We start from the raw sequence: 272,500 nt of genomic DNA, 5'->3' as shown, positions 1-272,500 counted from the left end.
CCACTAAAAGCTTGACCTGACTGACCACTCCAACTGAATTCTTCCAATGTCCCCTATATACTTCAGTCTGAGACTGTCATCATTGAAGTCGTTTGTGGTGACGTTAAAACCTCTTAAGGATCCGCCCCCTTTTTTTTTCTTCTCCTAAATCTAACTGCCTGTAGCTCAGGCCCTGAAACAAGGATATGCATATTCTTGGTACCATTTGAAAGGAAACACTACAGTTTATGGAAATGTCAAAGGAATGTAGGAGAATATAACACAATAGATCTGGTAAAATATAATACAAAGACAAAACCAACCGTTCCTTTGGATTTATTTTGTACCATCATGTTTGAAATGCAAGAGAAAGGCCATAATGTATTATTTCAGCCCAGGTGCTATTTAGATTGTGGCCACTAGATGGCATCAGTGTATGTGTATATATGTATGTGCAAAGTTTTAGACTGATTTTTTACAAATTTATTTCCCCTTTATGATCCAATGAACCATTCAAAATGTTGTATCAAGACTGCCCAAATGTGCCAATTTTTTTATTAATAACTTTTCATGTTCAAAATTGTGCACTCTCCTCAAACAATAGCATGGTATTATTTCACTGTAATAGCTACTGTAAATTGAGCAGTGCAGTTAGATTAACAAGAATTAAGCTTTCTGCCAATATCAGATATGTCTATGTCCTGGGAAATGTTATTGTTACTTACAACCTGCTAATCACATTAGCCTACGTTAGCTCAACAGTCCCGTGGATGGGACACCGATCCCTTAAAATGAGGGGTGTTTAAAAAATTCATCAGCGAGTGGATCATCTCTAACCAATATCAACACCAACGACAGATGTTCAAAACGCCGCTTTACGCTGCGTGTTCTGGCTCTGGCCCAAACCATCGTTTTTTGGTGGACTAATCAGAATGGTTAGAATGTGTTTGCATTCTAGAAATCGTCGGGGAGGTACTCAGATCCAGACTCATTACGGAGAAGAAAGTAAAGTCCACAGGCGTGGCGTTTGGCCAGAGCAAGGAGTCTGGGTAGCCAACTTAAAACCTAGATGATGAGATTATGATGAGCATCGTTCTGTTGGAAGATGTCCATGATTGTGTGGCTGTTCAGTAATGAACACTTGCATTGCTCGCTGTTGGGGGTTTTAGGCTGGGTTTCTGTTCAGCACTTTGTGACATCTGCTGACGTAAAAGAGGCTTTATAAACACATTTGATTGATTGATAATTGTCCTGTGCACTTTGACCTGGCTTAACCTGGAGGACGCTGAGACTCGACCTAGTGAACGTTACATTTAAACACAGTTATGTAAAACCAAAAGATATTGGATAATGAAATGATTTTTCAAGGGGAGGTAGAGTAGTCCTACTATGGTCCAGGGCCCGGTTCCCCAAGGGGAGGTAGAGCATTCCTACTATGGTCCAGGGCCGGTTCCCCAAGGGGAGGTAGAGCAGTCCTACTATGGTCCAGGGCCCGGTTCCCCAAGGGGAGGTAGAGCAGTCCTACTATGGTCCAGGGCCCGGTTCCCCAAGGGGAGGTAGAGCAGTCCTACTATGGTCCAGGGCCGGTTCCCCAAGGGGAGGTAGAGCAGTCCTACTATGGTCCAGGGCCCGGTTCCCCAAGGGGAGGTAGAGCAGTCCTACTATGGTCCAGGGCCCGGTTCCCCAAGGGGAGGTAGAGCAGTCCTACTATGGTCCAGGGCCCGGTTCCCCAAGGGGAGGTAGAGCAGTCCTACTATGGTCCAGGGCCCGGTTCCCCAAGGGGAGGTAGAGCAGTCCTACTATGGTCCAGGGCCCGGTTCCCCAAGGGGAGGTAGAGCAGTCCTACTATGGTCCAGGGCCCGGTTCCCCAAGGGGAGGTAGAGCAGTCCTACTATGGTCCAGGGCCGGTTCCCCAAGGGGAGGTAGAGCAGTCCTACTATGGTCCAGGGCCCGGTTCCCCAAGGGGAGGTAGAGCAGTCCTACTATGGTCCAGGGCCCGGTTCCCCAAGGGGAGGTAGAGCAGTCCTACTATGGTCCAGGGCCCGGTTCCCCAAGGGGAGGTAGAGCAGTCCTACTATGGTCCAGGGCCCGGTTCCCCAAGGGAAGGTAGAGCAGTCCTACTATGGTCCAGGGCCCGGTTCCCCAAGGGGAGGTAGAGCAGTCCTACTATGGTCCAGGGCCCGGTTCCCCAAGGGGAGGTAGACCAGCCAATAACTTTGGAACGGAATTAACAACAAATATAAAGTTGCCAATGTCATTTTAATTGAACAAGCACAGGATAAAACAGAAAAGACTGCATTAAAAACCATCAACCACAAGTTGATAATATCTCTCTAGGAGCTGATCTGTAGTCAGTATTGTGGAATAATGCTCATGTTAAGGTAAGATTTGAATAGAGAAAGCTGATCCTAGAGCAGCGCTGCCTTTCTTTCAATCCTATCAGTATCGACACATGCTGCTATGACGCACTTAGTAAACATTATGTTTTGTTGTTTTTGGAAACGTACGCTACATCTTCGGTCGTCATGGGAATAATGCATTGTTTAAACACCAGTAAGCCGAAATTCCATCACTGTCAGGAAACCGGACCCTGATTTGTTAGGCAGACAAGACTATAAACTTGTCTTACACAGATGATTTCTGTCTGGGAGGGTTGGACGATAACACTGTCTTACATAGATAATAGATAATGTCTGTCTGGGAGGGTTGGACTATAACACTGTCTTACATAGATAATGTCTGTCTGGTAGGGTTGGACTATAACACTGTCTTACATAGATAATAGATAATGTCTGTCTGGGAGGGTTGAACTATAACACTGTCTTATATAGATAATGTCTGTCTGGGAGGGTTGGACTATAACACTGTCTTACATAGATAATGGATAATGCCTGTCTGGGAGGGTTGGGCTATAACACTGTCTTACATAGATAATAGATAATGTCTGTCTGGGAGGGTTGGGCTATAACACTGTCTTACATAGATAATGTCTGTCTGGGAGGGTTGGACTATAACACTGTCTTACATAGATAATGTCTGTCTGGGAGGGTTGGACTATAACACTGTCTTACATAGATAATGTCTGTCTGGGAGGGTTGGACTATAACACTGTCTTACATAGATAATGTCTGTCTGGGAGGGTTGGGCTATAACACTGTCTTACATAGATAATAGATAATGTCTGTCCGGGAGGGTTGGACTATAACACTGTCTTACATAGATAATGTCTGTCTGGGAGGGTTGAACTATAACACTGTCTTACATAGATAATGTCTGTCTGGGAGGGTTGAACTATAACACTGTCTTACATAGATAATGTCTGTCTGGGAGGGTTGGGCTATAACACTGTCTTACATAGATAATGTCTGTCTGGGAGGGTTGGACTATAACACTGTCTTACATAGATAATGTCTGTCTGGGAGGGTTGGGCTATAACACTGTCTTACATAGATAATGTCTGTCTGGGAGGGTTGGACTATAACACTGTCTTACATAGATAATGTCTGTCTGGGAGGGTTGGACTATAACACTGTCTTACATAGATAATGTCTGTCTGGGAGGGTTGGACTATAACACTGTCTTACATACAGTAGATAATGTCTGTCTGGGAGGGTTGGACTATAACTCTGTCTTACATACAGTAGATAATGTCTGTCCGGGAGGGTTGGGCTATAACACTGTCTTACATAGATAATGTCTGTCTGGGAGGGTTGGGCTATAACACTGTCTTACATAGATAATGTCTGTCTGGGAGGGTTGGGCTATAACACTGTCTTACATAGATAATAGATCATGTCTGTCTGGGAGGGTTGGACTATAACTATATCTTACATAGATAATGTCTGTCTGGGAGGGTTGGGCTATAACACTGTCTTACATAGATAATGTCTGTCTGGGAGGGTTGGGCTATAACACTGTCTTACATACAGTAGATCATGTCTGTCTGGGAGGGTTGGACTATAACTATATCTTACATAGATAATGTCTGTCTGGGAGGGTTGGGCTATAACACTGTCTTACATAGATAATATCTGTCTGGGAGGGTTGGGCTATAACACTGTCTTACATAGATAATGTCTGTCTGGGAGGGTTGGGCTGTAACACTGTCTTACATAGATAATGTCTGTCTGGGAGGGTTGGACTATAACAGTATCTTACATAGATAATGTCTGTCTGGGAGGGTTAAACTATAACACTGTCTTACATAGATAATGTCTGTCTGGGAGGGTTGGACTATAACAGTATCTTACATAGATAATGTCTGTCTGGGAGGGTTGGACTATAACAGTATCTTACATAGATGCAGTCCTTCTGGTAGCGCAGGTAAAGGTTGTACATGATGGCAGCTTCATGTAGTTCTGCCAGAGTAGACATGTCCTCTACTCCATTAATACTGGTGGGGTGCATAGGAAACACCTTGTCTCTGCTCAGCTCCCCCTGCTGCAGGTACATCACCTGAAACACAGAGACACAACAGGTAGTTAGTTTTACTGCTGCAGGTACATCACCTGAAACACAGAGACACAACAGGTAGTTAGTTTTACTGCTGCAGGTACATCACCTGAAACACAGAGACACAACAGGTAGTTAGTTTTACTGCTGCAGGTACATCACCTGAAACACAGAGACACAACAGGTAGTTAGTTTTACTGCTGCAGGTACATCACCTGAAACACAGAGACACAACAGGTTTACTGCTGCAGGTACATCACCTGAAACACAGAGACACAACAGGTAGTTAGTTTTACTGCTGCAGGTACATCACCTGAAACACAGAGACACAACAGGTAGTTAGTTTTACTGCTGCAGGTACATCACCTGAAACACAGAGACACAACAGGTAGTTAGTTTTACTGCTGCAGGTACATCACCTGAAACACAGAGACACAACAGGTAGTTAGTTTTACTGCTGCAGGTACATCACCTGAAACACAGAGATTACAGGACATTGACTTCACAGCAGGCATAGGCATACAGTAAGGCTCACTTAGGTTAGCTTTCCTCTGGTTAGTTATCTCTACTTAAGACTACAGGACACCTCACATCAGGTGTAGTAGGCCTTCAGGACACCTCACAACAGGTGTGGTAGGCCTTCAGGACAACAAACATCAGGTGTAGTAGGAGACCTCACAGCAGGTGTAGTAGGCCTTCAGGACAAGTCACAGCAGGTATAGTAGACCTTCAGGACACCTCACAACAGGTGTAGTAGGCCTTCAGGACACCTCACAACAGGTGTAGTAGGACACCTCACAGCAGGTGTAGTAGGCCTTCAGGACAAGTCACAGCAGGTATAGTAGACCTTCAGGACACCTCACAACAGGTGTAGTAGGCCTTCAGGACAAGTCACAGCAGGTATAGTAGACCTTCAGGACACCTCACAACAGGTGTAGTAGGCCTTCAGGACAAGTCACAGCAGGTATAGTAGACCTTCAGGACACCTCACAACAGGTGTAGTAGGCCTTCAGGACACCTCACAACAGGTGTAGTAGGACACCTCACAGCAGGTGTAGTAGGCCTTCAGGACAAGTCACAGCAGGTATAGTAGACCTTCAGGACACCTCACAACAGGTGTAGTAGGCCTTCAGGACAAGTCACAGCAGGTATAGTAGACGTTCAGGACACCTCACAACAGGTGTAGTAGGCCTTCAGGACACCTCACAACAGGTGTAGTAGACCTTCAGGACACCTCACAACAGGTGTAGTAGGCCTTCAGGACACCTCACAACAGGTGTAGTAGACCTTCAGGACACCTCACAGCAGGTGTAGTAGGCCTTCAGGACAAGTCACAGCAGGTATAGTAGACTTTCAGGACACCTCACAACAGGTGTAGTAGACCTTCAGGACACCTCACAACAGGCTCAGTATTGTGAAAACCCCTTTAGAGGCCATAGCTATAGCTTCCGGTGTCAGGAGGACACAGGCAGGTTCAGAGTGATGTAGCTGCACCATGCCAGGACCTCATGGGTGATGTAGCTGCACCATGCCAGGACCTCATGGGTGATGTAGCTGCACCATGCCAGGACCTCATGGGTGATGTAGCTGGCACCATGCCAGGACCTCGTGGGTGATGTAGCTGCACCATGCCAGGACCTCATGGGTGATGTAGCTGCACCATGCCAGGACCTCATGGGTGATGTAGCTGCACCATGCCAGGACCTCATGGGTGATGTAGCTGCACCATGCCAGGACCTCATGGGTGATGTAGCTACACCATGCCAGGACCTCATGGGTGATGTAGCTGGCACCATGCCAGGACCTCATGGGTGATGTAGCTGCACCATGCCAGGACCTCATGGGTGATGTAGCTGGCACCATGCCAGGACCTCATGGGTGATGTATCTGCACCATGCCAGGACCTCATGGGTGATGTAGCTGGCACCATGCCAGGACCTCATGGGTGATGTAGCTGCACCATGCCAGGACCTCATGGGTGATGTAGCTGGCACCATGCCAGGACCTCATGGGTGATGTAGCTGGCACCATGCCAGGACCTCATGGGTGATGTAGCTGGCACCATGCCAGGACCTCATGGGTGATGTAGCTGCACCATGCCAGGACCTCATGGGTGATGTAGCTGCACCATGCCAGGACCTCATGGGTGATGTAGCTGGCACCATGCCAGGACCTCATGGGTGATGTAGCTGGCACCATGCCAGGACCTCATGGGTGATGTAGCTGCACCATGCCAGGACCTCATGGGTGATGTAGCTGCACCATGCCAGGACCTCATGGGTGATGTAGCTGCACCATGCCAGGACCTCATGGGTGATGTAGCTGCACCATGCCAGGACCTCATGGGTGATGTAGCTGCACCATGCCAGGACCTCATGGGTGATGTAGCTGCACCATGCCAGGACCTCATGGGTGATGTAGCTGGCACCATGCCAGGACCTCATGGGTGATGTAGCTGCACCATGCCAGGACCTCATGGGTGATGTAGCTGGCACCATGCCAGGACCTCATGGGTGATGTAGCTGGCACCATGCCAGGACCTCATGGGTGATGTAGCTGGCACCATGCCAGGACCTCATGGGTGATGTAGCTGCACCATGCCAGGACCTCATGGGTGATGTAGCTGCACCATGCCAGGACCTCATGGGTGATGTAGCTGGCACCATGCCAGGACCTCATGGGTGATGTAGCTGGCACCATGCCAGGACCTCATGGGTGATGTAGCTGCACCATGCCAGGACCTCATGGGTGATGTAGCTGCACCATGCCAGGACCTCATGGGTGATGTAGCTGCACCATGCCAGGACCTCATGGGTGATGTAGCTGCACCATGCCAGGACCTCATGGGTGATGTAGCTGGCACCATGCCAGGACCTCATGGGTGATGTAGCTGCACCATGCCAGGACCTCATGGGTGATGTAGCTGGCACCATGCCAGGACCTCATGGGTGATGTAGCTGGCACCATGCCAGGACCTCATGGGTGATATAGCTGCACCATGCCAGGACCTCATGGGTGATGTAGCTGCACCATGCCAGGACCTCATGGGTGATATAGCTGCACCATGCCAGGACCTCGTGGGTGATGTAGCTGCACCATACCAGGACCTCGTGGGTGATGTAGCTGGCACCATGCCAGGACCTCATGGGTGATGTAGCTGCACCATGCCAGGACCTCGTGGGTGATGTAGCTGGCACCATGCCAGGACCTCATGGGTGATGTAGCTGCACCATACCAGGACCTTGTGGGTGATGTAGCTGGCACCATGCCAGGACCTCATGGGTGATATAGCTGGCACCATGCCAGGACCTCATGGGTGATGTAGCTGGCACCATGCCAGGACCTCATGGGTGATGTAGCTGCACCATGCCAGGACCTCATGGGTGATGTAGCTGGCACCATGCCAGGACCTCATGGGTGATGTAGCTGGCACCATGCCAGGACCTCATGGGTGATATAGCTGCACCATGCCAGGACCTCATGGGTGATGTAGCTGCACCATGCCAGGACCTCATGGGTGATGTAGCTGCACCATGCCAGGACCTCATGGGTGATGTCGCTGGCACCATGCCAGGACCTCATGGGTGATATAGCTGCACCATGCCAGGACCTCATGGGTGATGTAGCTGGCACCATGCCAGGACCTCATGGGTGATGTAGCTGGCACCATGCCAGGACCTCATGGGTGATGTAGCTGCACCATGCCAGGACCTCATGGGTGATGTAGCTGGCACCATGCCAGGACCTCATGGGTGATGTAGCTGGCACCATGCCAGGACCTCATGGGTGATATAGCTGCACCATGCCAGGACCTCATGGGTGATGTAGCTGCACCATGCCAGGACCTCATGGGTGATGTAGCTGCACCATGCCAGGACCTCATGGGTGATGTCGCTGGCACCATGCCAGGACCTCATGGGTGATATAGCTGCACCATGCCAGGACCTCATGGGTGATGTAGCTGGCACCATACCAGGACCTCATGGGTGATGTAGCTGCACCATGCCAGGACCTCATGGGTGATGTGACTGGCACCATGCCAGGACCTCATGGGTGATGTGACTGGCACCATGCCAGGACCTCATGGGTGATGTAGCTGCACCATGCCAGGACCTCATGGGTGATGTAGCTGCACCATGCCAGGACCTCATGGGTGGTGTAGCTGGCACCATGCCAGGACCTCATGGGTGATGTAGCTGGCACCATGCCAGGACCTCATGGGTGATGTAGCTGCACCATACCAGGACCTCGTGGGTGATGTAGCTGGCACCATGCCAGGACCTCATGGGTGATGTAGCTGCACCATACCAGGACCTCGTGGGTGATGTAGCTGGCACCATGCCAGGACCTCATGGGTGATATAGCTGGCACCATGCCAGGACCTCATGGGTGATGTAGCTGGCACCATGCCAGGACCTCATGGGTGATGTAGCTGGCACCATGCCAGGACCTCATGGGTGATGTAGCTGCACCATGTCAGGACCTCATGGGTGATGTAGCTGGCACCATGCCAGGACCTCATGGCGATACTAATTGTCTACACCTCTGTGGAGAGCATGAGGAATAGACATGCCAAAGGGCCAACTGAGGTGCCCATGCTTCTCCTTCAAACAAACAACACACCTGTCTGCAACCATGTCGTGCACAATAGTCCTTCCACTTTGGATACACCAAGCGCTGGTTACAGTAGACAGAGCTAGACTGCCAGGATGTTTCTGGTTACAGTGGACAGAGCTAGACTGGTTACAGTGGACAGAGCTAGACTGGTTACAGTGGACAGAGCTAGGTTACAGTGGACAGAGCTAGACTGGTTACAGTGGACAGAGCTAGGTTACAGTGGACAGAGCTAGACTGGTTACAGTAGACAGAGCTAGGTTACAGTGGACAGAGCTAGGTTACAGTGGACAGAGCTAGAATGGTTACAGTGGACAGAGCTCGACGGGTTACAGTAGACAGAGCTAGACTGGTTACAGTGGACAGAGCTAGACTGGTTACAGTGGACAGAGCTAGGTTACAGTGGACAGAGCTAGACTGGTTTCAGTGGACATAGCTAGGTTACAGTGGACAGAGCTAGACTGGTTACAGTGGACAGAGCTAGACTGGTTACAGTGGACAGAGCTAGACTGGTTACAGTAGACAGAGCTAGGTTACAGTGGACAGAGCTAGGTTACAGTGGACAGAGCTAGGTTACAGTGGACAGAGCTAGACTGGTTACAGTGGACAGAGCTAGGTTACAGTGGACAGAGCTAGGTTACAGTGGACAGAGCTAGGTTACAGTGGACAGAGCTAGGTTACAGTGGACAGAGCTAGGTTACAGTAGACAGAGCTAGGTTACAGTGGACAGAGCTAGGTTACAGTGGACAGAGCTAGGTTACAGTGGACAGAGCTAGGTTACAGTGGACAGAGCTAGACTGGTTACAGTGGACAGAGCTAGGTTACAGTGGACAGAGCTAGGTTACAGTGGACAGAGCTAGACTGGTTACAGTGGACAGAGCTAGACTGTTTACAGTAGACAGAGCTAGACTGGTTACAGTGGACAGAGCTAGGTTACAGTGGACAGAGCTAGACTGCCAGGATGGTTCTGGTTACAGTGGAAAGGCAATCGGAGCCTGTCACATTACTGAAACCTTCATGTGATTCCTGCTCAGGATTATTGAGATAGAGAGAGACAAAGCACAACCCCCGATGACCTCACAACATTCTTACATTCTTAGAGCATATGATGTCAGAGGACTATCTGCATACAGGCTCCACCTACAGATGTCGGATCTTAATCTGAGCCAATTTGCTACAGCAGGAAAATAATCTTGCAGCAACAAGAAATTATTATGTGGATTATAATTTTCTGGACATTTTTCTAAAGGTTGATACATTTTTCTTAAGGGAAAAAGTGGAATTAAAAAACTTCATAAACCCTTTTAAACCTCAAATACACTACAAATATACTACTGCATCTGGGTGATCAAATGAAGATCTTAGATCATCTGTATGTTTCTGAGGCCAAACCACATCATTCAGTCTGCCTGACATGGATATGTGTGATCTGTTATCCAAGTACTTCTGTCATAACAGCTGGATTTGAGTGCATGTTCAGAGATGTTGTGAGAAAGAGAACGCCCTGCTGTGCTTCCACCCTGTCAGGTTGGGACTGAAAAATGGTTAGGATTAGTTAACATGCTAAGGCCTAAAGGAGTAATGGTTAGCTAACAGGCCTACAGGAGTTATGGTTAGCTAACACTCTACAGGGCTAATAGGCCTAAAGGAGTTATGGCTATCTAACACGCTACAGGGCTAATAGGCCTAACGGAGTTATGGCTAGCTAACACGCTACAGGGCTAATAGGCCTAAAGGAGTAAGGCTTAGCTAACACGCTACAGGGCTAATAGGCCTAAAGGAGTTAAGGTTAGCTAACACGCTGCAGAGCTAACAGGCCTAAAGGAGTTAAGGTTAGCTAATACGCTACAGGGCTAACAGGCCTAAAGGAGTTATGGTTAGCTAACACGCTACAGGGCTAACAGGCCTAAAGGAGTTATGCTTAGCTAACACGCTAAAAGGGCTAACAGGCCTACAGGAGTTATGGTTAGCTAACACTCTACAGGGCTAATAGGCCTAAAGGAGTTATGGCTATCTAACACGCTACAGGGCTAATAGGCCTAACGGAGTTATGGCTAGCTAACACGCTACAGGGCTAACAGGCCTAAAGGAGTTATGGTTAGCTAACACGCTACAGGGCTAATAGGCCTAAAGGAGTTAAGGTTAGCTAACACGCTGCAGAGCTAACAGGCTTAAAGGAGTTAAGGTTAGCTAATACGCTACAGAGCTAACAGGCCAACCTCCAGCCCTGACCTTTAACCCCAGAGATCAGTGTTAACCGTAATAGATTCACACCTCTGACATCTATAACCCTAATCTTCACCCTGTAGCCTGTTAGCCTGTGAGCTAACCCTACTATAATTCACACTAACTCACATCTATAACCCTAACCTTCACCCTGTTGCCTGTTAGCTAACCCTACTATAATTCACACTAACTCACATCTATAACCCTAACATTCACCCTGTAGCCCGTTAGCTTATGAGCTAACCCTACTCTAACTCACATCTATAACCCTAACCTTCACCCTGTAGCCTGTCAGTCTGTAAACTAACCCTAATTCAAATCTATATTTTGATCTCTGTTGACCACCAGGCCATTAGGTAAAACCCCTGACAGGGAGAAACGTGCATATGTTCATATCCACTCTCCAGGATCCTCTGGGCTGTAACTTGGTATCTCCCAGGATGCACAAGGAAAACAGGAAGAGGAAGACTCACAGAGAGAAAGAAGGAAGTCCCAGCAGCCAATGCACAAAACCGACGCAATCTCTGGAATAGAATAGATTAACCGTTCTCTTGTCACTAATTAACATGGGTCTGATCAGCGACTCCCCCTGTCATCTCCATGGAAACATGCCTAGAGGTGTACATGTGAGTAGAGTTGGATGGCAGCCAAGAGGGAGCTGAGGTTCACAACGAGTCCCCCTGGGACAGTACAAAGAGAACAGTATTAGGTCTGCCCTAGAATTTTTTTTCTTTCTGACCTCAATAACACTTCCTGCTGGTTAAATAAAACAGTCGCGAAGCTGTTACAGTAGAACCAACAGGGATTAACAGTATGCCAGACTACAGTAGTGACAAACAGTAGACTAGATTACAGTAGTGATGAACAGGACGCTAGATTACAGTAGTGACGAACAGTATGCTAGATTACAGTAGTGACGAACAATACGCTGGACTACAGTAGTGACGAACAGTAGACTAGACTACAGTAGTGACGAACGGTACGCTAGATTACAGCAGTAACGAACAGTAGACTAGATTACAGTAGTGATGAACAGTAGACTAGATTACAGTAGTAACGAACAGTAGACTAGATTACAGTAGTGATGAACAGTACGCTAGATTACAGTAGTGATGACCAGTACGCTAGATTACAGTAGTAACGAACAGTAGACTAGATTAAAGTAGTGATAAACAGTAGACTAGATTACAGCAGTGATGAACAGTACACTAGATCATAGTAGTGACGAACAGTAGACTAGATTACAGTAGTGATGAACAGTACGCTAGATTACAGTAGTAACGAACAGTAGACTAGATTACAGTAGTGATGAACAGTATGCTAGATTACAGTAGTAACAAACAGTAGACTAGATTACAGTAGTGATGAACAGTACACTAGATTATAGTAGTGACGAACAGTAGACTAGATTACAGTAGTGATGAACAGTACGCTAGATTACAGTAGTGAAGAACAGTACGCTAGATTACAGTAGTGACGAACAGTAGACTAGATTACAGCAGTGATGAACAGTACGCTAGCTTACAGTAGTGACGAACAGTACGCTAGATTACAGTAGTGACGAAAAGTACGCTAGACTATAGTAGTGACAAACAGTAGACTAGATTACAGCAGTGATGAACAGTACACTAGATTATGGTAGTGACGAACAGTAGACTAGATTACAGTAGTGATGAACAGGACGCTAGATTACAGTAGTGACGAACAGTACGCTAGATTACAGTAGTGACGAACAGTAGACTAGATTACAGTAGTGATAAACAGTAGACTAGATTACAGCAGTGATGAACAGTACACTAGATCATAGTAGTGACGAACAGTAGACTAGATTACAGTAGTGATGAACAGTACGCTAGATTACAGTAGTGACGAACAGTACGCTAGATTACAGTAGTGACGAACAGTAGACTAGATTACAGTAGTGATGAACAGTAGACTAGATTACAGTATTGATGAACAGTAGACTAGATTACAGTAGTGATGAACAGTACGCTAGATTACAGTAGTGATGAACAGTACGCTAGATTACAGTATTACTGTGGTACTCATCATATCCCAGTATTACTGTAGTACTCATCATATCATTACTGTGGTACTCATCATATCCCAGTATTACTGTGGTACTCATCATATCCCAGTATTACTGTGGTACTCATCATATCCCAGTATTACTGTGGTACTCATCATATCCCAGTATTACTGTGGTACTCATCATATCCCAGTATTACTGTAGTACTCATCATATCCCAGTATTACTGTGGTACTCATCATATCCCAGTATTACTGTAGTACTCATCATATCATTACTGTAGTACTCATCATATCATTAATGTGTTACTCATCATATCCCAGTATTACTGTAGTACTCATCATATCCCAGTATTACTGTAGTACTCATCATATCATTACTGTAGTACTCATCATATCATTATTGAGGTACTCATCATATCATTACTGTGTTACTCATCATATCCCAGTATTACTGTAGTACTCATCATATCCCAGTATTACTGTGGTACACATCATATCCCAGTATTACTGTAGTACTCATCATATCATTACTGTGGTACTCATCATATCATTACTGTAGTACTCATCATATTCCAGTATTACTGTGGTACTCATCATATCCCAGCATTACTGTGGTACTCATCATATCCCAGTATTACTGTAGTACTCATCATATCCCAGTATTACTGTGGTACTCATCATATCCCAGTATTACTGTAGTACTCATCATATCATTACTGTAGTACTCATCATATCCCAGTATTACTGTGGTACACATCATATCCCAGTATTACTGTAGTACTCATCATATCATTACTGTGGTACTCATCATATCATTACTGTAGTACTCATCATATTCCAGTATTACTGTGGTACTCATCATATCCCAGCATTACTGTGGTACTCATCATATCCCAGTATTACTGTAGTACTCATCATATCCCAGTATTACTGTGGTACTCATCATATCCCAGTATTACTGTAGTACTCATCATATCCCAGTATTACTGTGGTACTCATCATATCCCAGTATTACTGTAGTACTCATCATATCATTACTGTGGTACTCATCATATCCCAGTATTACTGTGGTACTCATCATATCCCAGTATTACTGTAGTACTCATCATATCCCAGTATTACTGTAGTACTCATCATATCATTACTGTGGTACTCATCATATCATTAGTCGTACTCATCATATCCCAGTATTACTGTAGTATTCATCATATCCCAGTATTACTGTAGTACTCATCATATCATTTCTGTAGTACTCATCATATCCCAGTATTACTGTAGTACTCATCATATCCCAGTATTACTGTAGTACTCATCCTATCCCAGTATTACTGTGGTACTCATCATATCATTACTGTGGTACTCATCATATCCCAGTATTACTGTAGTACTCATCATATCATTACTGTAGTACTCATCATATCATTACTGTTGTACTCATCATATCCCAGTATTACGGTGGTACTCATCATATCCCAGTATTACTGTAGTACTCATCATATCCCAGTATTACTGTAGTACTCATCATATCATTACTGTGGTACTCATCATATCATTATTGTGGTACTCATCATATCCCAGTATTACTGTAGTACTCATCACATCATTACTGTGGTACTCATCATATCACAGTATTACTGTAGTACTCATCATATCATTACTGTGGTACTCATCATATCATTACTGTAGTACTCATCATATCCCAGTATTCCTGTAGTACTCATCATATCCCAGTATTACTGTAGTACTCATCATATCCCAGTATTCCTGTAGTACTCATCATATCCCAGTATTACTGTAGTACTCATCATATCATTACTGTAGTACTCATCATATCCCAGTATTACTGTAGTACTCATCATATCCCAGTATTACTGTAGTACTCATCATATCATTACTGTGGTACTCATCATATCATTACTGTGGTACTCATCATATCCCAGTATTACTGTGGTACTCATCATATCCCAGTAATATTGTGGTACTCATCATATCCCAGTAATACTGTGGTACTCATCATATCCCAGTATTACGGTGGTACTCATCATATCCCAGTATTACTGTAGTACTTATCATATCATTACTGTGGTACTCATCATATCCCAGTATTACTGTGGTACTCATCATATCCCATTATTACTGTAGTACTCATCATATCCCAGTATTGATGTGGTACTCATCATATCATTACTGTAGTACTCATCATATCATTACTGTAGTACTCGTCATATCCCAGTATTACTGTAGTACTCATCATATCCCAGTATTACTGTAGTACTCATCATATCCCAGTATTACTGTAGTACTCATCATATCATTACTGTAGTACTCATCATATCCCAGTATTACTGTAGTACTCATCATATCCCAGTATTACTGTAGTACTCATCATATCATTACTGTGGTACTCATCATATCATTACTGTGGTACTCATCATATCCCAGTATTACTGTGGTACTCATCATATCCCAGTATTACTGTAGTACTCATCATATCATTACTGTCGTACTCATCATATCCCAGTATTACTGTAGTATTCATCATATCCCAGTATTACTGTAGTACTCATCATATCATTTCTGTAGTACTCATCATATCCCAGTATTACTGTAGTACTCATCATATCCCAGTATTACTGTAGTACTCATCCTATCCCAGTATTACTGTGGTACTCATCATATCATTACTGTGGTACTCATCATATCCCAGTATTACTGTAGTACTCATCATATCATTACTGTAGTACTCATCATATCATTACTGTTGTACTCATCATATCCCAGTATTACGGTGGTACTCATCATATCCCAGTATTACTGTAGTACTCATCATATCCCAGTATTACTGTAGTACTCATCATATCATTACTGTGGTACTCATCATATCATTATTGTGGTACTCATCATATCCCAGTATTACTGTAGTACTCATCATATCATTACTGTGGTACTCATCATATCCCAGTATTACTGTAGTACTCATCACATCATTACTGTGGTACTCATCATATCACAGTATTACTGTAGTACTCATCATATCATTACTGTGGTACTCATCATATCATTACTGTAGTACTCATCATATCCCAGTATTCCTGTAGTACTCATCATATCCCAGTATTACTGTAGTACTCATCATATCCCAGTATTCCTGTAGTACTCATCATATCCCAGTATTACTGTAGTACTCATCATATCATTACTGTAGTACTCATCATATCCCAGTATTACTGTAGTACTCATCATATCCCAGTATTACTGTAGTACTCATCATATCATTACTGTGGTACTCATCATATCCCAGTATTACTGTGGTACTCATCATATCCCAGTATTACTGTGGTACACATCATATCATTACTGTGGTACTCATCATATCCCAGTATTACTGTAGTACTCATCATATCATTACTGTGGTACTCATCATATCCCAGGATTACTCATCATATCCCAGTATTACTGTAGTACTCATCATATCCCAGTATTACTGTAGTATTCATCATATCATTACTGTGGTACTCATCATATCCCAGTATTACTGTGGTACTCATCATATCCCAGTATTACCGTGGTACTCATCATATCCCAGTATGACTGTAGTACTCATCATATCCCATTATTACTGTAGTACTCATCATATCCCAGTATTGATGTGGTACTCATCATATCATTACTGTAGTACTCATCATATCATTACTGTGGTACTCATCATATCATTACTGTAGTACTCGTCATATCCCAGTATTACTGTAGTACTCATCATATCCCAGTATTACTGTAGTACTCATCATATCATTACTGTAGTACTCATCATATCCCAGTATTACTGTAGTACTCATCATATCCCAGTATTACTGTAGTACTCATCATATCATTACTGTAGTACTCATCATATCCCAGTATTACTGTAGTACTCATCATATCCCAGTATTACTGTAGTACTCATCATATCATTACTGTAGTACTCATCATATCATTACTGTAGTACTCATCATATCCCAGTATTACTGTGGTACTCATCATATCCCAGTATTACTGTAGTACTCATCATATCCCAGTATGACTGTAGTACTCATCATATCCCATTATTACTGTAGTACTCATCATATCCCAGTATTGATGTGGTACTCATCATATCATTACTGTAGTACTCATCATATCATTACTGTAGTACTCGTCATATCCCAGTATTACTGTAGTACTCATCATATCCCAGTATTACTGTAGTACTCATCATATCATTACTGTAGTACTCATCATATCCCAGTATTACTGTAGTACTCATCATATCCCAGTATTACTGTAGTACTCATCATATCATTACTGTAGTACTCATCATATCCCAGTATTACTGTAGTACTCATCATATCCCAGTATTACTGTAGTACTCATCATATCATTACTGTAGTACTCATCATATCATTACTGTAGTACTCATCATATCCCAGTATTACTGTAGTACTCATCATATCATTACTGTAGTACTCATCATATCCCAGTATTACTGTAGTACTCATCATATCCCAGTATTACTGTAGTACTCATCATATCATTACTGTGGTACTCATCATATCCTTACTGTGGTACTCATCATATCCCAGTATTACTGTAGTACTCATCATATCCCAGTATTACTGTAGTACTCATCATATCATTACTGTAGTAATCATCATATCCCAGTATTACTGTAGTACTCATCATATCCCAGTATTACTGTAGTTCTCATCATATCCCAGTATTACTGTAGTACTCATCATATCCCAGTATTACTGTAGTACTCATCTTGACCAGGCCTCGCTGAACGACTCTTTTTACTGGCTCGAGAGTCATAATTCGTTTTTTCAGAGTGTTTTTAATCGTTTGTTTGACCTGCTGACTGCAATGAATTCTACAGCAGGACTAATACGAGCTCCTCTGTCTCAATGACTCCACATGCTCCTGCTCCACCAACTGTCTATCATGTGCACCAGGGAAAATAGATCACGCTGCAGGCAGCATAAAGAAGAAAAATCAATGTTGAGTGCTGATAATTGATCACATGGTGCAATAATTAATTAAACTAATTGATTATTGAACGTTATGATGGACACAGCTTTCTAGAACCAAGTCATACACCAAGTCTGCTCAACAAACTCCAATTCCAGAACGAATCGTTGGAGGAGCTGCAGTTTGTGAGCTGCGTTCACTTTCACGACAGTCAAGCAATGCATTCCTCCAAAAGTTGTTCACAAGCGAGTCCGGTTGCGGCCACAACTAGTACTTGTTTCAAATGTATGAAGAAATATTCTTAGTTGTACGTATGTCTAACATTTAGAGGTCGACCGATTATGATTTTTCAACGCCGATACCAATTATTGGAGGACCAAAAAAGCCGATACCGATTAATCGGCCGATATATACTTGTGTATTGATTTTAAGAAAGGCATTGATGTTTATGGTTAGGTACACATTGGAGCAAGACAGTCCTTTTTCATGAATATGCACCACATCGATTATATGCAATGCAGGACACGCTAGATAAACTAGTAATATCATCAACCATGTGTAGTTAACTAGTGATTATGATTGATTGATTGCTTTTTATAAGATAAGTTTAATGCTAGCTGGCAACTTATTTTGGCTTCTTACTGCATTCGCGTAACAGGCAGGCTCCTCGTGGAATGCAATGTAATCAGGTGGTTAGAGTGTTGAACAAGTAAACTGTACAGGTCGCAATGGTGGGTAGTGTATGGGGCTTTGGTGACAAAACGGATGGCACTGTGATAGACTGCATCCAGTTTGTTGAGTAGAGTGTTGGAGGCTATTTTATAGATGACATCACCGAAGTCGAGGATCGGTAGGATGGTCAGTTTTACGAGGGTATATTTGGCAGCATGAGTGAAGGATGCTTTGTTGCGATATAGGAAACCGATTCTAGATTTCATTTTGGATTGGAGCTGCTTAATGTGAGTCTGGAAGGAGAGTTTACAGTCTAACCAGACACCCAGGTATTTGTAGTTGTCCACGTATTCTAAGTCAGAGCCGTCCAGAGTAGTGATGCTGGACGGGCGAGCAGCAGCGGGCAGTGATTGGTTGAATAGCGTGCATTTAGTTTTACTAGTGTTAAAGAGCAGTTGGAGGCCACGGAAAGAGAGTTGTATGGCACTGAAGCTCGTCTGGAGGGTTGTTAACACAGTGTCCAAGGAGGGGCCAGAAGTATACAGAATGGTGCGTAGAGGTGGATCAGAGAATCACCAGCAGCAAGATGAACATCAATGATGTATATAGAAAAAGAGAGTCGGCCCGAGAATTGAACCCTGTGGCACACCCATAGAGACTGTCAGAAGTCTGGACAACAGTCTGTCCAATTTGACCCACTGAACTATATCAGAGAAGTAGTTGGTAAACCAGGCGAGGGAATCATTTGAGAAACCAAGGCTGTCGAGTCTGCCAATAAGAATGTGGCGATTGACAGAGTCGAAAGCCTTGGCCAGGTCGATGAATACGGCTGCACAGTAATGTCTCTTAACGATGGCGTTTATGATGTCGTTTAGAACCTTGAGCGTGGCAGAGGTGCACACATGACCAGCTCTGAAACGAGACTGCATAGCGGAGAAGGTATGGTGGGATTCGAAATGGTCAGTAATCTCTTTGTTAACTTCGCTTTCGAAGACCTTAGAAAGACAGGGTAGGATAGATATAGGTCTGTAGCAGTTTGGGTCTAGAGTCTCACCCCCTTTGAAGAGGGGGATGACCGCGGCAGCTTTCCAATCTTTGGGAATCTCAGACGATACGAAAGAGAGGTTGAACAGGCTAGTAATAGGGGTTGCAACAATTTCAGCAGATAATTTTAGAAAGAGAGGGTCCAGATTGTCTAGCCCGGCTGATTTGTAGGGGTCCAGACTGTGTAGCTCTTTCAGAACATCAGCTATCTGGATTTGGGTAAAGGCGAAATGGTGGGGGCTTTGGTGGGTTGCTGTGGAGGGTGCCGGGCAGTTCACCGGGGTAGGGGTAGCATGGCCAGCCGTAGAGAAATGCTTATTGAAATTGGGAAGGTGACTCTCCTATATACACACAGAGAAATATAGGCTATGTCAGCAGTCTTTCTGGACATGAGAAAACAACGGTCTCTGTCATGAGATATGTATACAGAGCAGAGACTAAAACATGTTTCTCAACAGGGCGTTCTCTTGGACTCCTCAGATTTACAGTACATCTCACTGCACACTGACCTGACACTGTATAAAATCTATTATCATGTCTTCAGTGAGAACAGCTGTGTATTCCCAGCCTGGTGGAGAGATAATGTAAAGATGATAGACTCCAGCCATGCTGAGAGTTGAGCTGTGACCTTGTGAAGAAACTTCAACAGAGCTAGCTGCCACTAGAACACACATGTTGTCCACATTTAGATCCAGCCTCAGAACAGCACAGCAGAGGCCTCCAGAAATAGCATGAAGCCTGGGGTACGGGTGAGGAAGACAGCTGGGTGACAGGGCCTATGAATGGGGACAGGGCAGATGAATGTACTTTTGGGCATTGGGGGTAACCTAGGGCCTTTGGATTAGAATGTCCTGTCTAGGAACAAGGAACGACATACAGGACAGCTAGCACCTGATGCAACATCAGTCCAAGACCAGACCAGACCACAGAATAGAACAAACATGACCAGACCAGACCAAACTAGACCAAACCAGACCAGACCAAACCAGACCAAACCAAACCAGGACACCAAACCAGACCAAACAAGACCAGAAAAGACCAAATCAGTCCAAACCAGACCAGACCAAACCAGTCCTGAACTGAACAGATGAAACCAGACCAAAACAGACCAAACTAGACCAAACCAGACCTGAACAGATCAAACCAGACCGGACCTGAACAGACCAGACCTGAACAGATCAAACCAGACCAGACCAAACCAGACCAGACCTGAAAAGATCAAACCAGACCAGACCAAACCAGACCAGACCTGAACAGATCAAACCAGACCAGACCTGAACAGATCAAACCAGACCTGAACAGATCAAACCAGACCAGATCAAACCAGACCAGACCAAACCAGATCAAACCAGACCGGACCTGAACAGATTAAACCAGACCGGACCTGATCAATCCAGACCAGACCTGATCAGATCAAACCAGACCGGACCTGAACAGATCAAACCAGACCGGACCTGAACAGATCAATCCAGACCGGACCTGAACAGATCAATCCAGACCGGACCTGAACAGATCAATCCAGACCAGACCTGAACAGATCAAACCAGACCGGACCTGAACAGACCAGACCTGAACAGATCAAACCAGACCAGATCAAACTAGACCAGACCTGAACAGATCAAACCAGACCGGACCTGAACAGATCAAACCAGACCAGACCTGAACAGATCAAACCAGACCAGACCTGATCAATCCAGACCAGATCAAACCAGACCGGACCTGAACAGATCAAACCAGACCGGACCTGAACAGATCAAACCAGACCAGAACAGATCAATCCAGACCGGACCTGAACAGATCAATCCAGACCAGACCTGAACAGATCAAACCAGACCGGACCTGAACAGACCAGACCTGAACAGATCAAACCAGACCAGATCAAACCAGACCAGACCAAACCAGACCAAACCAGACCGGACCTGAACAGATCAAACCAGACCAGACCTGAACAGATCAAACCAGACCAGACCTGAACCGATCAAACCAGACCGGACCTGAACCGATCAAACCAGACCGGACCTGAACAGATCAAACCAGACCGGACCTGAACAGATCAAACCAGACCAGACCTGAACAGATCAATCCAGACCGGACCTGAACAGATCAATCCAGACCGGACCTGAACAGATCAAACCAGACCGGACCTGAACAGATCAAACCAGACCGGACCTGAACAGATCAAACCAGACCGGACCTGAACAGATCAAACCAGACCGGACCTGAACAGATCAAACCAGACCGGACCTGAACAGATCAAACCAGACCAGACCTGAACAGATCAATCCAGACCGGACCTGAACAGATCAATCCAGACCGGACCTGAACAGACCACACCTGAACAGATCAAACCAGACCGGACCTGATCAATCCAGACCAGACCTGAACAGATCAAACCAGACCAGACCTGAACAGATCAATCCAGACCGGATCTGAACAGATCAATCCAGACCAGACCTAAACAGATCAAACCAGACCTGAACAGATCAATCCAGACCAGACCTGAACAGATCAAACCAGACCAGACCTGAACAGACCAGACCTGAACAGACCTGAACAGATCAAACCAGACCAGACCTGAACAGATCAAACCAGACCAGACCTGAACAGATCAAACCAGACCAGACCTGAACAGATCAAACCAGACCTGAACAGATCAAACCAGACCAGACCTGAACGGATCAATCCAGACCGGACCTGGACAGATCAAACCAGACCTGAACAGATCAAACCAAACCAGACCGGACCTGAACAGATTTTTATTTTTTTAAATGTTATTTCACCTTTATTTAACCAGGTAGGCCAGATCACCTTTGTTTAACCAGGTAGGCCAGATCACCTTTATTTCACCAGGTAGCCAGTTGCGAACACTTTCTCATTTCCAACTGTGACCTGGCCAAGATAAAACAAAGCAGTGTGAACAGACAACACAGATTACACATGGAATAATCAATAAATCGACACAACAGTGGTAGGCCTGATCACCGACAACGACGAGACAGCCTATAGGGAGGAGGTCAGAGACCTAGCAGGGTGGTACCAGAATAACAAACTATCACTCAAAGTATCAAGACTAAGGAGATGAATGTGGACTACAGGAAAGGAGCACCGAGCACGTCCCCATTCTCATCGACGGGGCTGAGAGCTTCAAGTTCCTTGGTGCCCACATCAACAACAAACTAACATGGTCCAAACATACCAAGACAGTCGTGAAGAGGGCACGACAAAACCTATTCCCCCTCAGGAAACTGAAAAGATTTGGCATGGGTCCTCGGGTTCTCAAAAGGTTCTTACAGCTGCAACATCGAGAGCATGGTTACATCACTGCCTGGTACGGAAATTGCTCAGCCTCTGACCGCAAGGCGCAACAGAGGGTAGTGCGTACAGCCCAGTACATCACTGGGGCTAAGCTGCCTGCCATCCAGGACTTGTACACCAGGCGGTGTCAGAGGAAGGCCCTAAAAATTGTCAAAGACCCCAGCCACCCCAGTAGACTGTTCTCTCTACTACCACATGGCAAGCGATACCGGAGCGCCAAGTCTAGGACAAAAAGGCTTCTCAACAGTTTTTACTCCCAAGCCATAAGACTCCTGAACAGGTAATCAAATGGCTACCTAGACTATTTGCATTGTGTGCCCCCAACCCCTCTTTTATGCTACTGCTACTCTCTGTTCATCATATATGCATAGTCACTTTAACCATATCTACTTGTACATACTACCTCAAACAGCCTGACTAACCGGTGTCTGTGTGCAGCGTCGCTACTTTTACAGCCTCGCTACTGTATATAGCCAGTCTTTTTACTGTTGTTTTATTTCTTTACTTACCTATTGTTCACCTAATACCTTTTTTGCACTATTAGTTAGAGCCTGTAAGTAAGCATTTCACTGTAAGGTCTACTACCTACACCTGTTGTACTCGGAACACGTGACAAATACACTTTGATTTGATACTTTTATATATAACATGGACCCTTAACATGATGAAACGTTGTTGCTCCTTGTTGAGACAAGGAAAGGTTGGGTTTTCACTAGCTTCCATAGCCACAAAGTCAGATTTCACAGCCACAAAGTCAGATTCCACAGCCACAAAGTCAGATTCTACAGCCACAAAGTCAGATTCTATAGCCACAAAGTCAGATTCTACAGCCACAAAGTCAGAGTCTACAGCCACAAAGTCAGATTCTACAGCCACAAAGTCAGATTCTACAGCCACAAAGTCAGATTCTACAGCCACAAAGTCAGATTTTACAGCCACAAAGTCAGATTCCACAGCCACAAAATCAGATTGTACAAACACAGTCAGATTCTACAGCCACAAAGCCAGATTCTACAGACACAAAGTCCGATTCTACAGCCACAAAGTCAGATTCTACAGCCACAAAGTCAGATTCAACAGCCACAAAGTCAGATTCCACAGCCACAAAGTCAGATTCCACAGCCACAAAGTCAGATTCTACAGTCACAAAGTCAGATTCAACAGCCACAAAGTCAGATTCTACAAACACAGTCAGATTCTACTGCCACAAAGTCAGATTCTACAAACACAGTCAGATTCTACAGCCACAAAGTCAGATTCTACAGCCACAAAGTCAGATTCAACAGCCACAAAGTCAGATTCTACAGCCACAAAGTCAGATTCAACAGCCACAAAGTCAGATTCTACAGCCACAAAGTCAGATTCAACAGCCACAAAGTCAGATTCAACAGCCACAAAGTCAGATTCAACAGCCACAAAGTCAGATTCTACAAACACAAAGTCAGACTCAACAGCCACAAAGTCAGATTCTACAGCCACAAAGCCAGATTCCACAGTTTTTTGGTCTTAATTTAAGGTTAGGTTAGGCATAAGGTTAGGGATAAAGTTAGAGTTTTGTAAATGGGTTTGGTTCATGACTTTGTGGGTTAAGAAGCTAGTGAATGGTCGCCAGTCTACCCATTACACCATCATTTGTATTTTATTTGTATCCCCATTAGTTCCTGGCAAGGCAGCAGCTACTCTTCCTGGGGTTTATTATGGATCCCCATTAGTTCCTGCCAAGACAGCAGCTACTCTTCCTGGGGTTTATTATGGATCCAGTTTATTAAGGCAGCAGCTATCTTCCTGGGGTTTATTATGGATCCCCATTAGTTCCTGCCAAGGCAGCAGCTACTCTTCCTGGGGTTTATTATGGGTCCCCATTAGTTCCTGCCAAGGCAGCAGCTACTCTTCCTGGGGGTTATTATGTATCCCCATTAGTTCAGCCAAGACAGCAGCTACTCTTCCTGGGGGTTATTATGGATCCAGTTCCTGCCAAGGCAGCAGCTACTCTTCCTGGGGGTTATTATGTATCCCCATTAGTTCAGCCAAGACAGCAGCTACTCTTCCTGGGGTTTATTATGGATGCCCATTAGTTCCTGGCAAGGCAGCAGCTACTCTTCCTGGGGTTTATTATGGATCCCCATTAGTTCCTGCCAAGGCAGCAGCTACTCTTCCTGGGGTTTATTATGGATCCAGTTCCTGCCAAGGCAGCAGCTACTCTTCATGGGGTTTATTATGGATCCCCATTAGTTCCTGCCAAGGCAGCAGCTACTCTTCCTGGGGGTTATTATGGATCCCCATTAGTTCCTGTCAAGGCAGCAGCTACTCTTCCTGGGGTTGATTATGGATCCCCATTAGTTCCTGCCAAGGCAGCAGCTACTCTTCCTGGGGTTTATTATGGATCCCCATTAGTTCCTGCCAAGGCAGCAGCTACTCTTCCTGGGGTTTATTATGGGTCCCCATTAGTTCCTGCCAAGGCAGCAGCTACTCTTCCTGGGGGTTATTATGTATCCCCATTAGTTCAGCCAAGACAGCAGCTACTCTTCCTGGGGTTTATTATGGATCCCCATTAGTTCCTGTCAAGTCAGCAGCTATTCTTCCTGGGGTTTATTATGGATGCCCATTAGTTCCTGCCAAGGCAGCAGCTACTCTTCCTGGGGTTTATTATGGATCCCCATTAGTTCCTGTCAAGTCAGCAGCTATTCTTCCTGGGGTTTATTATGGATGCCCATTAGTTCCTGTCAAGTCAGCAGCTACTCTTCCTGGGGTTTATTATGGATCCAGTTCCTGCCAAGGCAGCAGCTACTCTTCCTGGGGTTTATTATGGATCCCCATTAGTTCCTGCCAAGACAGCAGCTACTCTTCCTGGGGTTTATTATGGATCCCCATTAGTTCATGCCAAGGCAGCAGCTACTCTTCCTGGGGTTTATTATGGATCCCCATTAGTTCCTGCCAAGGCAGCAGCTACTCTTCCTGGGGTTTATTATGGATCCCCATTAGTTCCTGCCAAGGCAGCAGCTACTCTTCCTGGGGGTTATTATGGATCCAGTTCCTGCCAAGGCAGCAGCTACTCTTCCTGGGGTTTATTATGGATCCCCATTAGTTCCTGCCAAGACAGCAGCTACTCTTCCTGGGGTTTATTATGGGTCCCCATTAGTTCCTGCCAAGGCAGCAGCTATTCTTCCTGGGGTTTATTATGGATCCAGTTCCTGCCAAGGCAGCAGCTACTCTTCCTGGGGTTTATTATGGATCCCCATTAGTTCCTGCCAAGGCAGCAGCTACTCTTCCTGGGGTTTATTAAGGATTCCCATTAGTTCCTGCCAAGGCAGCAGCTACTCTTCCTGGGGTTTATTATGGATCCCCATTAGTTCCTGCCAAGGCAGCAGCTACTCTTCCTGGGGTTTATTAAGGATCCCCATTAGTTCCTGCCAAGGCAGCAGCTACTCTTCCTGGGGTTTATTAAGGATCCCCATTAGTGGGTCCAGCAACATTAAGACAGTTATATACAGTTATAAATATTAATTAGTTGAATGGAGACCCCAATCTAGTCATTCTATTTCTATGCAGTCAGGGGTGTTATTACAGCCCTATTCCATGACCGTTACAGCCCTATTCCATGACCGTTACAGCCCTATTCCATGACCGTTACAGCCCTATTCCATGACCGTTACAGCCCTATTCCATGACCGTTACAGCCCTATTCCATGACCGTTACAGCCCTATTCCATGACCGTTACAGCCCTATTTTGAAGTTGAGGCCATGACCGTTTGACAGCCCTATTCCATAGAGGAAGAGGGTTTGACCATTTACATTTACATTTAAGTTTAGCAGACGCTCAGCAAATTAGTGAATTCCTGACATCCAGTGGAACAGCCACTTTACAATAGTTCTAAATCATTAAGGGGGGGGGGGTGAGAAGGATTTTCATCCTAGTTTCCTTGAAGAGGTGGGGTTTCAGGTGTCTCCAGACTCTCTGTCCTGAAGGCTGAATTTTGACTGGACCCCTCAGGGTAAAATTAGCTTGACACACTTGGCCTAGAGGAAGAGGGTTTGGCATGTTTGGCTCAGCAGTCTAAGGCACTGCATCTCATTGCTAGAGGCATCACTACAGACCCTGGTTCGATTCCAGGCTGTATCACAACTGGTCGTGATTGGGAGTGCCATAGGACAGCGCATAATTGGCCCAGCGTCGTCCAGATTAGGGCCGTCATTGTAAATAAGAATTTGTTCTTAACTGACTTGCTTGGTAAAATAAAGGTAAAATAAAAATTAAATAAATAAATAAAAAATTGCCCAACACACTTTACTTTCATCCAGCGTAATTTGCCTAAGAATTGGACAGTGGATGGTCCCAGTAGGTAGTTATGGTCGTTTGGATGGTCCCAGTAGATAGTTTAGGTAGTTTGGATGGTCCCAGTAGATAGTTTAGGTAGTTTGGTTTGTCCCAGTAGATAGTTTAGGTAGTTTGGTTTGTCCCTGTAGGTAGTTTAGGTAGTTTGGATGGTCCCAGTAGGTAGTTTGGATGGTCTCAGTAGGTCGTTTAGGTTGTTTGGTTTGTCCCAGTAGGTAGTTTAGATCGTTTGGTTTGTCCCAGTAGGTAGTTTAGCTCGTTCGGTTTGTCTCAGTAATTAGTTTAGATCATTTGGTTTGTCCCATTAGGTAGTTTAGGTAGTTTGTCCCACTTACCTTCTCATAGTTGGTGGTGAGGACCAGGGATCCATCGTCGTGGTAACAGGAGCTGACAGTAGCAGGAAGGAGCTGATCTTTGTCCCGCAGCCAGACAAGGGCTCCCTGAAACACAACATACAGATAGACATCATGAGACTGTAGCTAAATACTGTCCTCAACACAACCCAACAACAACCCAACATGAGGGGCCCCTTGAAACACAACAGATAGAGAGACAGCATGACTCATAACAACAGATGAAAAGCATCATGTGGGAGCACGCTACTAGAACCTGATGCCTCTGGCTAAACACAAGATGCAACATGAATCTGTGTCAACTGAAGGGCCACTCAGGGGGGAAACAGAATAACCCTTCATTCAGACAGAACGCATTAGCTGGGAAGATGGAGATCATTTTCAAGTTGCTGCCAACAGAGGGTTAACTGGACTAGTTACTGAGTCAGCCTCTGCCTGTCTGTCTGTCCATCATCTGAGCCAACTGTCTGTTTGCCCATCATCTGAGCCTGTGTCTGTATCTCTGTCTGCCCATCTCTGTCTGTCATCTGATCTGTCTGCCCATCATCTGAGCCAACTGTCTGTTTGCCCATCATCTGAGCCAACTGTCTGTTTGCCCATCATCTGAGCCAACTGTCTGTTTGCTGCCTGTCTGTCTCATCTGAGCCAACTGTCTGCCCATCATCTGAGCCAACTGTCTGTTTGCTCATCATCTGAGCCAACTGTCTGTTTGCCCATCATCTGAGCCAACTGTCTGTCTGCCCATCATCTGAGCCAACTGTCTGCCCATCATCTGAGCCAACTGTCTGTCTGCCCATCATCTGAGCCAACTGTCTGTCTGCCCATCATCTGAGCCAACTGTCTGTCTGCCCATCATCTGAGCCAACTGTCTGTTTGCCCATCATCTGAGCCATCTGAGCCACACCCCCACCCCACCCTGGTCACACTCCCACCCTGGTCACACGCCCACCCTGGTCACCACCCCACCCCGGTCACACCCCCACCCCCACCCCGGTCACACCCCCACCCCACCCTGGTCACACTCCCACCCTGGTCACACGCCCACCCTGGTCACACACCCATTCTTGTCACACCCCCACCCTGGTCACAACCCCACCCTGGTCACACCCCCATCCTGGTCACACCCCCACCCTGGTCACACCCCCACCCTGGTCACACACCCATTCTTGTTACACCCCCACCCTGGTCACAACCCCACCCTGGTCACACCCCCATCCTGGTCACACCCCCACCCTGGTCACACCCCCACACTGGTCACACCCCCAGGAAGACACCCCTGTTAATGTGGCAGAGTGACTGACCTCCCAGCCATGTCACAGTGAGGAGACGGGGATCTGTAGCAGGACGCAATAGGAGGAATAGATGGTTGGAAAGCGAGGAGAGAAGACCTGCAATAACAGGAATCACTAGTCACTTCCTGTTGATGTTGGAGCACGCTAGGGACTGTCTGTCTACAGCATAATGTGTCCTCTCCACTAGCTGACCACTGAGACTGGTTCTCATCCCAGCCTGGCCAAACAGTATGAGTCACGCAGGCGCCAGCTTTCAGTGGGGTACTGAGGTGGAAAGAGAGTTGTTAGTCCAACAAGGCATAAAATGGAGAATATAAATAATCCTAAACCCTAAACACTAGACCCAAGGCCCTAACCTCAACACTCCCTACCTCTACACAAGGTTCTCATTTGTGGTGTAGTCACAGTCATCACCAAGACAGGGCTGGGTGGAGTCAGAGTCAGAGTCATCACCAGGACAGGGCTGGGTGTAGACAGAGTCATCACCAGGACAGGGCTGGGTGGAGTCAGAGTCAGAGTCATCACCAGGACAGGGCTGGGTGTAGTCAGAGTCAGAGTCATCACCAGGACAGGGCTGGGTGTAGACAGAGTCAGAGTCATCACCAGGACAGGGCTGGGTGGAGTCAGAGTCAGAGTCATCACCAGGACAGGGCTGGGTGTAAACAGAGTCATCACCAGGACAGGGCTGGGTGGAGTCAGAGTCAGAGTCATCACCAGGACAGGGCTGGGTGTAGACAGAGTCATCACCAGGACAGGGCTGGGTGGAGTCAGAGTCAGAGTCATCACCAGGACAGGGCTGGGTGTAGACAGAGTCATCACCAGGACAGGGCTGGGTGTAGACAGAGTCATCACCAGGACAGGGCTGGGTGTAGTCAGAGTCGTCACCAGGACAGGGCTGGGTGTAGACAGAGTCGTCACCAGGACAGGGCTGGGTGGAGTCAGAGTCAGAGTCATCACCAGGACAGGGCTGGGTGTAGACAGAGTCAGAGTCATCACCAGGACAGGGCTGGGTGTAGACAGAGTTGTCACCAGGACAAGGCTGGGTGTAGATAGAGTCATCACCAGGACAGGGCTGGGTGTAGACAGAGTCATCACCAGGACAGGGCTGGGTGTAGACAGAGTCATCACCAGGACAGGGCTGGGTGGAGTCAGAGTCAGAGTCATCACCAGGACAGGGCTGGGTGTAGACAGAGTCATCACCAGGACAGGGCTGGGTGTCAGACAGAGTCATTACCAGGACAGGGCTGGGTGTAGACAGAGTCATTACCAGGACAGGGCTGGGTGTAGACAGAGTCAGAGTCGTCACCAGGACAGGGCTGGGTGTAGACAGAGTCATCACCAGGACAGGGCTGGGTGTAGACAGAGTCATCACCAGGACAGGGCTGGGTGTAGACAGAGTCATCACCAGGACAGGGCTGGGTGTAGTCAGAGTCAGAGTCATCACCAGGACAGGGCTGGGTGTAGTCAGAGTCAGAGTCATCACCAGGACAGGGCTGGGTGTAGACAGAGTCAGAGTCATCACCAGGACAGGGCTGGGTGTAGTCAGAGTCAGAGTCATCACCAGGACAGGGCTGGGTGTAGACAGAGTCAGAGTCATCACCAGGACAGGGCTGGGTGTAGACAGAGTCATCACCAGGACAGGGCTGGGTGTAGACAGAGTCGTCACCAGGACAGGGCTGGGTGTAGACAGAGTCATCACCAGGACAGGGCTGGGTGTAGTCAGAGTCAGAGTCATCACCAGGACAGGGCTGGGTGTAGTCAGAGTCATCACCAGGACAGGGCTGGGTGTAGACAGAGTCAGAGTCATCACCAGGACAGGGCTGGTGTAGTCAGAGTCAGAGTCATCACCAGGACAGGGCTGGGTGTAGACAGAGTCATCACCAGGACAGGGCTGGGTGTAGACAGAGTCATCACCAGGACAGGGCTGGGTGTAGACAGAGTCATCACCAGGACAGGGCTGGGTGGAGTCAGAGTCAGAGTCAGAGTCATCACCAGGACAGGGCTGGGTGTAGACAGAGTCATCACCAGGACAGGGCTGGGTGTAGACAGAGTCATTACCAGGACAGGGCTGGGTGTAGACAGAGTCAGAGTCGTCACCAGGACAGGGCTGGGTGTAGACAGAGTCATCACCAGGACAGGGCTGGGTGTAGACAGAGTCATCACCAGGACAGGGCTGGGTGTAGACAGAGTCGTCACCAGGACAGGGCTGGGTGTAGACAGAGTCATCACCAGGACAGGGCTGGGTGTAGTCAGAGTCAGAGTCATCACCAGGACAGGGCTGGGTGTAGTCAGAGTCATCACCAGGACAGGGCTGGGTGTAGACAGAGTCAGAGTCATCACCAGGACAGGGCTGGGTGTAGACAGAGTCATCACCAGGACAGGGCTGGGTGTAGACAGAGTCATCACCAGGACAGGGCTGGGTGTAGATAGAGTCATCACCAGGACAGGGCTGGGTGTAGACAGAGTCATCACCAGGACAGGGCTGGGTGTAGATAGAGTCATCACCAGGACAGGGCTGGGTGTAGACAGAGTCATCACCAGGACAGGGCTGGGTGTAGACAGAGTCATCACCAGGACAGGGCTGGGTGGAGTCAGAGTCAGAGTCATCACCAGGACAGGGCTGGGTGTAGACAGAGTCATCACCAGGACAGGGCTGGGTGGAGTCAGAGTCAGAGTCATCACCAGGACAGGGCTGGGTGTAGACAGAGTCATCACCAGGACAGGGCTGGGTGTAGACAGAGTCATCACCAGGACAGGGCTGGGTGTAGACAGAGTCGTCACCAGGACAGGGCTGGGTGTAGACAGAGTCATCACCAGGACAGGGCTGGGTGTAGTCAGAGTCAGAGTCATCACCAGGACAGGGCTGGGTGTAGTCAGAGTCATCACCAGGACAGGGCTGGGTGTAGACAGAGTCAGAGTCATCACCAGGACAGGGCTGGGTGTAGTCAGAGTCAGAGTCATCACCAGGACAGGGCTGGGTGTAGACAGAGTCAGAGTCATCACCAGGACAGGGCTGGGTGTAGACAGCGTCATCACCAGGACAGGGCTGGGTGTAGACAGAGTCATCACCAGGACAGGGCTGGGTGTAGACAGAGTCATCACCAGGACAGGGCTGGGTGTAGACAGAGTCATCACCAGGACAGGGCTGGGTGTAGACAGAGTCATCACCAGGACAGGGCTGGGTGTAGACAGAGTCATCACCAGGACAGGGCTGGGTGGAGTCAGAGTCAGAGTCATCACCAGGACAGGGCTGGGTGTAGACAGAGTCATCACCAGGACAGGGCTGGGTGTAGTCAGAGTCATCACCAGGACAGGGCTGGGTGTAGACAGAGTCATCACCAGGACAGGGCTGGGTGTAGTCAGAGTCAGAGTCATCACCAGGACCGGGCTGGGTGTAGTCAGAGTCATCACCAGGACAGGGCTGGGTGTAGTCAGAGTCAGAGTCATCACCAGGACAGGGCTGGGTGTAGACAGAGTCATCACCAGGACAGGGCTGGGTGTAGACAGAGTCATCACCAGGACAGGGCTGGGTGTAGACAGAGTCATCAGCAGGACAGGGCTGGGTGTAGACAGAGTCATCACCAGGACAGGGCTGGGTGTAGACAGAGTCATCACCAGGACAGGGCTGGGTGTAGACAGAGTCATCACCAGGACAGGGCTGGGTGTAGACAGAGTCATCACCAGGACAGGGCTGGGTGTAGACAGAGTCATCACCAGGACAGGGCTGGGTGTAGACAGAGTCATCACCAGGACAGGGCTGGGTGTAGACAGAGTCATCACCAGGACAGGGCTGGGTGTAGACAGAGTCAGAGTCATCACCAGGACAGGGCTGGGTGTAGACAGAGTCATCTCCAGGACAGGGCTGGGTGTAGTCAGAGTCAGAGTCATCACCAGGACAGGGCTGGGTGTAGTCAGAGTCATCACCAGGACAGGGCTGGGTGTAGACAGAGTCAGAGTCATCACCAGGACAGGGCTGGGTGTAGAGTCAGAGTCAGAGTCATCACCAGGACAGGGCTGGGTGTAGACAGAGTCAGAGTCATCACCAGGACAGGGCTGGGTGTAGACAGAGTCATCACCAGGACAGGGCTGGGTGTAGACAGAGTCATCACCAGGACAGGGCTGGGTGTAGACAGAGTCATCACCAGGACAGGGCTGGGTGTAGACAGAGTCATCACCAGGACAGGGCTGGGTGTAGACAGAGTCATCACCAGGACAGGGCTGGGTGTAGACAGAGTCATCACCAGGACAGGGCTGGGTGTAGACAGAGTCATCACCAGGACAGGGCTGGGTGGAGTCAGAGTCAGAGTCATCACCAGGACAGGGCTGGGTGTAGACAGAGTCATCACCAGGACAGGGCTGGGTGTAGACAGAGTCATCACCAGGACAGGGCTGGGTGTAGACAGAGTCGTCACCAGGACAGGGCTGGGTGTAGTCAGAGTCAGAGTCATCACCAGGACAGGGCTGGGTGTAGTCAGAGTCATCACCAGGACAGGGCTGGGTGTAGTCAGAGTCAGAGTTATCACCAGGACAGGGCTGGGTGTAGACAGAGTCATCACCAGGACAGGGCTGGGTGTAGACAGAGTCATCACCAGGACAGGGCTGGGTGTAGACAGAGTCATCAGCAGGACAGGGCTGGGTGTAGACAGAGTCATCACCAGGACAGGGCTGGGTGTAGACAGAGTCATCACCAGGACAGGGCTGGGTGTAGACAGAGTCATCACCAGGACAGGGCTGGGTGTAGACAGAGTCATCACCAGGACAGGGCTGGGTGTAGACAGAGTCAGAGTCATCACCAGGACAGGGCTGGGTGTAGACAGAGTCATCACCAGGACAGGGCTGGGTGTAGACAGAGTCATCACCAGGACAGGGCTGGGTGTAGACAGAGTCATCACCAGGACAGGGCTGGGTGTAGACAGAGTCATCACCAGGACAGGGCTGGGTGTAGACAGAGTCATCACCAGGACAGGGCTGGGTGTAGACACCACTCCAGCCGACGCTTGGCTTTGTGCATGGTGATCTTAGGTTTGTGTGCAGCTGCTCTGCCATGGAAACCCATTTCATGAAGCTCCCGATGAACAGTTATTGTGCTGACGTTGCTTCCAGAGGCAGTTTGGAACTCGGTAGTGAGTGTTGCAACCGAGGAAAGAGGATCTTTACACTTTAGATGATCTTTACCACTCTGCGGTCCCATTCTGTGAGCTTGTGTGGCCTACCACTCTGCGGTCCCATTCTGTGAGCTTGTGTGGCCTACCACTCGGTGGTCCCATTCTGTGAGCTTGTGTGGCCTACCACTCTGCGGTCCCATTCTGTGAGCTTGTGTGGCCTACCACTCTGCGGTCCCGTTCTGTGAGCTTGTGTAGCCTACCACTCTGCGTTCCCGTTCTGTGAGCTTGTGTGGCCTACCACTCTGCTGTCCCGTTCTGTGAGCTTGTGTAGCCTACCACTCTGCGGTCACGTTCTGTGAGCTTGTGTAGCCTACCACTCTGCGGTCCCGTTCTGTGAGCTTGTGTAGCCTACCACTTCGTGGCTGAGCCGTTGTTGCTCCTAGATGTTTCCACTTCACAATAACAGCACTTAAAGTTGACCGGAGCAGCTCCAGTAGGGCAGGAATTTGCCGAACTATGCCGGTGCCACGTTGAAAGTCAGTTTTGGCACATTTGATATTGCCTATAGGGCTGGGACAATGGCTGGCAAGTGAGCTGCGTCACATACCTAAAATAACATTGCGGGACTGCAGTTAGTTTTGGGACCAGTTCTTGTAAAAGTGGGCATGAGTCAGACAGATTGCCAGCCGGTGAGTGCTGGGTGCAGCATGAAAAGCCGCTGGTGAGGGCAGGAGCGGGATGAAGAAATCAATCCCCTGCAGATCTCTACTTTGTGTTTTTCATTGTGATCATCACACCCCATTAGAGACAGAGAAAAAGCGATGGATCATTCAGCCAGCAGCACTCTGGTCTAAAAACCTGTTCCATTAAAGAAAGATCAAGGTTATTTTCTCTTTAATGGAACACAGCTAAATGTAGCTCCAGAAACTCACCAGGGGCGGGAGGCTTGGAGGGGGAGTAGAGGCTGTACATTAGGAGAGGGCTGGGTATGTGTGTGAGTGTCGAGCCAATGTGTGTCTGGGACAGGGAGAGGAAGGCTGAGGTACACGATAAGGTACATGATAATACTCTGTTCCATTGTCTAGAAGCAGACGAGGTTAATATAGAAACATGATAATACTCTGTTCCATTGTCTGAAAGCAAACTAAATCAAATTACATTACATTATTTGTCAAATGTTTACGTGTAAAGCTGTCATCAAGGCAAAGTGTGCTTCTTTAAAGAATCTCAAGTATAAAATATATTTTGATTTGTTTAATATTTTTTGGATATTACATGATTCCATATGTGTTGTTTCATAGTTTTAATGTCTTCACTATTATTCTACAATGTAGAAAATAAAGAAAACCCCTTGAATAAGTAGTTGTGTCCAAACATTTTACTTTATTTTTATTTTCAGCAAACTTAACATGTGTAAATATTTGTATGAACATAACAAGATTCAACAACTGAGACATAAACTGAACAAGTTCCACAGACATGTGACTAACAGAAATGGAATAATGTGTCCCTGAACAAAGGGGGGTCAAAATCAAAAGTAACAGTCAGTATCTGGTGTGGCCACCAGCTGCATTAAGTACTGCAGTGCATCTCCTCCTCATGGACTGCACCAGCTTTGCAAGTTCTTGCTTTGAGATGTTAACCCGCTCTTCCACCAAGGCACTTGCAACTTCCCGGACATTTCTGGGGGGAATGGCCCTAGCCCTCATCCTCCGATCCAACAGGTCCCAGACGTGCTCAATGGGATTGAGGTCCGGCCTTTTGCTGGCTATGACAGAACACTGACATTAATGTCTTGCAGGAAATCACACACAGAGCGAGCTGTATGGCTGGTGGCATTGTCATGCTGGAGGGTCATGTCAGGGTGAACCTGCAGGAAAGGTACCACATGAGGGAGGAGGATGTCTTCCCTGTAACGCACAGCGTTGAGATTGCCTACAGTTACAAAATGCTCACCCCAGACCATGACGGACCCTCCACCTCCAAATCGATCCCGCTCCAGAGTACAGGCCTCGGTGTAATGCTCATCCCTTCGACGATAAATGCAAATCCGACCATCACCCCTGGTGAGACAAAACCGCAACTCGTCAGTGAAGAGCACTTTTTGCCAGTCCTGTCTGGTCCAGCGACGGTGGGTTTGTGCCTATAGGCGACCTTGTTGCCGGTGTCTGGTGAGGACCTGCCTTACAACAGGCCTACAAGCCCTCAGTCCAACCTCTCTCAGCCTATTGCGGACAGTCTGAGCACTGGTGGAGGGATAGTGCGTTCTTGGTGTAACTCGGGCAGTTGTTGTTGCCATTCTGTACCTGTCCTGCAGGTGTGATGTTTGGATGTACCGATCCTGTGCAGGTGTTGTTCCACATGGTCTGCCACTGCGTGGACGATCAGCTGTCCATCCTGTCTCCCTGTAGCGCTTGCAGGTCAAACTGTTCGAGACCGATTTTCGGGATGTCTGTTTGACAAACACGGCTCTGCCACCTTTCACCACAGAAGTTCGACATCGGTGGATTGAGACGCATCCAATGGAACAGAAAAATACTCTCCTTCTTAAACTGATGGATTTGGATGGGGAATTGTTATTATATTAATTAGATTGATTCTAGGGGGTTAAAGGTCACAGCGGCCACGGAGAGCGAGATCACACGAAGAAGGCATTGAAGGCATTTAGTTAGACGTCATCGAATCACTGCATTAATGAAACCTGTGACTGATGTGGTAAACTTCTCAATGTTATCAGATGAACCGCGGAACATAGCGAAACAGTCCTGTAGCTTAGCATCATCAGACCACTTCCGTATTGAGCACGTCACTGGTACTTCCTGTTTTGTAGGCGTTGTATGCATTTCTGTGTGTGGAGTAAAGAGTTTTGTTCGCCTCAGTTTGACATGCTGGCAAAAATGAGGTAATGGATTTCAGAGGTCCGGAGTGAGCAGAACGTCCAGAACTGCCGACACGTTGACCTAGAAATCTTGATCCAAATGGATGTCCAGAAGCCGCGTCATAGGAAATGATGGAGTAGACCAGTTGAGGTCAGCATAAAAAATAGAATCGGTCAGGAGCCTGAAATAAAGAGTCTAACTGGCCCCTGCTGGGATATCTCTGTGCATGTAGGGCACAGACCGGATTTAACTAGAGGTTAACATAAAAACACGAGGCTGAAGATGTGTTCCAAATGGCACCCTATATAGTGCACTACTTAGCACCCTATTCCCTATATAGAGGCCTACACTCTTAGAAAAAAAGGTGCTATGTAGAACCTAAAGGGTTCTTCGACTGTCCTCATAGGGAAACCCTTTGAAGAACCCTTTTTGGTTCTGGGTAGAAACCTTTTTGGTTCCAGGTAGAACTCTTTAGGGATCCATGTAGAACCTTTTCCACAGATCTACATGGGTTCTCCTACGGCGACGACAGAAGAACCCTTTTTGGAAACCTTTTTTCTCAGAGTGTATAGTCCCTGGAGTGTATAGTCCCTGGAGTGTATAGTACCTGGAGTGTATAGTCCCTGGAGTGTATAGTCCCTAGAGTGTATAGTCCCCGGAGTGTATAGTCCCCGGAGTGTATAGTCCCCGGAGTGTATAGTACCTGGAGTGCATAGACCCTGGAGTGTATAGTCGCTGGAGTGGAGTGTATAGTCCCTGGAGTGTATAGTCCCTGGAGTGTATAGTCCCTGGAGTGTATAGTCCCTGGAGTGTATAGTCACTGCCCTGGAGTGTATAGACCCTGGAGTGTATAGACCCTGGAGTGTATAGTCCCTGGAGTGTATAGTACCTGGAGTGTATAGTCCCTGGAGTGGAGTGTATAGTCCCTAGACTGTATAGTACCTGGAGTGTATAGTCCCTGGAGTGTATAGTCCCTGGAGTGTATAGTCCCTGGAGTGTATAGACCCTGGAGTGTATAGACCCTGGAGTGTATAGTCCCTGGTGTGTAGACCCTGGAGTGTATAGACCCTGGAGTGTATAGTCCCTGGTGTGTATAGACCCTGGAGTGTATAGTCACTAGAGTGTATAGTACCTGGAGTGTATAGTCCCTGGAGTGTATTGATCCTGGAGTGTATAGTCCCTGGAGTGTATAGACCCTGGAGTGTATAGTCCCTGGAGTGTATAGTCCCTGGAGTGTATAGTCCCTGGAGTGGAGTGTATAGTCCCTGGAGTGTATAGTCCCTGGAGTGTATAGTACCTGGAGTGTATAGTCCCTGGAGTGTATAGTCCCTAGAGTGTATAGTCCCTGGAGTGTATAGTCCCTGGAGTGTATGGTCCCTGGAGTGTATGGTCCCTGGAGTGTATAGTCCCTGGAGTGTATAGTCCCTGGAGTGTATAGACCCTGGAGTGTATAGACCCTGGAGTGTATAGACCCTGGAGTGTATAGTCCCTGGAGTATATAGTACCTGGAGTGTATAGTCCCTGGAGTGGAGTGTATAATCCCTAGAGTGTATAGTACCTGGAGTGTATAGTCCCTGGAGTGTATAGTCCCTGGAGTGTATAGTCCCTGGAGTGTATGGTCCCTGGAGTGTAAAGACCCTGGAGTGTATAGTCCCTGGAGTGTATAGACCCTGGAGTGTATAGTCCCTGGAGTGTATAGACCCTGGAGTGTATAGTCCCTGGAGTGTATAGACCCTGGAGTGTATAGACCCTGGAGTGTATAGTCCCTGGAGTGTATAGACCCTGGAGTGTATAGACCCTGGAGTGTATAGACCCTGGAGTGTATAGACCCTGGAGTGTATAGTCCCTGGAGTGGAGTGTATAGTACCTGGAGTGTATAGTACCTGGAGTGTATAGTCCCTGAGTGTAGAGTGTATAGTCCCTGGAGTGTATAGTCCCTGGAGTGTATAGTCCCTAGAGTGTATAGACCCTGGAGTGTATAGTCCCTGGAGTGTATAGACCCTGGAGTGTAAAGACCATGGAGTGTATAGTCCCTGGAGTGTATAGACCCTGGAGTGTATAGTCCCTGGAGTGTATAGACCCTGGAGTGTATAGTCCCTGGAGTGGAGTGTATAGTCCCTAGGGTGTATAGTACCTGGAGTGTATAGTCCCTGGAGTGTATAGACCCTGGAGTGTATAGTCCCTGGAGTGTAAAGACCATGGAGTGTATAGTCCCTGGAGTGTATAGACCCTGGAGTGTATAGTCCCTGGAGTGTATAGACCCTGGAGTGTATAGTCCCTGGAGTGGAGTGTATAGTCCCTAGAGTGTATAGTACCTGGAGTGTATAGTCCCTAGAGTGTAGAGTGTATAGTCCCTGGAGTGTATAGTCCCTGGAGTGTATAGTCCCTGGAGTGTATAGTCCCTGGAGTGTATAGTCCCTGGAGTGTATAGTCCCTGGAGTGTATAGTCCCTGGGTGTAGTGGAGTGTATAGTCCCTAGAGTGTATAGTACCTGGAGTGTATAGTCCCTAGAGTGTAGAGTGTATAGTCCCTGGAGTGTATAGTCCCTAGAGTGTAGAGTGTATAGTCCCTGGAGTGTATAGTCCCTGGAGTGTATAGTCCCTGGAGTGTATAGGCCCTGGAGTGTATAGTCCCTGGAGTGTATAGTCCCTGGAGTGTATAGTCCCTGGAGTGTATAGTCCCTGGAGTGTATAGTCCCTGGAGTGGAGTGTATAGTACCTGGAGTGTATAGTACCTGGAGTGTATAGACCCTGGAGTGTATAGACCCTGGAGTGTATAGTCCCTGGAGTGTATAGTCCTGGAGTGTATAGTCCTAGAGTGTATAGACCCTGGAGTGTATAGTCCCTGGAGTGTATAGTCCCTGGAGTGTATAGTCCCTGGAGTGTATAGTCCCTGGAGTGTATAGTCCCTGGAGTGTATAGTCCCTGGAGTGTATAGACCCTGGAGTGTATAGTCCCTGGAGTGTATAGTCCCTGGAGTGTATAGTCCCTGGTGGTGTAGTGTATAGTCCCTGGATTGTATAGTCCCTGGAGTGTATAGTCCCTGGAGTGTATAGTATAGACCCTGGAGTGTATAGTCCCTGGAGTGTATAGACCCTGGAGTGTATAGACCCTGGAGTGTAGTGTATAGTCCCTGGAGTGTATAGTCCCCGGAGTGTATAGTCCCTGGATAGTGGAGTGTATAGTCCCTGGAGTGGAGTGTATAGTCCCTGGAGTGTATAGTACCTGGAGTGTATAGTCCCTGGAGTGTATAGTCCCTGGAGTGTATAGTCCCTGGAGTGTATAGTCCCTGGAGTGTATAGGTCCCTGGAGTGTAAAGACCCTGGAGTGTATAGTCCCTGGAGTGTATAGACCCTGGAGTGTATAGTCCCTGGAGTGTATAGTCCCTGGAGTGTATAGTCCCTGGAGTGTATAGTCCCTGGAGTGTATAGACCCTGGAGTGTATAGTCCCTGGAGTGTATAGACCCTGGAGTGTATAGTCCCTGGAGTGTATAGACCCTGGAGTGTATAGTCCCTGGAGTGTATAGACCCTGGAGTGTATAGTCCCTGGAGTGTATAGTCCCTGGAGTGTATAGTCCCTGGAGTGGAGTGTATAGTCCCTAGAGTGTATAGTACCTGGAGTGTATAGTCCCTGGAGTGTAGAGTGTATAGTCCCTGGAGTGTATAGTCCCTGGAGTGTATAGTCCCTAGAGTGTATAGTCCCTGGAGTGTATAGTCCCTGGAGTGTATAGTCCCTGGAGTGTATAGTCCCTGGAGTGGAGTGTATAGTCCCTAGAGTGTATAGTCCCTGGAGTGTATAGTCCCTGTAGAGTGTATAGTCCCTGGAGTGTATAGTCCCTGGAGTGTACAGTCCCTGGAGTGTATAGACCCTGGAGTGTATAGACCCTGGAGTGTATAGTCCCTGGAGTGTATAGACACAGGAGTGTATAGTCCCTGGAGTGTATAGTCCCTGGAGTGTATAGTCCCTGGAGTGTATAGTACCTGGAGTGTATAGTCCCTGGAGTGGAGTGTATAGTCCCTGGAGTGTATAGTACCTGGAGTGTATAGACCCTGGAGTGTATAGACCCTGGAGTGTATAGTCCCTGGAGTGTATAGTCCCTGGAGTGTATAGTCCCTGGAGTGTATAGACCCTGGAGTGTATAGTCCCTGGAGTGTATAGTCCCTGGAGTGTATAGTCCCTGGAGTGTATAGTTCCCGGAGTGTATAGTCCCTGGAGTGTATAGTCCCTGGAGTGTATAGACCCTGGAGTGTGGAGTGTATAGTCCCTGGAGTGTATAGTCCCTGGAGTGTATAGTCCCTGGAGTGTAGTGGAGTCCCTGGAGTATAGTCCCTGGAGTGTATAGTCCCTGGAGTGTATAGTCCCTGGAGTGTATAGACCCTGGAGTGTATAGTCCCTGGAGTGTATAGTCCCTGGAGTGTATAGTCCCTAGAGTGTATAGTTACCAGTTAGCCAGATGTTAACCATTGTTATCACATGGTGAATGAATGGCTAGACGACATAAGGGAAAACACTGTAGACCAAGCTATTAACCAAGGTTATTCCATTCTCCAGGTCTCCACTGAGAAAGAAGGACTAATTCTGACCTCAATGGAACTTCCTTCTTCATAAATCCAGGTCAAATGAAATTGAACCCTTTTAGTATAGGCTACTGTTGATATGTGCTGTGACCCTATAAGGGTGTGTGGTTATAGTTACTGTGCCTGGTACCAGTGTAGAAAAGAAAGGCTGCAGCATGTGGTCTGGTCTTACGGAGTAGAGTACTGCGTTCCAAATAACACCCTATTCCCTATCTAGTACACTACTTAGCACCCGATTCCATATCTAGTATGCAACTTAGCACCCTATTCCCTATATAGTGGCCAAAAGTAGTGCACTAGATAGGGAATAGGGTGCCATTTGGAACATAAGCCAGAAGAGAATTACAGCCCGACTGGTTTAGTTATTCTGTAGATGTAAGAAGATCAGCTGTTATTACGTAACTCCAAATTACAGAGCCAGACTGGTGTTTATACCACCGTCCAAGTCCTGCTCTTTAGGCACTAACTGCCTCAGTGTATCGGATAAAGAGGACGGATTGAAGAGAGACAGAGAGTACGTTACTGAAATCAAATTAGATTCTACTACTATAACAAGAGATGATGATGATGCATATCAACACTGCGGAAAGTGTTTGATGGCAGGAGAGTCACGAGTGGAATATATTTCAATAAAAAGTATTTCTCAAATATATAAATAAATAAAAGATATGTAGATACAGTATATTTGTAAAATATATGTGTAAAATAAACAACCTGCTCAACCCGACGTTAATGTCTCTGTTGACCTCTGGCACCTAAGCATCGGTGGTGTGTATTCAACGACGCCACGGGAAGCCAGGCTTCCCAAAATACTTGACCAATAAAACCTCAATAAAATAATGTAGATTTTGTCTCTCTGTGTAACATGGTGTTTTCATACTTTTCTGTCAATTCGCAAGTGGCTGAATCTCACTGGAGAAATCATCAGGGCGAGGGAAACAGCGCCCCTCTGTCTCAGTATGTGTAACCCATGTATCTAATGCTGTCTGGCCAAAAAGAGTATGACATGTTTCCTCCGTGGCGTTTGATTGTTTGAAACCAGCACGCGTTTGGCTTACCTTGATAAAACAATTAGACAATAATTAGCCAATCAGAGTTGAGCGGGTTGTCCTGGCGCAACCTAATTGTTTAGTAAACTGTGGGAAACGTTAACTTGACCATACTTTAGGTCATATAACTGTTTGTTATAAGCAGTATTTGCTTTGTGTACTTCACTGGACAGATGTTTTCTCTCCAGGTTTTGTGATGAAACAAATGTGTAGCTGAATTGATTCTTCCAGACTGTTGTCTCCTTGTTGTTACGGTCTTATTGTATAGCACGGTGGTGTATGAACCAATGGGTTATAGAGCAAACAACACAATTATCACAACACATTGTAGGTTGTAATATGGCTTTTATACAGGCTTGGCTTCCCCAGTGATTTTACCCACGCACAGCTACTGATTAGCATTAAGTTCCTAAAGTGGTGTTTTACATGCAAGAGTTGGATCATTGAGTGGTAGTTGGAAATACATTGTGCAGCTATTGAGGTATAGTCTACCTGCCCCTTATGAAACAGAGTACAGGTATAGTCTACCTGTCCCTTATGAAACATAGTACAGGTATAGTCTACCTGCCCCTTATGAAACAGAGTACAGGTATAGTCTACCTGTCCCTTATGAAACATAGTACAGGTATAGTCTACCTGCCCCTTATGAAACAGAGTACAGGTATAGTCTACCTGTCCCTTATGAAACATAGTACAGGTATAGTCTACCTGTCCCTTATGAAACATAGTACAGGTATAGTCTACCTGTCCCTTATGAAACATAGTACAGGTATAGTCTACCTGTCCCTTATGAAACATAGTACAGGTATAGTCTACCTGCCCCTTATGAAACATAGTACAGGTATAGTCTACCTGTCCATTATGAAACATAGTACAGGTAAATTAGGTGTTTATCTTGAAGACGCTCATGAAGTAGTGCTTGTTCACCAACCTACCATTTGGTTTTTAAGTATTGAAACCAAACCATTTGGATTTGAATGAAAAGTATTTGAATTAACATGAAAAGGAGAATGTAATAAGCAACATAATTTCAAATAGGTGACATGTCATATTAAACAGCATATTAACACTGTGAATAGGTCAGGAGCCAGACAGAGAGCCTAAGAAGATGATCTCAATCATTTCAAGGCTATAGCCGACAAAGAAATACATTGTTAAGCAATTGCAAGTGCGACACAATAGGCTGGTAGAGATATAAAGCGCTCAGCATTTAAACAACATTTCATTCTATTAAATCACTGCCTTTGAATTTGTTTTTAGGAACAGGAGTTTGGCTTCAGGCTCATGTGTTGGTGCCTGGAGAGAAGACCAGTGTCTTCAGGCTCATGTGATGGTCCCTGGAGAGAAGACCAGTGGCTTCAGGCTCATGTGATGGTGCCTGTAGAGAAGACCAGTGGCTTCAGGCTCATGTGATGGTGCCTGGAGAGAAGACCAGTGGCTTCAGGCTCATGTGATGGTCCCTGGAGAGAAGACCAGTGGCTTCAGGCTCATGTGTTGGTCCCTGGAGAGAAGACCAGTGGCTTCAGGCTCATGTGTTGGTCCCTGGAGAGAAGACCAGTGGCTTCAGGCTCATGTGTTGGTGCCTGGAGAGAAGACCAGTGGCTTCAGGCTCATGTGTTGGTGCCTGTAGAGAAGACCAGTGGCTTCAGGCTCATGTGTTGGTCCCTGGAGAGAAGACCAGTGGCTTCAGGCTCATGTGATGGTGCCTGGAGAGAAGACCAGTGGCTTCAGGCTCATGTGTTGGTGCCTGTAGAGAAGACCAGTGGCTTCAGGCTCATGTGTTGGTCCCTGGAGAGAAGACCAGTGGCTTCAGGCTCATGTGATGGTGCCTGGAGAGAAGACCAGTGGCTTCAGGCTCATGTGTTGGTCCCTGGAGAGAAGACCAGTGGCTTCAGGCTCATGTGATGGTCCCTGGAGAGAAGACCAGTGGCTTCAGGCTCATGTGTTGGTGCCTGGAGAGAAGACCAGTGGCTTCAGGCTCATGTGTTGGTGCCTGGAGAGAAGACCAGTGGCTTCAGGCTCATGTGATGGTGCCTGGAGAGAAGACCAGTGGCTTCAGGCTCATGTGTTGGTCCCTGGAGAGAAGACCAGTGGCTTCAGGCTCATGTGTTGGTCCCTGGAGAGAAGACCAGTGGCTTCAGGCTCATGTGTTGGTCCCTGGAGAGAAGACCAGTGGCTTCAGGCTCATGTGATGGTACCTGGAGAAAAGACCAGTGGCTTCAGGCTCATGTGATGGTGCCTGGAGAGGAGACCAGTGGCTTCAGGCTCATGTGTCGGTCCCTGGAGAGAAGACCAGTGGCTTCAGGCTCATGTGTTGGTCCCTGGAGAGAAGACCAGCCGAGGAGAATATCCTCTCTGCACAGGCTGAGCCACTGGGGATGTGAAACATCCTATTGGCCACTCTATCCAGGCTGGGCAGAGATGCAGAGTTGTTTTTTATTTTTCTATAGATAGGCCGAAAGATTTTTAGACAGAATTACTCAGTCTAAACGTAAAGCTCCTTATTAAACGTGGTAATATGCCAGGCCTAGATAACAAAACAAAAATTAACAAAACTTTTAAGAGATCAGATTTTTTGTTTATAAATACTTTGCTACAAACAGTAGCACTCTTTACTCTTGGTCCTCATCTTTTGTAAGTCACCTTGATTTATCACCTGTGTGTTCTATGAGTTTCTTTATGAAAATATTTAGTGAACTCCATTACAGTAGCTAAAGCAAGTGGCTATTAGCAGGACACAAGTAGACTCCAGATGCGTGCTGGGCCGGGCACGCCCTGAGCTCCTGAATAGAGGGCTACTGGAGACAAATTGGAGCGGATGAGAAGGCTGACACTCCAGCCTTTGGGAATCTCGCTCCAAGCTCCAGTCACACTGGGCACATCCCGCTACTCTCTACACCTCCGCTACTCCCTACTCCTCCACTACTCTCTATACATCCCGCTACTTTTTCCAGATACACCTCTGCTACTCCCTACACCTCCGCTCCTCTACACCTCTGCTACTATGCCACCTCCGCTAACTCCCTACACCTCCAAAACTCTCTACACCTCCGCTACTCCCTCCAGATCCACCTCCGCTACTCCCTACTCCTCCACTACTCTCTATACCTCCGCTACTCCCTACACCTCCACTACTCTCTACACATCCCGCTACTCCCTCCAGATACACCTCTGCTACTCCCTACACCTCCGCTACTCTCTACACCTCTGCTACTCGTACACCTCCGCTACTCCCTACACCTCCGCTACTCTCTACACCTCCGCTACTCCCTCCAGATCCACCTCCGCTACTCCCTACTCCTCCACTACTCTCTACACCTCCGCTACTCCCTACACCTCCGCAACTCCTACACCTCCGCTACTCCCTACACCTCCGCTACTCCCTACACCTCCGCTACTCTCCTCTACACCTCTGCTACTCCCTCCAGATCCACCTCCGCTGCTCCCTACACCTCTGCTACTCTCTACACCTCCGCTACTCCCTACACCTCCGCAACTCCCTACACCTCCGCAACTCCCTACACCTCCGCAACTCCCTACACCTCCGCTACTCCCTACACCTCCGCTACTCCCTCCAGATCCACCTCCGCTACTCTCTACACCTCCCCTACCGTCTACACCTCCGCTACTCCCTACACCTCCGCTACTCCCTACACCTCCGCTACTCCCTACACCTCCGCTACTCCCTACACCTCCGCTACTCCCTACACCTCCGCTACTCTCTACACCTCCGCTACTCCCTCCAGATCCACCTCCGCTACTCCCTACACCTCCGCTACTCCCTACACCTCCGCTACTCCCTACACCTCCGCTACTCCCTCCAGATCCACCTCCGCTACTCCCTACACCTCCGCTACTCCCTACACCTCCGCTACTCCCTACACCTCCGCTACTCCCTACACCTCCGCTACTCTCTACACCTCCAGCTCCACCTCCGCTACTCCCTACACCTCCGCTACTCCCTACACCTCCGCTACTCCCTACACCTCCGCTACTCCCTACAACCCGCTACTCTCTACACCACCGCTACTCTCTACACCTCCGCTACTCCCTACACCTCCGCTACTCCCTACACCTCCGCTACTCCCTACACCTCCGCTACTCCCTACACCTCCGCTACTCTCTACACCTCCGCTACTCCCTACACCTCCGCTACTCTCTACACCTCCGCTACTCTCTACACCTCCGCTACTCTCTACACCTCCGCTACTCTCTACACCTCCGCTACTCTTTACACCTCCGCTACTCGCTCAGACACTCTCGTGCTAAAAGAGCAGCTTGCTATGGAGTGGGCAAGCTATAGTTGTGCCACTTGTCTGTCCATCACTCATGTAAATGAGATGCGACTGAAATTTTGTGGGTAGGGAGAGAGCAAGCGAGGGTGGAGGAGGAGGCTTGGCTTGAAGCGCTGGGCATCTTGTTATAACATGCATTATCTGAATTAGACCGATCTGAATTAGACCGATCTGAATTAGACTCTGAATTATCTGACCGATCTGAATTAGACCGATCTGAATTAGACCGATCTGAATTAGACCGATCTGAATTAGACCTATGGAGGAGAGGCTTGGCTTGAAGCGCTGGGCATCTTGTTAAAACATGCATTATCTGAATTAGACCTATGGAGGAGGAGGCTTGAATGTCCTTGCACTTCCAAGAGTTGGTTTAATATTCTTTCCGCAATATTAAGCTGATCCACCCCTAAATTATTATTTTTTTTTTTTAATATATATATATATATTTTTAAAGAGTTGGTTTAACATTGGACCAGAGCTAGCTTGCGAACAAGCTTGTGTGTGCAGAGTGGCACCAGAATTAAAAACACATCTTACCTTTTTGTACTTAATAAATTCAGTGTGAAAGGTGATAACTTGCATATCCTTAACCCAGTTTTATCTTTAACCCAGAGCCCCAGCGTAACGTTAACACCTCTGAACTTCTAGCCCCCTTTAAACAACATGTGTGATATACAGACTTCTGACTTGGACATTACATTTACATTTAAGTCATTTGGCAGACGCTCTTATCCAGAGCGACTTACAAATTGGACCATTGGAGTTCTGGGTTGTACCATTGGAGTTCTGGGTTGTACCATTGGAGTTCTGGGTTGTACCATTGGAGTTGTACCATTGGAGTTGTATCATTGGAGTTCTGAGTTGTACCATTGGAGTTCTGGGTTGTACCACTGGAGTTCTGGGTTGTACCATTGAAGTTCTGGGTTGTACCACTAAGTGTCTATAATACTATAAGGGGTTCTACTACAGAGAAGGCCATAGGACATCCCAGGACAGAGTGTCTATAATACTATAAGGGGTTTTACTACAGAGAAGGCCATAGGACATCCCAGGACAGAGTGTCTATAATACTATAAGGCGTTTTACTACAGAGAAGGCCATAGGACATCCCAGGACAGAGTGTCTATAATACTATAAGGGGTTTTACTACAGAGAAGGCCATAGGACATCCCAGGACAGAGTGTCTATAATACTATAAGGGGTTTTACTACAGAGAAGGCCATAGGACATCCCAGGACAGAGTGTCTATAATATTGCAATTTCAAGTTAATACACAAACTCCACACAGTTGTCACTGACCAGTTGGATATTCATTTCCCACTGAGCAAACAATTTCTGTATTTACAACATTCATATAAATTCATTTTGATCAGTTTTCGCTTTGGACCTTGTTTTTTTATTGACATTTGTCAATAAAACTCATGAGTGCAACTGTTATGTCAAATTGTATCCCTAGTTGTCCTGGAAGAAAATGGAAGAACACTTCATTGTGAGGCTAAATGTAATGGCTGGACAAGCAGATAAATGAGAGTCAGATAAATGAAAAAAACTATTTTTGCTGAAACAAGCATTGAACAAATTAATGAATTATTCTGTAATTAAAAATCGCTCCCTCATTTCTGAATCACGCTTGTGATGACAATAAGCTACAGCCTCTGCTTCGGGGGTTACACATGCACACACACTGGAAAAGATGTCCAGCTAGCAGGCAGACGCTGAAATTAGTTTGAGTGACTGAGTGAGGGCTTTTTTTGCATAGATGCTTTGTTGTGTTTTTTGATGGACTTTTTAAAAAATGCCCGGAACATAAAAGATAACGATTCTGTTCCGGAACAGTATAGATCACTTTCGTTTCCGGTTCTAATTCTGTTCCTCGAAAAGTGTTCTGTTCTGTTCTCTGTACCAGTTCCAACCCCTGGCAAAGACCACAGGTGACTAAATATGAGAGGAACAATATTGCCTAAACTGACTGGAATAGTTGGGTTCACTGAGCAACTAAATCTCTGAAATACTCCATGATACAAATCTAAGAGTTCCCCTAAGAAGAGCCAAGACTACACATCATGACAGACAGACAGCCAGTCAGCCAGCCAGCCAGCCAACCAACCAGCCAACCAGCCAACCAACCAACCAACCCTTGGCAGAAAAATCTAAGATGGGGGACAGATACAGTCAACTCATTTCCACATTTTGAAACATAGATATGACGCTAATGGTGCAACAACACATGGATGATCCAGACAGAGGAAATCAACCTTAGAGGTCAAATACAAACCACGACATGCCATAATTTCCTGGTTAGTGGTGTGTAGTCAGCACTTGGAAAGACAAATAGCCCTCCGATGGGGGCAGATAGAGTCACAGCTCCCTGAGTGTTATACAGGGAGTCACAGCTCCCTGAGTGTTATACAGGGATTCACAGCTCCCTCAGTGTTATACAGGGAGTCACATCTCCCTCAGTGTTATACAGGGAGTCACAGCTCCCCCAGTGTTATACAGGGAGTCACAGCTCCCTCAGTGTTATACAGGGAGTCACATCTCCCCCAGTGTTATACAGGGAGTCACAGCTCCCTCAATGTTATACAGGGAGTCACATCTCCCTCAGTGTTATACAGGGAGTCACATCTCCCTCAGTGTTATACAGGGAGTCACAGCTCCCTCAATGTTATACAGGGAGTCACATCTCCCTCAGTGTTATACAGGGAGTCACATCTCCCCCAGTGTTATACAGGGAGTCACAGCTCCCCCAGTGTTATACAGGGAGTCACATCTCCCTCAGTGTTATACAGGGAGTCACATCTCCCTCAGTGTTATACAGGGAGTCACAGCTCCCTCATTATTATACAGGGAGTCACACCTCCCTCAGTGTTATACAGGGAGTCACACCTCCCTCAGTGTTATACAGGGAGTCACATCTCCCTCAGTGTTATACAGGGAGTCACAGCTCCCTCATTATTATACAGGGAGTCACACCTCCCTCAGTGTTATACAGGGAGTCACACCTCCCTCAGTGTTATACAGGGAGTCACATCTCCCTCAGTGTTATACAGGGAGTCACATCTCCCTCAGTGTTATACAGGGAGTCACACCTCCCCCAGTGTTATACAGGGAGTCACACCTCCCTCAGTGTTATACAGGGAGTCACATCTCCCTCAGTGTTATACAGGGAGTCACATCTCCCTCAGTGTTATACAGGGAGTCACACCTCCCTCAATGTTATACAGGGATTCACATCTCCCTCAGTGTTATACAGGGAGTCACATCTCCCTCAGTGTTATACAGGGAGTCACATCTCCCTCAGTGTTATACAGGGATTCACAGCTCCCTCAGTGTTATACAGGGAGTCACATCTCCCTCAATGTTATATAGGGAGTCACATCTCCCTCAGTGTTATACAGGGAGTCACACCTCCCTCAATGTTATATAGGGAGTCACATCTCCCCCAGTGTTATACAGGGAGTCACATCTCCCTCAGTGTTATACAGGGAGTCACAGCTCCCTCAATGTTATACGGGGAGTCACAGCTCCCTCAGTGTTATACAGGGAGTCACATCTCCCTCAGTGTTATACAGGGAGTCACATCTCCCTCAGTGTTATACAGGGAGTCACAGCTCCCTCAATGTTATACGGGGAGTCACAGCTCCCTCAGTGTTATTATACAGGGAGTCACATTTCCACCAATGTTATACAGGGAGTCACATCTCCTTCAGTGTTCTACAGGGAGTCACAGCTCCCTCAGTGTTATACAGGGAGTCACATTTCCACCAATGTTATACAAGGAGTCACATCTCCCTCAGTGTTATACAGGGAGTCACAGCTCCCTCATTATTATACAGGGAGTCACATCTCCCCCAATGTTATACAGGGAGTCACAGCTCCCTCAGTGTTATACAGGGAGTCACATCTCCCTAAGTGTTATACAGGGAGTCACATCTCCTTCAGTGTTCTACAGGGAGTCACAGCTCCCTCAGTGTTATACAGGGAGTCACATTTCCACCAATGTTATACAGGGAGTCACATCTCCCTCAGTGTTATACAGGGAGTCACATCTCCCTCAGTGTTATACAGGGAGTCGCAGCTCCCTCGGTGTTATACAGGGAGTCACAGCTCCCTCAATGTTATATAGGGAGTCACATCTCCCTCAGTGTTATACAGGGAGTCACACCTCCCTCAATGTTATATAGGGAGTCACATCTCCCCCAGTGTTATACAGGGAGTCGCAGCTCCCTCAGTGTTACACAGGGAGTCACATCTCCCTCAATGTTATATAGGGAGTCACATCTCCCCCAGTGTTATACAGGGAGTCATAGCTCTGGCATGTAGTAACAACATTTAGACAGTTATCTAACATGTCTGTTAGACTAGGAGAAAACCACTAGACAGTTATCTAACCTGTCTGGTCTGTTAGACCAGGAGAAAACCACTAGACAGTTATCTACCATGTCGGGTCTACATCACTTCAGATGGGGGCAGATACAGAAAACACTCTATATGCACACATTTTTTTACAATGTGCTTTCTGTGGAATGGAATGTTTGTTTCCTGTATATGACTGTGATATGTGGTTGTTTCACCTAGTTATCTTAAAATGAATGGACGAACTGTCAGTCTCTCTGGATAAGAGCATCTGATAAATGACTAAATATTTCACATAGAGATAGTACTGGATTGATTTAAAATATTGTTGTGACAAATGTATCATTTGTACAGTTTTTTATAAAACAATTAGTTATTTCGTTATTAGTAATTTTATATAGTTATAGTTATTTTATAGTTATAGTTATTTTATAGTTATAGCTAGTTATAGTTATTTTATAGTTATAGTCATTTTATAGTTATATTTAGTTATAGTTATAGTTAGTTATTAGGTATAGTTATAGCTAGTTATAGTTATTTTATAGTTATAGCTAGTTATAGTGATTGTATAGTAATAGTTAGTTATTAGGTATAGTTATTTTATAGTTATAGTTAGTTATAGTTATTGTATAGTTATAGTTAGTTATTAGGTATAGTTATTTTATAGTTAAAGTTAGTTATAGTTATTTATAGTTATTTTATGTTATTTTATAGTTATATTTAGTTATAGTTATAGTTAGTTATTAGGTATAGTTATTTTATAGTTATAGCTAGTTATAGTTATTTATAGTTATAGTTAGTTATTAGGTATAGTTATTTTATAGTTATATTTAGTTATAGTTATAGTTAGTTATTAGGTATAGTTATTTTATAGTTATAGCTAGTTATAGTAATAGTTAGTTATTAGTTATAGTTATTTTATAGTTATATTTAGTTATAGTTATAGTTAGTTATTAGGTATAGTTATTTTATAGTTATAGCTAGTTATAGTTATAGTTAGTTATTTTATGTTATTTTATAGCGTTTTGCCACAAAATGTGATTGTTTTTCTTTCTGAAATGAAACCATCAAGTGATAGATTTTAAACACATACATGTCTGTCATTGAACAACCCCATGCCATGATTAGATAGCGAACAAACACACCGATCTCTTCAATAGGTTCTGTAAACTATTAAAGCAAATTTACCAACATTTTTGAAAATGGATATATTGTATAGCATGTTGGAATAAAACTCTGAACATGTAAAACCACCGGAGAGTCTTTATCTGACATGCTGCTGATCAGCCTCTAGGTCTCACAGCAGAGATCTGACATGCTGCTGATCAGCCTCTAGGTCTCACAGCAGAGATCTGTCACGCTGCTGATCAGACTCTGGTCTCACAGCAGAGATCTGTCATGCTGCTGATCAGACTCTAGGTCTCACAGCAGAGATCTGTCACGCTGCTGATCAGACTCTAGGTCTCACAGCAGAGATCTGACATGCTGCTGATCAGCCTCTAGGTCTCACAGCAGAGATCTGTCACGCTGCTGATCAGCCTCTAGGTCTCACAGCAGAGATCTGACATGCTGCTGATCAGACTCTAGGTCTCACAGCAGAGATCTGACATGCTGCTGATCAGCCTCTAGGTCTCACAGCAGAGATCTGACATGCTGCTGATCAGACTCTAGGTCTCACAGCAGAGATCTGACATCATGCTGCTGATCAGCCTCTAGGTCTATGGTCTCACACAGCAGAGATCTGTCACGCTGCTGATCAGCCTCTAGGTCTCACAGCAGAGATCTGACATGCCGCTGATCAGACTCTAGGTCTCACAGTCACTTGGAAACCCTGTAGAAACAGCATGTTTAAAGGATCCTTCATCACAGGGGGAAATGAAGTCCATGGGGTCAGACCACTGGATATATATTTATCCTACATGACTACTGTGTTGTGACTGCCTGGCCTGCATCAAGTCACAACGCTCCAAATGGTTAAACATGGACCTGATGAGGCAACAGCCTGTTTGAAGAATATCTCTGCACACACACACACACACACACACACACACACACACACACACACACACACACACACACACACACACAACCTACACACACACACACACACACACACACACACACACACACACACACACACACACACACACACACACACACACACACACACACACACACACACACAAATTACACACACACACACACCAACACATTTTTTTGTGAACCTTTATTTAACTAGGCAAGTCAGTTAAGAACAAATTCTTATTTTCAATGACAGTGGGGTAACTGCCTGTTCAGGGGCAGAACGACAGATTTGTACCTTGTCAGCTCGGGGTTTGAACTTGGAACCTTCCGGTTACTAGTCCAACACTCTAACCACTAGGCTACCCTGCCGTCCCACATAAACTACACACACACACACAAAGGACTACACACACGTAAACTACACACACACACAACCTACACACAAACAGACACACACACACACAACCTACACACACATAAACTACACACACACTACACATAAACACAACCTACAAACACACAACCTACACACACACACACAAACCTACACACACACATACACACTACACAAACACAAACTACATACACACAAACTACATTCACACACACACACACACAACTACACACACACACAAGCTACACACACACATACAAATTACACACAAACACAAGAAATAAACCCCACGGGGTCGAAGTCCAACCACATCAAACCTTCCTGGTCGTGGTGTGAACTCACAAGACGACCATAAATATTTCACCAATTTATGAAAGAATCCATTGTGCATCAAGTGGAACCATATTAAAGCTGAATCCTGTGTTTAAATTCAGCCACTGCTTTCCTTCATTCATCACCAGTGTGTGAGCAGCTTACTACAGACGACTTGGAAACCCTTTGTAAATAATGACCCTGTATTTTCCCGTTACGGTGAATTAAAAGTTGTTCCTCACAACGTTGTCAGGTATGTTCTGGTAATTATATGAGCCGACAACGACCTCCATTATTAGTGGTGTTTTACGCAGGTCCTAACAAACATTATAAGACTAATAACAACTTGTTTCTTCAAAGGACTAGAATAGAGGTTAATTACATTACTGGACTGTGTAGCCCATGGCTGTGCCATGCAAATGAAATCAATAGTTCCTATTTTGTTAATTCAAACAGACAAGAGACACATTCCCCCACCCTGATCACAGTCACATATAGGGCCTAGATTTTATAGTGAGAATTAATAGAATGAAAAATAACAGAACAAAATATTAATTGGATTTTTCCCACACAACTTGAGTGTCACGAACATGTGGAACCACTGTCAAGAGGAACAGACGTCCTCATCCCGTTCGACAGAGAATGACAGACAGAGAATGACAGACGTCCTCATCCCGTTCGACAGAGAATGACTACAGACAGAGAATGACAGACGTCCTCATTCCGTTCGCTACAGACAGAGAATGACAGACGTCCTCATCCCGTTCGCTACAGACAGAGAATGACAGACGTCCTCATCCCGTTCGCTACAGACAGAGAATGACAGACGCCCTCATCCCGTTCGCTACAGACAGAGAATGACAGACGTCCTCATCCCGTTCGCTACAGACAGAGAACGACAGACGTCCTCATCCCGTTCGCTACAGACAGAGAATGACAGACGTCCTCATCCCGTTCGCTACAGACAGAGAATGACAGACGTCCTCATCCCGTTCGCTACAGACAGAGAACGACAGACAGAGAATGTCCTCATCCCGTTCGCTACAGACAGAGAATGACAGACGTCCTCATCCCGTTCGCTACAGACAGAGAATGACAGACGTCCTCATCCCGTTCGCTACAGACAGAGAATGACAGACGTCCTCATCCCGTTCGCTACAGACAGAGAACGACAGACGTCTGACCTGGATGAGCCTCTGTAGGAGGTTCAGCTTTTCCACGTTGGATATGATCACAACATTTTCACTCTTCTTTCTTCCCAACAGACAGCCTACTAGCGATGTGCAGTTTGAGTTAGAGAGGCATATTAACCCAGCAGTTTGAGTTAGAGAGGCATATTAACCCAGCAGTTTGAGTTAGAGAGGTATATTAACCCAGCAGTTTGAGTTAGAGAGGCATATTAACCCAGCAGTTTGAGTTAGAGAGGCATATTAACCCAGCAGTTTGAGTTAGAGAGGCATATTAACCCAGCAGTTTGAGTTAGAGAGGCATCTTAACCCAGCAGTTTGAGTTAGAGAGCATATTAACCCAGCAGTTTGAGTTAGAGAGGCATATTAACCCAGCAGTTTGAGTAAGAGAGGCATATTAACCAAGCAGTTTGAGTTAGAGAGGCATCTTAACCCAGCAGTTTGAGTTAGAGAGGTATATTAACCCAGCAGTTTGCGTTAGAGAGGCATCTTAACCCAGCAGTTTGAGTAAGAGAGGCATATTAACCAAGCAGTTTGAGTTAGAGAGGCATATTAACCCAGCAGTTTGCGTTAGAGAGGCATCTTAACCCAGCAGTTTGAGTTAGAGAGGCATATTAACCAAGCAATTTGAGTTAGAGAGGCATCTTAACCCAGCAGTTTGAGTTAGAGAGGCATATTAACCAAGCAGTTTGAGTTAGAGGGCATATTAACCCAGCAGTTTGAGTTAGAGAGGCATATTAACCAAGCAGTTTGAGTTAGAGAGGCATATTAACCCAGCAGTTTGAGTTAGAGAGGCATATTAACCCAGCAGTTTGAGTTAGAGAGGCATCTTAACCCAGCAGTTTGAGTTAGAGAGGCATATTAACCCAGCAGTTTGAGTTAGAGAGGCATATTAACCCAGCAGTTTGAGTTAGAGAGGCATATTAACCCAGCAGTTTGAGTTAGAGAGGCATATTAACCCAGCAGTTTGAGTTAGAGAGGCATATTAACCCAGCAGTTTGAGTTAGAGAGGCATATTAACCCAGCAGTTTGAGTTAGAGAGGCATCTTAACCCAGCAGTTTGAGTTAGAGAGGCATCTTAACCCAGCAGTTTGAGTTAGAGAGGCATCTTAACCCAGCAGTTTGAGTTAGAGAGGCATCTTAACCCAGCAGTTTGAGTTAGAGAGGCAAATTAACCCAGCAGTTTGCGTTAGAGAGGCATATTAATCCAGCAGTTTGAGTTAGAGAGGTATATTAACCCAGCAGTTTGAGTTAGAGAGGCATATTAACCCAGCAGTTTGAGTTAGAGAGGCATATTAACCCAGCAGTTTGAGTTAGAGAGGCATATTAACCCAGCAGTTTGAGTTAGAGAGGCATATTAACCCAGCAGTTTGAGTTAGAGAGGCATATTAACCCAGCAGTTTGAGTTAGAGAGGCATATTAACCCAGCAGTTTGAGTTAGAGAGGTATATTAACCCAGCAGTTTGAGTTAGAGAGGCATATTAACCCAGCAGTTTGAGTTAGAGAGGCATATTAACCCAGCAGTTTGAGTTAGAGAGGCATATTAACCCAGCAGTTTGAGTTAGAGAGGCATATTAACCCAGCAGTTTGAGTTAGAGAGGCATCTTAACCCAGCAGTTTGAGTTAGAGAGGCATCTTAACCCAGCAGTTTGAGTTAGAGAGGCATATTAACCCAGCAGTTTGAGTTAGAGAGGCATATTAACCCAGCAGTTTGAGTTAGAGAGGCATATTAACCCAGCATCATCATTTATTTGCTAAATCTCTTCTCTGTATACATCAATGACGTCGCTCTTGCTGCTGGTGATTCTCTGATCCACCTCTATGCAGACGACACCATTCTGTATATATCTGGCCCCTCCTTGGACACTGTGTTAACTAACCTCCAAACGAGCTTCAATGCCATACAACACTCCTTCCGTGGCCTCCAACTGCTCTTAAGCGCAGGGAAAACTAAATGCACGCTCTTCAACCAATCGCTGCCCGCACCTGCTCGCCTGTCCAGCATCACTACTCTGGACGGCTCGAACTTAGAATACGTAAACAACTACAAATACCTAGGTGTCTGGTTAGACTGTAAACTCTCCTTCCAGACTCACATTAATCATCTCCAATCCAGAATTAAATCTAGAATCGGCTTCCTATTTCACATCAAAGCATCCTTCACTCATGCTGCCAAACATACCCTCGTAAAACTGACCATCCTACCGATCCTCGACTTCGGTGATGTCATCTATAAAATAGCCTCCAACACTCTACTCAACAAACTGGATGCAGTCTATCACAGTGCCATACATTTGTCACCAAAGCCCCATACACTCCCCACCATTGCGGCCTGTACGCTCTCGTTGGTTGGCCCTTCATACTCGTCGCCAAACCCACTGGCTACAGGTCATCTACAAGTCTCTGCTAAGTAAAGTCCCCCCTTATCTCAGCTCACTGGTCACCATAGCAGTACCCACCTGTAGCACGCGCTCCTTCAGGTATATCTCACTGGTCACCCCCAAAGCCAATTCCTGCTTTGGTCATCTTTCCTTCCAGTTCTCTGCTGCCAATGACTGGAACGAACTGCAAAAATCTCTGAAGCTGGAGACTCATATTCCCTCACTAGCTTTAAGCACCAGCTGTCAGAGCATTTTACAGATCACTGCACCTGTACACAGCCCGTCTGTAAACAGCCCATCTATCTACCTCATCCCCATACTGTATTTATTTATCTTGTTCCTTTGCACCCCAGTATCTCTACTTGCACATTCATCTTCTGCACATCTACCATTCCAGTGTCTAATTGCCATATTGTAATTACTTCGCCACCATGGACTATTTATTGCCTTACCTCCCTTATCTCACCTCATTTGCTCACATCGTATATAGACTTGTTTATACTGTATTATTGACTGTATGTTTGTTTTACTCCATGTGTAACTCTGTGTCGTTGTATGTGTCGAACTGCTATGCTTCATCTTGGCCAGGTCGCAGTTGCAAATTAGAACTTGTTCTCAACTAGCTTACCTGGTTAAATAAGGGTGAAATAAATAATTAAGGACCTTGAAATATGTCAAAGTCTGTCAAAGTCAAGAGAAAAAGATGACATGTCAGTGTGTGTTCCCCCAGGTTAAATGCCTAAGCATTACTGTGACAAAAGATAAGAACACCTCAAGGACAGATCTACACATTTCAATGGAGAGAATAGATTCACTACCAGCAGATGGAACCAGATGTTCTTTCAGCGATGCAGAACTGGTGGGGGCTGTTCCACATCAAATCAAATTGAGCTGAATACAACAAGGGTAGTAGACCTTACAGTGAAGTGCTTTACTCACAAGCCCTTAACCAACAATGCTTTAAGAAGTGAAGAAAACAATTAAAATAAGTGTTAAATAGAAAATAAAAGTAACAAATAATTAAAGAGCAGCAGTAAAATAACAATAGTGAGACTATATACAGGGTATTATGGTACAGAGTCAATGTGGAGGCTATATACAGGGTATTATGGTACAGAGTCAATGTGGAGGCTATATACAGGGTATTACGGTACAGAGTCAATGTGGAGGCTATATACAGGGGGTACCGGTACAGAGTCAATGTGGAGACTATATACAGGGGGTACCAGTACAGAGTCAATGTGGAGGCTATATACAGGGGGTACCAGTACAGAGTCAATGTGGAGGCTATATACAGGGTGTTACGGTACAGAGTCAATGTGGAGGCTATATACGGGGTATTATGGTACAGAGTCAATGTGGAGGCTATATACAGGGTATTATGGTACAGAGTCAATGTGGAGGCTATATACAGGGTATTATGGTACAGAGTCAATGTGGAGGCTATATACAGGGGGTACCGGTACAGAGTCAATGTGGAGGCTATATACAGGGGGTACCGGTACAGAGTCAATGTGGAGGCTATATACAGGGGGTACCGGTACAGAGTCAATGTGGAGGCTATATACAGGGTATTATGGTAGAGAGTCAATGTGGAGACTATATACAGGGGGTACCAGTACAGAGTCAATGTGGAGGCTATATACAGGGTGTTACGGTACAGAGTCAATGTGGAGGCTATATACAGGGGGTACCGGTACTGAGTCAGTGTGGAGGCTATATACAGGGGGTACTGGTACAGAGTCAATGTGGAGGCTATATACAGGGGGTACTGGTACAGAGTCAATGTGGAGGCTATATACAGGGGGTACCGGTACAGAGTAAATGTGGAGGATATATACAAGGGGTACCGGTACAGAGTCAATGTGGAGGCTATATACAGGGGGTAACGGTACAGAGTCAATGTGGAGGCTATATACAGGGTGTTACGGTACAGAGTCAATGTGGAGGCTATATACAGGGGGTACCAGTACAGAGTCAATGTGGAGGCTATATACAGGGTGTTACGGTACAGAGTCAATGTGGAGGCTATATACAGGGTGTTAGGGTACAGAGTCAATGTGGAGGCTATATACAGGGTGTTAGGGTACAGAGTCAATGTGGAGGCTATATACAGGGGGTACCGGTACTGAGTCAGTGTGGAGGCTATATACAGGGGGTACCGGTACAGAGTCAATGTGAAGGCTATATACAGGGGGTACCGGTACAGAGTCAATGTGGAGGCTATATACAGGGGGTACTGGTACAGAGTCAATGTGGAGGCTATATACAGGGTGTTACGGTACAGAGTGAATGTGGAGGCTATGTAAAGGGGGTACCGGTACAGAGTCAATGTGCGGGGCACCGGTTAGTCGAGGTAATTGAGGTAATATGTACATGTAGGTAGAGTTAAGGTGACTATGCATAGATTATAAACAGAGAGTAGCAGCAGATGGGTCTGGGTAGCCCTTTGATTAGCTGTTCATGTCAGAGTCTTATGGCTTGGGGGTAGAAGCTGTTAAGAAGCCGTTTGGACCTAGACTTGGTGCTCCGGTACCGCTTGCCGTGCGCTAGCAGAGAGAACACTCTATGACTAGGGTGGCTGGAGTCTTTGACAATTTTTAGGGCCTTCCTCTGACACCGCCTGGTATAGAGGTCCTGGATGGCAGGAAGCTTGGTCCTAGCGATGTACTGGGCCGTACGCACTACCCTCTGTAGTGCCTTACGGTTGGATGCCGAGCAGTTGCCATACCAGGCAGTGATGCAACCAGTCAGGATGCTCTCGATGGTGCAGCTGTAGAACATTTGAGGATCCTTGGACCCATGACAAAAAAATTCTATTTCCTGAGGGGGAATAGGTTTTGTCGTGCCCTCTTCACGACTCTCTTGGTGTGCTTGGACCATGTTAGTTTGTTGGTGATGTGAACACCAAGGAAGATCTCAACCTGTTGTTTAAGGTCTATGAGGTGGTCAGTTGGTGGGGGCTGTTGTTTAAGGACTATGAGGTAGACAGTTGGTGGGGGCTGTTGTTAAAGGACTATGAGGTGGTCAGTTGGTGGGGGCTGTTGTTTAAGGTCTATGAGGTGGTCAGTTGGTGGGGGCTGTTGTTTAAGGTCTATGAGGTGGACAGTTGGTGGGGGCTGTTGTTTAAGGTCTATGAGGTGGTCAGTTGGTGGGGGCTGTTGTTTAAGGTCTATGAGGTGGACAGTTGGTGGGGGCTGTTGTTTAAGGTCTATGAGGTGGACAGTTGGTGGGGGCTGTTGTTAAAGGACTATGAGGTGGTCAGTTGGTGGGGGCTGATGTTTAAGGTCTATGAGGTGGTCAGTTGGTGGGGGCTGTTGTTTAAGGTCTATGAGGTGGTCAGTTGGTGGGGGCTGTTGTGGGGGCTGAGGTGGTCAACGCAGTAGGACAAAGGGTACCAACACAGCTCTGGTCCAGAGGTTAAGCAGGCAGAAATCGCCACAACAAAGGCCAGCTGGGACACTGAGGGACACCCCAGCCTCCAGTCATAACCTCCAGCCCTAACCGCCAACCCAGCCTCCAGCCCTAACCTCCAGCCAAGCCCCCTGCCCAAACCTCCAGCCCAGCCTCCAGTCATAACCTCCAACCCAGCCTCCAGCCCTAACCTCCAGCCAAGCCTCCAGTCATAACCTCCAACCCAGCCTCCAGCCCTAACCTCCAGCCAAGCCTCCAGTCATAACCTCCAGCCCTAACCGCCAACCCAGCCTCCAGCCCTAACCTCCAGCCAAGCCTCCAGTCATAACCTCCAGCCCTAACCTCCAACCCAGCCTCCAGCCCTAACCGCCAACCCAGCCTCCAGCCCTAACCTCCAGCCAAGCCTCCAGTCATAACCTCCAGCCCTAACCTCCAACCCAGCCTCCAGCCCTAACCTCCAGCCAAGCCTCCAGCCCTAACCTCTAGCCCAGCCTCCAGCCCTAACCTCCAGCCCAGCCTCCAGCCATAACCAACAGCCCTAACCTCCAGCCCAGCCTCCAGCCCTGACCTCCACCCCAGCCTCCAGCCCTAACCTCCAGCCCAGCCTACAGCCCAGCCTCCAGCCCTAACCTCCAGCCCTAACCTCCACACCAGCCTCCAGCCCTAACCTCCGGCCCTAACCTCCAGCCCAGCCCCCAGCCCTAACCTCTAGCCCAGCATCCAGCCATAACCTCCAGCCCAGCCACCCCTAGTTTCTGCTGCTTGTATAATGGCATCATATTGACACACACCGCTTGTATAATAGCAAATTAATGAGCTTAATGAGCTTTAACATATTAATAGGTTTACAAAGCACAAGGTGGCTGGCCTATTTTTCAGCATAGTGTGTCACTCCACAGTATCAGGTGATCTGATCAGACAGAACACAGTATCAGGTGATCTGATCAGACAGAACACAGTATCAAGTGATCTGATCAGGGTGGAGAGGACTAGAAACCCAGAGCTGTGGTAGAGCATCGTGGTGGCAGAGCCAAGACTTGTGGTAGATCTCTGTGGTGGCAGAGCAAAACCCAGAGCTGTGGTAGAGCATTGTGGTGGCAGAGCCAAACCCAGAGCTGTGGTAGAGCATCGTGGTGGCAGAGCCAAACCCAGAGCTGTGGTAGAGCATCGTGGTGGCAGAGCCAAACCCAGAGCTGTGGTAGAGCACCGTGGTGGCAGAGCCAAACCCAGAGCTGTGGTAGAGCATCGTGGTGGCAGAGCCAAACCCAGAGCTGTGGTAGAGCACCGTGGTGGCAGAGCCAAACCCAGAGCTGTGGTAGAGCATCGTGGTGGCAGAGCCAAACCCAGAGCTGTGGTAGAGCATCGTGGTGGCAGAGCCAAACCCAGAGCTGTGGTAGAGCATCGTGGTGGCAGAGCCAAGAGCTGTGGTAGATCACCGTGGTGGCAGAGCCAAGAGCTGTGGTAGATCACTGTGGTGGCAGAGCCAAACCCAGAGCTGTGGTAGATCACCGTGGTGGCAGAGCCAAACCCAGAGCTGTGGTAGATCACTGTGGTGGCAGAGCCAAACCCAGAGCTGTGGTAGAGCACTGTGGTGGCAGAGCCAAGCCCAGAGCTGTGGTAGATCACAGTGGTGGCAGAGCCAAACCCAGAGCTGTGGTAGATCACCGTGGTGGCAGAGCCAAACCCAGAGCTGTGGTAGATCACCGTGGTGGCAGAGCTAAACCCAGAGCTGTGCTTGAGCCAAGTCGTGGTGGCAGAGCTAAGAGCTGTGGTAGAGCACCATGGTGGCAGAGCCAAGAGCTGTGGTAGATCTCAGTGGTGGCAGAGCCAAGAGCTGTGGTAGATCTCCGTGGTAGCAGTGCCAAACCCAGAGCTGTGGTAGAGCATCGTGGTCGCAGAGCCAAACCCAGAGCTGTGGTAGTGCATCGTGGTGGCAGAGCCAAACCCAGAGCTGTGGTAGATCACTGTGGTAGCAGAGCCAAGAGCTGCGGTAGATCTCCGTGGTGGCAGAGCCAAGAGCTGTGGTAGAGCACCGTGGTGGCAGAGCCAAACACAGGGCTGTGGTAGAGCATCGTGGTGGCAGAGCCAAACACAGGGCTATGGTAGAGCATCGTGGTGGCAGAGCCAAGCCCGGTTCAGGGATGATTACATTCTTTTGGCTCCTGACTTTGATTTGTAATTTGTTTCTCCCAGCGGTGGAGGGTTAGGGAGGTTAATCATTCACAAAATGAAAACAGTTATTTTACTAGCAGCTGTTCAGGCCTTGTCTTTAGGATGGCTGGGCATTACCATTACGTTGGTAGGGCCAAACAACACAGTCTCATCGCACAGACTTACCAGCATACCACCATACCAGCATACTAATGCCTCTCCCTGACGACCACACTGTAGCCCTATGGCACTACATGAAGCATTGAGATGTATATTCAACGCAGAGAGCTGGAGGAGGAGGACAGAACAACAACACAGGATCTGGATGTTCTGCCCATGACAGGGACCAGAGACACATTCAGGGATTGGAGGACAATCTCCTTGATGCTGAGTGAGCAGAACAGAGCGGAATGAGGAGGAATCGGCAAGTAACGGGAGGGATTAAACCTGGGGGCGGGGCTGCTGGGGGCAGGGGAGGTGGCCAGAGGTCCCAAGGGTTCTCAGTGGGGCGATGGCGGGAGGGATAGAGAGATAGAGGGATGGATGAATGAATGGATGGATGGATGGAGGAGGGAGGGAGGGAGGGAGGGAGGGAGGGAGGGAGGGAGGGAGGGAGGGAGGGAGGGAGGGAGGGAGGGAGGGAGGGAGGGAGGGAGGGAGGGAGGGAGGAGGGAGGTATGAATGAATGATGGAGGAAGCAGCTGATTGGAAATTTGCTAATGGATGTGTGTCCCATGGGGGAGGGCTTCCCCAATCCAAGATGGAGAGAAGAAGGTGGGGGAGAGGTAGAGAAGAGGAGGAGGAGAGGGAGGGCTGGAGGAGGAAGAGGAGGAGAGGTGGAGGAGGGGGAAATGTGGAGGAGGTGGAAGAGTTGGAGGAGGGGGGAGAAGAGGGAGTGGAGGAGGAGGAGAGGAGAAGAGGGGGAGAGAGAGAAGGGGGAGAGGGAGTGCATCCCCCCAATGTCTCTGAGCTGTTATTATGACAGATAATATCTCTGAGCTGTTATTATGACAGATTATATCTTTAATATGATCTCTGTTATTATGACAAATTATATCTTTAATATGATCTCTGTTATTATGACAGATAATATCTCTGAGCTGTTATTATGACAGATAATATCTCTGAGCTGTTATTATGACAGATTATATCTTTAATATGATCTCTGTTATTATGACAGATAATATCTCTGAGCTGTTATTATGACAGATTATATATTTAATATGATCTCTGTTATTATGACAAATTATATCTTTAATATGATCTCTGTTATTATGGCAGATAATATCTCTGAGCTGTTATTATGACAGATAATATCTCTGAGCTGTTATTATGGCAGATTATATATTTAATATGATCTCTGTTATTATGACAGATAATATCTCTGAGCTGTTATTATGACAGATAATATCTCTGAGCTGTTATTATGACAGGTAATATCTCTGAGCTGTTATTATGACAGATAATATCTTTAATATGATCTCTGTTATTATGACAGATAATATCTCTGAGCTGTTATTATGACAGATAATATCTCTGAGCTGTTATTATGACAGATAATATATTTAATATGATCTCTGTTATTATGACAGATAATATCTCTGAGCTGTTATTATGACAGATAATATCTTTAATATGATCTCTGTTATTATGACAGATAATATCTTTAATATGATCTCTGTTATTATGACAGATAATATCTCTGAGCTGTTATTATGACAGATTAAATCTTTAATATGATCTCTGTTATTATGACAGATAATATCTCTGAGCTGTTATTATGACAGATAATATCTCTGAGCTGTTATTATGACAGATAATATATTTAATATGATCTCTGTAATTATGACAGATTATATCTTTAATATGATCTCTGTTATTATGACAGATAATATATTTAATATGATCTCTGTTATTATGACAGATAATATCTCTGAGCTGTTATTATGACAGATTATATCTTTAATATGATCTCTGTTATTATGACAGATAATATATTTAATATGATCTCTGTTATTATGACAGATAATATCTCTGAGCTGTTATTATGACAGATAATATCTTTAATATGATCTCTGTTATTATGACAGATAATATCTCTGAGCTGTTATTATGACAGATAATATCTCTGAGCTGTTATTATGACAGATTATATATGTAATATGATCTCTGTTATTATGACAGATAATATCTCTGAGCTTTTATTATGACAGATAATATCTTTAATATGATCTCTGTTATTATGACAGGTAATATCTTTAATATGATCTCTGTTATTATGACAGATAATATCTCTGAGCTGTTATTATGACAGATTAAATCTTTAATATGATCTCTGTTATTATGACAGATAATATCTCTGAGCTGTTATTATGACAGATAATATCTCTGAGCTGTTATTATGACAGATTATATATGTAATATGATCTCTGTTATTATGACAGATAATATCTCTGAGCTGTTATTATGACAGATAATATATTATGATCTCTGTTATTATGACAGATAATATCTTTAATATGATCTCTGTTATTATGACAGGTAATATCTCTGAGCTGTTATTATGACAGATAATATCTTTAATATGATCTCTGTTATTATGACAGATTATATCTTTAATATGATCTCTGTTATTATGACATATAATATCTCTGAGCTGTTATTATGACAGATAATATCTTTAATATGATCTCTGTTATTATGACAGATAATATCTCTGAGCTGTTATAATGACAGATAATATCTTTAATATGATGTCTGTTATTATGACAGATAATATCTCTGAGCTGTTATTATGACAGATAATATATTTAATATGATCTCTGTTATTATGACAGATAATATCTTTAATATGATCTCTGTTATTATGACAGATAATATCTTTAATATGATCTCTGTTATTATGACAGATAATATCTCTGAGCTGTTATTATGACAGATAATATCTTTAATATGATCTCTGTTATTATGACAGATAATATCTCTGAGCTGTTATTATGACAGATAATATATTTAATATGATCTCTGTTATTATGACAGATAATATCTCTGAGCTGTTATTATGACAGATAATATCTTTAATATGATCTCTGTTATTATGACAGATAATATCTCTGAGCTGTTATTATGACAGATTATATCTTTAATATGATCTCTGTTATTATGACAGATAATATCTCTGAGCTGTTATTATGACAGATAATATCTCTGAGCTGTTATTATGACAGATAATATATTTAATATGATCTCTGTAATTATGACAGATTATATCTTTAATATGATCTCTGTTATTATGACAGATAATATCTTTAATATGATCTCTGTTATTATGACAGATAATATCTCTGAGCTGTTATTATGACAGATTATATCTTTAATATGATCTCTGTTATTATGACAGATAATATATTTAATATGATCTCTGTTATTATGACAGATAATATCTCTGAGCTGTTATTATGACAGATAATATCTTTAATATGATCTCTGTTATTATGACAGATAATATCTCTGAGCTGTTATTATGACAGATAATATCTCTGAGCTGTTATTATGACAGATTATATATGTAATATGATCTCTGTTATTATGACAGATAATATCTCTGAGCTTTTATTATGACAGATAATATCTTTAATATGATCTGTTATTATGACAGGTAATATCTTTAATATGATCTCTGTTATTATGACAGATAATATCTCTGAGCTGTTATTATGACAGATTAAATCTTTAATATGATCTCTGTTATTATGACAGATAATATCTCTGAGCTGTTATTATGACAGATAATATCTCTGAGCTGTTATTATGACAGATTATATATGTAATATGATCTCTGTTATTATGACAGATAATATCTCTGAGCTGTTATTATGACAGATAATATATTATGATCTCTGTTATTATGACAGATAATATCTTTAATATGATCTCTGTTATTATGACAGATAATATCTCTGAGCTGTTATTATGACAGATAATATCTTTAATATGATCTCTGTTATTATGACAGATAATATCTTTAATATGATCTCTGTTATTATGACAGGTAATATCTTTAACAGTATCTCTATTTGGACTGTTAATCCACAGATGAAAATCAACAAATGCTGAATGTAACAGACTATCTGGCCAATCTCCAAATTTTAATCAGTATTTATACTTGATTAGAGATTTAGGATCGTCACTACAGGGTCAGAGACAGGAGATGAAAGGGTTAACCCGTTTTACAGTGGAACATACAGTATGGTCTCCATGGGCCACAGACTATGTACCGTATGTGTGATGGGAAGACAACCCTTCACCCCAGAGCACTCTGAGCCTGGGGAGGGGATGTCCCTGTTCTGTTAACAGCTCATTAGCCATATTGCCAGAGAGACACTCAGTTGAATTCATTAGCATAAAATGCACATAACAAATCATGTAGTTAAGGCTTATTAATTCCAAGAGTTCATAAGTGATGGTGTTGAGCCTAAACTATGCTGCTGAGCCTGAGAGAAGCATGTGGGTTTTGTTAAGGGGCAGCAGGCAGCCTAGCTGTTACAGAAGCGAACCAGCAACCGGAGGGTTGCCAGTTTGAATCCCGAGTCAGACGGGAAAAAAAACTCTGTTGGGAAGTGAGGTGGCAACCAGAGGGTTGCTGGTTTCAAAACCTAGAATGTATTTATTATGGATTCCATTACCTGCTGCCAAGGCATTAAGGCAGTTATACAATTTTTTAAACATTACAATACATTCACAGATTTCACAACAGACTATGTGCCCTCAGGCCCCTACTCCACCACTACCACATATCTACAGTACTAAATCCATGTGTATGTGTGTGTATAGTGCGTATTGCCTGCCGGTGTGCCCTTGAGCAAGGCACCTAACCCCTCTCAACAAGGTAGTATGGCAGTCCCCTGCTCCAACCTGTCTGTGTACACTAGGTGTCTTATATATATTATTATATTACTTGTCTATTATAATTGATGAATATTACTCTTCTATTATAATTGATGAATATTACTCGTCTATTATAATTGATGAATATTACTCTTCTATTATAATTGATGAATATTACTCTTCTATTATAATTGATGAATATTACGCTTCTATTATAATTGATGAATATTACTCATCTATTATAATTGATGAATATTCCTCGTCTATTATAATTGATGAATATTCCTCGTCTATTATAATTGATGAATATTACTCGTCTATTATAATTGATGAATATTACACGTCTATTATAATTGATGAATATTCCTCGTCTATTATAATTGATGAATATTCCTCGTCTATTATAATTGATGAATATTACTCGTCTATTATAATTGATGAATATTAAGTCTATTATAATTGATGAATATTCCTCGTCTATTATAATTGATGAATATTCCTCGTCTATTATAATTGATGAATATTACTCGTCTATTATAATTGATGAATATTACTAGCTATTATAATTGATGAATATGACTCCCTATTATAATTGATGAATATGACTCCCCACTCTATTATAATTGATGAATATTCCTCCCACTATTATAATTGATGAATATTCCTCGTCTATTATAATTGATGAATATTACCCGTCTATTATAATTGATGAATATTACCCGTCTATTATAATTGATGAATATTCCTCCATCCCTCCATATTCCTCCCTATTATAATTGATGAATATTACTCGTCTATTATAATTGATGAATATTCCTCGTCTATTATAATTGATGAATATTCCTCTCTATTATATATAATTGATGAATATTCCTCGTCTATTATAATTGATGAATATTACTCCCTATTATAATTGATGAATATTACCGTCTATTATAATTGATGAATATTACACGTCTATTATAATTGATGAATATTACCTCCTCATCCCTCCCATTATAATTGATGAATATTACACGTCTATTATAATTGATGAATATTACACGTCTATTATAATTGATGAATATTCCTCCCACTCTTATAATTGATGAATATTCCTCGTCTATTATAATTGATGAATATTCCTCGTCTATTATAATTGATGAATATTACTCCTCCTATTATAATTGATGAATATTACCTCCTATTATAATTGATGAATATTACTCCTCATTATAATTGATGAATATTACTCGTCTATTATAATTGATGAATATTCCTCCTCTATTATAATTGATGAATATTCCCTCCCTATTATAATTGATGAATATTCCTCGTCTATTATAATTGATGAATATTCCTCCCTATTATAGTTGATGAATATTACTCGTCTATTATAATTGATGAATATTACTCGTCTATTATAATTGATGAATATTCCTCGTCTATTATAATTGATGAATATTCCTCCTATTATAGTTGATGAATATTACTCGTCTATTATAATTGATGAATATTCCTCGTCTATTATAATTGATGAATATTCCTCCTCTATTATAATTGATGAATATTCCTCGTCTATTATAATTGATGAATATTACTCCTCTATTATAATTGATGAATATTACTCTCTATTATAATTGATGAATATGACTCTTCTATTATAATTGATGAATATTACTCCCTATTATAATTGATGAATATGACTCTTCTATTATAATTGATGAATATTACTCCCTATTATAATTGATGAATATTACTCCTATTATAATTGATGAATATTCCTCCCTATTATAATTGATGAATATTCCTCCTCTATTATAATTGATGAATATTCCTCTCTATTATAATTTATGAATATTACCATTATAATTGATGAATATTCCTCGTCTATTATAATTGATGAATATTACTCCCTATTATAATTGATGAATATTACTCTCCCCTCGTCTATTATAATTGATGAATATTACTCGTCTCTGAGCCACAGAACAGGAAGTCAGTACAGCAGGAAATATCTCCTCATAGTTGCCAGAAGGATGATATAAACCAGGGCAAAAGTGATTATGAGATTGTGTCTGATCGGGTACTGTAGCTGGTACTCATCCCTCCCACTCTCCATCCCTCATCATCCTCCCACTCTCCATCCCTCCATCCCTCCCACTCTCCATCCCTCATCATCCCTCCCACTCTCCATCCCTCATCATCCCTCCCACTCTCCATCCCTCCATCCCTCCCACTCTCCATCCCTCCTCATCCCTCCCACTCTCCATCCCTCCTCATCCCTCCCACTCTCCATCCCTCCATCCCTCCCATCCCATCTCCCACTCTCCATCCCTCCATCCCTCCTCATCCCTCCCACTCTCCATCCCTCATCATCCCTCCCACTCTCCATCCCTCCATCCCTCCTCATCCCTCCCTCTCCATCATCCCTCCCACTCTCCATCCCTCCTCATCCCTCCCACTCTCCATCCCTCCTCATCCCTCCCACTCTCCATCCCTCCCACTCTCCATCCCTCATCATCCCTCCCCCTCTCCATCCCTCCCACTCTCCATCCCTCCTCATCCCTCCTCCCACTCTCCATCCCTCATCATCCCTCCCACTCTCCATCCTCCTCATTCCTCCCACTCTCCATCTCTCCTCATCCCTCCCACTCTCCCCCTCCTCATCTCCATCTCCATCCTACTCATCCCTCCCACTCTCCATCCCTCCTCATCCCTCCCACTCTCCATCCCTCCTCATCCCTCCCACTCTCCATCCCTCCTCATCCCTCCCATCTCTCCATCCCTCCCACTCTCCATCCCTCATCATCCCTCCCACTCTCCATCCCTCCTCATCCTCCCACTCTCCATCCCTCCTCATCCCTCCCACTCTCCATCCCTCCTCATTCCTCCCACTCTCCATCTCTCCTCATCCCTCCCACTCTCCATCCCTCCTCATTCCTCCCATTCTCCATCCCTCCTCATTCCTCCCACTCTCCATCTCTCCTCATCCCTCCCACTCTCCATCTCTCCTCATCCCTCCCACTCTCCATCCCTCCTCATCCCTCCCTCCCATCCCTCCTCATTCCTCCCACTCTCCATCTCTACTCATCCCTCCCACTCTCTATCCCTCCATCCCTCCTCATTTCTCCCACTCTCCATCCCTCCATATTCCTCCCACTCTCCATCCCTCCATATCCCTCCTCATTCCTCCCTCCATCCCTCCTCATTCCTCCCACTCTCCATACCTCAATCCCTCCTCATTCCTCCATCCCTCCATCTCTCCTCACCCCTCGCACTCTCCATCCCTCCTTATTCCTCCCACTCTCCATCCCTCCATCCCTCCCACTCTCCACCCCTCCTCCTACAATCATCATTCCTCCTCTCTCAACATCAGTGATATTACAGGAATGCAGCTAAATAGTAGGGACACAGGGTTAGGGAGTTCTCTGTGTGTCTGTGGACACAGGGTTAGGACCCAGTCTAACCCTGCCCAGTCTAACCCTAACCCAGTCTAACCCTGACCTAGTCTAACCCAGTCTAACCCTAACCCAGTCTAACCCTGACCCAGTCTAACCCAGTCTAACCCTAACCCAGTCTAACCCTGCCCAGTCTAACCCTAACCCAGTCTAACCCTGACCTAGTCTAACCCAGTCTAACCCTAACCCAGTCTAACCCTGACCCAGTCTAACCCAGTCTAACCCTGACCCAGTCTAACCCTGACCCAGTCTAACCCAGTCTAACCCAGTCTAACCCTAACCCAGTCTAACCCTGACCCAGTCTAACCCTGACCCAGTCTAACCCAGTCTAACCCAGTCTAACCCAGTCTAACCCAGTCTAACCCTAACCCAGTCTAACCCTGACCCAGTCTAACCCAGTCTAACCCTGACCCAGTCTAACCCAGTCTAACCCTAACCCAGTCTAAACCTAACCCAGTCTAACCCTAACCCAGTCTAACCCTGACCCAGTCTAACCCTGACCCAGTCTAACCCAGTCTAACTCTAACTTCACACTTCCAGCTGATCTCATCAGGAGGTAGTAGTCCTCATGGCTGGGCCTGTTGATGATGTCATGCTGGGTTTAGGCTGTTATCAACCACCATGGCACCAGTAGCAGTTCTGCTCGGTCAGGACATTAAAGGCACATAAAGTACCACAGAAATGTAAACTATTCGGAGCACTGGGGGGTTTCAGTCCAGACCAGAGCAGGCTATTAAACTTAAGAGTCGCCCTTAACGCATAATTCTTTGTTTTTCAGGAATAAAGATACAACGCATAATAAATATCTTTGGGTTTTGTAGATCTGAAATGCTTCTGATGCGTCGTGACGTATTTCATTATGTCATCTTCACAGTCGTGTCCCGCCAGATCCAGTAGGGATGACCAGGGATGCTGAACAGATCAAGCACTGGATGACCAGGATGTTCTCTGCTTAGTACCCAGATCAGAGGCAGTAGGGATGACCAGGGATGTTCTCTGTCTAGTGAGTCCTCCAGATCAGAGGCAGTAGGGATGACCAGGGATGTTCTCTGTCTAGTGAGTCCTCCAGATCAGAGGCAGTAGGGATGACCAGGGATGTTCTCTGTTTCGTGAGTCCTCCAGATCAGAGGCAGTAGATGACCAGGGATGTTCTCTGTTTAGTGAGTCCTCCAGATCAGAGGCAGTAGGGATGTTCTCTGTTTAGTGAGTCCTCCAGATCAGAGGCAGTAGGGATGACCAGGGATGTTCTCTGTTTAGTGAGTCCTCCAGATCAGAGGCAGTAGGGATGACCAGGGATGTTCTCTGTTTAGTGAGTCCTCCAGATCAGAGGCAGTAGATGACCAGGGATGTTCTCTGTTTAGTGAGTCCTCCAGATCAGAGGCAGTAGGGATGACCAGGGATGTTCTCTGTTTAGTGAGTCCTCCAGATCAGAGGGAGTAGGGATGACCAGGGATGTTCTCTGTTTAGTGAGTCCTCCAGATCAGAGGCAGTAGGGATGACCAGGGATGTTCTCTGTTTAGTGAGTCCTCCAGATCAGAGGGAGTAGGGATGACCAGGGATGTTCTCTGTTTAGTGAGTCCTCCAGATCACACTAAACAGAGAACATCCCTGGTCATCCCTACACTACACCAGCTGTATCCAGACCACTACATAGTACACTATACCAGCTGTATCCAGACCACTCCATAGTACACTATACCAGCTGTATCCAGACCACTAGACAGTACCCTATACCAGCTGTATCCAGACCACTACATAGTACACTATACCAGCTGTATCCAGACCACTACATAGTACACTACACCAGCTGTATCCAGACCACTACATAGTACACTACACCAGCTGTATCCAGACCACTACATAGTACACTATACCAGTGTATCCAGTCCACTACATAGTACACTATACCAGCTGTATCCAGACCACTACATAGTACACTACACCAGCTGTATCCAGACCACTAGACAGTACACTATACCAGCTGTTGTGAGCTACAAATGCTAAATGGCATACACTGTATGTCAACCTTGACAACAAAGGAGTAGGTGTGGCCAATAGCACTGACTGGCTGTGCAAGAACCAATGATATGTCTAAAGCAGGATCCGTTTCCTTCCTGAGTGGAGCAGTCTGGCTGAAGAGGAAGAGCTATGACCTAAGATGCCATCTATATTTCAGATATACACCCCACAGGACAGCTAGAGGAAGTGACAGAATCCCAATGTCAAGAGACAGACAGACAGACAGACAGACAGACAGACATGGGGGAGAGAGAGAGAGAGAAAGAGAGAGAGATGGGGGAGGGAGAGAGAGAGAGAGAGAGAGAGAGAAAAGAAGGAGAGAGAGAGAGATGGGGGAGAGAGAGAGAGAGAGAGAGAGAGAGAGGGGGACTGGCAGACACAGAGAGAGGGCAATCTACGCAATTATAGAACTAATTCAGATTTGGCTAAAACTGATTGAATGTGTCATTGAACCAATTGCACTTTATGGCAGCGAGGTTCACTTGCAAAACAAGATTTCACCTAATGGGACAAACACCTCATTGAAACCCTGCTTGCAGAGTTCTGTAAGATTTCCCTTTCCACCGTAGTGGTCGGGAAGACAGTGTCCAGAAGACATCTACAAACAATACATGCAGGGCAGAATTAGGCCAAGACCCCACAGAGCCCCAGGACAGCAACACAATTAGACTCAACCAAATAATAATTACGAGACACATTGGAAAGAACTAACAAAAAAACAGAGCAAACTAGAATGCTATTTGGCCCTAAACAGAGAGTACACAGTGGCGGAAAACATGACCACTGACCCAAACTTAAGGAAAGCTTTGACTATGTACAGACTCAATGAGCATAGCCTTGCTATTGAGAAAGGCCGCCGTAGGCAGACCTGGCTTTCAAGAGAAGACTGGCTATGTGCTCACTGCCCACAAAATGAGGTGGAAACTGAGCTGCACTTCCTAACCTCCTGTCCAATGTATGACCATATTAGAGAGACATATTTCCCTCAGATTACACAGATCCACAAAGAATTCAAAAACAAATCCGATTTTGATAAATTCCCATATCTACTGGATGAAATACCACAGTGTGACATCACAGCAGCAAGACTTGTGACCTGTTGCCACAAGAAAAGGGCAACCAGTGAAGAACAAACACCACTATAAATGTATTTTCCCTTTTGCACTTTAACTATTTGCACATTGTTACAACAATGTACAGTGCCTTGCGAAAGTATTTGGCCCCCTTGAACTTTGCGACCTTTTGCCACATTTCAGGCTTCAAACATAAAGATATAAAACTGTATTTTTTTGTGAAGAATCAACAACAAGTGGGACACAATCATGAAGTGGAACGACATTTATTGGATATTTGAAACTTTTTTAACAAATCAAAAACTGAAAAATTGGGCGTGCAAAATTATTCAGCCCCCTTAAGTTAATACTTTGTAGCGCCACCTTTTGCTGCGATTTCAGCTGTAAGTCGCTTGGGGTATTTCTCTATCAGTTTTGCACATCGAGAGACTGAATTTTTTTCCCATTCCTCCTTGCAAAACAGCTCGAGCTCAGTGAGGTTGGATGGAGAGCATTTGTGAACAGCAGTTTTCAGTTCTTTCCACAGATTCTCGATTGGATTCAGGTCTGGACTTTGACTTGGCCATTCTAACACCTGGATATGTTTATTTTTGAACCATTCCATTGTAGATTTTGCTTTATGTTTTGGATCATTATCTTGTTGGAAGACAAATCTCCGTCCCAGTCTCAGGTCTTTTGCAGACTCCATCAGGTTTTCTTCCAGAATGGTCCTGTATTTGGCTCCATCCATCTTCCCATCAATTTTAACCATCCTCCCTGTCCCTGCTGAAGAAAAGCAGGCCCAAACCATGATGCTGCACCACCATGTTTGACAGTGGGGATGGTGTGTTCAGGGTGATGAGCTGTGTTGCTTTTACACCAAACATAACGTTTTGCATTGTTGCCAAAAAATTCAATTTTGGTTTCATCTGACCAGAGCACCTTCTTCCACATGTTTGGTGTGTCTCCCAGGTGGCTTGTGGCAAACTTTAAACGACACTTTTTATGGATATCTTTAAGAAATGGCTTTCTTCTTGCCACTCTTCCATAAAGGCCAGATTTGTGCAATATACGACTGATTGTTGTCCTATGGACAGAGTCTCCCACCTCAGCTGTAGATCTCTGCAGTTCATCCAGAGTGATCATGGGCCTCTTGGCTGCATCTCTGATCAGTCTTCTCCTTGTATGAGCTGAAAGTTTAGAGGGACGGCCAGGTCTTGGTAGATTTGCAGTGGTCTGATACTCCTTCCATTTCAATATTATCACTTGCACAGTGCTCCTTGGGATGTTTAAAGCTTGGGAAATCTTTTTGTATCCAAATCCGGCTTTAAACTTCACAACAGTATCTCGGACCTGCCTGGTGTGTTCCTTTTTTTTGCTTTCCAAAATATGTTTTCCAGTGATTGTATTTTTGAAATATTGCGAAATGTCTGGCTGGGCCTCTCTTCTTTTCACTGATAGTCGCAACTCAACAATAATCTATTTGTATTTGTATTTACTATGGATGCCCATAAGCTGCTGCCAAGGCAGCAGCTACTCTTCCTGGGGTTTATTATGGATCCCCATTAGTTCCTGCCAAAGCAGCAGCTACTCTTCCCGGGGTGTATTATGGGTCCCCATTAGTTCCTGCCAAGGCAGCAGCTACTCTTCCAGGGGTTTATTATGGATCCCCATTAGTTCCTGCCAAAGCAGCAGCTACTCTTCCTGGGGTGTATTATGGGTCCCCATTAGTTCCTGCCAAGGCAGCAGCTACTCTTCCTGGGGTTTATTATGGATCCCCATTAGCCAAGGCAGCAGCTACTCTTCCTGGGGTTTATTATGGATCCCCATTAGCCAAGGCAGCAGCTACTCTTCCTGGGGTTTATTATGGATCCCCATTAGCCAAGGCAGCAGCTACTCTTCCTGGGGTTTATTATGGATCCCCATTAGCCAAGGCAGCAGCTACTCTTCCTGGGGTTTATTATGGATCCCCATTAGCCAAGGCAGCAGCTACTCTTCCTGGGGTTTATTATGGATCCCCATTAGTTCCTGTCAAGACAGCAGCTACTCTTCCTGGGGTTTATTATGGATCCCCATTAGCCAAGGCAGCAGCTACTCTTCCTGGGGTTTATTATGGATCCCCATTAGCCAAGGCACCATCTACTCTTCCTGGGGTCCAGCAACATTAAAGCAGTTATACATTTTAAAAACCATTACAATACATTGCTAACAAATTTCACAACATATTAAGTGTGATGCCCTCAGAGCTCTACTCCTCTACCACACAAACTCCATGTTCTCGTGTGCATAGTGGGTATGTTATGGTGTGTTAGTAGTATGCATGGGTCTGTGTATTTTGTACTGCTGACGAAATAGCTTCCTGTTTAAAACAATACAGCTAACGGAGACTGTAATGATCCTCCATGGCCAAATCACGCTTTAGTAGCCTATTGTGAATGACTGTATTTATCGCTGTATAGGCTAATGAGGCTATATAATTGACTTCAAGGAAAGCTTCCCCTAGACTTATGGACACACCGGGGATGCTCTCTTCCATACCCTTTACCATGTCATTTAACACCAAGGTTGCAGCAGAGATGGTGCTATGACCCAGGGCTGATACCACACTGGTGGACACTTAGAAGACAATTTCGAAAGAGGGAGATAATTATTTAGGTCGATGGGTTCACCATCGAGGGAGCACATGGGCCGCGTTCCAGCAGTACAAACTCAGACACGCTCATCATCTGGCTCCTCCCATCATCTGGCTCAAACCCAGACACACTCATCATCTGGCTCCTCCCATCTAGCTCCTCCTCCCTCCTCCCATCTGGCTCCTCCCAGGAGGGAGGAGGGTAGTCTCCTCTGACACCAGAGGATGTGGGAACATCACGTAACAGAGGTCAGATGTAATCAACCTTGAACTTCTACTCTCCTTTCTCCAGCCAACAACGGTGATCTAATACAACCTGATTCCACAGAGCTTTGATTGGAGTGGTTAAGATGATTAAAGGACTCTCTTTGACGTTCAGACGTCCTGAATCAACACTTTGGGGCTGAGCCTTTGTTGCTACTAGATGTTTTCACTTCATAATAACAGCACTTACAGTTGACAAGGGGGCAGCTCTAGCAGGGCAGAAATTTGACGAACTGACCTGTTGGAAAGGTGGCACCCTCTGACGGTGCCACGTTGAAAGTCACTGAGCTCTTCAGTAAGGGCCATTCTACCACCAATGTTTGTCTATGGAGATTGCATGGCTGTGCGCTCAATTTTATTTACCTGTCAGCCATGGGTGTGGCTGAAATAGCCAAATCTACTAACTTGAAGTGGTGTCCACATACACTATATATACAAAAGTATCTGTACACAAGATGATGTGACAGCACAAACATTACTGATCTACACAGCAACACAACCAGCGTGACAACTGGTGTGACAATCGGTGTGATAACCGGTGTGACAAGCGGTGTGACAAGCGGTGTGATAACCGGTGTCACAAGTGGTGTGACAAGAGGTGTGATAAGCCTAACATACCCTGTTAAACAACCAGACTGGATTTAATTCATCTGAAATGCAACAACCTGCTGGGCACAGACGTCAGTTCATCATCTAGTTTTGATTTACATTTGGTTGAGTTGTCAACTAACGTGAATTCAACAAAAAAAGGTCACCATGTCATTGGATTGAGGTTAAAAGTTGGGTGAGAAAAAGGCAACATTCCCTTGTGTTGATGACTTGTTGCAAATCCAACCAGTTTTCCACGTTGATTCAACGTCATCACATTACTTTTTTTAAATGACGTAGAAACAACGTTGATTTAACCAGTTTTTGGACAGTGGGAAGTGAAGGGAGGATTACATTAACTCCCTCACAGAGACCCATTGGAAGGGAGGATAACCAGTTTTTGGACAGTGGGAAGTGAAGGGAGGATTACATTAACTCCCTCACAGAGACCCATTGGAAGGGAGGATTACACTAACTCCCTCACAGAGACCCATTGGAAGGGAGGATTACACTAACTCCCTCACAGAGACCCATTGGAAGGGAGGATTACACTAACTCCCTCACAGAGACCCATTGGAAGGGAGGATTACACTAACTCCCTCACAGAGACCCATTGGACACTAACTCCCTCACAGAGACCCATTGGAAGGGAGGATTACACTAACTCCCTCACAGAGACCCATTGGAAGGGAGGATTACACTAACTCCCTCACAGAGACCCATTGGAAGGGAGGATTACACTAACTCCCTCACAGAGACCCATTGGAAGGAGGATTACATTAACTCCCTCACAGAGACCCATTGGAAGGATTACACTAACTCCCTCACAGAGACCCATTGATTACACTAACTCCCTCACAGAGACCCATTGGAAGGGAGGATTACACTAACTCCCTCACAGAGACCCATTGGAAGGGAGGATTACACTAACTCCCTCACAGAGACCCATTGGAAGGGAGGATTACACTAACTCCCTCACAGAGACCCATTGAGAAGGAAGGGAGGATTACACTAACTCCCTCACAGAGACCCATTGGAAGGGAGGATTACACTAACTCCCTCACAGAGACCCATTGGAAGGGAGGATTACACTAACTCCCTCACAGAGACCCATTGGAAGGAGGATTAAAATTAAAAGTGTTATTAGTGAGTCTGTTGATCTAGATTTTACAGTAAAATGTGTGAGTCTGTTGATCTAGATTTTACAGTAAAATGTGTGAGTCTGTTGATCTAGATTTTACAGTAAAATGTGTGAGTCAGTTGATCTAGATTTTACAGTAAAATGTGTGAGTCTGTTGATCTAGATTTTACTGTAACATTTGTGAGTCTGTTGATCTCAATTTTACTGTAAAATGTGTGTCTGGTGATCAAGGTTTTTGTTGATTTTCGTTTGAACCCTTTAATGTGCATCTGTGTGGTGCTTCCTAGGGAGACAGCCAGTTGGGTTCTGTCCCTACTCTCGAACACATCCTCTCAGTCCCAAAGGCTGAATCCTAACCCTAAAACTCATTAGCTGGAGTCACCAGATAAACACACTGAGTCCACGTCCACTATCCACTCACTAACTCATTCCCGGCTGTCTGCTGCCACCCATGTGCTGCCAGTAGTGGCCCCAGCCGGTACTTGTCCTGTCTGCTTTGGACAAAAGCGTCTGTCTAAATGGGATCTGCTGGCCTATATATATTTATCCACTCACTAACTCACTCCTGGCCTGTCTGCTGCCAGGTACTGCTGCTGCCAGGTACTGCTGTGTCTGCTGCCAGGTACTGCTGGCCTGTCTGCTGCCAGGTACTGCTGGCCTGTTCTGGAGCATCCTGTTCTTCTGGGTGGGTGTATTTGAGGTGAAGAGAGATTTATGTGAACAGGGGCCTCTCTCCTTGTGTTCTTGTCTCTCTGCATACACACATCCTGACAGATGAAAACCTCATTAGGCACACTCACGCTACTCAGCCAGTGCTTTTTGCTGAACCACTTCCAGACAGAATTTGATCTATTCTGGACCAGCCACTCCTAAATAGTACCCGGGCCAGTAGGGGTGAAACACCTTCACACTAACGAGATGGCAACCAGCACAGGTGTAACACATACTGACTAACGAGGTGACGCAGATCGGTGCACCCTACGTGCTAACAAGCTATTCAAAACATAAATGGAAAAACCAAAACCTGTAACATTATTGATGTGTATATGAATGTGTATGGTGCATATTGATGATATATAACGTATATATAGTGATGTGTATATAGTGATGTGTATATAGTGATGTGTATGTAGTGATGTGTATATAGTGATGTGTATATAGGGATATATATATAGTGATGTGTATATAGTGATGATGTGTATATATAGTGATGTGTATATAGTGATGTGTATATATAGTGATGTGTATATAGTGATGTGTATATAGTGATGTGTATATAGGGATGTGTATATAGTGATGTGTATATAGTGATGTGTATATAGTGATGTGTATATAGTGATGTATATAGTGATGTGTATATAGGGATGTGTATATAGTGATGTATATATAGGGATGTATATATGATAGTGATGTGTATATAGGGATGTGTATATATAGTGATGTATATATAGTGATGTGTATATAGTGATGTGTATATAGTGGTGTATATAGTGATGTGTATATAGTGATGTGTATATAGTGACGTATATATAGTGATGTGATATAGTGATATATATATAGGATGTGTATATAGTGATGTGTATATAGTGATGTGTATATAGTGATGTGTATATAGTGATGTATATATAGGGACGTGTATATAGTGACGTGTATATAGTGACGTGTATATAGTGACGTGTATATAGTGACGTGTATATAGTGACGTGTATATAGTGGTGTATATAGTGAAGTGTATATAGTGACGTGTATATAGTGACGTGTATATAGTGGACGTGTATATAGTGACGTGTATATAGTGGTGTATATAGTGGTGTATATAGTGATGTGTATATATATACACACATGTGTATATGTGTATATAGATGTGTATATAGTGATGTGTATATAGTGATGTGTATATAGTGACGTGTATATAGTGATGTATATAGTGATGTGTATATAGTGATGTGTATATAGTGACGTGTATATAGTGATGTATATAGTGACGTGTATATAGGGATGTGTATATAGTGATGTGTATATAGGGACGTGTATATAGTGACGTATATATATGGGATGTGTATATAGTGACCTGTATATATAGTGATGTGTATATAGTGATGTGTATATAGTGATGTGTATATAGTGAATGTGTATATAGTGATGTGTATATAGTGATGTGTATATAGTGATGTGTATATAGTGTGTATATAGTGATGTGTATATAGTGATGTATATATAGTGATGTGTATATAGTGATGTGTATATAGTGATGTATATAGTGATGTATATATAGTGATGTGTATATAGTAATGTGTATATAGTAATGTGTATATAGTGATGTGTATATAGTGATGTATATATAGTGATGTATATAGTGATGTATATATAGTGATGTGTATATAGTGATGTATAGTGATGTATATAGTGATGTGTATATAGTAATGTGTATATAGTAATGTGTATATAGTAATGTGTATATAGTAATGTGTATATAGTGATGTGTATATAGTGATGTATATAGTGATGTATATAGTGATGTGTATATAGTGATGTATATGTATATAGTGACGTGTATATAGTGATGTGTATATAGTGATGTGTCTATAGTGTGTATATAGTGATGTATATAGTGATATATAGTGATGTATATAGTGATGTATATAGTGATGTATATAGTGATGTATATATAGTGATGTATATCATGATGTATATAGTGATGTGTATATAGTGATGTGTATATAGTGGTGTATATAGTGATGTGTATATAGTGATGTGTATATAGTGATGTATATAGTGATGTATATATAGTGATGTGTATATATATATAGTGATGTATATATGAGTGTATGTGTATATAGTGATGTGTATATAGTGATGTATATAGTGATGTATATAGTGATGTATATATAGTGATGTGTATATAGTGATGTGTATATAGTGATGTATATATAGTGATGTATATATGATGTATATCATGTGTATATAGTGATGTGTATATGATGTATATCATGATGTATATAGTGATGTGTATATAGTGATGTGTATATAGTGATGTGTATAGTGATGTGTATATAGTGACGTGTATATAGTGACGTGTATATAGGGACGTGTATATAGTGGTGTATATAGTGATGTGTATATATATACACATGTGTATATGTGTATATGAATGTGTATATAGTGATGTGTATATAGTGACGTGTATATAGTGATGTGTATATAGTGACGTGTATATAGGGATGTATATAGTGATGTGTATATAGTGATGTGTATATAGTGATGTATATATAGTGACGTGTATATAGTGATGTGTATATAGTGATGTGTATATAGTGACGTGTATATAGTGACGTATATATAGTGACTGTGTATATAGTGATGTGTATATAGTGATGTGTATATGAGTATATAGTGATGTATATAGTGATGTGTATATAGTAATGTGTATATAGTAATGTGTATATAGTAATGTGTATATAGTGATGTGTATATAGTGATGTGTATATAGTGATGTGTATATAGTGATGTGTATATAGTGATGTGTATATAGTGATGTGTATATAGTGATGTGTATATAGTGATGTGTATATAGTGATATAGTAATGTATATAGTAATGTGTATATAGTGATAGTGGTATATAGTGACGTGTATATAGTGATGTATATAGTGATGTATATATAGTGATGTATATATAGTGATGTGTATATAGTGATGTGTATATAGTAATGTGTATATAGTGATGTATATAGTGATGTATATAGTGATGTGTATAGTGATGTGTATATAGTGATGTGTATAGTGATGTATATAGTGATGTGTATATAGTGATGTGTATATAGTGATGTGTATATAGTGATGTGTATATAGTGATGTGTATATAGTGATGTGTATATAGTGATGTGTCTATATAGTATATGTGTATATAGTGATGTATATAGTGATGTATATAGTGATGTATATAGTGATGTATATATAGTGATGTGTATATAGTGATGTATATAGTGATGTATATAGTGATGTATATATAGTGATGTATATAGTGATGTGTATATAGTGATGTGTATATAGTGATGTATATCATGATGTATATAGTGATGTGTATATAGTGATGTGTATATAGTGATGTGTATAGTGATGTGTATATAGTGATGTATATAATGATGTGTATATAGTGATGTATATAGTGATGTGTATATAGTTATGTATATAGTGATGTGTCTATAGTGATGTATATAGTGATGTATATAGTGATGTGTATATAGTGATGTATATATAGTGATGTGATGTGATATATATAGTGATGTATATATGTATATGATGATGTATATAGTGATGTATATATAGTGATGTGTATAGTGATGTATATCATGATGTATATAGTGATGTATATAGTGATGTGTATATAGTGATGTGTATAGTGATGTATATAGTGATGTGTATATAGTGATGTGTATATAGTGATGTGTATATAGTGATGTATATAATGATGTGATATAGTGATGTATATAGTGATGTATATAATGATGTGTATATAGTTATGTATATAGTGATGTGTATATAGTGATGTGTATATAGTGATGTATATAGTGATGTATATCATGATGTCTATAGTGATGTCTATAGTGATGTGTATATAGTTATGTATATAGTGACGTGTATATAGTGACGTATATATAGTGACGTATATATAGTGATGTGTATATTATATATGTGATGTGTATATATATGTGATGTATACAGTGATGTGTATATTTGTGTAGTGATGTGTATATTGATGTATTAGTGATGTGCATAGTGATGTATACAGTGATGTGTATATTTGTTGTCTCAGCATTGATGTGTCTAAATAAAGACACCTTGATGTTGACTCCCTGTCTAAATAAAGATTGTCTCAGCATTGACTCTCTGTCTAAATAAAGACCTTGGTCTCAGCATTGACTCCCAGTCTAAATAAAGACACCTAACTCCCTGTCTAGACACTTGGTCTCAGCATTGACTCCTGTCTAAATAAAGACACCTTGGTCTCAGCATTGACTCCCTGTCTAAATAAAGACACCTTGGTCTCAGCATTGACTCCCTGCATTGACTCCCTGTCTAAGACACCTTGGTCTCAGCATGACTCCCTGTTAAAATAAATAGACCTTGGTCTCAAATCAAATCAAATTTTATTTGCATTGACTCCCTGTCTAAATAAAGACACCTTGGTCTCAGCACTGACTGTCTAAATAAAGACACCTTGGTCTCAGCATTGACTCCCTGTTTAAATAAAGACACCTTGGTCTCAGCACCGACTGTCTAAATAAAGACACCTTGGTCTCAGCATTGACTCCCTGTTTAAATAAAGACACCTTGGTCTCAGCATTGACTCCCACCTTGGTCTAAACTCCCTGTTAAAGTTCAATAAAATAGATAGGTGTTGATTGTCACCCCGGTGCTTTCATCACGCAGGGCTGGACATGGGGTGAAAGGTTAGAGGGGATGCTAAGTGCTGACACTGGGCCACGGGGAGCAAGGGTAAGGGGTAGAGGGTGGGGTGGGGTGGAAGACAAGAATGGGACGACGAGTGAGAAGGGAGGAGTTTAACAATAGCGCCCTCATGATGACATCACAGGGGTCGTGAGTGTGTACTTAGACATGACACATCACACCCTGGCAGGAAATGCATAGGGGAAAGAGATCAGGACTCTGGTTTTTGTCAGGGTGCAAAGGGTAGACTTCAGATACATTCTCTCTGTGTTTCCCATGTCGGGCTGGGTGGGCTCCTTTCATGCCTTATGAAATAGGTAGGCTTATGCCTCTAGGAGTTATTGGTAACAATGTATGCCATTAGAAGGTTGATGGATCATGGGGAAGGTGATGTCATCATTCACCATGAGATAGACTGCCTGGTCTATGTGCTGATGAGATCAACAGGGCTGGACTTAAGATAGGAGGCTCCTCCTTGTGCATTAAACAAGAGACATTTTGAAGTGTGTAACTTGGAAATGTAGTAAACTTGTTTTAAATGGTCCTTTCCCAAGGACAGGCAGTCCAGCTGCATCCTGCAATTGAGCTATCTCAGCCCAGAGCAGAACTCATCAGTCTAGCTATCCCAGCCCAAGCAGAGCTCAGCGGTCGAGCTATCCCAGCCCAGAGCTCAGCTGTCGAGCTATCCCAGCCCAGAGCTCAGCCGTCGAGCTATCCCAGCCCAGAGCTCAGCCGTCCAGCTATCCCAGCCCAGAGCAGAGCTCAGCCGTCCAGCTATCCCAGCCCAGAGCAGAGCTCAGCCCTCCAGCTATCCCAGCCCAAGCAGAGCTCAGCCCTCGAGCTATCCCAGCCCAGAGCTCAGCTCGTCCAGCTATCCCAGCAGAGCTCAGCCCTCCAGCTATCCCAGCCCAAGCAGAGCTCAGCTGTCCAGCTATCCCAGCCCAGAGCAGAGCTCAGCCCAGCTATCCCAGCCCAGAGCAGAGCTCAGCCGTCCAGCTATCCCAGCCCAGAGCTCAGCCGTCCAGCTATCCCAGCCCAGAGCAGAGCTCCAGTCTATCCCAGCCCAGAGCTCAACCGTCCAGCTATCCCAGCCCAGAGCTCAACCGTCCAGCTATCCCAGCCCAGAGCTCAACCGTCCAGCTATCCCAGCCCAGAGCTCAACCGTCCAGCTATCCCAGCCCAAGCAGAGCTCAGAATGCCTATTGTGTCTGGTTGTGTCCCATTGCTGCTACTGTTATTACTTACTACTAGGCTATAAGACATATCCTGCTGCATAAAGTACTGTAAACCATATGCTAGCGTCTCACCCTTTACGAGCGAAATAAGCCATTATTGTTTGTTTTTAATTTGCAGCATTAGAGGACCGCTGTAAACACAATACAAAACCTACGCGACATAAAAAGTGCTCACTGCTCGTAAAGATGTAACAAAGACGCTCCCGGTTCATGCAATCACTTTGAAATGAAACAACGTTTCGGAGCAGCTACAATGCCTCGAAATACTTTGTTTAGACTTTTATCTTACCTTTACGAAGAAAGAATCCATTTAAAATAAATTATCCTCCACAAAACTCTTCTAATCTTAGATTCCAGGTACCACAGTAGCGCTGAGGCGGAATATGTAATTCCAGATGACTTCCACTCCCGAGCTGACGTCAAGATGAGAGAAGTTCCATCCGCACTCTTTCTTCTCAAAACGGGAATCCAGACCAGGTAAACCACGAATTCCTATTAACGTCCCAGTAAAAAAAGCAGTTGTTAACTGGATTTAAAAGACGTCAAAACAAACCAACAGCCTGTCCGTCTGGGATAGGGCGCAGCCGCGTCCCGTGTATACTGTGTCTGTGTATTCTAACCGGTATGAATGAGGACGGCGTATTGAGCTCTGTCATTGGAGGCGGAGCTTGAAGCGGTAGACCCCATGGAGCACGCCCTTATTGGAACAATGTAACAGCACTATCTGCTGATGATGAATTTGTTATCATCATTTTAATTTATATTATTAGTAGTTTAGTAGGTTGTAGTTATATACAGTAGTAGTTCTTATGTTATCAATCACATCACACTAAGATACATGTAAAAAAATAAGAAAAGGGTACTGATTGCTGAAGCATATGTTATCCAGGGTCAGGGTTATCCAGGGTCAGGGTTATCCAGGGTCAGGGTTATCCAGGGTCAGGGTTATCCAGGGTCAGGGTTATCCAGGGTCAGGGTTATCCAGGGTCAGGGTTATCCAGGGTCAGGGTTATCCAGGGTCAGGGTTATCCAGGGTCAGGGTTATCCAGGGTCAGGGTTATCCAGGGTCAGGGTTATCCAGGGTCAGGGGTTATCCAGGGTCAGGGCTATCCAGGGTCAGGGCTATCCAGGGTCAGGGTTATCCAGGGTCAGGGTTATCCAGGGTCAGGGTTATCCAGGGTCAGGGTTATCCAGGGTCAGGGCTATCCAGGGTCAGGGTTATCCAGGGTCAGGGTTATCCAGGGTCAGGGTTATCCAGGGTCAGGGTTATCCAGGGTCAGGGTTATCCAGGGTCAGGGTTATCCAGGGTCAGGGCTTATCCAGGGTCAGGGGGTCAGGGTTATCCAGGGTCAGGGTTATCCAGGGTCAGGGTTATCCAGGGTCAGGGTTATCCAGGGTCAGGGTTATCCAGGGTCAGGGTTATCCAGGGTCAGGGTTATCCAGGGTCAGGGTTATCCAGGGTCAGGGTTATCCAGGGTCAGGGGTCTATCCAGGGTCAGGGTTATCCAGGGTCAGGGTTATCCAGGGTCAGGGTTATCCAGGGTCAGGGTTATCCAGGGTCAGGGTTATCCAGGGTCAGGGTTATCCAGGGTCAGGGTTATCCAGGGTCAGGGCTATCCAGGGTCAGGGTTATCCAGGGTCAGGGTTATCCAGGGTCAGGGTTATCCAGGGTCAGGGCTATCCAGGGTCAGGGCTATCCAGGGTCAGGGTTATCCAGGGTCAGGGCTATCCAGGGTCAGGGTTATCCAGGGTCCGGGCTATCCAGGGTCAGGGCTATCCAGGGTCATGGTTATCCAGGGTCAGGGTTATCCAGGGTCAGGGCTATCCAGGGTCAGGGCTATCCAGGGTCAGGGCTATCCAGGGTCAGGGTTATCCAGGGTCAGGGTTATCCAGGGTCAGGGCTATCCAGGGTCAGGGCTATCCAGGGTCAGGGCTATCCAGGGTCAGGGTTATCCAGGGTCAGGGTTATCCAGGGTCAGGGTTATCCAGGGTCAGGGCTATCCAGGGTCAGGGTTATCCAGGGTCAGGGTTATCCAGGGTCAGGGCTATCCAGGGTCAGGGCTATCCAGGGTCAGGGTTATCCAGGGTCAGGGTTATCCAGGGTCAGGGCTATCCAGGGTCAGGGCTATCCAGGGTCAGGGTTATCCAGGGTCAGGGCTATCCAGGGTCAGGGTTATCCAGGGTCAGGGTTATCCAGGGTCAGGGTTATCCAGGGTCAGGGTTATCCAGGGTCAGGGCTATCCAGGGTCAGGGTTATCCAGGGTCAGGGTTATCCAGGGTCAGGGTTATCCAGGTCAGGGTTATCCAGGGTCAGGGTTATCCAGGGTCAGGGTTATCCAGGGTCAGGGTTATTCAGGGTCAGGGTTATCCAGGGTCAGGTTATTCAGTCAGGGTTATTCAATCAGGGTTATCCAGGGTCAGGGTTATCCAGGGTCAGGGTTATCCAGGGTCAGGGTTATCCAGGGTCAGGGTTATCCAGGGTCAGGGTTATCCAGGGTCAGGGTTATCCAGGGTCAGGGTTATCCAGGGTCAGGGTTATCCAGGGTCAGGGTTATCCAGGGTCAGGGTTATCCAGGGTCAGGGTTATCCAGGGTCAGGGTTATCCAGGGTCAGGGTTTATCAATCAGGGTTATCCAGGGTCAGGGTTATCCAGGGTCAGGGTTATCCAGGGTCAGGGTTATCCAGGGTCAGGGTTATCCAGGGTCAGGGGGTTATCCAGGGTCAGGGTTATCCAGGGTCAGGGTTATCCAGGGTCAGGGTTATCCAGGGTCAGGGTTATCCAGGGTCAGGGTTATCCAGGGTCAGGGTTATCCAGGGTCAGGGCTATCCAGGGTCAGGGTTATCCAGGGTCAGGGTTATCCAGGGTCAGGGTTATCCAGGGTCAGGGTTATCCAGGGTCAGGGTTTATCAGGGTTATCCAGGGTCAGGGTTATCCAGGGTCAGGGTTATCCAGGGTCAGGGTTATCCAGGGTCAGGGCTATCCAGGGTCAGGGCTATCCAGGGTCAGGGTTATTCAATCAGGGTTATCCAGGGTCAGGGTTATCCAGGGTCAGGGCTATCCAGGGTCAGGGTTATCCAGGGTCAGGGTTATCCAGGGTCAGGGTTATCCAGGTCAGGGTTATCCAGGGTCAGGGTTATCCAGGGTCAGGGTTATCCAGGGTCAGGGTTATTCAATCAGGGTTATCCAGGGTCAGATGGTTATTCAGTCAGGGTTATGGGGGTCAGGGTTATCCAGGGTCAGGGTTATCCAGGTTTGTCAGGGTTATCCAGGGTCAGGGTTATCCAGGGTCAGGGCTATCCAGGGTCAGGGCTATCCAGGGTCAGGGTTATCCAGGGTCAGGGTTATCCAGGGTCAGGGTCTATCCAGGGTCACCGCTATCCAGGGTCAGGGTTATCCAGGGTCAGGGTTATCCAGGGTCAGGGCTATCCAGGGTCAGGGCTATCCAGGGTCAGGGTTATCCAGGGTCAGGGTTATCCAGGGTCAGGGTTATCCAGGGTCAGGGTTATCAGACAGGGTCAGGGTTATCCAGGGTCCAACACCGTTATCCAGGGTCAGGGATTATCTCAATTAACAGGGTTTTCAGGGTCAGAGTTATTCAGTCAGGGTTATTCAATCAGGGTTATCCAGGGTTAACAGGGTTTTCATCTCCTGGTCAGACCAACATTTAATCAGGGTTATTCAATCAGGGTTATCCAGGGTTTCAGGGTTATCCAAGGTCAGAGTTATCCAGGGTCAGAGTTATCAGGGGTCAGAGTTATCCAGGGTCAGGGTTATCCAGGGTCAGAGTTATTCAGTCAGGGTTATCCAGGGTCAGGGTTATTCAATCAGGGTTATCCAGGGTCAGGGTTATCCAGGGGCAGGGTTATCCAGGGTCAGGTTTATCCAGGGTCAGGGTTATCCAGGGTCAGGGCTATCCAGGGTCAGGGCTATCCAGGGTCAGGGCTATCCAGGGTCAGGGCTATCCAGGGTCAGGGTTATCCAGGGTCAGGGCTATCCAGGGTCAGGGCTATCCAGGGTCATGGTTATCCAGGGTCAGGGTTATCACAGGGTCAGGGCTATCCAGGGTCAGGGCTATCCAGGGTCAGGGCTATCCAGGGTCAGGGTTATCCAGGGTCAGGGTTATCCAGGGTCAGGGCTATCCAGGGTCAGGGCTATCCAGGGTCAGGGCTATCCAGGGTCAGGGTTATCCAGGGTCAGGGTTATCCAGGGTCAGGGTTATCCAGGGTCAGGGCTATCCAGGGTCAGGGTCTCCTTATCCAGGGTCAGGGCTATCCAGGGTCAGGGCTATCCAGGGTCAGGGTTATCCAGGGTCAGGGCTATCCAGGGTCAGGGCTATCCAGGGTCAGGGCATATCCAGGGTCAGGGTTATCCAGGGTCAGGGTTATCCAGGGTCAGGGTTATCCAGGGTCAGGGCTATCCAGGGTCAGGGCTATCCAGGGTCAGGGTTATCCAGGGTCAGGGTTATCCAGGGTCAGGGTTATCCAGGGTCAGGGCTATCCAGGGTCAGGGCTAGGGTCCAGGGTCAGGGTTATCCAGGGTTTCAGGGTTATCCAAGGTCAGGGTTATCCAGGGTCAGGGTTATCCAGGGTCAGGGTTATCCAGGGTCAGGGTTATTCAATCAGGGTTATCAAGGGTCAGAGTTATTCAGTCAGGGTTATTCAATCAGGGTTATCCAGGGTCAGGGTTATCCAGGGTCAGGGTTATCCAGGGTCAGGGTTATCCAGGGTCAGGGCTATCCAGGGTCAGGGCTATCCAGGGTCAGGGTTATCCAGGGTCAGGGTTATCCACGGTCAGGGCTATCCAGGGTCAGGGCTATCCAGGGTCAGGGTTATCCAGGGTCAGGGTTATCCAGGGTCAGGGCTATCCAGGGTCAGGGCTATCCAGGGTCAGGGTTATCCAGGGTCAGGGTTATCCAGGGTCAGGGTTATCCAAGGTCAGGGTTATCCAGGGTCAGGGTTATCCAGGGTCAGGGTTATCCAGGGTCAGGGTTATTCAATCAGGGTTATCCAGGGTCAGAGTTATTCAGTCAGGGTTATTCAATCAGGGTTATCCAGGGTCAGGGTTATCCAAGGTCAGAGTTATTTAATCAGGGTTATTCAATCAGGGTTATCCAGGGTCAGGGTTATCCAAGGTCAGAGTTATCCAGGGTCAGAGTTATCAGGGGTCAGAGTTATCCAGGGTCAGGGTTATCCAGGGTCAGAGTTATTCAGTCAGGGTTATCCAGGGTCAGGGTTATTCAATCAGGTTATCCAGGGTCAGGGTTATCCAGGGTCAGGGTTATCCAAGGTCAGAGTTATCCAGGGTCAGAGTTATCAGGGGTCAGAGTTATCCAGGGTCAGAGTTATCAGGGGTCAGAGTTATCCAGGGTCAGGGTTATCCAGGGTCAAAGTTATTCAGTCAGGCTTATCCAGTGTCAATGTTATTCAGTCAGGGTTATCCAGTCAAGGTGTTTGTGATAATCTCCCCTTTCCACAGTGGGGTCACATTCGTTTGTAGCCCAAATGGTTTGGATAATACAAGTTGCACATCCTCCTGTACTGATTTCAGACGGGTCTCAAGGGGCTTGTGGGGTCGTAGAGCAAAACGAAGACCACCATCGTGTTCGTGAGAGTCTCCCCTTTTAATAGTTTGTAGGCCAAACCGTGGGACGCTACAGACAATTTTGTGGGAAGAGCGATTTTCAGGGTGTCTCCTGGTCTGACAAACAGCGCTGTAGCTCAGCCACCTTCCACTGCAGATGTGGAAGTGTGACATCGGTGGATGCAGTGGATTGATAGCTTTAACTAACAAATGATAATGTGGATGGTTTATTATTATGTTACTTAGATTGATCAAGTTGGTCAATAGACTCTTAACCAGATTAATTGCTTATCCCAAGTTCCTTTAATCTGCAGCCTCCCGTTCACAAAGTGTTTAACTTGCATAGGCCAAGTTCCTCACTGCAGCCTCACCATCACAAACCAGGTTTCAATTGCATAGGCCAAGTTCCCCATCATGTCTGTGCTTATCCACACCTCGATCAGGTTTACTCTGGAGGCTCCAGCACATCAGTTCAGTAATCTGTTTATGGATCCTCACGTTAACCAGGTTTAATCTGCATCCTCACTTAACCAGGTTTATCTCTGTGACCCAGACTCCTGGGTTAATGTGGGCCTCACGTTACCATTTAATCTGCAGCTCATCACCGTTAACCAGTTGGTTCAATCTGCTAACAATCAGTTTAGCTGAATCCTCACGTTAAAAGGAAAATGAAACTATGATATCTTGGTGGTCAGCGCAGTATTGGTGGTTTTGATATTACTTTTGGATAAGAAATATAAACAAAAGAAATAATGAATATCAGGAAAAGGTTTAGTGTAGTTTCAGTCAAGTCTAAGCAGCAGCAGTTTGATCAAGTTGTTACCAGACGCCAAGATGTTAACCAGACTTAATCTGCTATCCTCACGTTAACCAGGTTTAAAATGTTATCCTCACGTTAACCAGGTTTAATCTGCTATCCTCACGTTAACCAGGTTTAAAATGTTATCCTCACGTTAACCAGGTTTAATCTGCTATCCTCACGTTAACCAGGTTTAATCTGCTATCCTCACGTTAACCAGGTTTAATCTGCTATCCTCACGTTAACCAGATTTAATCTGCTATCCTCACGTTAACCAGGTTTAATCTGCTATCCTCACGTTAACCAGGTTTAATCTGCTATCCTCACGTTAACCAGGTTTAATCTGCTATCCTCATGTTAACCAGATTTAATCTGTTATCCTCACGTTAACCAGGTTTAATCTGCTATCCTCACGTTAACCAGGTTTAATCTGCTATCCTCACGTTAACCAGGTTTAATCTGCTATCCTCACGTTAACCAGGTTTAATCTGCTATCCTCCCGTTAACCAGGTTTAATCTGCTATCCTCACGTTAACCAGGTTTAATCTGCTATCCTCACGTTAACCAGGTTTAAAATGTTATCCTCCACGTTAACCAGGTTTAATCTGCTATCCTCACGTTAACCAGGTTTAATCTGCTATCCTCACGTTAACCAGGTTTAATCTGCTATCCTCACATTAACCAGGTTTAAAATGTTATCCTCACGTTAACCAGGTTTAATCTGTTATCCTCACGTTAACCAGGTTTAATCTGCTATCCTCACGTTAACCAGGTTTAATCTGCTATCCTCACGTTAACCAGGTTTAATCTGCTATCCTCACGTTAACCAGGTTTAATCTGCTATCCTCACGTTAACCAGGTTTAATATGTTATCCTCACGTTAACCAGGTTTAATCTGCTATCCTCACGTTAACCAGGTTTAATATGCTATCCTCACGTTAACCAGGTTTAATCTGCTATCCTCACGTTAACCAGGTTTAATCTGCTATCCTCACGTTAACCAGGTTTAATCTGCTATCCTCACGTTAACCAGGTTTAATCTGCTATCCTCACGTTAACCAGGTTTAATCTGCTATCCTCACGTTAACCAGGTTTAAAATGTTATCCTCACGTTAACCAGGTTTAATCTGCTATCCTCACGTTAACCAGGTTTAATATGCTATCCTCACGTTAACCAGGTTTAATCTGTTATCCTCACGTTAACCAGGTTTAATCTGCTATCCTCACGTTAACCAGGTTTAATCTGCTATCCTCACATTAACCAGGTTTAATCTGTTAACCTCACGTTAACCAGGTTTAATCTGTTATCCTCAGGGTAGTACATTGGTGGTTTGAAGATATCCCTCTAGTGGTGTGTGGGGGCTGTGCTTTGGCAAAGTGGGTGGGGTTATATCCTGCCTGTTTGGCTCTTTCCAGGGGTATCGTTGGACGGGGCCACAGTGTCTCCTGACTCCTCCTGTCTCAGCCTCCAGTATTTATGCTGCAGTAGTTTACCTGTCGGGGCTAGGTTCAGTCTATTATATGTGGAGTACTTCTCCTGTCTTATCCGGTGTCCTGTGTGAATGTAAGTGTGCTCCCTCTAATTCTCTCTCTCTCCCTCTCCCTCCCCTTCTGAAGGACCTGAGCCCTGGGACCTTGTCTCAGGACCACCTGGCCTGATGACTCCTTGCTGTCCCCAGTCCACCTGGTTCTGCTGCTGCTCCAGTTTCAACTGTTCTGCCTGTGGCTATGGAATCCTGACCTGTTCACCGGACGTGCTACCCTGTCCCGGACCTGCAGTTTTCGACTCTCTCTCTACCGCATCTGCTGTTTCTAACTCTGAATGATCGGCTATGAAAAGCCAACTGATATTTACTCATGAGGTGCTGACCTTTGCATCCTCTAAAACAACTGTGATTATTATTATTTGACCCTGCTGGTCATCTATGAACGTTTGAACATCTTGGCAAAGTACTGTTATAATGTCAACCCGGCACAGCCAGAAGAGGACTGGCCACCCCTCAGTGTCACGATCGTTTGTAGAAACAGACCAAGGCGCAGCGTACATAGAGTTCAGCATGTTTAATCAAATGAAAATCACAAAAACAATATCCAATACCTGACGCTCAAGCAGTGCTCACAGGCAACTACACAGAACACAATATCCCACAAACACAGCTGGGAACAAACACTACTTAAATATGATCCACAATTAGAGACAACGAAAACCAACTGCCTCTAATTGGGAATCATACAAATCACCGACATAGAAACATGAAAACTTGAACACCCACATAGAAATGATAAACTAGACTAACCCCCCAGTCACACCCTGACCGACTCCGCCGTAGAAAGTAAGGACTCTCTATGGTCAGGACGTGACACTCAGAGCCTGGTTCCTCTCTAGGTTTCTTCCTAGGTTCTTGCCTTTCCAGGGAGTTTTCCTTAGACACCGTGCTTCTACACCTGCATTGCTTGCTGTTGGGGGTTTTAGGCTGGGTTTCTGTACAGCACTTTGTGACATTGGCTGATGTAAAAAGGGCTTTATAAATACATTTGATTGATTGAGTGACGTTAATCAGGTGTCATGACGTTGGCCTGTTGGGGAGGTTTATGACCCCCATAAATACCTTTCCCTTTCTCTCTCTCTACTCTATAGAGTTGACTTTGTAACATAGAGAGTTTGTTAACATCGAAAGGTGGGAAATGGAACCATACTTTGATTATCCAACCAGCTGAAAATATGCATTGGTACTTAATGAATATGATCTCAGATCAGCTGATGTCCGAGACATTACTACTAATGACAGGATGACATGTATCTTGGAAAGCCGACACTGTAACGGCAGATTTCCTCCTCTTCGTCCGAAGAGGAGTAAGGATCGGACCAAGATGCGGCGTGGTAGGTGTTCATGACTAATTTTAATGAGAAACGCCTGAACACTATGAAATACAAAACAATAAACGAATGAAATAAACCAAACCTGAAACAGTCCCGTGTGGCACAAACACAGACAAGGAAACAAACACCCAGAAACCAACAGTGAAACCCAGGCTAACCTAAGTATGATTCTCAATCAGAGACTACTAATGACACCTGCCTCTGATTGAGAACCATACTAGGCCGAAACAGAAACCAAACATAGAAACACAAAACATAGACTGCCCACCCCAACTCACGCCCTGATCATACTAAATAAAGACAAAACAAAGGAAATAAAGGTCAGAACGTGACAGACACATTCTGTGGGGGCTGTGCTTTGGTGGGTGGGGTTATATCCTTCCTGTTTGGCCCTGTCCGGGGGTGTCATCGGATGGGGCCACAGTGTCTCCTGACCCCTCCTGTCTCAGCCTCCAGTAGTTTATGTGTCGGGGGGCTGGGGTCAGTTTGTTATATCTGGAGTACTTCTCCTGTCCTATCCGGTGTCCTGTGTGAATTTAAGTATGCTCTCTTTAATTCTCTCTCTCTCTTTCTTTCTCTCTCTCTTTCGGAGGACATGAGCCCTAGGACCATGCCTCAGGACTACCTGACATGATGACTCCTTGCTGTCCCCAGTCCACCTGGCCATGCTGCTGCTCCAGTTTCAACTGTTATGTCTGTGATTATTATTATTTGACCATGCTGGTCATTTATGAACATTTGAACATCTTGGCCATGCTCTGTTATAATCTCCACCCGGCACAGCCAGAAGAGGACTGGCCACCCCACATAGCCTGGTTCCTCTCTAGGTTTCTTCCTAGGTTCTGGCCTTTCTAGGGAGTTTTTCCTAGCCACCGTGCTTCTCCACCTGCATTGCTTGCTGTTTGGGGATTTAGGCTGGGTTTCTGTACAGCACTTTGAGATATCAGCTGATGTACGAAGGGCTATATAAATACATTTGATTTGATTTGATTCTATTCAGATTCACATGGAATTGTTGTGCAATTTAAATGTTTAAATATGAAACTATTTGTAAAAAGATTAAATGTAATTTTAGCTTTTAAATGAGAGAACAGTTTGTCATAGAGAAATAATTCATATTAATTACAGATAAATTATTTTATAGAATAGCATGTCATATTACTTATTCCGGCAAAGACACGACACAGGTTTAATATGTTGCTTCCCAAAAGCTTTTGAGTTCATTTCCTCCTGAATCCAAGAAGATACGGGAGACAAGTGTTTTAATCCTCTGAATCATTATGATACAGCAGTCAGTCTCACTGACCTGTCCTTCCCCTGGGATCAGAAATAGAGATAAATCCTCATAAAATAAATCAAATAATAACTTGAATGACTTCCAGGTGGCTCTGACAGATTGTGCAACGTGTGTGAATAAATGTCCTCTATTTGGAACACAATGATAGCTGGTAAGACACCTGTGTGTCTATGGGGATGAATACAGTGGGGATGAAGACGACCTGTGTGTCTACAGTGAGGATGAAGACGACCTGTGTGTCTACAGTGGGGATGAAGACGACCTGTGTGTCTACAGTGAGGATGAAGACGACCTGTGTGTCTACAGTGGGGATGAAGCTGTGTGTCTACAGTGGGGATGAAGACGACCTGTGTGTCTACAGTGAGGATGAAGACGACCTGTGTGTCTACAGTGGGGATGAAGACGACCTGTGTGTCTACAGTGGGGATGAAGACGACCTGTGTGTCTACAGTGGGGATGAAGACGACCTGTGTGTCTACAGTGGGGATGAAGACGACCTGTGTGTCTACAGTGGGGATGAAGACGACCTGTGTGTCTACAGTGGGGATGAAGACGACCTGTGTGTCTACAGTGGGGGGATGAAGACGACCTGTGTGTCTACAGTGAAGACGACCTGTGTGTCTATGGGGATGAAGACGACCTGTGTGTCTACAGTGGGGATGAAGACGACCTGTGTGTCTACAGTGGGGATGAAGACGACCTGTGTGTCTACAGTGAGGATGAAGACGACCTGTGTGTCTACAGTGGGATGAAGGGGATGAAGACGACCTGTGTGTCTACAGTGGGGATGAAGACGACCTGTGTGTCTACAGTGGGGATGAAGACGACCTGTGTGTCTACAGTGGGGATGAAGACGACCTGTGTGTCTACAGTGAGGATGAAGACGACCTGTGTGTCTACAGTGGGGATGAAGACGACCTGTGTGTCTACAGTGGGGATGAAGATGACCTGTGTGTCTACAGTGGGGATGAAGACGACCTGTGTGTCTACAGTGGGGATGAAGATGACCTGTGTGTCTACAGTGAGGATGAAGACGACCTGTGTGTCTACAGTGAGGATGAAGACGACCTGTGTGTCTACAGTGGGATGAAGACGACCTGTGTGTCTACAGTGGGGATGAAGACGACCTGTGTGTCTACAGTGGGGATGAAGACGACCTGAAGACGACCTGTGTGTCTACAGTGGGGATGAAGACGACCTGTGTGTCTACAGTGGGGATGAAGACGACCTGTGTGTCTACAGTGGGGATGAAGACGACCTGTGTGTCTATGAAGACAGTGGGGATGAAGACGACCTGTGTGTCTACAGTGGGGATGAAGACGACCTGTGTGTCTACAGTGGGGATGAAGACGACCTGTGTGTCTACAGTGGGATGACAGTGGGGATGAAGACGACCTGTGTGTCTACAGTGGGGATGAAGACGACCTGTGTGTCTACAGTGAGGATGAAGACGACCTGTGTGTCTGTGTGTCTACAGTGAGGATGTTGTTAGCTGTATCAGAACACAAAGTCGTAGGATAAGCTGCTTTTCTGTTATAAAATAATCAAGATGGAGTCAGGGAGAAGCCTCTTTCTCATTTGACAACCTGAGTTGACCTGCGCTATGAATTCAACCTCTTTATCTCCCTGCGTTCTTTTTCACTAAACAGTTTGTCTTGAATTTAGCAGAATACAATTAATCTGATAAAACCAGATGCCACCAGATCAGAAGAAAATATACAGACATTCCATATAGTCCTCCTACTATCCTACTTGACCCAGATGTTTCACATCCGGTGGTCAAAGTCTGAGAAATAGACTGTGATTTCAAATCAAATCAAATTGTATTAGTCACAGACACCGAATACAACAGGTGTAGCTTACAGTGAAATGCTTACTTAAGAGCACAACAGTGCAGTTTAAAAAAAAGAGATAAAAGTAACAAGAAATTGAAGAGCAGCAGTAAAATAACAATAGCGAGACTATATACAGGGAGGTACCGGTACAGAGTCAATGTGCGGGGGGCACCGGTTAGTTGAGGTAGTATGTACATGTAGGTAGAGTTATTAAAGTGACAATGAATAGATGACAACAGAGAGTACCCAAATCAAATCAAATCAAATGTATTTATATAGCCCTTCGTACATCAGCTGATATCTCAAAGTGCTGTACAGAAACCCAGTCTAAAACCCCAAACAGCAAGCAATGCAGGTGTAGATGCAAAACCTAGAAAGGCCAAAACCTAGGAAGAAACCTAGAGAGGAACCAGGCTATGTGGGGTGGCCAGTCCTCTTCTGGCTGTGCCGGGTAGAGATTATAACAGAACATGGCCAAGATGTTCAAATGTTCATAAATGACCAGCATGGGGCAGAACAGTTGAAACTGGAGCAGCAGCACGGCCAGGTGGACTGGGGCAGCAAGGAGTCATCATGTCAGGTAGTCCTGGGGCATGGTCCTAGGGCTCAGGTCCTCCGAGAGAGAGAAAGAAAAAGAATTAGAGAGAGCATATGTGGGGTGGCTAGGTCCTCTCGGCTGTGCCGGGTGGAGATTATAACAGAACATGGCCAAGATGTTCAAATGTTCATAAATTGACCAGCATGGTCGAATTAATAAGGTAGAACAGTTGAAACTGGAGCAGCAGCACGGCCAGGTGGACTGGGGACAGCAAGGAGTCATCATGTCAGGTAGTCCTGGGGCATGGTCCTAGGGCTCAGGTCCTCCGAGAGAGAGAAGGAGAGAATTAGAGAACGCACACTTAGATTCACACAAGACACCGAGTTGGACAGGAGAAGTACTCCAGATATAACAAACTGACCCCAGCCCCCCCGACACATAAACTACTGCAGCATAAATACTGGAGGCTGAGACAGGAGGGGTCAGGAGACACTGTGGCCCCACCCGAGGACACCCCCGGACAGGGCCAAACAGGAAGGATATAACCCCACCCACTTTGCCAAAGCACAGCCCCCACACCACTAGAGGGATATCTTCAACCACCAACTTACCATCCTGAGACAAAGCTGAGTATAGCCCGCAAAGATCTCCGCCATGGCACAACCCCGAGGGGGGTGCCAACCCAGACAGGATGACCACATCAGTGAATCAACCCACTCAGGTGACGCACCGCCTCCAGGGACGGCATGAGAGAGCCCCAGTAAGCCAGTGACTCAGCCCCTGTAATAGGGTTAGAGGCAGAAAATCCCAGTGGAAAGAGGGGAACCGGCCAGGCAGAGACAGCAAGGGTGGTTCGTTGCTCCAGAGCCTTTCTGTTCACCTTCCCACTCCTGGGCCAGACTACACTCAATCATATGACCCACTGAAGAGATGAGTCTTCAGTAAAGACTTAAAGGTTGAGACCGAGTTTGCGTCTCTGACATGGGTAGGCAGACCGTTCCATAAAAATGGAGCTCTATAGGAGAAAGCCCTGCCTCCAGCTGTTTGCTTAGAAATTCTAGGGACAATTTGGAGGCCTGTGTCTTGTGACCGTAGCGTACGTGTAGGTATGTACGGCAGGACCAAATCAGAGAGATAGGTAGGAGCAAGCCCATGTAATGCTTTGTAGGTTAGCAGTAAAACCTTGAAATCAGCCCTTGCTTTGACAGGAAGCCAGTGTAGGGAGGCTAGCACTGGAGTAATATGATCAAATTTTTGGTTCTAGTCAGGATTCTAGCAGCCGTATTTAGCACTAACTGAAGTTTATTTAGTGCTTTATCCGGGTAGCCGGAAAGTAGAGCATTGCAGTAGTCTAACCTAGAAGTGACAAAAGCATGGATTAATTTTTCTGCATCATTTTTGGACAGAAAGTTTCTGATTTTTGCAATGTTACGTAGATGGAAAAAAGCTGTCCTTGAAATGGTCTTGATATGTTCTTCAAAAGAGAGATCAGGGTCCAGAGTAACGCCGAGGTCCTTCACAGTTTTATTTGAGATGACTGAACAACCATTAAGATTAATTGTCAGATTCAACAGAAGATCTCTTTGTTTCTTGGGACCTAGAACAAGCATCTCTGTTTTGTCCGAGTTTAAAAGTAGAAAGTTTGCTGCCATCCACTTCCTTATGTCTGAAACACATGCTTCTAGCGAGGGCAATTTTGGGGCTTCACCATGTTTCATTGAAATGTACAGCTGTGTGTCATCCGCATAGCAGTGAAAGTTAACATTATGTTTTCGAATAACATCCCCAAGAGGTAAAATATATAGTGAAAACAACAGTGGTCCTAAAACGGAACCTTGAGGAACACCGAAATTTACAGTTGATTTGTCAGAGGACAAACCATTCACAGAGACAAACTGATATCTTTCAGACAGATAAGATCTAAACCAGGCCAGAACTTGTCCGTGTAGACCAATTTGGGTTTCCAATCTCTCCAAAAGAACGTGGTGATCGATGGTATCAAAAGCAGCACTAAGGTCTAGGAGCACGAGGACAGATGCAGAGCCTCGGTCCGATGCCATTAAAATGTCATTTACCACCTTCACAAGTGCAGTCTCAGTGCTATGATGGGGTCTAAAACCAGACTGAAGCATTTCGGTATACATTGTTTGTCTTCAGGAAGGCAGTGAGTTGCTGAGCAACAGCCTTTTCTAAGATTTTTGAGAGGAATGGAAGATTCGATATAGGCCGATAGTTTTTTATATTTTCTGGGTCAAGGTTTGGCTTTTTCAAGAGAGGCTTTATTACTGCCACTTTTAGTGATTTTGGTACACATCCGGTGGATAGAGAGCCGTTTATTATGTTCAACATAGGAGGGCCAAGCACAGGAAGCAGCTCTTTCAGTAGTTTAGTTGGAATAGGGTCCAGTAAGCAGCTTGAAGGTTTAGAGGCCATGATTATTTTCATCATTGTGTCAAGAGATATAGTACTAAAACACTTGAGCGTCTCTCTTGATCCTAGGTCCACGCAGAGTTGTGCAGACTCAGGACAACTGAGCTTTGAAGGAATACGCAGATTTAAAGAGGAGTCTGTAATTTGCTTTCTAATGATCATAATTTTTTCCTCAAAGAAGTTCATGAATTTATCACTGCTAAAGTGAAAGTCATCCTCTCTTGGGGAATGCTGCTTTTTAGTTAGCTTTGCGACAGTATCAAAAAGGAATTTTGGATTGTTCTTATTTTGCTCAATTAAGTTAGAAAAATAGGATGATCGAGCAGCAGTAAGGGCTCTTCGGTACTGCACGGTACTGTCTTTCCAAGCTAGACGGAAGACTTCCAGTTTGGTGTGGCGCCATTTCTGTTCCAATTTTCTGAAGCTTGCTTCAGAGCTCGGGTATTTTCTGTGTACCAGGGAGCTAGTTTCTTATGAGAAATGTTTTTAGTTTTTAGGGGTGCAACTGCATCTAGGGTATTGCAAGGTGTACCCATGGTGTAAAGGTGGGGTGGGGGGAAGGGGCACTACAAATAGTCTGGGTAGCCATTTGACTAGATGTTCAGGAGTCTTATGGATTGGGGGTAGAAGGTGTTTAGAAGCCTCTTGGACCTAGACTTGGCGCTTGGTACCACTTGCCGTGTGATAGCAGAGAGAACAGTCTATGACTAGGGTGGCTGGAGTCTTTGACAATTTTTAGGGCCTTCCTCTGACACTGCCTGGTATAGAGGACTTGAATGGCAGGAAGCTTGGCCCTAGTGATGTACTGGGCCGTTCGCACTCCCCTCTGTAGCGCCTTGCGGTCGGAGGCCGAGCATTTGCCATACCAGACAGTTATGCAACCAGTCAGGATGCTCTCGATGGTGCAGCTGTAGAACCTTTTGAGGATCTCAGGACCCATGCCAAATCTTTTCAGTCTCCTGAGGAGGATTAGGTTTTGTTGTGCCCTCTTCACGACTGTCTTGGTGTGCTTGGACCATGTTAGTTTGTTGGTGATGTGGACACCAAGGAACTTGAAGCTCTCAACCTGCTCCACTATAGCCCGTCGATGAGAATGGGGGCGTGCTCGGTCCTCTTTTTCCTGTATTCCCCAATCATCTCCTTTGTCTTGATCACATTGAGGGAGAGGTTGTTGTCCTAGCCCAACATGGCTGAGCTGTAGTCAATGAATTACATTCTCACATAGGTGTTCCTTTTGTCCAGTTGGGAAAGGGCAGTATGGAGTGCAATAGAGATTGCATCAGCTGTTGGGGCGGTATGCAAATAGGAGTGGGTCTAGGGTTTCTGGGATGATGGTGTTTATGTGAGCCATGACCAGCCTTTCAAAGCACTTCATGGCTACAGACTTGAGTGTTACGGGTCGTTAGTCGTTTAGGCAGGTTAGTGTTCTTGGGCACAGGCACTATGGTGGTCTGCTTGAAACATGTTGTTATTAAAGACTCGGACAGGGAGAGGTTGAAAATGTAAGTGAAGACACTTACCAGTTGGTCAGCGCATGCACGCAGTACACGTCCTGGTAATCCGTCTGGCCCTGCGGCCTTGTGAATGTTGATCTGTTTAAAGGTCTTACTCACATCGGCTGTGGAGAGCGTAATCACACAGTCTTCCAGAACAGCTGGAACAGCTCTCATGCATACTTCAGTGTTACTTGCCTCGAAGAGAGCATAGAAGTAGTTTAGCTCGTCTGGTAGACTCGTGTCACTGGGTAGTTCTCGACTGTGCTTCCCTTTGTAGTCTGTAATGGTTTGCAAGCCCTGCCACATCCGATGAGCATCTGAGCCGTTGTAGTACGATTCGGGCATAGCCACCATTTCTTATAAGCTTACTCCTTGAAAGCGGCAGCTCTAGCCTTTAGCTCAGTGCTGATGCTACCTGTAATCTATGGCCTCTGGTTGGGGTATGCACGTACGGTCACAGTGGGGACGACATCATCAAATCAAATCAACTTTTATTTGTCTCATACACATGGTTAGCAGATGTTAATGCGAGTGTAGCAAAATGCTTGTGCTTCTAGTTCCGACAATGCAGTAATAACCAACCAAGTAATCTAACTAACAATTCCTAAACTACTGTCTTATACACACAAGTGTAGGGGGATAAATAATATGTACATAAAGATATATGAATGAGTGATAGTGCAGAGCAGCATAAGCAAGATACAGTAGATGGTATCGAGTACAGTATATACATATGAGAAGAGTATGTAAACAAAGTGGCATAGTTAAAGTGGCTAGTGATACATGTATTACATAAAGATGCAGTAGATGATATAGAGTACAGTATATGCGTATACATATGAGATGAATAATGTAGGGTATGTAAACATTATATTAGGTAGCATTGTTTAAAGTGGTTAGTGATATATTTTTACATCCTTTCCCATCAATTCCCATTATTGAAGTGGCTGGAGTTGAGTCAGTGTGTTGGCAGCAGCCACTCAATGTTAGTGGTGGCTGTTTAACAGTCTGATGGCCTTGAGATACAAGCTGTTTTTCAGTCTCTCGGTCCCAGCTTTGATGCACCTGTACTGACCTCGCCTTCTGGATGATAGCGGAGTGAACAGGGGGTGACTCGGGTGGGTGTTGTCCTTGATGATCTTTATGGCCTTCCTGGGACATCGGGTGGTGTAGGTGTCCTGGAGGGCAGGTAGTTTGCCCCCAGTGATGCGTTGTGCAGACCTCACTACCCTCTGGAGAGCCTTACGGTTGTGGGCGGAGCAGTTGCCGTACCAGGCGGTGATACAGCCCGACAGGATGCTTTTGTGCATCTGTAGAGGTTTGTGAGTGCTTTTGGTGACAAGCCAAATTTCTTCAGCCTCCTGAGGTTAAAGAGGCGCTGCTGTGCCTTCTTCACGATGCTGTCTGTGTGGGTGGACCAATTCAGTTTGTCTGTGATGTGTACGCAGGAACTTAAAACTTACTAACCTCTCCACTACTGTTCCATCGATGTGGATAGGGGGTGCTCCCTCTGCGTTTCCTGAAGTCCACAATCATCTCCTTAGATTTGTTGACGATGAGTGTGAGGTTATTTTCCTGACACCACACTCCGTGGCCCTCACCTCCTCCCTGTAGGAAAAAACTCCTTGTTGGTAATCAAGCCTACCACTGTTGTGTCACTTATTGATAAAGCCAGTGACTGATGTGGTGTACTCCTCAATGCCATCGGAGGAATCCCAGAACATATTCCAGTCTGAGCTGCAAAACAGTCCTGTAGCATCTGCTTCCACTGACCACTTTTTTATTGATCTAGTCACTGGTGCTTACATGCTTTAATTTGAGCTTGTAAGCAGGAATCAGGAGGATAGAATTATGGTCAGGTAGGTATTTGAACCGTCAGGGTGGTATAGAAACTGTCAGGTAGGTATAGGAACTGTCAGGTATGTATATGAGCTTTTAGGTAGGTATAGGAACTGTCAGGGAGGTACAGGAACTGTCAGGGAGGTATAGGAACTGTCAGGGAGGTATAGGAACTGTCAGGGAGGTATTTGAACCGTCAGGGTGGTATAGAAACTGTCTGTTAGGTAAAGGAACTATCGGGGAGGTATATGAACTATCAGGGAGGTATAGGAACTGTCAGGGAGGTATAGGAGCTGTTTGGTAGGTATGGGTACTGTCTGTTAGGTAAAGGAACTATCGGGGAGGTACAGGAACTGTCAGATAGGCATAGGAACTGTCAGGGAGGTACAGGAACTGTCAGGGAGGTATAGGAACTGTCAGGGAGGTACAGGAACTGTCAGGGAGGTACAGGAACTGTCAGGGAGGTACAGGAACTGTCAGGGAGGTATAGGAACTGTCAGGGAGGTACAGGAACTGTCAGGGAGGTACAGGAACTGTCAGGGAGGTACAGGAACTGTCAGGGAGGTATAGGAACTGTCAGGGAGGTACAGGAACTGTCAGGGAGGTACAGGAACTGTCAGGGAGGTACAGGAACTGTCAGGGAGGTACAGGAACTGTCAGGGAGGTACAGGAACTGTCAGGGAGGTACAGGAACTGTCAGGGAGGTATAGGAACTGTCAGGGAGGTACAGGAACTGTCAGGGAGGTACAGGAACTGTCAGGGAGGTACAGGAACTGTCAGGGAGGTACAGGAACTGTCAGGGAGGTATAGGAACTGTCAGGGAGTGTACAGGAACTGTCAGGGAGGTACAGGAACTGTCAGGGAGGTACAGGAACTGTCAGGGAGGTATAGGAGCTGTCAGGGAGGTATTTGAACCGTCAATGTGGTATAGAAACTGTCTGTTAGGTAAAGGAACTATCGGGAGGTATATGAACTATCAGGGAGGTATAGGAACTGTCAGGGAGGTATAGGAGCTGTTTGGTAGGTATGGGTACTGTCTGTTAGGTAAAGGAACTATCGGGGAGGTACAGGAACTGTCAGATAGGCATAGGAACTGTCAGGGAGGTACAGGAACTGTCAGGGAGGTATAGGAACTGTCAGGGAGGTACAGGAACTGTCAGGGAGGTATAGGAACTGCCATCGGAGGTATAGGAACTGTCAGGGAGGTACAGGAACTGTCAGGGAGGTATAGGAACTGTCAGGGAGGTACAGGAACTGTCAGGGAGGTACAGGAACTGTCAGGGAGGTATAGGAACTGTCAGGGAGGTACAGGAACTGTCAGGGAGGTACAGGAACTGTCAGGGAGGTATAGGAACTGTCAGGGAGGTACAGGAACTGTCAGGGAGGTATAGGAACTGTCAGGAGGTACAGGAACTGTCAGGGAGGTACAGGAACTGTCAGGGAGGTACAGGAACTGTCAGGGAGGTATAGGAACTGTCAGGGAGGTACAGGAACTGTCGGGAGGTATGGGAACTGTCAGGGAGGTACAGGAACTGTCAGGGAGGTACAGGAACTGTCAGGGAGGTACAGGAACTGTCAGGGAGGTATAGGAACTGTCAGGGAGGTACAGGAACTGTCAGGGAGGTACAGGAACTGTCAGGGAGGTACAGGAACTGTCAGGGAGGTATAGGAGCTGTCAGGGAGGTATTTGAACCGTCAGGGTGGTATAGAAACTGTCTGTTAGGTAAAGGAACTATCGGGGAGGTATATGAACTATCAGGGAGGTATAGGAACTGTCAGGGAGGTATAGGAGCTGTTTGATAGGTATAGGTACTGTCTGTTAGGTAAAGGAACTATCGGGAGGTACAGGAACTGTCAGATAGGCATAGGTACTGTCAGAAAGGTATAGGTACTGTCAGATAGCTATTGGAACTCTCAGATAGGTATAGGTACTGTCAGGGAGGTAAAGGAACTATCAGGTAGGTATAGGTACTATCAGGTAGGTAAAGGAACTATAAGGCAGGTATATCAACTGTCAGATAGCTATAGGAACTCTCAGATAGGTATAAGTACTGTCAGGGAGGTATATGAACTCTCAGGTAGGTATAGGAACTGTCAGATAGGTATAGGTACTGTCAGATAGGTATAGGAGCTGTTAGGTAGGGGTAGGTACAGTCAGGGAGGTTTAGGAACTATCAGGGAGGTATAAGAACTGTCAGATAGGTATAGGAGCTGTTAGGTAGGGGGTAGGTACAGTCAGGGAGGTTTAGGAACTATCAGGGAGGTAATGAACTGTCAGATAGGTATAGGAGCTGTTAGGTAGGGGTAGGTACAGTCATCGAGGTTTAGGAACTATCAGGGAGGTATAAGAACTGTCAGATAGGTATAGGTACTGTCAGGGAGGAAAATTAACTTTCAGATGGGTATAGGAACTTTCAGATAGGTATAAGTACTGTCAGGGAGGTATATGAACTGTCAGGGAGGTATATGAACTGTCAGGGAGGTATATGAACTGTCAGGGAGGTATAGGAACTATCAGGGAGGCATAGGAACGGTCAGATAGGTATAGGTACTGTCAGGGAGGTATGGGAACTTTCAGATAGGTATAGGAACTGTCAGGTAGGTGTAGGTACAGTCAGGTAGGTATAGGGGCTGTTAGGTACAGTCAAGTAGGTATAGGGGCTGTTAGGTAGGTGTAGGTACAGTCAGGTAGGTATAGGGGCTGTTAGGTAGGTGTAGGTACAGTCAGGTAGGTGTAGGGGCTGTTAGGTAGGTGTAGGTACAGTCAGGTAGGTGTAGGGGCTGTTAGGTAGGTGTAGGTACAGTCAGGTAGGTATAGGGGCTGTTAGGTAGGTGTAGGTACGGTCAGGTAGGTATAGGGGCTGTTAGGTAGGTGTAGGTACGGTCAGGTAGGTATAGGGGCTGTTAGGTAGGTGTAGGTACGGTCAGGTAGGTATAGGGGCTGTTAGGTAGGTGTAGGTACAGTCAGGTAGGTATAGGGGCTGTTAGGTAGGTGTAGGTACAGTCAGGTAGGTGTAGGGGCTGTTAGGTAGGTGTAGGTACAGTCAGGTAGGTATAGGGGCTGTTAGGTAGGTGTAGGTATGGTCAGGTAGGTATAGGGGCTGTTAGGTAGGTGTAGGTACAGTCAGGTAGGTATAGGGGCTGTTAGGTAGGTGTAGGTACAGTCAGGTAGGTATAGGGGCTGTTAGGTAGGTGTAGGTACAGTCAGGTAGGTATAGGGGCTGTTAGGTAGGTGTAGGTACAGTCAAGTAGGTATAGGGGCTGTTAGGTAGGTGTAGGTACAGTCAGGTAGGTGTAGGTACAGTCAGGTAGGTATAGGGGCTGTCAGAGCTGTGCTCTCCTAAGATGGTATACTGTGTGTAAACAGTGTTCCTCATTTTGGCTTATTCTGGCTCCTGAAAGAAGCAACATACCACTCTGCATCCCACTGCTGGCTTGCCTCTGAAGCAAGCAGATTTGGTCCTGGTTGGTCCTTGGATGGGAGACCAGATGCTGCTGGAAGTGGTGTTGGAGGGCCAGTAGGAGGCACTCTTTCCTCTGGTCCATAAAAAAAATATATCCCAATTTCCCCAGGGCAGTGATTGGGGACATTACCCTGTGTAGGGTCCAGTCTTTCGGATGGGAAGTTAAACAAGTTTCCTGACTCGCTGTGGTCACTAAAGATCCGTTGGCCCTTATTGTCAGAGTAGGGGCGTTAACCCTGGTGTCCTGGCTAAATTCCCAATCTGGTCCTCATACCATCATGGCCATTTATTAATCTCCCCTCTAACAATTCCCCAGTCAACTTACCTGGTAAAATAATACAGTCGTAGCCAAACGTTTTTGAGAATGACACAAATATTAATTTCCAAAAAGTCTGCTGCCTTAGTTTGTATGATGGTAATTTGCATATACTCCAGAATGTTATGAAGAGTGATCAGATTAATTACAATTAATTGCAAAGTCCCTCATTGCCATGCAAATGAACTGAATCCCCCAAAAACATTTCCACTGCATTTCAGCCCTGTCACAAAACGACCAGCTGACATCATGTCAGTGATTCTCTCGTTAACACAGGTGTGAGTGTTGACGAGGACAAGGCTGGAGATCACTCTGTCATGCTGATTGAGTTCGAATAACAGACTGGAAGCTTCAAAAGTAGGATGGTGCTTGGAATCATTGTTCTTCCCTCTGTCAACCATGGTTACCTGCAAGGAATCACGTGCCGTCATCATTGCTTTGCACAAAAAGGGCTTCACAGGCAAGGATATTGCTGCCAGTAAGATTGCACCAAAATCAACCATTTATCGGATCATCAAGAACTTCAAGGAGAGTGGTTCAATTGTTGTGAAGAAGGCTTCAGGGCACCCAAGAAAGTCCAGCAAGCGCCAGGACCATCTCCTAAAGTTGATTCAGCTGCGGGATCGGGGCACCACCAGTACAGAGCTTGCTCAGGAATGGCAGCAGGCAGGTGTGAGTGCATTTGCTCGCACAGTGAGGCAAAGACTTTTGGAGGATGGCCTGGTGTCAAGAAGGGCAGCAAAGAAGCCACTTCTCTCCAGGAAAAACATCAGGGGCAGACTGATATTCTGAAAAAGGTATAGGGATTGAATTGCTGAGGATGGGGGTATAGTCATTTTTCCGAAGAATCCCCTTTCAGATCGTTTGGGGCATCCGGAAAAAAGCTTGCCCGGAGAAGACAAGGTGAGCGCTTACCATCAGTCCTGTGTCATGCCAACAGTAAAGCATCCTGAGACCATTCATGTGTGGGGTTGCTTCTCAGCAAAGGGAGTGGGCTCACTCACAATTTTGCCTAAGAACACAGCCAAGAATTAAGAATGGTACCAACACATCCTCCAAGAGCAACTTCTCCCAACCATCAAGGAACAGTTTGGTGACGAACAATGCCTTTTCCAGCACGATGGAGCACCTTGCCATAAGGCAAAAGTGATAACTAAGTGGCTTGGGAACAAAACATCGATATTTTGGGTCCATGGCCAGGAAAATCCCCAGACCTTAATCCCATTGAGAACTTGTGGTCAATCCTCAAGAGGCGGGTGGACAAACAAAAACCCACAAATTCGGACAAATTCCAAGCATTGATTATGCAAGAATGGGCTGCCATCAGTCAGGATGTGGCCCAGAAGTTAATTGACAGCATACCAGGGCGGACTGCAGAGGTCTTGAAAAAGAAGGGTCAACACTGCAAATATTCACTCTGCATCAACGTCATGTAATTGTCAATAAAAGCCTTTGACACTTCTGAGATGCATGTAGTTATACTTCAGTATTCCATTGTAACATCTGACAAAAAAATCTAAAGACACTGAAGCAGTAAACTTTGTGGAAATTAATTTTTGTGTCATTCTCAAAACATTTAACTATGACTGTTGAGTGCTGATCTAGGATCAGTTTGGCCTTTAGATCCTAATGAATACGATTATATGGACAGACGAGGACCTGATCTTAGATCACCCTGAGACGCCTTTTGATTATGGGCCCTGCCCAGTAGGAACAAACTGGTTGAATCAACGTTGTTTCAACATATTGTGACAAGGAATCTATGTGGAAAATACAATGGATTTGAAAAAAGTAATCAACATGAATTGTTGTTGAGAGGGTGAAATTTCAACCACGGGATTAAGTCATCATGGTAACCAAATTTCAACATTTTCAAACCTTGTATAAAATACAGTACCAGTCAAAAGTTTGGACACACCTACTCATTCAAGGGTTTTCTTAATTTTTAAAATGTTCTACATAATAATAGAATAATAGTGAAGACATCAAAACTATGAAATAACATATGGAATCATGTAGTAACTAAAAAAGCATTAAACAAATCAAAATATATTTGATATTATTTACAATGACAGCCTAGGAACAGTGTTAACCGCCCTGTTCAGGGGCAGAACGACAGATGTTACCTTGTCAACTCTGGGATTCGATCCACCAACCTTTCAGTTTCTGGCCCAAAACTCTAACCACTAGGCCACCTGCCACCCAATGGTGTGGTGTGGGGTGCTTTGCTGGTGACACTGTCCATGATTTATTTAGAATTCAAGCCACACTTTAGCATTCTGCAGCGTTACACCATCACATCTGGACTGCGCTTAGCTGAACTATCATTTGTTTTTCAACAGGACAATTACCCAAAACACACCCCCAGACTGTGTAAGGGCTATATGACCAAAGAGAGTGATGAGTGCTGCATCAGACGATCTGGCCTCCACATTTAAACATAAACGAACATACAGTCAATAACACAATAGAAAATAGAATAGAAAAATATATGTACAGCAAATGTAGAAGAGTAGGAGGTAAGGCAATAAATAGGCCTAAGAGGTGAAATAATTATAATTTAGCATTAATACTGGAGTGATGGATGTGCAGATGGTGATGTGCAAGTAGAGATACTGGCTTGCAAAAGAGCAAGAGGGTAAGTAATAATATGGGGATGAGGTAGTTGGGTGTGCTATTTACAGATTGGCTGTGTACAGGTACAGCTGCTCTGACAGCTGAAGCTTAAAGTTAGAGAGGAAGATATGAGTCTCCAGCTTCAGATATTTTTGCAATTCGTTCCAGTCATTGGCAGCAGAGAACTGGAAGGAAAGGTGGCCAAATTAAGTGTTTTCTTTGGGGATGATCATTTACATTACATTTACATTTAAGTCATTTAGCAGACGCTCTTATCCAGAGCGACTTACAAATTGGTGAATTCACCTTCTGACATCCAGTGGAACAGCCACTTTACAATAGTGCATCTAAATCATTTAAGGGGGGGTGAGAAGGATTACTTATCCTATCCTAGGTATTCCTTGAAGAGGTGGGGTTTCAGGTGTCTCCGGAAGGTGGTGATTGACTCCGCTGTCCTGGCGTCGTGAGGGAGTTTGTTCCACCATTGGGGGGCCAGAGCAGCGAACAGTTTTGACTGGGCTGAGCGGGGAACTGTACTTCCTCAGTGGTAGGGAGGCGAGCAGGCCAGAGGTGGATGAACGCAGTGCCCTTGTTTGGGTGTAGGGCCTGATCAGAGCCTGGAGGTACTGCGGTGCCGTTCCCCTCACAGCTCCGTAGGCAAGCACCATGGTCTTGTAGCGGATGCGAGCTTCAACTGGAAGCCAGTGGAGAGAGCGGAGGAGCGGGGTGACGTGAGAGAACTTGGGAAGGTTGAACACCAGACGGGCTGCGGCGTTCTGGATGAGTTGTAGGGGTTTAATGGCACAGGCAGGAGCCCAGCCAACAGCGGTTGCAGTAATCCAGACGGGAGATGACAAGTGCCTGGATTAGGACCTGCGCCGCTTCCTGTGTGAGGCAGGGTCGTACTCTGCGGATGTTGTAGAGCATGAACCTACAGGAACGGGCCACCGCCATGATGTTGGTTGAGAACGACAGGGTGTTGTCCAGGATCACGCAAAGGTTCTTAGCGCTCTGGGAGGAGGATCAGTAAATGATCAGTAAATATAACTGCTGGAGCACGTGCTATGGGTGGGTGTTGCTATGGTGACCAGTGAGCTGAGATATTGTGGGGCTTTACCTAGCAAAGACTTGTAGATGACCTGGAGCCAGTGGGTTTGGCGACGAATATGTAGCGAGGACCAGCCAACGAGAGCATACAGGTCGCAGTGGTGGGTAGTATATAGGGCTTTGGTGACAAAACGGATGGCACTGTGATAGACTACATCCAGTTTGCTGAGTAGAGTGTTGGAGGCTATTTTGTAAATGACATCGCCAAAGTCAAGGATTGGTAGGATAGTCAGTTTTACGGGGTATGTTTGGGAGCATGAGTGAAGGAGGCTTTGTTGTGAAATAGGAAGCTGATTCTAGATTTAATTTTGGATTGATTGAAAAGCATGCATTTAGTTTTACTAGCGTTTAAGAGCAGTTGGAGGCCACGGAAGGAGAGTTGTATGGCATTGAAGCTCGTCTGGAGGTTAGTTAACACAGTGTCCAAGGAGGGGCCAGAAGTATACAGAATGGTGTCGTCTGCGTAGAGGTCGATCAGAGAATCACCAGCAGCAAGAGCAACATCATTGATGTATACAGAAAAGAGAGTCGGCCCGAGAATTGAACCCTGTGGCACACCCATAGAGACTGTCAGAGGTCCAGACAACAGGCCCTCCGATTTGACACACTGAACTCTATCAGAGAAGTAGTTGGTGAACCAGGCGAGGAAATCAGGCGAGGAAATCATTTGAGAAACCAAGGTTGTTGAGTCTGCCAGTAAGAATGTTGTGATTGACAGAGTCGAAAGCCTTGGCCAGGTCGATAAATATGGCTGCACAGTAATGTCTCTTAACGATGGCGGTTATGATGTCGCTTAGAACCTTGAGCTTGGCTGAGGTGCACCCATGACTAGCTCTGAAACCAGATTGCATAGCGGAGAAGGTATGGTGGGATTCGAAATGGTCAGTAATCTGTTTGTTAACTTGGCTTTCGAAGACCTTAGAAAGACAGGGTAGGATAGATATAGGTCTGTAGCAGTTTGGGTCTAGAGTCTCACCCCCTTTGAAGAGGGGATGACCGCGACAGCTTTCCAATCTTTAGGGAATCTCAGACAATACGAAAGAGAGGTTGAACAGGCTAGTCATAGGGGTTGCAACAATTTCGGCAGATAATTTTAGAAAGAGAGGGTCCAGATTGTCTAGCCCGGCTGATTTGTAGGGGTCCAAATTTTGCAGCTCTTTCAGAACATTGGCTATCTGGATTTGGGTAAAGGAGAAATGGTGGGGGCTTTGGTGGGTTGCTGTGGCGGGTGCTGGGCAGTTGACCGGGGTAGGATGTACTGATCCTATGCAGGTGTTGTTACATGTGGTCTGCCACTGCGAGGACGATCAGCTGTCCGTCCTGTCTCCCTATAGCGCTGTCTTAGGCGTCTCACAGTACAGACATTGCAATTTATTGCCCTGGCCACATCTGATTGAAGTCCTATAGAATAGACTGTAGAGAATGAAATCACGTTGAAAACTCTAGGGAATTAAGTAATATAGAATGGACTGTAGAAGATGTAGACATATAGAAAAGACTCCAGAAAATTAAGAGATATAGTGTAGACTGTAGGGAAAGAAGTCCTACAGAATAGACTGTAGAGAATGAAGAATGAAGTCAGATAGAATGTTCCCTAGAGAATGAATTCATATATAATAGATAGTAGAAACTGAAGTAAGAGAATCGAGTGTTGAGAATGAAGTCATGTAGGAGAGACTAGAGAATGAAGTCAGAGGGAATAGACTGTTGAGAATGAAGTCAGAGGGAATAGACTGTCGAGAATGAAGTCATATAGACTAGGCAGTAGAGAATGAAGTCAGATATTATAGAAAGTAGAGCATGGAGTCATGTAGAAGAGACTGTCGAACATGAAGGCATATAGAATAAACTGTAGAAAACGAAGTCGTATAGAATAGACTGTAGAGTATGTAGTCAGATATTGACTGTCGAGAATGAAGTCATATAGAATAGACTGTCGAGAATGAAGTCATGAAGAATAGACTCTAAATAATGAATTCAGATATAGAATAGACTGTTATTTTCCTGACACCAAACTCCCAGGGCCCTCACCTCCTCCCTGTAGGCCATCTCATCGTTGTTGGTAATCAAGCCTACTACTGTAGTGTTGTCTGCAAACTTGATGATTGAGTTGGAGGCGTGCATTGCCACGCAGTCATTATGGAACTGGGAGTACAGGAGAGGGCTGAGAACGCACCCTTGTGGGGCTCAGTGATGAGGATCAGCGGGGTGGAGATGTTATTACCTACCCTCATCACCTGGGGGCGGCCCGTCAGAAAGTCCAGGACCCAGTTGCACAGGGCGGGGTCGAGACCCAGGGTCTCGAGCTTAATGATGAGTTTGGAGGGTACTATGGTGTTTAATGCTGAGCTATAGTCGATGAACAGTATTCTCACATAAGTATTCCTCTTGTCCAGATGGGTTAGGGCAGTGTGCAGTGTGATTGTGATTGAGTCATCTGTGGACCTATTGGGGCGGCAAGCAAATTGGAGTGGGTCTAGGGTGTCAGGTAGGGTGGAGTTGATATGATCCTGATATGACGGAAGTGAGTGCTACGGAGCGATAGTCGTTTAGCTCAGTTACCTTAGCTTTCTTGGGAACAGGAACAATGGTGGCCCTCTTGAAGCATGTGGGAACTGCAGACTGGGATAGGGATTGATTGATTGGGATTGATTGTCCTCACAGTGAGCAAAGAAGTTGTTTAGTTTATCTGGGAGCAAGACATCGGTGTCCGCGATGGGGCTGGCTTTCTTTTGTCATCTATGATTGACTGTAGACCCTGCCACATACCTCTCGTGTCTGAGCAGCTGAATTACTTTGTCTCTATACTGACGCTTAGCTTGTTTGATTGCCTTGCGGAGGGAATAGCTACACTGTTTGTATTCGGTCATGTTTCCGGTCGCCTTGCCCCTTTTTAAAAGCAGTGGTTCGTGCTTTCAGTTTTGCTCGAATGCTGCCATCAATCCATGGTTTCTGGTTGGGGAAGGTTTTAATAGTCGCCGTGGGTACAACATCACCAATGCACTTGCTAATCAACTCGCTCACCGAATGTGTTTAAATCATTTCTAACTTGTTAACAATTTCTGCTAGATAGTTTTTGCTACCATGTGGGGTTTAGCTTGAGACTGCTAACTGAGGAGTGTTAATTCACCTGTTTCCATACATGTTTCATTTAAAAACATTTATCTTAAAAAGGAGTTGCTTAACTATTGAAGCTGCCCAGCAACACTCGTTGGGGTGGTGTTGTCATCATATTTGACAGTCTCCTGGAGGGGAAGGAGCCTCTCTAAGAAATAGTCATATCACAGCCTGCCGATATGGACAGCCCCATCAAGAGGATCCTCCTGGATGATGTATTTTGGGAGAGAGTGGTAAGCAGCCTGAAACCTATAGCAGTAGCCATTTCACAGATTGAGGGAGACAATGTCGTACTGTCTGATGTTCAGACTGTGCTTGCAGATGTAAGAGATCCCTACTGCTCTGCCCACTTCCCTGTTGCTCCAAGCAGAGGAAACTGCAGTTCTGAAATACATCAAAAAGCGTGAAGACTTCTGCCTGAAGCCCATACACGCCGCAGCGTACATGTTGGACCCCAAGTACGCTGGCTAGAACATCCTGTCTGTTGCAGAGATCAACAAGGCTTATGGTGTCATCACTACCGTGTCTCGTCACCTTGGCCTGGGTGAGGGCAAGGTTTTTGGCAGTCTGGCGAAGTACACTTCCAAGCAAGGGCTTTTAGGATGGAGACAAAATATCTCAATCGTGCCAACATATCTCATCAGCCATCTGTGTGGATCTGATGCTCTTTCACCTGCTGCCTCCATCATCCTCCAAATTCAACCATCAGCCACCTCAGAGTGCAACTTGTTTGGGAACACACACACACCAAAGCCCACAACAGGCTGACCAATACAAGGCTTGAAAAATGGGTGGCCATCCAGGCAAATTTCAGGCTTTTTGAGCCTGACAACGAGCCATCCTCAACAGTGAAGATGAGGCCTCAGAGTCTGATGTTCAAGAGGTAGACATTGAGGAGGTCCAGGGAGAAGACATGGAAGCCTACATGAGTTTTCGTAGCCTACTGTTATATTACACAGAGACAAACCCAGTTGTTCAGATCATCAGTTTTCTCTGGATATTGCTCAGCACACATTCAATCTTCGCATTAAACACATTTAAAGATGCTTTCTGGAACCCATAGTTCTAAAGGGGGCACTTCAAAGACTAAATCTGTCCTTCACAGTTGCACATTGTTCTCTCACTGTCTGTGCTTTGCCCCCTTCCCTGTAGCAAAGGGCTGGTAACAACACCTGACTCCATACTTCAGGCCACTGTCACAGATCAGATCCCCAAAGATCGTCTTTCTGCTTTACACAACCCATTGGAGCCATACGTTTACCTCGGAAACACTGAGTCAACCTTGTTGTAAGCTGTAACTGAGAATTTCCCTCCTTTTTCTGTATTCCCTGTTATGCAGAATAAAAATAACACCTCCCCCTAGTGGCTGAGACATAAACAGCAAGGCTCCATGAGATCACCACGTGGGATTTAGAAATATATGTAATATGAATTACAATAACTACAGTAGGTACATCAAACCTACATCCAAAGTACATTAACCTCCAAAAATATGTTTTCCAGTATCAGTATTTCCTTTTTCCTGAAGTAATAGACTCAACTGTTCAACACTTACAGCCAAATGTTTAATAGCCAGGTTATTCCCAGAACACATACTGGAAAGTCTCTAGTCACAGTGGTCAGTTTATTAGGTACAACCCCCTATGCATCTGGAGCAGCGTGAATTCAGAACAACTGATGAAGCTGGGAAAGGAGATGGACTGTTTAAGTCCAGTTGGAGTTACAGTCAGTAAAAGCTGAGTGTTGGAATTATTTAAAAAAAACAGATTTGAAACGTTTCTGAGTTACAAAACACCATCACAGACGGTGCTGTCATTCTGCACATTCTAAAGTTCAAACAAACAGAATACCTGAATACTTCTCTGCATGCTTCAGTGTCCAGCAAGCCAAGACCACGGGACTTGATGTATGTAGGAGCAGTTTATTATCACGAATAGGGTGGTGAACCTAACAAAGTGTCAACTGAGTGTAGATATCACAAACAACTCCTTGTGAGCAGTGTCTGTCTGTTCTACATTTGATCAATGGGTATAATGGTCAATCTGATCCCCAAGGTCCTCAGACTCACTTGGATATATGAGTTGGAGAAAATATGGACCCAGGACATTAAAACACTGGCAGAATTCTTTCATCCATTCACATAAAATGTCTTTTAAAGTATAAATACCCTTCTAAGACCACTGTCTTTCTGGATGTTTTAAAAGGTTTGCAAATAGTTCTTTCTGCAAGGAATGTGAATTGAAAGGGACATGGTAATTTCTATGTAGGTGTTGTAGTTTCTCCACTGGTACAATGTGTGGTAGTTGCACACCTCCCTGCTGAAATATGTAGAGCTGATTTGGGCCAGTTGATTTTTTTTATTTTATTTTGTGGACAAACCACATTTTCACGTAGGCTTTGTGCTAGCAGTTTAAAAGAGAGAGAGCAAATAGCATAAGGACAGCCTGGTTGAAGTCCTAGTTTTTAATGGTTAGTGCCAGTAGATTGCAGAGGGGTTCACATACAGTTCAGAGGTAAATTATAATGTATACATCTAGGCCAAAAACAAAACATGTACCTTCCACTAAATTAGTGCTTTTTTTGTTATCCACCCCTGGTATCTTTCAATACTCATGCTAATATATATATATATATAACACACACAGTAAATACTATGTTATGGTTCACTCTTAGTATTCCTTATCTCCACTCTGCTTCTGTGGAATGTCCTTGTTGATCCTCTTGGTTCTCTTGATCCATCCACCTGTCTTCCTTGTCAGTCAGTCCTGACCCCTTCATCGCGTTGTTTTTTCCTGTCATCTGATTTAATGGCTGAAGAAGCAGAATTTTCTGCCAGGTCCCTTCTAGTAGGGTACAACAAACTCGACAAAACTTCGACCACACGCCCTCTAGACGGACTACATGCCCTCTATCGAATCAAAGCGAAAGTGATAGGGGTCCTGTGTGGCTCAGTCGGTAGAGCATGGCGCTTGCAACGCCAAGCGTCGTGGGTTCGATTCCCGCTGGGACCACCCATATGTAAAAGTAGTGGCCCCAGCCGACTTGTAAGTCGCTTTGGACAAAAGCGTCTGCTAAATGGGATATATTATTATTATTATTGATAAAAGAACGCTAGACATTTTATGGAATATATCATACCTAGTTTGTGACAAACAGTAAAATAGTTATTCATTTTTACTTTTTTAAATGGCTTTTGGGATGTCTGAATGTGTGAATATAAAGTCAATTTATCCTCGGTCTTTATCTCTGGGTGGAGGGCGCACAGGCTGCAACGCAGCTTCCAGCGTTTCTACGTGAATATAATAAATCAGTGTCTCGTATATTAAGTTACTGACAAACAAGTTTCACTTTCTCTTAAATACTTACCGTGATCCAGTCGTGGTGGTTTCGCAAGCCAATTTAACCGTTTCCGAAGTTACTGCTATACGATGTAAAAGTTGGGATTAAACCATTTGAAAAATAAAGCAAAAGAGAAAATGTATATATTTTTTAACATTCTCTGTAACCGTCGGAGCATGTGCCAGTGTATGCGCTTTCCACAGTGATTGCCCCGATGCGCTCGCCCTTTTGGGAGAGCTCCGACGCGCCCCCTCCCGGTGCCTTAATGCTGCGGTTATGTAGGGCCATTCTTTTCCCTTGCAGTTTAAGGTCAGACAATTTCTTTCTCACATCAGCCACAGTTCTGGCTTGCGAAACCACCTCATTCACTGCAGCTCCCACGCTACCGGTTGTGGTTTTGGAATGTCTGATGAATGGCTGTTGAATGTGTGAATGTAAAACCAATTTTACCTCGGTGGGATAAAGTGCGTGAGGCTCCCAAATCAGCAGGTACCAGGAGTGAAGGGGAATGTTTGACCACAGGTGTCGAGGGTCCGTCCACATCTGTGTCCATGTCCTCTGTTCGCGTGTTGACCGCCTAAATCCTGCAAACCCAGAACGAGTTGAACACATCAGGCAGATTGTGACTGAACTCAGAAGAATACGCAGGTTTTTGATTCATTTACATAATGTAATCGTTGAACGTTTGAGTTGTGGCTAGACCCTGGCCACATTGAGTAGTTGCATACGGGCATCGCAGATCTGAACATTCAATGAATGGAAATGATTCCTGTTAACGTCCACATGTACATCTACAGACGGTGAGTGTAAGGCAATATGCGTGCAGTCAACTGCACCGATGACCCATGGGAAATTAAATGAGCGGACAAACTATATTTTGACTCACGCCTGTTCGTCGGCTGTAAATGGGAAACTAATGTATCTAATGTATCTCGTGGACAATATGTGTAGAATCGCCTCGATCACTTGTGGCAGGATGCGGCTGAATGATGGCTGTGATATACCCGACCTGTCACTAATTTCCCTCTGGAATGTCCCAGTAGCGAGGAATCCCAGAGTGGACAGAAGGGACAGAGTGGACAGTACTTGGACAGATACGGGTATGGTATGATTACAGGTGTCTTCCTTTCCAGATTAGGGGCTTAATCCCGCACAAAGGTAACAGAACATTTATTGGGAGTCTATAGCGATTTATAAACCATGGATCATAATGCGCAAATAAAGTCATTCTGGTCTCTGAAAACTGTCTTCCTTCTAAAAGCACGGTTTTCAATGTCTTCCAATAAAACAAGAACTTCCATGGTTATGTTTTCTTATTTGACACTATTTATAGAACACCGCATCCTGTTTTTAATTTAACACACCTTGTGTCTGGCAATTAATTCCTCACACTGATAATTCCTAACAAATGGTTCATAAAGCTAATACAAAGTTCACCACAGGCTTGGATGCATATGAGTCCCAAACTGCAATACCCCTTACATAACCAGCAGGAAAATCACTTCAAGTCCATACTTTGCGTAGAGATAAGATCATTTCCATGTCAAAGTAAGGTTTTATAAATGACTATTTATACAGTGGTTTTCTGCATAAGTCCATTTTATAAATGAGGCCACTGAAGTGCTGGTACTGCCTGATCTGTGGCAGTGGCCTGAAGCATGGAGTCAGGTGTTGTTGCCACCATAGCTTTCCACCAGCACCATACCATCCTCCAATCCAACCAGCTGTGAGATGTTGACCCTTGTCACAGTGCTGTCCTTCACAACACCAGCAATCTCAGACAAAGTGTTCACTCTGGTCTTTCTGAAGCGCTGCTTGATGAGGCCGAAGCACCAGTCGGGGATAAACTTGTGACCTGTGATCAGGAATTGGATTGTATTTGTATTTATTTAACCTTTATTTAACTAGGAAAGTCAGTTAAGAACCAATTCTTATTTACAATCACGGCCTACCAAAAGGCAAACGGCCTCCTGCGGGGACAGGGGGACTAAAAATAATCAAATCAAAATGTAGGACAAAACACATCGACAAGAGAGACAACACTACATGAAGAGAAACCTAAGACAACAACACAGCATGGCAGCAACACATGACAACACAGCATGGTAGCAACACCACATGACAACAACATGGTAGCAACACCACATGACAACACAGCATGGTAGCAACACCACATGGCAACAGCACGGTAGCAACACCACATGACAACAACACGGTAACAACACCACATGACAACAACATGGTAACAACACCACATGACAACAACATGGTAGCAACACAACACAGCAACAGCACAAACATGGTACAAACATTATAGGGCCCAGACAACAGCACAAACATGGTACAAACATTATAGGGCCCAGACAACAGCACAAACATGGTACAAACATTATAGGGCCCAGACAACAGCACAAACATGGTACAAACATTATAGGGCACAGACAACAGCACAAACATGGTACAAACATTATAGGGCCCAGACAACAGCACAAACATGGTACAAACATTATAGGGCACAGACAACAGCACAAAAGGCAAAAAGAAGTAGAGACAACAAAGAAGTGAAGGTCAAGACTGTAGTGGAGCTTGTGTATGGTCTGCCAGTCACAATATCAGAACACAAAAGTGTTCTTGTTTTGGCCACTGCAGTTATCACAATTCAGGTCCCCACATGTTCCCCCAACTCCGTAGTTGGTGAAGAAATGGTGCATGTAGTTGATGACCTGGCTGCATAGTGTCAGAACGATAGTGCATCTGCAAACAACAAGAACATTAAGAGAAATAACGCTGTTTATATAATAGCCCCAGATATGAGGTTTACATCTAATTGTTGCATAAGATGAATGAGTGAGTATGATACTGTTTACACAATTTTACAATGTGATTTTGGACTGTTTAATGAAGGAAAACTCAAAAAGGGAATTGGATTTGAACTAAATCAGAGGACCGTCCCTGAGCCCAGTTAGGGTCAGACATCCTGGACCGCCCCTGAGCCCAGTTTGGATCAGACATCCTGGGCCCTGAGCCCAGTTCGGGTCAGCCCTGGAGTTCCCAGTTAGGGTCAGACATCCTGGACCGCCCCTGAGCCCAGTTAGGGTCAGACATCCTGGGACAGCCCTTTTCTGCCATTCCGAATAAAACCCCCACTCGGGTTTTCGATCAGCAGACCGAGTTTACCTCAATTACGAGATGGCTAAAGGTTGCAGACCATGTTTTTCTCCATTAGGAGGGACAAAGGTTGTAGACCATTGCTGAATCTTTTAATCATACCACGTGGTTAAACTCTTAGACTATCGATACTGACAGAATAAGAACAAGTCTTTGATATTAATTACTAGTCTGCAGCTAGGAATTCGGTATCATTGAACGTGAAGAACGACAACCGCCGAAACATTCATTCTATAACGAATTAATGAATGTCACTCTGAACAATCCCATCTAACAACAACCGAGAGAGAGAGGGAGAGAGACGGACAATTCTACAAAAGAAATGAACTTTTCACCAGCGATCAAGACGACACACTGAGCGTAAACATATATATTGATTGCAATTGTTGCCGAATGAGTGAGAGTTCATGTGTAAAGGATTAGCATTTCAGTTGTTATGATTATCACTTTGTAGTGACTTCTTAGTCGACTCCCATTTCCCCTTTTGTCTAACAAGCTGCCATGCTGGTTTAGCCCACGAGGGCACATTCTCATTTCATGTAACCACATTTACCTTGTTTGTTTGTTTGTTTATGCATTTCTGTGAATTACTTAGTTAGTAATAAATGAATGATTTAAGACAATTGATGTATGGATGACTCATAGTGAAGACTGGGTTCGTGCAGATACCCAACAATTTACGATGTTTGGAGTGAGACTAACGTGAGGTAAAGTAAATAATTCATTAATTCGAAGACTAATTGATCAGATAAAATATCTGAAAAGTTATTTTAGGAAATGATAACTTTGTAATCTGAATATGTTTCCTTGGTGCCCCGACGTCCTAATAATTACAGTTCCATGATTAATCAGTCTAATCGTGTAATAACTAATTACAGGGAATCTTTGATAAAAACTATCAGTCTTCAGTTAATGATAGTAAAGACACGACAATGCATTACCCTGAAAACTACTTTCCATGTCTCTTGTTGTCCCATCTAGTGGTGGTTCTGTCTCTTGTTGTCCCATCTAGTGGTGGTTCGGTCTCTTCTTGTCCCATCTAGTGGTGGTTCTGTCTCTTGTTGTCCCATCTAGTGGTGGTTCGGTCTCTTCTTGTCCCATCTAATGGTGGTTCTGTCTCTTGTTGTCCCATCTAGTGGTGGTTCAGTCTCTTGTTGTCCCATCTAGTGGTGGTTCAGTCTCTTGTTGTCCCATCTAGTGGTGGTTCTGTCTCTTGTTGTCCCATCTAGTGGTGGTTCGGTCTCTTGTTGTCCCATCTAGTGGTGGTTCTGTCTCTTGTTGTCCCATCTAGTGGTGGTTCGGTCTCTTGTTGTCCCATCTAGTGGTGGTTCTGTCTCTTGTTGTCCCATCTAGTGGTGGTGGGGGACGTGGCCTTAGAAGTGGCCGACGGTGTCACGTGGCTACGATCGAGAATATGACCGAGGCTACGATCGCTATGACAACAGGGACTATTACCGGTCATAGAGGTGTGGTATACACCTGTTCTGGATTATTGGACCTGAATAAAAAGTGAATGACAATAGAAAATACTATTTTACCTCGATAGGGAAGTGAATTTCCTGTTCAACTTGCAACAGTATGATTTTGTCCAAGTAAATGAAAATAAAAGCACCATTGAGGACCACTTTGGAAAGAAGTATTTTCAGTAATGCTTTCAATTAAATTCTGATTAAATTAATAATACTTAATTTATCCCACAAGTGGCAATAATGGAGGCAGCAGTGCAGATATAAAAACATTTCATCCTGCACATGCCTGCCAGACATGAAAACCACAAATACATGCTAATCATCAGCAGCATGACCGCCAGACAGGAAAACCACAAATACATGCTAAAACATCAGCAGCATGACCGCCAGACAGGAAAACCACAAATACATGCTAAAACATCAGCAGCATGACCGCCAGACAGGAAAACCACAAATACATGCTAAACAGCAGCAGCATGACCGCCAGACAGGAAAACCACACTAACATGCTAATCATCAGCAGCATGACCGCCAGACAGGAAAACCACACTAACATGCTAATCAGCAGCAGCATGACCGCCAGACAGGAAAACCACACTAACATGCTAATCATCAGCAGCATGACCGCCAGACAGGAAAACCACACTAACATGCTAATCAGCAGCAGCATGACCGCCAGACAGGAAAACCACAAATACATGCTAATCAGCAGCAGCATGACCGCCAGACAGGAAAACCACAAATACATGCTAAAACATCAGCAGCATGACCGCCAGACAGGAAAACCACACTAACATGCTAATCAGCAGCAGCATGACCGCCAGACAGGAAAACCACAAATACATGCTAATCATCAGCAGCATGACCGCCAGACAGGAAAACCACAAATACATGCTAAAACATCAGCAGCATGACCGCCAGACAGGAAAACCACAAATACATGCTAATCAGCAGCAGCATGACCGCCAGACAGAAAACCACACTAACATGCTAATCAGCACATGACCGCCAGGGAAAACCACAAATACATGCTAAAACATCAGCAGCATGACCGCCAGACAGGAAAACCACAAATACATGCTAAACAGCAGCAGCATGACCGCCAGACAGGAAAACCACAAATACATGCTAATCACACTAACATGCTAATCAGCAGCAGCAGCATGAAATGCTAATCATCAGCAGCATGCCAGACAGGAAAACCACACTAACATGCTAATCATCAGCAGCATGACCGCCAGACAGGAAAACCACAAATACATGCTAAACAGCAGCAGCATGACCGCCAGACAGGAAAACCACAAATACATGCTAATCAGCAGCAGCATGACCGCCAGACAGGAAAACCACAAATACATGCTAATCAGCAGCAGCATGACCGCCAGACAGGAAAACCACACTAACATGCTAATCAGCAGCAGCATGACCGCCAGACAGGAAAACCACAAATACATGCTAATCATCAGCAGCATGACCGCCAGACAGGAAAACCATCAATATATACTAAACATCAGCAGCATGAAAATACATTGTTTCTGGACATTTAAAGAGTGACACTTGTTTTATTATTACATTTATTTGACAATATAAAAGGACATCTCAAAAGGAATGTAATTGCAGCAGCATGACAGGCTTCTATGAATGGTGATGGAGTTGCATGACCGTAGACAGGTAATTCAGCAGCATGGATATTTTATTCCAAAGCAGTGACCGAGACAGGAAAACCACAAAACATGCAATCAGCAGCAGCATGAAACAACCAGACAAAAACCATCACTAAACATCAGCAGCATGACCTCCAGACAGGAAAACCACAAAAATCAGCAGCAGCATGACCGACAGGAAAAACACTAATACATGCAATGACAGACAGCCACAAATACATGCTAATCAGCAGCCGGAGACAGGAAAACCACACTATAGATCAGCAGCTAATGACACCAACAGGAAAACCACAAATACATAACAGAAATGCAAGCCCGCCAGACAAATACCCAGCGGGCCTAATATATACTAAACATCAGCAAATAGCCTACAAACAAACACTAACTGCTAAACAGCAGTGTACCCAACAGGAAAACCACAAATAATGCAAAAGCAAACGGAAAGGGAAAACCACAAATACATCATCAGATGGCAGCCAATGACCGCCAGACAGGACCACAAATACATGCTAATCAGCAGCAGCATGACCGCCAACAGGAAGGGGCACCATCTTGACCGCCAGACATAAATTCATGACAGTAATGGCTAATCAGCAGCAGCATGCCCCAATGTTTGAGAAACCATGGTCAACTGTTGATAATACTGTTACGGAACTATGAATGGTGAGTGGAGTGTGAACAGAGCAGCAGGTAATTCCGTACGTGGATATTTTATTCCAAAGACAGTGGAGACACGGACATGCGAAACACAATGGCGCATGAAACAACCCGTCCAAAATACAAAGGACAAAACTGTTTTTTGACCCAAACAGAGAACAAGGCAGAAGACAGGTCATAGCCAGGCAAACACTAATCCAAACAGAGTCAATAAGGTACAGAACAAACAGGAAGGCTCGATGGTCAGGACAGGCAGAGGTTTGTAAATGGGTCAACAGGAAGTCAGGCCATCTTACAGAACGGCAGGTTCAGACAGTAATGGATTATTGCCCCAATGTTTGAGAAACCATGGTCAACTGTTGATAATACTGTTCTATTTTTATCAGAACTCATGATAAGACCCAGATGCAGACAGATAGAGTAACAGATGTTTTTTGACCCAAACAGGGGGCAGGCAGAAGACAGGTCATAGGCAGGCAGAGGTCCGTAATCCAGGGCAGAGTCAATAAGGTACAGAACAGCAGGCAGGCTCGGGGTCAGGACAGGCAGAGGTTTGTAAATGGGTCAGAGTCAGGCAGGTACAGAACGGCAGGCAGGCTCGGGGTCAGGACAGGCAGAGGTTGGTAAATGGGTCAGAGTCAGGCAGGTACAGAACGGCAGGCAGGCTCGGGGTCAGGACAGGCAGAGGTTGGTAAATGGGTCAGAGTCAGGCAGGTACAGAACGGCAGGCAGGCTCGGGGTCAGGACAGGCAGAGGTTGGTAAATGGGTCAGAGTCAGGCAGGTACAGAACGGCAGGCAGGCTCGGGGTCAGGCAGGAAGAATGGTCAGAACCGGGGAAACAGAACTTGAGAAAGCAGGGAGACGGGAAAACATGCTGGTAAGACAAGACCAACAGAGAACAAAGGTATAAATACACAGGGGATAATGAAGAAGATGGGCGACACCTGGAGGGGGGTGGAGACAAGCACAAAGACAGGGGAAACAGATCAGGGTGTGACAATTTTAGTAATAAATGTTGTTTTCACAGATGGTTATTGAACATTAGAATATTGCCCTAAGAATGGAACCGTATGAAGGATGTGAGTTTGGCTGATTTCAGAAGATGGAAGTGTCTCATCTTAATGCGTTGTTAGTTAGTGCACAATGAGATCCCTTGTAGTAAATGAGGTTCTATAAATGGTTTGCTTTTCAAATTCACTTTGATCTCTCTTCTCTCCCATGTTTCATTTGGGCATTCTGTACCTATTTGAGCTCTGTTCTCTCCCATGTTTCATATATGTTCTCTCCCATGTTTCATATATGTTCTCTCCCATGTTTCATATATGTTCTCTCCCATGTTTCATATATGTTCTCTCCCATGTTTCATATATGTTCTCTCCCATGTTTCATATATGTTCTCTCCCATGTTTCATATATGTTCTCTCCCATGTTTCATATATGTTCTCTCCCATGTTTCATATATGTTCTCTCCCATGTTTCATATATGTTCTCTCCCATGTTTCATGGCAAAAGCCAGGAATGTTTTGGTACAGAGATTGTAGTTCAGCAGCTCCAATGTACAGTATATGTTTTAGTCTGCCAGTTACTCTGCAATAAACAAACTGCTTCTTTAAACTTCTTTGTCCTGTCATCAATACTTGTTTTTAAATTAAGATGAAAATATTCCTTTTTTTAAATGTCCTGTTATATTCCTTGATATGAGTACTTTGGTAATAAGTTCGGTTATTTAGGTGCTTAGCATTCTGTGATATATAACAGTAATTACTTTACATTATATTTTCAATCATTCTGCAATATATACATTTTGTACTCGACAGTCACTACTATGGATGCGTTATATCTACTCATTGGGCAACGTTAACATTCTCCTGTGTATTGCTTTCCCATACAGTACATGACAGCATGTGCAGCAGCATGCACAACAAGCTTGTTACTGAGTTGCCAACCTGCAATACCTTGAGTATTTTTTAATATATTTTTTTTACCTTTATTTTACTAGGCAAGTCAGTTAAGAACAAATTCTTATTTTCAATGACGGCCTAGGAACAGTGGGTTAACTGGCCTAGGAACCGTGGGTTAACTGGCCTAGGAACAGTGGGTTAACTGGCCTAGGAACAGTGGGTTAACTGGCCTAGGAACAGTGGGTTAACTGGCCTAGGAACAGTGGGTTAACTGCCTGTTCAGGCAGATGTGGCAGATGTGCAGCTTGTCAGCTCGGGGATTCGAACTTGCAACTTTCGGTTACTAGTCCAACACTAGGCTACCCTGTCGCCCCAGTATAGGTGTTACAATGTTTCCACACATTGTGATAAAGATTGGCACAGTAATCATTAAATGCAATGATTCCATCATTTTCACCATTATGCTTTCTCTGAAATGATTGTAGAAATAGAAGAACAATCCAAATGAATGAAAACATTATCAGCATAATGAAAGAGGGAGTGGTAATCAATATATCCCAATTTAAAAATACATCGTAGAGTACAACTGATCATTTAAAAACTATTTAAATCTAAAAAATCTAAAAAAAACAACTAAAAACTTAAGGCCTGAAACTGAAAGACTACAAAATCTTAAAATTGTCCATGCCATGGCAGGTGTTCATTCAATTGAACTATAGGCCTACACAGAGCAGTGTTTGGGCCTAGCCAGTCTACATAATCCACCTGGACCTCTCAACTACTACCACAAACATGTCAGTACTTTACCATGCGTGTGGGCGGGTTCCTCTGTAAAGGAGAGTCGCCCATGACTGGCCTGCCAGACGTCAGTAAGGGCTAGGGGCAAGCAGCTCCATCCCTTCTCCTGTGCCTTCATCAATAGAGCCGGTCTAACCAGGTCTAACCAGGGGTTATTCATGTATGTATTGAATGGTCCAGATTATCCAACATCCGGCCAGGTGTGAACATTAATGCCAGCCATCTCCAGACAACTTCCATCAGAGGAATACTTTTTGGAGGACACGTTTTGCAGTCAAACCCATATGTTTGTGATTGAAGTAATTTACCTTTTTTTCCCCTCTGCTCCTCTCATGGGAGTCAGTGTCATAATGTGACGCATGTTATTAATCCAGGACGGATTGTTTTAGTAGCCTACCGTACCTGCCACGTTTTACTATAGCCCAGGCCTAGCAGTGGAGGGGTTTACAGTTCAGTAAACCCCTCCAGGCGCTACTGATCCAACCCTATGGTTAACCTTCCACATGGTCCTGATGCCACCTTTATACCTGCCTGCTGGCCATGATGTGGAAGCGCTGATGCTCCGGACTAACAAACATCTCCAAACAATTGTTTTTATATTTCAGTCAGATTTTATTTAGAGGCGGCGCTTGTTGGCTCTAGAGTGGCGTCGTAACGACACTTTTCAATCCCAGTAAAAATAGTTTGTCCAGAGCACATTTCGAGCTGGGGGTCGACTGCATCTGGGGGGGTGATTGCTTTTTTCTGCCAGATTTTTCTATTTTATTTTGTATTTTCTTATTTTATAAAAATACTTTACAGTTGAATTTCATTTCCTTGTGATTTGATTCCATATCAAAGATTTGCCTTAAGATCATGAACAAACTATATGTGGGGAATTTGAGTCCTTTGGTCACAGTCGAGGATTTGAAGGAGCTCTTTGGCGAGAAGAAGCTGCCTGGGGCCGAGCAGGTTCTGCTCAAATCCGGCTATGCTTTTGTGGACTTCCCCGACCAAAACTGGGCCATAAAAGCTATTGAGGCACTCTCTGGTAAGTGTCTGTCTGCAGGGGCTGATGCAGGAATGTCTCAGCGACTGGGCTGAAACGCTCAAAATAATTAGTGGGAAAATAAACGATAAATAATTATTATTACCTAACCCGTTTTTGGCTCGGGACTGTATTGGATACGCGCTGTTACATTAGTGCCAGAGTTGACTTACACTCACTCCGTCATGGTCAAACAAATATATCGCAAATTACAGATCATATACACTCACCAATGTCATCCCTGTATGCGTAACTGAAACAGGACTCATTGTAACGTAATTATCGCATAATAGTTATATTTTGTAAATTACAGACGGGCGCTACTTTGTAATCAACCATTGGAATGTACGGGATGCTCTGATGTTCGGGAAGGCATCATTATTTTTCAGTATATTTTTCTTGATTTTATTGAAAAGAACCGACCAAAGTAACCGTAGAGAATGTGTCAAAGCCATGTTCCTATGAAGCCTGGGTATGTTTTTACGAGGTGTCTTAAAGGTAGGTGATGGGGGTCCGGAGATAAGAGCGAATAAACAGGTAGCTGGGGGGGCGAGGTGAGAGGCTTATTCTGAGCTGCGCCAGGCCACTAAGACAACGCTGCTAGAAGACAACGCTGCTAGAAGAGGGAAACATGTCGGAGTTTAGTAGTTCTACACAGAAACACAACAGATTTATGGACATAAAGAACACATAGGAAAGAGAGCAAGGCATTCCTCTCTCTCTCAGGCTCACCTCTAATCTTACATTCTTACAAAGAAAAGCAGATCCTTATTGCCTACATTATCAGTCTTGTCAATGGCAACATGCTACAGTAGCCATATGCAATATTACATTGTTAACAATGCCATATTTGTCTCATCCTTACAGGTAAAGTTGAATTACATGGGAAGGTGCTTGAGGTAGACTACTCTGTTCCCAAAAAGCTACGGTAATTCTTTATTTATTAATGTTTCTTTATATCTGATCACCTGGTCTTATCTGTCTGTTGTCCCTGTCTGTTTTATTTTTTATTTAACTAGGCAAGTCAGTTCAGAACAAATTCTTATTTACAATGACGCCTACACCGGCCAAACTCTAACCAGTGCGACTCTGGGACAACTGTCCTCAAACCTGTAGCATAGCTGTGCAACTGATTGACATGTTGTTTTTGTTTTGTTTGTAATGCAAATATGATCTAAGTATTTGTATCAGTCCAGAAGTTGTTTTAAATAGAACATTTTCGATGTAAATGCAATGGAATAACACTTTATACATTTATTATATATAAAATGGGTGAAGTGTAGCACTTCCTGTATCAATGGCCTCAGGGAATGATGTAATCCATGTTCAGAGCCTACTCCTGGTTTTAGGTGGCCCATACAAATACTAGATTATAAACACATATGCATACATTTGTCAACACTTTGTAGTTCATTTTGTGTGCTGTTTTTTTGTAGTTGGTTTTCATTTATTGGCTCAGAAACACTTGATTGATTCATTGGTTCAGAAACACTTGATTGATTCATTGGCTCAAAATCACTGATTGATTAATCACGTTTGAAGCAACAATTCCCTTCCTCATGCACCACCTCAGGGATTTCCAAAAGACTGCATTGTTTGACATGAAGGTAAATATTCAAACGCTTGGGAAGTGACCTCTGCTTTATGTGTTTCCTCCCCTACCTCCCCCTCTCACCGATGCTGGGAGCCTCTCCTGCATGCAGAATACCCCTCTGACAAGGCAGGGCCAAGGCAGGGCCAAGGCAGGGCCAAGGCAGGGCCAAGGCAGGGCCAAGGCAGGGCCGTGCACAGACCTTTTTAGGAGCAGGTTAAAAATAAATAAAAGTAAAAAATAATTAAAGAGCAGCAGTAAAATAACAATAGCGAGGCTGTATACAGGGGGGTACCGGTACAGAGTCAATGTGGAGGCTATATACAGGGGGTACCGATACAGAGTCAATGTGGAGGCTATATATAGGGGGTACCGGTACAGAGTCAATGTGGAGGCTATATACAGGGGGTACTGGTACAGAGTCAATGTGGAGGCTATATACAGGGTGTACCGGTACAGAGTCAATGTGGAGGCTATATACAGGAGGTACCGGTACAGAGTCAATGTGGAGGCTATATACAGGGTGTTACGGTACAGAGTCAATGTGGAGGCTATATACAGAGTCAATGTGGATATATACAGGTGCAGAGTCAATGTGGAGGCTATATACAGGGTACAGAGTTGGAGGCTATATACAGGTACAGAGTCAATGTGGAGGCTATATACAGGGGGTACAGAGTCAATGGTACAGAGTCAATGTGGAGGCTATATACAGGGGTTACGGTACAGAGTCAATGTGGAGGCTATATACAGGGTGTTACAGTACAGAGTCAATGTGGAGGCTATATACAGGGTGTTACAGTACAGAGTCAATGTGGAGACTATATACAGGGGGTACCGATACAGAGTCAATATGGAGGCTGTATACAGGGGGCACCGGTACAGAGTCAATGTGGAGGCTATATACAGCGGGTACCGGTACAGAGTCAATGTGGAGACTATATACAGGGGGTACCGATACAGAGTCAATATGGAGGCTGTATACAGGGGGTACCAGTACAGAGTCAATGTGGAGGCTATATACAGGGGGTACCGGTACAGAGTCAATGTGGAGGCTATATACAGGGGTACTGGTACAGAGTCAATGTGGAGGCTATATACAGGGGGTACCGGTACAGAGTCAATGTGGAGGCTATATACAGGGGGGTACCGGTACAGAGTCAATGTGGAGACTATATGCAGGGGGTACAGAGTCAATATGGAGGCTGTATACAGGGGGTACCGGTACAGAGTCAATGTGGAGGCTATATACAGGGGGTACCGGTACAGAGTCAATGTGGAGGCTATATACAGGGGGGTACCGGTACAGAGTCAATGTGGAGACTAGATACAGGGGGTACAGAGTCAATATGGAGGCTGTATACAGGGGGTGCCAGTACAGAGTCAATGTGGAGACTATATACAGGGTACAGAGTCAATGTGGAGGCTATATACAGGGGGTACCGGTACAGAGTCAATGTGGATGCTATATACAGGGGTACTGGTACAGAGTCAATGTGGAGGCTACATACAGGGGGTACCAGTACAGAGTCAATGTGCGGGGCCACCGGTTAGTCGAGGTAATTGAGGTAATATGTACATGTAGGTAGAGTTAAGGTGACTATGCATAGATTATAAACAGAGAGTAGCAGCAGAGGGGTCCGGGTAGCCCTTTGATTAGCTGTTCATGTCAGAGTCTTATGGCTTGGGTAGAAGCTGTTAAGAAGCCATTTGGACCGAGACTTGGTGCTCCAGTACCGCTTGCCGTGTGGTAGCTGAGAGAACACTCTATGACTAGGGTGGCTGGAGTCTTTGACAATTTTTAGGGCCTTCCTCTGACACCGCTTGGTATAGAGGTCCTGCATGACAGGAAGCTTGGCCCCAGTGATGTACTGGCCATATGCACTACTCTCTGTAGTGCTTTGCGGTCGGGGGCCGAGCAGTTGCCATACCAGGCAGTGATGCAACCAGTCAGGATGCTCTTGATAGTGCAGCTGTATAACTTTTTGAGGATCTGAGGTCAAAAGTTTGGACACACCTACTCATTCAAGGGATTTTCTTTATTTGTACTATTTTCTACATTAAAGAATAATAGTGAAGATGTCAACTATGAAATAACACAAATGGAATCATGTAGTAAACAAAAAAGTAGTCTGCAGTCCAACTCATCCCAAACCATCTCAATTGGGTTGAGGTCGGGTGATCGTGGAGGCAAGGTGATCTGATGCAGCACTCCATCACTCTCCTTCTTGGTCAAATATGTTCCTTATACAGTGCCTTGATCCTCACTGAACTTCTGGAGAGAGTTTGCTGCACTGAAAGTAAAGGGGCTGAATAATTTTGCACTCCCAATTTTTCAGTTTGTGATTTGTTAAAAAAGTTTGAAATATCCAATAAATGTCGTTCCACTTCATGATTGTGTCCCACTTGCTGTTGATTCTTCACAAAAAAATACAGTTTTATATCTTTATGTTTGAAGCCTGAAATGTGGCAAAAGGTCGCAAAGTTCAAGGGGGCCGAATACTTTCGCAAGGCACTGTATATATAAGTATATTTTGATTTGTTTAACACTTTTTTGTTTACTACATGATTCCATTATGTGTTATTTCATGGTTATCCTACAATGTAGAAAATAGTAAAAATAAAGAAAAACCCTTGAATCATTAGGTGTGTCCAAACTTTTGACTGGGACTGTATATATATATATCTTGTGTAGCCCTTTCAAAAACCTTCCTTTTGCACCAGTGCTTCGAGGACTGTCTCTATATGATTTGCCAGCCTGTGTCATGGACGCATCAATGCTGCCTATGTTCTCTTCTATGCCACTCCCTGGAATAAGCACATGGTATGGAACGCCAGACTGTCTTCACATGTATTCACATCTATTTCTGTCTCACTACTTTCATTCAGACTTGATCAAAATGTGAGAGAAAAGTGAGCGTCTGATTTTCATCTTTGATTTGGTAAAATAGGAAAATATTTGTATATTTTTGTATGTATTTTCAATACTGTTATGACAGTAATTATGGTGGATTTGTAGTGAAACGTTTGGGATTATCAAGTTTATTTCACCACACCACATGCCATTTCAACCCCTGCTTGTTGTAAAGAAAGGATTGTTATTTTCTCTGCCCATGTGAAGTGGGGAGGACAATATGGGGAGGACAGAGTTAGTGTGATTCTCCACAATACGGGGAGGACAGAGTTAGTGGGATTCTCCACAATACGGGGAGGACAGAGTTAGTGGGATTCTCCACAATACGGGGAGGACAGAGTTAGTGTGATTCTCCACAATACGGGGAGGACAGAGTTAGTGTGATTCTCCACAATATGGGGAGGACAGAGTTAGTGGGATTCTCCACAATATGGGGAGGACAGAGGTCGTGGGATTCTCCACAATACGGGGAGGACAGAGTTAGTGGGATTCTCCACAATACGGGGAGGACAGAGGTCGTGGGATTCTCCACAATATGGGGAGGACAGAGTTAGTCGTGGGATTCTCCACAATATGGGGAGGACAGAGTTAGTGGGATTCTCCACAATACGGGGAGGACAGAGTTAGTGGGATTCTCCACAATATGGGGAGGACGGGGAGGACAGAGTTAGTGGGATTCTCCACAATACGGGGAGGACAGAGTTAGTGGGATTCTCCACAATATGGGGAGGACAGAGGTCGTGGGATTCTCCACAATATGGGGAGGGGAGGACATAGTTAGTGGGATTCTCCACAATATGGGGAGGACAGAGTTAGTGGGATTCTCCACAATATGGGGAGGACATAGTTAGTGGGATTCTCCACAATATGGGGAGGACAGAGTTAGTGTGATTCTCCACAATATGGGGAGGACAGAGTTAGTGGGATTCTCTACAATATGGGGAGGACAGAGTATGGGGAGGACAGAGTTAGTGTGATTCTCTACAATATGGGGAGGACACCAACAATAGCTTATTCTCTACCCCTGTGCTGTACATTTGAATGAGGATTACATCTTTGGCAATTGAATGATATTGTATTTCATTGTAATAAATATATGACTTCACATGCAATGCCTTTCTACGTGTTAGTAAAGGACGGGGTTACGAACAAGTGGAGTTTTGAAACACTTCCCATATTAAATACAAGTTATTATTGAATGTTGCATTTATTCTTATTGTGTATTATGAACATTGACATTCGGATGGAAACTTACTTCTTCATGTGGAAAGATGAAAATGTATCTGAACACACATCTTGTGTTTTCACTTCGTCTTTTATAGTAATTTGATATATTGTCATATTCTAACTTAAAGCATATTAAACATATTTAAACAGAGTACAGGGCAGTTTCTGAAAAGTATTAGTAGATAGCTTATTATCCGTATAAATTAACATCCATTAATTTGCGTCATTATATGTATAATTAGAAGGAAAAAAAATGCAGATCATTTACATGTTCATAATTTTCTAATGGTATATATTTACATATTAACTCATGTTAATTAACTAGATTTAAAGGTTATTGCAATAAAGCACTGTAGTGGGGTGGGGGGGGTGCTGAGGAGTATTTCTGTCTGTAATAAAGCCCTTGTGCGGGGAAAACCTCATTCTGATTGGCTGGGCATGGCTCCCAAGTGGTTAGGCCAATGCCCTCCCATGCCCACCCATTGCTGTGACAGGGATACTGGAGTGATGGAGGTAGATATGTATAGGGGACAGGGATACTGGAGTGATGGAGGTCGATATGTGTAGGGGGAAGGGGATACTGGAGTGATGGAGGTAGATATGTATAGGTGGAAGGGGATACTGGAGTGATGGAGGTAGATATGTATAGGGGGAAGGGGATACTGGAGTGATGGAGGTAGATATGTATAGGGGACAGGGATACTGGAGTGATGGAGGTAGATATGTATAGGGGGAAGGAGATACTGGAGTGATGGAGGTAGATATGTATAGGGGACAGGGATACTGGAGTGATGGAGGTAGATATGTATAGGTGGAAGGGGATACTGGAGTGATGGAGGTCGATATGTATAGGGGACAGGGATACTGGAGTGATGGAGGTAGATATGTATAGGGGGAAGTGGATACTGGAGTGATGGAGGTAGATATGTATAGGGGGAAGGGGATACTGGAGTGATGGAGGTAGATATGTATAGGTGGAAGGGGATACTGGAGTGATGGAGGTAGATATGTATAGGTGGAAGGGGATACTGGAGTGATGGAGGTAGATATGTATAGGGGGAAGGGGATACTGGAGTGATGGAGGTAGATATGTATAGGTGGAAGGGGATACTGGAGTGATGGAGGTAGATATGTATAGGTGGAAGGGGATACTGGAGTGATGGAGGTAGATATGTATAGGTGGAAGGGGATACTGGAGTGATGGAGGTCGATATGTATAGGGGACAGGGATACTGGAGTGATGGAGGTAGATATGTATAGGTGGAAGGGGATACTGGAGTGATGGAGGTAGATATGTATAGGGGGAAGGGGATACTGGAGTGATGGAGGTCGATATGTATAGGGGACAGGGATACTGGAGTGATGGAGGTAGATATGTATAGGTGGAAGGGGATACTGGAGTGATGGAGGTCGATATGTATAGGTGGAAGGGGATACTGGAGTGATGGAGGTCGATATGTATAGGGGACAGGGATACTGGAGTGATGGAGGTAGATATGTATAGGTGGAAGGGGATACTGGAGTGATGGAGGTAGATATGTATAGGGGGAAGGGGATACTGGAGTGATGGAGGTAGGTATGTATAGGGGGAAGGGGATACTGGAGTGATGGAGGTAGATATGTATAGGTGGAAGGGGACAGGGATACTGGAGTGATGGAGGTCGATATGTATAGGGGGAAGGGGATACTGGAGTGATGGAGGTAGGTATGTATAGGGGGAAGGGGATACTGGAGTGATGGAGGTAGATATGTATAGGTGGAAGGGGATACTGGAGTGATGGAGGTCGATATGTATAGGGGGAAGGGGACAGGGATACTGGAGTGATGGAGGTCGATATGTATAGGTGGAAGGGGACAGGGATACTGGAGTGATGGAGGTTGATATGTATAGGTGGAAGGGGACAGGGATACTGGAGTGATGGAGGTCGATATGTATAGGTGGAAGGGGACAGGGATACTGGAGTGATGGAGGTCGATATGTATAGGGGGAAGGGGACAGGGATACTGGAGTGATGGAGGTCGATATGTATAGGTGGAAGGGGACAGGGATACTGGAGTGATGGAGGTCGATATGTATAGGGGGAAGGGGACAGGGATACTGGAGTGATGGAGGTCGATATGTATAGGTGGAAGGGGATACTGGAGTGATGGAGGTAGATATGTATAGGTGGAAGGGGATACTGGAGTGATGGAGGTAGATATGTATAGGAGACAGGGATACTGGAGTGATGGAGGTCGATATGTATAGGGGACAGGGATACTGGAGTGATGGAGGTAGATATGTATAGGTGGAAGGGGATACTGGAGTGATGGAGGTAGATATGTATAGGTGGAAGGGGATACTGGAGTGATGGAGGTAGATATGTATAGGGGACAGGGATACTGGAGTGATGGAGGTAGATATGTATAGGTGGAAGGGGATACTGGAGTGATGGAGGTCGATATGTATAGGGGACAGGGATACTGGAGTGATGGAGGTAGATATGTATAGGTGGAAGGGGATACTGGAGTGATGGAGGTAGATATGTATAGGGGACAGGGATACTGGAGTGATGGAGGTAGATATGTATAGGGGGAAGGGGATACTGGAGTGATGGAGGTCGATATGTATAGGGGACAGGGATACTGGAGTGATGGAGGTAGATATGTATAGGTGGAAGGGGATACTGGAGTGATGGAGGTCGATATGTATAGGGGGAAGGGGATACTGGAGTGATGGAGGTAGGTATGTATAGGGGGAAGGGGATACTGGAGTGATGGAGGTAGATATGTATAGGTGGAAGGGGATACTGGAGTGATGGAGGTAGATATGTATAGGGGGAAGGGGATACTGGAGTGATGGAGGTAGATATGTATAGGGGGAAGGGGATACTGGAGTGATGGAGGTCGATATGTATAGGGGACAGGGATACTGGAGTGATGGAGGTCGATATGTATAGGTGGAAGGGGATACTGGAGTGATGGAGGTAGATATGTATAGGTGGAAGGGGATACTGGAGTGATGGAGGTAGATATGTATAGGTGGAAGGGGATACTGGAGTGATGGAGGTAGATATGTATAGGGGACAGGGATACTGGAGTGATGGAGGTCGATATGTATAGGTGGAAGGGGATACTGGAGTGATGGAGGTAGATATGTATAGGGGACAGGGATACTGGAGTGATGGAGGTCGATATGTATAGGGGACAGGGATACTGGAGTGATGGAGGTAGATATGTATAGGGGGAAGGGGACGGGGATACTGGAGTGATGGAGGTAGATATGTATAGGGGGAAGGGGACGGGGATACTGGAGTGATGGAGGTAGATATGTATAGGGGGAAGGGGACAGGGATACTGGAGTGATGGAGGTAGATATGTATAGGTGGAAGGGGATACTGGAGTGATGGAGGTAGATATGTATAGGGGACAGGGATACTGGAGTGATGGAGGTCGATATGTATAGGGGGAAGGGGACAGGGATACTGGAGTGATGGAGGTAGATATGTATAGGGGAAGGGGACAGGGATACTGGAGTGATGGAGGTAGATATGTATAGGGGGAAGGGGACAGGGATACTGGAGTGATGGAGGTAGATATGTATAGGGGAAGGGGACGGGGATACTGGAGTGATGGAGGTAGATATGTATAGGGGGAAGGGGACAGGGATACTGGAGTGATGGAGGTAGATATGTATAGGTGGAAGGGGATACTGGAGTGATGGAGGTAGATATGTATAGGGGACAGGGATACTGGAGTGATGGAGGTCGATATGTGTAGGGGAAGGAGACAGGGATACTGGAGTGATGGAGGTCGATATGTATAGGGGGAAGGAGATACTGGAGTGATGGAGGTAGATATGTATAGGTGGAAGGGGATACTGGAGTGATGGAGGTAGATATGTATAGGTGGAAGGGGATACTGGAGTGATGGAGGTAGATATGTATAGGTGGAAGGGGATACTGGAGTGATGGAGGTAGATATGTATAGGGGACAGGGATACTGGAGTGATGGAGGTCGATATGTATAGGTGGAAGGGGATACTGGAGTGATGGAGGTAGATATGTATAGGGGGAAGGGGACAGGGATACTGGAGTGATGGAGGTAGATATGTATAGGGGGAAGGGGACAGGGATACTGGAGTGATGGAGGTAGATATGTATAGGTGGAAGGGGATACTGGAGTGATGGAGGTAGATATGTATAGGGGACAGGGATACTGGAGTGATGGAGGTCGATATGTGTAGGGGGAAGGAGACAGGGATACTGGAGTGATGGAGGTCGATATGTATAGGGGGAAGGAGATACTGGAGTGATGGAGGTAGATATGTATAGGTGGAAGGGGATACTGGAGTGATGGAGGTAGATATGTATAGGTGGAAGGGGATACTGGAGTGATGGAGGTAGATATGTATAGGTGGAAGGGGATACTGGAGTGATGGAGGTAGATATGTATAGGTGGAAGGGGATACTGGAGTGATGGAGGTAGATATGTATAGGGGGAAGGGGATACTGGAGTGATGGAGGTATATATGTATAGGGGGAAGGGGATACTGGAGTGATGGAGGTAGATATGTATAGGGGACAGGGATACTGGAGTGATGGAGGTCGATATGTATAGGGGGAAGGGGATACTGGAGTGATGGAGGTAGATATGTATAGGGGACAGGGATACTGGAGTGATGGAGGTAGATATGTATAGGGGGAAGGGGATACTGGAGTGATGGAGGTAGATATGTATAGGGGACAGGGATACTGGAGTGATGGAGGTCGATATGTGTAGGGGGAAGGAGACAGGGATACTGGAGTGATGGAGGTAGATATGTATAGGTGGAAGGGGATACTGGAGTGATGGAGGTAGATATGTATAGGGGACAGGGATACTGGAGAGATGGAGGTCGATATGTGTAGGGGGAAGGAGACAGGGATACTGGAGTGATGGAGGTAGATATGTGTAGGGGGAAGGGGATACTGGAGTGATGGAGGTCGATATGTATAGGGGGAAGGAGACAGGGATACTGGAGTGATGGAGGTAGATATGTATAGGGGAAGGGGACAGGGATACTGGAGTGATGGAGGTAGGTATGTATAGGGGGAAGGAGACAGGGATACTGGAGTGATGGAGGTCGATATGTGTAGGGGGAAGGAGACAGGGATACTGGAGTGATGGAGGTAGATATGTGTAGGGGGAAGGAGACAGGGATACTGGAGTGATGGAGGTAGATATGTATAGGGGGAAGGGGATACTGGAGTGATGGAGGTAGATATGTATAGGTGGAAGGGGATACTGGAGTGATGGAGGTCGATATGTATAGGGGGAAGGAGATACTGGAGTGATGGAGGTCGATATGTGTAGGGGGAAGGGGATACTGGAGTGATGGAGGTAGATATGTATAGGGGAAGGAGACAGGGATACGGGAGTGATGGAGGTAGATATGTATAGGGGACAGGGATACTGGAGTGATGGAGGTAGATATGTATAGGGGAAGGAGACAGGGATACGGGAGTGATGGAGTTAGATATGTATAGGGGACAGGGATACTGGAGTGATGGAGGTCGATATGTGTAGGGGGAAGGGGACAGGGATACTGGAGTGATGGAGGTAGATATGTATAGGGGAAGGGGACAGGGATACTGGAGTGATGGAGGTAGATATGTATAGGGGGAAGGAGACAGGGATACTGGAGTGATGGAGGTAGATATGTATAGGGGGAAGGAGACAGGGATACTGGAGTGATGGAGGTAGATATGTATAGGGGGAAGGGGACAGGGATACTGGAGTGATGGAGGTAGATATGTATAGGGGAGGGAGACAGGGATACTGGAGTGATGGAGGTAGGTATGTATAGGGGGAAGGAGACAGGGATACTGGAGTGATGGAGGTAGATATGTATAGGGGAAGGGGACAGGGATACTGGAGTGATGGAGGTAGATATGTATAGGGGGAAGGGGACAGGGATACAGGAGTGATGGAGGTAGATATGTATAGGGGTAAGGGGACAGGGATACTGGAGTGATGGAGGTAGATATGTATAGGGGGAAGGGGACAAGATACAGGAGTGATGGTGGTAGATATGTATAGGGGTAAGGGGACAGGGATACTGGAGTGATGGAGGTAGATATGTATAGGGGGAAGGCGACAGGGATACAGGAGTGATGGAGGTAGATATATTTAGGGGGAAGGGGACAGGGATACTGGAGTGATGGAGGTAGATATGTATAGGGGGAAGGAGACAGGGATACAGGAGTGATGGAGGTAGATATATTTAGGGGGAAGGGGACAGGGATACTGGAGTGATGGAGGTAGATATGTATAGGGGGAAGGCGACAGGGATACAGGAGTGATGGAGGTAGATATGTATAGGGGGAAGGCGACAGGGATACAGGAGTGATGGAGGTAGATATGTATAGGGGTAAGGGGACAGGGATACTGGCGTGATGGAGGTCGATATGTATAGGGGGAAGGCGACAGGGATACAGGAGTGATGTAGGTAGATATGTATAGGGGGAAGGCGACAGGGATACAGGAGTGATGGAGGTAGATATATTTAGGGGGAAGGGGACAGGGATACTGGAGTGATGGAGGTAGATATATTTAGGAGTGTAGAGTCCTGTCAGTGTGTAGAGTCCTGTCAGTGTGTAGAGTCCTGTCAGCGTGTAGAGTCCTGTCAGCGTGTAGAGTCCTGATAGCGTGTAGAGTCCTGTCAGCGTGTAGAGTCCTGTCAGCGTGTAGAGTCCTGTCAGTGTGTAGAGTCCTGTCAGCGTGTAGAGTCCTGTCAGCGTGTAGAGTCCTGTCAGCGTGTAGAGTCCTGATAGCGTGTAGAGTCCTGTCAGTGTGTAGAGTCCTGTCAGCGTGTAGAGTCCCGTCAGCGTCTAAAGTCCTGATAGCGTGTAGAGTCCTGTCAGCGTGTAGAGTCCTGTCAGCGTCTAAAGTCCTGTCAGCGTGTAGAGTCCTGTCAGCGTGTAGAGTCCTGTCAGCGTCTAAAGTCCTGATAGCGTCTAAAGTCCTGTCAGCGTGTAGAGTCCTGATAGCGTGTAGAGTCCTGTCAGCGTGTAGAGTCCTGTCAGCGTGTAGAGTCCTGTCAGCGTGTAGAGTCCTGATAGCGTGTAGAGTCCTGTCAGTGTGAAAGTCCTGATAGCGTGTAGAGTCCTGTCAGCGTGTAGAGTCCTGATAGCGTGTAGAGTCCTGATAGCGTGTAGAGTCCTGTCAGCGTGTAGAGTCCTGTCAGCGTGTAGAGTCCTGATAGCGTGTAGAGTCCTGTCAGCGTGTAAAGTCCTGTCAGCGTGTAGAGTCCTGTCAGTATCTAGAGTCCTGTCAGTGTCAGTGTGTAGAGTCCTGTCAGTGTGTAGAGTCCTGATAGCGTGTAAAGTCCTGTCAGCGTGAAAGTCCTGATAGCGTGTAGAGTCCTGATAGTGTGTAGAGTCCTGTCAGCGTGTAGAGTCCTGTCAGTATCTAGAGTCCTGTCAGTGTCAGTGTGTAGAGTCCTGTCAGCGTGTAGAGTCCTGTCAGCGTGTAGAGTCCTGTCAGCGTGTAAAGTCCTGTCAGCGTGTAAAGTCCTGTCAGCGTGTAAAGTCCTGTCAGCGTGTAGAGTCCTGTCAGTATCTAGAGTCCTGTCAGTGTCAGTGTGTAGAGTCCTGTCAGCGTGTAGAGTCCTGTCAGCGTGTAGAGTCCTGTCAGCGTGTAAAGTCCTGTCAGCGTGTAAAGTCCTGTCAGCGTGTAAAGTCCTGTCAGCGTGTAAAGTCCTGTCAGCGTGTAAAGTCCTGTCAGCGTGTAGAGTCCTGTCAGTATCTAGAGTCCTGTCAGTGTGTAGAGTCCTGATAGTGTGTAGAGTCCTGTCAGTGTGTAGAGTCCTGTCAGCGTGTAGAGTCCTGTCAGCGTGTAAAGTCCTGTCAGCGTGTAAAGTCCTGTCAGCGTGTAAAGTCCTGTCAGCGTGTAGAGTCCTGTCAGTATCTAGAGTCCTGTCAGTGTCAGTGTGTAGAGTCCTGATAGTGTGTAGAGTCCTGATAGCGTGTAGAGTCCCGTCAGCGTCTAGAGTCCTGTCAGCGTGTAAAGTCCTGTCAGCGTGTAAAGTCCTGTCAGCGTGTAAAGTCCTGTCAGCGTGTAGAGTCCTGTCAGCGTGTAGGGTCCTGTCAGTGTGTAGAGTCCTGATAGCGTGTAGAGTCCTGTCAGTGTGTAGAGTCCTGTCAGCGTGTAGGGTCCTGTCAGTGTGTAGAGTCCTGTCAGTGTGTAGAGTCCTGTCAGTGTGTAGAATCCTGTCATCGTGTAGAATCCTGTCAGCGTCTAGAGTCCTGTCAGTGTGTAAAGTCCTGTCAGCGTGTAGAGTCCTGTCAGCGTGTAGAGTCCTGTCAGCGTGTAGAGTCCCGTCAGCGTCTAGAGTCCTGTCAGCGTGTATAATCCTGTCAGCGTGTAGAGTCCTGTCAGCGTGTAGAGTCCTGTCAGTGTGTAGAGTCCTGTCAGCGTGTAGAGTCCTGTCAGCGTGTAGAGTCCTGTCAGTGTGTAGAGTCCTGTCAGCGTGTAGAGTCCTGTCAGTGTGTAGAGTCCTGATAGCATCTGGAGGTAGATATGTATAGGGGGAAGGGGACAGGGATACAGGAGTGATGGAGGTAGATATGTATAGGGGGAAGGGGACAGGGATACAGGAGTGATGGAGGTAGATATGTATAGGGGGAAGGAGACAGGGATACAGGAGTGATGGAGGTAGATATATTTAGGGGGAAGGGGACAGGGATACTGGAGTGATGGAGGTAGATATATTTAGGGGGAAGGGGACAGGGATACTGGAGTGATGGAGGTAGATATATTTAGGGGGAAGGAGACAGGGATACTGGAGTGATGGAGGTAGATATGTATAGGGGGAAGGAGACAGGGATACAGGAGTGTAGGGTCCTGTCAGCGTGTAGAGTCCTGTCAGTGTGTAGAGTCCTGTCAGTGTGTAGAGTCCTGTCAGTGTGTAGGGTCCTGTCAGTGTGTAGAGTCCTGTCAGTGTCTAGAGTCCTGTCAGTGTGTAGAATCCTGTCAGTGTGTAGAGTCCTGTCAGCGTGTAAAGTCCTGTCAGCGTGTAGAGTCCTGTCAGCGTGTAAAGTCCTGTCAGCGTGTAGAGTCCTGTCAGCGTGTAGAGTCCTGATAGCATCTAGAGTCCTGATAGTGTGTAGAGTCCTGATAGCGTGTAGAGTCCCGTCAGCGTCTAGAGTCCTGTCAGCGTGTAGAGTCCTGATAGCGTGTAAAGTCCTGATAGCGTGTAGAGTCCTGATAGCGTGTAGAGTCCTGATAGCGTGTAAAGTCCTGTCAGCGTGTAGAGTCCTGTCAGCGTGTAAAGTCCTGTCAGCATCTAGAGTCCTGTCAGCCTCTAGAGTCCTGATAGTGTGTAGAGTCCTGATAGCGTGTAGAGTCCTGTCAGCGTGTAGAGTCCTGTCAGCGTGTAAAGTCCTGTCAGTATCTAGAGTCCTGTCAGCGTCTAGAGTCCTGATAGTGTGTAGAGTCCTGATAGCGTGTAGAGTCCCGTCAGCGTGTAGAGTCCTGATAGCGTGTAGAGTCCTGTCAGCGTGTAGAGTCCTGATAGCGTGTAGAGTCCTGTCAGCGTGTAGAGTCCTGTCAGCGTGTAGAGTCCTGTCAGCGTGTAAAGTCCTGTCAGCGTGTAAAGTCCTGTCAGCATCTAGAGTCCTGTCAGCGTCTAGAGTCCTGTCAGTGTGTAGAGTCCTGATAGCGTGTAGAGTCCTGTCAGCGTCTAGAGTCCTATCAGCGTGTAGAATCCTGTCAGCGTGTAAAGTCCTGTCAGCGTGTAGAGTCCTGATAGCGTGTAGAGTCCTGATAGCGTGTAGAGTCCCATCAGCGTCTAGAGTCCCGTCAGCGTCTAGAGTCCCGTCAGCGTCTAGAGTCCTGTCAGCGTCTAGAGTCATGTCAGCGTCTAGAGTCCTGTCAGCGTGTAGAGTCCTGTCTGCGTCTAGAGTCCTGTCTGCGTCTAGAGTCCCGTCAGCGTCTAGAGTCCTGTCAGCGTCTAGAGTCATGTCAGCGTCTAGAGTCCTGTCAGCGTGTAGAGTCCTGTCTGCGTCTAGAGTCCTGTCTGAAGGGTCGTCTAGAGTCCTGTCAGCGTCTAGAGTCCTGATAGTGTGTAGAGTCCTGTCAGCGTCTAGAGTCCCGTCAGCGTCTAGAGTCCTGTCAGCGTCTAGAGTCCTGTCAGCGTCTAGAGTCCTGTCAGCGTGTAGAGTCCTGTCTGCGTCTAGAGTCCTGTCTGCGTCTAGAGTCCTGTCAGCGTCTAGAGTCCTGATAGTGTGTAGAGTCCTGTCAGCGTCTAGAGTCCTGTCAGCGTCTAGAGTCCTGTCATCGTCTAGAGTCCTGTCAGCGTCTAGAGTCCTGTCAGCGTCTAGAGTCCTGATAGTGTGTAGAGTCCTGTCAAGTTGTAGAGTTCTGTTGTCAGTGTGTAGAGTCCTGTCAGTGTGTAGATTCCTGTTGTCAGTGTGTAGAGTCCTGTTGTCAGTGTGTAGAGTCCTGTCAGTGTACATAGAGAAAATAAAAGGTCAATAACGATACAGGGTTAACTCAGAGAGTCCGTGTTGCTCTATTGTAGCTATTTATCAGTCTTATTGCTTAAGGGTAGAAGCTGTTCAAGAGCTTGTGGGTGCCAGACTTGATGCACCGGTACCACTTGCTGTGCAGAAGCACAGAGAACAGTCTTGTGGCTTGGTTGGCTGCAGCCTTTAACCATTTTCCTGGCCTTCCTTTCACACCGCCTGATATAGAGGTCCTGGTTGGCAGCGAGCTTGGCCCCAGTGATGTACTGGGCTTAACTACACATTTTAGAGTGGCTTTATTTTTGGTCCCCAGCAGAAGGTGCACGTTTCTATTGATCATGCTGTTTAACCAGCTTGTTGATATGCCACACCTGTCAGGTGGATGGATTATCTTGGCAAAGGAGAAGTGCTCACTAACTGGGATGTAAACGCATTTGTGCCCCAAATGAGAGAAATACATTTTTTGTGTTCATGGAACATTTCAGCTTATAAAACATGGGACCAACAATTTACATGTTGAGTTTATATTTTTGTTCAGTATAGCATACTTACTTACTGTGTTCTTCTTATTTCTCATGTGTTTTTTCTAGTATTACATTGTTATTGATTATCGCATTGTTGGGTTTTGATAGAAAGAAGACTTCACTGTCCTTAGGATGTCTCCGGAACATCACACATTTCACGTATGTTTGTTTATACAGCACTGTAAATATCATCCAACATGTCCTCACCTGGGATTTGAACTCACAACATCTTGGTTCACAGCGTTACAATCCTCCTGCTATGTAACGGTCTGAGTGTAGTGGGTGAGGAGTCAGGCGCAGGAAGCAGAGAGTTCAGGGCCGTCATTGAAAATAAGACTTTTTCTTAACTGACTTGCCTGGTTAAATAAAGGTAAAAAAAAAAAAAAAAAAAAAAAAATCCAGCCCCGGAGTTTGGTAAACCTCAACTGGTATGCCATCCCGCCCTGGAGTTTGGTATGCCTCAACTGGTATGCTATCCAGCCCTGGAGTTTTCCCAGACTTAAAGGCTTTAATTGCATCAAGAAGTTCCTCCTCTGTAATTCACCTTCACATGAGTCTTTCTGTATGGCTGTTAATGTTACATTATTAATAGGAACAAATTCTGGCAGTTAACTTCAGTTAGTGGAAATGAAGGAGACTGAAATGAAAACATATGCTTAAAGTACTTTGCTTCCTCTTTCTAAATATTGTTTGGTGAATCATGGGTGACTCCGTCATTTGTAACAAGTTTCTGTAAATTATATTTGGTAGCATTTAAAAAAACAACCATTTTAAAGGTTTTGCTGTGGGATCCTCTCACAGAAGCCTTGACTCTGACACTGATTCCTAGCTGAAACAGGGAGCCACAGATGTGAGTCGGTCTTGTGGAATTGGCTTTTTCACCACGGGAATGATGGAGCGTCAGAGAGAGACTTGTTATTTCACATGATTCCGTCCTCTCTCACGTGAGCTACATGGTTGTTGCCCCATTGGTTCCATATTCACGTAGACCAAGTCACTTAGTAGTTATGGGTGTCGTGTTTTTCTGGGCAAAGTTATTTAACCGCCAGAAATGAATTCATAATAAGTGTGAGATTGTTTCCCAGCACCTTTAGCGCTCTGTTGTCACACCAAATCCTCAGTGTGTTGCTGTTTGGGGTAGTTACTGTTGTGTTGCTGTTTTTAGTAGTTACTTTCAGTCTGAGCAGCAGTCCTGTGTCCATCCATCCATCCATGTAGAATTCACTGAGTACATCACTCCCCAGCCATCCATCCAGGTCGAATACAATGAGTGCATCACTCTCCATCCCTCCATCCATCCATCCATCCATCCATCCATCCATCCATCCATCCAAGTAGAATACACTGAGTGCATCACTCTCCAGCCATCCATCCATCCAGGTAGAATTCACTGAGTACATCACTCTCCATCCATCCAGGTAGAATTCACTGAGTACATCACTCTCCAGCCATCCAGGTAGAATTCACTGAATACATCACTCTCCATCCATCCAGGTAGAATTCACTGAGTACATCACTCTCCATCCATCCATCCAGGTAGAATTCACTGAGTACATCACTCTCCATCCATCCAGGTAGAATTCACTGAGTACATCACTCTCCATCCATCCAGGTAGAATTCACTGAGTACATCACTCTCCATCCATCCAGGTAGAATTCACTGAGTACATCACTCTCCAGCCATCCAGGTAGAATTCACTGAGTACATCACTCTCCATCCATCCAGGTAGAATTCACTGAGTACATCACTCTCCATCCATCCAGGTAGAATTCACTGAATACATCACTCTCCATCCATCCATCCAGGTAGAATTCACTGAGTACATCACATCCATCTCACTCATCATCCATCCATCCAGGTAGAATTCACTGAGTACATCACTCTCCATCCATCCAGGTAGAATTCACTGAGTACATCACTCTCCATCCATCCAGGTAGAATTCACTGAATACATCACTCTCCATCCATCCATCCAGGTAGAATTCACTGAGTACATCACTCTCCATCCATCCACGTAGAATTCACTGAGTACATCACTCTCCATCCATCCATCCATCCATCCAGGTAGAATTCACTGAGTACATCACTCTCCATCCATCCAGGTAGAATTCACTGAGTACATCACTCTCCATCCATCCAGGTAGAATTCACTGAGTACATCACTCTCCAGCCATCCATCCAGGTAGAATTCACTGAGTACATCACTCTCCATCCATCCAGGTAGAATTCACTGAGTACATCACTCTCCATCCATCCATCCAGGTAGAATTCTCTGAGTACATCACTCTCCAGCCATCCATCCAGGTAGAATTCACTGAGTACATCACTCTCCATCCATCCAGGTAGAATTCACTGAGTACATCACTCTCCAGCCATCCAGGTAGAATTCACTGAGTACATCACTCTCCAGCCATCCAGGTAGAATTCACTGAATACATCACTCTCCATCCATCCAGGTAGAATTCACTGAGTACATCACTCTCCATCCATTCATCCATCCAGGTAGAATTCACTGAGTACATCACTCTCCATCCATCCAGGTAGAATTCACTGAGTACATCACTCTCCATCCATCCAGGTAGAATTCACTGAGTACATCACTCTCCATCCATCCAGGTAGAATTCACTGAGTACATCACTCTCCAGCCATCCATCCAGGTAGAATTCACTGAGTACATCACTCTCCAGTGCATTCGGAAAGTGTTTAGACCCCTTGACCTTTTCCACACTTTGTTGTGTGGATGCAATAAGAACCAATAAGAATAGAGACAACCTTGTCCTCTTTCAATTACAAATCTATTGACATGGCTTGGAGATATACTGTAGTAAAGTATCTAGGGGGATTTTTATTTAGCTGTGCCTGCTAGCTAAATTTGATATAGCTAGCTAATGCTACTAACGTGCAACTGACTTGGTATCCCCTTTCCCTAACAACTGAATGCATTCAGCCGAAATATGTTTTCTGCATTTAACCAAACCTTTCTGAATCATCAGCACCCAGGGAGGTGGGAGTGAACTGCTTTGCTCAAGGGCAGAACGGAACATTAGTCCACCTTGCCAGCTCGGGGATTCAAACAAGTGACCGTTTGGTTAATCCCTCAACACTTTAACAGCTACCTACCACCTCTAATGCTAGCTACAGTTGTTATGAAAGTATCTTAAATAACGATTAAGGTAGACATGTAATCTTGCTGAACACTTCACTAATTTACATTTCCAGAAATACAGGTTCATTTACCCATTGTTCGCTGGTCAGTGGCATCACTACCAAACAATAGTGCACATTTGAATTAAAGGAAAAATACACATTTCTTACATTTCTCCCAGACCACAAAAATGGTCCCTTGGTGTAGGTACAGAGGTTGTGGTTCAGCTGTTAACACCTCCTCTCCTGATTGACCCTGTGGTTCAGCTGTTAACACCTCCTCTCCTGATTGACCCTGTGGTTGAGCTGTTAACACCTTCTCTCCTGATTGACCCTGTGGTTGAGCTGTTAACACCTTCTCTCCTGATTGACCCTGTGGTTGAGTTGTTAACACCTTCTCTCCTGATTGACCCTGTGGTTCAGTTGTTAACACCTTCTCTCCTGATTGACCCTGTGGTTCAGCTGTTAACACCTCTCTCCTGATTGACCCTGTGGTTCAGCTGTTAACACCTTCTCTCCTGATTGACCCTGTGGTTCAGCTGTTAACACCTTCTCTCCTGATTGACCCTGTGGTTCAGCTGTTAACACCCTTCTCTCCTGATTGACCCTGTGGTTCAGCTGTTAACACCCCCTCTCCTGATTGACCCTGTGGTTCAGCTGTTAACACCTTCTCTCCTGATTGACCCTGTGGTTCAGCTGTTAACACCTCCTCTCCTGATTGACCCTGTGGTTCAGCTGTTAACACCTCCTCTCCTGATTGACCCTGTGGTTGAGCTGTTAACACCTCCTCTCCTGATTGACCCTGTGGTTCAGCTGTTAACACCTCCTCTCCTGATTGACCCTGTGGTTGAGTTGTTAACACCTTCTCTCCTGATTGACCCTGTGGTTGAGCTGTTAACACCTCCTCTCCTGATTGACCCTGTGGTTGAGCTGTTAACACCTCCTCTCCTGATTGACCCTGTGGTTGAGCTGTTAACACCTCTCTCCTGATTGACCCTGTGGTTCAGCTGTTAACACCTCCTCTCCTGATTGACCCTGTGGTTCAGCTGTTAACACCTCCTCTCCTGATTGACCCTGTGGTTGAGCTGTTAACACCTCCTCTCCTGATTGACCCTGTGGTTGAGCTGTTAACACCTCCTCTCCTGATTGACCCTGTGGTTGAGCTGTTAACACCTTCTCTCCTGATTGACCCTGTGGTTCAGCTGTTAACACCTCCTCTCCTGATTGACCCTGTGGTTCAGCTGTTAACACCTTCTCTCCTGATTGACCCTGTGGTTCAGCTGTTAACACCTTCTCTCCTGATTGACCCTGTGGTTCAGCTGTTAACACCTTCTCTCCTGATTGACCCTGTGGTTGAGCTGTTAACACCTCCTCTCCTGATTGACCCTGTGGTTGAGTTGTTAACACCTTCTCTCCTGATTGACCCTGTGGTTCAGCTGTTAACACCTCCTCTCCTGATTGACCCTGTGGTTGAGTTGTTAACACCTTCTCTCCTGATTGACCCTGTGGTTCAGCTGTTAACACCTTCTCTCCTGATTGACCCTGTGGTTCAGCTGTTAACACCTTCTCTCCTGATTGACCCTGTGGTTGAGCTGTTAACACCTTCTCTCCTGATTGACCCTGTGGTTCAGCTGTTAACACCTCCTCTCCTGATTGACCCTGTGGTTGAGTTGTTAACACCTCCTCTCTTGATTGACCCTGTGGTTCAGCTGTTAACACCTCCTCTCCTGATTGACCCTGTGGTTGAGCTGTTAACACCTCCTCTCTTGATTGACCCTGTGGTTCAGCTGTTAACACCTCCTCTCCTGATTGACCCTGTGGTTGAGCTGTTAACACCTTCTCTCCTGATTGACCCTGTGGTTCAGCTGTTAACACCTCCTCTCCTGATTGACCCTGTGGTTCAGCTGTTAACACCTCCTCTCCTGATTGACCCTGTGGTTCAGCTGTTAACACCTCCTCTCCTGATTGACCCTGTGGTTCAGCTGTTAACACCTCCTCTCCTGATTGACCCTGTGGTTCAGCTGTTAACACCTTCTCTCCTGATTGACCCTGTGGTTGAGCTGTTAACACCTTCTCTCCTGATTGACCCTGTGGTTCAGCTGTTAACACCTTCTCTCCTGATTGACCCTGTGGTTCAGCTGTTAACACCTTCTCTCCTGATTGACCCTGTGGTTCAGCTGTTAACACCCCCTCTCCTGATTGACCCTGTGGTTCAGCTGTTAACACCTTCTCTCCTGATTGACCCTGTGGTTCAGCTGTTAACACCTCCTCTCCTGATTGACCCTGTGGTTGAGTTGTTAACACCTTCTCTCCTGATTGACCCTGTGGTTCAGCTGTTACCCCTTCTCTCCTGATTGACCCTGTGGTTGAGCTGTTAACACCTCCTCTCCTGATTGACCCTGTGGTTGAGCTGTTAACACCTCCTCTCCTGATTGACCCTGTGGTTCAGCTGTTAACACCTTCTCTCCTGATTGACCCTGTGGTTCAGCTGTTAACACCTCCTCTCCTGATTGACCCTGTGGTTGAGCTGTTAACACCTCCTCTCCTGATTGACCCTGTGGTTCAGCTGTTAACACCTTCTCTCCTGATTGACCCTGTGGTTCAGCTGTTAACACCTTCTCTCCTGATTGACCCTGTGGTTCAGCTGTTAACACCTCCTCTCCTGATTGACCCTGTGGTTCAGCTGTTAACACCTCCTCTCCTGATTGACCCTGTGGTTCAGCTGTTAACACCTCCTCTCCTGATTGACCCTGTGGTTGAGCTGTTAACACCTTCTCTCCTGATTGACCCTGTGGTTCAGCTGTTAACACCTTCTCTCCTGATTGACCCTGTGGTTGAGCTGTTAACACCTTCTCTCCTGATTGACCCTGTGGTTGAGCTGTTAACACCTCCTCTCCTGATTGACCCTGTGGTTGAGCTGTTAACACCTCCTCTCCTGATTGACCCTGTGGTTCAGCTGTTAACACCTTCTCTCCTGATTGACCCTGTGGTTGAGTTGTTAACACCTTCTCTCCTGATTGACCCTGTGGTTGAGCTGTTAACACCTTCTCTCCTGATTGACCCTGTGGTTCAGCTGTTAACTCATTTTTGTCCTTCCCCTCCGCCTCTGTAATCTCTGCAGGAGTCGCAAGATCCAGATCAGAAACATTCCCCCTCATCTACAGTGGGAGGTGAGTCAGTCTGTGCCTGGTGTTATAGTCTTTGGGGGTTTGCTCGATTTCATTTTGGATTTCAAGTTTGAGGTTGGTTCTGTTTAGGTGTGGCTTGCCCTGATTGTAATCATCCTCATTGGCCAGGATGTGTAGGACCTGTCGCCTCGTTAGTTAGTATTTTGTTTCAGCAGTGCTGGCCCAGAGCGGCTGGCCCTGAGCTCCAGGGACCATGGGAAGAGATGGTAGTTTTGTGCGATCCCTGTTTAGCTTGTCCTCTGTGTGTGATAAAAACCAAGTGTGGTGAGGGCTTGGACAGTGTCCCTGTGTGGTGGTGTGGTGAGGGCTTGGACAGTGTCCCTGTGTGGTGGTGTGGTGAGGGCTTGGACAGTGTCCCTGTGTGGTGGTGTGGTGAGGGCTTGGACAGTGTCCCTGTGTGGTGAGGGCTTGGACAGTGTCCCTGTGTGGTGGTGTGGTGAGGGCTTGGACAGTGTCCCTGTGTGGTGAGGGCTTGGACAGTGTCCCTGTGTGGTGGTGTGGTGAGGGCTTGGACAGTGTCCCTGTGTGGTGGTGTGGTGAGGGCTTGGACAGTGTCCCTGTGTGGTGGTGTGGTGAGGGCTTGGACAGTGTCCCTGTGTGGTGAGGGCTTGGACAGTGTCCCTGTGTGGTGAGGGCTTGGACAGTGTCCCTGTGTGGTGAGGGCTTGGACAGTGTCCCTGTGTGGTGAGGGCTTGGACAGTGTCCCTGTGTGGTGAGGGCTTGGACAGTGTCCCTGTGTGGTGAGGGCTTGGACAGTGTCCCTGTGTGGTGAGAGCTAGGACAGTGTCCCTGTGTGGTGAGAGCTAGGACAGTGTCCCTGTGTGGTGAGAGCTAGGACAGTGTCCCTGTGTGGTGAGGGCTAGGACAGTGTCTCTGTGTGGTGGTGTGGTGAGAGCTTGGACAGTGTCCCTGTGTGGTGAGGGCTTGGACAGTGTCCCTGTGTGGTGGTGTGGTGAGGGCGAGGACAGTGTCCCTGTGTGGTGGTGTGGTGAGGGCTAGGACAGTGTCCCTGTGTAGTGGTATGGTGAGGGCTAGGACAGTGTCCCTGTGTGGTGAGGGCTAGGACAGTGTCCCTGTGTGGTGGTATGGTGAGGGCTAGGACAGTGTCCCTGTGTGGTGAGGGCTAGGACAGTGTCCCTGTGTGGTGGTGTGGTGAGGGCTAGGACAGTGTCCCTGTGTGGTGAGGGCTAGGACAGTGTCCCTGTGTTGGTGTGGTGAGGGCTTGGACAGTGTCCCTGTGTGGTGAGGGCTAGGACAGTGTCCCTGTGTGGTGAGGGCTGGACAGTGTCCCTGTGTGGTGAGTGCTAGGACTGTGTCCCTGTGTGGTGGCGTGGTGAGGGCTTGGACAGTGTCCCTGTGTGGTGAGGGCTAGGACAGTGTCCCTGTGTGGTGAGAGCTAGGACAGTGTCCCTGTTTTGTGAGGGCTTGGACAGTGTCCCTGTGTGGTGAGAGCTTGGACAGTGTCCCTGTGTGGTGAGGACTAGGACAGTGTCCCTGTGTGGTGAGGGCTAGGACAGTGTCCCTGTGTGGTGAGGGCTTGGACAGTGTCCCTGTGTGGTTATGGCTTGGACAGTGTCCCTGTGTGGTGAGGGCTAGGTCAGTGTCCCTGTGTGGTGAGGACTAGGACAGTGTCCCTGTGTGGTGAGGGCTTGGGCAGTGTCCCTGTGTGGTGAGGACTAGGACAGTGTCCCTGTGTGGTGAGGGCTTGGGCAGTGTCCCTGTGTGGTGAGGGCTAGGACAGTGTCCCTGTGTGGTGGTGTGGTGAGGGCTTGGACAGTGTCTCTGTGTGGTGGTGTGGTGAGAGCTTGGACAGTGTCCCTGTGTGGTGAGGGCTTGGACAGTGTCCCTGTGTCGTGGTGTGGTGAGGGCTTGGGCAGTGTCCCTGTGTGGCGAGGACTAGGACAGTGTCCCTCTGTGGTGAGGGCTAGGACAGTGTCCCTGTGTGGTGAGGGCTTGGACAGTATCCCTGTGTGGTGAGGGCTTGGACAGTGTCCCTGTGTGGTGAGGGCTTGGACAGTGTCCCTGTGTGGTGAGGACTAGGACAGTGTCCCTGTGTGGTGAGGGCTAGGACAGTGTCCCTGTGTGGTGAGGGCTTGGACAGTGTCCCTGTGTGGTGAGGGCTAGGACAGTGTCCCTGTGTCGTGGTGTGGTGAGGGCTTGGGCAGTGTCCCTGTGTTGTGGTGTGGTGAGGGCTTGGACAGTGTCCCTGTGTGGTGAGGGCTTGGACAGTGTCCCTGTGTGGTGAGGACTAGGACAGTGTCCCTGTGTCATGGTGTGGTGAGGGCTTGGGCAGTGTCCCTGTGTGGTGAGTTCTTGGACAGTGTCCCTGTGTCATGGTGTGGTGAGTGCTTGGGCAGTGTCCCTGTGTCGTGGTGTGGTGAGGGCTTGGGCAGTGTCCCTGTGTCGTGGTGTGGTGAGGGCTTGGGCAGTGTCCCTGTGTGGTGGTGAGTTCTTGGACAGTGTCCCTGTGTGGTGGTGTGGTGAGGGCTTGGACAGTGTCCCTGTGTGGTGGTGTGGTGAGGGCTAGGACAGTGTCCCTGTGTGGTGAGGGCTAGGACAGTGTCCCTGTGTTGGTGTGGTGAGGGCTAGGACAGTGTCCCTGTGTGGTGGTGTGGTGAGAGCTTGGACAGTGTCCCTGTGTGGTGAGGGCTAGGACAGTGTCCCTGTGTGGTGGTGTGGTGAGGGCTAGGACAGTGTCCCTGTGTGGTGAGGGCTAGGACAGTGTCCCTGTGTTGGTGTGGTGAGGGCTAGGACAGTGTCCCTGTGTGGTGGTGTGGTGAGGGCTTGGACAGTGTCCCTGTGTGGTGAGGGCTAGGACAGTGTCCCTGTGTGGTGAGGGCTAGGACTGTGTCCCTGCGTGGTGGCGTGGTGAGGGCTTGGACAGTGACCCTGTGTGGTGGGAGCTTGGACAGTGTCCCTGTGTGGTGAGACCTAGGACAGTGTCCCTGTGTGGTGAGGGCTTGGACAGTGTCCCTGTGTGGTGAGAGCTTGGACAGTGTCCCTGTGTTGTGAGGACTAGGACAGTGTCCCTGTGTGGTGAGGGCTAGGACAGTGTCCCTGTGTGGTGAGGGCTTGGACAGTGTCCCTGTGTGGTTATGGCTTGGACAGTGTCCCTGTGTGGTGAGGGCTAGGTCAGTGTCCCTGTGTGGTGAGGGCTAGGACAGTGTCCCTGTGTGGTGAGGGCTTGGGCAGTGTCCCTGTGTGGTGAGGACTAGGACAGTGTCCCTGTGTGGTGAGGGCTTGGGCAGTGTCCCTGTGTGGTGAGGGCTAGGACAGTGTCCCTGTGTGGTGGTGTGGTGAGGGCTTGGACAGTATCCCTGTGTGGTGGTGTGGTGAGGGCTTGGACAGTGTCCCTGTGTGGTGGTGTGGTGAGGGCTTGGACAGTATCCCTGTGTGGTGGTGTGGTGAGGGCTAGGACAGTGTCTCTGTGTGGTGGTGTGGTGAGAGCTTGGACAGTGTCCCTGTGTGGTGAGGGCTTGGACAGTGTCCCTGTGTGGTGGTGTGGTGAGGCCTAGGACAGTGTCTCTGTGTGGTGGTGTGGTGAGAGCTTGGACAGTGTCCCTGTGTGGTGAGGGCTTGGACAGTGTCCCTGTGTCGTGGTGTGGTGAGGGCTTGGGCAGTGTCCCTGTGTGGCGAGGACTAGGACAGTGTCCCTCTGTGGTGAGGGCTAGGACAGTGTCCCTGTGTGGTGAGGGCTTGGACAGTATCCCTGTGTGGTGAGGGCTTGGACAGTGTCCCTGTGTGGTGAGGGCTTGGACAGTGTCCCTGTGTGGTGAGGACTAGGACAGTGTCCCTGTGTGGTGAGGGCTTGGACAGTGTCCCTGTGTGGTGAGGGCTTGGACAGTGTCCCTGTGTGGTGAGGGCTAGGACAGTGTCCCTGTGTCGTGGTGTGGTGAGGGCTTGGGCAGTGTCCCTGTGTTGTGGTGTGGTGAGGGCTTGGACAGTGTCCCTGTGTGGTGAGGGATTGGACAGTGTCCCTGTGTGGTGAGGACTTGGACAGTGTCCCTATGTCATGGTGTGGTGAGGGCTTGGGCAGTGTCCCTGTGTGGTGAGTTCTTGGACAGTGTCCCTGTGTCATGGTGTGGTGAGGGCTTGGGCAGTGTCCCTGTGTCGTGGTGTGGTGAGGGCTTGGGCAGTGTCCCTGTGTGGTGAGTACTAGGACAGTGTCCCTGTGTGGTGAGTTCTTGGACAGTGTCCCTGTGTGGTAGTGTGGTGAGGGCTTGGACAGTGTCCCTGTGTGGTGGTGTGGTGAGGGCTTGGACAGTGTCCCTGTGTGGTGGTGTGGTGAGGGCTAGGACAGTGTCCCTGTGTGGTGGTGTGGTGAGGGCTAGGACAGTGTCCCTGTGTGGTGGTGTGGTGAGGGCTAGGACAGTGTCCCTGTGTGGTGAGGGCTAGGACAGTGTCCTGTGTGGTGAGGGCTTGGACAGTGTCCCTGTGTCGTGGTGTGGTGAGGGCTTGGGCAGTGTCCCTGTGTTGTGGTGTGGTGAGGGCTTGGACAGTGTCCCTGTGTGGTGAGGGATTGGACAGTGTCCCTGTGTGGTGAGGACTAGGACAGTGTCCCTATGTCATGGTGTGGTGAGGGCTTGGGCAGTGTCCCTATGTGGTGAGTTCTTGGACAGTGTCCCTGTGTCATGGTGTGGTGAGGGCTTGGGCAGTGTCCCTGTGTCGTGGTGTGGTGAGGGCTTGGGCAGTGTCCCTGTGTGGTGAGTACTAGGACAGTGTCCCTGTGTGGTGAGTTCTTGGACAGTGTCCCTGTGTGGTGGTGTGGTGAGGGCTTGGACAGTGTCCCTGTGTGGTGGTGTGGTGAGGGCTAGGACAGTGTCCCTGTGTGGTGGTGTGGTGAGGGCTAGGACAGTGTCCCTGTGTGGTGGTGTGGTGAGGGCTAGGACAGTGTCCCTGTGTGGCGGTGTGGTGAGGGCTAGGACAGTGTCCCTGTGTGGTGAGGGCTAGGACAGTGTCTCTGTGTGGTGAGGGCTTGGACAGTGTCCCTGTGTGGTGGTGTGGTGAGGGCTTGGACAGTATCCCTGTGTGGTGAGGGCTTGGGCAGTGTCCCTGTGTGTTGAGGGCTAGGACAGTGTCCCCGTGTGGTGAGGGCTTGGACAGTGTCCCTGTGTGGTGAGGACTAGGACAGTGTCCCTCTGTCGTGGTGTGGTGAGGGCTTGGACAGTGTCCCTGTGTGGTGAGGGCTTGGGCAGTGTCCCTGTGTGGTGAGGGCTAGGACAGTGTCCCCGTGTGGTGAGGGCTTGGACAGTGTCCCTGTGTGGTGAGGACTAGGACAGTGTCCCTGTGTGGTGGTGTGGTGAGGGCTTGGACAGTGTCCCCATGTGGTGAGGGCTTGGACAGTGTCCCTGTGTGGTGAGGACTAGGACAGTGTCCCTCTGTCGTGGTGTGGTGAGGGCTTGGACAGTGTCCCTGTGTGGTGAGGGCTTGGACAGTGTCCCTGTGTGGTGAGGGCTTGGACAGTGTCCCTGTGTGGTGAGGACTAGGACAGTGTCCCTGTGTGGTGTGGGCTAGGACAGTGTCCCTGTGTGGTGTGGGCTAGGACAGTGTCCCTCTGTCGTGGTGTGGTGAGGGCTAGGACAGTGTCCCTGTGTTGGTGTGGTGAGGGCTGGAAGAACAACCAGTTGAGTAAAGCCAGGAAGTCACCTCCCTCTGAGTCAACATAGATGACTGACCAGCGTGTGACTCCATGTTTCAGCATCACTGCCCATTCAGAAAGAAAGCCTAGGCACCCAGTTTCCCCACTGCAGTGCTTTATATTTTTTTATTTTACCTTTATTTAACCAGTTAGGCAAGTTGAGAACAAGTTCTCATTTACAACTGCGACCTGGCCAAGATAAAGCAAAGCAGTTCGACACATACAACGACACAGAGTTACACATGGAGTAAAACAAACATACAGTCAATAATACAGTATCAACAAGTCTATATACAATGTGAGCAAATGAGGTGAGATAAGGGAGGTAAAGGCAAAAAAAAGGCCATGGTGGCAAAGTAAATACAATATAGCAAGTAAAACACTGGAATGGTAGATTTGCAATGGAAGAATGTGCAAAGTAGAAATAAAAATAATGGGGTGCAAAGGAGCAAAATAAATAAATAAAATTAAATACAGTAGGGAAAGAGGTAGTTGTTTGGGCTAAATTATAGGTGGGCTATGTACAGGTGCATTCATCTGTGAGCTGCTCTGACAGTTGGTGAGGCGGCCAAAGAAAGAATTGGTTTTGGGGGTGACTAGAGAGATATACCTGCTGGAGCGTGTGCTACAGGTGGGAGATGCTATGGTGACCAGCGAGCTGAGATAAGGGGGGACTTTCCCTAGCAGGGTCTTGTAGATGACATGGAGCCAGTGGGTTTGGCGACGAGTATGAAGCAAGATCAACAGGTCGCAATGGTGGGTAGTATATGGGGCTTTGGTGACAAAACAGATTGCACTGTGATAGACTGCATCCAATTTGTTGAGTAAGGTATTGGAGGCTATTTTGTAAATGAGATCGCCAAAGTCGAGGATTGGTAGGATGGTCAGTTTTACAAGGGTATGTTTGGCAGCATGAGTGAAGGATGCTTTGTTGCGAAATAGGAAGCCAATTCTAGATTTAACTTTGGATTGGAGATGTTTGATATGGGTCTGGAAGGAGAGTTTACAGTCTAACCAGACACCTAAGTATTTGCAGTTGTCCACGTATTCTAAGTCAGAGCCGTCCAGAGTAGTGATGTTGGACTGGCGGGCAGGTGCGGGTAGCGATCGGTTGAAGAGCATGCATTTAGTTTTACTTGTATTTAAGAGCAATTGGAGGCCACGGAAGGAGAGTTGTATGGCATTGAAGCTTGCCTGGAGGGTTGTTAACACAGTGTCCAAAGAAGGGCCAGAAGTATACAGAATGGTGTCGTCTGCGTAGAGGTGGATCAGAGACTCACCAGCAGCAAGAGGGACCTCATTGATGTATACAGAGAAGAGAGTCGGTCCAAGAATTGAACCCTGTGGCACCCCCATAGAGACTGCCAGAGGTCCGGACAGCAGACCCTCCGATTTGACACACTGAACTCTATCAGAGAAGTAGTTGGTGAACCAGGCGAGGCAATCATTTGAGAAACCAAGGCTGTCGAGTCTGCCGATGAGGATGTGGTGATTGACAGAGTCGAAAGCCTTGGCCAGGTCGATGTATACGGCTGTACAATAATGTTTCTTATCGATGGCGGTTAAGATTTCGTTTAGTATCTTGAGAGTGGCTGAGGTGCACCTATGACCAGCTCGTAAACTGGATTGCACAGCGGAGAAGGTATGGTGGAATACGAAATGGTCAGTGATCTGACAGCAGGGAGGAGGTCTCTTATTCTCCATGGACTTTACAGTGTCCCAAAACCTTTCAGAGTTAGAGCTACATGATGCACATTTCTGAATGAAAAAGTTAGCCCTTACTCTCCTGACTGACTGCGTGTATTGTTTCCTGACTTCCCTGAAAAGTTGCATATCACGGGGACTATTCGATGCTAATGCAGTCCACCACAGGATGTTTTTGTGCTGGTCAAGGGCAGTCAGGTCTGGAGTGAACCAAGGGCTATATCTGTTCTTAGTTCTACATTTTTTGAAAGGGGCATGCTTATTTAAGATAGTGAGGGAATTACTTTCAAAGAACAACCAGGCATCCTTTACTGGCGGGAAAAGGTCAATATCCTTCTAGGATACCCGGACCAGGTCGATTATAAAGGCCTGCTCGCAGAAGTGTTTTGACAGTGATGAGGGTTGGTCATTTGACCGCAGACCCATAGTGGATGCAGGTAATGTTGCAGTGATCGCTGAGATCCTGATTGAAAACTGCAGAGGTGTATTTGGAGGGCAAGTTGGTCAGGATAATATCTATGAGGGTGCCCATGTTTACAGATTTAGGGTTGTACCTGGTGGGTTCCTTGATAATTTGTGTGAGATTGAAGGCATCTAGCTGTCTCTGACATCATGACATCAGCCTAACAGTAACACTAACCCAGCAGTCAAGGGCTCTAACACACTAACCCAGATGAGCAGACAGCCACCCAGGACTGACAGTAACTCAGCCGTATCCCAGGACTGACAGTAACTCCGCCGTATCCCAGGACTGACAGTAACTCAGCCGTAACCCAGGACTGACAGTAACTCAGCCATAACCCAGGACTGACAGTAACTCCGCCGTATCCCAGGACTGACAGTAACTCAGCCGTAACCCAGGACTGACAGTAACTCAGCCATAACCCAGGACTGACAGTAACTCAGCCCTAACCCAGGACTGACAGTAACTCAGCCGTATCCCAGGACTGACAGTAACTCAGCCCTAACCCAGGACTGACAGTAACTCAGCCGTATCCCAGGACTGACAGTAACTCAGCCCTAACCCAGGACTGACAGTAACTCAGCCCTAACCCAGGACTGACAGTAACTCAGCCCTAACCCAGGACTGACAGTAACTCAGCCGTATCCCAGGACTGACAGTAACTCAGCCCTAACCCAGGACTGACAGTAACTCAGCCCTAACCCAGGACTGACAGTAACTCAGCCGCCCCAACCCAGGACTGACAGTAACTCAGCCCTAACCCAGGACTGACAGTAACTCAGCCGTAACCCAGGGCTAACAGTAACTCAGCCGTATCCCAGGACTGCCAGTAACTCAGCCCTAACCCAGGACTGACAGTAACTCAGCCGTAACCCAGGGCTAACAGTAACTCAGCCGTATCCCAGGACTGCCAGTAACTCAGCCCTAACCCAGGACTGACAGTAACTCAGCCCTAACCCAGGACTGACAGTAACTCAGCCCTAACCCAGGACTGACAGTAACTCAGCCCTAACCCAGGACTGACAGTAACTCAGCCCTAACCCAGGACTGACAGTAACTCCGCCCTAACCCAGGACTGACAGTAACTCAGCCGTAACTCCAGGACTGACAGTAACTCAGCCATAACCCAGGACTGACAGTAACTCAGCCGTAACCCAGGACTGACAGTAACTCAGCCCTAACCCAGGACTGACAGTAACTCAGCCGTATCCCAGGACTGACAGTAACTCAGCCCTAACCCAGGACTGACAGTAACTCAGCCCCAACCCAGGACTGACAGTAACTCAGCCCTAACCCAGGACTGACAGTAACTCAGCCGTAACCCAGGACTGACAGTAACTCAGCCCTAACCCAGGACTGACAGTAACTCAGCCCTAACCCAGGACTGACAGTAACTCAGCCGTATCCCAGGACTGACAGTAACTCAGCCCTAACCCAGGACTGACAGTAACTCAGCCCTAACCCAGGACTGACAGTAACTCAGCCGTATCCCAGGACTGACAGTAACTCAGCCGTATCCCAGGACTGACAGTAACTCAGCCGGACTGACAGTAACTCAGCCCTAACCCAGGACTGACAGTAACTCAGCCCTAACCCAGGACTGACAGTAACTCAGCCCTAACCCAGGACTGACAGTAACTCAGCCCTAACCCAGGACTGACAGTAACTCAGCCGTAACCCAGGACTGACAGTAACTCAGCCCTAACCCAGGACTGACAGTAACTCAGCCGTATCCCAGGACTGACAGTAACTCAGCCGTATCCCAGGACTGACAGTAACTCAGCCCTAACCCAGGACTGACAGTAACTCAGCCCTAACCCAGGACTGACAGTAACTCAGCCGTAAACCCAGGGCTAACAGTAACTCAGCCCTAACCCAGGACTGACAGTAACTCAGCCGTATCCCAGGACTGACAGTAACTCAGCCCTAACCCAGGACTGACAGTAACTCAGCCCTAACCCAGGACTGACAGTAACTCAGCCGTAAACCCAGGGCTAACAGTAACTGTGTGTGTGTAATTGATTGTGTTCCGTCTTTCCCTCAGGTTTTGGACGGCCTTCTAGCTCAGTATGGTACTGTAGACAACGTGGAACAAGGTGAGACATTACAATACATTATCTTTTATATCATTACAATCTCTTCAACTGTTTTTTTTCCTTAAATATTATCGATATGCTTTTTTAAATAGACGAAAGTAAGTCGACACCCCTTCACATTAGTGGATTCGGTTATTTCAGCCACACCCTTTGCTGACAGGTGTATAAAATCGAGCACACAGCCATGCAATCTCCATAGACAAACATTGGCAGTTGAATGGCCAGTACAGAAGACCTCAATGCCATTCAAAGTGGCACCGTCATAGGAGTCAGTTCGTCAAATCTTTGCCCTGCTAGATCTGTCCCGGTCAAAGGAAAGTGCTGTTATTGTGAAGTTGGACCGTTTAGGAGCAACAACGGCTAAGACGCAAAGTGGTAGGCAACACAAGCTCACAGAACGGGACTGCAGAGTGCTGAAGTAACGTCAGCACAAGAACTGTTCGTCGGGAGCTTCATGAAGTCAGTTTCTATGGCCAAGCAGCCGCACACAAGCCTAAGATCACCATGCACAATGCCAAGTGTTGGCTGGAGGGGTGTAAAGCTCACTGCCATTGGACTCTAGAGCAGTGGAAATGCGTTTGTTGGAGTGATGAATCACGCTTCACCATCTGGCAGCCGACGGATGAATCTGGTTTTGGCAGATGCCAGGAGAATGCTACCTGCCTGAATGCATAGTGCCAACTTTAAAGTTTGGTGGATGAGGAATAATGGTCTAGGGCTGTTTTTCATGGTTGGGACTTTGCCCCTTAGTTCCAGTGAAGGGAAATTGTAAATGCTACAGCATACAATGACATTCTAGACTATTCTGTGCTTCCAACTTTGTGGCAAAAGTTTGGGGAAGTCATGTATCAGCAATGCCCCTGTGCAGAAAGCAAAGTCCCTACAGAAATGGTTTGTCGAGATCTACCTCTATCACTACCTCATACTCCACCACTACCTCTGCCACTAAATCTACCTCTGCCACTAAATCTACCTCTGCCACTAAATCTACCTCTGCCAATACTTCTACCATTACCACTAAATCTACCACTACCACTAAATATAGCAGTACCACTAAATCTACTTCTACCACTAAATCTACTTCTACCTGTACCACTAAATCTACTTCTACCACTACCTCTACCAGTACCACTAAATCTACCTCTACCACTAAATCTACTTCTACCACTAAATCTACTTCTAACCTCTACCACTAAATCTACCTCTACCACTAAATCTCTTCTACCTCTACCACTAAATCTACCACTAAATCTACCACTAAATCTACCTCTACCACTAAATCTACTTCCACTACCCCCTCCTCTACCACTACCACTAAATCTACTTCTACCACTACCTCTACCACTAAATCTACCTCTACCACTACCACTAAATCTACCCCTACCACTCTACCACTACCACTAAATCTACTTCTACCTCTACCACTAAATCTACCACCACTAAATCTACCTCTACTAAATCTACTACCTCTACCACTAAATCTACCCCCACTACCTCTACCACTAAATCTACCTCTACCACTAAATCTACCTCTACCACTACCACTAAATCTATCTACCCACTACCACTCTACCCCTACCTCTACTACCACTAAATCTACCCCTACCTCTACCACTACCACTAAATCTACCTCTACCACTAAATCTACCTCTACCACTACCACTAAATCTAACTCTACCACTACCTCTACCACTAAATCTACCTCTACCACTAAATCTACCTCTACCACTAAATCCACCACTACCACTACCACTAAATCTAACTCTACCACTACCTCTGCCTATACCACTAAATCTATGTCTACCTCTACCACTAAATCCACCACTACATCTACCACTACATCTACCTCTACCACTACCTCTGCCTATACCACTAAATCTATGTCTACCTCTACCACTAAATCTACCTCTAAATCTACCTCTACCACTAAATCAAATTAAATTGTGTTTGTCACATACTTAGCAGATGTTAATGTGAGTGTAGTGAAATGCTTGTGCTTTGAGTTCCGACCATGCAGTGATATCAAACAAGTAATCTAACAATTTCACAACAACTACCTTATACACACAAGGTTAAAGGAATGAATAAGAGTATGTACATATAAATATATGGATGAGCGATGGCCGAACGGCATAGGCAAGATGCAGTAGATAGTATGAGATGAGTAATGTAGGGTATGTAAAAATTATATTAAGTGGCTAGTGATACATTTATTACATCAAATTTTTCATTATTTAAGTGGCTGGAGATGAGTCAGTATGTTGGCAGCAGCAACTCAATGTTAGTGGTGGCTGTTCAACAGTCTGATGACCTTGAGATAAAAGCTGTTTTTCAGTCTCTCGGTCCCTGCTTTAATGCACCTGTACTGACCTCGCCTTCTGGATGATAGCGGGGTGAACAGACAGTGGCTTGGGTGGTTGTTGTCCTTGATGATCTTTTTGCCCTTCCTGTGACATCGGGTGGTGTAGGTGTCCTGGAGGGCAGGTAGTTTGCCCCCGGTGATGCGTTGGGCAGACCTCACTACCCTCTGGAGAGCCTTACGGTTGTGGGCGGAGCAGTTGCCGTACCAGGCGGTGATACAGCCCGACAGGATGCTCTCGATTGTGCATCTGTAAAAGTTTGTGAGTGTTTTTGGTGACAAGCCAAATTTCTTCAGTCTCCTGAGCAACGCCTTCTTCACCACGCTGTCTGTGTGGGTGGGCCATTTCAGTTTGTTAGTGATGAGTACGCTGAGGAACTTAAAACTTTCCACCTTCTCCACTACTGTCCCGTCTATGTGGATAGGGGCTGCTCCCTCTGCTGTTTCCTGAAGTCCTCGATAATCTCCTTTGTTTTGTTGACATTGAGTGTGAGGTTATTTTCGTGACACCACACTCCGAGGGCCCTCACTTCCTCCCTGTAGGCAGTCTCGTCATTGTTGGTAATCAAGCCTACCACTGTAGTGTCGTCCGCAAACTTGATGACTGAGTCGGAGGCGTGCATGGCCATGCAGTCATGGGTGAACAGGGAGTACAGGAGAGGGCTGAGAATGCACCCTTGTGGGGCCCCAGTGTTGAGAATCAATGGGGTGGAGATGTTGTTTCTTACCCTCACCACCTGGGGCGGCCCGTCAGGAAGTCCAGTACCCAGTTGCACAGGGCGGGGTCGAGACCCAGGGTCTCGAGCTTGATGACGAGCTTGGAGGGTACTATGGTGTTGAATGCCGAGCTGTAGTCGATGAACAGCATTCTTACATAGGTATTCCTCTTGTCCAGATGGGTTAGGGCAGTGTGCAGTGTGGTTGAGATTGCATCGTTTGTGGACCTATTGGGGCGGTAAGCAAGTTGGAGTGGGTTTAGGGTGTCAGGTAGGGTGGAGGTGATATGGTCCTTGACTGGTCTCTCAAAGCACTTAATGATGACAGAAGTGAGTGCTACGGGGCGATAGTCATTTAGCTCAGTTACCTTAGCTTTCTTGGGAACAATGGTGGCCCTCTTAAAGCATGTGGGAACAGCAGACTGGGATAAGGATTGATTTAATGTGTCCATAAACACACCAGCCAGCTGGTCTGCGCATGCTTTGAGGACGCGGCTGGGGATGCCGTCTGGGCCGGCAGCCTTGCTAGGGTTAACACGTTTAAATGTTTTACTCACATTGGCTGCAGTGAAGGAGAGCCCGCAGGTTTTGGTAGCAGGCCGTGTCAGTGGCACATTATTGTCAACAAAGCAATCAAAGAAGTTGTATAGTTTGTCTGGGAGCAAGACGTTGTGGTCCGCCACGGGGCTGGTTTTCTTTTTGTAGTCCGTGATTGACTGTAGACCCTGCCACGTACCTCTCGTGTCTGAGCCTTTGAATTGCGACTCTATGTAACAGTATAGACTTTACGTCCATCCCCTCGCCCCGACCTGGGCGCGAACCAGGGACGCAGGGAATTCTACCTCTACCACTAAGTCTACCTCTACCTCTACCACTACCACTAAATCTACCTCTACCACTAAGTCTACCCCTACCTCTACCACTACCACCAAATCTACCTCTACCACTAAGTCTACCTCTACCTCTACCACTACCTCCAATTCTACCTCTACCACTAAGTCTACCTCTACCACTACCACCAAATCTACCTCTACCACTACCACTAAATCTACCACTACCTCTACCACTAAATCTACCTCTACCACTACCACTAAATCTACCTCTACCACTACCACTAAATCTACCTCTACCACTACCACTAAAACTACCTCTACCACTAAATCTACCTCTACCACTACCTCTACCACTAAATCTACCTCTACCACTACCACTAAATCTACCTCTACCACTACCACTAAATCTACCTCTACCACTACCTCTACCACTAAATCTACCTCGACCACTAAATCTACCCCTACCTCTAACACTACCACTAAATCTACCTCTACCACTACCACTAAATCTACCTCTACCACTACCACTAAATCTACCTCAACCACTACCACTAAATCTACCTCGACCACTAAATCTACCTCTACCACTAAATCTACCTCTACCACTACCACTAAATCTACCACTACCTCTACCACTAAATCTACCTCTACCACTACCACTAAATCTACCTCTACCACTAACTCTACCACTAAATCTACCTCTATAACTACCACTAAATCTACCTCTACCACTACCACTAAATCTACCTCTACCACTACCACTAAATCTACCTCTACCACTACCACTAAATCTACCTCTACCACTAAATCTACCTCTACCACTAAATCTACCACTAAATCTACCTACTACCACTAAATCTACCTCTACCACTACCACTAAATCTACCTCTACCACTACTTCTACCACTTAATCTACCTCTACCACTACCACTAAATCTAGCTCTACCACTACCACTAAATCTACCTCTACCACTACCACTAAATCTACCTCGACCACTAAATCTACCTCTACCACTACCACTAAATCTACCTCTACCACTACCTCTACCACTAAATCTACCTCGACCACTAAATCTACCCCTACCTCTAACACTACCACTAAATCTACCTCTACCACTACCACTAAATCTACCTCTACCACTACCACTAAATCTACCTCTACCACTACCACTAAATCTACCTCGACCACTACCACTAAATCTACCTCGACCACTAAATCTACCTCTACCACTAAATCTACCTCTACCACTACCACTATATCTACCCCTACCTCTACCACTACCACTAAATCTACCCCTACCTCTACCACTACCACTAAATCTACCTCTACCACTAAATCTACCTCTACCACTACCACTAAATCTAACTCTACCACTACCTCTACCACTAAATCTACCTCTACCACTAAATCTACCTCTACCACTAAATCCACCACTACCACTACCACTAAATCTAACTCTACCACTACCTCTGCCTATACCACTAAATCTATGTCTACCTCTACCACTAAATCCACCACTACCACTACATCTACCTCTACCACTACCTCTGCCTATACCACTAAATCTATGTCTACCTCTACCACTAAATCTACCTCTAAATCTACCTCTACCACTAAATCAAATTAAATTGTGTTTGTCACATACTTAGCAGATGTTAATGTGAGTGTAGTGAAATGCTTGTGCTTTGAGTTCCGACCATGCAGTGATATCAAACAAGTAATCTAACAATTTCACAACAACTACCTTATACACACAAGGTTAAAGGAATGAATAAGAGTATGTACATATAAATATATGGATGAGCGATGGCCGAACGGCATAGGCAAGATGCAGTAGATAGTATGAGATGAGTAATGTAGGGTATGTAAAAATTATATTAAGTGGCTAGTGATACATTTATTACATCAAATTTTTCATTATTTAAGTGGCTGGAGATGAGTCAGTATGTTGGCAGCAGCAACTCAATGTTAGTGGTGGCTGTTCAACAGTCTGATGACCTTGAGATAAAAGCTGTTTTTCAGTCTCTCGGTCCCTGCTTTAATGCACCTGTACTGACCTCGCCTTCTGGATGATAGCGGGGTGAACAGACAGTGGCTTGGGTGGTTGTTGTCCTTGATGATCTTTTTGCCCTTCCTGTGACATCGGGTGGTGTAGGTGTCCTGGAGGGCAGGTAGTTTGCCCCGGTGATGCGTTGGGCAGACCTCACTACCCTCTGGAGAGCCTTACGGTTGTGGGCGGAGCAGTTGCCGTACCAGGCGGTGATACAGCCCGACAGGATGCTCTCGATTGTGCATCTGTAAAAGTTTGTGAGTGTTTTTGGTGACAAGCCAAATTTCTTCAGTCTCCTGAGCAACGCCTTCTTCACCACGCTGTCTGTGTGGGTGGGCCATTTCAGTTTGTTAGTGATGAGTACGCTGAGGAACTTAAAACTTTCCACCTTCTCCACTACTGTCCCGTCTATGTGGATAGGGGGCTGCTCCCTCTGCTGTTTCCTGAAGTCCTCGATAATCTCCTTTGTTTTGTTGACATTGAGTGTGAGGTTATTTTCGTGACACCACACTCCGAGGGCCCTCACTTCCTCCCTGTAGGCAGTCTCGTCATTGTTGGTAATCAAGCCTACCACTGTAGTGTCGTCCGCAAACTTGATGACTGAGTCGGAGGCGTGCATGGCCATGCAGTCATGGGTGAACAGGGAGTACAGGAGAGGGCTGAGAATGCACCCTTGTGGGGCCCCAGTGTTGAGAATCAATGGGGTGGAGATGTTGTTTCTTACCCTCACCACCTGGGGGCGGCCCGTCAGGAAGTCCAGTACCCAGTTGCACAGGGCGGGGTCGAGACCCAGGGTCTCGAGCTTGATGACGAGCTTGGAGGGTACTATGGTGTTGAATGCCGAGCTGTAGTCGATGAACAGCATTCTTACATAGGTATTCCTCTTGTCCAGATGGGTTAGGGCAGTGTGCAGTGTGGTTGAGATTGCATCGTTTGTGGACCTATTGGGGCGGTAAGCAAGTTGGAGTGGGTTTAGGGTGTCAGGTAGGGTGGAGGTGATATGGTCCTTGACTGGTCTCTCAAAGCACTTAATGATGACGGAAGTGAGTGCTACGGGGCAATAGTCATTTAGCTCAGTTACCTTAGCTTTCTTGGGAACAATGGTGGCCCTCTTAATGCATGTGGGAACAGCAGACTGGGATAAGGATTGATTTAATGTGTCCATAAACACACCAGCCAGCTGGTCTGCGCATGCTTTGAGGACGCGGCTGGGGATGCCGTCTGGGCCGGCAGCCTTGCTAGGGTTAACACGTTTAAATGTTTTACTCACATTGGCTGCAGTGAAGGAGAGCCCGCAGGTTTTGGTAGCAGGCCGTGTCAGTGGCACATTATTGTCAACAAAGCAATCAAAGAAGTTGTATAGTTTGTCTGGGAGCAAGACGTTGTGGTCCGCCACGGGGCTGGTTTTCTTTTTGTAGTCCGTGATTGACTGTAGACCCTGCCACGTACCTCTCGTGTCTGAGCCTTTGAATTGCGACTCTATGTAACAGTATAGACTTTACGTCCATCCCCTCGCCCCGACCTGGGCGCGAACCAGGGACGCAGGGAATTCTACCTCTACCACTAAGTCTACCTCTACCACTACCACTAAATCTACCTCTACCACTAAGTCTACCCCTACCTCTACCACTACCACCAAATCTACCTCTACCACTAAGTCTACATCTACCTCTACCACTACCTCCAATTCTACCTCTACCACTAAGTCTACCTCTACCACTACCACCAAATCTACCTCTACCACTACCACTAAATCTACCACTACCTCTACCACTAAATCTACCTCTACCTCTACCACTAAATCTACCTCTACCACTACCACTAAATCTACCTCTACCACTACCACTAAAAAACTACCTCTACCACTAAATCTACCTCTACCACTACCTCTACCACTAAATCTACCTCTACCACTACCACTAAATCTACCTCTACCACTACCACTAAATCTACCTCTACCACTACCTCTACCACTAAATCTACCTCGACCACTAAATCTACCCCTACCTCTAACACTACCACTAAATCTACCTCTACCACTACCACTAAATCTACCTCTACCACTACCACTAAATCTACCTCAACCACTACCACTAAATCTACCTCGACCACTAAATCTACCTACCACTAAATCTACCACTACCACTACCACTAAATCTACCTCTACCACTACCACTAAATCTACCTCTACCACTACCACTAAATCTACCTCTACCACTAACTCTACCACTAAATCTACCTCTATAACTACCACTAAATCTACCTCTACCACTACCACTAAATCTACCTCTACCACTACCACTAAATCTACCTCTACCACTACCTCTACCACTACCAAAATCTACCTCTACCACTACCACTAAATCTACCTCTACCACTACCTAAATCTACCACCACTAAATCTACCTCTACCACTACCACTAAATCTACCTCTACCACTACCACTAAATCTACCTCTACCACTACCTCTACCACTAAATCTACCTCTACCACTACCACTAAATCTAGCTCTACCACTACCACTAAATCTACCTCTACCACTACCACTAAATCTACCTCTACCACTAAATCTAAATCTACCACTACCACTAAATCTACCTCTACCACTAAATCACTACCTCTACCACTAAATCTACCTCGACTACACTAAATCTACCCTACCTCTAACACTACCACTAAATCTACCTCTACCACTACCACTAAATCTACCTCTACCACTACCACTAAATCTACCTCTACCACTACCACTAAATCTACCTCTACCACTACCACTAAATCTACCTCTACCACTAAATCTACCTCTACCACTAAATCTACCTCTACCACTACCACTAAATCTACCACTACCTCTACCACTAAATCTACCTCTACCACTACCACTAAATCTACCTCTACCACTACCTCTACCACTAAATCTACCTCTATAAATCTACCACTAAATCTACCTCTACCACTACCACTAAATCTACCTCTACCTCTACCACTAAATCTATCTCTACACTACCACTAAATCTACCTCTACCACTACCTCTACCACTAAATCTACCTCTACCACTACCACTAAATCTACCTCTACCACTACCACTAAATCTACCTCTACCACTACCTCTACCACTACCACTAAATCTACCTATATCTACCCCTACCTCTACCACTAAATCTACCTCTACCACTACCACTAAATCTACCACTACCACTAAATCTACCTCTACCACTACCACTAAATCTACCTCTACCACTACCACTAAATCTACCTCTACCACTACCACTAAATCTACCTCTACCACTAAATCTACCTACTACCACTACCACTAAATCTACCACTACTAAATCTAACTCTACCACTACCACTAAATCTACCTCTACCACTACCACTAAATCTACCCACTACCACTAAATCTACCTCTACCACTACCACTAAATCTACCTCTACTACCACTAAATCTACCTCTACCACTAAACTAAATCTACCTCTACCACTACCACTAAATCTACCACTACCACTAAATCTACCTCTACCACTACCACTAAATCTACCACCACTAAATCTACCACTACCACTAAATCTACCTCTATAACTACCACTAAATCTACCTCTACCACTACCACTACCTCTACCACTAAATCTACCTCTACCACTACCACTAAATCTACCTCTACCACTACCTCTACCACTAAATCTACCTCTACCACTTTTATCTCCCTCACCAACTTCAAACACGTGCTATCTGAGCAGCTAACCGATCGCTGCAGCTGTACATAGTCTATTGGTAAATAGCCCACCCATTTTCACCTACCTCATCCCCATACTGTTTTTATTTATTTACTTTTCTGCTCTTTTGCACAACCAATATCTCTACCTGTACATGACCATCTGATCATTTATCACCCCAGTGTTAATCTGCAAAATTGTAATTATTCGCCTACCTCCTCATGCCTTTTGCACACAATGTATATAGACTCCCTTTTTTTCTACTGTGTTATTGACTTGTTAATTGTTTACTCCATGTGTAACTCTGTGTTGTCTGTTCACACTGCTATGCTTTATCTTGGCCAGGTCGCAGTTGCAAATGAGAACTTGTTCTCAACTAGCCTATCTGGTTAAATAAAGGTGAAATAAAAAAAATAAAAAAATAAACCACTAAATCTACCTCTACCACTACCACTATATCTACCCCTACCTCTACCACTATATCTACCCCTACCTCTACCACTACCACTAAATCTACCTCTACCACTACCTCTACCACTAAATCTACCACTACCACTACCACTAAATCTACCTCTACCACTACCACTAAATCTACCTCTACCACTACCACTAAATCTACCTCGACCACTGTTCGCAGATGTTATTGCGGGTGTAGCGAAATGCTTGTGTTTATAGCAGCAACACTGCAGTAATATCTAACAATTCACAACCATACACAAATCTAAAAGTAAAAGAATGGAATTAAAAAATATATAAATATTAGGATGAGCAATGTTGGAGTGGCATTGACTATAATACAGTACCAGTCAAAAGTTTGGACACACCTACTCATTCAAGGGTTTTTCTTTATTTATATTATTTTTTTAATTGTATAATAATAGTGAACACATATAAAATCACGTAGTAACCAAAAAAGTGTTTGCCTTGCCGTGATGGCAGTTTTGCACTCTTGGCATTCTGTCAACCAGATTCACCTGTAATGCTTTTCCAACAGTCTTGAAACAGTTCCCACATATGCTGAGCACTTGTTGGCTGCTTTTCCTTCACTTCACTCCAACTCATCCCAGACCATCTCAATTGGGTTGAGGTCAGGGGATTGTGGAGGCCAGGTCATCTGATTTTATTTTTATTTCACCTTTATTGAACCAGGTAGTCCAGTTGAGAACAAGTCCTCATTTACAACTGCGACCTGGCCAAGATAAAGCAAAGCAGTGCGACAGAAACAACAACATAGAGTTACACATGGAGTAAACAAATGTACAGTCAATAACACAATAGAAAAAATGTATATACAGTATGTGCAAATGAGGTACGATAAATAACAATATGGGGATGAGGTAGTTGGATGGGCTATTTACAGATGGGCTGTGTACAGGTGCAATGATCTGTGAGCTACTCTGACAGGTGATGTTTAAAGTTAGTGAGGGAGATATGTGTCTCCAGTTTCAGTGATTTTTTGCAATTTGTTCCCTTCATTGGCAACAGAGAACTGGAACGAAAGGTCAAAGGAGGAATAGGCTTTGTTGACCAGTGAAATATACCTGCTGGAGCGCGTGCTACGGGTGGGTGTTGCTATGGTGACCAGTAAGCTGAGATAAGGCGGGGCTTTACCTAGCAGAGACTTATAGATGACCTGGAGCCAGTGGCAATGAATATGAAGCGAGGGTCACGAGAGCATACAGGTCGCAGTGGTGGGTAGTATATGGGGCTTTGGTGACAAAACGGATGGCACTGTGATAGACTGCATCCAATTTGCTGAGTAGAGTCTTGCAGGCTATTTTGTAAATTACATCGCCGAAGTCAAGGATCGGTAGGATAGTCAGTTTTATGAGGGTATGTTTGGCAGTATGAGTGAAGGAGGCTTTGTATGCAAAATAGGAAGCCGATTCTAGATTTAATTTTGGATTGGAGATGCTTCTTGTGAGTCTGGAAGGAGAGTTTACATTCTAACCAGACACCTAGGTATTTGTAGATGTCCACATATTCTAGGTCAGAACCGTCCAGAGTAGTGACGCTGGACGGGCGGGCAGGTGTAGGCAGCAATCGGTCGAAGAGCATGCATTTAGTTTTACTTGCATTTAAGAGCAGTTGAAAGCCACGGAAGGAGAGTTGTGTGGCATTGAAGCTCGTCTGGAGGTTTATTAACAATATCCAAAGAAGGGCCAGTAGCTTACAGAATGGTGTCATCTTCGTAGAGGTGTATTGGAGGAAATTCTCAATTATCTCAGATTTATCGGTGGTGACAGTGTTTCCTAACATCAGTGCAGTGGGCAGCTGGGAGGAGGTGTTCTTATTCTCCATGGACTTTAGTGTCCCAGAACTTTTTGGAGTTGGTGCTACAGGATACAAATTTCTGTTTGAAAAAGCTATCGTTTGCTTTCCTAACTGCCTGTGTATATTAGTTCCTAACTACCCTGAAAAGTTTCATTTCGCGGGGGCTATTCGATGCTAATGCAGAACGCCACAGGATGTTTTTGTGCTGATCAAGGGCAGTCAAGTCTGGAGTGAACCAAGGGCTATATCTGTTCCTGGTTCTACATGTTTTTGAATGGTGCATGCTTATTTAAGATGGTGAGGAAAGCACTTTTAAAGAATAACCAGGCATCCTCTACTGACGGAATGTGGTCAATATCCTTCCAGGATAGCCGACCCAGGTCGATTAGAAAGGCCTGCTCACTGAAGTGTTTTAGGGAGCGTTTGACTTTGATGAGGGGTAGTCGCTTGACCGCAGACCCATTACGGACGCAGGCAATGTGGCAGTGATCGCTGAGATCCTAGTTGAAGACAGCAGAGGTGTATTTGGAGGGCAGGTTAGTTAGGATGATATCTATGAGGGTGTCCATGTTTACGGATTTGGGGTTGTACCTGGTGGGTTCATTGATAATTTGTGTGAGATTGAAGACATCAAACTTAGATTGTAGGATGTCTGGAGAGTTAAGCATGTCCCGGTTTAGGTCACCTAACAGCACGAGCTCTGACGATAGATGGGGGTCAATCAATTCACATATGGTGTCCAGGACACAGCTGGGGGCAGAAGGTGGTCTATAGGAAGCGGCAATGGTGAGAGACTTGTTTCTGGAAAGGTGGATTTTTAAAAGTAGCTCAAATTGTTTGGGTACAGACCTGCATATTAAGACAGAGCTCTGCAGGCTATCTCTGCAGTAGATTACAACTCCGCCCCCTTTGGCAGTTCTATCTTGTCGGAAAATGTTATAGTTAGGGATGGAAATTTCAAGGTTTTTAGTGGTCTTCCTAAGCCAGGATTCAGACACGGCTAGGACATCCTGGTCGGCAGAGTGTGCTAAAGCAGTGAATAAAACAAACTGTTGGAGGAGGCTTCTAATGTTAACATGCATGAAACCAAGGCTTTTATGTTTACAGAAGTCAACAAATGAGAGTGCCTGGGGAATGGGAGTGGAGCTAGGCACTGCAGGGCCTGGATTAACCTCTACATCACCAGAGGAACAGAGGAGGAGTAGGATAAGGGTACGGCTAAAGGCTATAAGAACTGGTTGTCTAGTGCGTTCGGAACAGAGAGTAAAAGGAGCAGGTTTTTGGGCACGGTAGAATGGTTTCAAGGCATAATGTACAGACAAAGGTATGGTAGGATGTGAATACAGTGGAGGTTAACCTATGCATTGAGTAACGATGAGAGAGATATTGTCTCTAGAAACATAGTTTTTAAACTAGGTGAGGTCACCGCATGTGTGGGAGGTGGAACTAAAAGGGTTAACTAATGTGTATTGAGCAGGGCTACAGGCTCTACAATAAAATAAGGCAATAATTACTAACCAATACAGCAAAGGACAAGGCATATTGACATTAGGGAGAGGCATGCGTAGCCGAGTGATCATAGGGTTCCAGTGAGTAGCTCGGCAGGCCGGAGACACTGCGATTCAGCCAGCTAGCAGGCCGGGGTTAGCAAGCTAGCAGAAGGGCATTAGAGGGACGTCGCGATGGAAGATGTCTGTTGTAGCCCCCTCGTGCTTTTGCGTTGGCAGACCAGTCGTCATGGATCAGCAGGGCTCAGTGAGGTAAAAGGGTCCAGGGCAATTGGCAAAATAGGTATAGTAGCCAAGGAATTTGTCCGATTGGCCTCTTTAGCTAACAGTCCGATATGCTTCAGACAGCTAGCGGGCCGCAGCTAGCAGATGGGCATTCAGGGGAAAAACCCCCTCGGGGGAATGACGTCGGTAGTCCAGTCGTGATGGGTCGGCAGGGCTCCGTGTCGGCAGTAAAAGGGGTCCAGGCTAATTGGCAGAATAGGTATTGTAGTCCAAGGAGTGGCTGATGGACCTCTTCGGCTAGCCGGGAGATGGCCCTAGCAAGGCTAGCTCCAGGCTAATCGGGTCTTGCTTCAGGACAGAGACGTTAGCCAGGAGTGGCCACTTGGATAGCAGCTAGCTAGCTGCGATGATCCAGGTGAAAAGGTTCAGAGCTTGTGGTAGGAATCCAGGGATATGGAGAAAAATACATCCTGTTTGAATCGCGCTGTGCAGACTGGTGAGAGTTGTCTGGGCTGCCCGCTAGCAGTGGCTAGCTGACTACTAGCTAGTAGCTAGTTAGCTGGCTAGCTTCTATTGGGGGTTCCTGTTCAAAAGTAAAGAAAATAGCAGATCCATACCACATTGGTTGAAGTGGATTGCAGGAGAGTATATTTACATTTACATTTAAGTCATTTAGCAGACGCTCTTATCCAGAGCGACTTACAAATTGGTGAATTCACCTTCTGACATCCAGTGGAACAGCCACTTTACAATAGTGCATCTAAATCATTAAGGGGGGGTGAGAAGGATTACTTATCCTATCCTAGGTATTCCTTGAAGCGGTGGGGTTTCAGGTGTCTCCGGAAGGTGGTGATTGACTCCGCTGTCCTGGCGTCGTGAGGGAGTTTGTTCCACCATTGGGGGGCCAGAGCAGCGAACAGTTTTGACTGGGCTGAGCGGGAACTGTACTTCCTCAGTGGTAGGGAGGCGAGCAGGCCAGAGGTGGATGAACGCAGTGCCCTTGTTTGGGTGTAGGGCCTGATCAGAGCCTGGAGGTACTGCGGTGCCGTTCCCCTCACAGCTCCGTAGGCAAGCACCATGGTCTTGTAGCGGATGCGAGCTTCAACTGGAAGCCAGTGGAGAGAGCGGAGGAGCGGGGTGACGTGAGAGAACTTGGGAAGGTTGAACACCAGACGGGCTGCGGCGTTCTGGATGAGTTGTAGGGGTTTAATGGCACAGGCAGGGAGCCCAGCCAACAGCGAGTTGCAGTAATCCAGACGGGAGATGACAAGTGCCTGGATTAGGACCTGCGCCGCTTCCTGTGTGAGGCAGGGTCGTACTCTGCGGATGTTGAAGTTGGGGTTAAGAAAAATATAAAATATATATGCGAAGAAAAATATATTTACACGGGACACGACAAAAGACATCTGACTGCTACACCATCCTGGATATTATTGGCAAGGAACCTTAATTTAACTAGGCAAGTCAGTTAAGAACAAACTCTTATTTACAATTGCGGCCTACCCCGGCCAAACCTGGATGACGCTGGGCCAATTGTGCTTCACCTTATGGGACTCCCAATCACAGCCGGATGTGATACAGCCTGGATTCGAACCAGGAACTACAGTGATGCGCCACTCGGGAGCCCTAAGAGTACTACAGTCAATGTGTTGATAGAACTTTGGTTGCGTTTTCTTCAAATTTGCTGTGTAAAAATCCCCAACTACAATAAATGCGGCCTCAGGGTATGTTGTTTCCACTATCTCCACCACTACCTCCATCACTATCTCCACCTCCACCACTACCTCTACCTCCACCACTCCCTCCAGCACCACCACCACTAACTCTACCTCCACCACTATCTCTACCACTACCTCCATCACTACCTCCATCACTACCTCCACCACCACTACCTCCACCACTACCTCCATCACTACCTCCACCACCACCACTACCCCTACCTCCACCACTATCTCCAGCACCACCACCACTACCTCCACCACTACCTCCACCACTACCACTACCTCTACCTCCACCACTACCTCCAGCACCACCACAACTCACTTTACCACTACCACTACCTCCACCTTCACCACTACCTCCACCATCACGAGCACTACCTCCACTGTCACTACCACTACCTCCACCACTACCTCCACCACCAGCACCACTACCTCCCCCACCAACTCTACCACTACCTCCACCACCACCACCACTACCTCCACCTTCACCACTACCTCCACCTTCACTGTCACTACCACTACCTCTACCTCCACCACTACCTCCACCACCAGCACCACTACCTCCCCCACCAACTCTACCACTACCTCCACCACCACAACTACCTCCAACACCACCACCACTACCTCTACCTCCACCACTACCTCCACCACCAGCACAACTACCTCCACCACCAGCACCACAAACTCCACCACTACCGCTACCTCCACCACTGCCTCCACCACCACCACTAACTCCACCACTACCTCCACCACTACCTCCACCACTACCACTATCTCATTTACATTACATTTAAGTCATTTAGCAGACGCTCTTATCCAGAGCGACTTACAAATTGGTGAATTCACCTTCTGACATCAGTGGAACAGCCACTTTACAATAGTGCATCTAAATCATTTAAGGGGGGGGTGAGAAGGATTGCTTTATCCTATCCTAGGTATTCCTTGAAGAGGTGGGGTTTCAGGTGTCTCCGGAAGGTGGTGATTGACTCCGCTGTCCTGGCATCGTGAGGGAGTTTGTTCCACCATTGGGGGGCCAGAGCAGCGAACAGTTTTGACTGGGCTGAGCGGGAACTGTACTTCCTCAGTGGTAGGGAGGCGAGCAGGCCAGAGGTGGATGAACGCAGTGCCCTTGTTTGGGTGTAGGGCCTGATCAGAGCCTGGAGGTACTGCGGTGCCGTTCCCCTCACAGCTCCGTAGGCAAGCACCATGGTCTTGTAGCGGATGCGAGCTTCAACTGGAAGCCAGTGGAGAGAGCGGAGGAGCGGGGTGACGTGAGAGAACTTGGGAAGGTTGAACACCAGACGGGCTGCGGCGTTCTGGATGAGTTGTAGGGGTTTAATGGCACAGGCAGGGAGCCCAGCCAACAGCGAGTTGCAGTAATCCAGACGGGAGATGACAAGTGCCTGGATTAGGACCTGCGCCGCTTCCTGTGTGAGGCAGGGGCGTACTCTGCGGATGTTGTAGAGCATGAACCTACAGGAACGGGCCACCGCCTTGATGTTAGTTGAGAACGACAGGGTGTTGTCCAGGATCACGCCAAGGTTCTTAGCGCTCTGGGAGGAGGAAACAATGGAGTTGTCAACCGTGATGGCGAGATCATGGAACGGGCAGTCCTTCCCCGGGAGAAAGAGCAGCTCCGTCTTGCCGAGGTTCAGCTTGAGGTGGTGATCCGTCATCCACACTGATATGTCTGCCAGACATGCAGAGATGCGATTCGCCACGTGGTCATCAGAAGGGGGAAAGGAGAAGATTAATTGTGTGTCGTCTGCATAGCAATGATAGGAGAGACCATGTGAGGTTATGACAGAGCCAAGTGACTTGGTGTATAGCGAGAATAGGAGAGGGCCTAGAACAGAGCCCTGGGGGACACCAGTGGTGAGAGCACGTGGCGAGGAGACAGATTCTCGCCACGCCACCTGGTAGGAGCGACCTTTCAGGTAGGACGCAATCCAAGCGTGGGCCGCACCGGAGATGCCCAACTCGGAGAGGGTGGAGAGGAGGATCTGATGGTTCACAGTGTCGAAGGCAGCCGATAGGTCTAGAAGGATGAGAGCAGAGGAGAGAGAGTTAGCTTTAGCAGTGCGGAGCGCCTCCGTGATACAGAGAAGAGCAGTCTCAGTTGAATGACTAGTCTTGAAACCTGACTGATTTGGATCAAGAAGGTCATTCTGAGAGAGATAGCGGGAGAGCTGGCCAAGGACGGCACGTTCAAGAGTTTTGGAGAGAAAGAAAGAAGGGATACTGGTCTGTAGTTGTTGACATCGGAGGGATCGAGTGTAGGTTTTTTCAGAAGGGTGCAACTCTCGCTCTCTTGAAGACGGAAGGGACGTAGCCAGCGGTCAGGGATGAGTTGATGAGCGAGGTGAGGTAAGGGAGAAGGTCTCCGGAAATGGTCTGGAGAAGAGAGGAGGGGATAGGGTCAAGTGGGCAGGTTGTTGGGCGGCCGGCCGTCACAAGAAGCGAGATTTCATCTGGAGAGAGAGGGGAGAAAGAGGTCAGAGCACAGGGTAGGGCAGTGTGAGCAGAACCAGCGGTGTCGTTTGACTTAGCAAACGAGGATCGGATGTCGTCGACCTTCTTTTCAAAATGGTTGACGAAGTCATCTGCAGAGAGGGAGGAGGGGGGGGAGGGGGAGGAGGATTCAGAAGGGAGGAGAAGGTGGCAAAGAGCTTCCTAGGGTTAGAGGCAGATGCTTGGAATTTAGAGTGGAAGAAAGTGGCTTTAGCAGCAGAGACAGAGGAGGAAAATGTAGAGAGGAGGGAGTGAAAGGATGCCAGGTCCGCAGGGAGGCGAGTTTTCCTCCATTTCCGCTCGGCTGCCCGGAGCACTGTTCTGTGAGCTCGCAATGAGTCGTCGAGCCATGGAGCGGGAGGGGAGGACCGAGCCGGCCTGGAGGATAGGGGACATAGAGAGTCAAAGGATGCAGAAAGGGAAGAGAGGAGGGTTGAGGAGGCAGAATCAGGAGATAGGTTGGAGAAGGTATGAGCAGAGGGAAGAGATGATAGGATGGAAGAGGAGAGAGTAGCGGGGGAGAGAGAGCGAAGGTTGGGACGGCGCGATACCATCCGAGTAGGGGCAGTGTGGGAAGCGTTGGATGAGAGCGAGAGGGAAAAGGATACAAGGTAGTGGTCGGAGACTTGGAGGGGAGTTGCAATGAGGTTAGTGGAAGAACAGCATCTAGTAAAGATGAGGTCGAGCGTATTGCCTGCCTTGTGAGTAGGGGGGAAGGTGAGAGGGTGAGGTCAAAAGAGGAGAGGAGTGGAAAGAAGGAGGCAGAGAGGAATGAGTCAAAGGTAGACGTGGGGAGGTTAAAGTCGCCCAGGACTGTGAGAGGTGAGCCGTCCTCAGGAAAGGAGCTTATCAAGGCATCAAGCTCATTGATGAACTCTCCGAGGGAACCTGGAGGGCGATAAATGATAAGGATGTTAAGCTTGAAAGGGCTGGTAACTGTAACAGCATGGAATTCAAAGGAGGCGATAGACAGATGGGTAAGGGGAGAAAGAGAGAATGACCACTTGGGAGAGATGAGGATCCCGGTGCCACCACCCCGCTGACCAGAAGCTCTCGGGGTGTGCGAGAACACGTGGGCGGACGAAGAGAGAGCAGTAGGAGTAGCAGTGTTGTCTGTGGTGATCCATGTTTCCGTCAGTGCCAAGAAGTCGAGGGACTGGAGGGAGGCATAGGCTGAGATGAACTCTGCCTTGTTGGCCGCAGATCGGCAGTTCCAGAGGCTACCGGAGACCTGGAACTCCACGTGGGTCGTGCGCGCTGGGACCACCAGATTAGGGTGGCCGCGGCCACGCGGTGTGGAGCGTTTGTATGGTCTGTGCAGAGAGGAGAGAACAGGGATAGATAGACACATAGTTGACAGGCTACAGAAGAGGCTACGCTAATGCAAAGGAGATTGGAATGACAAGTGGACTACACTTATCGAATGTTCAGAACGTTAAGCTTACGTAGCAAGAATCTTATTGACTAAAATGATTGAAATGATACAGTACTGCTGGAGTAGGCTAGCTGGCAGTGGCTACGTTGTTGACACTACACTAATCAAGTCGTTCCGTCGAGTGTAATAGTTTCTACAGTGCTGCTATTCGGGGCTAGCTGGCTAGCTAGCAGTGTTGATTACGTAACGTTACGTTAAAAGAACGACAATAGCTGGCTAGCTAACCTAGAAAATCGCTCCAGACTACACAATTGTCTTAGATACAAAGACGGCTATGTAGCTAGCTAGCTACGATCAAACAAATCAAACCGTTGTACTGTAATGAAGTGAAATGAAAATGTGATACTACCTGTGGAGCGAGGCGGAATGTTGACCGGGTTGTTGAAGTTCAATTCGGAAGACATTGGCTAGCTGTTGGCTAGCTAGCTAGCAGTGACTCCTACGTTAAGGACGACAAATAGCTGGCTAGCTAACCTCGGTAAATTAAGATAATCACTCTAAGTCTACACACTCTAAACTACACAATTACCTTGGATACGAAGACAGCAAAGACAACTATGTAGCTAGCTAACACTACACTAATCGAGTCGTTGAGTGTAATAGTTTCTACAGTGCTAGTGGACGTTAGCTAGCTGCTGTGCTAGTGGACGTTAGCTAGCTGCTGGGCAGAAAGCAGTGTAGACTACGTTAGGACGACGAAATACGATAATTACGCAATTATCTTTGATACAAAGACGGCTATGTAGCTAGCTAAGAAGAAATTGCTAAGATTAGACAAATCAAACCGTTGTACTATAATGAAATGTAATGAAAAGTTATACTACCTGCGGACCGAAGTGTAGATGCGACCGCTCGCTCCAACCGCTCGCTCCACCACTATCTCCACCACTACCTCCATCACTACCTCCACAACCACCACTACCTCTACCATTACCTCCAGCACTACCTCCACCACTACCTCCATCACTACCTCCACCACCACCACCACTACCTCCACCTCCACCACTATCTCCAGCACCACCACCACTACCTCCAGCACCACCACCACTACCTCTACCTCTACCGCCACCACTACCTCCAGCACCACCACAACTCACTTTACCACTACCACTACCTCCACCACCACTACCTCCACCTTCACCACTACCTCCACCATCACTACCAATATCTCCACCACTATCTCCATCACTACCTCCACAACCACCTCTACCTCTACCACAACCTCCACCACTAACTCCACCACTAACTCCACCACTAACTCCACCACTAACTCCACCACTAACTCCACCACTACCCCCATCACTACCCCCATCACTACCTCCATCACTACCTCCACCACCACCACCTCCACCACTATCTCCAGCACCACCACCAACTACCTCCACCACTACCTCCACCACCAGCACCACTACCTCCACCAGCACTACCTCCATCTCCACCACCACTAACTTCATCACTACCTCCACCACCACCACTACCACTACCACTACCTCCACCACTACCTCCAGCACCACTACCTCCACCACCACCATCACTACCGCTACCTCCACCACTACCTCCATCTCCACCACCACTAACTCCACCACTACCTCCAACTCCACCACCACTAACTCCACCACTACATTTACATTTTACATTTAAGTCATTTGGCAGACGCTCTTCTCCACCACCACCACTACCTTCACCACTACCTTCACCACCACCACTACCTTCACCACTACCTCCACCACTACCTCCACCACTACCTCCACCACCACCACTACCTTCACCACTACCTCCACTACCTTCACCACTACCTCCACTACTACTACCTTCACCACTACCTCCACCACTACCTCCACCACCACCACTACCGCTACCTCCACCACTACCTCCATCTCCACCACCACTACCTTCACCACTAACTCCACCACTACCTCCACCTCCACCACTACCTCCACCACCACCACCACTAACTCCACCACTACCTCCAACTCCACCACCACTAACTCCACCACTACCACCACCACTACCTTCACCACTACCTCCACCACCACCACCACTACCTCCACCTCTACCTCCACCACCACCACCACTAACTCCACCACTACCGCTACCTCCATCTCCACCATCACTAACTCCACCACTACCTCCACCACCACCATCTCTACCTCTACCACCACCTCTACCAGGTAGTCGTAGATAGTCTAGCATAGCATTTAAGTGCGTTGGGCCAGTAACCAAAAGGTTGCTGGTTCGAATCCCTGAGCCGACTATGTGAAAAATCTGTTGTGTCTTTGAGCAAGGCACGTAACCCTAATTGATCCTGTTAGTCTGCAAAATTACTAAAATGTTAAATTTACTACTACTACCTGCACTGACACAAATGACGGATGATTGGTTGAAATAAATTGATAATAAGATTGTGGGAGCTGTACTTTAGATTTCAGTGCAGCCTTTGATATTATTGACCATAACCTGTTGTTGAAAAAACACATGTTTTATCACATTTGAACCTCTGCCATATCGTGGATTCAGAGTTATCTATCTAATAGAACAGAGTTTTCATTAATGGAAACTTCTCTAATGTCAAACATGTAGGGTGTACCACAGGGCAGCTCTCTAGGTCCTATACTTTTTCTGTTTTTAGCATGCATGTGTGTCAATGTATGCTGATTAAACCATATACACATCAGCAACCACAGCTAATGAAGTCACTGAAACCCTTAACAAAGAATTGCAGTCTGTTTTGGATGGGTAGCCAGTAATAAACTGGTCCTGAACATCTCTAAAACTGAGAGCATTGTCTTTGGAACAAATCATTGCTTAAGTTCTAGACCTCAGCTGAATCTGGTAATGAATGGTGTGGCTGTTGAACAAGTTGAGGAGACTCAATTACATGATGTTACCTTAGAATGTAAACTGTCATGGTCAAAACATATAGATTCAATGGTTGTAAAGATGGGGAGAGGTCTGTCCGTAATAAAGAGATGCTCTGTTTTTTTGACACCACACTCCACAAAGCAAGTCCTGCAGGCTCTAGTTTGGTCTTATCTTGATTATTGTCCAGCCATGTTGTCAAGTGCTGCAATGAAAGACCTAGTTAAGTTGCAGCTGGTCCAGGGCAGAGCGGCACGTCTTGCTCTTCATTGTAATCAGAGGGCTGATATAAATACTATGCATGACATTCTCTCTTGGCTAAGAGTTGAGGAGAATGACTGCATCACTTCTTTTTACAAGAAACATTAATGTGTTTAAAATTACAAATAGTTTGCAGGGTCAACTTACATACAGCTCTGACACACACACTTATCCTAGCAGACAGGCCACCAGGGGTCTTTTCATAGTCTCAAAATCCAGAACAAATTCAAGAAAGCGTACAGTATTATATAGAGCCATGAGTACATGGAATTCCCTTCAATCTCAGATTGCTCAAATAAACAGCAAACCTGGTTTAAAGAAGCAAATAAAGTAACACCTCATGGCACAACGCCTCTCCCCCATTTGACCTAGATAGTTTGTGTGTACGTATTGATATGTAGGCTACGTTTGATGTTTTAAATGTATGTAGTTCTGTCCTTGAGCTGTTCTTGTCCATTAATGTTCTGTATTATGTTTCATGTTTTGTGTGGACCCCAGGAAGAGTAGCTGCGGCTTTCACAACAGCTAATGGTGATCCTAATCAAATACCACTACACCGTGTTCCTGTTAACACCCCTACTATTACGATAAGTGCCATGGGATCTTTAGTGACTACAGAGAGTCAGGACACCCATTTAACGCCCCATCCGAAAGACGGCACCCTACACAGGGCAGTGTCTGGGGCGTTGGGATATTTTCTTTAGACCAGAGGAAAGGGTGCCTCCTACTGGCCCTCCAACACCACTTCCAGCAGCATCTGGTCTCCCATCCAGGGACTGACCAGGACCAACCCTGCTTAGCTTCAGTAGCAAGCCAGCAGTGGTATGCAGGGTGGTATTTTGCTGACCAGGACCAACCCTGCTTAGCTTCAGTAGCAAGCCAGCAGTGGTATGCAGGGTGGTATGTTGCTGACCAGGACCAACCCTGCTTAGCTTCAGAGCCAAGCCAGCAGTGGTATGCAGGGTGGTATGTTGCTGACCAGGACCAACCCTGCTTAGCTTCAGTAGCAAGCCAGCAGTGGTATGCAGGGTGGTATGTTGCTGACCAGGACCAACCCTGCTTAGCTTCAGTAGCAAGCCAGCAGTGGTATGCAGGGTGGTATGTTGCTGACCAGGACCAACCCTGCTTAGCTTCAGAGCCAAGCCAGCAGTGGTATGCAGGGTGGTATGTTGCTGACCAGGACCAACCCTGCTAGCTTCAGAGCCAAGCCAGCAGTAGTATGCAGGGTGGTATGTTGCTGACCTGGACCAACCCTGCTTAGCTTCAGAAGCAAGCCAGCAGTGGTATGCAGGGTGGTATGTTGCTGACCAGGACCAACCCTGCTTAGCTTCAGAAGCAAGCCAGCAGTGGTATGCAGGGTGGTATGTTGCTGACCAGGACCAACCCTGCTTAGCTTCAGAAGCAAGCCAGCAGTGGTATGCAGGGTGGTATGTTGCTGACCAGGACCAACCCTGCTTAGCTTCAGTAGCAAGCCAGCAGTGGTATGCAGGGTGGTATGTTGCTGACCAGGACCAACCCTGCTTACCTTCAGTAGCAAGCCAGCAGTGGTATGCAGGGTGGTATGTTACTGACCAGGACCAACCCTGCTTAGCTTCAGTAGCAAGCCAGCAGTGGTATGCAGGGTGGTATGTTGCTGACCAGGACCAACCCTGCTAGCTTCAGAGCCAAGCCAGCAGTGGTATGCAGGGTGGTATGTTGCTGACCAGGACCAACCCTGCTTAGCTTCAGAAGCAAGCCAGCAGTGGTATGCAGGGTGGTATGTTGCTGACCAGGACCAACCCTGCTTAGCTTCAGTAGCAAGCCAGCAGTGGTATGCAGGGTGGTATGTTGCTGACCAGGACCAACCCTGCTTAGCTTCAGTAGCAAGCCAGCAGTGGTATGCAGGGTGGTATGTTGCTGACCAGGACCAACCCTGCTTAGCTTCAGAGCCAAGCCAGCAGTGGTATGCAGGGTGGTATGTTGCTGACCAGGACCAACCCTGCTTAGCTTCAGAAGCAAGCCAGCAGTGGTATGCAGGGTGGTATGTTGCTGACCAGGACCAACCCTGCTTAGCTTCAGAAGCAAGCCAGCAGTGGTATGCAGGGTGGTATGTTGCTGACCAGGACCAACCCTGCTTAGCTTCAGAGCCAAGCCAGCAGTGGTATGCAGGGTGGTATGTTGCTGACCAGGACCAACCCTGCTGCTTCAGAGCCAAGCCAGCAGTGGTATGCTTCAGAGCCAAGCCAGCAGTGGTATGCAGGGTGGTATGTTGCTGACCAGGACCAACCCTGCTTAGCTTCAGAAGCAAGCCAGCAGTGGTATGCAGGGTGGTATGTTGCTGACCAGGACCAACCCTGCTTAGCTTCAGAGCTTCAGCAAGCCAGCAGTGGTATGCAGGGTGGTATGTTGCTGACCAGGACCAACCCTGCTTAGCTTCAGAAGCAAGCCAGCAGTGGTATGCAGGGTGGTATGTTGCTGACCAGGACCAACCCTGCTTAGCTTCAGAAGCAAGCCAGCAGTGGTATGCAGGGTGGTATGTTGCTGACCAGGACCAACCCTGCTTAGCTTCAGAAGCAAGCCAGCAGTGGTATGCAGGGTGGTATGTTGCTGACCAGGACCAACCCTGCTTAGCTTCAGTAGCAAGCCAGCAGTGGTATGCAGGGTGGTATGTTACTGACCAGGACCAACCCTGCTTAGCTTCAGTAGCAAGCCAGCAGTGGTATGCAGGGTGGTATGTTACTGACCAGGACCAACCCTGCTTAAATTCAGTAGCAAGCCAGCAGTGGTATGCAGGGTGGTATGTTGCTGACCAGGACCAACCCTGCTTAGCTTCAGAGCCAAGCCAGCAGTGGTATGCAGGGTGGTATGTTGGTGACCAGGACCAACCCTGCTAGCTTCAGAGCCAAGCCAGCAGTGGTATGCAGGGTGGTATGTTGCTGACCAGGACCAACCCTGCTTAGCTTCAGAAGCAAGCCAGCAGTGGTATGCAGGGTGGTATGTTGCTGACCAGGACCAACCCTGCTTAGCTTCAGAAGCAAGCCAGCAGTGGTATGCAGGGTGGTATGTTGCTGACCAGGACCAACCCTGCTTAGCTTCAGAGCAAGCCAGCAGTGGTATGCAGGGTGGTATGTTGGTGACCAGGACCAACCCTGCTTAGCTTCAGCCAAGCCAGCAGTGGTAGCAAGCCAGCAGTGGTATGCAGGGTGGTATGTTGCTGACCAGGACCAACCCTGCTTAGCTTCAGAAGCAAGCCAGCAGTGGTATGCAGGGTGGTATGTTGCTGACCAGGACCAACCCTGCTTAGCTTCAGTAGCAAGCCAGCAGTGGTATGCAGGGTGGTATGTTGCTGACCAGGACCAACCCTGCTTAGCTTCAGTAGCAAGCCAGCAGTGGTATGCAGGGTGGTATGTTACTGACCAGGACCAACCCTGCTTAGCTTCAGTAGCAAGCCAGCAGTGGTATGCAGGGTGGTATGTTACTGACCAGGACCAACCCTGCTTAGCTTCAGTAGCAAGCCAGCAGTGGTATGCAGGGTGGTATGTTGCTGACCAGGACCAACCCTGCTTAGCTTCAGAGCCAAGCCAGCAGTGGTATGCAGGGTGGTATGTTGGTGACCAGGACCAACCCTGCTAGCTTCAGAGCCAAGCCAGCAGTGGTATGCAGGGTGGTATGTTGCTGACCAGGACCAACCCTGCTTAGCTTCAGAAGCAAGCCAGCAGTGGTATGCAGGGTGGTATGTTGCTGACCAGGACCAACCCTGCTAGCTTCAGAGCCAAGCCAGCAGTGGTATGCAGGGTGGTATGTTGCTGACCAGGACCAACCCTGCTTAGCTTCAGAAGCAAGCCAGCAGTGGTATGCAGGGTGGTATGTTGCTGACCAGGACCAACCCTGCTTAGCTTCAGAAGCAAGCCAGCAGTGGTATGCAGGGTGGTATGTTGCTGACCAGGACCAACCCTGCTTAGCTTCAGTAGCAAGCCAGCAGTGGTATGCAGGGTGGTATGTTGCTGACCAGGACCAACCCTGCTAGCTTCAGAGCCAAGCCAGCAGTGGTATGCAGGGTGGTATGTTGCTGACCAGGACCAACCCTGCTTAGCTTCAGAGCCAAGCCAGCAGTGGTATGCAGGGTGGTATGTTGCTGACCAGGACCAACCCTGCTTAGCTTCAGAAGCAAGCCAGCAGTGGTATGCAGGGTGGTATGTTGCTGACCAGGACCAACCCTGCTTAGCTTCAGAGCCAAGCCAGCAGTGGTATGCAGGGTGGTATGTTGCTGACCAGGACCAACCCTGCTTAGCTTCAGAAGCAAGCCAGCAGTGGTATGCAGGGTGGTATGTTGCTGACCAGGACCAACCCTGCTTAGCTTCAGAAGCCAGCAGTGGTATGCAGCAAGCCAGCAGTGGTATGCAGGGTGGTATGTTGCTGACCAGGACCAACCCTGCTTAGCTTCAGAGCAAGCCAGCAGTGGTATGCAGGGTGGTATGTTGCTGACCAGGACCAACCCTGCTTAGCTTCAGAGCCAAGCCAGCAGTGGTATGCAGGGTGGTATGTTGCTGACCAGGACCAACCCTGCTTAGCTTCAGAGCAAGCCAGCAGTGGTATGCAGGGTGGTATGTTGCTGACCAGGACCAACCCTGCTTAGCTTCAGTAGCAAGCCAGCAGTGGTATGCAGGGTGGTATGTTGCTGACCAGGACCAACCCTGCTTAGCTTCAGAAGCAAGCCAGCAGTGGTATGCAGGGTGGTATGTTGCTGACCAGGACCAACCCTGCTTAGCTTCAGAAGCAAGCCAGCAGTGGTATGCAGGGTGGTATGTTGCTGACCAGGACCAACCCTGCTTAGCTTCAGTAGCAAGCCAGCAGTGGTATGCAGGGTGGTATGCTGCTGACCAGGACCAACCCTGCTTAGCTTCAGAGCCAAGCCAGCAGTGGTATGCAGGGTGGTATGTTGTTGACCAGGACCAACCCTGCTTAGCTTCAGAGCCAAGCCAGCAGTGGTATGCAGGGTGGTATGTTGCTGACCAGGACCAACCCTGCTTAGCTTCAGAAGCAAGCCAGCAGTGGTATGCAGGGTGGTATGTTGCTGACCAGGACCAACCCTGCTTAGCTTCAGAAGCAAGCCAGCAGTGGTATGCAGGGTGGTATGTTGCTGACCAGGACCAACCCTGCTTAGCTTCAGAGCCAAGCCAGCAGTGGTATGCAGGGTGGTATGTTGCTGACCAGGACCAACCCTGCTTAGCTTCAGAGCCAAGCCAGCAGTGGTATGCAGGGTGGTATGTTGCTGACCAGGACCAACCCTGCTTAGCTTCAGTAGCAAGCCAGCAGTGGTATGCAGGGTGGTATGTTGCTGACCAGGACCAACCCTGCTTAGCTTCAGTAGCAAGCCAGCAGTGGTATGCAGGGTGGTATGTTGCTGACCAGGACCAACCCTGCTTAGCTTCAGGGTGGTAGCAAGCCAGCAGTGGTATGCAGGGTGGTATGTTGCTGACCAGGACCAACCCTGCTTAGCTTCAGAAGCAAGCCAGCAGTGGTATGCAGGGTGGTATGTTGCTGACCAGGACCAACCCTGCTTAGCTTCAGAGCCAAGCCAGCAGTGGTATGCAGGGTGGTATGTTGCTGACCAGGACCAACCCTGCTTAGCTTCAGAGCCAAGCCAGCAGTGGTATGCAGGGTGGTATGTTGCTGACCAGGACCAACCCTGCTTAGCTTCAGAGCAAGCCAGCAGTGGTATGCAGGGTGGTATGTTGCTGACCAGGACCAACCCTTCTTAGCTTCAGAGCCAAGCCAGCAGTGGTATGCAGGGTGGTATGTTGCTGACCAGGACCAACCCTGCTTAGCTTGCAGTTGCTGAGCCCTGCTTAAGCCAGCAGTGGTATGCAGGGTGGTATGTTGCTGACCGACCAACCCTGCTTAGCTTCAGAAGCAAGCCAGCAGTGGTATGCAGGGTGGTATGTTGCTGACCAGGACCAACCCTGCTTAGAGAAGCAAGCCAGCAGTGGTATGCAGGGTGGTATGTTGCCCAGGACCAACCCTGCTTAGCTTCAGAAGCAAGCCAGCAGTGGTATGCAGGGTGGTATGTTGCTGACCAGGACCAACCCTGCTTAGCTTCAGAGCCAAGCCAGCAGTGGTATGCAGGGTGGTATGTTGCTGACCAGGACCAACCCTACTTAGCTTCAGAGCCAAGCCAGCAGTGGTATGCAGGGTGGTATGTTGCTGACCAGGACCAACCCTGCTTAGCTTCAGTAGCAAGCCAGCAGTGGTATGCAGGGTGGTATGTTGCTGACCAGGACCAACCCTGCTTAGCTTCAGAAGCAAGCCAGCAGTGGTATGCAGGGTGGTATGTTGCTGACCAGGACCAACCCTGCTTAGCTTCAGGAGCAAGCCAGCAGTGGTATGCAGGGTGGTATGTTGCTGACCAGGACCAACCCTGCTAGCTTCAGAGCCAAGCCAGCAGTGGTATGCAGGGTGGTATGTTGCTGACCAGGACCAACCCTGCTTAGCTTCAGAAGCAAGCCAGCAGTGGTATGCAGGGTGGTATGTTGCTGACCAGGACCAACCCTGCTTAGCTTCAGAGCCAAGCCAGCAGTGGTATGCAGGGTGGTATGTTGCTGACCAGGACCAACCCTGCTTAGCTTCAGTAGCAAGCCAGCAGTGGTATGCAGGGTGGTATGTTGCTGACCAGGACCAACCCTGCTTAGCTTCAGTAGCAAGCCAGCAGTGGTATGCAGGGTGGTATGTTACTGACCAGGACCAACCCTGCTTAGCTTCAGTAGCAAGCCAGCAGTGGTATGCAGGGTGGTATGTTGCTGACCAGGACCAACCCTGCTTAGCTTCAGAAGCAAGCCAGCAGTGGTATGCAGGGTGGTATGTTGCTGACCAGGACCAACCCTGTGCTTCAGTAGCAAGCCAGCAGTGGTATGCAGGGTGGACCAGGACCAACCCTATGAAGCAAGCCAGCAGTGGTATGCAGGGTGGTATGTTGCTGACCAGACCAACCCTGCTTAGCTTCAGGCCAGCAGTGGTATGCAGGGTGGTATGTTGCTGACCAGGACCAACCCTGCTAGCTTCAGAGCTTGCAGTGGTATGCAGGGTGGTATGAAGGGTTGCTATGTTGCTGACAGGACCAACCCTGCTTAGCTTCAGGCAGGGTGGTATGTTGCTGACCAGGACCAACCCTGCTTAGCTTCAGAGCCAAGCCAGCAGTGGTATGCAGGGTGGTATGTTGCTGACCAGGACCAACCCTGCTTAGCTTCAGAGCCAAGCCAGCAGTGGTATGCAGGGTGGTATGTTGCTGACCAGGACCAACCCTGCTTAGCTTCAGAGCCAAGCCAGCAGTGGTATGCAGGGTGGTATGTTGCTGACCAGGACCAACCCTGCTTAGCTTATGCAGAAGCAAGCCAGCCCTGCTTAGTGGTATGGTATGCAGGGTGGTATGTTGCTGACCAGGACCAACCCTGCTTAGCTTCAGAAGCAAGCCAGCAGTGGTATGCAGGGTGGTATGTTGCTGACCAGGACCAACCCTGCTTAGCTTCAGAGCCAAGCCAGCAGTGGTATGCAGGGTGGTATGTTGCTGACCAGGACCAACCCTGCTTAGCTTCAGAGCCAAGCCAGCAGTGGTATGCAGGGTGGTATGTTGCTGACCAGGACCAACCCTGCTTAGCTTCAGTAGCAAGCCAGCAGTGGTATGCAGGGTGGTATGTTGCTGACCAGGACCAACCCTGCTTAGCTTCAGAAGCAAGCCAGCAGTGGTATGCAGGGTGGTATGTTGCTGACCAGGACCAACCCTGCTTAGCTTCAGAAGCAAGCCAGCAGTGGTATGCAGGGTGGTATGTTGCTGACCAGGACCAACCCTGCTTAGCTTCAGAGCAAGCCAGCAGTGGTATGCAGGGTGGTATGTTGCTGACCAGGACCAACCCTGCTTAGCTTCAGAGCCAAGCCAGCAGTGGTATGCAGGGTGGTATGTTGTTAACCAGGACCAACCCTGCTAGCTTCAGAGCCAAGCCAGCAGTGGTATGCAGGGTGGTATGTTACTGACCAGGACCAACCCTGCTTAGCTTCAGTAGCAAGCCAGCAGTGGTATGCAGGGTGGTATGTTACTGACCAGGACCAACCCTGCTTAGCTTCAGTAGCAAGCCAGCAGTGGTATGCAGGGTGGTATGTTACTGACCAGGACCAACCCTGCTTAGCTTCAGAAGCAAGCCAGCAGTGGTATGCAGGGTGGTATGCAGGGTGGTATGCAGGGTGGTATGAAGGGTGGTATGAAGGGTGGAATGCAGGGTGGTATGAAGGGTGGTATGAAGCGTGGAATGCAGGGTGGTATGAAGGGTTGTATGCAGGGTGGTATGAAGGGTGGTATGCAGGGTGGTATGAAGGGTGGTATGCAGGGTGGTATGCTGCTGACCAGGACCAACCCTGGTTGCCATTTGGGACACATGAATTCTCAATTGCTCTCTTCCCACCACTAACCATCTGAGATAGTGACATAAACAGGAATCGTTTCTCTCATCACACGGTCTCAGTATGCAGCTGGGTCTGCGTCCCAAATGTTATTCTCTATATAGTGCACTATTTTTGAGCAGGGCCCATAGGTTTAGTATGTAAAGTAGTGCACTATGTACGGAATGCGGTGCCATTTGGGATGCATCCTGTGTTCTGTGACCTCGAGCAGAGCAGATTAATTCCGTTCTGCATCCCACAATGAGCAGTGTGAGAGGGAAATGTTTTTTTTAACGTTCTGAGAAAATATAGCTGTTCTAAGAACATTTATTTTTAGGTTGCTGGAAGGTTCTGAGAATGTTTTACTCTGGTTCCTTTAAAGTGTTTTATTAAGGCAGGGCTTAAAGGGGATGGACTGGAGGAGGCAGGGCTTAATAATGGAATGGAGGAGGCAGGGCTTAATAATGGACTGGAGGAGGCAGGGCTTAAAGGGGATGGACTGGAGGAGGCAGGGCTTAATAATGGAATGGAGGAGGCAGGGCTTAATAATGGACTGGAGGAGGCAGGGCTTAAAGGGGATGGACTGGAGGAGGTAGGGCTTAATAATGGAATGGAGGAGGCAGGGCTTAATAATGGAATGGAGGAGGCAGTGGTCCTCTATATCCCCCCTGGACAGTAGTGGTCCTCTATATGGACTAAGGAGTAGTGGTCCTCTATATCCCCTAACAGTAGTGGTCCTCTATATCCCCTACAGTAGTGGTCCTCTATATCCCCCTACAGTAGTGGTCCTCTATATCCCCCTACAGTAGTGGTCCTCTATATCCCCCTACAGTAGTGGTCCTCTATATCCCCCTACAGTAGTGGTCCTCTATATCCCCCTACAGTAGTGGTCCTCTATATCCCCCCTACAGTAGTGGTCCTCTATATCCCCCTACAGTAGTGGTCCTACAGTATGGGCCTCCCCCTACAGTAGTGGTCCTCTATATCCCCCTACAGTAGTGGTCCTCTATATCCCCCTACAGTAGTGGTCCTCTATATCCCCCTACAGTAGTGGTCCTCTATATCCCCCTACAGTAGTGGTCCTCTATATCCCCCTACAGTAGTGGTCCTCTATATCCCCCTACAGTAGTGGTCCTCTATATCCCCCTACAGTAGTGGTCCTACAGTAGTGGTCCTCTATATCCCCCCCTAACAGTAGTGGTCCTCTATATCCCCCTACAGTAGTGGTCCTCTATATCCCCCTACAGTAGTGGTCCTCTATATCCCCCTACAGTAGTGGTCCTACAGTAGTGGGCCTCTATATCCCCCTACAGTAGTGGGCCTCTATATCCCCCTACAGTAGTGGTCCTCTATATCCCCCTACAGTGGTGGTCCTCTATATCCCCTACAGTAGTGGTCCTCTATATCTCCCTACAGTAGTGGTCCTCTATATCCCCCTACAGTGGTGGTCCTCTATATCCCCCTACAGTAGTGGGCCTCTATATCTCCCTACAGTAGTGGTCCTCTATATCCCCCTACAGTAGTGGTCCTCTATATCCCCCTACAGTGGTGGTCCTCTATATCTCCCTACAGTAGTGGTCCTCTATATCCCCCTACAGTAGTGGTCCTCTATATCCCCCTACAGTAGTGGTCCTCTATATCCTCCTACAGTAGTGGTCCTCTATATCCCCCTACAGTAGCGGTTCTCTATATCTCCCCTACACTACAGCAGAGAAATGACTGAACCCCTCTCCCTCTCTCATTCTCCATCCACAGTTACCATGGACACAGAAACAGCTGTGGTGTTTCTAACCCTAACCCTTTCTCTCTCATTCTCCATCCACAGTTACCACGGACACAGAAACAGCTGTGGTGTTTCTAACTGAACCCTTTCTCTCCCTCTCTCATTCTCCATCCACAGTTACCATGGACACAGAAACAGCTGTGGTGTTTCTAACCCTAACCCTTTCTCTCTCATTCTCCATCCACAGTTACCACGGACACAGAAACAGCTGTGGTGTTTCTAACCCTAACCCTTTCTCTCTCATTCTCCATCCACAGTTACCACGGACACAGAAACAGCTGTGGTGTTTCTAACCCTAACCCTTTCTCTCTCATTCTCCATCCACAGTTACCACGGACACAGAAACAGCTGTGGTGTTTCTAACCCTAACCCTTTCTCTCTCTCTCTCTCGCTCTCATTCTCCATCCACAGTTACCATGGACACAGAAACAGCTGTGGTGTTTCTAACCCTAACCCTTTCTCTCTCATTCTCCATCCACAGTTACCACGGACACAGAAACAGCTGTGGTGAATGCCACATACTCAACCAAGGAGGAGGCCAAAGTGTGAGTAGAGTCATCTGTCGGTGGTATTACTGTGTTTAAATGATGTCCCACCTGTCACCTATCAGTATGGCAGAAACGTTAGAATATTTTTTCAACGAGGGGATAATTAGTCTAAGACTAGTCAGATATGCTCAGACAGTGTTTTGGCACTGAAGGAGAGTATCAGAGCCACCCTACCCCTTTTTATATGTTTTAACCTTTATTTAACTCGGCAAGTCAGAGCCCTTGTCCTCTCCTTTTCTAACTCTCTTCCTCTCGTTAACCCTAACCCTCTCCTCTCACAGATCCATTGAGAAATTCACAGAGCCATAGAGAAGTTGACTCTCCCCTCACAGAGCCACAGAGATGTTGACTCTCCTCTCCCCTCACAGAGCCATAGAGAAGTTGACGGGTCAGCAGTTTGAGGGCCAACCCTCTCCCCTCTCAGAGCCATAGAGAAGTTGACTCTCCTCTCCCCTCACAGAGCCATAGAGAAGTTGACTCTCCTCTCCCCTCACAGAGCCACAGAGATGTTGACTCTCCCCTCACAGAGCCATAGAGAAATTGACTCTCCCCTCACAGAGCCATAGAGATGTTGACTCTCCTCTCCCCTCACAGAGCCATAGAGATGTTGACTCTCCCCTCACAGAGCCATAGAGAAATTGACTCTCCCCTCACAGAGCCATAGAGATGTTGACTCTCCTCTCCCCTCACAGAGCCATAGAGAAGTTGACTCTCCCTCACAGAGCCATAGAGAAATTGACTCTCCCTCCCCTCACAGAGCCATAGAGAAGTTGACTCTCCTCTCCCCTCACAGAGCCATAGAGAAATTGACTCTCCTGTTCTCTCACAGAGCCATAGAGAAGTTGACTCTCCTCTCCCCTCACAGAGCCACAGAGATGTTGACTCTCCCCTCACAGAGCCATAGAGAAATTGACTCTCCCCTCACAGAGCCATAGAGATGTTGACTCTCCTCTCCCATCACAGAGCCATAGAGATGTTCAGCAGTTTGAGGGCTAACCCTCCCCTCTCAGAGCCATAGAGATGTTGACTCTCCTCTCCCCTCACAGAGCCATAGAGAAGTTGACTCCCCTCTTCTCTCACAGAGCCATAGAGAAGTTGACTTTTCTGTTCTCTCACAGAGCCATAGAGAAGTTGACTCTCCTCTCCCCTCACAGAGCCATAGAGATGTTGACTCTCCCCTCAGCAGTTTGAGGGAAACCCTCTCCCCTCTCAGAGCCATAGAGATGTTGACTCTCCTCTCCCCTCACAGAGCCATAGAGAAGTTGACAGTTTGAGGGCTCCTCTCCCCTCTCAGAGCCATAGAGATGTTGACTCTCCTCTCCCCTCACAGAGCCATAGAGAAATTGACTCTCCTCTCCCTCACAGAGCCATAGAGAAATTGACTCTCCTCTCCCCTCAGAGCCATAGAGAAATTGACTCTCCTCTCCCATCACAGAGCCATAGAGAAGTTGACTCTTCTGTTCTCTCACAGAGCCAAAGAGAAGTTGACTCTCCTCTCCCTCACAGAGCCATAGAGAAGTTGACTCTCCTCTCCCCTCACAGAGCCATAGAGAAGTTGACTCTCCTCTCCCCTCACAGAGCCATAGAGAAGTTGACTCTCCTCTCCCCTCACAGAGCCATAGAGAAGTTGACTCTCCTCTCCCTCACAGAGCCATACAGAGCCATAGAGAAGTTGACTCCCTCTCCCTCACAGAGCCATAGAGAAGTTGACTCTCCTCTCAGCAGTTTGAGGGAAACCCTCTCCTCTCTCAGAGCCATAGAGAAGTTGACTCTCCTCTCCCCTCACAGAGTCATAGATAAGTTGACTCTCCTCTCCCCTCTCAGAGCCATAGAGAAGTTGACTCTCCTCTCCCCTCACAGAGCCATAGAGAAGTTGACTCTCCTCTCCCCTCACAGAGCCATAGAGAAGTTGACTCTCCTCTCCCCTCACAGAGCCATAGAGAAGTTGACGGGTCAGCAGTTTGAGGGCTAATCCTCTCCCCTCTCAGAGCCATAGAGAAGTTGACTCTCCTCTCCCCTCACAGAGCCATAGAGAAGTTGACTCTCCTCTCCCCTCACAGAGCCATAGAGAAGTTGACTCTCCTCTCCCCTCACAGAGCCATAGAGAAATTGACTCTCCTCTCCCCTCACAGAGCCATAGAGAAATTGACTCTCCTCTCCCCTCACAGAGCCATAGAGAAATTGACTCTCCTCTCCCCTCACAGAGCCATAGAGAAGTTGACGGGTCAGCAGTTTGAGGGCTAACCCTCTCCACTCTCAGAGCCATAGAGAAGTTGACTCTCCTCTCCCCTCACAGAGCCATAGAGAAGTTGACTCTTTGAGGGCTACTCCTTCAGGGTCACAGATCCATGGATATGGATGCAGCTCCGCCCTCACAGAGCCCCAGGATGTTGATGTCGGTCTCCCCAGGACAGAGCCATAGCCAGAAATTGACCCTCGGGGGCTCACAGAGCCACAGAAACATGTGACTTCCCTCTCCCATCACAGATCCATAGAGAGTTGACTCATCGGCAGGAGGGCTAACCATCAAGAACCTCACTAAACAGAGCCATAGAGAAGTTGACTCTCCTCTCCTCACAGAGACACAGTCCTTTGACTGGTCAAATATCCCTCTGAAGTATGATCCATTTCAGTTAAATCAGTTGCTGAATTAACTCCCCTCACCCCAGAGCCATAGATTATGTTGACTCTCCTCTCCCCCATCACAGAGCCATTCAGTGACCTGTCTCCTCTCCCTCCATCAGAGCCATTCAGTGACCTGTCTGTCTCTCTCCATCAGGGTGGACAGAGCCATAGTGAAGTCTGACTCTCCTCTCCATCAGGGAGCCATAGTGACCTTGACTCTCCTCTCCCCTCACAGAGCCATAGAGAAGTCCTGTCTGTCTCTCTCCATCAGGGTGGACAGCCCAGTGACCTGTCTGTCACTCTCCATCAGGGTGGACAGCCTTTCAGTGACCTGTCTGTCTCTCTCCCTCACAGGAGCCATTCAGTGACCTGTCTGTCTCTCTCCATCAGGGTGGACAGCCATTCAGTGACCTGTCTGTCTCTCTCCATCAGGGTGGACAGAGCCATTCAGTGACCTGTCTGTCTCTCCCATCAGGGTGGAGAGCCTTTCAGTGACCTGTCTGTCTCTCCATCAGGGTGGACAGCCTTTCAGTGACCTCCTGTCTCTCTCCATCAGGGTGGACAGCCACAGTGACCTGTCTGTCTCTCCCATCAGGGTGGACAGCCTTTCAGTGACCTGTCTGTCTCTCTCCCTCAGGGTGGACAGCCTTTCAGTGACCTGTCTGTCTCTCTCCATCAGGGTGGACAGCCTTTCAGTGACCTGTCTGTCTCTCTCCCTCAGGGTCACAGCCTTTCAGTGACCTGTCTGTCTCTCTCCCTCAGGGTGGACAGCCTTTCAGTGACCTGTCTGTCTCCCTCTCAGGGTGGACAGCCTTTCAGTGACCTGTCTGTCTCCCCTCCCTCCGGGTGGACAGCCTTTCAGTGACCTGTCTGTCTGTCTCTCTCCATCAGGGTGGACAGCCTTTCAGTGACCTGTCTGTCTCTCCCCCATCAGGGTGGACAGCCTTTCAGTGACCTCCTGTCTGTCACTCTCATCAGGGTGGACAGCCTTTCAGTGACCTGTCTGTCTCTCTCCCTCAGGGTGGACAGCCTTTCAGTGACCTGTCTGTCTCTCTCCATCAGGGTGGACAGCCTTTCAGTGACCTGTCTGTCTCTCTCCATCAGGGTGGACAGCCTTTCAGTGACCTCCTGTCTCTCTCCCTCAGGGTGGACAGCCTCTCAGTGACCTGTCTGTCTCTCTCCCTCCGGGTGGACAGCCTTTCAGTGACCTGTCTGTCTGTCTCCCTCCCCTCACAGCCTTTCAGTGACCTGTCTGTCTCTCTCTCCATCAGGGTGGACAGCCTTTCAGTGACCTGTCTGTCTCTCTCCCTCAGGGTGGACAGCCTTTCAGTGACCTGTCTGTCCTCTCCCCTCACGGGTGGACAGCCTTTCAGTGACCTCCTGTCTCTCTCCATCAGGGTGGACAGCCTTTCAGTGACCTGTCTGTCTCTCTCCATCAGGGTGGACAGCCTTTCAGTGACCTCCTGTCTGTCTCTCTATCAGGGTGGACAGCCTTTCAGTGACCTGTCTGTCTCTCTCCATCAGGGTGAACAGCCTTTCAGTGACCTGTCTGTCTCTCTCTATCAGGGTGGACAGCCTTTCAGTGACCTGTCTGTCTCTCTCCATCAGGGTGGACAGCCTCTCAGTGACCTGTCTGTCTCTCTCCATCAGGGTGGACAGCCTTTCAGTGACCTGTCTGTCTCTCTCCCTCAGGGTGGACAGCCTTTCAGTGACCTGTCAGTCTCTCTCCCTCAGGGTGGACAGCCTTTCAGTGACCTGTCTGCCTATCTCCCTCAGGGTGGACAGCCTTTCAGTGACCTGTCTGTCTCTCTATCAGGGTGGACAGCCTTTCAGTGACCTGTCTGTCTCTGTCCCTCCGGGTGAACAGCCTTTCAGTGACCTGTCTGTCTCTCTCCATCAGGGTGGACAGCCTTTCAGTGACCTGTCTGTCTCTCTCCATCAGGGTGGACAGCCTTTCAGTGACCTTTCTGTCTCTGTCCCTCATGGTGGACAGCCTTTCAGTGACCTGTCTGTCTCTCTCCATCAGGGTGGACAGCCTTTCAGTGACCTGTCTGTCTCTCTCCATCAGGGTGGACAGCCTTTCAGTGACCTGTCTGTCTCTCTCCATCAGGGTGGACAGCCTTTCAGTGACCTGTCTGTCTCTCCATCAGGGTGGACAGCCTTTCAGTGACCTGTCTGTCTCTCTATCAGGGTGGACAGCCTTTCAGTGACCTGTCTGTCTCTCCCATCAGGGTGGACAGCCTTTCAGTGACCTGTCTGTCTCTCCCATCAGGGTGGACAGCCTTTCAGTGACCTGTCTGTCTCTCTCTATCAGGGTGGACAGCCTTTCAGTGACCTGTCTGTCTCTCTCCATCAGGGTGGACAGCCTTTCAGTGACCTGTCTGTCTCTCTCCATCAGGGTGGACAGCCTTTCAGTGACCTGTCTGTCTCTCTCCATCAGGGTGGACAGCCTTTCAGTGACCTGTCTGTCTCTCTCCATCAGGGTGGACAGCCTTTCAGTGACCTGTCTGTCTCACCATCCACGCCACCCCAGGGTGGACAGCCTTTCAGTGACCTGTCTGTCCTGGATATCATGCAGGGTGGGCCACAGACTTTCAGTGACCTACTATAGCATCCCTACTATAACAGTGACTTACTACACCCTCACTGGAACACCCCAACTACTACAGTGACCTTCTGTCCCTCTCTCCCCCTATATACCCTTACTGGGTACTACAGCCTACTATACCCTTAGTGACCCCAACACCCTGTACTACACCCCTACTATACCCTTACTACACCCCTACTATACCATTACTACTCCCCAACAGCCTTTCACCCCTACTATACCCTTACTACACCCTCACTACAACACCCCAACTACTACCATCCATTAGGGTGGACACCCTTTCTACTGACCTGTACTGTCTCTTACTCACCCCAACACCCTCACTACTACAGCCCTACTATACCCTTACTGACCTATACCATTACTACTCCCAACACCCTCACTACTACACCCCTTTCAACATCCTCACTACTACACCCCTCTATACCCTTACTACACCCCTACTATACCATTACAGGGTGGACAGCCTTACTACACCCCACACCCTGTCTGTCTCTACTCCATCAGGGTGGACACCTTTCACTGACACCCCTACTATCCCTTACTCCAACACCCCCACTGGACACCCCTACTATACCCATACTACACCCCAACACCCTCACTACTACACCACCAACTATACCCTTACTCCCCCATCAGGGTACACCCCTATTTTACATTACTATGTCACTACTACACCCCTACTATACCCTTACTACACCCCAACACCCTCACCACTACACCCCTACTATACCTTTCAGTGACCCTGTACTACACCCCTACTATACCCTTACTCACCCCAACACCCTCACTACTGGACCCCTACTATACCGTTACTACACCCCTACTATACCCTTACTACACCCCAACACCCTCACTACTACACCCCTACTATACCCTTACTACACCCCTACTATACCATTACTACACCCCAACACCCTCACTACTACACCCCTCAGGGTGGACTATACCATTTCACCCCAACACCTCACTGTACACCCCTACTATACCCTCAGGGTGGACCCCTACTATACCCTTACTACACCCCAACACCCTGTACTACACCCCTACTATACCCTTACTACACACCTACTATACCATTACTACACCCCAACACCCTCACTACTACACCCCTACTATACCATTACTCTCCCATCACTACTACACCCCTACTATGACCTTACTACACCCCAACACCCTCACTACTGGACCCCTACTATACCCTTAGTACACCCCTACTATACCCTTACTACACCCCAACACCCTCACTACTACACCCCTGGACACCCTTACTACACCCCTACACCTGTCTACACCCCTACTCCATCACCCCAACACCCTCACTACTACACCCCTACTATACCCTTACTACACCCCTACTATACCCTTACTACACCCCAACACCCTCACTACTACACCCCTACTATACCCTTATACACCCCTGGATACCCTACACCCCAACAACACCCTCACTACTACCCCCTACTATACCCTTACTACACCCCTACTATACTTACTACACCCCAACCCCAACACCCCTCACTACTACACCCCTAGCCTTACACACCCCAACACCCTCACTACTACACCCCTATATACCCCAACACCCTCACTAGGGTGGACAACACCTCACTACTACACCCCTACTATGTCCCAACATCCACTACACCCCTACTATACCCTTACTGACCCCTACTCTCTCCATCATTACTGGACCCCAACACCCTCACTACTACACCCCTACTATACCATTACTACACCCCAACACCCTCACTACTGGACTATAGCCTACACCCCAACACCCTTTATACAGTACTACACCCCAACACCCTCACTACTAACACCCCTACTATACCCTTACTACACCCCTACTATACCCTTACTACACCCCAACACCCTCACCTACACCACCCCTGTCTCTACTATACTCCCCCAACACCCTCACTACTACACCCCTACTATACCTCTCACCCTCACTACTACCATTACTTACTACACCCCAACACCCTCACTACTACACCCCTACTATACCCTTACTACACCCTTACCAGTACTACCCCCAACACCCTCACTACTACACCCCTACTATACCCTTACTCACCCCTACTATACCCTTACTACCCCACCCCAACACCCTGGGAGCTACACCCCTACTATACCCTTACTACACCCCAACACCCTCACTACTACACCCCACTATACTACTACCCCTACTATACCATTACTACACCCCAACACCCTCACTACTACACCCCTACTATACCATACACCCCAACACCCCAACACCCTACTACTACACCCCTACTATACCCTTACTACACCCCACTACTACACCCCTACTACTATACCCTTACTACACCCCAACACCCTCACTACACCCCCTACTATACCCTTACTACCCCTACTATACCCTTACACCCCCTACTATACCATTACTACACCCCTACTATACCATTACTACACACCCTACACCCCTCACTACTACACCCCTACTATACCCTTACTACACCCCCACCCTCAACACCCCCTACTATACACTACTACACCCCTACTATACTTACTACACCCCAACACCCTCACTACTATACACCCCATACACCCTCACTACTACACCCCTACTATACCCTTACTACACCCCTACTATACCATTACTACACCCCAACACCCTCACTACTACACCCCTACTATACCCCCTTACTACACCCCCAACACCCTCACTACTACACCCCTATACTACTACACCCCTACTATACCATTACTACACCCCAACACCCTCACTACTACACCCCTACTATACCCTTACTACACCCCTACCCATTACTACACCCCCTACACCCTCACTACTACACCCCTACTATACCCTTACTACACCCCTACTACACCCCTACTACTATACCATTACTACTACTACTACACCCCTACTATACCATTACTTACTACCCTAACACCACTACTACACCCTCATACTACTACACCCCACTATACCCTATACACCCCCAACACCCTCACTACTACACCCCTACTATACCCTTACTACACCCCAACACCCTCACTACACCCTCACTATACCCTTACTACACCCCTACTATACCCTTACTACACCCCAACACCCTCACTACTACACCCCTACTATACCCTTACTACACCCCTACTATACCATTACTACACCCCAACACCCTCACTACTACACCCCTACTATACCCTTACTACACCCCACATCCTCACCACTACACCCCTACACCCTCACCCTTACTACACCCCTACTATACCCTTACTACACCCCAACACCCTCACTACCCCCCTACTATACCCTTACTCACTACTACCCCCTACTATACCCTTACTACACCCCAACACCCTCACTACTACACCCCTACTATACCCTTACTATACCCCCAACACCCTCACTACTACACCCCTACTATACCCTTACTACACCCCAACACCCTCACTACTACACCCCTACTATACCCTTACTACACCCCAACACCCTCACTACTACACCCCTACTATACCATTACTACACCCCAACACCCTCACTACTACACCCCTACTATACCCTTACTACACCCCTACTATACCATTACTACACCCCAACACCCTCACTACTACACCCCTACTATACCCTTACTACACCCCAACACCCTCACTACTACACCCCTACTATACCCTTACTACCCCAACACCCTCACTACTACACCCCTACTATACCCCCCCAACTACACCCCAACACCCTCACTACTACACCCCTACTATACCCTACACTACCCCTCACTACTACACCCCTACCCCTTACTACACCCCACCCTCACTACACCCTCACTACTACACCCTACTATACCCTTACAACACCCTTACACTACACCCCTACTATACCATTACTACACCCCAACACCCTACTACTACACCCCTACTATACCCTTACACCCCAACACCCTCACTACTACACCCCTACTATACCCTTACTACACCCCTACTATACCATTTCTACACCCCAACACCCTCACTACTACACCCCTACTATACCCTTACTACACCCCTAATATACCATTACTACACCCCAACACCCTCACTACTACACCCCTACTATACCCTTACTATACCCCAACACCCTCACTACTACACCCTTACTACACCCCAACACCCCTACTATACCCTTACTACACCCCAACACCCTCACTACTGCACCCCTACTATACCATTACTACACCCCAACACCCTCACTACTACACCCCTACTATACCCTTACTACACCCCAACACCCTCACAACTACACCCCTACTATACCATTACTACACCCCAACACCCTCACTACTACACCCCTACTAAACTATGCAACTTTATATAATGTTTACATTACTCATCTCATATGTAAAGTGGGGAGAACAACTATTTGATACACTGCCGATTTTGCAGGTTTTCCTACTTACAAAGCATGTAGAGGTCTGTAATTTTTATCATAGGTACACTTCAACTGTGAGAGACGGAATCTAAAACAAAAATCACATCTGCTAACCGTGTGACCATTAACATCTGCTAACCGTGTGCCCATTAACATCTGCTAACCGTGTGCCCATTATCATCTGCTAACCATGTGCCCATTAACATCTGCTAACCATGTGCCCATTAACATCTGCTAACCATGTGCCCATTAACATCTGCTAACCATGTGCCCATTAACATCTGCAAATTGAGAAATCATGTGACTAAACTGAATAAAAAGAAGAAACTATATTATGAAACAAAGATAAATTATATAAAGAATGATAGTAAAAAGCTTAGTAGCACCTTAAATTATATTTAAACTCAGCACCATCATTAATTGAATCAGATGGCTCATTCATCAAAACTTACTGATATTGCCATCTTGATGACTTCCGGCGCCGACAGAGATGGCCGCCTCGCTTCGCGTTCCTAGGAAACTATGCAGTTTTTTGTTTTTTTACGTGTTATTTCTTACATTAGTACCCTAGGTCATCTTAGGTTTCATTACATACAGTTGAGAAGAACTACTGAATATAAGATCAGCGTCAACTCACCATCAGTACGACCAAGAATATGACTTTCGCGAAGCGGATCCTGTGTTCTGCCTCTCAACCAGGACAACGGAATGGATCCCACCCGGCGACCCAAAAAAACGACTTCGTAAAAGAGGGGCTAATCTGAAAACAAGACTCCCTAAAATGTATCAGCATATCGATTGCGGGGCTGGCAAAACCTTGGATCACTGTTATTCTAACTTCCGCGACGCATATAAGGCCCTGCCCCGCCCCCCTTTCGGAAAAGCTGACCACGACTCCATTTTGCTGATCCCTGCCTACAGACAGAAACTGAAACAAGAAGCTCCCACGCTGAGGTCTGTCCAACGCTGGTCCGACCAAGCTGATTCCACACTCCAAGACTGCTTCCATCACGTGGACTGGGACATGTTTCGTATTGCGTCAGGCAACAACATTGACAAATACGCTGATTCGGTGTGCGAGTTCATTAGAACGTGCGTTGAAGATGTCGTTCCCATAGCAACGATTAAAACATTCCCTAACCAGAAACCGTGGATTGATGGCAGCATTCACGTAAAACTGTAAGCGCGAACCACTGCTTTTAATCAGGGCAAGGTGTCTGGTAATATGACAGTGCAGCTATTCCCTCCGTAAGGCTATCAAACAAGCTAAGCGTCAGTATATGTAACGGTTTTCATGCGGTGAAGGAGAGTCGGACCAAAATGCAGTGTGTAGATTGCGATCCATGTTTAATCAACAAACGTAAACACGAATCAATACAAATACTACAAAAACAAAGAACGAAATGAACGAAACGAAAACCGAAACAGCCTATACTAGTGTAAACTAACACAGCGACATGAACAAGGACACTAAGGACAATCACCCACCAAACACACAAAGACTATGGCTGCCTAAATATGGTTCCCAATCAGAGACAACGATAATCACCTGACTGATTGAGAACCGCCTCAGGCAGCCATAGACTAACGCTAGACATCCCACAAAACCCCAAGACAAAAACACACCACAATAACCCATGTCACACCCTGGCCTGACCGAATAAATGAAGAATAAACATAATATATTTCGACCAGGGCGTGACAGTATAGAGACAAAGTAGAATCTCAATTCAACGGCTCAGACACAAGAGGTATGTGGCAGGGTCTACAGTCAATCACGGACTATAAGAATAAATCCAGCTCAGTCACGGACCAGGATGTCTTGCTCCCAGGCAGACTAAATAACTTTTTTGCCCGCTTTGAGGACAATACAGTGCCACTGACACGGCCTGCAACGGAAACATGCGGTCTCTCCTTCACTGCAGCCGAGGTGAGTAAAACATTTAAACGTGTTAACCCTCGCAAGGCAGCAGGCCCAGACGGCATCCCCAGCTGCGCCCTCAGAGCATGCGCAGACCAGCTGGTTGGTGTGTTTACAGACATATTCAATCAATCCCTACACCAGTCTGCTGTTCCCACATGCTTCAAGAGGGCCACCATTGTTCCTGTTCCCAAGAAAGCTAAGGTAACTGAGCTAAACGACTATCGCCCCATAGAACTCACTTCCGTCATCAGGAAGTGCTTTGAGAGACTAGTCAAGGACCATATCACCTCCACCCTACCTGACACCCTAGACCCACTCCAATTTGCTTACCGCCCAAATAGGTCCACAGACGACGCAATCTCAACCACACTGCACACTGCCCTAACCCATCTGGACAAGAGGAATACCTATGTGAGAATGCTGTTCATCGACTACAGCTCGGCATTTAACACCATAGTACCCTCCAAGCTCGTCATCAAGCTCGAGACCCTGGGTCTCGACCCCGCCCTGTGCAACTGGGTACTGGACTTCCTGACGGGCCGCCCCAGGTGGTGAGGGTAGGTAATAACATCTCCTCCCCGCTGATCCTCAACACTGGGGCCCCACAAGGGTGTGTTCTGAGCCCTCTCCTGTACTCCCTGTTCACCCACGACTGCGCGGCAACGCACGCCTCCAACTCAATCATCAAGTTTGCGGACGACACAACAGTGGTAGGCTTGATTACCAACAACGACGAGACAGCCTACAGGGAGGAGGTGAGGGCCCTCGGAGTGTGGTGTCAGGACAATAACCTCACACTCAACGTCAACAAAACCAAGGAGATGATTGTGGACTTCAGGAAACAGCAGAGGGAACACCCCCCTATCCACATCAATGGAACAGTAGTGGAGAGGGTAGTAAGTTTTAAGTTACTCAGCATGCACATCACAGACAAACTGAATTGGTCCACTCACACAGACAGCATCGTGAAGAAGGCGCAGCAGCGCCTCTTCAACCTCAGGAGGCTGAAAAAATTTGGCTTGTCACCAAAAGCACTCACAAACTTCTACAGATGCACAATCGAGAGCATCCTGGCGGGCTGTATCACCGCCTGGTACGGCAACTGCTCCGCCCACAACCGTAAGGCTCTCCAGAGGGTAGTGAGGTCTGCACAACGTATCACCGGGGGCAAGCTACCTGCCCTCCAGGACACCTACACCACCCGATGTTACAGGAAGGCCACAAAGATCATCAAGGACAACACCCACCCGAGCCACTGCCTGTTCACCCCGCTATCATCCAGAAGGCGAGGTCAGTACAGGTGCATCAAAGCTGGGACCGAGAGACTGAAAAACAGCTTCTATCTCAAGGCCATCAGACTGTTAAACAGCCACCACTAACATTGAGTGGCTGCTGCCAACACACTGACACTGACTCAACTCCAGCCACTTCAATAATGGGAATTGATGGGAAATGATGTAAATATATCACTAGCCACTTTAAACAATGCTACCTTATATAATGTTACTTACCCTACATTATTCATCTCATATGCATACGTATATACTGTACTCTATATCATCGACTGCATCCTTATGTAATACATGTATCACTAGCCACTTTAACTATGCCACTTTGTTTACATACTCATCTCATATGTATATACTGTACTCGATACCATCTACTGTATCTTGCCTATGCTGCTCTGCACCATCACTCATTCATATCTTTATGTACATATTCTTTATCCCCTTACACTGTGTTTAAGAAATTAGTTTTGGAATTGTTAGTTAGATTACTTGTTGGTTATTACTGCATTGTCGGAACTAGAAGCACAAGCATTTCGCTACACTCGCATTAACATCTGCTAACCATGTGTATGTGACAAATAAATACATTTGATTTGATTTGATCTTCTTTAATAATTTTTTTTATTGGCAAGAGTAGCAAACTTAGGGATGACATGCCAGCAACAAACACTAACACTACACATCCAAGTATATCTGACCACATTATGAAAGACAAACATTGTAATTTTGAATTCCGTAACCTTAGTGTGGAAGAGGTGAAATAAGTATTGTAGTCTATCAACAATGACAAGCCACCGGGGTCTGAAGACTTGGCAAATGACTGAGGATGATAGAGTACGGTATTGCCACATCTTCAATTGAAGCCTAATAGAGCGTGTGCCCTCAGGCCTGGAGGGAAGCGAAAGTCATTCTGATACCGAAGAATAGTAAAGCCCCCTTTACTGGCTCAAATAGCCGACCAAATAGCTTGTTACCAACCCTTAGTAAACGTCTGGAAAAAATGTTTGACCAGATTCAATGGTATTTCACAGTAAACAAATTTACAACAGACTTTCAGCACGCATGTCGGGAAGGACACTCAACAAGCACAGCACTTACACAAATGACTGATGATTGGCTGAGAGAAATTGGTTATAAAAATTATTGTGGGGGCTGTTTTGCTAGACTTCAGTGTGGCTTTTGACATTATCATAGTCTGCTGCTGGAAAAACACGACATAATACAGAACATTAAATAGACAAGAACAGCTTACGGACAGAACTTGATAAATAAAAAGGCACACATAGTAATTGAGTCTCCTCAACTTGTTCAACAGCCTCACCACACCATTCATTACCAGGTTCAGCTGAGGTCTCGAACTTAGGGAAGGATTTTTACCAAATGTCTTCCTTTAAGAGATGTTCAGGACCAGTTTATTACTAGACACCCATTCCAAAACAGACTGCAACTCTTTGTTATTTCACACATATTATTTAGATACTGACCGTTAGCAGCACCCCAAAAGAAAAGGCTTCAGATGTGCCAGGTCAACCTGCCACCACAACGCTTCAATAACACTTAAGATCTTCTCTAAGCATTACAGGGATATGGCTCTGAATATATACAACACCTCCCCTATAAACATTACAGGGATATGGCTCTGAATATATACAACACCTCCCCTATAAACATTACAGGGATATGGCTCTGAATATATACAACACCTCCCCTATAAGCATTACAGGGATATGGCTCTGAATATATACAACAACACCTCCCCTATAAACAATACAGGGATATGGCTCTGAATATATACAGCAACACCTCCCCTATAAACATTACAGGGATATGGCCCTGAATATATACAACACCTCCCCTATAAACATTACAGGGATATGGCTCTGAATATATACAACACCTCCCCTATAAACATTACAGGGATATGGCCCTGAATATATACAACAACACCTCCCCTATAAACATTACAGGGATATGGCTCTGAATATATACAACACCTCCCCTATAAACATTACAGGGATATGGCTCTGAATATATACAACACCTCCTCTATAAACATTACAGGGATATGGCTCTGAATATATACAACACCTCCCCTATAAGCATTACAGGGATATGGCTCTGAATATATACAGCAACACCTCCCCTATAAACATTACAGGGATATGGCTCTGAATATATACAACACCTCCCCTATAAACATTACAGGGATATGGCTCTGAATATATACAACACCTCCCCTATAAGCATTACAGGGATATGGCTCTGAATATATACAACAACACCTCCCCTATAAACATTACAGGGATATGGCTCTGAATATATACAACACCTCCCCTATAAACATTACAGGGATATGGCTCTGAATATATACAACATGTCCCCGATAAGCATTACAGGGATATGGCTCTGAATATATACAACACCTCCCCTATAAACATTACAGGGATATGGCTCTGAATATATACAACACCTCCCCGATAAGCATGTCTGTCTCTTCTATAGATTTTATATCCTTGTATTGCTAGTGCAGTATCATCAAATGAATGATCTAAGTGAGTCTCAGAAATGGCTAATGTATGAATGTTATCTGATGTCAGCAAGTTACTGATTTCATGAACCTGATTTCTCGTGCTACATATGTCTTTACACCCCCTGCTATATTGTGGATAAAGAGTTACCTTTGTAACAGAACACAGAGGCTGTTCTTTCATGGAAGCCTCTCCAACAGTGATCCAGGCAGAATCAGGAAATCCCCAGGCCCCTTGCTTCTTTCAGTCTTTACTTACTTCCAACATGCCAAAGCCATTCTGTCTATGCATGTGGATGACTCAACACTATACACGTCAGCCACTACAGAGACTGAAATGACTGAAACGCTTAACAAAGAACTGCAGTTAGTTTCAGAGTGGGTGGCAAAGAATAAGTTTGTCCTAAATATTTCTAAAACTAAAAGCATTGTATTTGGGACATCATTCACTAAACTCTAAACCTCAACTAAATCTTGTAATAAATCATGTAGAAATTGAAGAAAGTTGAAGGTGACTAAACAGCTTGGAGTTAACCCTGGATTGTAAACTGTTATGGTCAAAACACATCGATACAACAGTAGCTAGGATGGGGAGAAGTCTGTCACCCTCACTACTACCCCAACACCATTACTACACCCCTAAAACACACTACACCATTACTACACCCCTACTACACCATTACCACACCCTCACCATTACATCTACACTACACCCCACACCATTACTACACCTCTACTACACACTTCACCATTACTACACCCTCACTACTACACCATTACTACACCCCTAAAACACACTACACCATTACTACACCAACACCCTCACTACTACAAACCTACTACACCATTACTACCACCCACACCCTCACTACTACACCATTACTACCACCCACCACCCTCACTACTACACCATTACTACCCCAACACCCTCACTACTACACCCTACTACCCCAACACCCTCACTACTACAAACCTACTTACTACCCCCAACACCGTCACTACTACACCATTAATACTACACCCCTACTACACCATTACTACCCCCAACGCCCTCACTACTACGCCATTACTACTACATCCCTACTACACCATTACTACCCCCCAACTCCGTCACTACTACACCAATACTACTACACCATTACTACCCCCAATGCCCTCACTACTACACCCTCACTACTACAAACCCATACTACACCATTACTATCCCAACACCCTCACTACTACTAACCTACTACACCATTACTACCCCCCAACACCCTCACTACTACACCATTACTACCCCCCAACACCGTCACTACTACACCATTACCACCCAAACACCCTCACTACCACAAACCCATACTACACCATTACGACACCCCCTCACCTCTCTCCCTCCTCTCCACCCCTCTCCTCTACCCCCACCTCCTCCCCTCTACCCCCACCTCCTCCCCTTCTTCTTTCACCTCTATCATCTCCTCCAGCCCTCCTCTAACACCTCCTCCTCCCTATCCCCCCCTCTCTGTCTCATCTCCTTCCTCCCTCAGCCCACATGAAGCTTTCACATTCTAATCAGTGTTTCACTTCCCAGCCAGTTCATTCTGACACGCACACCCATGCCAACTCATCCCACCCCAACATAACATTCCTCACACCCATGCCAACTCATCCCACCCCAACATAACATTCCTCACACCCATGCCAACTCATCCCACCCCAACATAACATTCCTCACACCCATGCCAACTCATCCCACCCCAACATAACATTCCTCACACCCATGCCAACTCATCCCACCCCAACATAACATTCCTCACACCCATGCCAACTCATCCCACCCCAACATAACATTCCTCATGCCACATCAATGGTCTGGAGCCGTGGCCTTCTATTCAATGCAGCTGTTATTGATTCACTAACCCTCTCTTCCTACAGGGAGGAGGAGATTCCTCTGAAGATCCTGGCCCACAACAGTCTGGTGGGACGACTGATCGGTAAGGAGGGAAGAAACCTGAAGAAGATAGAAGAAGAGACAGGGACCAAGATTACTATCTCCTCGTAAGAGCCAGCTACCTCTCTCTCTGTGTTTGGTTTCACTGTGCTGTTCTTCCCACAGTGTTGCATGTAAAGTAATGCTCAATTCATTTCAGCCGTTTATACATCCTAAATCAACTTACGCACGCACGCACCCAAACACACACACACGCACATACACACACACCAGTCACTATAGCAAGTCACAACTACCGACTGTACAGACTCAGTCACCAACTACCTCAATCAAATGAATTTATAAAGCCCTTAAATTCACACAGGACACTGGATAAGACAGGAGAAATACTCCAGATATAACAGACTGACCAGCATAAATACTGGAGGCTGAGACAGGAGGGGTCCGGAGACACTGTGGCCCCATCCAATGATACGTCCGGACAGGGCCAACCAGGCAGTATATAACCCCACCCACTTTGCCAAAGCACAGCCCCCACACCACTAGAGGGATATCTTCAATCACCAACTTACTATCCTGAGACAAAGCTGAGTATAGCCCACAAAGTTCTCCCCACGGCACGAACCCGAGGGGTCGCCAATCCGGACAGGAAGATCACGTCAGTGACTCAACCCACTCAAGTGACGCACCCCTCCTAGGGACGGCATAGAAGAGCACCAGTAAGCCAGTGACTCAGCCCCTGTAATAGGGTTAGAGGCAGAGAATCCCAGTGGAAAGAGGGGAACCGGCCAGGCAGAGACAGCAAGGGCGGTTCATTGCTCCAGAGCCTTTCCGTTCACCTTCACACACCGACAACGATGAGACAGCCTAAAGGGAGGAGGTCAGAGACCTGGCAGTGTGGTGTCAGGAGAAAAACCTCTCCCTCAACGTGATCAAGACAAACGAGCTGATCATGGATTACAGGAAAAGGAGGACCGAGGACGCCCCCGATTCTCATCGAGCGGGCTGCAGTGGAGCAGGTTGAGAGCGTCAAGTTCCTTGGTGTCCACATCCACATCACCAACAAACTAACATGGTCCAAACACACCAAGACATTTGTGAAGAGGGCACGACAACACCTTTTCCCCCTCAGGAGACTGAATAGATTTTGAATGGGTCCCCAGATCCTCAAAAGGTTCTACAGCTGCACCATCAAGAGCATCCTGACCAATTGCATCACCGCCTTGTATGGCAACTGCTCAGCATCCAACCGTAAGGTGCTACAGGGGGTAGTGCATACGGCCCAGTACATCACTGGGGCCAAGCTTCCTGCCATCCAGGATCTATATGCTATGCCCTGCGCTACAAAGGTTAACAGCTTGTGTCTGGACCATCTGTAGCCCAGAGAGGACCACCTATAAGGGAATCCAGATGTGTCTGGACCATCTGTAACCCAGAGAGGACCATCTATAAGGGAATCCAGATGTGTCTGGACCATCTGTAACCCAGAGAGGAACATCTATAAGGGAATCCAGATGTGTCTGGACCATCTGTAACCCAGAGAGGACCATCTATAAGGGAATCCAGATGTGTCTGGACCATCTGTAACCCAGAGAGGAACATCTATAAGGGAATCCAGATGTGTCCTGACCATCTGTAACCCAGGGAAGCGTTAGGGTTACTTGCTGACTTGATGTATGTGTTCCAGGTTACAGGACATAACCATCTGTAACCCAGAGAGGACCATCACAGTGAAGGGCAGTATGGAGGCGTGCTGTAAGGCTGAGGGGGAGGTCATGAGGAAACTGAGGGACGCCTACGAGAACGACATCGCTGCTGTTAACGTAAGGCTTCATGTAAACACTGGCTGTCTGTCAGTTTGGCTGTCTGTCTGGCTGTGTGAGTTGGTTAGCTTGGCCTCTGACTCATTCCTATAGCAGCACAAACTCTAACACTTCACTTCCCACCCCACCCACCCGATACCACAGCCCTGTCTCACCCAGCCCCAACACACATGATCTGATACCTCATCCCTGTCTCACCCAGCTCCAACACACATGATCTGATACCACAGCCCCGTCTCACCCAGCTCCAACACACATGATCTGATACCTCATCCCTGTCTCACCCAGCTCCAACACACATGATCTGATACCACAGCCCTGTCTCACCCAGCTCCAACACACATGATCTGATACCTCATCCCTGTCTCACCCAGCTCCAACACACATGATCTGATACCACAGCCCTGTCTCACCCAGCTCCAACACACACATGATCTGATACCTCATCCCTGTCTCACCCAGCTCCAACACACATGATCTGATACCACAGCCCTGTCTCACCCAGCTCCAACACACATGATCTGATACCTCATCCCTGTCTCACCCAGCTCCAACACACATGATCTGATACCTCATCCCTGTCTCACCCAGCTCCAACACACATGATCTGATACCACAGCCCTGTCTCACCCAGCTCCACACACACATGATCTGATGCCACAGCCCTGTCTCACCCAGCTCCAACACACATGATCTGATACCTCAGCCCTGTCTCACCCAGCTCCAACACACACATGATCTGAACACCCAGCTCCAACACACATGATCTGATACCACAGCCCTGTCTCACCCAGCTCCAACACACACATGATCTGATACCTCATCCCTGTCTCACCCAGCTCCAACACACATGATCTGATATCTCATCCCTGTCTCACCCAGCTCCAACACACACTGATACAGTCTCACCCAGCTCCAACACACACTCAGTCATGACATCAGTGTGCACCTGTGAGATTTCAACCACACAGAGACATAACTGGTGACTTGACTATGTTATGCAACATTGAGAATAATTCATTCTGAAAACAGTATTTCATAAATATAGCTGTGAGCAGCAATGACTCAGTTGGGTAACAAAGCACTCTATTACGCCGTTTCTCTCTCTCTCTCTGATGATTGCGCAAGTGGTAGTAGGACTTCCAGTTTCACATTTTCCACAATACAATATACATTTTTCACTACGTTAAGACTGTTTTTCAGCAACAATATTATGTGATATATATATATATATAGATAACACAATATTTCACATTGGTCATCTACATAATTAAAATCTAACATACATTTGCATAAGACAAAGTCCAATTGATCAACAGTTATTGTTCTAGTATCCCATTGTGCCACTGGTGCCAATGACCTCTACAGTGCCACTAGCTGGTCTGGTGCAGCCATCTAACTCGTTTTTCAAGTCGGTCAGGACATCTACATGACACAAGTCATTTTTCCAACAAATGTTTCCAGACAGATTCTTTCACTTATAATTCACTGTATCACAATTCCAGTAGGTCAGAAGTTTACATACACTAAGTTGACTGTGCCTTTAAACAGCTTGGAGAACTCCAGAAAATGTTGTCATGGCTTTAGAAGCTTCTGATAGGCTAAATGACATCATTTGAGTCAATTGGAGGTGTACCTGTGGATCTATTTCAAGGCCTACCTTCAAACTTGGTGCCTCTTTGCGTGACATCATGGGAAAATCAAAATAAATCAGCCAAGACCTCAGAAAAAAAATTGTAGACCTCCACAAGTCTGGTTCATCCTTGGGAGCAATTTCCAAACGCCTGAAGGTACCACGTTCATCAAGTATAAACACCATGGGACCACACAGCCGTCATACCGCTCAGGAAGGAGATGCGTTAAATCTCCTAGAGATGAACGTACTTTGGTGTGAAAAGTTCAAATCAATCCCAGAACAACAGCAAAGGACCTTGTGAAGATGCTGGAGGAAACGGGTACAAAGCCACTGCTCCAAAACCATCATAAAAAAACAGACTATGGTTTGCAATGTCCACACTATATTTCTGATCAATTTGAATGGACATTTTTTTTAGCTTTTCTTTCATAAACAAGGAAATTCCTATGTGACCCCAAACTTTTGAAAGGTAGTGTACATGTACTGAAGGTAGAGTTAACGTGACTATGCATAGATAATAAACAGAGAGTAGCAGCAGTGTAAACGAGGGGGGGGGGGGGGCAAGGAAAATAGTCTGGGTAGCCATTTGATTATCTGTTCAGCAGTCTTATGGCTGGGGGGTAGAAGCTGTTAAGAACCCTTTTGGACCTAGACTAGGTAGTGATGCCACCAGTCAGGATGCTCTCGATGGTGCAGCTGTAGAACCATTTGAGGATCTGAGGACCCATGCCAAATCTTTTCAGTCTCCTGAGGGGGAATAAGCTTTGTCGTGCCCTCTTCACAACTGTCTTAGTATGTTTGGACCATGATAGTTTGTTGGGGATGTGGACACCAAGGAACTTGAAGCTCTCAACCTGCTCCACTACAGCCCCTTCGATGAAAATGGGGGAGCGCTCAGTCCTCCTTTTCCTGTCGTCCACAATCATCTCCTTTGTCTTGATCACAGTGAGGGAGAGGTTGTTGTACTGGCACGACACGACCAGGTCTCTGACCTCCTCCCTATAGGCTGTCTCGTCGTTGTCGGTGATCAAGGCCTATCACTGGCAACTTAATTATGGTGTAGGAGTTGTGCCTGGCCGTGCAGTCATGAATGAACAGGGAGTACGGGAGAGGGCTGAGCACGCACCCCTGAGGGGCCCCCGTGTTGAGGATCAGCGTGGCGGATGTGTTGTTACCTACCCTTACCACCTGGGGGTGGCCTGTCAGGAAGTCCAGGATCCAATTGCAGAGGGAGGTGTTCAGTCCCCGGGTCCTTAGCTTATTGATAAGCTTTGAGGGCACTATGGTGTTGAACGCTGAACTGTAGTCAATGAATAGCATTCTCACATAGGTGTTCCTTTTGTTTCCTGTGGGAAAGGGCAGTGTGAAGTGCAATAGAGATTGCGTCATCTGTGGATCTGTTTGTTGGGTTGGTGTGCAAATTGGAGTGGGTTTAGGGTTTCTGGGATAATGGTGTTGATGTGAGCCATGACCAGCCTTTGGGACTACTTACCAAAGTTGGTGTTATTTGGACTTAAGGTTCATGAGAATATATATTTTTAAAGATTTTCTAAAATTTCAAAGATCGAGGAAAACCTATCCTGATGGACCTCATGGGTCCTTGAGGCAAATGTGTTCAGCATGAGGAAAAACACCTTCATACAAAGTTTAAAGGTCAAACAGGGCGAAGGATATGAGGGTTTAAGGGAGACTGCTTACAGCAGCGCCACCTATAGTCTGATCGGTGCCATTATGTTTGACCAAGTTACTCGTGGCCTCTAGTCACTTTTTTTTTCTTCTAATTTGGCACACAAAAACAAATCTATGCTTGTTAAATTCTAAAGAATAACAGTAGGTTTCACAGTGACCTCCAATGATACATTTCCTGGCACAAGATGCATTTTCTAATTAAGATGTCATAAAATATAATCTTCAGTCATATTTATGCCAGATCTATGACATTTACATGAAGATGTTTTAATTATAAAACATTACTGCTCAGTGCGTTTGCTAAATGATATCAAGCTTTCTAAAGCATGAAGTAGACTGGTCAGGTGAACCAGAAAGGTGTAGTGTTGCTGTCAGACGGACATCTGGCCAGACAACAGGGTTACTACACAATATGGCAACATTTCAGGTACAGTGAAATGCTTAACTCTCTGGGAGAGTAGATAAAAAAGGGATCTGTCACACACACACTCCCGTGTGCCTCTGTTCATCTCTTCAACACACAAACTGAACCTTATCCCTGGCTCACCATGAATGCTCCAACACACAATCTTCTCCACAGGTTGGTCTGTCTCACCCAGCAGCAACACACACCCGAGGAGCACACCACCGGACCCTTCCTAGTGAGTAATCTACTACACTACAGCCCCTTCCTAGTGAACACTACATGATCTGACCCTCCCCTGAGTACACACCACTACAGCCCCTTCCTAGAGTACCACCCGGACCCTTCCTAGTGAGTACACTACACACATGATTCCTAGTGAGTACACTACACCCCCCCTTCCTAGTGAGTACACTACACACTACAGCCCCTTCCTAGTGAGTACACTACACCCCTGGACCACCCTAGTGAGTACACTAACACACAGCCCCTTCCTAGTGAGTACACTACACCCCAGACCCTTCCTAGTGAGTACACTACACACATGATACAGCCCCTTCCTTGTGAGTACACTACACCCCGGACCCTTCCTAGTGAGTACACTACACACTACAGCCCCTTCCTAGTGAGTACACTACACCCCATACCCTTCGTAGTGAGTACACTACACACTACAGCCCCATCCTAGTGAGTACACTACACCCCGGACCCTTCCTAGTGAGTACACTACACACTACAGCCCCTTCCTAGCGAGTACACTACACCCCGGACCCTTCCTAGTGAGTACACTACTACACTACAGCCCCTTCCTAGTGAGTACACTACACCCCGGATCCTTCCTAGTGAGTACACTACACACTACAGCCCCTTCCTAGTGAGTACACTACACACTACGCCCCTTCCTTGAGTACAATACAATATTCCTAGTGAGTACACTATACCCCGGACCCTTCCTAGTGAGAACACTACACCCCGGACCCTTCCTAGTGAGTACACTACACACCGGACCCTTCCTAGTGAGAACACTCCACCCCGGACCCTTCCTAGTGAGTACACTACACCCCGGACCCTTCCTAGTGAGTACACTATACACTACAGCCCCTTCTTAGTGAGTACACTACACCCCGGACCCTTCCTAGTGAGTACACTACACACTACAGCCCCTTCCTAGTGAGTACACTACACCCCGGACCCTTCCTAGTGAGTACACTACACACTACAGCCCCTTCCTAGTGAGTACACTACACCCCGGACCCTTCACTAGTGAGTACACCACTTCCTTCCTAGTGAGTACACTACACCCCGGACCCTTCCTAGTGAGTACACTACACACTACAGCCCCTTCCTAGTGAGTACACTACACCCCGGACCCTTCCTAGTGAGTACACTACACAACACAGCCCCTTCCTAGTGAGTACACTACACCCCAGACCCTTCCTAGTGAGTACACTACACACTACAGCCCCTTCCTTGTGAGTACACTACACCCCGGACCCTTCCTAGTGAGTACACTACACACTACAGCCCCTTCCTAGTGAGTACACTACACCCCGGACCCTTCGTAGTGAGTACACTACACACTACAGCCCCATCCTAGTGAGTACACTACACCCCGGACCCTTCCTAGTGAGTACACTACACACTACAGCCCCTTCCTAGTGAGTACACTACACCCCGGACCCTTCCTAGTGAGTACACTACTACACTACAGCCCCTTCCTAGTGAGTACACTACACCCCGGATCCTTCCTAGTGAGTACACTACACACTACAGCCCCTTCCTAGTGAGTACACTACACACTACAGCCCCTTCCTAGTGAGTACAATACACACTACAGCCCCTTCCTAGTGAGTACACTACACCCCGGACCCTTCCTAGTGAGAACACTACACCCCGGACCCTTCCTAGTGAAGGAGACACTACACCCCGGACCCTTCCTAGTGAGTACACTACACACCGGACCCTTCCTAGTGAGAACACTCCACCCCGGACCCTTCCCAGAGTACACTACACCCCGGACCCTTCCTAGTGAGTACACTAACACTACAGGTGAGTAAACCACCCCAAACCCTTCCTAGTGAGTACTACACACTACAGCCCCTTCCTAGTGAGTACACTACACCCCTTTCCCTTCCTAGTGAGTACACTACACACTACAGCCCCTTCCTAGTGAGTACATGCTACACCCCGGACCCTTCCTAGTGAGTACACTACACAACACAGCCCCTTCCTATTGAGTACACTTCACCCCAGACCCTTCCTAGTGAGTACACTACACTGTTACAGCCCCTTCCTTTGGTACCTAGACCCGGACCCTTCCTAGTGATGCACACCACTCAGCCCCTTCCTAGTGAGTACACTACAGGACCCTTCGAGTGAGTACACTACACACTACAGCCCCATCCTGAGTGAGTACACTAACCCCGGACCCTTCCTAGTGAGTACACTACACCCCGGACCCTTCCTAGTGAGAACACTACAGGACCCTTCCTAGTGAGTACACTACACACCGGACCCTTCCTAGCACTCCACCCCGGACCCTTCCTAGTGAGTACACTGCCGGACCCTTCCTAGTGAGTACACTACACATGACAGCCCCTTCCTAGTGAGAACACTATTACACTACTGCCCCTTCCTAGTGAGTACACTACTACACTACAGCCCCTTCCTAATGAGAACACTACTACACTACAGCCCCTTCCTCGTGAGTACACTACACACGACAGCCCCTTCCTAGTGAGAACACTATTACACTACAGCCCCTTCCTAGTGAGAACACTACACACTACAGCCCCTTCCTCGTGAGTACACTACACACGACAGCCCCTTCCTAGTGAGAACACTACTACACTACAGCCCCTTCCTCGTGAGTACACTACACACGGCCCCTTCCTACTGAGAACACTATTAACTACAGCCCCTTCCTAGTGAGAACACTGTACAGCCCCTTCCTCGTGAGTACACTGAATGACAGCCCCTTCCTAGTGAGAACACTACTACACTACAGCCCCTTCCTCGTGAGTACACTCACACGCAGCCCCTTCCTAGTGAGAACACTATTACACTACAGCCCCTTCCTAGTGAGTACCTTGCACACTACAGCCCCTTCCTAGTGAGTACACTGATTTGCTGATACTACAACCCCTTCCTAGTGAGTACACTACACACGACAGCCCCTTCCTAGTGAGAACACTACTACACTACAGCCCCTTCCTAGTGAGTACACTACACACTACAGCCCCTTCCTAGTGAGTACACTACACACTACAGCCCCTTCCTAGTGAGAACACTACACACTACAGCCCCTTCCTAGTGAGTACACTACACACTACAGCCCCTTCCTAGTGAGTACACTACACACTACAGCCCCTTCCTAGTGAGAACACTATTACACTACAGCCCCTTCCTAGTGAGTACACTACACACTACGGCCCCTTCCTAGTGAGAACACTATTACACTACAGCCCCTTCCTAGTGAGTACACTACTACACTACAGCCCCTTCCTCGTGAGTACATACTTTTAAAGCCCCTTCTAAAATACACAAAGCCCCTTCCTAGTGAGAACACTACACACTACAGCCCCTTCCTAGTGAGTACACTACATACTACAGCCCCTTCCTAGTGAGTACACTACACACTACAGCCCCTTCCTAGTGAGAACACTACACACTACAGCCCCTTCCTAGTGAGTACACTACATACTACAGCCCCTTCCTAGTGAGTACACTACACACTACAGCCCCTTCCTAGTGAGTACACTACATACTACAACCCCTTCCTAGTGAGTACACTACACACTTTTTTTTCTTCCTAGTGAGTACACACACAACAGCCCCTTCCTAAGAACACTTTATACTACAGCCCCTTCCTAGTGAGTACACTACAACACTACAGCCCCTTCCTAGTGAGTACACTACACACTACACCCCTTCCTGTGAGTACACACTATGCCCCTTCCTAGTGATGTCATACATACTACAACCCCTTCCTAGTGAGTACACACTACTGCCATTCCTAGCGGGTACACTACTGCCCCTTCCTAGTGAGTACACTACACACTACAGCCCCTTCCTAGTGAGTACACTACACACTACAGCCCCTTCCTAGTGAGAACACTATTATACTACAGCCCCGTCCTAGTGAGAACACTTACTACACTATGGCCCCTTCCTGAAGTGAGTACTCTACACACTACAGCCCCTTCCTACAGTGAGTACACGCTTAACTCTCTGGTGAGTACACTAAAACAGCCCCTTCTAGTGAGTACACTACAACACTACAGCCCCTTCCTAGTGAGTACACTACAACACTACAGCCCCTTCCTAGTGAGTACTCTACACACTCAGCCCCTTCCTCGTGAGTACACACTACTGCGCACAGTGAGTACACTACATACACAACCCCTTCCTAGTGAGTACACACTACTGCCCCTTCCTAGCGGGTACACACTACTGCCCCTTCCTAGTTAGTACACTACACACTACAGCCCCTTCCTAGTGAGTACACTACATACTACAACCCCTTCCTAGTGAGTATACTACACACTACAGCCCCTTCCTAGTGAGTACACTACACACTACTTCCCCTTCCTTGTGAGTACACTACACCCCAGACCCTTCCTAGTGAGTACACTACACACTACAGCCCCTTCCTTGTGAGTACACTACACCCCGGACCCTTCCTAGTGAGTACACTACACACTACAGCCCCTTCCTAGTGAGTACACTACACCCCGGACCCTTCGTAGTGAGTACACTACACACTACAGCCCCTTCCTAGTGAGTACACTACACCCCGGATCCTTCCTAGTGAGTACACTACACACTACAGCCCCTTCCTAGTGAGTACACTACACACTACAGCCCCTTCCTGGTGAGTACACTACACACTACAGCCCCTTCCTAGTGAGTACACTACACCCCGGACCCTTCCTAGTGAGAACACTACACCCCGGACCCTTCCTAGTGAGTACACTACACACCGGACCCTTCCTAGTGAGAACACTACACACTACAGCCCCTTCCTAGTGAGAACACTATTATACTACAGCCCCTTCCTAGTGAGTACACTACAACACTACAGCCCCTTCCTAGTGAGTACACTACACACTACAGCCCCTTCCTAGTGAGTACACTACACACTACAGCCCCTTCCTAGTGAGAACACTATTATACTACAGCCCCTTCCTAGTGAGTACACTACAACACTACAGCCCCTTCCTAGTGAGTACACTACACACTACAGCCCCTTCCTCGTGAGTACACACTACTGCCCCTTCCTAGTGAGTACACTACATACTACAACCCCTTCCTAGTGAGTACACACTACTGCCCCTTCCTAGCGGGTACACACTACTGCCCCTTCCTAGTGAGTACACTACACACTACAGCCCCTTCCTAGTGAGTACACTACACACTACAGCCCCTTCCTAGTGAGAACACTATTATACTACAGCCCCGTCCTAGTGAGAACACTACTACACTACAGCCCCTTCCTAGTGAGTACTCTACACACTACAGCCCCTTCCTCGTGAGTACACACTACTGCGCCTTCCTAGTGAGTACACTACACACTACAGCCCCTTCCTAGTGAGTACACTACAACACTACAGCCCCTTCCTAGTGAGTACACTACAACACTACAGCCCCTTCCTAGTGAGTACTCTACACACTACAGCCCCTTCCTCGTGAGTTCCTAGTGAGTACACTACATACTACAACCCCTTCCTAGTGAGTACACTACTGCCCCTTCCTAGCGGGTACACACTACTGCCCCTTCCTAGTTATTACACTACACACTACAGCCCCTTCCTAGTGAGTACACTACATACTACAACCCCTTCCTAGTGAGTATACTACACACTACAGCCCCTTCCTAGTGAGTACACTACACACTACTTCCCCTTCCTTGTGAGTACACTACACCCCAGACCCTTCCTAGTGAGTACACTACACACTACAGCCCCTTCCTTGTGAGTACACTACACCCCGGACCCTTCCTAGTGAGTACACTACACACTACAGCCCCTTCCTAGTGAGTACACTACACCCCGGACCCTTCCTAGTGAGTACACTACACACTACAGCCCCTTCCTAGTGAGTACACTACACACTACAGATCCTTCCTAGTGAGTACACTACACACTACAGCCCCTTCCTAGTGAGTACACTACACACTACAGCCCCTTCCTGGTGAGTACACTACACACTACAGCCCCTTCCTAGTGAGTACACTACACCCCGGACCCTTCCTAGTGAGAACACTACACCCCGGACCCTTCCTAGTGAGTACACTACACACCGGACCCTTCCTAGTGAGTACACTACACCCCGGACCCTTCCTAGTGAGTACACTACACACTACAGCCCCTTTATAGTGTGTACACTACACACTACGGCCCCTTCCTAGTGAGAACACTATTACACTACAGCCCCTTCCTAGTGAGTACACTACACACTACAGCCCCTTCCTAGTGAGTACACTACACACGACAGCCCCTTCCTAATGAGAACACTACTAAACTACAGCCCCTTCCTAGTGAGTACACTACATACTACAACCCCTTCCTAGTGAGTACACTACACACAACAGCCCCTTCCTAGTGAGTACACTACACACTACAGCCCCTTCCTAGTGAGTACACTACACACTACAGCCCCTTCCTAGTGAGTACACTACACACTACAGCCCCTTCCTCGTGAGTACACACTACTGCCCCTTCCTAGTGAGTACACACTACTGCCCCTTCCTAGTGAGTACACTACTACACTACAGCCCCTTCCTAGTGAGTACACTACAACACTACAGCCCCTTCCTCGTGAGTACACACTACTGCCCCTTCCTAGTGAGTACACACTACTGCCCCTTCCTAGTGAGTACACTACACACTACAGCCCCTTCCTAGTGAGTACACTACACACTACAGCCCCTTCCTAGTGAATACACACTACTGCCCCTTCCTAGTTAGTACACTACACACTACAGCCCCTTCCTAGTGAATACACACTACTGCCCCTTCCTAGTGAGTACACACTACTGCCCCTTCCTAGTGAGTACACTACACACTACAGCCCCTTCCTAGTGAGTACACTACACACTACAGCCCCTTCCTAGTGAATACACACTACAGCCCCTTCCTAGTGAGAACACTACACACTACAGCCCCTTCTTAGTGAGAACACTATTACACTACAGCCCCGTCCTAGTGAGAACACTACTACACTACAGCCCCTTCCTAGTGAGAACACTACACACTACAGCCCCTTCCTAGTGAGTACACTACACACTACTGCCCCTTCCTAGTGAGTACACTACACACTACAGCCCCTTCCTAGTGAGTACACTACACACTACAGCCCCTTCCTAGTGAGAACACTATTACACTACAGCCCCTTCCTAGTGAGTACACTACACACTACAGCCCCTTCCTAGTGAGTACACTGTACACTACTGCCCCTTCCTAGTGAGTACACTGTACACTACTGCCCCTTCCTTGTGAGTACACTACACTAATCTACAGGCCCTTCCTCGTGAATACACTCCATGGCATGAAATTCTGTATACAATGTGGAGGAGCAGAAATCATTTTATTTTTGCAGAGAAATGAATCAATCTTGAAGCAGGTAAATTGGTGTGAGTGAGATCCGTGCATGTACGTGATTTAATAAATGACTCACAGTGCTTATATACAAGGAGGGGAAGAGATGTGTCCTCTGTACAGCCCATCTCACCCCAGTCTGTCTCCACAGTGTCCCTCTTCACATCTTGGTGGTTTGTATGGGGTTCTACCAGCCAGTGCCATACAGTGCCAGCACTCAGTAAGTCCTCATTTCACACACATTTTAGGTCCTCACTTTATTTCTGAACAGTGACATGCAACTCCAAGATAATTAGCCTTTGTTTCAACAAGGTTATTATTGTTTTGTGATTGAATATTAGTTTTTATTTGTTTTTTTATTTTTAGTCATTTTTTAAATTTTTAATAGTCATTCTAGTTGAAGTTCAGTTTCAGTTAGTTTTCAGACTGGATTGACTAGTTTTATTAAAAACCTTTCTATCAGTTTTAGAAAGTAGCCTATGGGAGGCTAGGAACCATTTACTGTATGTGTTGTAGGCCTATAGTTCGTTTTTTGGGGGGATGTCACTTCCTGCCACTGGATAGAGACGGGAATGAGGGACCAGCTGGGTAGACATAACATCTGTGTATCGGTGTCATGATGGTGTCTGTGAGACGGGAATGAGGGACCAGCCAATGAATTTGGAAGTCCCGCCCAGTTGATTAAACCAAAATGACTCGTATCCAATGGCTCTGCCCAAGCTAAACACAGACTTCTGGCCACTAGAGGACTCCATACAACTCCAAATTATAAATAAATCCTAATGTGACTTTGATTTAAAGGATAAGCACCTAGACTGGTACAATAAGAGCGTCTGCTAAATGACTTAAATGTAAATGTAATAAATATGGCGGGAAGTAAACTCTTGCCCATGTTTACACCAATCCAATGCTTTAACTTTAATAATAACTTATAACTAAAAACAGCTGCAAGGTATTTCCACAGCTCACACAGGCACTGAATGCCCTGCCAGGTTGACCATCCGGCTAGACAGTGGTCTCAGACACAATCTTTGATGCGAGGAAGCTATATTTCTGAAGCACTGTGGTTGAGATGCTTGCTGAATTCATTGTGCTGGCATCTTCCTGGGGTCCTGCTGCTCCACTGCTGTACCTTCTGATTAGCTGAAGTACAAAAGACTGCTTCCCTTAGTGGCTCCATCTCTGTTGAGTGAAGTGCCAGAGACACTTGGATCCATCAGGCATACTGCTGTAGGGGTTGGATAGAAGTTGACTGCCAGAGGATTCAGTATGCATGCGAAGCCCTCATTCAGTGACTTCAGGAGGACCTGTGCCAACGGTTTTGCAACAGTAGTTGACTGCAAGTCTGCCTCAAGATTGAGAAGGCACTGCATCACGACAGACAGCTGCTGGCTTTCAGTTGGAAGTTGGTCGGTGTGTTCTAACTTGGCCCATTCATTGGTCAGCAAGCTGTTCTAGCTTGGCCCGTTCACTGGTCAACAAGCTGTTCTAGCTTGGCCCGTTCACTGGTCAGCAAGCTGTTCTAGCTTGGCCCGTTCACTGGTCAGCAAGCTGTTCTAGCTTGGCCCGTTCACTGGTCAACAAGCTGTTCTAGCTTGGTCCGTTCACTGGTCAACAAGCTGTTCTAGCTTGGCCCGTTTACTGGTCAACAAGCTGTTCTAGCTTGGCCCGTTCACTGGTCAACAAGCTGTTCTAGTTTGGCCTGTTCACTGGTCAACAAGCTGTTCTACCTTGGCCCGTTCACTGGTCAGCAAGCTGTTCTAGCTTGGCCCGTTCACTGGTCAACAAGCTGTTCTAGCTTGGCCCGTTCACTGGTCAACAAGCTGTTCTAGCTTGGCCCGTTCACTGGTCAGCAAGCTGTTCTAGCTTGGCCCGTTCACTGGTCAACAAGCTGTTCTAGCTTGGCCCGTTCACTGGTCAGCAAGCTGTTCTAGTTTGGCCCGTTCACTGGTCAGCAAACTGTTCTAGCTTGGCCCGTTCACTGGTCAGCAAGCTGTTCAAGCTTGGCCCGTTTACTGGTCAGCAAGCTGTTCAAGCTTGGCCCGTTCACTGGTCAGCAAGCTGTTCTAGTTTGGCCCGTTCACTGGTCAGCAAACTGTTCTAGCATGGCCCATTCACTGGTCAACAAGCTGTCCAGTGTCACGCTCTGTGTTCTCCCTCAGATTTCTTCCCTGTTAGCTACTGATAGCTAGTGGTGCACAAGCTAGGTCTATTTGAAACATTGGCATCTACTGTCAGCATTTACCCGCCAGATTCAGAAGCTTGAAGATAAAATGGCGCCGTACTGGATGGCCGCCGTTTTGCAGGCTCCGACCCAACTTTGCTATTTTGTCAGCCACCTCTTCCCTCCATTCTACTGGCTAATGTACAGTCACTAGATAATAAGATGGAGGATCTATTTTGTCAGCCACCTCTTCCCTCCATTCTACTGGCTAATGTACAGTCACTAGATAATAAGATGGAGGATCTCTGATCGTCCCTCCATTCTACTGGCTAATGTACAGTCACTAGATAATAAGATGGAGGATCTCTGATCGTCCCTCCATTCTACTGACTAATATACAGTCACTAGATAATAAGATGGAGGACCTCTGATCGTCCCTCCATTCTACTGACTAATATACAGTCACTAGATAATAAGATGGAGGACCTCTGATCGTCCCTCCATTCTACTGGCTAATGTACAGTCACTAGATAATAAGATGGAGGACTTCTGATCGTCCCTCCATTCAGCTGGCTAATGTACAGTCACTAGATAATAAGATGGAGGACCTCTGATCATCCCTCAATTCTACTGGCTAATGTACAGTCACTTGATAATAATAGTAAGATGGAGGACCTCCGATCACAGATTTGCTACCAATGGGACTATTGAAACTGCAATAATATCTGGACTACCTGACATGATGACTCCTTGCTGTCCCCAGTCCACCTGACCGTGCTGCTGCTCCAGTTTCAACTGTTTTGCCTTATTATTATTCGACCATGCTGGTCATTTATGAACATTTGAACATCATGTTCTGTTATAATCTCCACCCGGCACAGCCAGAAGAGGACTGGCCACCCCACATCGCCTGGTTCCTCTCTAGGTTTCTTCCTAGGTTTTGGCCTTTCTAGGGAGTTTTTCCTAGCCACCTTGCTTCTACACCTGCATTGCTTGCTGTTTGGGGTTTTGGGCTGGGTTTCTGTACAGCACTTTGAGATATCAGCTGATGTACGAAGGGCTATATAAATAAATTTGATTTGATTTGATCTGCTTTTCTGAAACAAGATACCGACATTGCTATTGAACTCTATGGCTTCTCCATTCACCGGGTGGTCAGGACAGTAGAGTCAGGGAAATCAAGGGGGGAGGGGTTTGCCTCTTCATCAACTGTTGTGCTAGCTCCAGTGCGGTGGAAGTGTCGACTAATTGTTCACCCATCTTGGAATACCTGAAGGTCAAATGCCGACCCTTCTACCTCCCGAGGGAGTTTTCAGCTGTTATTGTTACTGTTGTAGACATTCCACTTCAGGACAAGAAAAATAACAATCTGACACTTAAACTGTACAAAGCTATAAACAAGCAAGAAAACCTTCATCCAGAGTCTGCTTTTGTGTTTGCCGGCAATTTTTATTCCGTGACACTAATACACATGGGGAGATAAAGTTCTAGACCACTGTTATTCTACCAACACGCAAGCATACAAGACCCTCCCCTTTCCATCATTCGGCAAATCAGATCATGACTCCGTACTCCTGCTTCCTGTTTACAATCAGAAACTCCCAACAGGAAGTACCCATGACTCACTCTGTTGAGAATTGGTCAGCAGAATCAGAGATTATGCTACAGGACTGCTTTGTAGCGCTGATTGGCATATGTTGTTTCGAGACTCCGTCAATAACATTGACGCGCTAACCACCTCCGTCACTGGCTTCAATACAAAATGGATCAGCGACGTTGTCCCCATGGTGAGGATTTGACACATCACCAATCAGAAGCCCTGGATTAACAGAGGTTGGAGCTAAACTAAAGGCTACTGCACACAGAGCTATTGTAGACAACCCTGAGGCTACGACCGAAGACAGGAATAAGTAAAAGTCCTGCTATGTTCTCCGCAGAGTCAATGATGCCTCTCTACCAGACGAACTCAATGCATTTTATGCACGCTTTGACAACATCGTGCCGGGTATGAGGGCCGTCACCGACCCAGAAGATTGGCTTATGGCACACATGAACTCCACCATCCCAGACACCCTAGACCCACTACAATCTGCATACCACCTCAATAGATCCATAGATGGTGCAATTGCTCTCCACACTGCCCTCACCCACCAAGATAAGAATGCTGTTCATTGATTACAGCTCAGCGTTCAACACCATTGTCCACTCCAATCTTGTCACCAAGCTTAGGACCCTGGGTCTGAACACCTCCCTCTGAAACTGTATCCAGGACTTCCTGATGGACCACCCCAAGATGGTTAGGGTAGGTAACAACACATCCGCCACGCTGATCCTCAACACAGGGGCCCCTCAGGGGTGTGTGCTCAGTCCCCCTCCCCGTACCCCCTGTTAACTCATGACTGCATGGCCAGGCACGACTCCAACACCATCATTAAGTTTGCCGATTACACAACAACGTTAGGCCTGGTCACCTACAACGACGAAACAGCCTATAGGGAGGAGATCAGAGACCTGACCGTGTGGTGCCAGGACAACAACCTCTCCCTCAACGTGATCAAGACAAATGAGATCATTGTGGACTACAGGAAAAGGAGGACAGAGCACGCCCCCATTCTCATCGACGGGGCTGTAGTGGAGCAGGTTGAGAGCTTCAAGATCCTTGGTGTCCACATCACCAACAAACTAACATGGTCCAAGCACACAAAGACAGTCATGAAGAGGGCATGACAAAACCTATTCCCCCTCAGGAGACTGAAAACATTTGTCATGGGTCCCCAGATCCTTAAAAGGTTTTACAGCTGCACCATTGAGAGCATGACTGGTTGCATCACGGCCTGGTATGGCAACAGCTCGGCCTCCGATCGCAAGGCACTACAGAGGGTAGTGCGTTCGGGCCAGTACATCACTGGGGCCAAGCATCCTGTCATCTAGCACCTCTACCAGGCGGTGTCAAAGGAAGGCCCCAAATATGGTCAAAGACTCCAGCCAACCTAGTCATAAACTGTTCTCTATGCTACCACACGGCAAGCGGTATCGGAGCGCCAAGTCTAGGTTCAAGAGATTTCTTAACAGCTTCTACCCCCAAGCCATAAGACTCCTGAACAGCTAATCAAATGGCTACCCAGACTATTTGCATTGCCTCCCCCCTTTCTACACTGCTGCTATTCTCTGTTATTATCTATGCATAGTCACTTGAATAACTCTACCAATATATTATGTACATATTACCTCAATTACCTCGACACCGGTGCCCCCGCACATTGACTCTGTACCGGTACCCCCTGTATATAGCCTCCACATTGACTCTGTACCGGTACCCCCTGTATGTAGCCTCCATATTGACTCTGTACCGGTACCCCCTGTATATAGCCTCCACATTGACTCTGTACCGGTACCCCCTGTATATAGCCTCCACATTGACTCTGTACCGGTACCCCCTGTATATAGCCTCCACATTGACTCTGTACCGGTACCCCTAGGAATATAGCCTCCATATTGACTCTGTACTGGTTTGGTTCCCCCTGTATATAGCCTCCATATTGACTCTGCACTGGTTCCCCCTGTATATTGCCTCCACATTGACTCTGTACTGGTACCCCCTGTATATAGCCTCCACATTGACTCTGTACTGGTACCCCCTGTATATAGCCTCCACATTGACTCTGTACCAGTACCCCATGTATGTAGCCCCGATATTGTTATTTACTGCTGCTCTTTAATTATTTCTTATCTCTTACTTTTTTGGGGGTATTTTCTGAAAACTGCATTCTTGGTTAAGGGCTTGTAAGAAAGTTGTATTCAGCGCTTGTGACAAATACAATTTGATTTGACATTATAAATATGGTCCTGGAACTGACCCTGTATATATGATGCTTACTTACTATGTTCTTCATATTTCTTGTTTTTTCTAGTACATCACATTACATTTACGTCATTTAGCAGACGCTTTTATCCAGAGCGACTTACAAATTGGTGAATTCACCTTCTGACATCCAGTGGAACAGCCACTTTACAATAGTGCATCTAAATCATTTAAGGGGGGGTAGTACATTGTTATTGATTATTACATTGTTGGGTTTCGAGTTTGAAAGAAAGGCTTGTGTATGTGACATTGAAACTTGGAAAACCCCATTAGGAAAAAAAGCTTAACCCTACTTGGATTTTTGCCCAAAGTTTAGAAGACAAAAACTAAACATAATGTATGATTTTTTTTATTTTAGTTCATTTTCAGTTTACTCTAATAACCTTTAATTTTGTATAATTATAGAAGCAAGAGCAGAGGTGAACTTTAAATGTGAAAATGTTAGACACGTTCTGTGTGTTGTCTCTCAGCAGGCTCCAGAGCAGGAGGTGGTGTATCTCTTAATCCCAACCCAGGCGGTAGGGGCTCTGATCGGGAAGAAGGGGCAGCACATCAAACAGCTAGCACGCTTCGCTGGGGCCTCCATCAAGGTAGGAGGACATCTCCTTTTTTAACAACATAGAAATATTTATTTTCTTCTTACAGCAAATCATAAACTATTTACATTAGAAATTGTTACTGCGACTAAGGAAAGGGTTAGGGTCAGGGGCTAGGGTTAGGGGTTGGGGGTTAGGGGTTGGGGTCAGGGGTTAGGGGTTAGGGTTAGGGTCTATTTACATTAGAAAATGTTACTGCGACTAAGGAAAGGGTTAGGGTCAGGGGCTAGGGTTAGGGGTTGGGGGTTGGGGGTTAGGGGTTGGGGTCAGGGGTTAGGGGTAGGGTCTATTTACATTAGAAAATGTTACTGCGACTAAGGAAAGGGTTAGGGTCAGGGGCTAGGGTTAGGGGTTGGGGGTTAGGGGTTGGGGTTAGGGGTTAGGGTTAGGGTCTATTTACATTAGAAAATGTTACTGCGACTAAGGAAAGGGTTAGGGGTTATGGGTTGGGGGCTATGGGTTAGGGGTTGGGGTTAGGGTCTATTGACATTAGAAAATGTTACTGCGACTAAGGAAAGGGTTAGGGGTTAGGTGTTATGGGTTGGGGGCTATGGGTTGGGGGCTAGGGTTAGGGGTTAGGGGTTGGGGTTAGGGGTTAGGGTCTATTGACATTAGAAAATGTTACTGCGACTAAGGAAAGGGTTAGGGTCAAGGGTTAGGGTCAGGGGTTAGGGGTTAGGGTCAGGGGTTAGGGTCAGGGGTTGGGGTTTGGGTCAGGGGTTGGGGTTTGGGGTTAGGGTCTATTGACATTAGAAAATGTTACTGCGACTAAGGAAAGGGTTAGGGTCAGGGGTTAGGGGTTGGGGTTAGGGTCAGGGGTTAGGTGTTGGGGTTAGGGTCTATTGACATTAGAAAATGTTACCGCGACTAAGGAAAGCAAAGGGCCTTGAAAGCATCCCTGGATCATCCAACTCTTGAATCTCACTGTTCTGTGGTCAGGGTTGTTTGAGTCACTGTTCTGTGGTCAGGGTTGTTTGAGTCACTGTTCTGTGGTCAGGGTTGGTTGAGTCACAGGGGCTTTCTGGACTCCTGCTGAGGATCTTAAGACTCCTGTATCTCTACAAACAGTCTCTGTTGACAGCTGACTAACAGACCAGGCATCCTAAAGATCCTCTCTAACTGTAACAGACCAGGCATCCTAAAGATCCTCTCTAACCGTAACAGACCAGGCATCCTCCTCTCTAACTGTCTAACAGACCAGGCATCCTAAAGATCCTCTCTAACTGTAACAGACCAGGCATCCTAAAGATCCTCTCTAACCGTAACAGACCAGGCATCCTAAAGATCCTCTCTAACCGTAACAGACCAGGCATCCTAAAGATCCTCTCTAACCGTAACAGACCAGGCATCCTAAAGATCCTCTCTAACCATAACAGACCAGGCATCCTAACCATAACGGACCAGGCATCCTAAAGATCCTCTCTAACCATAACAGACCAGGCATCCCAGGCATCCTAAAGATCCTCTCTAACCATAACGGACCAGGCATCCTAAAGATCCTCTCTAACCGTAACAGACCAGGCATCCTAAAGATCCTCTCTAACCATAACAGACCAGGCATCCTAAAGATCCTCTCTAACCATAACGGACCAGGCATCCTAAAGATCCTCTCTAACCATAACAGACCAGGCATCCTAAAGATCCTCTCTAACCGTAACAGACCAGGCATCCTAAAGATCCTCTCTAACCGTAACAGACCAGGCATCCTAAAGATCCTCTCTAACCATAACAGACCAGGCATCCTAAAGATCCTCTCTAACCATAACGGACCAGGCATCCTAAAGAGGAAGGCATGTTCTCTCAACAGCTTTGGCTCAGGTCTGGCTGTGAATATTGCAATGTGGTCGACTTGGGCCGTAACACTGCATGATTCAGAGTTTCTTCAAGGCATGATTGAGGTGGTGACCCTCTAACCTCTCCCTGTCCCCAAGATCGCCCCAGCAGAGAACCCTGGCGTCACTGAGAGGATGGTCATGATCACCGGACCTCCAGCAGCTCAGTTTAAGGTAAACACACGTCTATGTCAACATCTTCAGCCATCAGCATTCAGCAGTACTGGCCTGTAGCCATGTCAGTCTCCGTTCCATTCCAGGTCAGCAGCCTGGTAGACCCTTAACATCTGCTCACCTGTACCAGCCTGTAGTTTCCATATGTCTTCTCCTGTGTTGTGACTTCCAGGCCCAGGGCAGGATATTTGGGAAGCTGAAAGAGGAAAACTTCTTCACAGCGAAGGACGAAGTGAAGCTAGAGACACATATCAAAGTTCCCTCGAATGCAGCCGGACGAGTCATCGGCAAGGGAGGCAAAACCGTGAGTAACAACAACTGTACATGCAGTCGGAGTCACAGCGCCATGCCGGGTGCTCTTTGAAATGCGCTCAGTGTCTTTCCAGTCAGGAGTCATGATCTCTTGGCCTCTCTAGGTCAATGAGCTGCAGAACCTGACCAGTGCAGAGGTCATCGTGCCACGAGACCAAACGCCAGACGAGAACGATGAGGTCTTCGTAAAGATCAGCGGGCATTTCTTCGCCAGTCAGGTGATATCATGTATTTTCTGCTCTAGTCATATATAATATGTCATAATATGCCATTTAGCAGACACCTTTTGTCCAATGCAACGTACAGGTGTCTGTGCATACATTTTCCTATGGCTGCCATGCTCTACCGACTGAGTCACACAGGACCAGTGTAATGTTCAAGTCAAAACACTTTGACATGATTCAATCCTAAAATACAGTATGTTTCTTCCAGTCTGCTCAGAGGAAGATCCGTGAGATCATCCAGCAGGTGAAACAGCAGGAACAGAAACACCAGCAGCAGGGAGCTCCCAGCATGCACCACTCTAAGTGACCAGCAGGTAGAGCGGTGCGGCTCACTCCCCCTTTCTCTCTCCAGCGGGCTCAAGCCAATGAATGTAGCCCTCCCACCTGGACAGACGGCCAGACCAGCCAATGGGACAAGGCAAAGCAGAACAGCAGAACCGGGAACAAAACCAAAGAACTTAATTGATCGGGGGGGAAAAGTGATGAGAGTCAAAGGCTTGGGGCATTATGTGCACTGCCAGCCCAGAGCGGAGAGAGAGGACGGGGAGAGGAAACGGAAATGTCAAAATACAAAACATATATAAAAACAAGATGAAGTAGGATGGAAGTAGGCTAACTAACATACAGTAGGCCTAACAGACAGACAACATCAAAACAGACATGATGGCATTATGAAGGTAGTTCTGTAGTTTAGTAGAATGATGAGTATGATGGTGTGATTCAGGGAGAAGGACTGTCTGAGACGCTTGTGGTTCACATTAATGATAAAAGTCAGTATCCTTAACAGTACTAAGACAGAGTAGAACACATCGTGCCTTCCAAGTGGCACCCTATTCCCTACATAGTGCACTACTGTTGACCAGAGCCCCGTAGACATACAATGGTATATACTAAACTATGGCCTGGTATTCGGTTACACAGCAGATGGAATGACAGCGCATGTTGTGGCTTAATATCTAACAAAACTGGATATTTCCTAGATTGAAATGGGCTTTCAGTAGAACATGGAACTTTAGTTGGGGCTCTATAGGCCCATATAGGGAATAAGGAGAAAAGTGTCAACAGCAGTGTGAACAGCAGTGTGAACAGCAGTGTCAACAGCAGTGTGAACAGCAGTGTCAACAGCAGTGTCAACAGCAGTGTGAACAGCAGTGTCAACAGCAGTGTGAACAGCAGTGTCAACAGCAGTGTGAACAGCAGTGTGAACAGCAGTGTGAACAGCAGTGTCAACGGCAGTGTCAACGGCAGTGTGAACGGCAGTGTGAACGGCAGTGTCAACGGCAGTGTGAACGGCAGTGTCAACGGCAGTGTGAACGGCAGTGTCAACGGCAGTGTCAACGGCAGTGTCAACGGCAGGGTCAACGGCAGTGTGAACGGCAGTGTCAACGGCAGTGTGAACAGCAGTGTGAACAGCAGTGTGAACAGCAGTGTCAACAGCAGTGTCAACAGCAGTGTGAACAGCAGTGTCAACAGCAGTGTCAACAGCAGTGTGAACAGCAGTGTCAACAGCAGTGTGAACAGCAGTGTCAACAGCAGTGTCAACAGCAGTGTCAACAGCAGTGTGAACAGCAGTGTGAACAGCAGTGTGAACAGCAGTGTGAACAGCAGTGTCAACGGCAGTGTCAACGGCAGTGTGAACGGCAGTGTCAACGGCAGTGTCAACGGCAGTGTCAACGGCAGTGTCAACGGCAGTGTCAACAGCAGTGTGAACAGCAGTGTCAACGGCAGTGTCAACGGCAGTGTCAACAGCTAAGGGCATCCCCTCCGCCAGGGGCTAAGGACACCCCCTCCACCAGGGGCTAAGGACACCCACTCCGCCAGGGGCTAAGGACACCCACTCCGCCAGGGGCTAAGGACACCCCCTCCGCCAGGGGCTAAGGACACCCACTCCGCCAGGGGCTAAGGACACCCACTCCGTCAGGGGCTAAGGACACCCCCTCCACCAGGGGCTAAGGACACCCACTCCGCCAGGGGCTAAGGACATCCCCTCCGCCCATTTCTTACTGTTCATATCTGATTTGACTTTCTGCTTTTCCTTCCTGCATCTCCGCTTCCTTCATTTTCACATCTGTTTTTTTTTTTACATTATAATATTTTTTTTCAGCCTTTTATTCCATATACAGGGCCCATAGGGCCACGTTTTAAAGTAGTGCACTATATATAGGGAATAGGGTGCCATAGGGCCGCGGTCTAAAGTAGTGCACTATATATAGGGAATAGGGTGTCATAGGGCCCCTATCTAAAGTAGTGCAATATATATAGGGAATAGGGTGCCATAGGGCTGCGGTCTAAAATAGTGCACTATATATAGGGAATAGTTGCTTGGACTGTTGTCTCTTTCCAGTGATCCTGCCGACCAAGGATGGGTCTGAGGAACTATTTGGCGTCTCAGCTAGTCTAGCTGCTAGCCTAGCTGCATATAAAGTTAGCGGGGTGTTCTTGAACGCAGTCCGCAACGCGGTTAGCCATTGTGGCTGGGACCGCTGATTGACCCGGGTTTGTGGCTGTCTCGATCCCTGCTGTTTGTTGTTTTCAATCTTCCCTGTGACCTGCCCTGTCTGGAACTGAGAGGAGTAACAGCATAACCTACGTTGCTAGCTACCATGACAAAGACCAAAGCCAGCAGGACTACCGTTGAGGACAGTGGTGTCTCTCTATCACACGTGAATCTTTTAAAATGAAAAATGAGCGACCTAACCAGAGAGGTCCAGGACCTGAAGAACAGTTTGCAGTTCTCCCAGGGTCAGCTCGACGAGTTGAAGCAGGAAAACGGCAAGATGACAGCAATCTGTAAGTCATTGAGAGAGGACATCAGTTCTGTATGTGAATCCATGATAATCAGAGTTTTACATCATTCTTATCTCGAGGGATAATCAAGGCAGAACATGGTTGTGGACGGAATTGCAGAATCTCAACATGAGACCTGGGCGGAGTCTGAGAGCAAAGTGAGGGAAATGATCTGAGAAATTGAAGATGGACCACAGGAAGATTGCAGGTGACAGGCCCAGACTGGTCAAGTTCCTGAGGTTCAAGGACAAGGTAGCTGTTTTGGAAAGAGTCAATAACTTGAGAGGAACGTATATATTCCTCAACCAGGACTGCCAGAGTGCGTGAGGACATTGCGTACATCCACTATGACAGTCTCATTGTCCACCCTCCCTCCCAGAAGCCTGGAAGGGATGAGAGAGCCGAGCCTACGGGCTCGTAGCTTCAACCCCGCCGCACACACACACACCAACTGATTAATGGCCTGCTGAATGTATATGTCTTTCTCTTGCTTTGCTCTTTTCAGTATTATGTCTACCTCTGATCAGCGACCCAGGAAAGGGCTGAAAACAGCTCATATTAATATATGCAGCTTTAGAAATAAAGTCAATAACTTGATAACATTCATATATTAGCCATTTGAGACTCACTTAGATCATTAATTTGATGATACAGCAGTAGCAATACAAGGATATAACATTTACAGAAGAGACAGGCATGTTTATGGAGGAGGGGTTGCTGTATATATTCAGTCATATCCCTGTAATGTTTATAGGGGAGGTGCTGTATATATTCAGTCATATCCCTGTAATGTTTATTGGGGAGGTGTTGCTGTATATATTCAGTCATACCCCTGTAATGTTTATAGGGGAGGTGTTGTTGTATATATTCAGAGCCATATCCCTGTAATGTTTATAGGGGAGGTGTTGTTGTATATATTCAGTCATATCCCTGTAATGCTTATGGGGGGGGGGAATGCCTTTTCTTTGGGGGTTAGGGTTAGGGTATCTAAATAATGTGTGAAATGCTTGATAGTGTATGTGATGTAAACAGAGAGGTCTACTGTCTTGGGGACCTGAATATTGACTGGTTTTCATCAAGTTGTCCGCTCAAGAGGAAGCTTCTCACTGTAACCAGTGTCTGTAATCTGGTTCAGGTTATTAATCAACCTACCAGGGTGTTTACAAACACTACAGGAACAAGATCATCCACATGTATCGGTCAAATATTTACTAATACTGTAGAACTTTGTTCTAAACCTATATCCATACCCATTGGATGCCGTGATCACAATATAGTGCCTATATGCAGGAAAGCCAAAGTTCCATCAGCTGGTCCTAAAACAGTGTATAAGAGATCATACAAAAGATTTTGCTCTGACTCTTATGTGGATGATGTTAAAAATATTTGTTGGTCTGATGTGATTAATGAGGAGCATCCAGACACTGCACTTGATTCATTTATGAAATTGCTTCTTCCAATTATTAATAAACATGCACCTGTTAAGAAGCTGACTGTTAGAACTGTTGAGGCTCCATGGATCGATGAGGAGTTGAACAACTGTATGGTTGAAAGAGATGGGGCAACAGGAGTGGCTAATAAGTCTGGCTGCACATCTGACTGGCTGACTGACTGCAAATTGAGAAATGATGTGACTAAACTCAACAAAAAGCAGAAGAAACTTCATTATGACGCTAAGATCAATGATATAAAGAATTATGTAGAAAACAACTTGGAGTACTTTAAATGAAATAATGGACAGAAAGACAAATTCAACTCCAAATTAAATTCCATTTTTCATCAATTCAGATGACTTATTCATCACAAAACCATTTGTTGCCAATTATTTTAATGATTATTTCATTTGCACAATGGGCAAACTTAGGCAGGAAATGCCCACGACAAACAGTGAGCAATTATATTCATGAATAAAAAAAATAAATAATGAAAAACCTCCTGGCATTGACAACTTAGATGGAAAGCTACTGAGGATTGTAGCTGAGTCTATAGCCACTCGTATCTGTCATATTTTGAATCTGAGCCTAGAGGAAAGACTTTGTCCTCAGGCCTGAAGGGAAGCCAAAGTCATTCCGCTACCTAAGAGTGGTAAAGCAGCCTTTACTGGTTCTAACAGCAGACCTATAAGCTTGCTGCCAGCTCTTAGAAAACTGTTGGGAAAAATTGTGTTTGACCAAATACAATGCTATCTCTCTGTCAATTTTATTTTTTTACCCCCCAATTTCATGGTATCCAATTGGTAGTAGTTACAGTCTTGTCTCATCACTGCAACTCCCGTACAGCCTTGGGAGAGGTGAAGGTCAAGAGCCATGCTTCCTCCGAAACACAACCTAACCAAGCCGCACTGCTTCTTGACACAATGCACAACCAACCCAGAAGCCAGCCACACCAATGTGTCAGAGGAAACACCTGGTCAGCGTGCACTGCGCCCGGCCCAACACAGGAGTGAGCGATGAGACCAGGATATCCCTGCCGACCAAGCCCTCCCTAACCCCGACGACGCTGGGCCAATTGTGCGCCGCCCCATGGTCTCTTACCCAGAATCTCTAGTGGCACAGCTAGCACTGATGCAGTGCCTTAGACCACTGCGCCACCCGGGAGGCCCCTCTGTAAACAAATTAACAGACTTTTTGCATGCTTATAGACAATGACCTGCCACTTGCATTGAACAAAGCATGTGTGTTCATGTATGCTGATGATTCAACCATATACGCATCAGCAACCACAGCTAATGAACTCACTGAAACCCTTAACAAAGAGTTGCAGTCTGTTTTGGAATGCGTGGACAATAATACATTGGTCCTGGACATCTATTAAACCAAGAGCATTGTATTTGGTACAAATCATTCCCTAAGTTCTAGACCTCAACTGAATCTGGCAATGAATGGTGTGGCTGTTGAACAAGTTGAGGAGACTCAATTACATGATGTTACCTTAGAATGTAAACTGTCATGGTCAAAACATATAGATTCAATGGTTGTAAAGATGGAGAGAGGTCTGTCCGTAATAAAGAGATGCTCTGCTTTTTTGACACCACACGCCACAAAGCAAGTTCTGCAGGCTCTAGTTTGGTCTAATCTTGATTATTGTCCAGTCATATGGTATAGTGCTGCAAGGAAAGACCTTGTTAAACTGCAGCTGGTCCAGAACAGAGCGGCACATCTTGCTCTTCATTGTAATCAGAGGACTGATATAAATACTATGCATACCAGTCTCTCCTGGATAAGAGTTGAGGAGAAACTAACTGCATCACTTATTTTTTTACAATAAACAGTGTTGAAAATACCAAATTGTTTGCATAGTCAACTTACATACAGCTCTGACACACACACTTATCCCAGCAGACAGGCCACCAGGGGTCTTTTCACAGTCTCCAAATCGAGAACAATTTCAAGAAAGCGTACAGTATTATATAGAGCCTTATTGCATGGACTTCCATCTCACATTGCTCAAATAAACAGCAAACCTGGTTTTACAAAACAGATAAAGCAACACCTCACAGCACAACGCCTCTCCCCTATTGGACCTAGATAGTTTGTCCATTGATATTTAGGCTACGTGTGCCTTTTTAAAAATGTATGTAGTTCTGTCCTTGAGCTGTTGTTATCTATTAATGTTCTATATTATGTTTCATGTTCTGTGTGGACCCCAGGAAGAGGAGCTGCTGCTTTTGCAACAGCCAATGTGGATCCTAATAAAATACCAAATACGGTGCCATAGGGCCCTGGTCAAAAGTAGTGCACTATATAGGGTATAGGGTTTCATTAGGGATGTAGTTACAGTGGTTGTTTTCAACACTCTTCTTGAAGATTATCTAAAGTGAGATATTAAGGTCTTAAAATGGTGCCTGTTGAGATGAAGAGGTAGCCATGTTTAAAATGGGATGATGTGTACCTTATGAAGAGGTGAGGGGAGGTTTAAACAACAACGCCCTTTAAGGGCCTGTGTTGGGGTCGGGTTGTAGTGTTGTGAGGGGGTGATGTCTTGTAGTGTTGCAGAGTGTTAGTGGGAGTTTGTGTGTGGGGGTTCAGACAACCGCGTTTGGCTTTACACCTGCCTCTCAGTCAGGGAAATGTCTAAAATGGCGTGCCAGCTGTGAATGTCCAAGATACAACCTTTTAGAAATGTCAACCCTTACATGTCCAGTAGCCAATATGCGAAGACTGCCACATCGTTATAGATTTTCCTATTTTATTGTGTTAAACAATCTGACCGACTGTTTCAACAGTTTTCTGGCCATGCAGAATGTAGTACAACTCTAGTAGAAGGTAGTACAACTCTCGTAGAATGTAGTACAACTCTAGTAGAAGGTATTACAACTCTAGTAGAATGTAGTACAACTCTAGTAGAAGGTAGTGCAACTCTAGTAGAAGGTAGTACAACTCTAGTAGAAGGTAGTACAACTCTAGTAGAATGTAGTACAACTCTAGTAGAAGGTAGTACAACTCTAGTAGAATGTAGTACAACTCTAGTAGAAGGTAGTACAACTCTCGTAGAATGTAGTACAACTCTAGTAGAAGGTAGTGCAACTCTAGTAGAAGGTAGTGCAACTCTAGTAGAAGGTAGTACAACTCTAGTAGAAGGTAGTACAACTCCAGTAGAAGGTAGTACAACTCTCGTAGAATGTAGTACAACTCTAGTAGAAGGTAGTGCAACTCCAGTAGAAGGTAGTACAACTCTCGTAGAATGTAGTACAACTCTAGTAGAAGGTAGTACAACTCTAGTAGAAGGTAGTGCAACTCTCGTAGAATGTAGTACAACTCTAGTAGAAGGTAGTGCAACTCTAGTAGAAGGTAGTGCAACTCTAGTAGAAGGTAGTGCAACTCCAGTAGAAGGTAGTACAACTCTCGTAGAATGTAGTACAACTCTAGTAGAATGTAGTACAACTCTAGTAGAAGGTAGTACAACTCTCGTAGAATGTAGTACAACTCTAGTAAAAGGTAGTACAACTCTAGTAGAAGGTAGTGCAACTCTAGTAGAAGGTAGTGCAACTCTAGTAGAAGGTAGTACAACTCTAGTAGAAGGTAGTACAACTCTAGTAGAAGGTAGTACAACTCTAGTAGAATGTAGTACAACTCTAGTAGAATGTAGTGCAACTCTAGTAGAAGGTAGTACAACTCCAGTAGAAGGTAGTACAACTTTAGATTAGTGGTTGAACTGTCACTGTACAGGTTAATAACTGTAGATCTGTAGAACATGTATAAGAGTCACAATTCATCAATTTCATCGTCTCTCCGTAACCCAGCAATTACCAGTCTGTTGGACACAGTGGTCAGATCATCTCTCCGTAACCCAGCACTTACCAGTCTGTTGGACACAGTGGTCAGATCATCTCTCCGTAACCCAGCACTTACCAGTCTGTTGGACACAGTGGTCAGATCGTCTCTCTGAAACCCAGCACTTACCAGTCTGTTGGACACAGTGGTCAGATCGTCTCTCCGTAACCCAGCACTTACCAGTCTGTAGGACACAGTGTTCAGATCGTCTCTCCGTAACCCAGCACTTACCAGTCTGTTGGACACAGTGGTCAGATCGTCTCTCCGTAACCCAACACTTACCAGTCTGTTGGACACAGTGGTCAGATCGTCTGTTGGACACAGTGGTTACGGAGATCGTCTCTCCGTAACCCAGCACTTACCAGTCTGTTGGACACAGTGGTCAGATCGTCTCGCCGTAACCCAGCACTTACCAGTCTGTTGGACACAGTGGTCAGATCGTCTCTCCGTAACCCAGCACTTACCAGTCTGTTGGACACAGTGGTCAGATCGTCTCTCCGTAACCCAGCACTTACCAGTCTGTTGGACACAGTGGTCAGATCGTCTCGCCGTAACCCAGCACTTACCAGTCTGTTGGACACAGTTGGACACAGTGGTCAGATCGTCTCTCCGTAACCCAAAACTTACCAGTCTGTTGGACACAGTGGTCAGATCGTCTGTTGGACACAGTGGTTACGGAGATCGTCTCTCCGTAACCCAGCACTTACCAGTCTGTTGGACACAGTGGTCAGATCGTCTCTCCGTAACCCAGCACTTACCAGTCTGTTGGACACAGTGGTCAGATCGTCTCTCTGTAACCCAGCACTTACCAGTCTGTTGAACACAGTGGTCAGATCGTCTCTCCGTAACCCAGCACTTACCAGTCTGTTGGACACAGTGGTCAGATCGTCTCTCCGTAACCCAGCACTTACCAGTCTGTTGGACACAGTGGTCAGATCGTCTCTCCGTAACCCAGCACTTACCAGTCTGTTGGACACAGTGGTCAGATCGTCTCTCCGTAACCCAGCACTTACCAGTCTGTTGGACACAGTGGTCAGATCGTCTCGCCGTAACCCAGCACTTACCAGTCTGTTGGACACAGTTGGACACAGTGGTCAGATCGTCTCTCCGTAACCCAAAACTTACCAGTCTGTTGGACACAGTGGTCAGATCGTCTGTTGGACACAGTGGTTACGTCGTCTCTCCGTAACCCAGCACTTACCAGTCTGTTGGACACAGTGGTCAGATCGTCTCTCCGTAACCCAGCACTTACCAGTCTGTTGGACACAGTGGTCAGATCGTCTCTCCGTAACCCAGCACTTACCAGTCTGTTGGACACAGTGGTCAGATCGTCTCTCTGTAACCCAGCACTTACCAGTCTGTTGGACACAGTGGTCAGATCGTCTCTCCGTAACCCAGCACTTACCAGTCTGTTGGACACAGTGGTCAGATCGTCTCTCCGTAACCCAGCACTTACCAGTCTGTTGGACACAGTTGGACACAGTGGACAGATCGTCTCTCCGTAACCCAGCACCAGTCTGTTGGACCAGTCTGTCTGTTGGACACAGTGGTCAGATCGTCTCTCCGTAACCCAGCACTTACCAGTCTGTTGGACACAGTGGTCAGATCGTCTCTCCGTAACCCAGCACTTACCAGTCTGTTTGGACACAGTGGTCAGATCGTCTCTCCGTAACCCAGCACTTACCAGTCTGTTGGACACAGTGGTCAGATCGTCTCTCCGTAACCCAGCACTTACCAGTCTGTTGGACACAGTGGTCAGATCGTCTCTCTGTAACCCAGCACTTACCAGTCTGTTGGACACAGTGGTCAGATCGTCTCTCCGTAACCCAGCACTTACCAGTCTGTTGGACACAGTGGTCAGATCGTCTCTCCGTAACCCAAAACTTACCAGTCTGTTGGACACAGTGGTCAGATCGTCTCTCCGTAACCCAAAACTTACCAGTCTGTTGGACACAGTGGTCAGATCGTCTGTTGGACACAGTGGTTACGGAGACGTCTCTCCGTAACCCAACACTTACCAGTCTGTTGGACACAGTGGTTGGACAGATCGTCTCTCCGTAACCCAGCACTTACCAGTCTGTTGGACACAGTGGTCAGATCGTCTCTCCGTAACCCAGCACTTACCAGTCTGTTGGACACAGTGGTCAGATCGTCTCTCCGTAACCCAGCACTTACCAGTCTGTTGGACACAGTGGTCAGATCGTCTCGCCCAGTACCACTGTTGGACCAGCACTTACCAGTCTGTTGGACACAGTTGGACACAGTGGTCAGATCGTCTCTCCGTAACCCAAAACTTACCAGTCTGTTGGACACAGTGGTCAGATCGTCTGTTGGACACAGTGGTTACGGAGATCGTCCCGTAACCCAGCACTTACCAGTCTGTTGGACACAGTGGTCAGATCGTCTCTCCGTAACCCAGCACTTACCAGTCTGTTGGACACAGTGGTCAGGTCGTCTCTCTGTAACCCAGCACTTACCAGTCTGTTGGACACAGTGGTCAGATCGTCTCTCCGTAACCCAGCACTTACCAGTCTGTTGGACACAGTGGTCAGATCGTCTCTCCGTAACCCAGCACTTACCAGTCTGTTGGACACAGTGGTCAGATCGTCTCTCCGTAACCCAGCACTTACCAGTCTGTTGGACACAGTGGTCAGATCGTCTCTCTGTAACCCAGCACTTACCAGTCTGTTGGACACAGTGGTCAGATCGTCTCTTAACCCAGCACTTACCAGTCTGTTGGACACAGTTGGACACAGTGGTCAGATCGTCTCTCCGTAACCCAAAACTTACCAGTCTGTTGGACACAGTGGTCAGATCGTCTGTTGGACACAGTGGTTACGGAGATCGTCTTTCCGTAACCCAGCACTTACCAGTCTGTTGGACACAGTGGTCAGATCGTCTCTCCTCCGTAACCCAGCACTTACCAGTCTGTTGGACACAGTGGTCAGATCGTCTCTCCGTAACCCAGCACTTACCAGTCTGTTGGACACAGTAGTCAGATCGTCTCTCTGTAACCCAGCACTTACCAGTCTGTTGGACACAGTGGTCAGATCGTCTCTCCGTAACCCAGCACTTACCAGTCTGTTGGACACAGTGGTCAGATCGTCTCGCCATAACCCAGCACTTACCAGTCTGTTGGACACAGTTGGACACAGTGGTCAGATCGTCTCTCCGTAACCCAAAACTTACCAGTCTGTTGGACACAGTGGTCAGATCGTCTGTTGGACACAGTGGTTACGGAGATCGTCTCTCCGTAACCCAGCACTTACCAGTCTGTTGGACACAGTGGTCAGATTGTCTCTCCGTAACCCAGCACTTACCAGTCTGTAGGACACAGTTGGACACAGTGGTCAGATCGTCTCTCCGTAACCCAGCACTTACCAGTCTGTTGGACACAGTGGTCAGATTGTCTCTCCGTAACCCAGCACTTACCAGTCTGTTGGACACAGTGGTCAGATCGTCTCTCTGTAACCCAACACTTACCAGTCTGTTGAACACAGTGGTCAGATCGTCTCTCCGTAACCCAGCACTTACCAGTCTGTTGGACACAGTGGTCAGATCGTCTCTCCGTAACCCAGCACTTACCAGTCTGTTGGACACAGTGGTCAGATTGTCTCTCCGTAACCCAGCACTTACCAGTCTGTTGGACACAGTGGTCAGATCGTCTCGCCGTAACCCAGCACTTACCAGTCTGTTGGACACAGTTGGACACAGTGGTCAGATCGTCTCTCCGTAACGCAGCACTTACCAGTCTGTAGGACACACTGGTCAGATCGTCTCTCCGTAACCCAGCACTTACCAGTCTGTTGGACACAGTGGTCAGATCGTCTCTCCGTAACCCAGCACTTACCAGTCTGTTTGACACAGTGGTCAGATCGTCTCTCCGTAACCCAGCACTTACCAGTCTGTTGGACACAGTGGTCAGATCGTCTCTCCGTAACCCAGCACTTACCAGTCTGTTGGACACAGTAGTCAGATCATCTCTCTGTAACCCAGCACTTACCAGTCTGTTGAACACAGTGGTCAGATCATCTCTCTGTAACCCAGCACTTACCAGTCTGTTGAACACAGTGGTCAGATCGTCTCTCCGTAACCCAACACTTACCAGTCTGTAGGACACAGTGGTCAGATCGTCTCTCTGTAACCCAGCACTTACCAGTCTGTTGGACACAGTGGTCAAATCGTCTCTCCGTAACCCAGCACTTACCAGTCTGTTGAACACAGTGGTCAGATCGTCTCTCCGTAACCCAACACTTACCAGTCTGTTGGACACAGTGGTCAGATCGTCTCTCCGTAACCCAGCACTTACCAGTCTGTTGGACACAGTGGTCAGATCGTCTCTCCGTAACCCAGCACTTACCAGTCTGTTGGACACAGTGGTCAGATCGTCTCTCCGTAACCCAGCACTTACCAGTCTGTTGGACACAGTGGTCAGATCGTCTCGCCGTAACCCAGCACTTACCAGTCTGTTGGACACAGTTGGACACAGTGGTCAGATCGTCTCTCTGTAACCCAGCACTTACCAGTCTGTAGGACACAGTGGTCAGATCGTCTCTCCGTAACCCAGCACTTACCAGTCTGTTGGAACCAGTGGTCAGATCGTCTCGCCGTAACCCAGCACTTACCAGTCTGTTGGACACAGTTGGACACAGTGGTCAGATCGTCTCTCTGTAACCCAGCACTTACCAGTCTGTAGGACACAGTGGTCAGATCGTCTCTCCGTAACCCAGCACTTACCAGTCTGTTGGACACAGTGGTCAGATCGTCTCTCCATAACCCAGCACTTACCAGTCTGTTGAACACAGTAGTCAGATCATCTCTCCATAACCCAGCACTTACCAGTCTGTTGGACACAGTGGTCAGATCGTCTCTCCGTAACCCAGCACTTACCAGTCTGTTGAACACAGTGGTCAGATCGTCTCTCCGTAACCCAACACTTACCAGTCTGTTGAACACAGTGGTCAGATCGTCTCTCTGTAACCCAACACTTACCAGTCTGTTGAACACAGTGGTCAGATCGTCTCTCCGTAACCCAGCACTTACCAGTCTGTTGGACTCAGTGGTCAGATCGTCTCTCCGTAACCCAACACTTACCAGTCTGTTGGACACAGTGGTCAGATCGTCTCTCCGTAACCCAACACTTACCAGTCTGTTGGACACAGTGGTCAGATCGTCTCTCTGTAACCCAACACTTACCAGTCTGTTGGACACAGTAGTCAGATCGTCTCTCCGTAACCCAACACTTACCAGTCTGTTGGACTCAGTGGTCAGATCGTCTCTCCGTAACCCAGCACTTACTAGTCTGTTGGACACAGTGGTCAGATCGTCTCTCCGTAACCCAGCACTTACCAGTCTGTTGAACACCGTGGTCAGATCGTCTCTCCGTAACCCAGCACTTACCAGTCTGTTGGACACAGTGGTCAGATCGTCTCTCTGTAACCCAACACTTACCAGTCTGTTGAACACAGTGGTCAGATCGTCTCTCCGTAACCCAGCACTTACCAGTCTGTTGGACACAGTGGTCAGATCGTCTCTCCGTAACCCAGCACTTACCAGTCTGTTGAACACAGTGGTCAGATCATCTCTCTGTAACCCAGCACTTACCAGTCTGTTGAACACAGTGGTCAGATCGTCTGTTGGACACAGTGGTTACGGAGATCGTCTCTCCGTAACCCAGCACTTACCAGTTTGTTGGACACAGTGGTCAGATCATCTCTCTGTAACCCAGCACTTACCAGTCTGTTGGACACAGTGGTCAGATCGTCTCTCTGTAACCCAGCACTTACCAGTCTGTTGAACACAGTGGTCAGATCATCTCTGTAACCCAGCACTTACCAGTCTGTTGAACACAGTGGTCAGATCATCTCTCTGTAACCCAGCACTTACCAGTCTGTTGAACACAGTGGTCAGATCGTCTCTCTGTAACCCAACACTTACCAGTCTGTTGAACACAGTGGTCAGATCGTCTCTCCGTAACCCAACACTTACCAGTCTGTTGGACACAGTGGTCAGATCGTCTCTCTGTAACCCAACACTTACCAGTCTGTTGGACACAGTGGTCAGATCGTCTCTCCGTAACCCAACACTTACCAGTCTGTTGGACACAGTGGTCAGATCGTCTCTCCGTAACCCAACACTTACCAGTCTGTTGGACACAGTGGTCAGATCGTCTCTCTGTAACCCAACACTTACCAGTCTGTTGGACACAGTGGTCAGATCGTCTTGGAGTAACTGCGTCCCAAATGACACCTTATTCCCCACATAGGGCTCTGGTCAACAGTAGTGCACTAAACTAGTGCACTATATGTAGTAAATAGTGTTCCATTTGGGAGCCAGTATCTCTACTGGGTTCTTTCAAATTGAACTCTAAAGGGTTCTCGTCAACGAAACTATTGGACTTCCTGTTTGCTGTACATTTCTCAAGTACCTCCCAAAATATATCCACTAAAGCTAAACCCATGTAGGGAAAAATGACATTCAGAAATCAAATAAAAAGATAGTGAAAGTTTAGTGTCTGTTTTGATTTTGGTACTGTTAAATCTGGGGCTGATGGACTGAATATAGACATCTGGGGCTGATGGACTGAATACAGACATCTGGGGCTGATGGACTGAATACAGACATCTGGGGCTGGTGGTCTGAATACAGACATCTGGGGCTGATGGTCTGAATACAGACATCTGGGGCTGATGGTCTGAATACAGACATCTGGGGCTGGTGGTCTGAATACAGACATCTGGGGCTGATGGTCTGAATACAGACATCTGGGGCTGATGGTCTGAATACAGACATCTGGGGCTGGTGGTCTGAATACAGACATCTGGGGCTGATGGACTGAATACAGACATCTGGGGCTGATGGTCTGAATACAGACAACTGGGGCTGATGGACTGAATACAGACATCTGGGGCTGATGGACTGAATACAGACAACTGGGGCTGATGGACTGAAAACAGACAACTGGGGCTGATGGACTGAATACAGACATCTGGGGCTGATGGTCTGAATACAGACATCTGGGGCTGATGGACTGAATACAGACATCTGGGGCTGATGGACTGAATACAGACATCTGGGGCTGATGGACTGAAAACAGACAACTGGGGCTGATGAACTGAATACAGACAACTGGGGCTGATGGACTGAATACAGACATCTGGGGCTGATGGACTGAATACAGACATCTGGGGATGATGGTCTGAATACAGACATCTGGGGATGATGGTCTGAATACAGACATCTGGGGCTGATGGTCTGAATACAGACAACTGGGGCTGATGGACTGAATACAGACATCTGGGGCTGATGGACTGAATACAGACATCTGGGGCTGATGGTCTGAATACAGACAACTGGGGCTGATGGACTGAATACAGACATCTGGGGCTGATGGACTGAATACAGACATCTGGGGCTGATGGTCTGAATACAGACATCTGGGGCTGATGGACTGAATACAGACATCTGGGGCTGATGGTCTGAATACAGACAACTGGGGATGATTGTCTGAATACAGACATCTGGGGCTGATGGTCTGAATACAGACAACTGGGGCTGATGGACTGAATACAGACATCTGGGGCTGATGGACTGAATACAGACATCTGGGGCTGATGGTCTGAATACAGACAACTGGGGCTGATGGACTGAATACAGACATCTGGGGCTGATGGACTGAATACAGACATCTGGGGCTGATGGTCTGAATACAGACATCTGGGCTGATGGACTGAATACAGACATCTGGGGCTGATGGACTGAATACAGACATCTGGGGCTGATGGACTGAATACAGACATCTGGGGCTGATGGACTGAAAACAGACAACTGGGGCTGATGAACTGAATACAGACAACTGGGGCTGATGGACTGAATACAGACATCTGGGGCTGATGGACTGAATACAGACAACTGGGGATGATGGTCTGAATACAGACAACTGGGGATGATGGTCTGAATACAGACATCTGGGGCTGATGGTCTGAATACAGACAACTGGGGCTGATGGACTGAATACAGACATCTGGGGCTGATGGACTGAATACAGACATCTGGGGCTGATGGTCTGAATACAGACAACTGGGGCTGATGGACTGAATACAGACATCTGGGGCTGGTGGTCTGAATACAGACATCTGGGGCTGATGGTCTGAATACAGACATCTGGGGCTGGTGGTCTGAATACAGACATCTGGGGCTGATGGACTGAATACAGACATCTGGGGCTGATGGTCTGAATACAGACAACTGGGGCTGATGGACTAGTATCTGGTCACGTAAACAGACAGGACTGTCTCCAGGAGGACAGTCTCCATAGTGTAAGTGCTGTTTTAGCGGCTCGATGGAGAACGAATGAATAGCTGATATCATCTCATCTGAAAGGTAGGCCTTAAAGGAAAAAAGTCAGAAAAACGTTTTGTAATATGAAAATAACAGAGGCTTTCAAATACCTTGAATGGCACCCTGTTCCCTATAGAGTGCACTACATGGCCCTGGTCTAAAGTAGTGCACTATATAGGGAATAGGGCTCTGGTCTATAGTAGTGCACTATATAAGGAATAGGGTCCTGGTCTATAGTAGTGCACTATATAAGGAATAGGGTCCTGGTCTAAAGTAGTGCACTACATAGGGAATAGGGTGCCATAGGGTTCTGGTCTAAAGTAGTGCACTATATGGGGAATAGGGCTCTGGTCTATAGTAGTGCACTATATAGGGAATAGTTTTTGGACAGAAAGTTTCTCTGGTCTATAGTAGTGCATTATATAGGGAATAGGGTCCTGGTCTAAAGTAGTGCACTATATAGGGAATTTGGGCTCTGGTCTAAAGTAGTGCACTATATAAGGAATAGGGTCCTGGTCTAAAGTAGTGCACTATATAGGGAATAGGGCTCTGGTCTAAAGTATTGCACTATAAAGGGAATAGGGCTCTGGTCTATAGTAGTGCACTATATAAGGAATAGGGTCCTGGTCTAAAGTAGTGCACTATATAGGGAATAGGGTGCCCTATGGGTTCTGGTCTAAAGTAGTGCACTATATAGGGAATAGGGCTCTGGTCTTTAGTAGTGCACTATATAGGGAATAGGGCTCTGGTCTAAAGTATTGCACTATAAAGGGAATAGGGCTCTGGTCTATAGTAGTGCACTATATAAGGAATAGGGTCCTGGTCTAAAGTAGTGCACTACATAGGGAATAGGGTGCCATAGGGTTCTGGTCTAAAGTAGTGCACTATATAGGGAATAGGGTGCCATAGGGCCCTGGTCTAAAGTCGTGCACTGTATAGGGAATAGGGTTCCATAGGGCTCTGGTCTAAAGTCGTGCACTGTATAGGGAATAGGGTTCCATAGGGCTCTGGTCTAAAGTAGTGCACTATATAGAGAATAAGATGCCATTTGGGACGTAGACACCATCTTAGGTTAGTGGCGTGGCTCAGCTGACAATTCTAGAGTCGGCTGTAAACAAAGCCACGTTAAGTTGTTTCTGCTTTATTACTGAGAGAAAATGATACGAAGAAAGCATGGAATAAGAACTATGGTCATAGACTAGAGTCTGTACTGCAGTTCAGTCCTAGTTGAGGAGGATCCATTCTTAGACAGTGTTTCACAACGGGAGATTCTGTAATACAGCTCACTCACAACCTAACCACAACCCTTATGTCATCCTTTTTAAATTTCAACGTCAATGAGATAAAATCAGAGTTGGGATGTCCCAAGGATCCCGGATTGCACCGACCGTTGCTAACCAGCCTGGATCAGAGCAATAAAGAATGTTTTTCAAAAAGTTATTATTCTGGATTCTCTTTGTTCTAAGAGTTTCTTATTCTGGGGTTTCTGTGTTCTAAGAGTTTCTTATTCTGGGGTTTCTGTGTTCTAAGAGTTTCTTATTCTGGGGTTTCTGTGTTCTAAGAGTTTCTGTGTTCTAAGAGTTTCTGTGTTCGAAGAATTTCGTGTTCTAAGAGTTTCTTATTCTGGGGTTTCTGTGTTCTAAGAGTTTCTGTGTTCTAAGAGTTTCTGTGTTCTAAGAGTTTCTGTGTTCTAAGAGTTTCTGTGTTCGAAGAATTTCGTGTTCTAAGAGTTTCTTATTCTGGGGTTTCTGTGTTCTAAGAGTTTCTTATTTTTGGGCCATTTAAAAACATTTAGTGACTGTGAAGTCTTATCAATAATAACAGAACAAAACACACATGTTGGGTTGTTTACTTGTTCTTTTCATTGACAAAATGTCCTCATCATGTCCAGACAGAAAATATGTAAATACATACAATTTTGAAAGTGACAATAGATAGAAAACATGTGGAACGTTAGAAAAGGAACATTAACATAACAACGCTCCAAGAAACACACCTGCTCCATAAGGACTCATATAGAATAGACAACACCTGCTCTATAAGGACTCATATAGAATAGACAACACCTGCTCTATAAGGACTCATATAGAATAGACAACACCTGCTCTATAAGGACTCATATAGAATAGACAACACCTGCTCTATAAGGACTCATATAGAATAGACAACACCTGGTCCATAAGGACTCATATAGAATAGACAACACCTGCTCTATAAGGACTCATATAGAATAGACAACACCTGCCCCATAAGGACACCTGCTCCATAAGGACTCATATAGAATAGACAACACCTGCTCCATAAGGACTCATATAGAATAGACAACACCTGGTCCATAAGGACACCTGCTCCATAAGGACTCATATAGAATAGACAACACCTGCTCTATAAGGACTCATATAGAATAGACAACACCTGCTCTATAAGGACTCATATAGAATAGACAACACCTGCCCCATAAGGACATCTGCTCCATAAGGACTCATATAGAATAGACAACACCTGCTCCATACGGACTCATATAGAATAGACAACACCTGGTCCATAAGGACACCTGCTCCATAAGGACTCATATAGAATAGACAACACCTGCTCTATAAGGACTCATATAGAATAGACAACACCTGCTCTATAAGGACTCATATAGAATAGACAACACCTGCTCCATAAGGACTCATATAGAATAGACAACACCTGCTCTATAAGGACTCATATAGAATAGACAACACCTGCTCCATAAGGACTCATATAGAATAGACAACACCTGGTCCATAAGGACACCTGCTCCATAAGGACTCATAAAGAATAGACAACACCTGCTCTATAAGGACTCATATAGAATAGACAACACCTGCTCCATAAGGACCCATATAGAATATACAACACCTGCTCTATAAGGACTCATGTAGAATCTACAACACCTGCTCTATAAGGACTCATATAGAATCTACAACACCTTCTCTATAAGGACTCATATAGAGTATACAACACCTGCTCCATAAGGACTCATATAGAATAGACAACACCTGCTCCATAAGGACTCATATAGAATATACAACACCTGCTCCATAAGGACTCATATAGAATAGACAACACCTTCTCTATAAGGACTCATATAGAATAGACAACACCTGCTCCATAAGGACTCATATAGAATAGACAACACCTGCTCTATAAGGACTCATATAGAATAGACAACACCTGCTCTATAAGGACTCATATAGAATAGACAACACCTGCTCCATAAGGACTCATATGGAATATACAACACCTGCTCCATAAGGACTCATATAGAATAGACAACACCTGCTCCATAAGGACACCTGCTCCATAAGGACTCATAAAGAATAGACAACACCTGCTCTATAAGGACTCATATAGAATAGACAACACCTGCTCCATAAGGACCCATATAGAATATACAACACCTGCTCCATAAGGACTCATATAGAATAGACAACACCTGCTCCATAAGGACCCATATAGAATATACAACACCTGCTCTATAAGGACTCATATAGAATCTACAACACCTGCTCTATAAGGACTCATATAGAATCTACAACACCTTCTCTATAAGGACTCATATAGAATATACAACACCTGCTCCATAAGGACTCATATAGAATAGACAACACCTGCTCCATAAGGACTCATATAGAATATACAACACCTGCTCCATAAGGACTCATATAGAATATACAACACCTGCTCCATAAGGACTCATATAGAATAGACAACACCTGGTCCATAAGGACTCATATAGAATAGACAACACCTGCTCCATAAGGACTCATATAGAATAGACAACACCTGCTCTATAAGGACTCATATAGAATAGACAACACCTGGTCTATAAGGACTCATATAGAATAGACAACACCTGCTCCATACGGACTCATATAGAATAGACAACACCTGCCCCATAAGGACACCTGCTTCATAAGGACTCATATAGAATAGACAACACCTGCTCCATAAGGACTCATATAGAATAGACAACACCTGGTCCATAAGGACACCTGCTCCATAAGGACTCATATAGAATAGACAACACCTGCTCTATAAGGACTCATATAGAATAGACAACACCTGCTCTATAAGGACTCATATAGAATAGACAACACCTGCCCCATAAGGACACCTGCTCCATAAGACTCATATAGAATAGACAACACCTGCTCCATAAGGACTCATATAGAATATACAACACCTGCTCCATAAGGACTCATATAGAATAGACAACACCTTCTCTATAAGGACTCATATAGAATAGACAACACCTGCTCCATAAGGACTCATATAGAATAGACAACACCTGCTCTATAAGGACTCATATAGAATAGACAACACCTGCTCTATAAGGACTCATATAGAATAGACAACACCTGCTCCATAAGGACTCATATGGAATATACAACACCTGCTCCATAAGGACTCATATAGAATAGACAACACCTGCTCCATAAGGACACCTGCTCCATAAGGACTCATAAAGAATAGACAACACCTGCTCTATAAGGACTCATATAGAATAGACAACACCTGCTCCATAAGGACCCATATAGAATATACAACACCTGCTCCATAAGGACTCATATAGAATAGACAACACCTGCTCCATAAGGACCCATATAGAATATACAACACCTGCTCTATAAGGACTCATATAGAATCTACAACACCTGCTCTATAAGGACTCATATAGAATCTACAACACCTTCTCTATAAGGACTCATATAGAATATACAACACCTGCTCCATAAGGACTCATATAGAATAGACAACACCTGCTCCATAAGGACTCATATAGAATATACAACACCTGCTCCATAAGGACTCATATAGAATATACAACACCTGCTCTATAAGGACTCATATAGAATAGACAACACCTGCCCCATAAGGACACCTGCTCCATAAGGACTCATATAGAATAGACAACACCTGCTCCATAAGGACTCATATAGAATAGACAACACCTGCTCCATAAGGACTCATATAGAATAGACAACACCTGGTCCATAAGGACTCATATAGAATAGACAACACCTGCTCCATAAGGACTCATATAGAATAGACAACACCTGCCCCATAAGGACACCTGCTCCATAAGGACTCATATAGAATAGACAACACCTGCTCCATAAGGACTCATATAGAATAGACAACACCTGCTCTATAAGGACTCATATAGAATAGACAACACCTGCTCTATAAGGACTCATATAGAATAGACAACACCTGCCCCATAAGGACACCTGCTTCATAAGGACTCATATAGAATAGACAACACCTGCTCCATAAGGACTCATATAGAATAGACAACACCTGGTCCATAAGGACACCTGCTCCATAAGGACTCATATAGAATAGACAACACCTGCTCTATAAGGACTCATATAGAATAGACAACACCTGCTCCATAAGGACTCATATAGAATAGACAACACCTGGTCTATAAGGACACCTGCTCCATAAGGACTCATATAGAATAGACAACACCTGCCCCATAAGGACTCATATAGAATAGACAACACCTGCTCTATAAGGACTCATATAGAATAGACAACACCTGCTCTATAAGGACTCATATAGAATAGACAACACCTGCCCCATAAGGACTCATATAGAATAGACAACACCTGCTCTATAAGGACTCATATAGAATAGACAACACCTGCTCCATAAGGACTCATATAGAATAGACAACACCTAGTCCATAAGGACACCTGCTCCATAAGGACTCATAAAGAATAGACAACACCTGCTCTATAAGGACTCATATAGAATAGACAACACCTGCTCCATAAGGACCCATATAGAATATACAACACCTGCTCTATAAGGACTCATGTAGAATCTACAACACCTGCTCTATAAGGACTCATATAGAATCTACAACACCTTCTCTATAAGGACTCATATAGAGTATACAACACCTGCTCCATAAGGACTCATATAGAATAGACAACACCTGCTCCATAAGGACTCATATAGAATATACAACACCTGCTCCATAAGGACTCATATAGAATAGACAACACCTTCTCTATAAGGACTCATATAGAATAGACAACACCTGCTCCATAAGGACTCATATAGAATAGACAACACCTGCTCTATAAGGACTCATATAGAATAGACAACACCTGCTCTATAAGGACTCATATAGAATAGACAACACGTGCTCCATAAGGACTCATATGGAATATACAACACCTGCTCCATAAGGACTCATATAGAATAGACAACACCTGCTCCATAAGGACACCTGCTCCATAAGGACTCATAAAGAATAGACAACACCTGCTCTATAAGGACTCATATAGAATAGACAACACCTGCTCCATAAGGACCCATATAGAATATACAACACCTGCTCTATAAGGACTCATATAGAATCTACAACACCTGCTCCATAAGGACTCATATAGAATAGACAACACCTGCTCCATAAGGACCCATATAGAATATACAACACCTGCTCTATAAGGACTCATATAGAATCTACAACACCTGCTCTATAAGGACTCATATAGAATCTACAACACCTTCTCTATAAGGACTCATATAGAATATACAACACCTGCTCCATAAGGACTCATATAGAATAGACAACACCTGCTCCATAAGGACTCATATAGAATATACAACACCTGCTCCATAAGGACTCATATAGAATATACAACACCTGCTCCATAAGGACTCATATAGAATAGACAACACCTTCTCTATAAGGACTCATATAGAATAGACAACACCTGCTCCATAAGGACTCATATAGAATAGACAACACCTGCTCTATAAGGACTCATATATAATAGACAACACCTGCTCTATAAGGACACCTGCTCCATAAGGACTCATATAGAATAGACAACACCTGCTCCATAAGGACTCATATAGAGTAGACAACACCTGCTCTATAAGGACTCATATAGAATAGACAACACCTGCCCCATAAGGACTCATATAGAATAGACAACACCTGCTCCAGAAGGACTCATATAGAATAGACAACACCTGCTCTATAAGGACTCATATAGAATAGACAACACCTGCTCCATAAGGACTCATATAGAATAGACAACACCTGCTCCATAAGGACTCATATAGAATAGACAACACCTGGTCCATAAGGACACCTGCTCCATAAGGACTCATATAGAATAGACAACACCTGGTCTATAAGGACACCTGCTCCATAAGGACTCATATAGAATAGACAACACCTGCTCTATAAGGACTCATATAGAATAGACAACACCTGCTCTATAAGGACTCATATAGAATAGACAACACCTGGTCTATAAGGACACCTGCTCCATAAGGACTCATATAGAATAGACAACACCTGCTCTATAAGGACCCATATAGAATAGACAACACCTGCTCTATAAGGACTCGTATAGAATAGACAACACCTGCTCTATAAGGACTCATATAGAATAGACAACACCAGCTCTATAAGGACTCATATAGAATAGACAACACCTGCTCTATAAGGACTCATATAGAATAGACAACACCTGCTCTATAAGGACTCATATAGAATAGAAAACAACTGCTCCATAAGGACTCATATAGAATAGACAACACCAGCTCTATAAGGACTCATATAGAATAGACAACACCTGCTCTATAAGGACTCATATAGAATAGACAACACCTGCTCCATACGGACTCATATAGAACAGACAACACCTGCCCCATAAGGACACCTGCTCCATAAGGACTCATATAGAATAGACAACACCTGCTCCTTACGGACTCATATAGAATAGACAACACCTGCTCCATAAGGACTCATATAGAATAGACAACACCTGCTCCATAAGGACTCATATAGAATAGACAACACCTGGTCCATAAGGACTCATATAGAATAGACAACACCTGCTCTATAAGGACTCATATAGAATAGACAACACCTGCTCTATAAGGACTCATATAGAATAGACAACACCTGCTCTATAAGGACTCATATAGAATAGACAACACCTGCTCTATAAGGACTCATATAGAATAGACAACACCTGCTCTATAAGGACTCATATAGAATAGACAACACCTGCTCTATAAGGACTCATATAGAATAGACAACACCTGTTCTATAAGGACTCATATAGAATAGACAACACCTGCTCCATAAGGACTCATATAGAATAGACAACACCTGCTCCATAAGGACTCATATAGAATATACAACACCTGCTCCATAAGGACTCATATAGAATAGACAACACCTTCTGTATAAGGACTCATATAGAATAGACAACACCTGCTCCATAAGGACTCATATAGAATAGACAACACCTGCTCTATAAGGACTCATATATAATAGACAACACCTGCTCTATAAGGACACCTGCTCCATATAGAATAGACAACACACCTGCTCCATAAGGACTCATATAGAGGACAACACCTGCTCTATAAGGACTCATATAGAATAGACAACACCTGCCCTATAAGGACTCATATAGAATAGACAACACCTGCTCTATAAGGACTCATTTAGAATAGACAACACCTGCTCCATAAGGACTCATATAGAATAGACAACACCTGCTCCATAAGGACTCATATAGAATAGACAACACCTGCTCCATAAGGACTCATATAGAATAGACAACACCTGGTCCATAAGGACACCTGCTCCATAAGGACTCATATAGAATAGACAACACCTGGTCTATAAGGACACCTGCTCCATAAGGACTCATATAGAATAGACAACACCTGCTCTATAAGGACTCATATAGAATAGACAACACCTGCTCTATAAGGACTCATATAGAATAGACAACACCTGGTCTATAAGGACACCTGCTCCATAAGGACTCATATAGAATAGACAACACCTGCTCTATAAGGACTCATATAGAATAGACAACACCTGCTCTATAAGGACTCATATAGAATAGACAACACCTGCTCTATAAGGACTCATATAGAATAGACAACACCTGCTCTATAAGGACTCATAGAATAGACAACACCTGCTCTATAAGGACTCGTATAGAATAGACAACACCTGCTCTATAAGGACTCATATAGAATAGACAACACCTGCTCTATAAGGACTCATATAGAATAGACAACACCTGCTCTATAAGGACTCATATAGAATAGACAACACCTGCTCCATACGGACTCATATAGAATAGACAACACCTGCCCCATAAGGACACCTGCTCCATAAGGACTCATATAGAATAGACAACACCTGCTCAATAAGGACTCATATAGAATAGACAACACCTGCTCCATAAGGACTCATTTAGAATAGACAACACCTGCCCCATAAGGACTCATATAGAATAGACAACACCTGCTCTATAAGGACTCATATAGAATAGACAACACCTGCTCTATAAGGACTCATATAGAATAGACAACACCTGCTCTATAAGGACTCATATAGAATAGACAACACCTGTTCTATAAGGACTCATATAGAATAGACAACACCTGCTCCATAAGGACTCATATAGAATAGACAACACCTGCCCCATAAGGACTCATGTAGAATAGACAACACCTGCTCTATAAGGACTCATATAGAATAGACAACACCTGCTCTATAAGGACTCATATGGAATATACAACACCTGCTCCTTAAGGACTCATATAGAATAGACAACACCTGCTCCATAAGGACACCTGCTCCATAAGGACTCATAAAGAATAGACAACACCTGCTCTATAAGGACTCATATAGAATAGACAACACCTGCTCCATAAGGACCCATATAGAATATACAACACCTGCTCCATAAGGACTCATATAGAATAGACAACACCTGCTCCATAAGGACCCATATAGAATATACAACACCTGCTCTATAAGGACTCATATATAATCTACAACACCTGCTCTATAAGGACTCATATAGAATCTACAACACCTTCTCTATAAGGACTCATATAGAATATACAACACCTGCTCCATAAGGACTCATATAGAATAGACAACACCTGCTCCATAAGGACTCATATAGAATATACAACACCTGCTCCATAAGGACTCATATAGAATATACAACACCTGCTCCATAAGGACTCATATAGAATAGACAACACCTTCTCTATAAGGACTCATATAGAATAGACAACACCTGCTCCATAAGGACTCATATAGAATAGACAACACCTGCTCTATAAGGACTCATATATAATAGACAACACCTGCTCTATAAGGACACCTGCTCCATAAGGACTCATATAGAATAGACAACACCTGCTCCATAAGGACTCATATGGAATAGACAACACCTGCTCCATAAGGACTCATATAGAATAGACAACACCTGCTTCAAAAGGACTCATATAGAATAGACAACACCTGCTCCATAAGGACTCATATAGAATAGACAACACCTGGTCTATAAGGACACCTGCTCCATAAGGACTCATATAGAATAGACAACACCTGGTCTATAAGGACACCTGCTCCATAAGGACTCATATAGAATAGACAACACCTGCTCTATAAGGACTCATATAGAATAGACAACACCTGCTCCATACGGACTCATATAGAATAGACAACACCTGGTCCATAAGGACACCTGCTCCATAAGGACTCATATAGAATAGACAACACCTGCTCTATAAGGACTCATATAGAATAGACAACACCTGCTCTATAAGGACTCATATAGAATAGACAACACCTGCTCTATAAGGACCCATATAGAATAGACAACACCTGCTCTATAAGGACTCATATAGAATAGACAACACCTGCTCTATAAGGACTCATATAGAATAGACAACACCTGCTCTATAAGGACTCATATAGAATAGACAACACCTGCTCCATAAGGACTCATATAGAATAGACAACACCTGCTCTATAAGGACTCATATAGAATAGACAACACCTGCTCTATAAGGACTCATATAGAATAGACAACACCTGCTCCATAAGGACTCATATAGAATAGACAACACCTGCCCCATAAGGACTCATGTAGAATAGACAACACCTGCTCTATAAGGACTCATATAGAATAGACAACACCTGCTCTATAAGGACTCATATAGAATAGACAACACCTGCTCTATAAGGACCCATATAGAATAGACAACACCTTCTCTATAAGGACTCATATAGAATAGACAACACCTGCTCTATAAGGACTCATATAGAATAGACAACACCTGCTCTATAAGGACTCATATAGAATAGACAACACCTGCTCTATAAGGACTCATATAGAATCTACAACACCTGCTCCATAAGGACTCATATAGAATAGACAACACCTGCTCCATACGGACTCATATAGAATAGACAACACCTGCTCTATAAGGACTCATATAGAATAGAAAACACCTGCCCCATAAGGACACCTGCTCCATAAGGACCCATATAGAATAGGCAACACCTGCTCCAAAAGGACTCATATAGAATAGACAACACCTGCTCTATAAGGACCCATATAGAATAGACAACACCTGCTCCATAAGGACTCATATAGAATAGACAACACCTGCTCCATAAGGACTCATATAGAATAGACAACACCTGCTCTATAAGGACTCATATAGAATAGACAACACCTGCTCCATAAGGACTCATATAGAATAGACAACACCTGCTCTATAAGGACTCATATAGAATAGACAACACCTGCTCCATAAGGACTCATATAGGATAGACAACACCTGCTCCATAATATAATAGGACTCATATAGAATAGACAACACCTGCTCTATAAGGACTCATATAGAATAGACAACACCTGCCCCATAAGGACACCTGCTCCATAAGGACTCATATAGAATAGACAACACCTGCTCTATAAGGACCCATATAGAATAGACAATACCTGCTCTATAAGGACTCATATAGAATAGACAACACCTGCTCTATAAGGACTCATATAGGATAGACAACACCTGCTCCATAAGGACTCATATAGAATAGACAACACCTGCTCTATAAGGACTCATATAGAATAGACAACACCTGCTCTATAAGGACTCATCTAGAATCTACAACACCTGCTCTATAAGGACTCATATAGAATAGACAATAGAAACAGTAGATCTAGCTGGTCTGTCACAATATAATAGAGACAGTAGATCTAGCTGGTCTGTCATAATATAATAGAGACAGTAGATCTAGCTGGTCTGTCATATTATAATAGAGACAGTAGATCTAGCTGGACTGTCATAATATATTAGAGACTTAGAAACAGTAGATCTAGCTGGTCTGTCATAATATAATAGAGACAGTAGATCTAGCTGGTCTGTCATAATATAATAGAGACAGTAGATCTCGCTGGTCTGTCATAATATAATAGAGACAGTATTTCTAGCTGGTCTGACATTTTAATAGAGACAGTAGATCTAGCTGGTCTGTCATAATATAATAGAGACAGTAGATCTAGCTGGTCTGTCACAATATAATAGAGACAGTAGATCTAGCTGGTCTGTCATAATATAATAGAGACATAGAGTCACAAGTCTTGCTGGTCTGTCATAATTGAATAGAGACAGTAGATATAGCTGGTCTTTCATGATATAATAGAGACAGTAGATAAAGCTGGTATGTCATAATGTAATAAAGACAGTCGATCTAGCTGGTCTGTCATAATATAATAGAGACAGTAGATCTAGCTGGTCTGTCATATTATAATAGAGACAGTAGATCTAGCTGGTCTGTCATAATATAATAGAGACAGTAGATCTAGCTGGTCTGTCATAATATAATAGAGACTGTAGATCTAGCTGGTCTGTCATATTATAATAGAGACAGTAGATCTAGCTGGTCTGTCATAATATAATAGAGACAGTAGATCTAGCTGGTCTGTCATAATATAATAGAGACAGAGAGATCTAGCTGGTCTGTCATAATATAATAGAGACAGTAGATCTAGCTGGTCTGTCATAATATAATAGATACAGTAGATCTAGCTGGTCTGTCATTTATAATAGAGACAGTAGATCTAGCTGGTCTGTCATAATATAATAGAGACAATAGAGACAGTAGATCTAGCTGGTCTGTCATAATATAATAGAGACAGTAGATCTAGCTGGTCTGTCATAATATAATAGAGACAGTAGATCTAGCTGGTCTGTCATAATATAATAGAACAGTAGAGATAAGTAGATCTAGCTGGTCTGTCATATTATAATAGAGACAGTAGATCTAGCTGGTCTGTCATAATATAATAGAGAACAGTAGATCTAGCTGGTCTGTCATAATATAATAGAGACAGTATCTAGCTGGTCTGTCATAGAGACAGTAGATCTAGCTGGTCTGTCATAATATAATAGAGACAGTAGATCTAGCTGGTCTGTCATATTTATAATAGAGACAGTAGATCTAGCTGGTCTGTCATATTATAATAGAGACAGTAGATCTAGCTGGTCTGTCATAATATAATAGAGACAGTAGATCTAGCTGGTCTGTCATCTAGCTGGTCTGTCATAATTTAATAGAGACAGTAGATCTAGCTGGTCTGTCATAATATAATAGAGACAGTAGATCTAGCTGGTCTGTCATAATATAATAGAGACAGTAGATCTAGCTGGTCTGTCATATTTTAATAGAGACAGTAGATCTAGCTGGTCTGTCATAATATAATAGAGTCATAATATAATAGAGACAGTAGATCTAGCTGGTCTGTCATAATATAATAGAGACAGTAGATCAGCTGGTCTGTCATAATATAATAGAGACAGTAGATCTGTCAGCTGATCTGTCTGTCATAATATAATAGAGACATAGAGACAGTAGATGTCTAGCTGGTCTGTCATATTATAATAGAGACAGTAGATCTAGCTGGTCTGTCATATATATAATAGAGACAGTAGATCTAGCTGGTCTGTCATATTATAATAGAGACAGTAGATCTAGCTGGTCTGTCATAATATAATAGAGACAGTAGATCTAGCTGGTCTGTCATATTATAATAGAGACAGTAGATCTAGCTGGTCTGTCATAATATAATAGAGACAGTAGATCTAGCTGGTCTGTCATAATATAATAGAGACAGTAGATCTAGCTGGTCTGTCATAATATAATAGAGACAGTAGATCTAGCTGGTCTGTCATAATATAATAGAGACAGTAGATCTAGCTGGTCTGTCATAATATAATAGAGACAGTAGATCTAGCTGGTCTGTCATAATACAATAGAGACAGTAGATCTAGCTGGTCTGTCATAATACAATATATACAGTAGATCTAGCTGCAGCATATCTAGCTGGTCTGTCATAATATAATAGAGACAGTAGATCTAGCTGGTCTGTCATAATATAATAGAGACAGTAAATCTAGCTGGTCTGTCATAATATAATAGAGACAGTAGATCTAGCTGGTCTGTCATATTATAATAGAGACAGTAGATCTAGCTGGTCTGTCATAATATAATAGAGACAGTAGATCTAGCTGGTCTGTCATATTATAATAGAGACAGTAGATCTAGCTGGTCTGTCATAATATAATAGAGACAGTATTTCTAGCTGGTCTGACATTTTAATAGAGACAGTAGATCTAGCTGGTCTGTCATAATATAATAGAGACAGTAGATCTAGCTGGTCTGTCATAATATAATAGAGACAGTAGATCTAGCTGGTCTGTCATAATATAATAGAGACAGTAGATCTAGCTGGTCTGTCATAATATAATAGAGACAGTAGATCTAGCTGGTCTGTCATAATATAAGACAGTAGATCTAGACAGTAATAGAGACAGTAGATCTAGCTGGTCTGTCATAATATAATAGAGACAGTAGATCTAGCTGGTCTGTCATAATATAATAGAGACAGTCTAGCTGGTCTGTCATAATATAATAGAGACATCTCTAGCTGGTCTGTCATAATATAATAGAGACAGTAGATCTAGCTGGTCTGTCATAATATAATAGAGACAGTAGATCTAGCTGGTCTGTCATAATATAATAGAGAGATCTAGCTGGTCTGTCATAGAGACAGTAGATCTAGCTGGTCTGTCATAATATAATAGAGACAGTAGATCTAGCTGGTCTGTCATAATATAATAGAGACAGTAGATCTAGCTGGTCTGTCATAATATAATAGAGACAGTAGATCTAGCTGGTCTGTCATAATATAATAGAGACAGTAGATCTAGCTGGTCTGTCATAATATAATAGAGACAGTAGATCTAGCTGGTCTGTCATAATATAATAGACAGTAGATCTAGCTGGTCTGTCATAATATAATAGACAGTAGATCTAGCTGGTCTGTCATAGTATTATAGAGATCTAGCTGATCTGTCATAATATAGAGACATACTGGTCTGATAATATAATAGAGACTAGATCTAGCTGGTCTGTCATAATATAATAGAGACAGTAGATCTAGCTGGTCTGTCATATATAATAGAGACAGTAGATCTAGCTGGTCTGTCATAATATAATAGAGACAGTAGATCTAGCTGGTCTGTCATAATATAATAGAGACAGTAGATCTACCTGGTCTTTCATATTATAGAGAAAGTAGATCAAGCTGGTCTGTCATATTATAATAGAGACAGTAGATCGAGCTGGTCTGTCATAATATAATAGAGACAGTATTTCTGGGTCTGTCATAATAATAGAGACAGTAGATCTAGCTGGTCTGTCATAATATAATAGAGACAGTAGATCTAGCTGGTCTGTCATAATATAATAGAGACAGTAGATCTAGCTGGTCTGTCATATTATAATAGAGACAGTAGATCTAGCTGGTCTGTCATAATATAATAGAGACAGTAGATCTAGCTGGTCTGTCATAATATAATAGAGACATAGAGACAGTAGATCTAGCTGGTCTGTCATATTATAATAGAGACAGTAGATCTAGCTGGTCTGTCATAATATAATAGAAACAGTAGATCTAGCTGGTCTGTCATATTATAATAGAGACAGTAGATCTAGCTGGTCTGTCATAATATAATAGAGATATAGAGACAGTAAGTCTAGCTGGTCTGTCATATTATATTAGAGACAGTAGATCTAGCTGGTCTGTCATAATATAATAGAGACAGTATTTCTAGCTGGTCTGACATTTTAATAGAGACAGTAGATCTAGCTGGTCTGTCATAATATAATAGAAACAGTAGATCTAGCTGGTCTGTCATATTATAATAGAGACAGTAGATCTAGCTGGTCTGTCATAATATAATAGAGACAGTAGATCTAGCTGGTCTGTCATATTATAATAGAGACAGTAGATCTAGCTGGTCTGTCATAATATAATAGAGACAGTAGATCTAGCTGGTCTGTCATAATATAATAGAGACAGTAGATCTAGCTGATATTTAATAGAGACAGTAGATCTAGCTGGTCTATCATAATATAATAGAGACAGTAGATCTAGCTGGTCTGTCATAATATAATAGAGAAACAGTAGATCTAGCTGGTCTGTCATAATATAATAGAGACAGTAGATCTAGCTGGTCTGTCATAATATAATAGATAGAGACAGTAGATCTAGCTGGTCTGTCATAGTAGATCTAGCTGGTCTGTCATAATATAATAGAGACAGTAGATCTAGCTGGTCTGTCATAATATAATAGAGACAGTAGATCTAGCTGGTCTGTCATAATATAATAGAGACAGTAGATCTAGCTGGTCTGTCATAATATAATAGAGACAGTAGATCTAGCTGGTCTGTCATATTATAATAGAGACAGTAGATCTAGCTGGTCTGTCATAATATAATAGAGACAGTAGATCTAGCTGGTCTGTCATTTAGACCAGCTAGTAGATCTAGCTGGTCTGTCATAATATAATAGAGACAGTAGATCTAGCTGGTCTGTCATAATATAATAGAGACAGTAGATCTAGCTGGTCTGTCATAATATAATAGAGACAGTAGATCTAGCTGGTCTGTCATAATATAATAGAGACAGTAGATCTAGCTCTGTCATAATTAATAGAGACAGTAGATCTAGCTGGTCTGTCATAATATAATAGAGACAGTAGATCTAGCTGGTCTGTCATATATAATAGAGACAGTAGATCTAGCTGGTCTGTCATAATATAATAGAAGACAGTAGATCTAGCTGGTCTGTCATAATATAATAGAGACAGTAGATCTAGCTGGTCTGTCATATTATAATAGAGACAGTAGATCTAGCTGGTCTGTCATAATATAATAGAGACAGTACAGGTCTGTCATAATATAATAGAGACAGTAGATAGCTGGTCTGTCATATTATAATAGAGACAGTAGATCTAGCTGGTCTGTCATAATATAATAGAGACAGTAGATCTAGCTGGTCTGTCATAATATAATAGAGACAGTAGATCTAGCTGGTCTGTCATAATATAATAGAGACAGTAGATCTAGCTGGTCTGTCATAATATAATAGAGACAGTAGATCAGTAGCTCTAGCTGTCATATATATAATAGAGACAGTAGATCTAGCTGGTCTGTCATAATATAATAGAGACAGTAGATCTAGCTGGTCTGTCATAATATAATAGAGACAGTAGATCTAGCTGGTCTGTCATAATATAATAGAGACAGTAGATCTAGCTGGTCTGTCATAATATAATAGAGACAGTAGATCTAGCTGGTCTGTCATAATATAATAGAGACAGTAGATCTAGCTGGTCTGTCATAATATAATAGAGACAGTAGATCTAGCTGGTCTGTCATAATATAATAGAGACAGTAGATCTAGCTGGTCTGTCATAATATAATAGAGACAGTAGATCTAGCTGGTCTGTCATAATATAATAGAGACAGTAGATCTCGCTGGTCTGTCATAATATAATAGAGACAGTAGATCTAGCTGGTCTGTCATAATATAATAGAGACAGTAGATAAAGCTGGTATGTCATAATGTAATAGAGACAGTCGATCTAGCTGGTCTGTCATAATATAATAGAGACAGTAGATCTAGCTGGTCTGTCATAATATAATAGAGACAGTAGATCTAGCTGGTCTGTCATAATATAATAGAGACAGTAGATCTAGCTGGTCTGTCATAATACAATAGAGACAGTAGATCTAGCTGGTCTGTCATATTATAATAGAGACAGTAGATCGAGCTGGTCTGTCATAATAGATAGATCTAGCTGGTCTGTCATAGAGACAGTAGATCTAGCTGGTCTGTCATATTATAATATAATAGACAGTAGATCTAGCTGGTCTGTCATAATATAATAGAGACAGTAGATCTAGCTGGTCTGTCATAATATAATAGAGACAGTAGATCTAGCTGGTCTGTCATATATAATAGAGACAGATAGATCTAGCTGGTCTGTCATAATATAGCTGTTCTGTCATAATAGAGACAGTAGATCTAGCTGGTCTGTCATAATATAATAGAGACAGTAGATCTAGCTGGTCTGTCATAATATAATAGAGACAGTAGATCTAGCTGGTCTGTCATATTATAATAGAGACAGTAGATCTAGCTGGTCTGTCATAATATAATAGAGACAGTAGATCTAGCTGGTCTGTCATAATATAATAGAGACAGTAGATGTAGCTGGTCGGTCATATTATAATAGAGACAGTAGATCTAGCTGGTCTGTCATAATATAATAGAAACAGTAGATCTAGCTGGTCTGTCATAATATAATAGAGACAGTAGATGTAGCTGGTCGGTCATATTATAATAGAGACAGTAGATCTAGCTGATCTGTCATAATATAGAGACATAGAGACAGTTAGTTAAGCTGGTCTGTCATAATATAATAGAGATAGTATTTCTAGTCTGACATTTTAATAGAGACAGTAGATCTCGCTGGTCTGTCATAATATAATAGAGACAGTAGATCTAGCTGGTCTGTCATAATATAATAGAGACAGTAGATCTAGCTGGTCTGTCATAATATAATAGAGACAGTAGATCTAGCTGGTCTGTCATAATAATAGAGACAGTAGAGATCTAGATCTAGTCTGTCATAATATAATAGAGACAGTAGATCTAGCTGGTCTGTCATAATATAATAGAGACAGTAGATCTAGCTGGTCTGTCATAATATAATAGAGACAGTAGATCTAGCTGGTCTGTCATAATATAATAGAGACAGTAGATCTAGCTGGTCTGTCATAATATAATAGAAACAGTAGATCTAGCTGGTCTGTCATATTATAATAGAGACAGTAGATCTAGCTGGTCTGTCATAATATATTAGAGACTTAGAAACAGTAGATCTAGCTGGTCTGTCATAATATAATAGAGACAGTAGATCTTGCTGGTCTGTCATAATACAATAGAGACAGTAGATCTAGCTGGTCTGTCATATTATAATAGAGACAGTAGATCTAGCTGGTCTGTCATAATATAATAGAGACAGTAGATCTAGCTGGTCTGTCATAATATAATAGAGACAGTAGAGACAGTAGATCTAGCTGGTCTGTCATATTATAATAGAGACAGTAGATCGAGCTGGTCTGTCACAATATAATAGAGACAGTAGATCTCGCTGGTCTGTCATAATATAATAGAGACATAGAGAAAGTAGATGTCGCTGGTCTGTCATATTATAATAGAGACAGTAGATCTAGCTGGTCTGTCATAATATAATAGAAACAGTAGATCTAGCTGGTCTGTCATATTATAATAGAGACAGTAGATCTAGCTGGTCTGTCATAATATAATAGAGATATAGAGACAGTAAGTCTAGCTGGTCTGTCATATTATATTAGAGACAGTAGATCTAGCTGGTCTGTCATAATATAATAGAGACAGTATTTCTAGCTGGTCTGTCATAATATAATAGAGACAGTAGATCTAGCTGGTCTGTCATAATATAATAGAGACAGTAGATCTAGCTGGTCTGTCATAATATAATAGAGACAGTAGATCTAGCTGGTCTGTCATAATATAATAGAGACAGTAGATCTAGCTGGTCTGTCATAATATAATAGAGACAGTAGATCTAGCTGGTCTGTCATAATATAATAGAGATAGTAGATCTAGCTGGTCTGTCATAATATAATAGAAGACAGTCTGATCTAGATGGTCTGTCATATTAATAATAGAGACAGTAGATCTAGCTGGTCTGTCATAATATAATAGAGACAGTAGATCTAGCTGGTCTGTCATATTATAATAGAGACAGTAGATCTAGCTGGTCTGTCATAATATAATAGAGACAGTAGATCTAGCTGGTCTGTCATAATATAAAAATACAGTAGATCTAGCTGGCCTGTCATGTATAATAGAGACAGTAGATCTAGCTGGTCTGTCATAATATAATAGAGACAGTAGATCTAGCTGGTCTGTCATATTATAATAGAGACAGTAGATCTAGCTGGTCTGTCATAATATAATAGAGACAGAGACAGTAGATCTAGCTGGTCTGTCATAATATAATAGAGACAGTAGATCTAGCTGGTCTGTCATATTATAATAGAGACAGTAGATCTAGCTGGTCTGTCATAATATAATAGAAACAGTAGATCTAGCTGGTCTGTCATATTATAATAGAGACAGTAGATCTAGCTGGTCTGTCATAATATAATAGAGACAGTATTTCTAGCTGGTCTGACATTTTAATAGAGACAGTAGATCTAGCTGGTCTGTCATAATATAATAGAGACAGTAGATCTAGCTGGTCTGTCATATTATAATAGAGACAGTAGATCTAGCTGGTCTGTCATAATATAATAGAGACAGTAGATCTCGCTGGTCTGTCATAATATAATAGAGACAGAGAAAGTAGATGTCGCTGGTCAGTCATAATTATAATAGAGTCTAGCTGTCATATTATAATAGAAACAGTAGATCTAGCTGGTCTGTCATAATATAATAGAGACAGTAGATCTAGCTGGTCTGTCATAATATATAGAGACAGTAGATCTATAATATAATAGAGACAGTAGATCTAGCTGGTCTGTCATAATATAATAGAAACAGTAGATCTAG

The 272,500-nt window shown here is 46.1% G+C and overlaps 2 protein-coding genes across 2 annotated transcripts in view; one reads left to right on the top strand and one right to left on the bottom strand.

Moving 5' to 3' along the window:
• The window catches only part of LOC135521387 (unconventional myosin-X-like), a 314,073-nt gene extending 227,368 nt beyond the window's left edge, over positions 1–86,705 (bottom strand). Inside the window, 3 exon segments of the mRNA XM_064947288.1 lie at positions 4,276–4,434; positions 27,986–28,090; positions 86,417–86,705. Of these exon segments, the coding sequence (XP_064803360.1) occupies positions 4,276–4,434; positions 27,986–28,090; positions 86,417–86,437 (285 nt within the window). The 5' untranslated portion in view covers positions 86,438–86,705.
• Positions 86,706–129,101: 42,396 nt separating this feature from the next.
• On the top strand, positions 129,102–236,305 carry LOC135521386 (insulin-like growth factor 2 mRNA-binding protein 3-B). Its single transcript, XM_064947287.1, has 14 exons — positions 129,102–129,470; positions 130,335–130,395; positions 152,478–152,526; positions 162,394–162,445; positions 195,581–195,644; positions 195,929–195,949; positions 212,916–213,038; positions 214,619–214,754; positions 226,232–226,300; positions 232,577–232,696; positions 234,634–234,708; positions 234,881–235,012; positions 235,125–235,238; positions 235,453–236,305. The coding sequence occupies exons 1-14, from the start codon at positions 129,296–129,298 to the stop codon at positions 235,549–235,551; spliced, it is 1,290 nt and encodes a 429-aa protein (XP_064803359.1). The 5' UTR covers positions 129,102–129,295; the 3' UTR covers positions 235,552–236,305.
• Positions 236,306–272,500: the final 36,195 nt, after the last annotated feature.

Source organism: Oncorhynchus masou, chromosome 29 (assembly GCF_036934945.1).
Source record: "Oncorhynchus masou masou isolate Uvic2021 chromosome 29, UVic_Omas_1.1, whole genome shotgun sequence".
Classification (NCBI taxonomy): Eukaryota; Metazoa; Chordata; class Actinopteri; order Salmoniformes; family Salmonidae; genus Oncorhynchus; species Oncorhynchus masou.
This window is presented reverse-complemented; position numbering and strand designations above follow the sequence as displayed.

Excerpts from the sequence above, each read along its gene's own strand:
- LOC135521386 (XM_064947287.1), top strand. The coding sequence starts at position 129,296 with ATGAACAAACTATATGTGGGGAATTTGAGTCCTTTGGTCACAGTCGAG. Across the intron at positions 214,755-226,231 it reads ACGACATCGCTGCTGTTAAC|TGTCCCTCTTCACATCTTGG; the intron begins GTAAGGCTTCAT and ends CTGTCTCCACAG. Across the intron at positions 235,013-235,124 it reads TCGGCAAGGGAGGCAAAACC|GTCAATGAGCTGCAGAACCT; the intron begins GTGAGTAACAAC and ends TGGCCTCTCTAG.